At 41.7% G+C, this 288,358-nt stretch overlaps 4 protein-coding genes across 9 annotated transcripts in view; 1 reads left to right on the plus strand and 3 right to left on the minus strand.

Annotated features, from left to right (window-relative positions):
* Nucleotides 1-783: 783 nt before the first annotated feature.
* Nucleotides 784-50,039, minus strand: LOC122558850 (protein phosphatase 1M-like). Of its 2 annotated transcripts, XM_043707692.2 has the most exons (10): nt 49,650-50,029; nt 24,067-24,187; nt 19,975-20,247; nt 16,641-16,753; nt 14,159-14,243; nt 13,365-13,483; nt 10,054-10,117; nt 4,882-4,989; nt 3,039-3,187; nt 784-2,625 (listed from the first exon to the last, which is right to left on the minus strand). In XM_043707692.2, exons 1-10 carry the CDS (start codon nt 49,862-49,864, stop codon nt 2,478-2,480), a joined length of 1,395 nt encoding a protein of 464 aa, XP_043563627.2. In that variant the 5' UTR covers nt 49,865-50,029; the 3' UTR covers nt 784-2,477. The 2 variants fall into 2 exon arrangements, with proteins under 2 accessions (XP_043563627.2, XP_043563628.2); XM_043707693.2 differs by lacking the exons at nt 784-2,625; nt 3,039-3,187 and adding an exon at nt 3,200-3,864 and having other exon boundaries at nt 49,650-50,039.
* A 20,089-nt stretch (nt 50,040-70,128) lies between these two features.
* On the minus strand, nt 70,129-214,975 carry twf2 (twinfilin actin binding protein 2). Of its 4 annotated transcripts, XM_043707694.2 has the most exons (11): nt 214,849-214,975; nt 187,189-187,266; nt 132,717-132,895; nt 123,469-123,564; nt 119,077-119,181; nt 116,772-116,786; nt 105,317-105,334; nt 88,115-88,240; nt 81,945-82,095; nt 80,638-80,759; nt 70,129-79,319 (listed from the first exon to the last, which is right to left on the minus strand). In XM_043707694.2, exons 1-11 carry the CDS (start codon nt 214,871-214,873, stop codon nt 79,146-79,148), a joined length of 1,089 nt encoding a protein of 362 aa, XP_043563629.1. In that variant the 5' UTR covers nt 214,874-214,975; the 3' UTR covers nt 70,129-79,145. The 4 variants fall into 4 exon arrangements, with proteins under 4 accessions (XP_043563629.1, XP_087850221.1, XP_087850222.1 ...); XM_087994095.1 differs by lacking the exon at nt 116,772-116,786; XM_087994096.1 differs by lacking the exon at nt 105,317-105,334.
* Nucleotides 214,976-236,357: 21,382 nt separating this feature from the next.
* inka1a (inka box actin regulator 1a) lies at nt 236,358-240,747 on the plus strand. Of its 2 annotated transcripts, none has more exons than XM_043707698.2 (2): nt 236,358-236,541; nt 239,595-240,747. In XM_043707698.2, exons 1-2 carry the CDS (start codon nt 236,491-236,493, stop codon nt 240,576-240,578), a joined length of 1,035 nt encoding a protein of 344 aa, XP_043563633.1. In that variant the 5' UTR covers nt 236,358-236,490; the 3' UTR covers nt 240,579-240,747. The 2 variants fall into 2 exon arrangements, with proteins under 2 accessions (XP_043563633.1, XP_087850225.1); XM_087994099.1 differs by lacking the exon at nt 236,358-236,541 and adding an exon at nt 237,275-237,465.
* Nucleotides 240,743-288,358, minus strand: part of uba1 (ubiquitin-like modifier activating enzyme 1) — a 297,482-nt gene continuing 249,866 nt past the window's right edge. Inside the window, exons 23-25 of the mRNA XM_087994098.1 lie at nt 266,554-266,655; nt 253,404-253,504; nt 240,743-243,112 (exon numbers count right to left, since the gene is read on the minus strand). Of these exons, the coding sequence (XP_087850224.1) occupies nt 242,980-243,112; nt 253,404-253,504; nt 266,554-266,655 (336 nt within the window). The 3' untranslated portion in view covers nt 240,743-242,979. The remainder of the gene's footprint in view (nt 243,113-253,403; nt 253,505-266,553; nt 266,656-288,358) is intronic.

The following is a 288,358-nucleotide window of genomic DNA, read 5'->3' on the forward strand; positions in this document are numbered from 1 at the left end:
GCTGGCTTTCTGAGCCACTGCAGTCCACAGTGAAAGAATAGCGATGTATTTTCAAGTCAGGATGGTGAATGACTTGGTGATGAACCTAATGGTAGTGCTATTCCCATTTATCTATTGCCCTCCTTCAGGTAGGAGAAGACAGTTGGAAGGTAGTGCTAAAGGAATCTTGTGGATGGTGCACACTGCTGATACTGAGCGTTAGTGGTAGGAGGAATGAAATGTTGAAGCTGGTGCATTGGTTACTTTGTTCTGGTCGAACTTATTGTTGAAGCTGCACTCATCCAAACAGGTGGAATGTATTCCATCCAAGTCTTGTAGATGGTGAATAGGAATTGGAGGCAGCAGGTGAGTGGTGTCATGGGTTTGGAAGGTGCTGTCTGAGGATCTTTGGTGAATTTCTGGAGACAGTACATATTGTTGCTACTGAGTGGCAGTAGAAGTACGACATCCACAAGGATCCACCAGACAAGTATGTTATTTTGTCCTGGATGCTGTCAAGCTTTGAGTGTTGTGCCGAAATGTCGATTCTCCTGCTCCTTGGATGCTGCCTGACCTGCTGCGTTTTTTCAGCAACACATTTTTCAGCGGTACCATCACAGCTGAAGTGGCGGGTATTCCATCACACTCGTGCCTTGTAAATGGTGGGTAGGCTTTGGGGAGTCAGGAGGTGAGTTACTCTTTTCAGTATTCCTGTTGTGAGACACTGTTTTCATAAGCAGTGATGTTTAACAAGGGCTTTCCAGAACGTAGGCCCAGCTCCTGACCTAACTTCATTCACAGCAATCAAAATGTTTTAATTTTATTTAATTGTACTCCATAATTTCTAGCATTTAAAACATTTACAGAAGATATTTATAGTATTTCATCAAATGGCATGTATAGGCTGCAGGGTTAAATATCTGCTATGTAACTGTTGTTACTGTTTGTCAATCAGGGTTGTGATAGTGCATAGACCCTAATAAGTGACATGGTTTTCCAGAATTAACAAGGGAAGCAACGTCAACGTACCATACTAAAATTTGAATGCACCAGTTATTGAATTTGGTGGCCAGCCTCCTGTTATAACTACTGAGACAAATTCAGATAAGGACTGTAATTATACACTACGATGTGGAGGTGCCACATGAGGTGGGCAAAGTTAAAATCAGGTTTATTTGGAAGTACTAGCTTTCAGAGCGCTGATCCTTCAGGTAGCTGATTAAAGCTGGTACTTCCAAACAAACCTGTTCGACTATAACCTGGTGTTGTGTGATTTTTAATATTGTACACTATTACAAAGGAAGGGGACTGACATTTGAGGCTGCAGTTCTTGCACGTTGCAGGGTTTAAAGGTTTGAGATTCCCCAGGAATTCTCTCACTTAATCCCTCAAAGTTAGCAGTTGAGTTGGAGAAATCCCCACTTAATGGCTCGTGTTCTAGTTTAACTGGGTTACCCACAATTGTTTCAGTCTCGCAGGCAATGAAGAAACTTCCCGGCCTCACGTGCTCTTCATAATCTCAGGGGTAAGGGTTTGTTTTTCTGCTTCCTCTGGAAACTGATTTAAAAACATAAAAGTAGAGTTCCATGGGGTGTCTTTAAATAATTAGTCATTGCTTTTGCTGCAGTTTCAGTCACAAAGCTACACTACCCTCAGACTTCAGCTGCTGTCATTAGTTCATGTGCATTTGGTGTCAGACTTTTTAAAAGTGTTGATGTATTTTGAGAAATCTTGCTGGTAGTAATTGTCATTGATCCTTGTTTTCTTCATTAAGGAAACTAACTACTCTTCAACACTTATACATAGAACCAAATATGGATGTGAAAAGATGGCACTGCTACATGTAAATAAAATATGAAAATTAAATAATTTCTCTTCACTCATAGTTGAGCCTTTCCCTTTTTTACTCAATCTGAAACTATTTTTATCAATTTATTTGTTATCCTCTGATCTAAAAAAAAAGTTACTTAAAATCAAGGTAATTCTAAAAAAGGTCTTCATTTTGTGCTTAAGTATTTGAAAGAATCTCTCTCCTACAGTATAGCTAGAGGACATGTTTCAAAACCTCAAACGGGCCAATATCAGTCAAGTTAGTCAATACCAATAAATTGAAATTCAACAGAGGCCACTCAGAATGTAAGTTAAGCTGGGACCTAGCAGCCAAAAAGGAATCCAACAATGTGTATTTCCCCTTTTGATTGGGAATAGTGCCACTGCCCACTGTTGTCTTGGTGAAGATTCACTAAACAATCCCCAGTGGTGGCAAAACATTAAGTGGAAGCATGAAACTGGCCATTTTCCCTGGCATATGTTCTCATGAGTATTCACTAATGCAATATTGCTCATGGGAAAGGAGTGAGTGGTATCTCAGGCACTTTGACAGGATGTTCTTCTCATTCACCTGCAGTGATCCTCAGGTCTATTGTAAACACAAGTGTATGTTTGGAACACCAACATTGTCAGCTATGGAAACCTTCCAGTGTGCTTCAGATGAAAACTTACACTGCTCCCCCTAAGTTATGCAATGGGATCACAAATACTGATATGTCGTCAAATGAGGCAAAGCTGCCATCTTCCAGTTTCCAGTCACTTTCTTGTCGCGTGCCTCTTGCTTTATTCACAAGACACTGGGCCAATAGCGTATACCTATAGAAATAAAGATGGGTTATTTACACTTCAGGGTTTTATGGCACTGGCTAGCACTTCTATTGCTCAGCACAGAGGCAGTGTTTGAGCCCCATGTCAGAACATTTTGGCCACAGGAAGTACATTCATAATGTGGCCAAACAGGTTGAATACGGATAGGGCAGTCTCTTAGATGCAGAGCAGCACTCTTGAAGCTACATCACTGGTGACAAGCAAGTGAAGAGGCTTTTTTGAGCTTACGTGGCTTAATTGCATATTGCTTTTGCAAAGTAATGTGCTGGGAGAGGCAGCAGTCAATTGTTTTCTATCTGAATTTTACCAGCATGTAGCATTAACAACAGTGAAGTGACCTAATAACGTGTATTTTATGTCACCAATGCAATGAGAACTGCTAACACAAAGTATCCTTTTACCTGCGTGGGTTATGTTTCTGATCTTCCAAAAAGTTCCGACTGATCTCTGCCACTTCCTTATTGGAGACAATGTCCCATAATCCATCAGTGGCCATTATCAGAACATCACTTTGGTCAAATTTATGTTGTCTCACGTCGAAGAATGTAACCTTTGCAAAAAAAAAAAGTTGCAATCATAGAGCAAAGAAAAAGCACAGCAACTAGGAGTCAGTCATTTGGCCCTTTGAGCCTGTACTGTCTTTCGAATATGATCATGGCCAATCCTCAACATTAATGCCATTTTCTTACCTTCTGTCCATACCCCTGATGCCTTTATTATCCAAACAAAAATAAAATCTCTTTCTTGAATATAGTCAGTGACCTGGCCTACACAACCCTTGTGATAATAGATTTGCCAGGTTGACTACACAGTGAAGAAATGTTTGCTCATTTCAGTTGTAAATGGTTTTCCCAGTCACCAGAAACACCCTGTAGGCATCTAGCCTATACAGCCCTGTTAGAATGTTAAATGTTTCTAAGCTCTAGTGATTACAGGCCTCTTTAACCAATCTTTCCTCATAATACAGTCCTGTCATCTCTGGTTTCAGCCTTCTGAATCTATCACAATCTGTATCTGACATTTGTGTTATAGTTACTGCTGAACCTATCAAAAATAGTTTGAAGTGTGCGGAATTATATTTGCTCTTTGGCTTCATAAACAACAGGAGTGGATTGGGCTGCGACACTGCTGGTGGTGCTGTCTTTCAGATGAGATGTTAAACTGAAGCCTCAGCCACTTGGGAAAGGTATGGGAAGTTCTGGAGAAATTCAGCAGGTCTGGCAACATCTAAAAACAGAGAAGCAGAGTTAATGTTTCAACATTGATGAAAGACCAGAACCGTTAACTTGAGAGACCTGTTAGATATTTCCAAATTTTTGGGTTTGTAATTCTGATCTCTAGAATCCACAGTATTTTTAAATTTTGACATTTCAGGCAAAAGCCCTTCATCAGGGATGAAGGGCTTTTGCCTGAAACGTAGATTTTCCTGCTCCTCGGATGCTGCCTGACCTGCTCTGCTTTTCCACCACTCTAATCTGGACTCTGTTTTCCAGTATCTGCAGTCCTTGCTTTTGCCTAGTATTCTGAATTTGCCCAAACTGCCAGTTCGGGTGGATGTAAACCCCCCCCCTCCCCCTCAAGAGTCCTCAACTGCTCTTTCGTTCCAACTCCTCAATATTTCAAAACCTCTATCTGCCTCCTCTTTAACTACTTTCAGTGATCTCGTCTGCACAACTCTCTGGGGTAACATTCATTACACAGTTACGGAACAATGTGCCAGAGTTCAAGATTCCCTCACTACTGGGAACATCTTTGTGTAATCCAATCTGTCAAGCTTCCTCAGAAACTACATCTATAAGATAGGAGCACGAGTTGACCCCTTGAGCTTGCTCCACCATTTACTGTGATCATAGCTGATCGTCGAGGTCAACACCCTAATCCTCCCCCCTCTTCTCTCTTTCTCTCCCCCCCCCCCCTCCCCCCTCTTCTCTCTTTCTCCCCCCCCCCCCTCTTCTCTCGATCCCTTAATCCATGAGACCACAAGAATCTTGTATGTTTAAAGAAGACCAACCCTCATTCTAAACTGAAGTAAAGAGCTAACCATTCTTGGTTCTTCATCCCAGTCTAATATTGACCTTCCTCCAATGTCACTACAAAATATCTTTTAAATATCACTCAAGTGCAGAAAATACAGCAAAGGACAATGGGGATACAAACACAGCAAGTGAAGAATTTTCTATCTACATTGTACAGTCTGTGAACAATATTCCGGAAAAGCTGTTTCTGTTTCTCTGAAATACTTACCTCTGGAATACAGGACAGAAATGGTTTTACGTAGAGGTCAGTATCGTAGGCCTTCAATCCATGGTCTCCAAAGCCTCGTGTGACTGCAATCATCCCCATCACTCGCGTCTGAAAGAGAAAACAAAATCTTTCTCACTGAAAGTGTCAAAACAAATGACAAATATTGTGAGAGGTGAAGTCACTTTTGTGTCCATTGAAAGAAAAAAAGGGCAGGTGTCTGCATTCCAAAGAGATTTGACAGGAATGAGGAGGGAAACTGCAGACAAACCCAAAACACTCTTCAAATGAGTTTTACCTATCCAAAGTCTTTAAAAATTCCTTCTTGGAACACTGACATCATTAGCATTTGTTGACAATCTCTAATTGCCTCCAAACTTAACGAATTAGAGTTCTAGAGATGTACAGCCCAGAGACTTGCTAGGTCATTTCAGAGGGCAGTTAACAGTTGACCACATTATTGTGGGTCTAGAGTCACATGTAGGCCAGACCAGGTAAGGGTGACAGATGTCCTTCCCTCAAGGGCATTAGTGAACCAATTGAATTTTAACAGCAGTTAATTTTTTTTATAGTTACCAATTCTATGTTACAGATTTATCAACTCCATCAGCTGCCACAGCAGGATCTAAACTCTCGTTCATCCTCAGGTTTACTAGCCCAGTGACGTTATCACTTTGCCATCAACTCCCCTATCTCAGCAGTCACTAATAAATAGCAATTAGGAAAAGGAATTACACTCCCACCATCCTGACGATTCTTCTCCAACCACTCCCCACTGAGAATCAGTCAATAATGCATGAATTAGCAAGTGTGGACCATTCAGCCCATCTTTTCAACAGAAATACGGCTGATCTTGGATTTTAGCTCCACTTAAATAATTCCCCATATCCTCAGTGGTCATAAATCGGGGCTCAAGCAATCAATGGTCTCGAGTCTACTGCTGGTAAAGATAAATACGGCAAGCATTTTCACATTTGAGGTTGAGACTTTCTAAATTGCAGCCAAAGTGTTGGACGCAGGTAAGTTCAATGGCGATGAACTCACCACTCTAACCAACAAGTTTCATAAAAGCTGACTGGCGGGTTTCTCAGTAAACTGCAGACCTTGGTATCAAAAACCCACCTCTCCATAAGCCTTAGAGATCGTCATTGGATCACCTGAAGGTAAAGTCTTCAAAGGCAAACCAAATCCTTTTGGGACTTGAGGGTCTGGGGTGTGCAGGGTGTCTGAGGCAAGGGCAGTTGTGGGGGTGGGTGATGGTACTGAATTTTCCCATATCCCTTCACTCGGCTGCAAACTTTCTGCCAGTGTTTCTGCTGATCCAGCAACAGACTCAAAGCTGGCAACTGCTTGGTCCCTTTCAGGAAACCAGCCAGTTCTCTCGCCTGCTGGGAAGGCACGTGTAGTGGCTGGAACCCCAGGGCCAGGTGGATCTCTGACAATGAGATCTCTGATGGGGTTGTTAATCTGAGCTAATCAGGGAACCCTGACTGACAGATATAAACAAGAGATTTCCAACTCTATTTTGACTTAATCCCTGTCCTCCCCTTCACTGTTTGATCACACAGCACTGCCCTTTGATGTGAAGGGCAGTGCTTGTCACTGGCCACTCGGGTGTTTTCCTATCTTCCTGGTGGTGGAAATTGAATAAAGATCCGTGCACCTTGTGTCTCTCACTGTGTCTCACACCTGCACACACACACTATGGGTGCTGGGGAAAAATAAGCACTACCACAGTTGAGCGGTAGTGTGGGAAAAGGAAAAAAAAATAAATGAGATTGCAGCATTGCCCTTTGATGTGAAGGGCAGTGCTTGTCACTGGCCACTCGGGTGTTTCCTTTCTTCCTGGTGGTGGAAACTGAATAAAGATCCGTGCACCTTGTGTCTCACACCTGCACACACACAACATGGGTGCTGGGGAAAAAATAAGCACTACCGTAGTTAGGTGGTAATGTGGGGTAACGAGAAAAAAAATAAATAAACAGGAGTACAGCAGTGCCAGAGGTTCAGATCTCTCTGAATAAACACGAGATTCCCTTTGATGTGAGAGGCACTGCTTGTCACTGGGCACTCGGCTGTTTCTTTGCTTCCTGGTGGTGGAAACTGAATAAAGATTCGTGCATTTTGTGTCTTTCACTGTGTCTCACACCTGCACACACACAACATGAGTGCTGGGGGAAAAAATAAGCACTGCCGCAGTTAGGCGGTAGTGTGGGGGTAATAGAGAAAAAAAAGAACAGGAGTGTCAGCCATCCTGTTCATTCTGGGAAAAAAAAAGAAAAAAACAACAAAAAAATAAACAGGAGTGTCAGAATTTCAGCTCACTCTGACAGCTGGCTCTGAGGAGGCCAGACCAGTGTCAAGAACTACAAAATAAAACGAGATTCCCTTTGATGTGAAGGGTACTGCTTGTCACTGGCCACTTGGGTGTTTCTTTTCTTCCTGGTGGTGGAAGTTGAATAAAGATTCATGCACCTTGTGGCTTTCACTGTCTCACACACTTGCTCACACATAACATGGGTGCTGGGGAAAAAATAAGCACTAAAAAAAAGAAAATAAACAAGAGATTCAGAAGATCTCCTGGGACTGGCTGGTCAGAGCCCACGTAAATGAAGGGTGACTTGGTGACAGGATACTGCCCTCCGTGCAGCTATTTCAGCAGATAACCAGGTCAGTGGCAAGTTGATGCCCTCAAGTGGGTGCTACTTGGCAACAATGTCTGGTGAGTCCAGAAGACTGGCCTCTCACCCAGCACTTCAATGTTACAGTGACAAGGTGCAGAGAAGCATTTGTCCAAAGCCAACTCACTAAATTATTTATTTATTTGTTTGTTTGTTTGTTTAGTTTTTTTTTCCATTCACGAGATGTGGGCATCATTTGTCAGGCCAGCATTTATTGTCCATTGTGCAGTTAAGAGTCAAGCACATTGCTGTGGGTCTGCAGTCACATGCCAGACCAGATGAGGATGGCGGATTTCCTTTCCTAAAGAACATTAGTGAATCAGATCAGTTTTACAACAATCAGCAAAGATTACATTAGGCAAGTTTTTTTTTTAAAACGCCCTTCTCCCCACATCTAGGGAGGGGGAAATTGCACCCTATGTCTTTTAATCTCTAAAAGGAACTGGCTTGAATAGTTAATGTTGCAATGACTTTTAGACAGCACGTTGTGAAATCATTATGGAGTGAAGGTGTCTCAGGTGTCAAAGGATATGGAACCAAGATAGAACAAATGGAGTAGAGGTACAGATCATTCATAATCTAATAGAATGGCAAAGCTGTGAGGGACTGACAGACTGATTCATCCCAGACATCCCAGGAGGACCAGTTCAAAATACGCACAACACAGACGGCCTCCTTCTTCAAGGACCGCAATTTCCCCCCCGACGTGATCGACGATGCCCTCCACCGCATCTCCTCCACTTCCCGCTCCTCCGCCCTTGAGCCCCGCCCCTCCAACCGCCACCAGGACAGAACCCCACTGGTCCTCACCTACCACCCCACCAATCTCCATGTACAGCGCATCATCCGCCGTCACTTCCGCCACCTCCAAACGGACCCCACCACCAAGGATATATTTCCCTCCCCTCCTCTATCAGCTTTCCGTAGAGACCACTCCCTCCGCGACTCCCTTGTCAGATCCATACCCCCCACCAACCCAACCTCCACTCCCGGCACCTTCCCTTGCAACCGCAGGAGGTGCAACACTTGCGCCCACACCTCCCCCCTCACTTCTCTCCAAGGCCCCAAAGGAAACTTCCATATCCGCCACAGATTCACCTGCACCTCCACCCACATTATCTACTGCATCCGCTGCAGCCGGTGTGGCCTCCTCTATATTGGCGAGACAGGCCGCCTACTTGCGGAGCGATTCAGAGAGCACCTCTGGGCCACCCGGACGAACCAACCCAATCACCCTGTAGCACAGCATTTCAACTCCCCCTCCCACTCCACCGAGGATATGCAGGTCATTGGACTCATCCACCGCCAAACCACAACAACGCAACGGTCGGAGGAGGAGCGTCTTATCTTCCGACTGGGAACCCTCCAACCACAGGGGATGAACTTGGACTTCACCAGTTTCTTCATCCCCCCTCCCCCCACCTTGTCTCAGCCGAATCCCTCCAGCCCGGCACCGCCTTCCTGACCTGCAGTCTTCTTCTTGACCTCTCCGCCTCCACCCTACTCCGACCTATCACCTTCACCTTGACCTCTTTCCACCTATCACATTTCCAACGCCCCTCCTCCAAGTCCCTCCTCCCTACCTTTTATCTTCTCCTGCTGAACACTCTCTGCTCATTCCTGAAGAAGGGCATGTGCCCGAAACGTCGAATCTTCTGTTCCCTAGATGCTGCCTGACCTGCTGTGCTGTTCCAGCAATAAAGTTTCAGCTCAGACTGATTCATAAGCCTCAGCTCAATGCTCGAGAGTTTCTCCTGCTGCAGACTCTGCAATTGTTCGAGTTTTGATGCTTTTAGTCATAGGAGTAAACCCATAATATTGTACAACTGTTAACAGCCAACTCAATTGTCTATTGTCCCAATCAACCACACCGCCCTGTGGCCCAACATTTCAATCCCCCTCCCAATCTGCCGAGGATATGGAGATCCTGGGCCTCCTTCACCGCCGCTCCCTCACCACCAGACACCTGGAGGAGGAACGCCTCATCTTCCGCCTCAGAACACTTTAACCCCCGGGCATCAATGTGGACTTCAACAGTTTCCTCATTTCCCCTTCCCCCGCCTCACCCTAGTTCCAAACTTACAGCTCAGCACTGTCCCCATGACTTGTCCTACCTGCCTATCTTCTTTTCCACCTATCCACTCCCCCCTCCCCCCCAACCTATCACCTTCATCCCCCCCTCCCCCCACTCACTTATTGTACTCTATGCTACTTTCTCCCCACCCCCTCCCTCCTCTAACTTATCTCTCCACCCTTCAGGCACTCTGCCTGTATTCCTAAAGAAGGGCTTTTGCCTGAAACATCGATTTTACTGCTCCTCGAATACTGCCTGAACTGCTGTGCTATTCCAGGACCACTAATCCAGAATCTGGTTTCCAGCATCTGCAGCCCTTGTTTTTACCCTGTCTATTGTCTATAGTCTATTGTACTAATGGGACCCTGCAGTCTCTTTGTAAAATCACACAGCATATGAAGTGATTTCCCAAAGGTGTACCTGTCTTCCATCCCCATGCACGACAGGGTACTTGAGGTCATCTTCTTCTGCAGTTTTGTATCCCCTGAAAACAGAGAACAAGACTGAGGCCAACAATCTTAAACCAGTGTGGATTTATAAAGACAGGTTGTCTACGCTGACATGACAAATTAGGTCTGATGATGTGCTGTGCGTAATATTACAGAAAATTACATGAGTTGTGGCTCAGTTAGTAGCATTTCGCACACTCCCCGCACCCCCCTCCCCCTTTCCAGCGAGATGCCCACTCTCACCTTATCAGGGGTTGTAAAGGGTCCTATGGTACTAGTAACCTTGAGGAAGAGCAGATGGAGCCTGGCCAGTATTTGCTCCTTAGCAAAACATCCCTTAACAGAAACCGAAAGAAACATTAACTCTGATTTCTCTCCACAGATGATGCTTTGGGTCCTGTGACCCTTCTTCAGAACTGTTCTGAGGATTTCTCTCCAAACATGGTGCCAGGCCTGCTGAGTTTTTCCAGCAATTTCTGGTTTTGTTTTTAATCACAAAACAAGACCTGTGGCCATTCTCGTACTGGTACTTTGTGGGAGCTTGCTGTGCACAAACTGGCTGCTGGAATCTCTATAGTGCAACATTGACAGTACTTCTTTGGCTGTAAATAAGGCACTACATAAATGCAAGTCCTTTTTTAAAATGGTGAAGTAGTCTTTGGGTAAATTGTTACAAATTGGATAATTATAAAATAATAGGAAGAATAGGGATCAACGACAGTGACACTGTTGTGATCAGGATGGATGGCCATTGACATTCACAACATTTACAATCTCTACAGTGTGGAAACAGGCCATTTGGTCCAACAAGTGCACACCAACCCTTCGAAGAGTAACCTACCTAGATCCATTCTTCTACCCTATTACCCTACATTTACTACCAACCAAAGCACCTAGCCTACACCTCCCTGAGCACTATGGGCAATTTAGCGTGGCCAATCCACCTGAACTGCACATCTTTGGATATTGAGAGGAAACCGGAGCACCAGGAGGAAACCCATGTGCAGACATGGGAGAATGTGCAAACTCCACACAGAGAGTCACAAGGCTGGAATTGAACCCAGATCCCTGGTGCTGTGAGACAGCAGTGCTAACCACTGAGCTACCATGCCACTCCATTCTGGGATGACCTGTGAGAAAATGGTGAAGCAGGCTGTTTAATGATTTTTACAGATAACAAGTGGCACGTTCCTGGGAAAGGACTAAGAATCAGAGATTGACAGTCTTTTGAAAGTTTTAAAAAAAAAATTCTTGGGATGTATATGCTTAGGCAGACCAACGAGCAGAATGGGGTATTGTGATAAACACAACAAGCAAGATTAAATTAAGCATCTTTCATGTGGTGTAGCCAAGTGACCATAGTGACATCCGTCATGGTGAATACAATCTGAGACAAAGTACTTAACAGCGAATGATCAGAGGTTTGCACATATTCACTGTGACAGTTGAAATGACAGGAGTGTATGAGAGTCATTTTTACTTAACTAAAACTAGTCAAGAGTAGCTTCAACATATGGGCTTGGAAGGCAAGTCTACACTTACTCAGAGTCATACAGCACGGAAACAGACCCTTCAGTCCAGCAGTCCATGCTAATCATAATCCCAAACAGTCCCACCTGCCTGCTCCTGGCCCATTTCCCACCAAACCTTTTGATTCATGTACTTTTCTAAGTGCCTTTTAAACATTGGATTTGTGCTCACATCAACCACTTCCTCAGAAAGTTCATTCTCCGTGCAAACCACCCTCTGTATTAAAAAATTTGTTCCTCATGTCTTTTTAAAAAATCTCTTGGTCTTTCATCTCAAAAACAAACTCCTTAATCCTGAAATCCCCAATCCTAAAGGAAAAGACACTTGCCATTAATCCTATCTATATCCCTTATGTTTTATATATCTCTAGAAGGTCACCACTTAACTTCAATGCTCAAGTGAAAGAAAGTCAATCCAGCCTAACTCAAACCTTCCATTCCTGGCAACATCCTGGTAAATCTCTTCATAATCCTCTCCAGTTTAGTAATATCCTAGTCGTAGAATGCTTCTGACTAGGTGGACATCAAATAGAGGGGAAGAACAAATTAAAGAAATAAAACTAATGGAGGTACACAACTAAATATAATTTTAAAAACATAAAGGATCTGTGTAAATGATTTTCCCAGAAAGTGGATGGTTTAAGACCATAAGACAAAGGAGTGGAAGTAAGGCCATTCGGCCCATCGAGTCCACTCCGCCATTTAATCATGGCTGATGGGCATTTCAACTCCACTTACCCGCATTCTCCCCGTAGCCCTTAATTCCTTGTGACATCAAGAATTTATCAATCTCTGCCTTGAAGACATTTAGCGTCCCGGCCTCCACTGCACTGTGGGGCAATGAATTCCACAGGCCCACCACTCTCTGGCTGAAGAAATGTCTCTGCATTTCTGTTCTGAATTTACCCCCTCTAATTCTAAGGCTGTGCCCATGGGTCCAAGTCTCCTCGCCTAACGGAAACAATTTCTTAGCGTCCACCCTTTCCAAACCATGTATTATCTTGTAAGTTTCGATTAGATCTCCCCTTAACCTTCTAAACTCCAATGAGTACAATCCCAGGATCCTCAGCCGTTCCTCGTATGTTAGACTTACCATTCCAGGGATCATCCGTGTGAATCTCCGCTGGACACGCTCCCGTGCCAGTATGTCCCTCCTGAGGTGTGGGGCCCAAAACTGGACACAGTACTCCAAATGGGACCTAACCAGAGCTTTATAAAGTCTCAGTAGCACAACGGTGCTTTTATATTCCAACCCTCTTGAGATAAATGACAACATTGCATTCGCTTTCTTAATCACGGATTCAACCTGCATTTTTACCTTTAGAGAATCCTCGACTAGCACTCCCAGATCCCTTTGTACTTTGGCTTTATGAATTTTCTCACCATTTAGAAAGTAGTCCATGCTTGTATTCTTTTTTCCAAAGTGCAAAACCTCACATTTACTCACATTGAACTTCATCAGCCATTTCCTGGACCACTCTCCCAAACTGTCTGGATCCTTCTGCAGCCTCCCCACTTCCTCAGTACTATCTGCCTGTCCATCTATCTTCGTATCATCGGCAAACTTCGCTAGAATGCCCCCAGTCCCTTCATCCAGATCATTAATATATAACGTGAACAGCTGTGGCCCCAACACTGAACCCTGTGGGACACCGCTTGTCACCGGCTGCCATTGCGAAAAAGAACCTCTTATCCCAACTCTCTGCCTTCTGTCAGACAGCCAATCCTCAATCCATGTTTGACAAATACTCACCAGCCAGACATGAAGTAGTCTCGGTACAAGATTTTTGCGCCAATATCACTCCTTTTCACTCTGCGGGGGACCTCATATCTTGAAAACTCTTCACCAAGCAACTCAGGCTTCAGGAAGGCCTGTGAGGAGACGTTGAGTTTTTTAAATAAGTACATTTTATTTTAGTAGATATAACACGGTGATCCCGAACTTCAAATTCCCTCCCTAATTTTCACAATTTTTCAGTCAGCACATATGTCATAATTTCTTATGAGCCACAGCCTAAAATGCGGTGAGTGTGTCTGCCCTTGACATTAGATATCTATTATATACATAGTACGACAAGGAATTTGGTGAGTATTACCAGGAAATTAGCTGCTTAGGGTTACAGCATTCACTGACCTGTGTTGTCTCCTTGTTCTCCCAATGTCTCAAATTTAAACTACAGGGTGACCCCCATATTTGTGGAATCATTTTCTGCGGTTTCAGTTACCCGTAGTTTACCGCAGTCCAAACCTATTATAAGGAACCTACCAGGGACTGGGGGCTGCCGGGAAGGTACGTTTCCCATTGAAATGAATTGGTTCTCTCCTATCTGCAGTTTCGGGTATCCACAGCAGTTCTTGGAACATACCCCATGGGTACGGCGGGGAGGGGGAGAACTACTGTACACTCCCCTCAAACACTAAGACAATATCTCAATTCCTTATTTAGAGAAAGGTGAAAATATGCGCTTGAATAATTGCTTAAAAATCAGCCTAAAGAGCTTGTGTTTATCAAGTTCAGGAAGACTAAGGAAAAGATGTTCTATTTACCAGATGTTGAATCCTTTGTCTCTCAGTCACAGCTGTGAATTCATTGGATAGTGACTGAACTCCATTCTCGTGTACAATAATTGCTCTTTAAAAAAAAGAGAATCAACAGTTAAAGTACTTTGCCCCACTATTGTCCGACAACAGTCAAAAGATTTAGCAAACATGGTGTGAGATCGGTACAGTCTTGTGACAAAATGTAAGTAACTTTGGGATTAGATGGGAACACTTACATCCTGCTTCATTCTCCACACAAAGAGCCCAAAAGGCACTCTATACATTGGTTCGGCCACATTTGGAATATTGTGTACAATTCTGGTCCCCTTCCTTTCGCAAGAATGTTGTGAGACTTGAAAGGGTTCAGAAAAGATTTACAAGAATGTTGCCAGGATTGGAGAATTTGAGCTATAGGGAGAGGCTGAATAGGCTGGGGCTGTTTTCACTGGAGCGACGGAGGCTGAGGCCTGACCTTATAGAGGTTTATAAAATCATGAGAGGCATGGATAGAATAAAGAGACAAAGTCTTTTCCCTGTGGTAGGGGAGTGCAGAACTAGAGGGTATAGGTTTAGGATGAGAGGGGAAAGACATAAAAGAGACCTAAGGGGTAACTTTTTCACGCAGAGGGTGGTACATGTATGGAATGAGCTGCCAGTGCAACATTTAAAAGGCATCTGGATGGGTATATGAATAGGAAGGGTTTGGAGGGATACGGGCCGGGTGCTGTCAGGTGGGACTAAGTTGAGCTGGGATATCTGGTCGGCATGGACAGTTTGAACTGAAGGGTGTTTCTATGTTGTCATAGAATCTCTATGATTCTATGACAATAAATCAATAGTTCTCAACCTTTTCAGTACCAAGTCACATTTCAATGAGACAAAAAGTTCCATGGTACACCCACTGAATTGGTTGCTCATAAAGGTCACATTTACTTGCATTTACTCTGGTTATGGTGTTACTAGAGAGGTTTGCAACACAGTGCATGCAACAAACTAAGGAAGGATCTGATGTGTTAATATTTCAAACACATTTGGAAAAATACTGCGTCTTCAGGGAGAACACATTTTCAAAATCTGCTCAACTATTCGCAATTACTCGTGGCCCTAAATCTGTTCCACACACTGCACTTGGTTCAGTGGTCTGACCAATAGTTCACCCCTAATTTAATCACTAACTTGTGACAGTTTTAAATGAGTTGTAACTTGGATTGGATACAATACTGTTGAAGATGAAACAATGTTTGTTTTACATTGATTTTCATTATCTCTATACAAAACATTACGCTACACTTGAACAATACTCAGCACACACTAATTTGTCATAACACACTGGTTGAAAATCGCTGCTATGAATGAAAGTCATTGCCACCTTGTGCCACTTAGTTCTTAACTCTCCACATGACAAGCCAAGATCAGCACTGTGGGACATACAGGGAAAAAGTAACATCAGGTGGCAAGTTGTCACATGCATACTTCTAAAACTTAGAGTTGCATTGATGGAGTTGGAGATATATGGTGCTGGAAAAGCACAGATCAGGCAGCATCTGAGAAGCAGGAGAATTGATACTTCGGGCAAAAACCTTTCATCAGTAGTAGTTGGCACATTGACCTCTACACCGCTGAAGCCAGGTGCCAATTCGAAGATACCTTCTCTTACTGCCCCCTTGACCATGACCTCACCTCCCATCACCAAACCAGCTTCTTCCAGACTGTACACAACCTCATTACCTCAGGGGGTCTCTCACCCACAGCTTCCAATCTATAGTTCAGGAACTCTGCATCAAACTAATGAAGGGCTTTTGCCCAAAATGTTGATTCTCCTGCTCCTGGGATGCTGCCTGACCTGCAGTGCTTTTCCGTCACCACATTCTCGACTCTGATCTCCAGCATCTGCAGTCCTCACTTTCTCTGAGTTTGAGATGTGCTTGCCTCTCCTTTTTGTAACTAGTGGTTGCTCAGTAGAGCTAGGTTTTACTGTGAGAATTGGAGAGAAGGGAGCAATTTAATGTTCTCACAGTACAGGAAGAAGATTCTGGGATAGCCATTGTGACAAATCCCACGTTCACATCCAGGCCGGTGACTAGTTCATGCCAGACAGCAGATCAAACCTGTTGCCCCTGAGAAAGTTAGGATAAAATGATGGGATTCCTGGCCTTGATGTAAATCCAGTTCTGATGCATGGAAATTAAGAATAAAAATGGCAAGGAAGTGGGGGTGGGGTGGGAAAATGTGTAAAAATTGGACTAAACACTATCCAAGACAGAAGGGAAAGGTCCAGTTTTGTGCCCTCTCCAGGTGATATCGGAACAATATGAGCAATTTGGAATCGGGATCATTCACTAAGCACAATCTCATTTGGGGACAGTTATGCATTATAACAGAAACCTAAAAGAGGAAGCGTGGAAATTCTGTGGAAATAATGACAATTGAGCCAGCTGCAGTCAGCCTAAAGCAGAAGTTGCAAAGACAAACAATGGTGCGCACTAACCTGCTATCTCCTGCGTTAGCCACATACAAATTTCCCTGCAAGCGGAGGATGGCCAAAGCTGTACAGCCTCCAACATGACCATGGGATCTCTGGTAATTCTCAATCAGCTCATCCTGCAAGGGAGGGGGGGGGGGGGGGGGGGGGGGAAGGAAAGAAAACAAGACACAAATTGATTAATTGTCACTACTTGCTCAATGGCTCTACATCAGAGGGCGATTTGAATATAAAAGAGTCGGTTGACTCTTTAGTACAGGGCTGAAGAAGTGCTGCCATCTTTTAGATGAGAGGATACAGGGAGACCCTATCTGTATCTCTGCTGGATGTAAACGATCCCCATTGTGTTATTCTGAAAATGAGCAGTGAGTTATCCCTGATATCCTGGCCAACATTTACCCCAAAACTGACATCAGAGAGAAATGAAATCATTATAACATGCCTGTTTAAGAGAGCTTGCAGTGTTCAAACTGGCCCATTGCAATACTCATTATTCTTCAAACGTATCTCATTGGCTGCAAATCATCCTGGGATACCCTGAGACTTCAAAAGGCTCTACATAAATGCAAGTCTTTCCTTCAAAACACACAGCTCCTTCACTCCCTCAGTGGTCTCAACCTAATAACTTAAGTTTGGCATCACCCACTCATCAATTTATTTTAATTTTTCTTCTACTCTTGGCTTTGTATGCCTGGTTAGGTGGACACATCAGGGTTCCATAACACAATTCAAAGCTGGGCACGTATCCAGTTTTCTTGAGCACACTGTTCTTTAAACCAACACTGAGTCAGATCCACTGCTCATTTCTCATACTGAGACCCTACTGGGCAAGTTCAGTTCTGAATCCCACTCTCCCCTCCACCCACATCCCCCCCCCCCCCCCCAAAGCAACAGTGATTCATGTAAAGAGTAATTAATTTACTGTGGACTGCTTTTGGTGAGCTAGTGAAGGGAGAGAGAGCAAGATGAGTTGGTGGTGATGGAGGGAGAGATGGGGACAGTGAAGGAGGGAAGAGACTGGGGAGATGTTGGAGGTGCACTGGGAGGACATCTGTACACTGCTTAAAAATATTAAATGGGCTTTTGTATGTCTGTCAAAGTGGTAGTTAGCTTAATATCTCTTCAGTAAGATGGCACCTCTGACAGTTCAGCACCCCATCCTGTGCTGCACTAAGGGAAATGCAGGCTATCTGCTCAAAACACTGGAACCAGAATTTACCGAATCAGAATGAGTACATTTAGGTTGGTACTCAACATATGAAATGGGAAGTTTCATCTTTAACTGTGGAGATAGTTATAGGACAACTGGATAAAAAGTAACAAAAATAAAACACTAACATCAACAATTTCTTGTTTCTCAATGGTGAAGTCTTTAATGGAAGAAAAGACTGAAAACGCATTATGAAACTGTGATGACACTATGGCTTTACAAGGTGTATTTTTGTTCCTGTTTTGTTTAAAACGAAGAGAGGTTGAGACAGAGGGACAAAGCAGCCTGTTCCAAGCAAATAAAGTACACAGCTTGAGGGGCTCTGGCGTGTTTTCTTTTCCAAAGTTAGAACAATAGAAGCAGCATGAATGGGTGGAGTCAAGCTCCCACAGAATCAGGGTTTTAAGACAATAGACAATAGACAATAGGTGGAGTAGGCCATTCAGCCCTTCAAGCCTGCACCGCCATTCAATATGAGTGATCATTCCTAATCAGTATCCTCTTCCTGCTTTATCTCCATAACCCTTGATTCCCCTATCTTTGAGAGCTCTATCCAACTCAAATGAATCCAGAGACTGGGCCTCTACTGCCCTCTGGGGCAGAGCATTCTACACAGCCACCACTCTCTGGGTGAAGAAGTTTCTCCTCATCTCTGTCCTAAATGGTCTACCCTGTATTTTTAAGCTGTGTCCTCTGGTTCGACACTCACCCATCAGCGGAAACATGTTTCCTGCCTCCAGAGTGTCCAATCCTTTCATAATCTTATATGTCTCAATCAGATCTCCTCTCAGTCTTCTAAACTCAAGGGTATACAAGCCCAGTCGCTTCAGTCTTTCAGTGTAAGGTAATCCCGCCATTCCAGGAATTGACCTCGTGAACCTACGCTGCACTCCCTCAATAGCCAGAATGTCTTTCCTCAAATTTGGAGACCAGAACTGCACACAGTTTCCAGGTGTGGTCTCACAAGGGCCCTGTACAGCTGCAGAAGCACCTCTTTGCTTCTATACTCAATTCCTCTTCTTATGAAGGCCAGCATGCTATTAGCTTTCTTCACTACCTGCTGTACCTGCATGCTTGCCTTCATTGACTGGTGTACAAGAACACCCAGATCTCTCTGTACTGCCCCTTTACCTAAATTGATTCCATTTAGGTAGTAATCTGCCTTCCTGTTCTTGCCACTAAAGTGAATAACCATACATTTATCCACATTAAACTGCATCTGCCATGCATCTGCCCACTCACCTAACTTGTCCAGGTCACCCTGTAATCTCCTAACATCCTCATCACATTTCACCCTGCCACCCAGCTTTGTATCATCAGCAAATTTGCTAATGTTTTAGTTTAGCTTTCAGTTGTTGGGGGTTTGAATTTGCATGTAGAAGTTGTTAAACATCTCTCTTGGCCACAACAAAAAAGCTCGGGTCCTCTCTCTCTGCCAGAGTTTTCTTTTGGTGTTCTTTTCTCCTGAATTGGAGAAATATCATATGTGAGATAATCTACTTTACTGAATTTTGGTTTTTCCCAAGTGTGTGTTTATGGGATGTTACTATATTGGAACATTTGCTGTTTACTAGTTAACTAATCTATTATACTGTCAATGTTTCTAATAGAGATAAAGTTATATCAGTTCTTCTTTCTTTTGTTTGTATTTTAACTGAGTGTAAGAGTAAAGAATGTTTTGCTTAAAGCCAAGTAGTGTGACTAACTGAATTACATCTGGAACACAATACCTTGCACTTGCCTTTAAATAAGATAAAAGTTAGGGTCTAGGCTACCTCCTTGGTAGATGTGAAAGAGGTTTGGACTGATCCATAACAAAATACAATTTGGTGAAAAGCCATATAAGGAGGAATAATAGGCAAATGATTACAAACCTGGTCAATGACATAGGTTTTCAGGAAAGGGAGGGATTTAGGAAGGGAATTCCAAGTTCAGGACCTCAGAGCAAAAGTGGAGCAATTAAAAAGCAGGGACACACAAGAGGCCTGAAATGAAGGAGCACAGGTAGCTTGGAGGGTGGTGACGCTGGAAGAGATTACAGAGCTGATGCTTAATTGACAGTAAACATAAGTCGGCCAATACATGGGTCGAGGGTGAACAGAAATTAGATGATCAATGTCATATACTCACGCAGCTTTTGAAGGCTGTCTCCAATGCACCTTTCACCAGGTTCTCGACGCAGATGTCTTTCTCGATTCCATAGCTTATTTCAGTTTGCGTCCTCTTGAGGCAATCGAGGTGGAAAGGGGGTGGGATGTTGCAAGGGTTGCTGATAATATCCAGGATTTCCTCCAGCTGTTCTTTGATGCAGTGATGTAAATGCTCAGATGCCAGTACTGCAGCCATGGGACCCCCGTGACCATCAAACAACCCCCAGTAGGTGGCTGTGATGCCTTGATCTTGCTTTGGGAGAAGAATAATTTCATAAACCAAGTACTTTGTCCCATCCACCATCAACCAACATCAAATCAGGAAAAATGGTGTAAAGGTCTCAGATAAGCGATAAAAAGTTGCTTTCAAACGCAATGCAAGGACATAAAGGCAACAGAAAACTTATTTGCATAATATTATTGAGAAAGTTAGGCAGAAATTTAAAAAGGAGGTCCTCGAGAATAGTAATATCTGGATTACTCCCAGTGCTACGAGCTAGTGAGGGCAGGAATAGGAGGATAGAGCAGATGAATGCATGGCTGAGGAGCTGGTGTACGGGAGAAGGATTCACATTTTTGGATCATTGGAATTTCTTTCGGGGTAGAAGTGACCTGTACAAGAAGGACAGATTGCACATAAATTGGAAGGGAACTAATATACTGATAGGGAAATTTGCTCGAGCTGCTCTGGAGTAAGGTGGGGGGGGATGGGACCCAGGGAGATAGTGAGGGAAGAGATCAATCCGAGACTGGTACAGTTGAGAACAGAAGCGAGTCAAACAAACAGTCAGGGCAGGCAGGGACAAGGTAGGGCTAATAAATTATACTGCATTTATTTCAATGCAAGGGGCCTAATAGGGAAGGCAGATGAACTCAGGGCATGGTTAGGAACATGGGACTGGGATATCACAGCAATTACAGAAACATGCTCAGGGATGGGCAGGACTGACAGCTTAATGTTCCAGGATACAAATGCTACAGGAAGGATAGAAAGGGAGGCAAGAGAGGAGGGGGAGTGGCATTGCTGATAAGGGATAGCATTACAGCTGTGTTGAGGGAGGATATTCCCAGAAATACATCCAGCGAAGTTATTTGGGTGAAATTGAGAAACAAGAAAGGAATGATTACCTTATTGGGATTGTATTATAGACCCCCTAATAGTCAGAGGGAGAAACAAATTTGTAAGGAGATCTCAGTTATTTGTAACAATAATAGGGTGGTTATGGTAAGGGAATTTAACTTTCCAAACATAGACTGGGACTGCCATAGTGTTAAAGGTTTAGATGGAGAGGAATTTGTTAAGTGCGTACAAGACAACGTTCTGATTCAGTATGTGGATGTACCTACTAGAGAAGGTGCAAAACTTGACTACTCTTGGGAAATAAGGCAGTGCAGGTGACTGAGGTGTCAGTGGGGGAGCACTTTGGGGCCAGTGACCATAATTCTATTAGATTTAAAATAGTGATGAAAAGGATAGACCAGATGTAAAAGTTGAAGTTCTAAATTGGAGAAAGGCCAATTTTGACGGTATTAGGCAAGACATTTCAAAAGCTGATTGGGGGCAGATGTTCGCAGGTATAGGGACAGCTGGAAAATGGGAAGCCTTCAGAAAAGAGATAACAAGAATCTAGAAAAAGTATATTTCTGCGAGGTGAAAGGAACGGCTGGTAGGTATAGGGAATGACTAAAGAAATTGAGGGCTTGGTTAACAAAAGAAGCATGTGTAAGGTATAGACAGGATAGATCGAGTGAATCCTTAGAAGAGTATAAAGGAAGTAGGAGTATACTTTCGAGGGAAATCAGGAGGGCAAAAAGGGGACATGAGATAGCTTTGGCAAATAGAATTAAGGAGAATCTAAAGGTTTTTACAAATACATTAAGGACAAAAGGCTAACTTGGGAGAGAATAGGGCCCCTCAAAGTTCAGCAAGGTGGCCTTTGTGTGGAGCTGCAGAAAATGGGGGAGATACTAAATGAGTATTTTGCATCAGTACTTACTGTGGAAAAGGACATGGAAGCTATAGACTGTAGACAATCTATATTGAATCTTGCAAAATGTCCAGATTACAGAGGAGGAAGTGCTGGATGTCTTGAAACGCGTAAAGGTGGATAAATCCCCAGGACCTGATCAGGTGTACCCGAGAACTCTGTGGGAAGCTAGAGAAGTAATTGGTGGGCCTCTTGCTGAGATATTTGTATCATCGATAATCACAGGTGAGATGCCGAAAGACATGAATAGGAAGGGTTTGGAGGAATATGGAATATGGGCCGAGTGCTGGCAGGTGGGACTAGATTGGGTTTGGATATCTGGTTGGCATGGATGGGCTTGACCGAAGGGTCTGTTTCCATGCTGTACATCTCTATGACTCTATGACATAAAAAGTACTTGTGTTAACCATCACAAAAGTATTGCTTTTTGTGATGCTTTTGAGAAATGCAAAGAGTACTTTGCATTTCTCAACCCAACGCCTTTTCATTGGTGTGCAATTTGGATTTTGAATAAACTTTCACCAAATTATTTCACAGAATCCCCAAAGTGCGGAAGCAGGCCATTCAGTCCTCCAAAGAGCTTACCATAAAGACCCAACCACCCTATCCCTAACCTACCTACCTTTGGATTGTGGGAGGAAAGTGGAGTACCCGGAGGAAACCCATGCAGACACAGGGAGAATGTGCAAACTCCATACAGTTTTTTTCTAAGATTAGATTCCCTACAGTATGGAAATAGGCCCTTCGGCCCAACAGGTCCACACCGACCTGCCGAAGAGTAACTCAACCCCCTCTGACTGAAGCACCTAACACTATGGGCAATTTAGCATGGCCAATTCACCTGACCCGCACATCTTTGGAATGTGGGAGGAAACTGGAGTTGCCTGAGGCTGGAATTGAACCCGGGTCCCTGGTCCTGTGAGGCAGTAGTGCTAACCACTGAGCCACTGCACTGCACCACAGAGTAAGAGAAATTATACAATTTTTGGAGGGGGGGGGGGGGTTGTAACAGGAATTGAGACCCCCATGGTCTCAGCTCAACCAATTGGCATTGAGAGGCTATTGGGTGGGTGGGAAGTCAATGAAAGTAGTAAGGGGGGCTCTGCAGCCAAATGGGACTGTTAGCTGGGACAACACAGGGTACGGGGCGTATGTGGAGAATAGGACATCAGTTTAAAGGCCGCTTGCCCACAAAATCCTTTTTTTTTAATGTTGTAGGCTTAATTTAAAAAATAGAGGATTGAAAAAGGACATAAATAAACAGAGGCTATCACCTTCCCCAGCAGATTTTGGCAGGCCAATTGAAGAATCAACTGTCAGAACAGACTGAAAGACACAGGAAAAAGTCTTTTCCAGCCATTTACTAGGCCGAATCTGGCTAAGGATGTGAAACGTGTTGATGAACCAGTCATCAGTGACCTGGACCCTGCCTGCTTCTTTGTTTAGTTTCAGTGGTTGCAAATTTCATTTCCTCTTTCTTTTTAAGCTTAGCAGCAAATGTTTCTGTAGACATCATAATAACTTGGAACTAGAGAGAAACATCCCTCAGGTTTCCATAGGATTAGCAACATCTCTTCCAATAAACAAACTTATTGAAAAATACAAGACTCTTAGTGAGTGGACAGCATAGCTACAGAAAGCCTTCTTTCCCCGCTCTCCATGGAGAATCTAAGGACCAGAGGGCATAATCTCAGAATAACATGTCAGACCCATAAACCAGGGATGAGGAGGAGTTTCTTCTCTCAGATGGTTGTGAAATTCTACACTGCAGAGGGCTTGTGGGTTTGGGTGATTGAATACATTCAAGGCTGAGATAGGTAGGTTTTAATCACCAAGTGCATCATTAGTTATGGGGAACAGGCAGGAAACTGGAGTTGAAGATAATCAGCCATGATCTCATTGTACGGCAGGGCCAACTCGATGGGCTGAACGACCTACTTGTCCTTATCTATGGTCTTAACAACAATTTATAACCGGGGTCCTAACTTCTACCTGTGGCCAGGTAGCCCAACAGTCTGTCAAGACTTGCCACCCAATTCACAAAAGTATTCAACTTGAATCATGTTGTTGCATGAGGTACGTACAGTGTCTTCATTTGGGCACAAAAGCACCCATTCCTCTTCAACGTCAAATGCTTTTCGGAGGTAGATTGTTCGGCATGTTGCCTGATCTTCATTGAAAATACTTTTGCCAGCATTGGTAACCCTGCAAAGAGAACCATAACATTACAGAAGGGATGAACAATTCAGCATACACCTTCCCAACTCCTAACGGACTCCCTTTTCAATTATTCAAGTCAGGATACATTTTCACAACCACCAATTTTTACATAAAAATAAAATGCATAGACATGGGCATTGTAGTCAAGGGTCATCAGCCAATTAGTGCCCTTCACTACTTGTCCTCATGAAGGAGACTGTCAGCCATCTTCCTGAACTGCCACAGTCCACATGTATTAGAAGATTTTGGAGAAACTGCTCGATAAAGCAACTCGGTTTAAGAGGTTTTATTTGCATTTTTTATTCACCTGTAGGGCATAGGTGTCGCTGGCTGGGCCATCGTTTATTGCCCACCCAATGTTGCCCTTGACAAGTTGGCGGTGAGTCTCCTTCTTGAACCGCTGTAGTCCATATGTTGTGGATAGACTCACAATGCCCTTGGCAGGGGGCTTTGGAAATTCTGATCTGGCATTATTGAAGGAATAGTGGTATATTTCCAAGGAAGGATGGTAGGGGGAGCTTGGAGGGTAACTTGCATGTAGAGACGTCGCCATGTATTTGGATTTGCACTTTGGAAGAAGGAAAGAGACTAGGGGGCCCTCAATGAATGGTGAGAGACTAGGAAGCAGAGAGGAACAGCGGGATCATGATGGGAGCTGGGGGGGGGGGGTTCAACCACAAAATCACTAAAGGCAGTAGGACAGGTTAACAGGATAGTTATAAAGGCAGACATCCTGTATGCCTTCTTCAGTCATAGTAGAGATTATACAAGCAGGGAGGCTATGTACAGAACTTTCCTTAGGCCAAAATTGGAGTATTGTGTGCAGTTCTGGTCACCAGACTACAGGACTCCATTGCATTGGAGAGGATGCAAACGAGATTCACCAGGATGATAGCTACCAATTTCAGCTGTGAAGAGAGGCTGGATAAATTCAGAATGTCTTCTTTGGAGCAGAGAAGAGTGAGGAGGCACTAGATGGAAAGGTCTAAAATTATGAGGGACATGGATAGGCTGAATAGGAAGCAGTTGTTCAACTTCGTGGAAGGGTAAATAACAAGGGGGCATAATTTTAAAGGTGAAAGGCAGGGGGTTTAAGAGGGTACTTGAGGAAGAACACTTTTCACCCAGATGGTGGTGGGGGTTTGGAATACACTGCTTGAGAGACAGGAAATCTCATGACCTTTAAAAGTAATTGGATATGCGCATGAAGGGTTATACCACTCAATGCTATGAGAGCCTAGCACTGGAAAATGTGACAGTGTAGGTACTCGTCTATTTCTGCATTCAGACCTGGTAGGATGAAGGTCCTCTTCCAAACTGTATGATTTTATGAACTCCCGCCCTTGTTCTTCTACATGGAGGTGGTCGTGGGTTTGGAAGGTGCTGGCTAAGGATCTTGGGTGAATTTCTGCAGTGCACCTTGTATATAGTACATACTGCTGCTACCGAGTGTCAGTGTTGGAGGGAGTGATTGTTTGTGGATGTGGTTCCAATCAAATGGGCTGCTTTTGTAATATCCTTGCCCATTGCTCAGGAAGAACATTTTACTAAATTGGACGCAAGAAAAACCACCAGGTCTTATGGGGTGGCGTAAACTGGTGATGGAGCATCTCCCCCAAGATTACCTCACAAATATGGTGCACCACAAAACGGAACAGTTTTACAGGACATGGCAGCCCTTTTTAAATTATATTGAAATTGGCTTGTCGGCAATATTAGTCAGGGCCGTGGTATAGCCGTGGGAATCTTTATGGGCACCCATGGGGCCCCGGGAGTAAGAGACTGGAAGGAAAAGAATATGGGTACTGTAGGGGTCACTCCCAAGGATGGGAGCCTCAGTGGAGGTGTGATGGAGTAAGACAGAATAAAGTAGTAAGACATTATCTAATTTAAGTAACTTGAATGTAATTTAAGCTAGTATTTATTCAATATGTTTGTAGTTTAGTTTTAGTTAAGTAGATAGGTTTGTTTTGGTAGAATAGTGGGTTGCTTAGTAACAATGGTACTATGTTATGGCCTTGTTCTTTGTATATTTTTTTTCTGTTTTGATGGTGCTTTTTTTTCTTTATATAGAAATGTTTTGTAAAAGATTTAAAAAAGCTTTTCCATAAAAATACTTATCCTCAAGAGCATCAGTGGACTAGTGGAATTTTAATGGTCACCATTAACTACTGTATTTTCCAAATTTATTTCAATTAACCTCCTTTTGTACTATAAAATTCTACAACTCGATAACCAATTTTAACTTCACCAGGTGGAATTTGAACTCAGAGTTAGTTCCAGCCTCTGGATTACAACCCAGTAATATATACCCATGTTAATATACCCACGACTGCTTCGCGAAATACTAGATTTTCGCCATTTATACATTCGCTGATGAACACCATAGTCAGTCGAATCTCAGATGGCGACGAAACAGATTATAGATGGGAGATGGAAGACCTGGAAAAATGGTGCACTGAGAACAACCTAGCTCTCAATGCCGGCAAAACCAAGAAACTCATTATTGACTTTCGGTGGGATGTTACTCATGCTCCCCTACACATTAAGAGCAGAGGTGGAACGAGTGGACAGTGTCAGATAACTGAGGAAATTTGGCATGACAGCGAATACTTGTAAACCTTTTCTGAATCCTTTCAAGTTTCACATCTTTCCGATAGGAAGGAGACCAGAATTTCTCGCAATATTCCAACAGTGGCCTAACCAATGACCTGTACAGCCGCAACATGAGCTCCCAACTCCTGTACTCAATACTCTGACCAATAAAGGAAAGCATACCAAACGCCTTCTTCACTATCCTATCTACCTGTGACTCTACTTTCAAGGAGCTATGAACCTGCACTCCAAGGTCTCTTTGTTCTGCAACACTCCCTAAGACTTTACCATTAAGTGTATAAGTCCTGCTAAGATTTGCTTTCCCAAAATGCAGCACCTCGCATTTATCTGAGTTAAACTCCATCTGACAATTCTCAGCCCATTGGCCCAGCAGGTGGGACTAGATTGGGTTAGGCTATCTGGTCAGCGTGGACGGGTTGGTCCGAAGGGTCTGTTTCCATGTTGTACATCTCTATGACTCCATGACCATTGCCAACTTTTATAGGTGTGTCATCAAGAGCATTCTGTCTGGATATATCACTGCTTGGTACAGCAACTGTACCATTCAAGTTCGGAGACGCTTACAGAGACTGGTGAACTCGGCCTGGACGAAAAGGCCAACCTCCCATCTATAGAATCCATTTGTGGAGAATTGATTATCCAAACGAGATGGCTGGGCACTATTTCGCTCGGATAATCGATTATTCAGAAAATCAATTAAATGCCTTTCCTCTGGGGCTCGGAGTTTTTAAAGCCTGCTCCCTATTCAGGAGACTGCAGCAGTGCACAGTGCATGAGACCCCGCCCCAAACACCCCTATCCCCCCCGCTCGTCACCACCTCCCTGTCCAACATTGCCCAACCCGGTCAATCCCCCCCAAGCCCACTCCCAACCCAGTTCCAAACCCACCCCCTTTCCCCATCACAAAGCGTGGGAGCCCACGGCCACTCCCCCCTCCGGCCCCTCTCCAGGGTTGCCGGATTGTACACCAAGACTGCTGTTGCTGCAGCTGCCTCTGTGGGGTAAGTCTCCAAAGAGCGCACAGACACATACACAACTTTTTACTGCAAATTTTGACAGGTTCCATGTTTGCCCTGTACAGGCCAATGTTGGAGAGACTATTCCTGGGAAGGTGGGGGGGGGGGGTTAGGGTACACCCCTGTGTAGAACTCCAGGGAAAGTGTGGGGAGAGAGGGCGGGAGGTCAGTCATTTGGAGATGGCGCCTGTTTAATCGCTGGAAACAAAAGACACTTTGATGTAATGTTTCTACCAGGACTTCGAGATCTCCTTCAGATAATATGATTATCGGATAATTGGCATTTGGATAATCGAGTTTCCTCTGTACCAGGCCCGCTGTCAAGGAAAGGCCGGCAGCATTCTCAAACGTCAATCCAACCCTACAACCTCTACCATCGGGGAGAAGGTACAGAAGCCTGAACATGCACTCCAGCCGGTTTCAAAACAATTTCTACCCTACTGTTAGAATACTGAATGGATGCAAACTCTCAACATTCATTTGTACCTGTGTTTTTGTTTTTGCCGCTGTTTACCTAGTATTTACTATCTATGCTACTTAACTCTGTGATCTGTCTGTATTGCTGGCAAGACAAAGCTTTTCACTGTGTCTCGGTACACGTGACAATAAATTCAATTCCATTCAATTCAATTCAATAACATAACCTTCATGCAAATGCATTTGTGTAGCTAGTGTTCGTTTCTCTTCTATTATCTTGCTAAATAATTGATACAACTTGCATGTACATTTTTTGAGCATTTTTTTCAGCTCCTGTTCATTTGGTCTACAGATTTCCAGAATTTAACAATGCCCCACAATATTTTTGAGTTAGTTCTTTGCTTGCAGGTACTTTCTCCTTTTAGGGTACACCTCTGTGTAGAACTCCAAGGAAAGTGTGGGGAGAGAGGGCGGGAGGTCAGTCATTTGAAGATGGCGCCTGTTTAATCGCTGGAAACAAAAGACACTTTGATGTAATGTTTCTACCAGTGAGGGGAAAAATGTTTGGAAAAATATGGTCCACTTTATTGTATCTATATTGTGCATTGGTACAGTCACCAAACCCGAATTCATTCTTCATTTCAACTGTTTGGTGCTAGATATAATCTAGCTCCTTTCCATCTGATGTCAGAGATATACAGCATTGAAACAGATCCTTCAGTCCAACTCATCCATGCCAACCAAATATCCTAAGTTAATCCAGTCCCAGTTGCCAGCACTTGGCCTATATCCCTCTAAACCCTTCCTATTCATATAAAAGACATCTGGATGGTTATATATGTTGTAATTGTACCAGCCTCCACCAATTCGTCTTTGTGTTGGAGATGTGAATTTTTCTTAAGTAGAAACAAAGAGTGAGCAAAACTTAAACATTTATGCACTTCTGATTAAAGTTTTACAAAACTATTAAAGTGCACAGTGCTGAGCCACAATGCTAAAGCTTGCGTGTTATATTAATTAATGGAAAAAGTTACTTGTCCACTTTTTAGTAGTTTTACATTTTTTTGTTTGATGCAAACACATGCAATCGACCATGCTTTAGTTATTCTAGTTAACATAGTTTTCTCTGTTTTAAGACTTGCCATAACTCATTTGCTCCAAACCAAACACAGACATGACATGGAAAGCACAGAATGTAGCAACATGTTCCCTCATTAGTGCATGCAAGGGCATTGTTTTCAGGCAGAATGAAACCTGGGGACCAAGGTGAAATAAATACACTGCTGGAGTATATACAATGACTAAAAATGACATGCATTTTGTGCAATATTCTGAAGATGTCATCGGAATTTGGGTCCAGCAAATGAAGATGACCATGCAATTATGTGAAACATTTAGAAGTCACACAACACCAAGTGAACCTGCTTGAAGGAGCAGCGTTCCGAAAACTTGTGATTTCAAATAAACCTGTTACATTATAACCTGGTGCCGTGTGACTTCTGACTTTGTTTAACCCAGCCCAACTCCGGCACCTCCCCATCATGAGAAATTTAAGCAGCAAGTTAGCTATAATATGAACGCATCGGCACAGACTCGAGAACTCTGCGCATTTCTTGTTCAATGAATGACCTCTCACCTACATCATGCTCCCAAACTCCTCACCCATCCTGGCACCTTACCATCTCACTCCCTTCTGCATCACCGCTAATAACTCTTCATCAATTTCCAGCACACTCAGTCCCTTCCCGTTATTGGAAGAAATTCACCCAGAATAGTACCATCAGAATAGAACAAGACTTCATTCCATGCCACATTTAAGAGTACTGCGTTCAATTCTGGTCACCACATTACAGGAAGGATATGGAAGCTTTGGAAAGGGTGCAGAAGAGGTGCACTAGAATCTGCCTGGATTAGAGGGTATGAGCTAGGAGAGGCTGGAAAAACTCATTTTCCTCTAGAATAGCAGAGGCTGAGCAGAAGTCTATAAAATTATGAGATGCATAGGTAGGATTGACTGTCAGAATCTTTTTCCTCAAATTGAAATGTCTGAAACTATGGAGCATGCATTAAAGGTGAGGGGGCAAGTTAAAAGGAGATGTGCGGGGCAGGTTTTCTTTTACACAGCGTAGTAGAGTGTGGAACCCACTCCCAGGGTGGTGGTGTAGGCAGTTACAATAGGGGTGTTTAAGAGACTTTTAGATAAGAATATGCAAGGTACGAAGGGATATGGACCAAGGGCAGGCAGAAGGGATTACTTTAATTTGACGTCATGTTTGGCACAACATTGTGGATGGAAGGTTCCGTTCCTATACTGTACTGTTCTATGTTCTAAGAACATAGTCTAACAATACTTATCGTGTCACAAGCAACGTACATTTGTATGATGTTTTTAATATAGTAAATCATGGAAAGCAACATTCCCTCCAGCTCGGTTTGCTGTGCAACACTGGCTTGTTACAATGTGATTAAGACAAACACGTAAGCACGCATCGTAAAGGAGGCAGTGTGTAGGTACGGCTTATTTATTCCTTTAAAATGTATAAACGTGCAGTGCATTTTTTACTTCAACCACGCAGTCTACAGGAAATCTTGCTCCTAAGATGCTCCACTGTAGTGTAGTCACACATGGAGCCAAAGAAGATATTGGGATAGGTCACTAAGTGGTAGGGTTTGAGCAGCCTGTTCAAGCTGAGATTTGGAGAGATTTAGAAAGGGAAGGAAGTGGAGGGGCATAAGAGAGGTCGCCCGAGGGTTGCAGGGTTGAAGGAGGCTACAGAGGTTGTGTTAAGGCCATAAAGAACACAAGGAGACTGATTTTAAAATTAATGGACCGGGAGTCAGTGAGCACGAGTGACAGATCAAGCTGCATATGATTACTAACAGCATCCTGACTTTAAAATTAAAATAAAAATGTAAACTTGCCTTTTATACAAGTGCTCTTTGGATGCTGCCTGACCTGCTGTGCTTTTCCAGCACCACTCTAATCTACACTCTGGTTTCCAGCATCTGCAGTCCTTGTTTTTAACTAGTTGATTTTATAAAAGTGCTGCTTGGCTCAGTGACAGCATTCTTGAACTTGCACCCTTGTGACCTGACAGCAAGTTCCACTCCTAGACTTCATAATACGTGGCACATTAACTGAGCCAAGAACTCCATGTAGCACTGAGGGAACGCTGTGTTATCCAAGTTAACATCCTTCACCCTTAACTGGTGAACTCAGCCAGACAGAATAGATTTTCAAAGATCACAATGTTCTTGCCATGCCCTATACAACCAATACTGATCCCTTAATCAAAACCACTAAAATAGGTTACTCATTAGCGTATGAAACAAAAAGTAAAACGCTCTTGGAAACCTGAAACAAAAACAGAAATTACTGAGGAAACTCAGCAGGTCTGGCAACATCTGTGAAGAGAGAGCAGAATTACCTTTTTGAGTCTAGTGACTCTTCTCAAAATTGGAGTGGGGGGCACTAGGTGATGGCCTAGTGGTATGATCACTAAGACCATTAATCCAGAAACTCATCTAATGTTCCGGGGACCTGGGTTTGAATCCCACCATAGCAAAAGGTGAAATTGAATCCAATGTTTAAAAGAAAATCTGGAATTAATACAACTGTTAAAAAAAACGTCTAGTTTATTAATGCCCTTCAGGGCAGAACATCTGCTCTCCTCACCTGGTATGGCCTACATGCAACTCCAGACCCACAAGAATGTGACTGTCTCTTAAATGGCCTAGCAAGCCACTGAGTTCAAGGGCAGCTTAGTAGCCGACAATAAATGCTGGCCAGCCAGCAATGTCCAGGTGCCATGAGTAAATTTTATATAAAAAAAACTTAAAACATTGACTCTGTTTTCTCTCCACAGATGCTGCTAGACCTGTGGAGATTCTCCAGGAATTCCTGTTTCTGTTAATCATTATGGTGTTATTGTAGGTCCTTGCTGCACCTATGCTCCCCAACCTAGTGAGAATTGTTTTGGATTTCCACAAGGATATGAAGGGCACCAAATTAATGCAGACCTCTCATTATCTAAAAATTCTGTGTTCCTCTTCCTTCAGCCAAGTCAAGGTGTGAAAAATAAAGCTGGAAGAATTGAACAGTATTTATCAATGATTCTTCTTGCTGTTCTCCACGACAGATCACTCTGAGCTCAAAAACTGCATGAATTTATGTAAAACTCTGTTATCTCACTTTTTAGATTAGAATCAATCTAAACATCAGGTCATAGACAGAGAACACAGGGGGCTAACACCTTCAACATATTGTCTAGCTATCACCATTGTTAACAGCTAACCCGAGAATGCAACTTTAAAAAAAAAGGTTTTGTGACTTACACATGAAAGAAGTGAAACTATCACTGTATTCTAACAGATGAAAGGCTTAACAGACAATCAATTTTTCAATGTATAATTTCAGTTCCATCACACTGCAAATTTTTGCTATAAATTCTGTTACGATCGAGCCCTCCACAATCATCTGATGAAGGAGCGTCGCTCCGAAAGCTAATGTGCTTCCAATTAAACCTGTTGGACTATAACCTGATGTTGTGTGATTTTTAACTTTGTACACCCCAGTCCAACACCGGCATCTCCAAATCAAAAATATTCCATATCATAATACCAGCCTCCCTCCTTCTGATTGAAGCAGAAAGCAAGGGGTAAACAAAAAAGAGAAAGCAATCCAACACTAACTGAGCTATTCGAAAGTACTGACAGGGGTCATAGGTTCCGGAACATGAGCAAACTGTTGCGTTTTGTCGATGTTACATTGTGGAAAAGGCCCAGTCAGTCCAAACTGGTGTCTACCTTCCACATGAAGAACTTGTTCCTGTGCCTTTTACCCACACAGCTTCCATATCTCTTCAATCCCTGTCCCCAAATCCACCCAATCAACTTGACACTGACACAGGCCTGGATTTTCACAGAATTAGAGAGATTCTGGGGATCTTTAAAAACATGGTAACTGGGATCTGGGTGCCGAAGTTCTGCCAGAATCACATGTTTGTCTGTAGCAGGATTAGGCTGGGGCACGATTCACACAAGAGGGAAACCCAAAATCATTAGGGTTATTTGAATAAGCACATCTACTCGTATGCCTTAACTCAGTGTGGGAGTTATGACATTCTAAGAGTGATCTTAACCGCTCTCGAAGAGTAGATAAAATATGTAAAATTGTGAAGTTCTGCAAGTTATTTAAATCTCTAGCCATTTAAAAAGAACCAGCTACCTTTGCCATTTAGATTTCAAAGTCTGTCCTAGCACTAATAATAACTGTCTGCTGAAATGACCTAAATGGATACATTTATTAAGCTTGGCCTTTTTTTAAAGCAGATCATTACCCCTGAGGATCCTAAGTTCCCAATTTGAATTAAAACTCAAAGATGTTAAATGATTACCTGCTTTTGAGATGGGGTTCTCTCTGTTTTGTAGGAGATAAAATACAGGAGGGGATTTAAATGGGCCTTTATGAATGATGAGTTTTGCTTAAACTTTTGATATTTAGACTTTTATTTTGTTTCATCTCATCATGGTTCCTGAAGTCTACTTGTGGTGCATGGTAGATGAATTGGCATGGATGATTGGCAAGGGCACGTGACGATGGGTGAGTGACATTGCCCTGCACTGGGGCTACAAGGAGTCATAATGGTATCTTGTGAGCATGAGTGGGTAGATAGGGGACACACGTTGGAATGATTGGATATGGATGGAGAATCAGATGATAAGTGCTGGTAGCTGGAGGGCCTAATATTTAAGAAAATAACTGCATCTGAGAATATGTATTAGGTATGAGCAGGTAGGGAAGGGGTTAAGTTTTGAGTTTTGTGAAACAAGAGGTTCAGCTGACCATGACTCAGATCAGAAAGGAACTTGCAGTTAACAATGGGGTGCTGGAGGAAAGGGTAATGGATTAACAACATGGAAAAGAATTCATTATGTACAGCTATTTAACAATATTGGAAGCATTCAGTATGGAAGCTCAGTTTAACAAGTATTTATTATATGATGCTAGTTAAGGTAAAGAACATTCATTGTGTACCACCAGATGGCTTAATCTTTGCTATGACACTCACTGATTGTAATGGTCACCCAATCAATATGTATGTTGTCTTATCTGGACGCTCTTTCCTGTAAAATGACTGTATAATTCATTAATAAACTGCTCTTCCAGAGAAGACCAAGAACTCATGTCCCTGTGTACATGGGTGATTGTTCTCTCTCCCTCCAAGGCCCAGAATAAAGATGAAGGAGGTAAAGCTATACTGTGTCTCTGAGCATTTTGCTTCGACTGGGGGGGGGGGGGGGGAATGGGACGATACATTAGTACAGGGAGCAGAAGGATGCCATTTTGAAATTTAAATTTAGTGTTTTAAAAATATATTTATTTGGTTACAAACAATCCAAACAGGCATTCGCTGACCCTGTGATCACTTCCAATTTCCCCCAGGAGACAGGAGACCTGACTCCACCCCAAAGGGGCAGCATGGTAGCACAGTGGTTAGCACAACTGCCATACAGCGTTCAGGGACCCTGGTTTTGAATCCAGCCTCGGGCAACTGTCTGAGTTCTTTGGTTATCTCAGCAGTTCTTTGAAAGGAATGATACAGTATGTCAGACTTTAGTTCTCAAAATGTACACTTGCCTGCTGGTGTGGAAGGTGAGGATTGATGCACCTGTGTGGAACTGAACAGTCACTGGCCATAGCAGCGGTGTGCGTTCTGTCTCGGGTAATTTCCTGGCTCAGTGCATTGGCCTCTGGAGTAACCCAGAAAGTTTGCTCATTCTCCCCGCATCTGCGTGGGTTTCCACCAGGTGCTCTGGTTTCCTCCTGCAAGATGTCCAGGTTGGGTGGATTGGCCATGGTTAAGGCAGGGTTAAGGAGAGGAGGTGGGATATTCTTCGAAGAGTCAGTGCAGACTCGATGGGCTGAATAGATTCTATGATTCACACGTGCCATCACCCCAGAATGGTGAGCCTTCAAGTTTGCTGAGTTACTCCAGACGCCAATGCATTGAGCCAGGAAATTACCCGAAACAGAACGCACACCGCTGCTATGGGCAGTGACTGTTCAGTTCCACACAGGTGCATCAATCCTCAGCAAAGGACACCTTCTACACCAGCAAGCAAGTGTACATTTTGAGAACTAAAGTCTGACATACTGCATCATTCCTTTGAAAGGTCTGCTGAGGTAATCAAAGAATCTCATCACAAGTCTGCTGGACGCTGACTCAGAGTATTTTGCGGTTGCCTGTCAACTACAAAACGGGAAGGGGATAAGCTAGTCATAATTCTGCTGGTGTCTATGGAGAGTCATCTTACTTCATGTAACACGTAACACCAATCATCCAAGCAAATCTCTGTTGTTATCGAGTGCCATGGCCTTGACTGTCACAGGAAATGTCAATACCTGACCACACATTTTAACACTCGAATGAGATCCTTAACCATAAAAACACAAGCAATGTAAACAAGTGATTCACAGGCAAGAGTCTGCATTTTGGTTTCATTTCTAAAAATAAATTGTTTCCAGATCTCTTATTGTTGTTAAAAAATGCAAATCGAATTCAGCCCATTGAACACCATGGAAGCATATGTCACATCAGCAGGACGTCCATCCAATATAGGATTAAACACCCAACTTGGATTTTTTATCAGCCGTCAAAGTCAAGACAGTGGTGCTCATTTGACTCAACATTACTTGAAGCTCAACAAATGCCTGCAGGAAAGGCTAAAGCTGTTAACACTATCCTTCACTGCCTTTCTGATCTTGCAACATTATTTCATGGAGTAAAGAGAACTCTCAGAACTCCATAAATTGCTCTGCAACAAATTCTCTGCCTCACCATAAATTCAGCAGAAGGTTCTTAACAGTCAGCCAGCCTGCCAGAAATCCTATTTCTATTCATGCTCGATCACCCATGAAACTTGTATCCCTGACTAAGTTGCACGAGAGTGCCAAATCTTTCAGCTTACCATAAACTAAATGAGTCTTTCAACACATTTCTAGACATCTCCATCCATTGATTCAGGCTGGGGAGCAACTACGGGACATTTGCATTTAGGAGCGATGAAGGGATTACACCTACAGTCAGACAACTTCACTGAAGCACACTTTGGATAAGTACAGTGTTGCAATAGTTAAACTCCAGGCTTGTCATTATTTAAATCACTGCTTCCTGATTCAACTTCTCCTTCAACTACAGATCCACTCAAACACAAACTATTTTGTAGCAAATTGCTGGCAAGGCTAGAAATAGAAGTTTAATAATGAGATCGAACAAATTAGCTTGGTGGTTGTAGGGCTGTAGAAACTATGTGCAGTAGCTCGCAAGTGTACTTTTAAAATCTTGCTATTAGTATTCCACAATGGGTAGAATTTTAATGAGTATAAGAAGGGGAAGAGAAATTGTTTCACAGTGCAAATTGTCACGAACTGTATTGCACTGCCTGCAAGAATGGAGGAATTGGGCATACACAATTGAACTTTAATTAAAATCACAACAAAATGGCATGCATAGAGATGTACAGCACGGAAACAGACCCTCTCGTCCAACCTGTCCATGCCGACCAGATTTCCCAACCGAATCTAGTCCCACCTGCCAGCACCTGGCCCACATCTCTCCAAACCCTTCCGATTCATATACCCATTCAAATGCCTTTTAAATGTTGCAATTGTACTAGACTCCACTAGTTCCTCTGGAAGTTCATTACATACATGTACTGTCCTCTGCGTGAAAAGGTTGCCCCTTAGGTCTCTTTTATATCTTGCCCCTCTCACCCTAAACCTATGCCCTCTAGTTCTGGATTCGCCCACCCCAGGGAAAAGACTTTCTCGACTTATCCTATCCATACCCCTCATGATTTTATAAACCTCTATAAGATTACCCCTCAGCCCCCAACGCTTCAGGATAAACAGCCCCAGCCAGTTCAGCCTCTCCCTATAGCTCAAATCCTCCAACCCTGGCAACATCCTTGTAAATCTTTTCTGAGCCCTTTCAAGTTTCACAGCATCTTTCCGATAGGAAGGAGACCAGAACTGCATGCAATATTCCAACAGTGGCCTAACCAAACTGAATCATCTAAGGCCTAAAAGGAAGTGGCTGGAATGATGAGAATGCATTGCCTAACCAGTGTCCTGTACAGCCGCAACATGACTTCCCAACTCCTGTACTCAATACTCTGACCAATTAAGGAAAGCATACCAAATGCCTTCTTCACTATCCTATCTACCTGCGACTCCACTTTCAAGGAGCTATGAACCTGCACTCCAAGGTCTCTTTGTTCAGCAACACTGCACAGGACCTTGCCATTAAGTGTATAAACCCTGCTAAGATTTGCTTTCCCAAAATGTAGCACCTCACATTTATCTGAATTAAATTACCATCTGCCACTTCTCCTCCCATTGGCCCATCTGATCAAGATTCTATTATAATATGAAGTAACCCTCTTCGCTGTCGACTACACCTCCAATTTTGCTGTGATCTGTAAACTTACTAACTATACCTCTTATGCTCACATCCAAATCATTTACATAAATGACGAAAAGTAGTGGACCCAGCAACGATCCTTGTGGCACTCCACTGGTCACAGGCCTCCAGTCTGAAAAACAACCCTCCACCACCACCCTCTGACTTCTACCTTTCAGCCAGTTCTGTATCCAAATGGCTAGTTCTCCCTGAATTCAGAGATGTATAACCTTGCTAACCAGTCTCCCATGGGGAACCTTGTCAAACGCCTTACTGAAGTCCATATAGATCACATCTACCACTCTGCCCTCATCAATCCTCTTTGTTACTTCTTCAAAAAACTCACTCAAGTTTGTGAGACATGATTTCCCACACACAAAGCAATGTTGACTACCCCTCATCAGTCCTTGCCTTTCCAAATACATATATATCCTGTCCCTCAGGATTCCCTCCAACAATTTGCCCACCACCGATGTCAGGCTCACTCGTTTATAGTTCCCTGGCTCAGCTTTCGTAAACAGTGGTACCACGTTAGTCAACCACCAGTCCTCTGGCACCTCATCTGTGACTATCGATGATACAAATATATCAGTAAGAGGCCCAGCAATTACTTCCCTAGGCTCCCATACAATCCCAATAAGGTAATCATCCCTTTCGTATTTCTCAGTTCCAGGCTATACCTGATCAGGTCCTGGGGATTTATCCACCTTTATGCATTTCAAGACATCCAGTACTTCGTCCTCTGTAATATGTACATTTTTCAAGATGTCACCATCTATTTCCCTACATCTATATCTTCCAGTAAATACTGATGCAAAATACTTGTTTAGTATCCACCCTATTTTTTGCAGCTCCACATAAAAGGATCTTTGAGAGGCCCTATTCTCTCCCAATTATCCTTTTGACTTTAATGTATTTGTAAAACTACTTTAGATTCTCCTTAACCCTATTTGCCAAAGCTATCTCATGTTCCCTTTTTGCCCTCCTGATTTCCCTCAAAAGTATACTTCTACTTCCTTTAAACTCTTCTAAGGATTCACTCGATCTATCCTGTCTACACCTTATATACGCTTCCTTCTTTTTGTTAACCAAACCCTCAATTTCTTTAGTCATCCAGCATTCCCTATACCTACCAGCCTTCCCTTTCACCCTGACAGGAATATACTTTTTCTGGATTCTTGTTATCTCATTTCTGAAGGCTTCCCATTCTCCAGCCGTCCCTTTACCTGTGAACATTTGCCCCCAATCAGCTTTTGAAAGTTCTCGCCAACTACCATTAAAATTGGCCTTCCTCCAATTTAGAACTTCAATTTTTAGATCTGGTCTATCCTTTTCCATCACTATTTTAAAACTAATAGAATTATGATCACTGGCCCCAAAGTGCTCCCCCACTGACACCTCAGTCACCTGCCCTGCCTTATTTCCCAAGAGTAGATCAAGTTTTGCACCTTCTCTAGTAGGTACATCCACATAGTGAATCAGAAAATTTTCTTGCACATACTTAACAAATTCGTCTTTATCTAAACCCTTAACACTATGGCAGTCCCAGTCTATGTTTAGAAAGTTACAATCTCCTACCATAACCACCCTATTATTGTTACAAATAACTGAGATCTCCTTACAAATCTGTTTCTCCCTCTGACTATTAGGGGGTCTATAAGACAATCCCAATAAGGTAATCATCCCTTTCTTATTTCTCAGTTCCACCCAAATAACTTCCCTGGATGTATTTCCGGGAATATCCTGCCTCAGTACAGCTGTAATGCTATCCCTTATCAAAAATACCACTCCCTCTCCTCTCTTTCCATTCTTCCTGTAGCATTTGTATCCTGGAACATTAAGCTGCCAGCCCTGTCCGTCCCAGTCCCATGTTCCTAACCATGCCCTGAGTTCATCTGCCTTCCCTGTTAGGCCCCTTGCATTGAAATAAATGCAGTTTAATGTATCAGTCCTACCTTGCTCTCTGCTTTGTTCCTGCCTGCCCTGACTGTTTGACTCACTTCTGTTCTCAGCTGTACCCGTCTCAGATTTATCTCCTTCCTCACTATCTCCCTGGGTTCTACCTCACCTCCCCCACACCTTACTGGTTTAAATCCTCCCGCGCAGCTCTAGCAAATCTCCCTGCCAGTATATTTTCCCCTTCCAATTTAGGTGCAATACGCAGTTTGAAGATTTGTATCACTTCCTGGAAGAAAATGCTGTGTGCATATCGAGAATAGCAGTAAAGAAGCAAAAGAGGAGAGAGTATCTTAAAACCATCACTAGCAAAAAAAAACCTGAGATTGCTGGGAAAACTCGGCCCATCTGGCAGAATTTGAGGAGAGAAAGCAGAGTCTAGTGACCTTTCTTCAGAAAGTGGCAGAGCTAGCAAAATGTGAGTAGGAAAACTAATGGGACTGAAGACTCCAAATTCCACAAACTGAATCATCTAAGGCCTAAAAGGAAGTGGCTGCAGTGACAATGAGTGCATTGACTGTAATCTTCCAAAATTCTATCAATTCTGGAAAGATCTGAGCAGATTGGAAAACTGGAAATATAGCATCAAGAGAGGAGGGGAAGGAAGCTCCAGGAAGCTCACACCTATCATTGGGAAATGCTAGAATCCATGATTAGGGAAGTATTAGCAGGTCATTTAGAAAATTATAAAATTACACTGACTCTGCTTCAGTTGTGCTTGATAGATTTATATACATCCTTTGAGGATGTAACGGGCAGGGTAGATAAAGGCAACCTTTGTATTTGCAGCATATTCAAAAGTCCAAAAAAAGAACTCAATAAGGTGCCACATAAAAGGTTACTGCACAAGATAACAGCTCATGGTGCTGGGTGTTATATATTGACATGTGTAGAGTATTGGCTAATGAAAGAAAACTGAAAGTCAGGATTAATGAGCCAGTTTCAACTTGCAAACTATAAATTAGGGTCTTAATTACTTGCAATCTATTTTATTAACTTCGATGAAGGGATTGAAAGAAGTGTTGATGATACAAACCTAGCTGGGAAAGTAAGCTGCATATCCGCAAAGGTATATAGTTAGGTTACAAGTGAGCATAAATTTGGCAGGTGGAGTATAGTGAGTCATACTCTACAGAAACGGCCTGACGGATCAACTTGTCTGTGTCAACCAGATTTCCTAAACTGATCAATTTCATTCGCCTCCGTTTGGTCAATATACCCCCAAACCTTTCCGATCCATGTACCTGTCCAAATATCTTTTAAATGTTGTAATTGCACCCACCTCTACCACTTCCACATATACCAGCTCATTCCATATATGGGTCTGGATTAGAGTGGTTCTGGAAAAGCACAGCAGGTCAGGCAGCATCCCAGGAACAGGAAAATCGACAGTCCGGGCAAAAGCCCTTCATCAGGGCTTGATGAAGGGCTTTTGCCCGAAACTTCAATTTTCCTGCTCCTCGGATGCTGCCTGACCTGCTGTGCTTTTCCAGCATCACTCTAATCTAGACTCTGGTTTCCAGCATCTGCAGTCCTCACTTTTGCCTACGTGAATAGTTATAGATATTTACGAGTGGCCCGGCCAGTTCCCCTATAAATCCTTTATAGAACTCAGCCTGGAATCTGTCTGGCCCAGGCGCTTTGCCACTCTGAAGCTGCCTAACTGCCTCCTGTACTTCCTGGGTTGTCAGGGGGGCATTCAAGAACGATACCTGCTCCGAGGCTAGGCACCATCCTCTGTAGGGAAAAAACTTGCTTTTAAATTTTTCTCCTCCAAACTTAAACCTTTAGCTTGGACTGTCTTACCTTGGGGAAAAGACCTTTGCTATTCACTTTATTTATGCTCAAGGTTTTATAAACCTCTATAAAAGGTCACCACTTAACCTCGTTTGCTCTAGTGAAATAAGTCCTAGCCCGTCCAGCATCTCCTTATTAATCAATCCTTCCAGTCCCTGCAATATCCTTTCTACACGTTTTCCAATTTAATAATATCCTTCCTAAAGCAGGGCGACCAGGACTCCACACAGTGCTCCAGAAGAGACCTCGATAATGTCCTATACAACCTCAATGAGATGTCCCAATTCCTATACTTAATGGTCTGAGCAATGATTGCAACCGTGCTTAACGACTTAACCACTCTGTCTGCCTGTGACGCAAGTTTCAAAGAATTACAGCTGAAAATGTGTTGCTTCATTCCTGAAGAAGAGCTCATGCCCGAAACGTCGATTCTCCTGCTCCTCGGATGCAGCCTGATCTGCTGCGCTTTTCCAGCAACACATTTTCAGCTCTGATCTCCAGCATCTGCAGTCCTCATTTTATCCTCAAAGAATTATACACCTGAACCTGGTCTCTGTTCAACAACGCTACACGGGGTTCTACCATTAAGTGATACATCATGCCCTTGTTCACTTCACCAAAATGCGATGCCTCAACTTTATCAAAAAATTAAACTCGATCATTTGGGTCAATGGGATGAGGTGTGGGAGATGAAGATCCTTTTGCAATCTTAGATAATCTTCACTGTCGACTGTACCACCAACTTTGGTGTCCTTCACAAACTTATAACCATTCCTCCAAAATTCTCACCCAAATCGTTTACATAAATGACAAATAACCGTGGAACACTGGCAGTCACAGTCCTCCAGTTGTTGAAAAGCAACCCTCCACCATCACACACTCTCTCTCTCCCCTACCATCAAACCAATTTTGATTCCAATTGGCAAGCTCTCCCTGAATCCCATGTGATCTAACTTTAATAAGCAGTCTACCATCCAGATCCTTGTCAACGGCTTTACTATAGTCCATGCAGATCTGCCCTCATCAATCCTTTCGGTTATGTCCTCAAAAACCTTAATCAAGTTTGACAGACATAGTTTCCCAAGCACAAAGCCACACTGACTATCCCTAATCAGTCCTTGTCTTGAACATGAACATCAACTAGCCAAAAAATGACATGACCCTCTCTCACTAGTATCCTTACATACAGATAAGGAAGGACACCACTTTGACTGTGACAACACACCCATCCTAGGACAAGCCAAACAGAGACATACACAAGAATTCCTAAGAGCATGGCATTCCAACTGGAACTCTATCAACAAACACATTGACTTGGATCCCGTTTACCACCCCCTGAGCAAAAGAACAGGAAATGACATCACCACCCACCCAAGGAAACCTAAACACATAAATAGAATGCCAGCCATGCCACCAGTGCTTCATCCAGTGGCTCACTGATGATGTTGCCTAGGACGGTGACAAAACATCTGAAAACAAACCTTCCAGCTCAGCGAGCAAACCTACATCCAGAACCTCAACCTGAGCTACAAATCTTCTCAAAACTCGCTAAGTCCTTGCCTCTCCAACTGCACACAAATCCTATGTCTCACAATCCCCTCCAACAATAGCTATCTATGACCTCCCTACATATTTACTCCTCAATTTCCCACTGACTATTGGAAGGCCTATACTACAATCCCATCACCTCCTTATTTCTCAATTATACCCATGTTGCTTCACTATATGATCCCTCAATAATATCCTAAGTACTGCCATGATGTTTTCCCTAATCAAAAACTCCACTCCCCCTCTTCTCTTACCTCCCCTTCTACTCTTCTGTGACCTGGAACAATGAGTTGCCAATTGTGATATCTCAGTTTCATGTTCCCCTCCTTGCCTTGAGTTCATCTACCTGACATGTCAGGCCTCTTGCATTGAAATAAATGCAGTTTAATTCATCAGTCTTCCATTGTTCCCTACTGTATTCTTGACTGCCTTGACTGTTTTACTTGATCTCTTTAACTTTTGTACCGGCCTCAACCCTCACACTTAACTCACTGTTGCTTAGGATCCCACCCCACTGCCAGACTGGTTTAAACCCTCCTGAATAACTCCAGCAAATCTCTCCACCAGAATATTGGCCCCTCTCCAGTTCAGGTGCAATCTGTCCCTCTTGTACAGTTCACCTCTGCCCCAGAAGAGATCCCATTGATTCAAAAATCTGAATCCCTGCCCCCTGCAGCAGCTCCTCAGCCATGCATTTATCTGTCCATCCTCCTATTCCAGTTCTCAACAGCCCATGGCACTGGGAGTAATCTTGAGGTCCTGCTTTTTAACCTAACTCCCTATATTCACTCTGCATGACCTCATCCTGAGATATTGAAGAGTTAATTTGCTCTACTGACCTGCAAGAAATTGAACTCCCCAGGGGTAAGGTGGTGTGTCTTTGTCTTACAGGTGGAATGTGGGAGGTTTACACGGCCATTTCCTTGCCATTTTACATTTTCATCCAGAAATCAATAAGAACATTACAGTTGGAATTTGACTATTCCCCTATAGTCACAAAAAATTATTTGCAATAGATTTGACCATTAAGGGATAGACAATAGACAATAGGTGCAGGAGTAGGCCATCCTGCCCTTCGAGCCTGCACCACCATTCAATATGATCGTGGCTGATCATCCTTAATCAGTATTCTGTACCTGCCTTATCTCCATAACCCTTGATTCCCCTATCCTTGAGAGCTCTATCCAACTCTTTCTTAAATGAATCCAGAGACTGGGCCTCCACTGCCTTCTGGGGCAGAGCATTCCACACAACCACCACTCTCTGGGTGAAGAAGTTTCTCCTCATCTCTGTCCTAAATGGTCTACCCCGTATTTTTAATCTGTGTCCTCTGGTTCGGCACTCACCCATCAGCGGAAACATGTTTCCTGCCTCCAGAGTGTCCAATTCTTTAATAATCTTATACGTCTCAATCAGATCGCCTCTCAGCCTTCTAAACTCAAGCGTATACAAGCCCAGTCGCTCCAGTCTTTCAGCGTAAGGATGATTTGCATGACATTGTTTCTGGAGGTGGATGGTCACTGCATTGCATCTTGAGTGGCATGTGACTATGAGGGGATGGTTGAGGGTTGTCTTGTGGGCAGTACTAACTTTGATGTAAAGATTTTTGTATAAAGGACAGACTGTTTTCTTTGTTCAGAGAGAGCTTTTGCCACAACCCCGTAAGCTCTGCAAGGTGTTGTGTTAAAGGTTCTTCCAGAAAGCTTGTACTGTACTATGCTTAATAAATATGGTTTCTTGTTCACAGAGGTTGTTGTGTTGTGGTTGTATCAAATGTGTAAGAATCTCCAGAGTAAAAGAACCTAACAATGCCTTCCTTCTACCTAGTGTGCGATATCGAGAGAATAGAAAAAGCAAAATATCATTTAAAAAGAGAGATTACAGAATGTAGTGACATCGAAAATAGGGCCCTTCAAAGATCAGCAAGGCGGCCATTGTGTGGAGCTGCAGAAAATGGGGGAGATACTAAACGAATATTTTGCATCAGTATTTACTGTGGAAAAGGATATGGAAGATGTAGGGAAATAGATGGTGACACCTTGCAAAATGTCCAGATTACAGAGGAGGAAGTGCTGGATGTCTAGAAATGCATAAAGGTGGATAAATCCCCAGGACCTGATCAGGTGTACCCTAGAACTCTATGGGAAGCTAGAGAAGTAATTGCTGGGCCTCTTGTTGAGATATTTGTATCATCGATAGTCACAGGTGAGATGCCGGAAGACTGGAGGTTGGCTAACATGGTGCCATTGTTTAAAAAGGGTGGTAAGGACAAGCCAGGGAACTATAGACCAGTGAGCCCGACGTCGGTGGTGGGCAAGTTGTTGGAGGGAATCCTGAGGGACAGGATGTACACGTATTTGGAAAGGCAAGGACTGATGAGGGATAGTCAAAATGGCTTTGTGCATGAGAAATCATGTCTCTCACAAACTTGATTGAGTTTTCTGAGGAAGTAACAAAGAGGATTGATGAGGGCAGAGCAGTAGATGTGATCTATATGGATTACAGTAAAGCGTTCGACAAGGTTCCCCAAGGGAGATAGATTAGCAAGGTTAGATCTCACGGAATACACGGAGGACTAGCCATTTGTATACAGAACTGGCTCAAAGGTAGAAGACAGAGGGTGGTCGTGGAGGGTAGTTTTTCAGGCTGGAGGCCTGTGACCAGTGGAGTGCCACAAAGATCGGCGCTGGGTCCTCTACTTTTTGTCATTTACATAAATGATTTGGATGTGAGCATAAGAGGTACAGTTAGTAAGTTTGCAGATGATACCAAAATTGGAGGTGTAGTAGACAGCGAAGAGGGTTACCTCAGATTACAACAGGAGCTGGACCAGATGGGCTAATGGGCAGAGAGGTAGCAGATGGAGTTTAATTCAAATAAATGCGAGATGCTGCATTTTGGGAAAACAAATCTTAGCAGGACGTACACACTTAATGGTAAGGTCCTCGGGAGTGTTGCTGAACAAAGAGACCTTGGAGTGCAGGTTCATAGCTCCTTGAAAGTGGAGTCGCAGGTAGATGGGATAGTGAAGACGACGTTTGGTATGCTTTCCTTTATTGGTCAGAGTATTGACTACAGGAGTTGGGAGGTCATGTTGCGGCTGTACAGGACATTGGTTAGGCTACTGTTGGAATACTGCATGCAATTCTGGTCTCCTTCCTATCGGAAAGATGTTGTGAAACTTGAAAGGGTTCAGAAAAGATTTACAAGGATGTTGCCAGGGTTGGAGGATTTGAGCTATAGGGAGAGGTTGAATAAGCTGGGGCTCTTTTCCCTGGAGCATCGGAGGCTGAGGGGTGGCCTTATAGAGGTTAACAAAATTATGAGGGGCATGGATAGGATAAATAGACAAAAGTCTCTTCCCTGTGATCGGGGAGTCAAGAACTAGAGGGCATAGGTTTAGGGCGAGAGGGGAAAGATATAAAAGACACCTAAGGGGCAACTTTTTCAGACAGATGGTGGTATGTGTATGGAATGAGCTGCCAGAGGAAGTGGTGGAAGCTGGTACAATTGCAACATTTGGATCGATATATGAAAAGGAGGGGATTGGAGGGATCTGGGCTGGGTGCTGGCAGGTGGGACTAGATTGGGTTGGGATATCTGGTCGGCATGGACGGGTTGGACTGAAGGGTCTGTTTCCATGCTGTACATCTCTGTGACTCTATACAGGGATCTAGATAGTCTCTAGATATGAATCAGAGTTAACATGTAGACACAGCAAATAATTGGGAAGGCAAATGGAATGTTGATCTTAATTTCAAAGAAGTCAGAGCACTCACAGAGGGTACTTTTATTGTGGCTAAGAAGGGTGTTGCTGAAACCACACAAGAGTACTCCATGCAGTTTTAGTCTCTTTAGTCATGGTTATACTAGCATTTCAGTCAGTGCTTGCATGATGCACTGAGCCAATTATTGGGATTAAGATGTTGTTTTAAGTAAAGTTTGAGTAGTTTGGGCCTATACTCATAGGAGTTAGAAAAATGAGAAGTGATCCAATTGAAACATATTAGATTCTGGAATTTGGTAGGGTAGATAGAAACAGAAAATAAGTGCAGGAGTAGGCCATGCAGCCCTTCGAGCCTGCACCACCATTCAATATGATCATGGCTGATCATGCCAATTTAAGGAGCACACTCCCACTTTCTCCCCATACCCCTTGATCCCTTTAGCCGCTAGGGCCACGCCAGCTCCCTCTTGAATAAATTTCATGAACTGGCCCCATCAGCTTCCTGTGGGAGAGAATTCCACAGGTTCACAAGTCTCTGAGTGAAGAAATTCTTCCCCATCTCAGTCCTGAATGGCTTACCTCTTATTGTTTGACTATGACCCCTTGTCCTGCACTTCTCCCACATCGGAAACATTCTTCCCGAATCTAGCCTGTCCAGTCCCATCAAGACTCCCCTTGTTCTTCTAAATTTCAGCAAATACAAGCCCAGTTGAACCACTCTTTTCTCATATATCAGTCCTGCCATCCCTGGAATCATTCTGGTAAACCTTCACTAATCTCACTCAATAGTTGCATGTCCTTCCTCAGAATAAGAGATCAAAACCGCGCACAATACTCAAGGTGTGGCCTCACCAAGGCCCTGTATAACTGCAGCAAGACATCCTAACCCCAATACCCAACAGGGGGGGGGGGGGAGCTGGTTTGCCTCTTGGGGACATCAAGAACTTGGAGGCACCATTTCAATAATAACACCAGACAGCGACAGAAATGAATTTCTTCGCCGAGGATTGTAAATATTTTGTGTTCTCTATTTCAGGGATATGTTGATGCTGGATCATTGAATATATTTAAAGCTGAGACAGAAAGATTCTTAACAGAGTCTTAGAGATGTACAACACAAAAAACAATCCCTTCAATTCAACTCGTCTGCACTAACTGGATATCCTAGATTAATCTCAACCCACTTACAAGCACTTGGCCCATATCCTTCTAAGCCCTTCCTATATATGTACCCATCCAGATGCCTTTTAAATGTTGTAATTGTACCAGCCTCCTCCACTTCTTCTAGCACCTTGTTCCATACACACACCATCCATTGTGTGAAAATTTGCCCCTCAAGGTCTCTTTTAAATCTTTTACCTCTTATCTATGCCCTCTAGTTTTGGGATTCCCCTACGCTGGGAAAAAGACCTTGACTATTTACTCTATCCTTGCCCCTCATGATTTTATAAACCTCTACTAGGTCACCCCTCAACCTCCAACACTCCAGGGAAAAAAACACCAGTCTCACCTGAAAGTCAAAGCTCTTCAACCTTGGCAACATCCTTATGAATCTTTTCTGCACCCTTTCAAGTTTAACAGCATCTTTCCTATAGCATCGAAACCTGAATTAAAACAATACGTCAAAAGTGGCCTCACCAATATCCTGTACAGCCACAACATGACATCCCAACTCCTAAACTCAATGCAAGCATACCAAATGCCTTCTTCACCACCCTGTCTACCTGCCACTCCACCTTCAAGAAACTATGCACCTGCATCCCTAGGTCTCTTTGTTCAACAATACTCCCCATTAACGTAGACCCTACCATTAACGTAGAAGTCCTGCCTTGGTGTGCCTCACCAAAATGCAACACTCACATTTATCTAAATTAAACTCCATCTGCCACTCAGGGAGTGGGGGCCAGGTTCAGATCCGAAACAACTTTGGTGAAGGCTGAGCAAGTTCAAAGGACTGAATGGCGTAGTTTTGCTCTGGCTTGTGATTGGAGAGGAGGGCTTGGGGAACTCATTGGAGGGCTGTAGAAGCCAACAGGCCTCTTTGTTTTGGAATTAGAATCACAAAAATGTACAGCGCTGAAACAGACCCTTGAGTCCAACTAATCCATGCCAACCAGATATCTCAACCTACCTAGTCACATTTGCAAGCACTTGGCCTCAGTCAGGGCATTGAGTATAAAAGTTGGGAGGTCATGTTGCAGCTGTAGAGGACATTGGTTAGGCCACATTTGGAATAATGTGTTCAATTCTGGTCTCCTTCCTATTGGAAGGATGCTGTGAATCTTGAAAGAGTTCAGGAAAGATTTACAAAGATGTTGCCAGGATTGGAGGATTTGAGCTATAGGGAGAGGCTGAATAAGCGGGGGCTGTTTTCCCTGGAGCGTCGGAGGCTGAGGGGTGACCTTATAGAGGTTATAAAATCATGAGAGGCATGGATAGGATAAATAGACAAAGTATTTTCCCTGGGGTCAGGGAGTCCAGAACTAGAGGGCATAGGTTTAGGCTGAGAGGGGAAAGATATAAAAGGGACCTGAGGGGCAACTTTTTCCACACAGAGGGTGTTGTGTGTATGGAATGAGCTGCCAGAGAATGTGGTGGAGGCTGGTACAATTGCAACATTTAAAAGGCATCTGGATGGGTATATGAGTCGGAAGGGTTCTAGCAACTTTCTGCTGAGGACAGGGTGCTCAACTCCCCATCAGCATGGTTTACAACTGAGGTTAATGGAGTCGGTGACGGAGTCTGGGGTGGGTTTGTTTTTTTTTTAAACAGAACAGCAAGCTCAGGCTGGCGTTTAGTAAGGTTCCACTGGAACGGAAGAAACTTCAGAGGTGAAATGACTGGCCTGGTTCTGCTGTTGGGAGAGGGGCCGGTTATAACACAAGTTATTTCCAGCTGTAACTCACTCCGCGTAGCCGGTGTTGTAAGGCAATTTCTTGTTCCTGGGAGGAAGCAGGACCGGCCTGACGCTCTGGTCTCCGCACTGGCTCATCTCCGCTGGGTTCTGATGGAGAAAGTGTGGCCGGCAGTACATCCGAGCAGTCAGCTCCGGGCGGGCAGTAACAGAGGGCTGGCGGCTCCGGCTCACGGGAGAGCCCCGTCTCTTAAACCGCTTAAACATCCCTGTGCCCGGGCTTCCAAACAGCAGGGCGGGGAGTCTGAATGGAGGATATCCACCAGTCCAAGCTAACGCAGCTCTGAGAAACTTCTCCTCCCCCTGCAACGATTCCACGTACTGTACAGGGAGGAAAACATTGGCAACAAACGGGGCAGTTCCTGTTCACTTGTTAGACTACTGCCTGTTCATCCCACAGCATTGAGCAATTCGGAATCAGCGTCACACATTGACTGAACACCCAATTACTGAGCTCAGAGCAACTTCATACACTGCAAGGGTGTACCCTGAGCAGCCGAAGAATCCACTCAACACATACACTCCCTCTTTGCCAATCTTATTTGTGCAAGACAAGAAAAACCACTGATGCTGGAATCCAAAGTAGACAGGCAGGAGGCAATAACCTCCTTTCCTAGCCTCTGCCATCAACCGGATTCATTCCTCTCTTTGACCAACCAGGTCGTACCCTTTACCTGTTTTCACCTTCCTGATGAAGGGCTTTTGCCCAAAACGTCGATTCTCCTGCTCCTCGGATGCTGCCTGACCTGCTGCGCTTTTCCAGCACCACACTCTCAATTCTAATCTCCAGCATCTGCAGCCCTCACTTTTGCCCTATCTTCACTTATTCCCAATTCATGACCCCACACCCCCTCCCCACTCCCTTTATCTTCAGTTCCCCGTACACCCACCCCCAGTCCTGAAGAAGGGTTACACTCAAAACATCGACTTCTCCACGTCCTGATGCTGCCTGGCTTGCTGTGCTCCAGTCTCCTGCCTGTCTACTCGCAGGCCTACCTCCCAGAACTATCTCCCAGGAGATGGTGTGTAAGGATATGCGCAGTATTCAGGGTGGAAAATAAAGAATTGGAATGAAAGCAGCAACTGCTTCTGGGGGGGTGCAGAGGTATTTCAGTGTGATTTGAACAAGTTGAGAAATGTTGTACTGAAGAAGGGTCACTGGACCTGAAATGTTAATTCTGCTTTTACTGTCCAGATGCTGCCAGACTTGGTGTGTGATAAAATCTCTCGTGTGGAAGCAGGCCATTCAGTCCAAACCAACCCTTCAAAGAGCATCCTTCTCAGACTCACCCCATCCCTGCATGGCCAATCCATCCAACCTGCACACGTTTTGGACTGTAGGAGGAAACCAGAGACCCCAAAGGAAACCCACGCAGACACGGGGAGAAGTGAAAACTCCACACAGACAGTGACCCAAGACTGGAATTAAACCCAGGTCCCTGGCGCTGTGAGCCAGCAGTGCTAACCATTGTGCCACCTGCACAAGTTGCTCCAGCACTTTCTGTTTTTGTTTCAGACTTTCAGCATCCACAGTTCTTTGTTTTATTAATAAGTAAGAATAAATAGGCCTTTTTCTGAGTGCCATCAGTGACTAATGGGTATTGTAGTGATCAGTAATTGGACCGCAGCTATTTATAATGCAGCATTTATTAATGATTTAAATAAGGGAACTAAACGTACTATCTCCAAGTTTACAAATGACACAAAGCTGGGTGGACGGGTGAGCTGTGAAGAGGATGCAGAGATGCTCCAGTGTGATTTGTTAAGTTGAGTGAGTGGGCAAATGCATGACAGATGACGTCTAATGGATAAATATGAGACTATCTATTTTAGAAGCAAAAACAGGAAGGCAGATTATTATCTGAATGGTGGTCGGTGAGGGAGTGAGGGGGTGCCACAACCTGACCTGGGTGTTCTCCTACACTAGTTGCTGAAAATAAGCATGGTAAAGGAGACTAATGGTTTCTCTCTCCACATCTGCAAACTTGCTGAGTTTCTCCAGCACTTTGTTTCAGTTTTCCAGGATATTTGTTTCATTTTAAGGCAAATGATACGTTGGCCTTCACAGTGAGAGTAGCATGTTTGTACAGGACCTAGCTGCAATTGTACAAGGCATTAGTGAGACCACATCTGGAGTATTGTGTGCAGTATTGGTCTGTTTATTTCAGGAAAGGTGTAGTGGCATTGGAGGCCGTTCAGAGGAGGTTCACTAGATTGATCCCAGAGATGAGGGGTTTGTCATATAAAGAACGATTGAACAGTTTAGGCAATGCTCTCTGGAATTTAGAAGAATGACGAGAGATCAAATTTATTCAAGATGATAAAAGGTGTGAATAAAATAGACGTGGAGCAGATGCTTCCTCTTGTGGGGCATTCTGGGATGAGAAATCATAGCCTCAGGGTAAGGGGTAGCAAATTCAAAACAGAACTGAGGAGAACTATTTCTCCCAAGGGGTTGTGAATCTGTGGAATTCACTACCCCAAAATGCGGTGGATGCTGGGACAGTGAGTACATTTAAGGAGGAGTTAGACAGATTTTTAAATTTGTAATGGGTTGAAGGGATATAGAGAAAAAGGCAGGAAAATGGGGGTGAGGAGCACATCAGCCATGATTGAATGGCGGAGCGGACTCAATGGGCCGAATGGCCTAATAATGCTCTTTTATTGTTTAATCTTATGAACTTATCTGAGGATGGATGTTCTGGCTATGGAGATAATTCAGCAAAGGTTTACCAGACTGATGTCTGGGATGGCGGGACTGAAGTATGTAGAGAGCATGGATTGGTTGGGACAATATTCACTGGAGTTTAAAAGAATGAGGGAGATCTGATAGAAACCCATACAATTCTAACAGGACTTAACAGGGTAAACACAAGAAAGATATTCTCAATAACTGGGAAGTCCAGAACCAGGTGTCACCGTGTAAGGATAAGGGATAGACCATATTGAACTGAGATTAGAAGAGATGTCTTCCAGGAGAGTGGGGAGTCTGTGGAATTCTCTGCCACAAAAAGTGGTTGAGGCCAAAGTGGTGAATGTTTTCAAGAAGGAGACAGATATAGTGCTTAGGGCTCAAGGGATCAAAAGGTATAAGTGAAACCAGGAACAGGGTGCTGAGTAGGACAATCAGCCATGATCATACTGAATGGTGGTGGAGCAGGCTTGAAGGGCCTACTCCTACTCCTGTTTTCTATAATACCTATCTAGGCAACATCCTTGCAAATGCATCCTTGCACAGCGTGAACATGAATGCACACAGTATTCCCAATTGTAGCCACAGAGTTGTAGAGATGTACAGCATGGAAACAGACCCTTTGGTTCAATTTGTCCTAGAGTTTTGTACAGTTCCAACTTGACCCCTACCTCCTCTGTTCTATGCTTTGATTAATAAAGGCCTATGTCTTGACCACATTATCTACCCATCCAGCCTACTGACGCGCACTCCAAGGTTCCTCGATTCATGTACACTTCTGCACCATGTTTTTTGATTCCTGTTAACATCGGATGTGGTCATCACTAACTAGGCCAGCATATATTGACCTTGAACTGAGCGGCTTACTGGGCCAATTCAGAGGGCAGTTCAAAGTCAACCATGTTGCTACGGATCTGCAGTTACGTGTAGCCAGACCAGATAGGATGGCAGATTTCCTTTGCTAAAAGGGTCTAATGAACCAGTGGTTATACAATCACCATTAGACCAGATTTATTAATTGAATTCAAATTTCACCATCTGCAATGGTGTGATTTGGACTCACATCCACAGAACATTAATCTGGGACTCCAGCCTACAAGACCAGTGATCGTATAATTTATGCCACTGCATTTCAGGAGAGAATAAATGTTCATAATCAATCCAATTTCAGTTAATTGGTCCTGAGTGGCTGCTGACTTGAACTAACCTGTTACAGTTTTAAAGATGATCAGAGAGAAGACAATTAAAATTCACACAGCAATATGTGTTAAAGATAGCTAAACCATCAAGCAAAATAAAAAGTAATTGGGCAAAAATATCTCAGTTTTACTCATGATACCTATTTAACTAGATAGCTTTCAAATCTGGCCCGTTATTATGGATGATGGCACAAAATCTCTGATGAGGTCAAAGTCTTTGTTTTGGTCTGTCCTTCATAAGGAAGCAGGTTGTGGTGAAGGATTTTCATCTGAAAACGTAATACCAAAGTGAAACCTGCCCAGCAAGACTCTATCATTAACCACAACTTGTGTTTATGTAATGCTTTAACTTTGTGAAACGTCCCAAAATACATTTAAAAGAGTACGATAACCTACTACCTAAAGAAATATTGGTAAGATGCCTAAAAGCTTGGTCAAAGAGTTAGCTCTAAGGATTGTTATCGAAGGGGTAGGTAAATGAGGAAGGAGTTTAAGGCCTAGGCAACTGAATACATGGTCATCAATAGTTTATTTTATTCTTTTGTGGAATGCGAATTTAATAAAATCTGGAATAAAGAGCAGGCCTAATGATAACAATATAATAACAGTATTTTATTGTAAAAACCCCATCTAGTTCACTAATGTGCTTTAGGGAAGGAAATCTGCCGTCCTTACCTGGTCTGGCCGACATATGACTCCAGACCCACAGCAATGTGGTTGATTATTAGCTGCCCTCTGGGCAATAAATACTGGCCTAGCTAGTGATACACATCTTGTGAATAATTAAAAAAGAGATCAGTATTTATTATCTATTCCTCAATGCCATTGAACCATAAGACATAGGAACAGGAGTAGACTATTATGTCCCTTGAGTCTGCTCTGTAATTCTCTAGGATCAGAGCCGATTCAACATTCCTCACATCCACTTTTCTTTGTTTTCCCTGTAACCCTTTAAACCCTAAATGATTAAGAATCTATCTATCTCAGCCTTAAATACACGCAAGGACTCTGCTCCACAGCTCTCTGTGGCAAGGAGTTCCAAAGACTCATAAGCCTCTGAGAGAAGAAATTCTTTCTCATCTCAGTCTTGAATTGGCACACCTTTAATTCTGAGACTATGTCCTAGACTCCCCCATGAATGGAAACATCCTCTCAGCACTTACCCTGTAAAGGGAGGGGTTGAGGCCATAGAAATATTTGAAAACAGGATGAGAATTCTAAAGTCAAGATGTCCCTTGATTGGAAACCAATGTACTTCAGTGAATACAGGGGTGATAGATGAATGGGACTTTTTTATTCATTCATGGGATGTGGTTATCACTGGCTAGGGCAGGATTTATTGCCCATCCCCAATGGACCAGAGGGCAGTTAAGAGTCTCCCACGTTGCTGTGGATCTGGAGTCACATGTAGGCTAGATCAGCTGAAGGTGGCAGATTTTCCTCCCTAAAGTGCATTAGTGGTCTGGATGGAACTTGTTATGGTTAAGCCAAGGTCTGCAGACTTTCAGATAACTTCAAGTTTATGGAGTGTGGGATGTGGGAGATCAGCCAGGAGTGATTTGGAATAGTCAAACCTAAAGGTAACAAAGGCATGAATGAGGGTTTCAGCAGCAGATGAATTGAGACAGTGTGAGGTTGAGAAATATTACAGAGGTGGGAATATGTATCTTAAGCATTGTCTTCAGAAAAAGGATGATTAAGGAATCAATCTGCAGAGATTGTGACCGAGTGAGAGGCCTGTGTTTCGGAAATCATAGGCACAAACACTGATTGAGAATGTTCTCATGTCATACTCTGTACAGAAGTATTCAGATTACATTAAAACAAGTTTATTTTTTCCCTGGGCAACTGATGCCTCAAATAAAAGTGTAATAAGTGGTTTTGAGACATTTGAGACAGAAGTTAAAAATCACACAACACCAGGTTATAGTCCAACAGGTTTAATTGGAAGCACTAGCTTTCGGAGCGACGCTCCTTCACCAGGTGGTTGTGGAGTACACGATTGTAAGACACAATTTAGAGCAAAAGTTTACAGTGGGATGTAACTGAAATATACATTGAAAAATACCCTGATTGTTTGTTAAGTCTCTCATCTGTGAGAATGGCCATGTTAGTTTCACTTCTTTCATATGTAAATCTCAAAACCTTTTTAAAAAGTTACATTCTCAAGTCAACTTTAACAACTGGTGTCAGCCCAGATAATGTATTGAAGGTGTTAGCCCCCTGTGTGCTGCTGTCTGTGCCATAATGTTTAGACTGATTCTAACCTAAAAAATGAATTAACAGAATCTTACATGGATTCATGGAATTTATTGAGCAAAGGACAATGTAACTCTGCAAGTACAAATTCACCCCACAAATATATATGTGCATGTGTGGGTGTGTGTGTGTGTGTTGGGGGGGGGGTGGGGAAGGGGAGCAGTTTGAGTGTCTGTGAGAGAGAGAGTATATGTGTGTGTGTGAGCTTAAAGGGGTCTAAGTCTGTGGGAGGGTGCATGTGAGAGTGTAGGAGTGTGCATGTTTGTAGGAGTGTGTATGTGTGTGTGTCTGTCGGAGTGTCTGTGTGTGTGTATAGGAGTGCCTGCATGTGTGTATATTGCAATAGGGTCACCCCATAGGTGACCGCATTGCACTATACACACAGGCACTCTTACACTCACAAATGCACCCTCCCACAGATTTAGACCCCTTTACACTCACACACACACATATACACTCTCTCCCACAGACACTCAAACCGCTCCCCAGCACCCATATACACACACAAATGCACATGCACACATACACATATATGTTTGTCGGGTGAATTTGTACTTGCAGAGTTACATTGTACTTTGTTCAAAAACTGCATGAATCCATGTAAGATTCTGTTAATTCATTTTTTTAGATTAGAATCAGTCTAAACATTATGGCACAGACAGCAGCACACAGGGGGCTAACACCTTTAATACATTATCTGGACTGACACAAATTATTAAGGTTAACCTGAGACAAAGTTAAAAATCACACAACACCAAGTTATAGTCCAACAGGTTTAATTGGATGCACGCTAGCTTTCGGAGCGTCGCTCCTTCATCAGGTGGTAGTGGAGGGCTCAATCCTAACACACAGGATTTATAGCAAAAATTTACAGTGTGATGTAACTGAAATTATACCATTGAAAAATTGATTGTCTGTTAAGCCTTTCATCTGTTAGAATACCGTGATAGTTTCACTTTCATGTGTAAATCACAAAACCTTTTTTTAAAAAGTTGCATTCTCGGGTTAGCTGTTAACAATGGTGATAGCTAGACAATATGTTGAAGGTGTTGGCCCCCTGTGTTCTCTGTCTATGCCATGATGTTTAGATTGATTCTAATCTAAAAAGTGAGATAACGGAGTTTTACATGAATTCATTCAGTTTTTGAGCTCAGAGTTCTACATGAATGCATGCAGTTTTTGAGCAAAGTACAATGTAACCCTGCAAGTACAAATTCACCCCACAAAATATATGTGTGCATATGGGTCTTTGTGTGTGTATGTGTGTGTCTGGGTTGGGGTTGTGAGTGTGAGAAAGTATATGTGTGTGTGTGTAGTGAGTGCAGAGTGTCTTAAGTCTGTGAAGGGGTGCATGTGTGAGTGTGTGTGTCTGTAAGGGTGTGTGTGTGTGTGTCTGTGTGCACGTCTGTGTATATGTGTATCCGTGTGTATGTGTGTATAGGAGTGCCTGTGTGTGTGTGTGCATGTGTGTGTAGGAGTATCTGTGTGTGTATATAGTGCAATGGTGGTCACCTGTAATGTGACATGAACCCAAGGTTGAGGCCCTCCCTATGGGTACCGAACTTAGCTATCAGCCTCTGCTCGGCCACTTTTCTCTGCTGCCTGTCCCGAAGTCCACCTTGGAGGATGGTCACCCGAAGGTCCGAGGTCGACTGTCCTGGACCACTGAAGTGTTCCCCAACTGGGAAGAAACCCTCCTGTCTGTTGATCTGTTGATTGTTCCGTTGTCATAGCCTTTGCTCTGTTTCCCCAATGTACCATGCCTCCGGGCATCCTTGCCTGCAAGGTATAAGATAGACAACGTTGGCTGAGTCACATGAGTACCTGCCATGTACAAGGTGGGAGGTGTCCCCACACGTAATGGTGGTTTCTATGTCCACACTCTGACACGTCTTGCAGCACCTACCGTGACAGGGTTGTATGGAGTTGTCCTGAGAGCCGGGCAGCTTGCTACGAACAACGATCTGTTTGAGGTTTGGCGGTTGTTTAAAGGCAAGTAGTGGAGATGTGGGGAAGGTCTTGGTGAGGTGCTCATCCTCATTGATCATGTGTTGCAGGTCACGAAGAACATGGCGTAATTTTTCAGCTCCTGGGAAATACTGAACAACGAAGGGTATTCTGTCGGTTGCAGCACGTGTCGGTCTCCTGAGGAGGTTGTTACGGTTCCTTGCTGTGGCACCTCGTAACTGGCGGTCGATGAGTTGGGCATCGTACCCCGTTCTTGTGAGGGCATCCCTGAGCACTTCCAGGTGTCCATCACGTTCCTCCTCATCTGAGCAGATCTGGTGTACGTGTAGGGCTTGTCCATAAAGGATGGCTGTTTTAATATGTTTTGGGTGGAAGCTGGAGAAGTATAGCATTGTGAGGTTGTCTGTGGGTTTGCCGTAGAGTGTGGTGCTGAGGTGTCCATCCTTGATGGAAATGCATGTGTCCAAGAATGAGACAGATAGTCGAGAGTAGTCCATGGTGAGTTTGATGGTGGGATGAAACTTGTTGATGTCACTGTGTAGTTTTATTAGTGACTCCTTGCCATGGGTCCAGAGGAAGAAAATGTTGTCAATGTACCTGGTGCATAATGTTGGTTGGGTGTATACACACATACACACAGATGCGCACACAGACACCCGCAAACACCCTTACAGACACACACACTCCCACACTCACACATGCACCCCTTCACAGACTTAAGACACTCTGCACTCACTACACACACACATACACTTTCTCACACTCACAACCCCCAACCCAGACACATACATACACACACACACACACACAGACAAAGACCCACATGCACACATATATTTTGTGGGGTGAATTTTTATTTGCAGGGTTACATTGTACTTTGCTCAAAAACTGCATGCATTCATTGAACTCTGTTATCTCACTTTTTAGATTAGAATCAATCTAAACATCATGGCATAGACAGAGAACACAGGGGGCCAACACCTTCAACATATTGTCTAGCTATCACCATTGTTAACAGCTAACCTGAGAATGCAACATTTTTAAAAAAGGTTTTGTGATTTACACATGAAAGAAGTGAAACTATCACGGTATTCTAACAGATGAAAGGCTTAACAGACAATCAATTTTTCAATGTATTATTTCAGTTACATCACACTGTAAACTTTTGCTGTAAATTCTGTGTCTTACAATTGTGTACTCCACAACCACCTGATGAAGGAGCAGTGCTCCAAAAGCTAGTGCTTCCAATTAAACTTGTTGGACTATAACCTAGTGTTGTGTGATTTTTAACTGTACACCCCAGTCCAACACCAGTATCTCCAAATCATTTCAATTTGAAGAGACTCCAATATTTACTATTGGATATTTAAAGTAAGGTCAGAAGCGATTACTAGGAAAGATTGTCAAAATCCAGTGTCTCCAACCTTGACCAAGCAAGATTTTCCATGTGGTGCCGTGGGAATTTTTATAACTGCTTGGGATAGGAAAACGCCTGACCCAAAGGATGGTACCTCCAACAATGCAACTGAGGCTCTGACAGCACTGCATGAAATGTAGCCTAATTTGTGTATTCCAATCTCTGTCGTGGTGCCTGATCACTCAATCTACTAAACCAGAGGTGAACCTGCTGTTCCCTGATACACATTATCCTGTCAGTCATGACTTAAAGTGTGGAAAGTAGAAGATTTATTATCAGCGATGCTCCTGGACATACCCAAATGAGAATGTTGGCACCAATGTTGGAACTTTGGATTGCATTTTAATTGAGCCTTGCAAGTCTAAAGTTTCTTTCATTCATTTGTGGGATGTGGACATTACTGCTTGGCCAGCATTTATTGCCCATCCTTTGTTGCCCTTCTGGTGAGGTGCCTTCTTGAATCTGCTGTGGGTTGACCCAAAATGCATGAGAGAGGGAATGCCAGGAATTTGACATAGTGACAGTGAAGGAACGCTGATATATTTCCAAGTCAGGATGGTGAGTGGTGTGGAAGGGAACTTGAAACTGTTGGTGTTCCCATCTGTCTGCTGCCCTTTGTCCGTCTAGATGGAAGTGGTTGTGGGTTTGAAGGGCACTGTCTGAGCATCTTTGGAGAACTTCTGCAGTGCATCTTGTAGATATTAAACACTGCTGCTATTGAGCATCAGTAGTGGAGAGAATGGATGCTTGTGGAGGTGGTGTCAATCAGGCAGGGTACTTTGTCCTGGATGGTGTCAAACTTCTTGAGTGTTGTTGGAGCTGCACCCATCGAGGCATGTGAGGAGTATTCCATCACACTCCTGACTTGTGCCTTGTAGATGGTGGACAGGCTGTGGGGAGCCAGGAGATAAGTCACTAGCCACAGTATTCCTAGCCTGTGACCCACTCTTGTAGCCACTGTGTTTATGTGACGAGTCCAGTTAAGTTTCTAATCAATGGTAACCCACAGTTGATAGTGGGAGACAAAACCCTAAACCATTAAAGATTATGTTTTTAAATATGTAAGCAATAATAGTTTGATTCCAACACTACTTTGAAGGGTCCTTTCTGAGGAATTCAAAACTACCAAGTTCCATCAAATTGGGAAGTGAAACATTTAACAACATGAATACATGACAATCTCAACTGAACATCAAGTGGCTAAGTGATCACATCAGGTTTTGCAGTTACAGTTGTTTCAAGAGGGATCAATGTGGGTCAACTTGGGTGATAATATAGAAGGAGTCTTTTTGGCCCATTGTTTCTGTGTTGAACCTTTGAAAGGGCCATCAGATTAGCCTCATACCCTTTCTTTATAGTCCTGCATTTTCCTCTCCTTCAAATATTTATTCAATTCTCTTTTGAATCCATTTTCATCACTCAAAATCTTTGAAGCTAAATCTTGGAACGGAGTTCTGCTGAAGAGTCAAACCGAATCATTTGCTTCTCTTTTCCTATCTTAGACTGACTAAATAGTGAGAAATAATGTAAGCGCCTTCATGACATTCTGTTACTTTAACAGTACAGAAACCCTTTTAAAATGAACAGTTAAAATTATTTCTGTCTTTGGTGGAAGTCCAGTCACAGTGAAAAATGCTAATGAGTAAGAAGCATTACTTAAGTCAAATGGAAAGTGGACTATTGCAGGGTTGGGTTCTATATGTAAGCATTGCCTGCTTTGTCAGCTGTGGATTATTTGCCTCTGACAGATGAGGTTTTGGGTACAAGGTACCCACACATGTTGAAAGGGTAGAAATATTGAGATGGCGCAGCACAGGACTTAAATGAATGTAATTCATATTGGGAAAGAATCTAGCACCATCTCATTTGCTGTACCTTAGAATCAGAGTAAATTAGAGCCTGGTAAGCTTTTGTTTCCATCTGTAGCTATATCCTTCTATCAGATGTCTCAGTTTTATTGGTGTTACTTTGTCCTGTGGTCCAATGGAAATGTTTTGTGGTGAAACAAAGACATGTAATTGTTACCATTCTGTGATGCTGTAGGTATAGGTTCCAATAGCATGAGCAGTTTTTCCAACCCTTCGTTTGGGTTAATGTTTTCTTTAGTCAGATTGATGTTAGGTGTCAGGAACAATGTGCTTGGCAAAATCCCTCGCAAGCCATCAGTTGTACCAAACTGGAATAAAACCAGACAGAGCATCCATCACTGAACTGGGCACCAGAAATGACAATAGCACAGCAGGTCAAGTCTGCAATGTCCTCCTGACTAACATTTGGAACTCTGCCAAAATTGGGAGAACTGTCTCATGGGCCAGTCAAACAACAACCTGACATACTTAGACTCACATAATTATACTTTTCAGCCAGTGTCCCAGACACCACCATCAGCTGGGCAAGTCACCCTGGGTGTCCTCAACATTGATTCTAGATTTCATGTGTTGTATAAGACAGCTACCTGAAAGGGTTAACAGACATCACAACAGAAGTTCCATCCATTGAGCTATAAAGGATTGCTCCTGGAACAAACTTACAGCATCTAACCAGTCAAAGTTACAGTGGAGTAATTCTTTATGTTGTTTGAAAAGAAAGTAAAACAAACAAAATTGCCGAAACTGAATACTTTCCATACAGAACCATTTGACAGGTAGAGAACATTAAATGTATACATTATTGTCAGAAGAGGTTTCTATGGATTGTGATATTGTAAGTGCAGTGATTGTAATGAGATCAGCCAGCCTGACCTCATAGGATATGAGTTCCCCTGATTAGGGCTGTCAAGTTGGTCCAGTCAGGGAGCCCTGGCTGACAGGTAAGAAGGACAAAGTGAGGACTGAAGATGCTGGAGATCAGAGCTGAAAAATGTGTCGCTGGAAAAGCGCAGCAGGTCAGGCAACATCAAAGGAGCAGGAGAATCGACGTTTCGGGCATAAGCCCTTCTTCAGGAATGAGGAGTGTGTGCCAAGCAGGCAAAGATAAAAGGTAGGGAGGAGGGACTTGGGGGAGGGGCGTTGGGAATGCGATAGGTGGAAGGAGGTTAAGGTGAGGGTGATAGGCCGGAGAGGTGTTGGGGGCGGAGAGGTCGGGAAGAAGATTGCAGGTCAAGAAGGTGGTGCTGAGTCTGAGGTTTGGGACTAAGAAAAGGTGGGGGGAGGGGAAATGAGGAAGCTGGAGAAATCTGCATATATCCCTCGTGTTTGGAGGGTTCCTAAGCGGAAGATGAGGCGCTCTTCTTCCAAGCGTCGTGTTGCCATGGTCTGCACACATCGGGTGCAGCGGATGCAATAAATGATGTGTGTGGAGGTGCAGGTGAATTTGTGATGGATATGGAAGGATCCCTTGGGGCATTGGAGGGAAGTGAGGGGGGGAGGTGTGGGTGCAAGATTTGCATTTCTTGCGGTTGCAGGGGAAGGTGCCGGGAGTGGAGGCTGGCTTGGTGGGGGGTGTGGACCTGACGAGGGAGTCACGGAGGGAGTGATAGGGGAGGGGAGGGAAATATATCCTTGGTGGTGGGGTCTGTTTGGAGGTGGCGGAAATGACGAAGGATGATACGATGTATCTGGAGGTTGGTGGGTTGGTGGAACTAGTGGGGTTCTGTCCTGGTGGCGATTGGAGGGGCAGGGTTCAAGGGCAGAGGAGCGGGAAATGGAGGAGATGCGGTGGATAGCATCGTCAACCACATCTGAGGGGAAATTGCGGTCTTTGAAGAAGGAGGCCATCTGGGTTGTTCGGTATTGGAATTGGTCCTCCTGGGAGCAGATGCGGCGAAGGCGAAGGAATTGGGAAAATGGGATGGTGTTTTTACAGGGGGCAGGGTGGGAGGAGGTGTAATCTAGGTAGCTGTGGGAGTCAGTCGGTTTATAGTATTCGTCCGTGTTGAGTCGGTCGTCCGAGATAGAAACGGAGAAGTCTAGGAAGGAGAGGGAGGAGTCTGAGACTGTCCAGGTAAATTTGAATTCGGGGTGGAAGGTGTTAGTAAGAAGGGTGAGAGTCAGAAATGCTGACACTCTGGTAATTGACTCTGTATGAAGCAGTACTACAATCAGGGACTATTCACGTGTAATTAAAGGGTGACTGGATACCGACCTCTGTAAAGATATTTCAGTAAGGAAGGCTATTCTGGAAGCATAGAAGTGCATTCCTGAAGGATACGGGCAAAGGTTATGATACTTAAGGAAACAGCCTGAGCAAACCTACATTGAATTTGAAAGAGTAAATCAAAGTAATTTGGAAGGTGAATGTAGGAATTAGGAATAAATATTACACTTGAAGTTGTCCGGGAGATCATTCTTTTTGACGAATTTTAAAACTCTCTACATTTAAAAATTAGAACAATGTTGAAAACAAGAGGTTTGCAACTATGAGGCAGGAGTGGAAATGGCTGACGATTATAAGGTGACCTGTAAAACTAAACCTTTTCTCCATCACCCCCTCAAATCCCACAAGAATAGAAGGTGGGGGAGTAAAGGAAAGAGAAGTAGCTAAGGTGGAAAAGAGATGACTGGAAATGCACCAAGATCCCCTCTTCTGACCAGAAAGGAAAGTGACAGAATACTGGAAAGTGTGCAGGAAGCCCATGGGACCTATTAGGGGTTTGTAAGACTGAGTCTAAAAGGGAAACTCACAAGCAACATACCACTGATCAAGTTTTAGCTTTCACTACAACTATGAGGCCAAAATGAGTGCAGAAGAAGTGAATAGGATAGATCAGAGACAGAAAGGGTTTTTTCTTTTGAAAGCAATGTTTTTTTTTTGAAATGATACATAATCATGTTAAGGAATTCAACAGCTATGCAAATGTCTTTGCTGAAGAAGGACCCAGAATTGTCTCGGTTCTCAGGTATCGAGTAGTGTTTTGTAGATTACCATGCATCAATAATTTGACAGAAGAAAAGTTGAATTGGTAACAATGGCTCAAGCAAGGAAGTCTTGCTTCAATTTGTCCAATCAAAATAGGAAGATCATAAGAAATATGAGGAGGTAGACCATTCAATCCATTAAACCTGCTCTGCCTTTTAATAAGATCATTCTGATCTATTTGTGGCCTCAACTCTGCTCTTCTGCCTGTCCCCATAACTCTCAATTCTCATGTCATTCAAAAATCTGAAAAACTCAGCTTTAAATAAATTCAAAGATACAGCCTCTGTGGAAGACAAATTCCAAAGACTCATAAACTTTCTGAGAGAAGAAATTCCTCTTCATCTTGAATGGGAGACCCTTTACATTTAAACTGCAGTCTTTACTTCGAGATTCCACCATGAGAGGAAACATCCTCCCAGCATTTAATTCATTTGCTTTTTTGTCCAATCACATTTACAGACACTTTGTTTCCTCCTCACACCTAATTTTCTACCTATCTTTGTATTACCAGCAAATTTGACCACAATCTAGTTGGTTCCTTAATAAATCATTAATAGAAATTATAAACTGATGCTGAATTATTCAATGTTATCATTACTGTTTCCTAATCTTGATGTGGAGGAGCTGGCGTTGGACTGGGGTGGACAAAGTTAAAAATCCCACAACACTAGGTTGTAGTCCAACAGGTTCATTTTGGAAGCACTAGCTATCAGAGCATTGCTCCTTCACCAGGTGGTTGTGGAGCATAAGACCATAAGACACAGAATTTATAGCAAAAGATTATAGTTTCATGTGACTGAAACGATATATTGAGTAAACCTAGATTGTTAATAAGTCTTTCATCTTTTCGAATGGGTTGCAGGTTCCGGTTCATTAATATGTACATCCCAGAACTGCTTTTAAGTCACCTTCTGAAGACTTCAGGATAGGCAACAATGCAAAGTGGCCGAGCAGAGACTGACAGCGAAGTTCAGTACCCGTGAGGATGGCTTCAACCAGGACCTTGGATTTATGTCACACTACAGGCGGCCCCACTACACTTTACACACAATCTCTCTCTCACATACACACATACACACAGCCTCTCTTATACACACACTTTCTCTCATACACACACATACATACACCCACCAAACTCACACCCACGCATAGACCCTCTTACAGGCTTATACTTCATCACACCCACTCACATACTTTGCAAAGCTTTCACACATGCAAACACACACTCTATCGTGTACTCACACTCAAATGCACACACACTGTCTCTCTCTCTCTCTCATGCATGTGCACACACATACAAGTCTATGGGATGAATTTGTATTTGCAGAATTATATTTGCAGATACATTCTATTTTGCTCAAAAAATGCACAATGCAGCCAATGTAGGCTGTCAATATACGCAATATTTTGTAAATGCCACTTTGAGAGCATGGTGCTGGAAAAGCACAGCAGATCAGGCACCATCAGAGGAGCAGGAGAATCGAAGTTTTGGGCATGAGCCCTACATCAGGAATGAGGCTTGTGGGCCAGGGGGCTGAGAGATAAATGGAAGGGGGGTGGGGATGGCGGAAATGTTGCTGAGAATGCGATACCCAAATCATCGACTCTCCTGCTCCTCAGGTGCTGCCTGACCTGCTGTTGCTTTTCCAGCACCACACTCGACTCTGACCTCCAGCATCTACAGTCCTCTCTTTCTCCTAAATTTCACTTTCGAAATAGAACCAGTCTGACTCAAGACTGGGATACAGACAGACTCTAACCTCATACTTTTAATGCATTGTCTGAGCTGAGATATCACCTTTTGTTATAAAACTTTAAGTTTTCTTGGGAAAGTGACTTAAAAGAAGTTCTGGTATTTACATATTAATGAACCGAAACCTGCAAACCATTCTGAAAGATGAAAGACTTAACAATAATCCAGGTTTGTTCAATATATCATTTCAGTCACATGACACTAATCTCTTACTATAAATTTTGTGTCTTATGGTCTTATGCTCCACAACCACCTGGTGAAGGAGCAACGCTGTGTAAGCTAGTGCTTCCAAATGCACCTGTTGGACTGTAACCTAATGTTATGTGATTTTTAACTGTTTTATAGTGGCACTTTTACTCGGGCATTGGTTATTAATCATGCCTCATTCCAGACTATCAGTCTGAAATAGTTCGACAAAATTGTTCTGAATACACTTTATGAATTCTTCCTCACAGTCTCCTGTGACAATCTGACTGTCCCAATCTTCATGGCGATTAAAGTCACCCACAATTAATCTACTGTCTTTGCTACATACCCTCATTATCTCCTGATTTATTCTCTGCCCCACCTATAGTTACTGTTGGGGGGCTTTTGTCTGCTCCTGCAAGTGTTTTCTTGCCCTTTTCATTTCTTATCTCCCCATATGGATTTTACGTCTTCTGATCCAAAATCATTTCTTGCTATTGCACTTATTCCATCCCATACCAACAATGCTACTCCATCACCTTGTCCTTCTTGAGTGTCCTTTCAAAAAGTCACATCATTCTAAGAACATTGAGTTCCCAGCTTTGATCTCCTTGTGATCATGTTTCTGCAATGATCTTATCTGTTACCCTGTATTTGTGCCATTAATTCATTTATTTTGTTTCAAATACTACACACATTCAAGAGATATTAATTTTGCCTCTTTACCACTTCTCCTCCTTTGAGCCTATTTAATGCTGTTTTTCTATACTTGTATATTCTGTCCCTGTCTGCCACATCTGGGTATCGTTATCCAAATAACTGCTCTGTAATGCCGCCATACCATCTTGATTTGTAAGCCGCCATTTCCTTCTCCCAAACCCTCCCCCACAAGTTATTGAAAGCTTTGCCTATAATCCAGTTATTCAATTCACCTGGACACTGGTCCCAACCTGGTTCAAGTTTAGCCCATCCCACCAGAACAGCTCCATTCCACCCCTGTACTGGTGCCAGTAACTGAAACCCATTCTGCCCACACCAAACTTTAAGAGATGTATTTAAAGCCTTTATTTTATTTACCCTGTGTCAGTTTCCCTGCGGTTTAGGTAGCAAACCAGAGATTATTAGTCTGGAGGTTCTGAGATTTAATTTAGCTCCGAAATTTTCAAAATATTTCGGTAAAACCTCCTTTCTAGTCCTATCAATGTAGTTATATCCAATGTGGCTGATAACTAATGGATCCCACCCCACCCTCTCCAAACGCTTCTCCAACCCAGGTAACACAGCCTTCGGGACTTAGCTCACAGCTGCAGAGAACCTTACCTACTCTCCTAATTATACTGTTCCCTACTAGAACAATATTCCTATTTCCCTCACCAACTTAAATGGTTCTCTGTATCAAGGTGGCATGGTCAGTTTGTTCTTCCTCCCTGTAGTCCCCACTCATGTGTACAGCTTGCAAGAACCTCATAACTGTCAATCACAGGGACTGTGGCTCCTCAATTCTAACCCCCGATCCTCATACCTCCTCACTTGCAGTCACACCCTCCTGTCCTTGATCAGGGATAAATTTTAAATTACCTCGTCTGAGGAGTATGACCATTCCCTGGTGTGGCGTAATGTCTGTACTTAAAGATACCAACTCCTTAACTCAGATCTAAAGTTCCTTAAGGTGCGAACCTACTACAGATATGTTTGCACTGGATCATATTGTTGTCCAGCAGCATCCACCTGTTACAGCAGCAACCCATCACTTGCCTTGTCATCATTATCATATTTGATTTTACTCATAAATTCATTACTTGAAATTAAGTATATACATATTAAGCATGCCTTGTTAAGTATGTAACTAGGAGGGAAGATAGCTACCATCATTGATTTTATGGACATTTTGCAGTGAATATAGTGTTTAAGATTCTCAATTTATAAAGAAATTACACAAGAAATTACACTGCGAAATACAGTATTTTACAAAGCAATATATTTTAGTTAAATGCATCATTTCAATTATCTGTTCGGAGTTAACCAGGGATTTTTGAATGTGGTGTGGAGACCCATAGCGATCTGTGTGAATGTTTCAAGGGGTCTGTCTAATAAAGTTCAGAGCTCTGGAGTTAAATGCGTCTAACCTGTGGACCTTAGAAATGCCAGCTCATGAAATGAATAATGAAGCAGCAAAACAAAGTGAATGCTTATAGAATCATAGAATCCCTACAGTGAGGAAAGACACCATTCGGCCCATTGAGACTGCACCAGCCCTCCAAAGAATGTCCCACTCAGACCCAGACCCCACATTTACTAACCCATCTAACCTGTACATCCCTGGAGACTATGAATAATGTACTCTGGCCAATCCATGAAACCTGCACATCTTTGGACTGTGGGAGGAAACAGAAGTACTTGGAGGGAACCCACAGATAGATACAGGGAGAACGTATAAACTCCACACAGACAGTTGCCCAAGGATAAAATCAAACCTGGTTCCCTGGCACTGTGAGATGGCAGTGCTAACCACTGAGCCATTGTGCTGCTGTTTCATCATTCTGTGCTTGGTTCAGATGGTAGCCTTAACCCATATGTTCAAACTTGCTAGGGTTCAGGAACCACCATCCAGTGTCTGGGTGACTGACCGGGTTAGTTCTGGTGCTATCGTGTGCCACCACTTATTAACTTTTGCAGATTTTGGTTAACCATGTCCTTTTGTTTCAGTTAATCATTTGCGCCTTTCATATTCTTTGAACCCTATTTTTGAATTTTTACATTAGCTGCTTCTACGTTTTGATTCAGAATTTCCCTTTACCAACATAATCATGTGATCAATTGTGACCTCACTTTTTAACTCATTTCTGCTGAAGATGACTCCCAGTCTTTGCAAAATCAGTGCCTACCACCGGCAACAGGTTTTCCAGTTAGTGAAACAATTTAAACATATTAAAGAGAATTGCTAAGTTTTATATGGAAAGAATACTTTTCTTATTGTTAGTTCATAGAACTTACATGACAGAGAGGGGGGTGGTTACTTACTCAGAAGCAGAAATTTTGAGAATCCTGGAGTTAGCTGATTTCATCTGGGACCGTGAAGGCTGCTACAAATATTTATTGATATTCTTAAATAAACCATCTTGTACTTCTTCCTCTTATTGCTGTCTCGTGCCCCCAAATGGAAGAAGGTAAGTATAGGCACTATTGGATCCTATTAAATATACAGGGGAGGACTGAATTGGACTCATCTGTGATGAACACAGTGTAAAATAAACAACACTCAACTGACTGAATTACTTCAGCTGTATTCTGGAAGTTAATTGGAATCTGAAAACTGCTAATTCAGCCAAGAATCAAGTCCTTTATCAGAAACAGAAAGAGTAAGATTCTGTGTTGTGGTTCTGTTCGCCGAGCTGGAAATTTGTATTGCAGACGTTTCGTCCCCTGTCGAGGTGACATCCTCAGTGCTTGGGAGCCTCCTGTGAAGCGTTTCTGTGTTGTTTCCTCCGGCATTTATAGTGGTTTGTCTCTGCCGCTTCCGGTTGTCCGTTCCAGCTGTCTGCTGCAGTGGCCGGTATATTGGGTCTAGGTCGATGTGTTTGTTGATAGAATCTGTGGATGAGTGCCATGCCTCTAGGAATTCCCTGGCTGTTCTCTGTTTGGTTTGTCCTTTAATAGTAGTGTTGTCCCAGTCGAACTCATGTTGCTTGTCATCTGCGTGTGTGGCTACTAATGGGACAAGCCAAACAGAGAACAGCCAGGGAATAGCTAGAGGCATGGCACTCATCCACAGATTCTATCAACAAACACATCGACCTGGACCCAATATACTGGCCACTGCAGTGGACAGCTGGAACGGACAACCGGAAGTGGCAGAGACAAACCAGTATAAATGCCGGAGGAAACAACACAGAAGCGCTTCACAGGAGTCTCCCAAGCACTGAGGATGTCACTTAGACAGGGGACGAAAAGTCTGCGACACAAATTCCCAGCTCGGCGAACAGAACCACAACAACGAGCACCCGAGCTACAAATCTTCTCACAAACTTTGAACTAAGATTCTGTGTTCCTACATATACCAGATGTAAATTATTCAACCATAAACCACTGCAAAAAATAACTTACCAATACTGACTGATTGAAGACAGCAGGGGAACTAAAAACTTGTAGAAACATTTATTGTACAAGGCATGAGGTTGTGCAATCTTTTCAATGCAAATTAAGCAATGAAGAGGATACATAGTCTCTCAATTCTTAGAGCAAGTCTAGAGATAACTTTTCCTTGAAAGCTGACTAGTGTAACTGAGCAACAGAACGTCTTAAACAGGCCAGAGTAACATAACAATCCACTCATTGATGCTTTAAGCTCTTTTTTTTTTTAGCATTTTGAAGGAATTACTTATAACAGCAAGATGAAATACATTGTACAAGGCAGAAAGCTGTGTTAGTGTGGAAACAATACATTATGTACTTGCTGGTGGAGGCGAATTTCCTTTTAAGTTCAGAAATTAGAGACAAATAAGGAAATTAAGTCAACATAATCAGCAGTAGCTTATTATACACAAGAGCTGTCTACAATTTGAAGTGTCTGAATGTTAAAAAAGTCCTGTTTGAAAGGACAAGTGAGCAGCCTAGTAGGGTCTCCTTAGAAAAGCAACAATCAATTGCAATATGTTGACTGAAAGATTTTTTTGGATCTTTCTGACAGTGAGTTTCATCAGTTGTGTGTGCACGTGCAAGTATATATATGTATGTACATAAATGAGCAATCTTCCTAGACACTGAAAATATCCCAGATTATAAACAAGCTGCTTGATTGAGAACAGCAATAAAGTTATAATAACAAAAGCTGGCAGTGCTTTTGAAATAATAAATACTGCAATGTACTTTGCAGGAGCTTTACAAAATAAATTTCACCCAGTTACATATGGAGATATTAGGTCAGATGAGTCAAACCTGGTCTAATGTGTATCTTAAAGGAGGAAAGAGAGGTAGAGTCCAAGAGGGTGTAGGGAGACTACTCCAGAACTTGCGAGCTAGGTGACTGGTACTACAGCCACTAATGATGTAACAATTAGAGTTAGGGTTCCTCAAAATGCTATAAGTAGAGGTGCGCAGATATCTTGGAGGGTTGTGAGGCATCACAGAAATAATGAAGAGCAGGGATTTGAAGACAAGGATGAGAATTTCAAGAATTTTAAAATCGAAAAGACCATACTTGACAGGGAGATGTGAATAAGTGAACAAGGGGTTAAATCGAGGAAATTGGATTTATTTTGTGTTATGACACAGGCAACAGTTTTAGATGACTTCATGATTATGGAAGGGAGAATATGGAAGAGCAGCCAATGGTACTTGGAATAATCAAGATTAGAAGGAATACAGGCATGAAAGTAAGTTTACCACAGCATATGAGCCTGGACAATAGTGATGTCAGGCAATGTTTTGAAGTTGGAAAGTTGGCATCTTAATTATAGCTCAAAGTCGACGTTTGAAGCTCATCTCGGGGTCAAATTTAACACCAAGAATGGACAGACTGCCTCAATCTTACACTACTGGGAGAGGAATGGAGCCGATAGCTTGAAAAGGGAATTTGGAACAGAGACTGAAAACAATGGCTTCAGTGTTTCAAATATCTACTTGGAGGAAATTTCTACTTATTCAGTACTTAGAGTCATAAAAATGTACATCATGGAAACAGACCCTTCGGTCCAACCCATCCATGCCAACCAGATATCCCAACCCAATCTAGTCCCACCTGCCAGCACCTGGCCCATATCCCTCCAAACCCTTCCTATTCAAATACCCAACCAGATGTCTTTTAAATGTTGTAATTGTACCAGCCTCCACCACTTCCTCTGGCAGGTCATTCCATATGCGTACCATCCTCTTAGGTCTCTTTTTTATCTTTCCCTTCTCACCCTAAACCTACGCCCTCTAGTTCTGGACTCCCCCTGTCAGATAAGCAGTTTGATAATTTAGTCACAGTGAAGGAGTTAAGGTAGGTGGTGAGGTAGACTTGGACATAGTAAATATACATGCAAAAAATTAATTTTGAAGATAATAATGATAACAAACTATATTTGAAGGAAAGTGTTAAAAAAAATTCAAAAAATATCCCTTCAAAGAAGATTAACTGAAAATGATGCTCATTGGGTCATACTGAGGAATCAGTCAATTTGCATTTAGATTCGTTATAATGTTTATGTCAACAATGATCCCTTTTTGATGAAAGGCATGTGCATATTCAAATGGTCTGGTCATTCTTTAATTTATATTGGGAAATTCAATGTGACATTCTATGATGTTAGTGGTATCCTATGGAAGAAAGGTTAATCAGATCAGTGCTGTCCGTATAATGATCAAACAAAATCTGTCAGAAAAGTATGAACACACTGCAAACACCTTGAGGTAGAAGGTTAATAGTGTTTTTTAATCCCTTGACAAATGGTACATACCATTTCTGCTGAACATCCACTTTTGTCACTGCAGGAGATTGTAACGTCACAGACATTTGACATGCTTATTTTAAAAAGTAAAGTCCTAAGCTTTTACCTTTTACAAGATTTTTTTTCATGCTGGATTTCAGCAACTCATGTGATGGGAGAATTTTAATTTCAGTGTCATTGTATCACATGACAGGTAAAGTATGTATAATGTTGAATCATAGGAATAGGAAGTGATATTTTAATTTTTAAAAATGTATTTATTTGTTATATCTTAAATAGATTGTATTAAATTGATAAGAGAATTCAAACAAAGAGGAATTAAAGAATAATTGTAAGTTAAATGTACCTAGGGAATGATTGAACAATGATCAGTTGAGGTATAATTCAGATAGGCAGGATTGTGAAATGATTTAGTTGAACCAACACCATTTGTTCAACTCACTCCTCTTCCCCCTCTATCAATTGTATGAAAATAATCATTTCTAGCCCCTTTCAGTTCCAAAGAATCATAATTGGACTCAGCGTTAGCTATTGTTCTCCCTCCACAAATGCTGCCAGACCTGCTGAATGTCTTTAGTACTTTCTGTTATGTTAGGTCTCCAGCATCAGCAGTATTTTGCTTTAATGATCAGAAGACTAGAATCCTATTCATAACATTGCCAATAAGATACTGGCTATCTATTGTGCAAACCTATGAAATACAATTGCCAATTTTGGCTCTGATAGGGGCTAAATGGCCCATTCCTGTCCTTAATGCAGATATCGTCGTTTGCTAGCCATTTCTGATGACATTTATGAGTCAGGTCTACAGTCCATATAAAGGAAGGAAAATTTCCTAAACTGGAAAGAGTGTAGAAGAAATTTACAAGGATGTTGCCAGGACTCAAACAGTCTGAGTTATGGAGAGAGGTTGGACAGGCCAGGATGTTTTTCTTTTGAGCGTGGGAGGCTGAAGGGCTATCCTATGGAAATGTATAAGATCATGACAGGCATGGATTGGGTGAATGCATTCAATCTTTTTCCTAGGTTGGGGAATCAAGGACGGGAGTGCGTCAGTTTGACGGAGGAGGGGAGGGAGTAAAGGGGAACTTGAGAGGCAGCTTTTTTATGCAGAGGGTGGTATGCATGTGGAATGGACTGCCAGCGGAAGTGATTGAGGCTGGTGCATTAACAATATTTTTAAAAACATTTGTGCAACTACATGGATAGGAAAGGTTTGGAGGAATGTGGGCTAGGTGCAGGGAAATGGGGTTAGCATGGATGGACATTTTGGTCAGTAAGGATCAGTTTGGGCAAAGGGCCTATCTCCGTGCTGTAGGACTCCATGACTCTATTAGTATAATCTGATGTTGTGCAATATTTAAAATTGTACTGATAGGCTATTGAAATTATCACCGGTGAAGGGTGACCTTATAGAGGTTTATAACATCATGAGGGGCATGGATAGGGTAAATAGACAAGGTCTTTTCCCTGGGGTGGGGAGTCCAGAACTGGAGGGCATAGATTTAAGGTGAGAGGGGAAAGAGACTTAAGGGGCAACGTTTTCACACGGAGGGTGGTGGTTAGTACAATTGCAACATTTAAAAGGTATCTGGATGGGTATATGAATAGGAAGGGTTTGGAAAGATATGGGCGAAGTGCTGGCAGGTGGGACTAGATTCGGTTGGGATATTTGGTCAGCATGGACAAGTTGGACTGAAGAGTCTGTTTCTGTGCTGTACATCTCTATGACTCTATTACCAAGGTATGGGCAGCAGATGTGTAGGAACACCACAGCCCTGCAAGTTCCCCTCCATGTGTCATAGACCATCCTAACTTGGAAGTATATTGGTGTTCCTTTACTCCTACCGAGTCAAAAACAAGGAACTCCCTTCCTAACAGTACTGTGGGTCTACCTATAAACAAGGACTGCAGTGGTCATGAAGACAATTAGTTCATCATCACCTTTTCTAGGGCAATTAGGGATAGGAACAAACATTGGGCTAGCCAGCGACAGCCACATCCCACAGAGAAAACAAAGAATCAAGAATTCAGTGGCTTTTGAGTGATCTGGACTGAACGCACTTTTATTTTCCACACCAGTGTTTCATCATCTAGAAAACATATTTTGTGCTGATAGATTTTTCACATCAAAATGTTGTCTATATTATGGCAATTAAGTCTTTGAATTATCTAATTGTTCCCCAAATACTTGAACAGAAATCATGTTTTTTTTATAGAGGTTGAGATAGAAAATCTTTGAATAAATGTGTTCACTGTCATCCAGTCTGTTAATTAGCGAGTTCCATTCATGATCAATGAACTTCAGTGTTTGTATCCTCCCATTGAAAACACAAACTCCCAACTGCCCCAATTATTCATTCATTCATGTGATGCCAGCATTTATTGCTCATTCCTAATTGCCTTGAGGGCAATTAACAGTCAACCCCTTTGCTGAGAGCTTGGAGAGTACAGTTTTCTTCCCTAAAGAATGTCAGTGAACCAGTTGGGTTCTTCACAATCAACAACAGTTCCACGGCCATCGTTAGCCTCTTAATTCAAAAACAGTGTTGAATTCAAATTCCACCATTGCCAGGACACGATTCAAACCTGAGTCCCTATTATCTGGGTCTCTGGATTAATAGTCTAGTGAGAATACCATTAGACCATCATACCCCATTTTGATTAGACTTTTTACAGTGTGGAAACAGGCCCTTCGGCCCAACAAGTCCACACCGACCCGCCGAAGCGTAACCCACCCATACCCCGACATTTACCCCTTACCTAACACTACGGGCAATTTAGCATGGCCAATTCACCTGACCTGCACATCTTTGGACTGTGGGAGGAAACCGGAGCACCCGGAGGAAACCCACGCAGACACAGGGAGAACGTGCAAACTCCACACAGTCAGTCGCCTGAGGCGGGAATTGAACCGGGTCTCTGGCGCTGCGAGGCAGCAGTGCTAACCACTGTGCCACCGTGCCGCCCATTCTTTGGTGGGACCTCAGGTGAGAGGCTGGCCACATAACTCGGGTATTCCTAAGCTGTCAGATAAAGAGCCAAGATCATCTAGAAGACTGAATTTTTCTTATCTTGAAGTCTTCACAACACACATACACTGCATGAGGAATTATATGAAGATAATAGGTGCACTACTTAGCAGAATAGCTACTAAAATTCTTTATTGCTTTTTAATTCTGTGTCCAGGCAAGGAAGCAGCTTCATGGTCCCACAGTTAGCAATAAGACTAAATCTGGGCGGGCTGCAAACTAAAAGGCTTATCTCTCAAGTGTACGGCAGTAAACAAAACAGAAAGTCACCATATGACTGGATCTGGGAGTTTACTTAAATTCATTAGTGCAGAGTGAACAATGGAAGGGAACACCAATTCTTGAGCTTGAGCTAGAAACAGCTCAAATAATAATCTAATGAAAGACATAAATTTTTTCGGTTATGGGTTTATTTCTCAATAACTGAAGAGGATATTGCAGAGATGGGCATGTTTACTTTTGTTCATTCATTGGATTATGGCACTCCCACAGTACTGTTAAGTAGGATTCTCCAGCAGTTTAACTCAGAAGGAATGATATGTATTCCCTAGTTCAGGTGGTCTGTAACTCGAAGAGGAAATTGTAGCTGGTATTATTCCCATATGTTGTGTCCTAACAGAGGGTTGGTTTTGGAGATGCAGTTGAAGAAGCCTTTGCAAGTAGCTGCAGGGCATCTTGCTGGTGGCAGGCACTGCAATAGTAGGCTAGTAGTGCAAAGATTAAACGTTTCAGGTGGAGTGCCAAGCACGCGATCTGTTTTGGAATGTGACAAGCTTCTTGTGTTGTACTCATTCGGTCAAGCGAAGGCACTGGATCACATTCTTCTGACTTGTGCTTTGGGCAGTCAGGAGGCCAATGACTTGCCTCAGAATTCTCTTTCTGTGACCTGTTGACCTCGTAGCCCAGTAATTATATAGCTGATACAATAAAGTTTTGGTTAATTATGATCCCTTAGGATGTTAATGAGGAGGTTTCAGTGATGGTAATTCTATTGAGTATCAAGGGAAAATGTTGAAGGTGGTCATGGCCTAGTATTTGTATGAACGTTCATAAGTTCATAAGATATAGGAGCAGAATTAGGCAAATCAGCCCATTGAATCTGCTCCGCCATTTGGTCATGGCTGATAAAATATGACATGCCACTAATTAAACCAAACCTGAAAATAGTCCTGATCATGATGCCTGCAGGAGCACACCACTTCATTATCTAAAAAGTTTCAAATGGAAATGGAATTATAAACAACAGCAAACATTCCTACTTCTCATTTTATCTTGGAGGGAAGGTCATTAATAGAGCAGAAGCCACTATCCTGATGTTCTCATGCATCAGTGTTCTGTGCTGGGATAAATGGCCTCCAGCAATGTTCCTTTATGCTAGACATGCCTCCAACCAGCAGGATGATTTGCCCTTGATTCTCACAGGCTTCTGGGGGCTCCTTGATGTTTCAGTCAAATGAAACCTTGATGTCAAAGGTAATTAATTTTCACATCATCTCTAGAATTCACCTCTTGTGTCCATGTTTGGACTAAAGCTGTGATGCAGTCTAGAGCTGAGTGGGTATTGAGAAATCTAGATGGAATATTGGTAAACAAGTTATTGGTGAGTCAGTGTGGTTTGAAAGTACTGCCAATTACACCTTCCTTCATTTTGCGGATGATTGAGAGTAGTGTACAGGCTATCAGTTCCCTTGTTTTATTCCAAATATAATTGCCTTTTTTAGAAAACCTTCACTACACTGTATCCAATGGGAGCCAATGCGACACAAATCAATGTGGCACATTGCAAAAGATCTCAATAATTCATGTGACGAAGTCCCAAATAAACTACAACATGCTTCCAAATCAATACAATACATTGGGAAAAAGGATGATGATCTTAATCACTGTAATCAAATAAAATCAAAGTATCAGCAGATGCTGACAATATAAAATAACAAAATGTATGAGAAACTCAACAGATCTGGCTGCACCTATGGAGAGAGAATAACAGTTATGTTTCAAGTCCAATGACTTGGTTCTCAATAAGGGTCACGGGACTTGATACATTAACTCTATTTTCTCTCCACAGGTGCTGCAAGACCTGCTGAGTTTCTCCAGTGTTTTCTGTTTTTATTTAATCAATGTAGTGACTGACTGCAATAATGGATACCTAAGCAGCACAAATCAATAAACAGAGCTGTCCGTACACTGCTAAGCAGGTATGCTGCCCAAAATAACTGATGAACATGACAGATTTAAAACCTGATGTGATTTACACAAGTTAAAATTAATTTATTATCTTTTAGAAATGGTCAAAACTCCACATTAAAAAGAAATGTTGGTGAAAGGTGCAGAGTGCAGCCTCTCTTGATGTACACTTTTTCATTGACTCTTATCTAAATTCACCTTTGGATCTACTTGAATCAATTAGTTCTAGTGCTATGGTTCTAGTCCCACAGACACCACAGCTGCAAATTCAGGTATATTCTCTATCTACAGCTATACTGAAGCAAAGTGCATTTCGTGAATTAACTTACAGTACCACAATATCAGCTTCCAGTAGAAACGTACAGTCCTCCAACAACAAAACAAATACAAGTTCAGAACCAGGAGGCTGTGAACTCTATTCCAAATTCCTGCTCCCTTTGTGTACAGAGCCCTAATATGCAATAGGTAAATTTGGATGATATGCCAAAATGGCCTACATTGGGCACTTGCTCCTTTGAAATTAAAATAGGAAGTCATTGTCCACTGTAACCAATATCTAGTAAAAGTTGAGAGTAAAAGGGAACTGGGAGCAACTTCACGGACTGATACTTTCATCCAACATTTGTTTTCTGGCAATGGTGTCTGGTTTCCATGGTAATAGATTATGGTAAAGCTTTCCAATTCCCTCACAATCTGCTGGAAGAGTATGAGCTTGTGGTGAACATGCACCAATGTATCTGAGGCGTTGGCTGGAAGTTCAAATTGAAGATTATGGATTTAACCTCCTAAGAGTTTTTTTACAGAAATCACATATCTGAGCCCTTGGCATTGTGGATTTGGGTACCCAGTGGTCTATTAGTGATTTGTACACCAGTCTTTTAAGTTAGTTTAGGAATTTTCAGGAACTGTTTTCAATTTTGGTTACTATTACTAACAGATAATGAATTTTTTAATTACTTCTGAATGTGAACAGCGTGTAGTGTTTGTAAGAAAATAGTTGCATTCTCCCCCATTTATTGTCATTCAAATTAAAAATTATGCTTTGTTGCTTTTGGTCAAACCTTGAAAAGCACCACACTAGCTTTCCCTCTGAGATGGGAACCTGATAGGATGTCTACTGTTTTTTAGTTTGGGATAATTGTAGTGCATTCAGTAGCAGATTCAGTGGAGATTGTCTGGTTCCCCACCGATCCTAATCTCAAAGTATATATGGGATATGTTAAAGCAGGCAATGAATTCAAAGCTGCCATGAAACTGTGCCAATTATTTTGTGTTTCATAGAACGATGACATGACAGACCTTGTACAAATCAAAAACTCTCCCAAAGATTCTGAAACAAGCGTCAGCAATAATTAAAAAGTCTAAAAAGGTGCTTATCATATTTTGGGAGAAAAAGGGCAAAAAAAAGGAGGTTCAACTGATGTAAATATATATTCTAATGTAAATTTGAAGTTCAGTGTTAAAGATTAGAAAGTCAGTCCAAAGTCCCTTAGGTCCGACGGTCTATTTTTTAAACATCCTCTCCATTTTCTGCATCACCCCCTCCTCTGATAATCCGCTTCATTCCACGCTTTCCAGCCGGTCCCTTTGGCTTTGCAAAAGCTTGTTTGAAAGCATGCTGTTTAGGGTGGACTTCTTCATAAAGGAAATCTGGTGTTAGCTCTTCACCATTGTCTATCTCAATCTGAAAAAATACAATTTTGAAACAGCTATCTTATTCACAGATTTTTAAACCAGTTGAATTTTAAACATAGCAAAGTAGTGTTTGTATTACCATACACATCAGATCAGAAAATAATTTATGTTGCCTATTCAGAGTGGTTTCCAAATAGTAGACTGATCTTGATGCTGAACTCCATCCCCCTTTCTGATACCTCACCATTATCAGAACTACTGACTTACAGTTTTGTAACATAACTTTCTCAACCATGATCTAAGCCCACCTACCAGTGAACTCTAAAGTCTTTGTTATCTTTAGACTCTGGTGTACCACTGGTCTCCTGGCTGGGACATCATTTACTCTGTGCAGACTTCAGCTCATCCAAACCTCTGCTAAGTATATCCTTCTCTGCAGCTGAACATTCTCAGCCTTGCTGATCTTCAGTGGCTCCAATTCCTCAGTACCTTAGATTTAAATTTTTTATCTTTGTGTTTAAGTCATTCTACAACTTTTCTCTGTAAGCTATTAGGCTCTGTGAATTTTGCTTCAAAGATGTCCAAGGAACTTCATTACAATTCTGCATCTGTTTTGTACTGAATTGACAGCCTCTGCCTTGAGTGGGAGATCTGAACACATGGCTTCAATATCTGATTCAGGGTCAAACAAGACTATGTGATAACCCCCTTAACATTTACCTGACACTGGTTATTCATCGCAGCACAGATTACCTGCTCTCTGCTGTCTGCATTACATAGTGCACAGATGGAAAAATATTTAATCTCAGTCCCCTCTGTACAAAATCTAAACTAAAGTAACCACCATAGGTTAACATGATCTACAGTTTGTGAGGGCTGCAGAGTCATTGCCTACTTTGCATCAGATTTGCAAGTCACTCTCAAGCTTTCGCTTCAGCATACAAGAAACCTGTCAAGGAACAGTCAAGTAAACATATGGGATGTTGAGCACTTCCCATATCTTGGCAGTCATTGCTCTCAAAATGCCACCATTAACAAAGAGATCCAACACTGGGCCAGCTTTGCCAGCTCAGCATTCCACAAATTACAGGAGCAAGTGTTTAACAGCAAAGATTTTCCAAGTCAATGGAAGTCTGACTGTACAAAGCAGTTGAAGTCACCCCACTGCTGTACTGCTGAGAGACTTGGACTTTCTGACTTCCTTTAATTAAACAGGAGGCCTGTTCCAATTGCAAGTAAGGAGGTGCCTCTGTAAGAACTCATGTAAGTGACTGCTTTCCCAAAGGTGGGGACCCAGAAACAGTCCCAATTCCTTGTTTACTCCTGTAGTACAATGGCTTGGCCCATGGTTTCTGCAGACACACTACCTTTTTGACAACTTTCAGTTGTAGCTCTTGTTCTGCCACATCCAGTAGAGGTCCCTTACAACTGGAGTAGAGCATACGATCTTTAATACCACATTTGTACCCTGGCATGGAGTAGATAAACACTGTAGGAAGAGAAATAACAAACTCACCACAACTGGAAATAACAGACAAATTGCAGATCTGCGAGAACCTGGAATTTTGTTTCCTTTTTTCTACTGTAATTTATTCACTGAACATGAATAGACAATCTTTTAAATGCATTTGTGAGAGTTGTCAGGACAAAGCATAGTTGAAGCTATTTGTAACAGTGGGTGTGCAGGAGAAAAATGGACAGAAATGAAGAACAATTAAAGAAAGTTACATGTTCCAATAAAAGAACACAGCATCAAGAGGCACAATTACAGCAGTTTGACACGGAGTAATAGGTGGTAATTTAGTTACATCTTTCAGCTAACTGCATATTACTGAGCAGTGGATTTGGCACTTTATGGTCATCATTTGAACATTCTGATTATAGTAATTTATTACATGTCACTTTTTATTCAAATCTATATAGTCCATATACACTACTACCTATCATATTAAAGTTATGCCGTTGAGTTAAAGACAGGCCTGGAATACTAAAGTACTCAAATATGATTTGGAAACGCCAGTGTTGGACTGGGGTGTACAAAGTTAAAAACCACACAACGCCAGGTTATAGTCCAACAGGTTTATTTGGCAGCACTAGCTTTTGGAGCACTGCTCCTTCATCAGGTGGTGCTTCCAAATAAAGCTGTTGGACTATAACCTGGTGTGTGATTTTTAAGTATGTACTGAAATATGTACAGGGGGAATTGGGATAGGAAGAAAATCAGGAAAACAGCAACTGATATTTTTGTTTAAAAACAGCAAGATTCTCTTATAGTCGAACAGATGACTTTAATTCTTGGTGTTGTTCTGAGCCATCTCGACCAGGAATGTCTATGCTGAGATTGCTGATCACAGGGCCAGGATGGTCTCAGCATCCAGTAACAGGAGAGAAAAATTAGATTGGCTAACCACTGGAATACCTGCTCAACAGCAATTACAAAGAGTGCAAGGCACAGACAGGCTGGTATTGATGCCCCTGCTCTCTCCCCCTCCCCCTTCCCCACCTCCACCCCCAACTCTGCATGGTTGCGTTGTTTGCTAACACAGATTACCTCGGTTTTTAGACGGAGAATAGACAGGCATTTTGGGTGAGCTGCTATGATGAGAGGATGGAAGAGAAGTAAATAAAACCTATGCAAGCCCAAAATGTTACAGTCATACATTTTTCAACTTACCAATTGATTCTAAGTAGTCCCCCTCGTGTGAGTGCTTATAGAGGAAGAAATGATAGCGAGCAGCATTACTTGGGATTCTCTTTGGCAAGTCATGGATGTCAGTGACATCTGTATGCACCAAGTTGATGGTTTCCTTCTCTGTATCCAGTTTCTGAAGGGTGGAGAAGAAAAGGAATATTTTTAAAAAGTAAGCAGTTGCTTTAGCTAAACATGTCATTTATAGCAATATAGTTCTTCCTCTTTTCTTAGTACATCATAAACATTTGGAATATAGTATCACAAAAGGACATGACACAGAAAGAGGCCATTTGGACTAACGGTGCCTCTTGGTAAGAGCTGTCCAATTTGTTCTACTCCACCTCTCTTTTTCTCATAGTCCTGCAAATTCTTCCCCTTCAATGTCAATCTGAACAGCTAATATAGAATACTGAATTGAAAGAAGAGCAAGTTAATCAATATCAATTACAAATAATTTGCTTCCATAGCTAACTTGATTACACAGGAATTACACAGGAGGGATTTGCTTCTCCTGCCCTTTGCCTGCTCAGGACCCCAAACACCTCCGCTATTTGGAAGAGTAACTAACATGCATTTTCAATTTAGAATATTGTATTTGCTGTTCAGGATGTGGGATGGGAGATCAAATGGTGTAAATGGTAAATTATTGAAGCAAGATCCATGTAGGACTCCACTCATCACACCTTGCTCATCAGATAAAGTTCCAATTATGCATATTGTGTTTTAAGCCAACCAATTTTCATTCGTACTAATACAAACTTACTACATCATGAGATTATATTTTCTATAATAATTTTTGATGTGACAGCTTATTAAATGCCTTCTGGAAATACAAGTAAAGCATGCCTATAGGTTAGTAGAAAGTGAGGACTGCAGATGCTGGAGATCAGAGTCAAGAGCGTGTTGCTGGGAAAGCACAGCAGGTCAGGCTGCATCTGAGGAGCAGGAGAATCAACGTTTCGGGCATAACCCCGTCATCAAGAATGAGGCTTGTGGGCTGGTGGCTGAGAGATAAATGGGAGGGGGATTGGGAGGTGGGGGGTTGGGGGTAGCTGAGACAGTGATAGGTGGAATAAGGTGAGAGAGAAGGTGGTAGCTCAGAGGGGGTAATGATGGACAGGTCGGGAGAGTGGTGCCGAGTTGGAGGCTTGGACTGGGATAGTGTGGGTGGAGGGTAAATGAGGAAGCTGTTGAAATCTACATTTATCCTGGTTGAATATGAGGTGTTCTTCCTCCAGGTGTCGGGTAGCGGTTAGGTAGAGGAGAAGGCCCAGGACCTGCACATCCTTGACGGAGTGGGAGGGGGAGTTGAGTTGAAGTGTTCATGGGGTGGTGGATTTGGTGGGTGCAGGTGTCCCAGAGATGTTCTCTGAAACAATCTGCAAGAGGGCATCCTGTCTACCCAAAGTAGTGGGACCACAATGGATGCAGCAGATGACATTGGCGGAGATACAGGCAAATTTCTGACGGATGTGGAAGGATCCCTTGGGACCTTGGATGGAGGCGAGGGGAGTGGTGAGGGTGCAGGTTTTGCACTTCTTGAGGTGGCAGGGAAAGGTGCTAGGAGTGGGGTGTAGGCTGGGGGGGACCTGATGAGGGAGTCACGGAGGGAATGGTCTCTGATAGGGGTAGGGAGGGAAATTTATCTTTGGTGTGGGTCCCGTTTGGAAGTGGCGGAAGTGGTGGAGGATGATGCAATGTATGTGGAGGTTAATGGGGTGGAAGGTGAGGACTGGGGCATTCTGTCCTTGTTGTGTTGGGAGGGGTGGGATTCAAGGGCGACAGTGTGTGAAGTGGAGGAGATACGCTAGAGGGCATCGTCAACCATGTGGGAAGGTAAGTTGCGATTTTGGAAGGAGGCGGCCATCTGGGACTTTGAGGTGGAATTGGTCATCCTGGGAAAAGATGCGGCAGAAATGGAGGAATTGGGAATAAAGGATGGCATTTTTTATAGGAGGTAGGGTGGGAGGAGGTGTAGTCTAGGTAGCTGTGCGAGTGGATGGGCTTGTAGTAGATATCTGTGGTTAGTTGGTTGTCGGAGACGGTGGTGGAAAGGTCCAGGAAGGGGAGAGAGGTGTCCGAGATGGTCCAGGTGAATTTGAGGTTGGGATGGAAGGCGTTGTTAAGGTTGAAGAACTGTTCAAACTCCTCATGGGAGCACGAGGTGGCGCCGATACAATCATCGGTGTAGCGGAGGAACAGGTGGGGTGTGGTGCCGGTGTAATTGCGGAAGATGGACTTTTCCAGTACCCAACAAACAGGCAGGCATAGCTGGGTCCCATGCAGGTGCCCATGGCTACCCCTTTGGTTGGAGGAAGTGGGCGGAATGGAAGAAGTTGTGGAGGGTGAGGACTAGTTGAGCCAGGCGGATGAGGGTGTCGGTGGAAGGGTACCGGTTGGGACGGTGTGAGAGGATGAAACAGAGGGCTTGGAGACTTTCGTTGTGGTGGATCGAATGTGTACAGGGACTGGATGTTGTGGTGAAGATGAGACGTTGGGGATCGGGGAAACAAAACTCCTGGAGGTGGTGAAGGGCGTGGGTGGTGTCCCGAATGTAGGTGGGGAGTTCCTGGACTAAGGGGGACAGGATGGTGTCGAGGTAGGAAGAGATGAGTTCAGTGGGACAGGTGCAGGCTGAGACAATGGGTCGACCGCAGAAGTCAGGTTTGTGAATCTTCGGCAGGAGGTAGAATCGGGTGGTGTGAGGTTCATGGACAATGAGGTTGGAGGCTGTGGATGGGAAATCCCTAGAGGTGATTGGGTTGTGGATGGTCTGGGAGATGATGGTTTGGTGATGGGAGGTGAGGTCGTGATCAAGGGGCCAGCAGGAGGAGGTGTCTGCGAGTTGGTGCCTGGCTTCAGTGTTGTAGAGGTCAATGCGCCACACTACTACTACGCGCCCCTTGCCTCCGGGTTTGATGGTGAGGTTGAGGCAGTTGATGTCACAGCAGCAGTTTGAAATGAAGAAGTCAAGGGCGGGTAGCAGGCCGGCACGGGGTGTCCAGGTGGATGGGGTGTGTTGGAGGCGGGAGAAGGGGTGAAGGGGCGGGTGTCTTGTTTGAAAAAGTGAGCTCAGAGGCGGAGGCAGTGGATGGAACGTTCAAGGTCTCAGTGTGTGTCAAACTCATTAATCTGGGAGCGTAGAGTGATAAAGGTGAGGCCTTTGTTGAGGACTAAACATTCGTCCTCAGTGAGGGGGAGGTCTGGGGGTTAATCTGGGAGCGCAGAGGGTTAAAGGTGAAGCCTTTGCTGAGACTGGAGCGACTGGGCTTGTATACCCTTGAGTTTAGAAGACTGAGAGGGGATCTGATTGAGACATATAAGATTATTAAAGGATTGGACACTCTGGAGGCAGGAAACATGTTTCCGCTGATGGGTGAGTGCCGAACCAGAGGACACAGCTTAAAAATACGGGGTAGACCATTTAGGACAGAGATGAGGAGAAAGTTCTTCACCCAGAGAGTGGTGGCTGTGTGGAATGCTCTGCCCCAGAGGGCAGTGGAGGCCCAGTCTCTGGATTCATTTAAGAAAGGATTGTGGAATCAAGGGTTATGGAGATAAGGCAGGAACAGGATACTGATTAAGGATGATCAGCCATGATCATATTGAATGGTGGTGCAGGCTCGAAGGGCAGAATGGCCTACTCCTGCACCTACTGTCTATTGTCTAAACGTCCGTTCTCATTGCCTCCCCTTTGTCTACAATGCTTGCTACTCCTTCAAAAAACTCCAGTAAATTGGTTAAATTTTTTTTCCTTTGATAAAATCACACGGACTCTTTCTGATTACCTTGATTTTTTTCAGTGTGCAGTTATAGCCTCTGTAATGATTGATTCTAACACCTTTTCCATGAGAAACATCAAGCTTACCAGCCTAAAGTCTCCTGTATTCTGCCTCCTCCCCTTTTAAAATAGAGGAATCATGTTTGCTACTTTCCAGTCCAACTGAACCTTTCCTGAATCTAGAGGAAATTTTGGAGAATTAACATGAATGCAGCTACTACTTTACTAACCAACTCTTTTAAAACTCAAGGATAAAGTCTCTCAGGACTGGAGACTTGTCAGCTCGTAACTCTATCTGTTTGTTTTGTTCCGCTTCCCCCCTGGTTGTAATTTTGTCAAGTTCCTCTCTCCCTTCCACCTCCTGATCTATAGCAATCACTGGAATGTTATTTTTGTATCCTCTATAGTGAAGACAGAAGCAAATTATTTGTTAATTTCTTCTGTCACTTCCTTATTACCTACTATGAATTCCTCATTCTCACTCTCCAGAGGACCAACACTCACTTTACTAAATTTTTTCTTAAATTCTTGCTATCAGTTTTACATTCTGAGCTAGCTTCCTTGCAGACTTTAATTAATTTCCTCTGATTAATCTAAGAGTTACTGGCTTCTGTACTTTATATACTGACCAATCACCTGAACTTACACACATCTTTGCACAAAATTGGGTAATTATTTAGCTGAATATCTCCATTCAAATTGAAAGTGTGACCTGAGCTTTCAGTCATTTGCCATTGTAATTCTCTACCCCTTCGCATTCTGAACTCTGCCTCCAACACTGTTCTAATGAAGCTCAAAGACATCATCTCACATTATTAGATGATTTACAGTGTTCTGTATGAAGTTCAGTAATTTGAGATATAACTGCTACTCCCATTTTCTTGGGAAGCAGTTGCAGGTAATGAATCTGCTCCTGTCTTTTTCATTTCCTCTAGATCCAATTTTTGTTCCCTCCTTATGACTACTTTCTTCTGCTTTGCACTTGCCCTTTTATCATCTCCCCCCCTCCTTTTACAACTTATCACATGCCTTTTCTATTATTTTTTATTTCCCATCCATATCTCTATATTTGGTTAGAGCTGAAAATGTGTTGCTGGAACAGCGCAGCAGGTCAGGCAGCATCCAGGGAACAGGAGAATCGACGTTTCGGGCATAAGCCCTTCTTCAGGAATGAGGAAAGTGTGTCCAGCAGGCTAAGATAAAAGGTAGGGAGGAGGGACTTGGGGGAGGGGCGTTGGAAATGCGATAGGTGGAAAGAGGTCAAGGTGAGGGTGATAGGTCAGACTGGGGTGGGGGCGGAGAGGTCAGGAAGAAGATGTTCGATGGATTTGACTGAGACAAGGTGGGGGGGAGGGGAAATGAGGAAACTGGTGAAATCCGAGTTCATCCCCTGTGGTTGGAGGGTTCCTAGGCGGAAGATGAGGCGCTCCTCCTCCAACCGTCGTGTTGTTGTGGTCTGGCGATGGAGGAGTCCAAAGACCTTCTCCTCTATATTTGTTTAGCTTATTACATCTCTAACTTTTCCCAATTCTGATGAAAAATCATTGACTTGAAACATTAATTCTGTTTCTCTCTCCACAGGTCTGCTGTCAGACCTATTGAGTATTTACAGTACTTCATATTTTTTGTAAATGTCAATAAGTTATAGTTGCATTCATCACAGGAAGACACTAAGATAATAAATTTAGCATACGTGAGCTCAAGTACATGATTAGCCTTCTGCTATCAGTGAGGTATATGGTCACATTCGTCATCAAAGCAAAAGTTAAGTATCAGTAATTCAGTTTTGCAGTTTCCAAATGAAAGGTCTTTTAATTACATTGAGAAGTGAAATTTAAGTTATATAATGTGACTGTTTATTCAACTGAAAATATGAAGTCCCAGGGTCAAACTACTGTTAGACTATTAACATGAGCAATTCACATATGTAAATCAAGAAGAAAGCTGGCCATATATGTCACAGAAAAGAAAGCAATATTTGGCACTGTCTGGTTTGCATTAATGTGTGCATGAATTGTATTTCAACTGGTTATTAAAGTAATCAAATTGAGGTCTCCAGGTAGAATAACAGCAAAAGATTTTTCTTTCTCTTCTGCTAATTAATTTCAGTGGAAATTACAACTCTTTCCCTTTCACCAAAACCGGTTACTGATTCCAAAGACAATTTAGTTTATTCCCATTTTCCTAATAAATAAAGATAAGTAATATCAGGTGTGAAACATACACAGTAAATGTCCCTGAGACTGTACACTAATCTCGCTGTTTCTGCTAAACACACACACACAGTCTGTCCATTTTGTTACATACAAGATGCAGACTTCCAATGGCGAAATTAATTCAATCTATATTGAATGAAAAGAGAGTTACATACCAGTTGGATGTAATTGATCTTCTTCTCTTTAAGTAAGAGGAGAGCCGTAATGGCACTTTCTTGGATTGGAAATGCAATACCTTGCATTGTCTGGTGCTTACTTTGAACACTGATCTCAGTCTTTACCTGGAATGAAAAATATGAAACTATTACATGACTATATTGGAATAGAGGGTCATCATCTTAATCTATCGCATAACAAGAAACATGACTGACCAAAGCATAACTGACTATTCTACTATAAAGTAAACTGCTTTCAACAAGAACTTCTGATCACATTCCTTTAAGAAGTTCAACATGCTGAAGAAAATTATGTTACGTGACTGGGATTTTACTGCAGTAACTGTATTTTAATTACAACTCTTGTACGCTTTTTCCAGCTTAAAGTGTTGCTAATGTCTGTTCAAAACATAAACAGGCTGCAACCAGAAAAATCAACAAACTACACTTAAGAGTTCTCAGTTCTGGAGAAGAGTCACATTGGACTCAGAATGTTAGCTCTATTTCTTTCTCCAGAGATGCTGCCAGACCTGTTTAGTTTAATTTTGTACTTTCAGTTTTTATTAACATTAGAAGGACATTTAATATGATTTGTCTTCTTTAATTAACAGGAAAGCCATTATGGCACTTTTCTGCATTGGAAATGCAATACCTTACATTGTTAGGTGTTACTTTGGACACCTTAAATTACAAAAATCTCAAGGTTCACATACACAAGTCTTTGAAGATCGCTGAACAAGTTGATAAGACTGGTAAGGAACTTTACAGGATTAATAAATAGAGGCAGAAGGTTTAAAAGCAAGGAAATTATCTAAACTTTATACACTATAGGTTTGTCTCAGCTGGAGCACTGTGTCCAATTCTGGACTCCAATGCTTTGGAATGATGAATGCCTTGGAAGAGTTGCAGAAAGAAACTCACTCGAGTAACACCAGAGATGAAGACTTCAGTTATGTGGAGAAATTAGGAAAAGTGGGATTGTTCTTCTTAAAACTGGGTTTACTCTCCTTAGAACAATTAATGTTCAGAGGAAGTTTAATATATCTATTCAAAATTGAGAAGGTTTGATATGGTAAATAAGAACAAACAGTTTTCATTGGCAGTAGACTTGGTAAACAGATTTATTGCAATGCCTGAAAAGGTGATGGCTACAGATTCAATGGTAGCATTCAGAAAAGAGTTTGAAAGGGAAATTTCAAGGCTATGGTGAAAAAGCAAGGAGTAAAGCTAATTGAATAATCTTTACACAGATCTGGCATTGGCAGGATTGAGATGAATGGCCTTCTGTACCTTAAGATTCTATGAACTATCTAAGGGCTCAATAAATTGTTGTATTTCTGACAGTGACAGCCTAATAATTTAGTAAAAGTTACTTATGTGGGTTCTAGTTAAGTTTGTGCTTGCTCACAAATGCTCTGGCACACTTAAGGATAGAGCAGCCAAAACACCAAGTTTTCAAAGGACAATATTTAGCATTTTGAGTTATATAACTGCAGGTGTTGAAACCCTAACCTAGACGATCATGTGAAAAGACTCTGGCTAATAACCACAACTTTTCATCGTAAAACAAATCCTCTTTTATGAAGGATAAAATGGATAAAGAAGTGGTGACAAGAAAGGTTTCAAACATTTCTTTACAGGGGAACAAATACCCAGAATGAAACAAATACCCAGCAAGATATAGTTATAGCTGGGTCACTTTATAGATGCCTTCAATCAACCTCACTGCATTCTTCTGTATATAAATACAGTATATAATTGTGAGAAACCAGAAGAATGCACAGCAAAGAAAAAAAATCACAAAAGTATTCTTTGCATTCTGAGTCTTGCACTTATGTTCTATATTTTATGCATGAACTAATAAATAGAATCCAGAGGCAGAGATTGGCCAGGCTAGATCATTTTGAGTAAGCAGGAAAGAAATTACTAACATGTGATGAACTGACCCCACACCAACAGAGAATTAATGGGGTAATCCCATTACTCCATTGTACAGAGGATTTTCCATAATTTTGACTTTTCCTTTCTTGAAAAGAAAGTGAATGTTTAGAACTTCATGCCTGTCCAAACCAGTCTGTAAACGACAGAGGTTAGCTGACTGTATCCAGTGGAATATTTTTCTGTGTTGTGGAAGATTATTTTTCACTGCACAATTTTGACTGGATTTAAAACTTTACTCACTGCTAATAACAGTGATGATGGACTGGAAAGAATGTTTAAGTTCAGAGCTATTTATGACGAATCACAAAACCCCAGAAACCGTGATTAGAGAATATTTAAATTTAAAAATTTACATTTAAAATCATTCTTTCTGAACTTGAAATGTAGTTCCTTAGATTTTTTAAACTCATACACACAATAATCTTGCTACATATTTTCTTGTTAATCAACTGCAATTGATTTTTTTGATGAACCACATCCAATCATATTCCTTAATTGTTTAATATGATTGCCATCATACAAGGGGGTCTGTTGGTGCATTGGTGGTGTCCCTACCTCTGAGCCAAAAGAATAACACATCTGAACAGGTTGATTAAAAAAAAAAACGAATGCCATCATCCATCAACAAGGAAGAGGTCACGTGGCACAGTGATAATGTTCTTCAGGATGTGACAGCCACAGAGATGCACCATTATGTGTCTGAATAGATTGATTAAAAAAGGACTACCTGACCAGACAACCTTTACTGATTTCAGGCTGAAATAAATCAGTCTATAAAGTCTGCAAGTACTATGGATTCATTTGTAAGTATTCAAGCACTGAAAGTAGTTTTGAACAATATTTGTAGTGTGGTGATTTCTTATTTGAAGTTCTTGCACTGAATAATGTTGCAGAATATGTCCTCATAAAAGAAATTGCATTTTTAAGATCCTTTATTTGATGCATTCTACAACATGTCCAAAATACATTTTTAGTGATTTTTTTTTTAAACACATACACTGTTTCAGAAGAGAGTACATACCTCACTAACCTGACCTGCGTGGTATATTGTGCTGAAGTGTTAACAAGATAATATGCTTTTTTTGTGGCACACTTTTTACAGCCAAGAAATCTATGTGGGGATATTGTGTATGCAATGATAATGAGGATAATGAGAAAAGAAATAAACGTGATCGGGATAATTTAGATTTTGAGTGTAAAGTAGTTGATGGCAACGCAGCCTCCTTTACAGCTGGCAGACAATCTGATATTACCTGTTTTAGTGAAGCTGTCAATCTGCAAATTATCGAGGCGGCACCTGGAACACTGTGGACAGTTTTGGTTTCCTTACTTGAGGAAGGATGTAGTTGAACTTGGAACAAGGTATACACAGGCAGTTTGATTCCAGAGGTGGCAGGTTTGGCTTATGAAAGGAGATTGAAAAATTTGGGCTTGTATTCTCTAGAGTTTGGAAGAAATGATAGGAGATTTAACTGAAGTATATAATATGCTAAAGGGGATTGACAAATTTGATACAAATTTGAGGATGTTTCCTCTTTTGGAGCAACCCTTAGATCAAGAGGTCATAGTTTTTGGATAAGGGGTTAAGATTTAAATCAGAGAGAGATGAGGAGAAATTTACTCTCTCAAATAGTTGTGAATCTGTGGAATTCACTACTCAGACTTTGGTGAATGCTGAGACATTGAGTAAGTTTAAGGAACAGAGAGACATATTTCTAACTAGTAACAGGTTGAAGGGTTATAGGGAGGGGGCAGGAAAGTGGAATCAAGGCCGAGATGTGATAAGCCATGATTGGTTACTGCTGTTATGATGTTGCATTTTCATATATACTTTCACCTCACAAAATTTCTGTTGGGGATATTATGATAGTGCTACATTTTAACAGGCATTCAAATTTGGCCTTCCAAAATGCACCACCTCACGCTTTTAAAGGTTGAATTCCATTTGCCACTTCTCAGCCCAGCTCTGCATCCTGTCAATGTCCCGTTGCAACCTACAACAGTCCTCCACACTATCCACAACTCCACCAACCTTTGTGTCATCAGCGAACACACTAACCCACCTTTCCATTTCCTCATCCAAGTCATTTATAAAAATCACAGAGCACAGGTCCCAGAACCGATCCCAGCGGAACACCACTGGACACCAAGCTCTGGGCTGAATATTTTCTATCTACTACCACTCTGTCCTCTATGGGCCAGCTAATTCTATATCCAGACAGCCAAATTACCCTGTATCCCATTCCTCCTTAATTTCTGAATGAGCCTACCATGGGGAACCTTATCAAAAACCTTGCTAAAATCCACATACATCACATCCACTGATCTACCTTCATCAATGTGGTTTGTCACATCCACAAAAAATTCAATCAGGCTTGTGAGGCATGACCTGTCCCTCTCAAAGCCATGCTGCCTCATCATCATCGTAGCTATCCCTTGAGGTCGAGGAGGATGGTCTTTGTTCCGTTATTTGATTTATGCACTCTCAGGTGGTTTATGAGTCCAACCTTGGCTTTGAAAGTTCTTCCGCATTCAGAACAAGTAGTTCCCAATGGCAGATTGGACTTTGGTTGTTGCTGCCTCGCTTTCTGTTTTCTTCTCTTTTCTTCCAGGTCTGCATATCTGTTGGCTTCGAAAGTTGCTGTTCCTTCTTGGATGATGGTTTGCCAGAGTTTCCTGTCCTTGGCATTGGTTCCCAATTGTTAATGTCGATATGACATTTCTTCGTGTTGGCTTTTAAAACGCCTTTGAATCTCTTCCGTTGTCTGCCTCTTTTATGTTTGCCTTCTTTAAGATGGGAGTAGAAGATTTGTTTTTGCAGACATTCATCTTTCATCTAAACAACATGATTGTTCCATCTTAGTTGGTTCTTGATGATGTAGGCTTCAATGCTTATTGTTTTTGCTTTATTCAGCACACTGACATTGGTTTTTCTATCTTCCCAGCTGATATTCAAGATGTTTCGAAGGCAGTGTTGATGGAACTTTTCAGGTGTCTTCAGATTTTGTTGGTATGTTGTCCAAGTTTATGATGCATACAAGAGTGTTGGGATCACCACTGCTTTGTAGACTAACATTTTGGTGTCTGTCCAGATGTCACGATCATGAAAGACTCAAGAGTTTGTATATTCCAGGTTCCAAATTTCATAGTTTCATTTCTTGATGTTTTTTGACCGCATAATGTTGATCCCTCTGGACGTGGCTTTCTAGATAGGATGGGGTGAAGCAGACTATTTTTAGAGCACCTTTTCTAGGCCCACTCAGTTCAGAGTGAACAGAGTGGATCCTAAAGAGGATTGCTCTGACGTGAAAACTGCTACCGAACAACTTTCCTGCTTCTGTTCAAAAGTTGAACAGAATCAAGTATTCACCGCTTTCATAACAGCTCTTAACTAGGAGCTTCCAGCCTTCATTCACATCGCCTGCTCCCATCGCCCTCCACCGGTCAGTGAAAGACTTGAAGTAGCCCACAGAACGAAGACGCCTGTGCGTGTATTTGATGAACGTGTACATGATGTTGCACTCCAAGAACACATGATACTTTACAAATCAACCAACTGATTCCAATGACATGGAGACCACGACGATTGGAGCTGATGGAGTTGCTGCAGCCTTCATCCACCTTCACAGCCGTTGAGTTCGAAGTAACTTCACCCGCCTGTTCCACCGTTCAGGTCTTCTTTGGTGTTCTTTGTCAGGGACCTCACCCTTGACCTTATTGCCATGGGTGACCCTACCAGGAGCATAGCTCCAGACAGCATCGCTCAGGAGATCTGAAGACTACAAAAGCTTCTCTACCACGACAATCCACAGAGAGTACTGCTGACTATCTCTAATCAAACTAAACTTTCCAAATAATCATAAAACCCGTCACTCAGAATCCTCTCCAATAATTTTCCCACCACCAACAGAAGACTGACTGGTCTGTAATTCCCAGGGTTATCCCTATTCCCTTTTGTGGGAACAACATTTGCCCCCTGCAATTATCTGATAGTATCCAGTGGACCATGAGGACACAAAGATTCTCGCCAAAGGCATAGCAATCGCTTCTTGTAATAACCTTGGGTATTTCCCGTCTGGCTCAGGGGACTTATCTATTCTCATGTTTTTGAAGATTTCCAGCACAACCTCCTTCTTAACATCAATCTGTTCGAGCATATTTCACGCTGTCCTCACAAACGGCAAGGTCCCGCTCACTAGTGAATACTGAAGCAAAGTATTCATTAAGGATCTCCTCTACCTGTTCTGACTCCAGGCACAAGTTCCCTCCACTATCCATGATCTGCCCTACCCTCACTCTGGCCATCCTCTTGTTCATCACATAAGTGTAGAATGCCTTGGGGTTTTCCTTAATCCTATCCATCAAGTCTTTTTCATGCTCCCTTCTAGCTCTCATAATTCCATTCTTGCGTTCCTTCCTGGCTATCTTGTCACCCTCTAGAGCCCTGCCTGATCCTTGCTTCCTCAACTTTAAGTAAACTTCCTTCTTCCTCTTGACTAGATGTTCCATATCTCTTGTCACCCAAGATTCTTTTACCCAACTGACCCTTCCTTGCCTCAGTGGGACAAACCTATCCAGCACACGCAGCAAGTGCTCCCTAACCAACTGCCATTTCTTTCATGCATCTCCCTGAGAATATCTGTTCCCAATTTATACTCCACAGTTCCTGCTTAATAGCATTGTAATTCCCCCTCCCCCAAATAAATACTTTCCCAAACCGTCAGTTCCTATAGTAAACTCTATTGTAAAGGTCAGGGAGTTGTGATTACTATCACCGAAATGTTCTCCCACCGAGACATCTGTCACCTGACCTGGTTATTGGCAAGCAACAAACCCAATAATGCCTCCCCTCTAGTCAGCCTATCTATATTTTGAGTCAAGAATCATTCCTGGACACACCTGACAAAATCTGGTCTATCCAGACTATTTTCACGAAGGAGGTTCCAATCAATATTAGGGAAGTTGAAGTCACCCATGACAACAATCCTGTTACTTCTGCACCTTTCCAAAATCTGCTTCCCAGTCTGCTCCTCTGTGTCTCTGTTGCTGTTTGGGAGTTTATAGAAAACTTCCAATAAAGCGATTGCTCCTTTCCTATTTCTGACTTCCACCTATCTGCTCGATGACCTCCCTTTCTGCAGGTGTGATACTATCCCTGATTAGCAATGCCACTCCCCCACCTCTTTTACCACCCTCTCTATTCCTTTTGCAACATCTACACCCTGGAGCATCCAACAATCATTCCTGCCCCCATGATATTCAAGTCTCTGTAATGGCCATAACATCATAGCTCCAAGTACTGATCCGTGCTCTTAAGTTCATCACCCTTATTCCTTACACTTCTTGCATTAAAATAGACTTACTTCAACCCATTACACTGACTGCAACCGAGCCCTAGCAACTGTCTGTCCTTCCTCACAGACTCTCTGTATGCTGTATCTGCCTGCTCACCAATTACCCCAGCCGCTCATCCATAGCTCCAGTTCCCATCCTCCTGCCAAACTAGTTTAAACTCTCCCAAAGAGCTCTAGCAAACCCCCTGCCCAGGATATTGGTGCCCCTCCAGTTCAAGAGCTTGATTGTTGTTAGTACATGTGTCGGATCAAAAAACAAATCAATCCAATTTGTTAAGACTTTAACATCAATGTGAACAGCTATGATAGAAATTAAAGTATAGGATCAAAGTTGTAAGTGGTAGGAGTGAAGAGGAGCAAAATAAACTAAATGCAGGTAGGTGAGATCAGCCATGATCTGTGTCTCAGTTGCTAGCACTTGCTTGCCTCTAAGTCACACAAGATCCCAGATTCAAGTATAGCTCTAGGCTTGAGCACAGAAATTGAGGCTGAAAATCCAACACAGTGCTGAAGGAGAGTTGCCTTTCAATGAGACATTGGACTGATGCTCCAACTGCTTGCTTGAGTTGTTGTGAAAGATTCCTTGGTGCTATTTTGAAGGACAGTTATTCCAGGTAGCCTAACCACTAACCTTCCCTCAAACAATGATAAAAAAATTATTTCACCCGTATCATTTTTGTGAGAGTTTGCTGAATGTAAAGTGGTTGCTGTGTTTCTCCCTCATCAAAGTAACCACCTGATAAAGGAGCAGCACTCTGAAAGCTAGTGCTTCCAAATAAAGCTGTTGGACTATAACCTGGTGTGTGATTTTTAACCTTGGCTATAAAGCATTTCAAGATATTTGGGGGCTGTGAAAAGTAATACCTGTATATAAAAACGCAAACCAAAAACAACAAATGCTGGAGATCACAGTGGGGCAGACAGCATCCATGGAGAGCGAGCGAGTTAATGTTTCAGGTCTAGAAGACTGTACATCAGAGCTGAAGTGAAGTTTGGAGTTGGCAGTATCTATGCTATAGTTGGGCAGGTGAGGAGGGGCGTTGAGTGCTGTGGAGAGAAAATGTTGGTAGTTCAGATTAAGTGACCTGGAATGTGAGAATGGCAGAACAATGATGGGTCGAATTGCCAGATTTGAAAGAGCAGACAGTCCCACTGGGGTGGGGGGAGGGTCCAATGGAAAATAAGAACAAGAGGTGTTCTGTAATTGGGAATATACAATATAGAAGGAGAGAATTTTGTGTCCAAGTTGCTGTTTCTTTCTGAATTACAGTCAGCCAGGGCTGGAGTCGAGCCCGGGTCCCTGGCGCTGAGGCAGCAGTGCTGGCCACTGAGCTACCGTGCATGTATCCTAAACTGATCTGGTCCCATCTACCAGCATTTGGCTCAAATCCCTCTAAAACTTCCTCTTCGCGTAGCTACATAGATGACTTTTAAATGTCCTCTTTTTTTCTTGAGTATAAAGCTGGCATCATAAGATGAATTTTACATTTTATTTAGGAGGGACAAATGAGTTAAAATAATTTTAAATTCCATTAATACAAGCTTCAAAGAGCAGCAACATCAAACTGATGACACAACCATGAGCAAAGACACACAACCACTTGGAAAAGGACATAGGTAGAAGAGATAGAAGTTACATGCATTGAGAGGCAAGGAAATTGTCTCTCAAACTTGTTTTTTGAGCAATTAACCAAAAAGATTGAGGGCAGAGCAGGAGACATTGTTTACTTTGATTTTAGTAAAACCTTTGATAAGGGTCTGCAGTCTGCATAGCACACTAATTAATAAAGTTAGATCACATGGGATTTAGGGTGAGCTTGCCAATCGGATGCAAAATTGGTTTTATGGTGGGAGACAGAAGGTGGTGGTGGAGGTTTGTTTTTTTTGGATTTGAGCTATAAGGAGAGGCTGAACAGGCCAAGGCTGTTTTCCCTGGAGGCTGAGGGCTGACCTTATAGAGGTTTACAAAACTATGAGGGACATGGATAGGATAAGTAGACAAAGTCTTTTCCCTGGAGTTGGGGAGATCAGAACTAGAGGGCATAGGTTTAGGGTGAGGGGGAAAAATATAAAAGAGACCTAAGGGGCAACTTTTTCACACACAGGGTGGTACATGTATGGAATGAGCTGCCAGACGAAGTGGTGGAGGCTGGTACAATTGCAAAATTTAAAAGGCATTTGGAAGGGTATATGAATAGGAAGGGTTTGGAGGGATATGGGCCAGGTGCTGGCAGGTAGGACTAGATCGGGTTGGGATATCTGGTCGGCATGGATGGGTTGGACCGAAGGGTCTATTTCCATGCTGTACATCTCTATGATTCTAATTGCCTTTGTTGCTTGAAGGTGCTGTTGGGGAAATACTAATCTGACCCATTGAGACAGTTTGAGATCCCAGATAAAGCTGTTCTCTTTATCTCTCATTCTGAGCAGGATAGTCTTTAAATGTGTATTTACAACCTTTCACAACCTCAAAATGTCATAGAAGTAGTTTTGAAGTTTTAAAACTATTATATGAAATACTAACTAAATGTTGATAATTAAGAAATTGTAATGATTGGTGGAGATTGACTACGTGAGGATTTTAGTTGGTTGGACCTTCACTATGCTTGAAATTCCCCCACTTCTCACCCTCTCTAAATTCCACTCCATCCATTAAAATCAAAATGCTCACCCTTGTATGAATTTTGAAAGCAGTTATTTAACTATATTTGCTAATGCTGCAAAACAGATATTTTACACCACATTTAATTCATTTGAGGCCCTTTCAGTCTTGCAGTGTTTAAAACATCTTTGAACTTTTGCTATAAATTCTGTGCCTTACAATTATGTCCTCCACAAACACCTGATAAAGGAGCGACGCTCCGAAAGCTAGTGTGCTTCCAATTAAACCTGTTGGGCTATAACCTGGTGTTGTGTGATTTTTAACATTGTACACCCCAGTCCAACACCGGCATCTCCAAATCTTTGATCTCTACTTGTGTTTTTTTCTCCTATAGTTCTGATCTGTTGGGTTTGGTGGTGGTGGTGGTGAAGCAGTGTCTGTATGTAGAACCTTGACAAGAACATGATCAAAATTGTTTCTGGATTAGTGGTGCTGGAAGAGCACAGCAGTTCAGGCAGCATCCGAGGAGCAGTAAAATCGACATTTCGGACAAAAGCCCTTCATCAGGAATAAAGGCAGACAGCCTGAAGTGTGGAGAGATAAGCTAGAGGAGGCTGGAGGTGGGGAGAAAGTAGCATAGAGTACAATAGGTGAGTGGGGGAGGGGATGAAGGTGATAGATCAGGGAGGAGGGTGGAGTGGGTAGGTGGAAAAGAAGATAGGCAAGTAGAACAAGTCATGGGGACAGTGCTGAGCTGGAAGTTTGGAATTAGCGTGAGGTGGGGGGGAAGGAGAAATGAGGAAACTGTTGAAGTCCACATTGATGCCCTGGGGTTGAAGTGTTCTGAGGTGGAAGATGAGGCGTTCTTCCTCCATGCGTCTGGTGGTGAGGGAACGGCGGTGAAGGAGGCCCAGGACCTCCATGTCCTCGGCAGAGTGGGAGGGGGAGTTGAAATGTTGGGCCACAGGGTGGTGCGGTTGATTGGTGCGGGTGTCTCGGAGATGTTCCCTAAAGCGCTCTGCTAGGAGGCGTCCAGTCTCCCCAATGTAGAGGAGACCGCATCAGGAGCAACGGATACAATGTGTTGGAGGGCATCTTTAACCACGTGGGAAGGGAAATTACAGTCTCTAAAGAAGGAGGCCATCTGGTGTGTTCTGTGGTGGAACTGGTCCTCCTGGGAGCAGATATGGCGAGGTGGAGGAATTGGGAATACGGAATGGCATTTTTGCAAGAGGTAGGGTGGGAAGAGGTGTAATCCAGGTAGCTGTGGAAGTCGGTGGGTTTGTAAAAAATGTCAGTGTCAAGTCGGTCGTCATTAATGGAGATGGAGAGGTCCAGGAAGGGGAGGGAGCTGTCAGAAATGGTCCAGGTAAATTTAAGGTCAGGGTGGAATGTGTTGGTGAAGTTGATGAATTGCTCAACCTCCTCACGGGAGCACGAGGTGGCGCCAATGCAGTCATCAATGTAGCGGAGGAAGAGGTGGGGAGTGGTGCCGGTGTAATTATGGAAGATCAACTGCTCTACGTAGCCAACAAAGAGACAGGCATAGCTGGGGCCCATACGTGTGCCCATGGCTACCCCTTTGGTCTGGAGGAAGTGGGAGGACTCAAAGGAGAAATTGTGAAGGGTAAGGACCAGTTCGACCAAACGAATGAGTGTGTCAGTGGAAGGGTACTGTTGGGGATGTCGGGAGAGGAAAAAATGGAGGGCTTGGAGGGCCTGGTCATGGCGGATGGAGGTGTAGAGGGATTGGATATCCATGGTGAAGATGAGGCGTTGGGGGCCGGGGAAATGGAAGTCTTGGAGGAGGTGGAGGGCGTGGGTGGTGTCTCGAATGTATGTGGGGAGTTCCTTGACTACGGGGGATAGGACAGTGTCGAGGTAGGTAGAGATGAGTTCAGTGGGGCAGAAACATGCTGAGACAGGGTGGTCAGGCTTGTAGGGTTAAAATCAACTAGGTAAAAACAATGACTGCAGATGCTGGAAACCAGATTCTGGATTAGTGGTGCTGGAACAGCACAGTAGTTCAGGCAGCATCCGAGGAGCAGTAAAATCGACATTTCGGGCAAAAGCCCTTCATCAGGAATAAAGGCAGACAGCCTGAAGCGTGGAGAGATAAGCTAGAGGAGGGTGGGGAGAAAGTAGCATAGAGTACAATAGGTGAGTGGGGGAGGGGGGGAGGATCAAAATTGTGCTAATCCTCTGTGGTCAAATACATTGGCAATATTTGGATGAACAGCAATTAACATACATGAGTGAAAACAGTGTTATAGAGTCACAGAGTTGTCCAGCACGGAAACAGACCCTTTAGTCAAACTCGTCCATGCTGATCAGATATTCTAAATTAATCTAGTCCCATTTTCCAGCATTTGGCCCATATCTCTCTAAACTCTTCCTATTCATATATCCATTTAGGTGCCTTTGAAATGTTTAATTATACTAGCCTCCACCACTTCCTCTGGCATCCTCCTTGTTTCATACACGCACCAACCTCTGTGTGAAAACGTTGCCCCTCAGCTCTCTTTAAAACCTTTCCCTTCTCATCTTAAACCTAGGCCCTCTAATTTGGGACCATGGAGAAGAGACCTTGGCTATTCATCCTATGATTTTAAAAACCTCTATAAGGTCACCCCTCAGCCTCCAATGATCCAGGGAAAAAAGCTCCAGCGTCTCTGTCAAACCCTCGACAAGAGTGAATGCATTAAGGGCAGGACAGAAATTTTAGTTTATAGAAATTCCATCATCCATGGCCATCCAACCCTTCATCTATCATTGCTGGATCTAAGTCATGGAACTTTCTCCATAACAGCACTGTGACAGTACCATCACCAATACAATGATTGTATTACAAGATGATGGCTCTTCTCCACATTCTCAAGGGTAATTGAAGATGAGCAGCAACTGTGGGCCTTGCCAGTGATAGGTTACCTTTTACAGGATGTAGTTAAGTAAAGGAAAAGCAGAATAAGGCAGATGCTGTAAACTTGAAATAAAAATAGAAAATACTGGATATGCTCAGCAGAGAAAGAAACAAGAATTGTTGAACTTTCATCAGAAGTCTGAAACACTAACTGTTTCTTTTTCTCCACTAATGCTTGATCTGCTAAGTGTCTCAAGCATTTTCTACTTTTATGAAAAAAGGAAGCTGCACTTTTTGGCTGAAAAACAAATTAAAACTATAACTAAAAATGTCCTTCCTCTCCCAGTTTCTATTCTGCAAAGCTAAGAGTACAGTGTGATTTGTTTACCAAAGTTATTTGATTTCTTTTAATATATTTGTGGAAAGCTTAAAAAAGAACTAAATTATTTAAAATAGGTTCAAACAGCTTTCTCACAAAAAATCAAGGTGACAATTTCTTTTTAGTGCAAGTCCTACTTGTAAACAACTCTGCTCATCTGTTGTGCAGGGAAGGAACAAAACTGACCTTACAGGGAAAAAAGCCAAATTTTAAAATAGCCAGAATTAGAGTTCCTGTTAAAAATGATTAACTCAGTGGTGACTTGTTGGTTGTCTGCAAAATAAGACCTGCTCTGCATCAATGATTGATAACATTTACGCTTCTGAGAGTTCCCTCTCCAATGCTATAAAAATTCCATGGACCCCCTGTAACACAAGTCTTGTTTTCTGTACAAAAGTTAGTTACACAATTAAAACATTTACATTTATTATTATTTTCAATTTGTTCATTTTGTATGACTAGAGGATTGATCACTTAATGACCAGGGTGGTAATGAGTGAATACCTTTGCTGTCTCAACTTTTCCAATGTTTTCCTATATTTCCAATAAATTGTTGAGCAATAATTGGATTCCAGTGAAGGAACACCTTGAATTTAAATTTCTCACCCCTCCCTTTCTCAGTAAGCTCCTCCAGTCCCACAACCCATTGAGATATCTGAACACATCTAAGTTCTGACTTCTAGACCATCTCTAGACCATGGAGGATATCACCCATGCATTGGGTAACATAGTGGGTGGACATATGAAAGAAGCCTCCTTTAGTGGCAGCCGCTCATTTATTATTCATTGTCTGTTGCTTTTGCCTAAATTAATTGAGAAATCTACCGGCTTTATCAAACTACTGTTGGTGACTTCACATACTCCCTTAGTTCATTGCTGGTGTGTCTCTTGCTTTCTCTCTGAACCGGAACATCCTCATTCTGCCCTGCTGTGGCAAGTGCAAAACAATTCTAATTGCTCTGCCACTAATGGCTCTGCCTTTAGCTGCAGAGGCCGTCAGCTCTGGAATTCCTTTAATAAACATCTCTGATCTTTATTCTTCTTTTAAAATGCCCTTTAGAAGTTACCTTTTTGAGCAAGCTTTTTGGCTACTGACCCAATATGGCATGGTGTTAAATTTTACTTTATAATGCTCTTGTGAAGTTATTATTATGTTAAAGGTATTAAAGTGCAAGGGGATCTTTAAGAAAAATAATCTTTCTTAACACACACTGTTTAAAACAGTGATATGGAATTAAGAGATGTTCCTCTTTACTGATGCACGGTTTGGTAGATTTTAGTGCACTGTTGTCCAGGGTCCAATTAACTTAAGATGATAAACAAAGTTAAGACAGTGCATCAGCATTGCTGCATTCACCACATTGTTTCAGGAGTATGAATGAACTTCCATAATGCTTGTGATAGTCAGGTTACATCTTTGAAAGAGAAAAGCCATGTCTAATATATGCAGTCATTAAGTCTATTACTGCACAGATAACTTTAAAACACAACTGTAAGTTCACATCCTTTAGCTTGTTAATTGGAAATTAGATGTAGTCTTTTTTTTCCCACTACTATCAAGTTTGAAGACCAATCCATGGAGGATATCACCCATGCATTGGGTAACATAGTGGGTGGACATATGAAAGAAGCCTCCTTTAGTGGCAGCCGCTCATTTATTATTCATTGTCTGTTGCTTTTGCCTAAATTAATTGAGAAATCTACCGGCTTTATCAAACTACTGTTGGTGACTTCACATACTCCCTTAGTTCATTGCTGGTGTGTCTCTTGCTTTCTCTCTGAACCGGAACATCCTCATTCTGCCCTGCTGTGGCAAGTGCAAAACAATGGTCCCCGACCTGTACCCATTCATCACAGCACTGACTCTCTCATATAATGGGCTGAATAATCTAAGCAACCAGACTGGCCACATCTGACTCAGCAAGGCAGATTAAGCAAAGAGTTCTAGTCAGGAGGGCAGCAGGATGAGACAAAGGACAAAATGTGGATTTCCACTGGTTACTTCTTATGGACTCTTTGAAATATTCTTGTGGGCTCCTATGGAGATACAGATTCCCAGTTGACAAAATCTGACTGATACTGGTTCAAGTGCTTTTTAATTTACTGGTGCATTCTGAAATTGGCATTAATTTTTTTTAATCATATGGTAAGAATTATAGTTGTTTTAAATTGTACATCCCATCTTGGACATAGCTATTATATTTGACATCGAGCTCCAAAACCTATCTGGTCAAATTGCTTTACTGGAGATTATGTTGGAGTCTGTCATGTCATCATCATGTGCCAGCGCGATATTACTGTTGAATTAGGTATCCACCCGTGACTTAGTGGGTATATTTCTCTCGCCTGAGTCAGAGGTCACCGGCTCATATCCCACAAGAGGGCTAAGCAGAAACCTCGTAGGCAACACTTCAGTGCAGGACTGACGGAATGCTGCACTGTAGGAAGTTTTACTTTTCAGATGAGGTGTTAAACCAAGATCAGGTCCACGTTAAGTGTGACAGGTCTTATACAACTACTTTGAAGAAGAACATGGCAGTAATTCCTCAATGCTCTGTTCAATATTTGTTCCTCAATCAGTGCCATTCAAACTGATATCTGGTTATTCTCACAATACTGCTTATGGGAGCTTGCTGTGCACCACTTGGCTGCCATATTTCCAACATTAAAATAGTGACTACACTTCAAAGGTACTTCACTGGCTGTGCAGCACTTTCAGATGATCTTGATAATGTTAGATGCTATATAAATGAAATCCTTTGCTTTTGATCAGAGCATAATATTTGCAGTGGCCTTGTAGTAGGTTGCCTTGGTCTGGCATGGGTTTCTCACGTTACAGATGAGGAAAAACAAATGAAAAGACAGAAATTATGCAAAGGTATGCAGGCCATTTGACTGAGACACAGGCAGAGAGTTAGAGAGTGCTAGTTTAAGATCATTGAGACCAGCAATTTTAAGATGATATTCCAACAACTAATGTCTGAAAGACATTTATGCAAGACAATCCCTCTTTCAAAAGGGAGATGCATAAAGACCAGGCTGGAATGGGAATGGTGGTTATAGGGATAAATCAAACACAAACACCTTTGGGGATTAGAAAGGGCTTGTGTGCTCTTGGACTTGTTGGTAGTGCTGTGAACAACAGGAGAATGTTATTTAAATAAGGGTAAGATGACAGGGATCTAATCAGGTGGAAAAAGGCCTTGGTTGTACTGAGAAGATTTTAAGCAGGCAGATATCCTGAAATAGGCACTAAATCACAGATGCTGGAGATTAGAGTCAAGATTAGTGTGGTGCTGGAAACGCACAGCAGGTCAGGCAGCATCCGAGGAGCGGGAAAATCAACCTTTCGGGCAAAAGCCCTTCATCAGCCCTTCCCAATGAAGGACTTTTATCTGAAACGTCAATTTTCCTGCACCTCAGATACCCTGAAATAGCCTGCTTCCAAAAATCTATTGAAATATCATGTTGGTGCTCAGTTTGTTATGTCACAGTTCGGCTACTAAATAGATTTCAGAGGTAGAGAAAAGTCAGACAATCTGGAGTGAGAAAGGAAAGAATGCCCTGCTGTAAGTGAGTACACTAATCAGTAAGTTTTTTCTACTTTCCTGTATATGAAAACTTAGCATCTACTGCTTTTATAATTACATTGTTAAAAAAATCAACTAAGTATGCATCATAACAGAATATGAGACCATAAGACCATAAGACATAGGAGTGGAAGTAAGGCCATTTCGCCCATCAAGTCCACTCCGCCATTCAATCATGGCTGATGGGCATTTCAACTCCACAAATATAGCCACACTGTTTACTTAAATATACAATGTTAAATTTCACTGTTAACGAAAGTGATGTCAAGAATGTAGGGTAGGAGATTTGGTCTGATAGCTTGGATTACTCTTGAAGTAAAACACTAAAAAGAGTATATATATCTTTATTTTGGTGCCAAGCTAGTACATAACATTTACTAGCTATGAGGCAGTTCAATCCTCTTTAATCACTGGCAGTGTTGTAGGTAGTAAACAGATAAAGTAACAGAAACAAATGTGAAGAGCTGAAGACCTACCATTGAGCTGGAAGAATCCTGAAGGCATGTGGAAAGGTGGAAAAATGCAGGAAAAAGTAAAAACATGATCACAAAGTTCTACAATAATAAGGCACTGAAAATGCAATGACTCTCATTGTTTGATCTGCAGTAATTATTAGCAACCATTCATGGAATAAACAAGGGTAATGAATGCCTTATCAAGAGATTTGCCTATTGGTAATGACGTGGCTCTGAATTGAGAAACCTCTCACGAGATACAAAATCAATGTGAAACAAGATAATACATGACCACTTATGGAGATGGTACACATTTTGTTTGTCACAGGTGCAATTTTTTCCTTTCTTAGTACTGTGACTCATCTGTTGACATTGCCGAACAGGACAGTGGCCAACAAACAGGAGTGGATTTTACATTCTCAAATCAGATGTACTGCTCCAACCTCCAACTCTGTACTGACAAAAAATAATGTAGTGTCTGCAGTATGATGACATCACATCAGTCTTCCAAATTACAGAATTCAGAAATTGGCAATCCGCTTACCATTGTGAAATCACTAATTCACATAATATTATGTTTATTGACAACACCATTGCATTCAGTTTTTGTTGCCCACTGCATTTATTAGGTGTTGGATGTGGAAAAAAAAAGTTTGGTAGTATTTTATAGCAATGATTAAAAAGTTTGTATAAGTGTGGAAAGAAAGACTTGCACTGGGACCATAATTGAATGTACCAGCAAATTCTACCAGGGAATGTGCCGACATCTGTTTTGTTTTTAAAAATGGCACTTTCTTTTATCTTTTTTGTGCCATCTGTAAAAATAAAGGCTGATTCTGAGAGTTGGGGCCTTTACAATTCCAGTTATGACCAAGTTCCTGTTCAAGGCACTCTCTCTTTGTCACATGATTCCTTAGTTTATAGCCTCAATTGGGCTTGGAGCCCCCCTTCTGCTTCTCTAATTGGCAGCCTTCCCATCAAAGGGTTGCCAATTGGCATCCATTGCTAAGATAATGGTTCAGGGAGTGAGTAGAGCCCTCTATTTCTATTCTGTCTCCCTCACCATGCTAAAAAAATAAGCTTTAGTCCTTACTGTCTAGTGTCAAATGAAACTGACTTGACCAAATGTCTACATTCTTGAAAGTGACTTTGTTTCAATAGGAGTCTACTGAACTAGCATTTTCTATAAATATGTCAATCAATTGAGTAGCTAATTATTTGAACCACTATAAAGGAATACTGAGTAATAGAAATTAATTTCTGAATGCAGAGATTTTGTTCTGACAGTCCCTTGTTGTTTTCATGGAAGGTTTTACATACACAGAGATAAGCATTCATGAAATTCGATCATAGTAAGGATTGGCTAGCTTTATTTAATTGCAAGATAATCAGGATGTCTGGCAGTGAAGTGATGCAGGATATTGCCTGCAGACATTGGAACCTTGCTGTCAGGTCGAATTATGAGTTATAAATCTGTGTGATATGGGAAACTGTCACTCAATGTGAGGTCTGTTATAGTGACCAATTACTGGCAGATGGCAGGCTTAAGGATATTGGATGGGCTCTAGAAATTGGAAGGATAATCAGAGGCTTTCCAACTTTAATAGATCAGATACAATGGAAGCTAAGTAAGAGGGAGGTCACATAAAAATAGAAATGCATTGCCTCCAGCCCTTTCAATGCTAAATTAGAAATTGGAATGAGAGCTCCATTGCAGTGCTATTGTTGCATCCAAGCGTGCTGGGGCGGGCTTTCATGCCTAACTGCATTGCTATCACCTGCTTCCCCTAAATAATACATGTTGGCAACCTACTGCACATAGACCCATAGCCTTCCCGTCTCCTCCCATAATTGCCTTACATCCCTAGATACCTTTGAAATTGGTCAGGGTTGGATGGCGAAGGAGTGGAGAGATCGGCATGTTGGCTGAAGGCTACTTTCAGCTCATGCCCACTTCCTTTCACTGTCTGTGAGAACTCATAATCCAGTCATAGATTGCAATTGTTTTCGGAAGTTAATAATGGTTCAGCATTGCTTCTCCATTAGATCTAGAATAGAATCCCTACAGTGTGGAAACACGCCTTCACCCCCAACAAATCCACACTGACCCACTCAGACCTATCCTATTATTCTACATTTACCCCTGACTAATGCACCTACCTACATACCCTGAACACTATGGGCAATTTAGCATGGCTGATTCACCTAATCTGCACACTTTGGATTGTGGGAGGAAAACGGAACACCTGGAGGAAACCCATGCAGACCTGGGGAGAATGTATAAACTCCACACAGACAGTCGCCCAAGGCTGAAATTGAACCTGCATTCCTGGCATTATGAGGCAGCAGTTCTAGACTTCTGAAATTTTAATTACATTTACTGTAACATTATACAGTAGCAGAAAAGATAATACTTGTTATGAAGAATGGTCACTGGACACGAAACATTAACTCTGATTTCTCTCCATAGACTCCAGGCGTGCTGAGTTTTTCCAGCAATTTGTTTTTGTTGTCAAAGACGCCGTTTGTATTATGATAACTTCCTGTCTCTATATGTATTCAGCAGAATTTACAAATTGGATATAACAATTCTGAAGCTCATGATACTGACATCTAGTGGTAGAATGAGCATTGAAAGCATTAATATTTTATGTAACTTGTTTGGGTGCTTAACCCAATCAATTTGGATTCCTTCCCATGACAAATTGTGATGTTAATTGTTTACCCAGATATTTGGCCATTTAACTCTAAAGCTGTACCCTTTTACTGCTCTTTTCTTTTGGGAACAAGAGCTCAATCTCAACCAACTTTATGTTTGACCGAAAAGAAGGTTAAAAAAATTAGTTTACTTTTAATATTGTTTATTGTCTGTATACAATTGTAGGCACCGACAGGTCGAAACTGATTACAAACTATATCCGAGGATACACGTTAAAACACATAAAAACACGCACAGGTAACATTCCATATACATGTAACAAGGTTGAAGAACAACTACATATTGCATAGTTCAAAACAGCCTGTACCATTCTGATGAACATTCCACAAAGAATTCTTGCACACATTTAAACATTCCTTCCAGGCATGATAAAATACATATGAACTGATTGCTAACCAGAAGGCCAATTTTCAAAATTCCATGTTCTTTAAAAACATGCAAGAAACAGTGTGATAATTTTAGTGGAATAGAATCAATGAATTTGGAAATACAGTATATATAATTGTTGAGACTGTTACCTAAAAGGTGACAAGGAAGGTTAAATTGGTACAAGTCACAGAAGTTCGTAAATGTTTTAAAAAAAACATAACATTTTTTGCTAAGTGACACTTTGGATTTTCATAGTGCAAAGGAAATTTTGCATTTTGAATATTTTGTCATTTGTGCATTCATTTCTCATTACTGCCAGAAAAGCACAAAGCTGGGGCTCTCAGAAATTATTTTGGAAGATGGAGCACTTGTTTGCCCATTACATCTTTTGGGGGAAAAGTTGCATTGTTTTTGGACTGAAATTCAATCCAGTCAAAAACATGTATGAAGGTCACATTGTCATAATTTTGTAAGTTATATGTAGTCTGGTGGCCATGCAAAAAGGACTGAAAATTGGCCTCATGATACAGACTAATTCAGCAACTACCTAGTTAATTTACAATGTTTTTTTATTCTTTATTGCACACAGAAAATCACAGGAAAGATTTGATAATTAAATCCAATTCAAACCAATCCGGGGTGGGGCATAAAGTGAAAATGAAAAGGAAGAAGTTAACACAATGGAACATTGTTATTTAGTAATGCGAAGTTGTTAAATAAATACTGTCCAATTGCCCATCTGTGATACAAAGTACTGAGCCAAACTGACCAGATTCCATTCATAATCAGTGTAATGTTACCTAATCATAACTGGGGCTGCAATAAAGATACCCACAAATGGCTTAGGAAGAGGACAGGCAGAAGAGGGGGTGATAAAAAGTCAGTCATTTCCCTTTCATGATCAATATCCAATGGTCTGCAGGTGTGGATGTTGAGTAAGGATAGGTCAGATGAGCCATATTTATTAACTGGGGTTAGAGTTTAACTGCATCAAATTGGAGCCCTCTTTCAACAGCATCTTCTCTACACAATACATATTCTATTTATATTGGCTGAATTTTGTGAAGGTTCATAGGAAAGATTGGTTATCTGCTCCCAGATCTTTGCTTTCATTTGATTGTTTAAAGTCATGAGGGGGATCCAAGGATATTCAACCCTTTCTAAAGAATTGCACTGATTGAGTTTTGTTCTCAATTAAAGTTAGATACATAAAATTACAATTGCATTGAAAACAATCCTTGCAAAACACGAAGTAGTAGCAGAAACACAACTACTGACAGACATGCAGGATTCACCACTACTACAGTCAGGACAACAGTACAGAGCAAAATAATTTGTAACATGAAAACCAAATAGATACACACAAACACACACCACAAACAAGACTTATTACATTTCTGTCAAATTGATATGCACTCAATTATTTATTCTTGGACACTCCGATCCCTCTGCATCTCACAACTCTGCAATCTACTATCAGTTTGGTAATATGCTTAAATTTTTATTCTTTCCACCACATGGATAATTGCATGATTTCCCACATTATACTCCATTTGAGAGATTGTTGCACATTCATTTAACCTCTCTATATCATTTTGTAGCCACCTCAAGTCCTCCTCACAACTGGCTTCGTAACTATCTCTGAATCATCAGCAAATTTAGCATCATGCCATTTACCTAAATAGTAAAAGTTTTCAGCACTAATCCTTGTGGCTCCCTATTCATTACACTTTGCTGATCAAAAGGCTCATTTGTGTCAATTCAATTTCCTGTTAGTTATCCAATCTTCTACACCATGGGCTTTAATTTTCTATAATAATCTTTACATGGCATTTTATCAAGTGCCTTCTGGAAAGCTAAGTACAGTCTGTCTACTGCCTCACCTTTATCTACAGCATATGTTACTTCTTCAAAGAACTCCAATAATCTGGTTAAGCATGATTTCACTTTCACAAAATCATATTGACTCTGCCTGATTACCTTGAATATTTCTAAGTGACCTGCTATAAAATCTTTAATAATAGCTTCTAACATCTTCCCTATGACAGATGCTAAGTTAAGTGGCATTTAGCTTGCGACTTTCTGTCTCTCTTTTTCAACGAAGGAGTTACATTCATTATTTTCTAATCTAATGCAAACTTTCTCGAATCTAGGGAGCTTTCTAAAATTAGATCCAATGCATCAACTATCTCATTAGGCATATCTTTTAATACTCTAGATTGAAGTCCATCAAAACTTAGGAATTTATCAGCATGCAACTCCAACAATTTTCTCAGCACCACTTTCCTGATGATTGTATATTTCGACTTTCTCTCTCGATTACATTTCCTGGGATGTTACCTGTATCCTCTATAGTGAAGACTGATGCAAAATACCTGATCAACTTATCTGCCATATTTTTATTTTCTGGCATTAATTTGCTAGATTCTCATTCTATTGGATTAACACTTACTTTTTTCAAAATTATCAAAGGAGCTATTATTATCTGTTCTTATTTTTCTAGATGGCTTTCTCTCATACTCTAATTTCCCTTGACATTAATCTTTTAGTCATTCTTTTTGAATTTTCCACCAATCTTTGTACAATTTTATGCTTTTTCTTTTAGTTTGATATTATCTTGAACTATTATAATTAACCACAGATAATTGGCAGTGTTTCCTCTAATTTTCTTCCAGGCTTTATGGGCTTCTGAGGTCTGTATTAGAAGATTTTATAGACAGGCACGTAGAAATGTTCAAGGTAGTCAGGTAGAGTCAACATGATTTTGTGAAGAGTCGAGAGTATGGTGTTGGAAAAGCACAGCAGGTTAGGCAGCATCCGAGGAGTAGGAGAATCGACGTTTTGGGCATAAGCCCTTTATCAGGAATGAGGCTTGTGAGCCAAGGTCGTAGAGAGAAATGGGAGGGGGGGGGTGGTGCTGGGGGGAAGGTAGCTGAGAGTGCGATAGGTAGATGAAGGTGGTGGCAATGGTATGGGTTGGAAGCAGATAGGTGGGAAGATGGACAGATAGGACAGGTTATGAGGGCAATGCTGAGTTGGAAGGTTGGATCAGGGATAAGGTGGTGGGGGGAGGGGAAATGAGGAAACTGGTGAAAGCCACATTAATCCTTGTATGGTTGGTGGGTCCTAAGGCAGGAGATGAGGTGTTTTTCCTCCAGGGATTGGGTGGTTAGGGTTCGGCGATGGAGGAGACCTAGCACCTGCATGTCCTTGGCAGAGTGGGAAAGGGAGTTAAAGTGTTTGGCCACGGGTCAGTGGGGTTGCTTCGTGTGTGTGTCCCAAAGATGTTCTTTGAAGCGTTCTGCAAGTAGGCGTCCTGTCTCCCTAATGTAAAGGAGACTGCATCGGGAGCAATGGATACAGTAAATGATGTGTGGAAGGTAAATCTCTGATGGATGTGGAAGGTTCCTTTGGAAGGGAAATCACAATTAACCAATTTATTGGAGTTCTGTAACAAAGTAACATGTGCTGTAAATAAAGAGCAGGCAGTGGATGGATTTAGCTTTCCAGAAGGCATTTGGTAAAATGCCACATAAAGTTATTGTGGAAAAGATTATTGCTGTAACTGACAATACACACATATACAGGTACATGGCTTAGAGGACACACTGATGATGAGTTTTCCTCTTGGAAATTTCTCTCTCACTGGACTGTATCTATTCTATGTATTAATATATATTTAATTGTCTGCACTGCACCTCTACTGTACTATCCCTAAATTTGCCAGTTCTCATTAGTTAACTCTGCTTTTATGCTGACATAATTAGATCCACTGTTGTATAGCCTGCTATCTGATTGGCTCCAGAACATGGTATTCCAAGAAATTATCCCAAAAACATTCTGTGAACTCCTCCTCCAGGCTCTTTTGCTCATCTGATTTTTGAGTTTATATGCAGTTTATAATTCCCCACAACTATAGACAAACTCCCATTATTTCTTATACTCCACCCTACTGCGTATTTACTTTTTATGAGGCCTCTCTATTACTCCCACAAGTATCTTCTTGCCTTTATCATTTCTCAGCTCTGCACAAATCTCTTCTGCACCCTGGTTTCCTGAATTTAGGTCATCCCACTCTATCATGTAAATATCATAATTAATTAATATAGCCATCCTCCACCTTGTTTTTGTTTTATTTATTCATAGGATGTGGGCTTTCCCCTAATATCACAACTTTCATTTTGGCTCCTGTCACTTGAATGGCTTCCCATACCAGTGCCATGGTTAGTTCATTCACCATGCAGCCTTCACTCTGAAATAAAGTACATCAAATCTCTTGGATAACTAAAAAGGCTGAGGCTCCTGAACTTTTGCCCTCGAGGTTTCTTTACCTGGCTCAGCTGTAGGCATACTCCACTTTCCCTGCCACTGATCAAATCGTAAGGCCCTTTCTTACGGGGTTTGACAGCCTCCTGGTACAAAATATCCTGTTAACTTTCTTCCACCCTGCTGTGTCATTGCGAATGTAGTTAGGCATCCAGAATTCGTGTCAAATGAAGTACAATGCAGAGAACTGTGAGGTGGTGCATTTTGGAATGAAGAACAAGGACAGATGGTATAACATAAGAGGTACAATTCTAAAAGGGATGCAGGAGTGTGCTACACCAGGAATATCTGTTCAGTTTCACAGAATTTGCTTATCAAATTTAAATGAGATTGGGACCTGAAAATAATGAGTAACTCTTTGCTATTGGAATAGTAGACCAGAACTTAAAATTGTCCCCCGTGGACAAAACAGATTCCTGTAATAAAATCAGTGATTGTGAACCTCCTTGGTGGATAGGGGTGCTGGGCTGAATAGATTCCACTGAGTTGTAAATCTTCAGGTTATCTTGGAGTATAAAACACAGAATACAAGAGTGTTCTGAGACACTGGTGAGGATGATACGGTGTTCCAGAACATTATTTCTACTTAAATCTACATGCATGCATTTCCCCATGTGACTAGCCTGTGATATCCATAGCATTATTAGGGTAAGCGCAGATCGGAGGTTACACGAGAGTATTGAACAAGTAATTCCAGTGCTCCCAATTACATTGGAATACACACATTTCATTGAATCTTGGTGAAATGTATATATTCTAAATAATAGAAAATTGAGAAAATATTGGATTTAAACTAGTAGACACCAAAGTTCTTATTAATTCCCCTTTGTTGCGCACAGGCTGTTTCTCACACTATGTAGTCTTTTTAACATTGGTGTACAGTGAAGCAGCATGTGTATCTTGAAAGGATTATTATTGGTATAAGACTGTTTGTCCTGTGCATGGCATATTCCCAATTACTGCGTGGTACACATCCCTGCAGCTTAAAGGCTAAGTAGATACGGTTGATATCATTGCAAAATTTAAAAACTAGGCAGCTGTAACCATGTGGAGAAAGTGAGGACTGCAGATTCTGGAGATCAGAGCTGAAAATATGTTGCTGGAAAAGCGCAGCAGGTCAGGCAGCATCCAGGGAACAGGAGAATCGACGTTTCGGGCATAAGCCCTTCTTCGGGAATGAGGAAAGTTTGTCCAGCAGGCTAAGATAAAAAGGTAGGGAGGAGGGACTTGGGGGAGGGGCGTTGGAAATGTGATAGGTGGAAAGAGGTCAAGGTGAGGGTGATAGGTCAGACTGGGATGGGGGCGGAGAGGTCAGGAAGAAGATTGCAGGTTAGGAAGGCGGTGCTGAATTCGATGGATTTGACTGAGACAAGGTGGGGGGAGGGGAAATGAGGAAACTGGTGAAATCCGAGTTCATCCCTTGTGGTTGGAGGGTTCCTAGGCGGAAGATGAGGCGCTCTTCCTCCAACCGTCGTGTTGTTGTGGTCTGGCGATGGAGGAGTCCGAGGACCTGCATATCCTTGGAGGAGTGGGAGGGGGAGTTGAAGTGTTGAGCCACAGGGTGGTTGGGTTGGTTGGTCCGGGTGTCCCAGAGGTGTTCTCTGAAACGCTCCGCAAGTAGCCGGCCTGTCTCCCCAATATAGAGGAGGCCACACCGGGTGCAGAGGATGCAATAGATGATGTGTGTGGAGGTGCAGATGAATCTGTGGCGGATATGGAAGTTTCCTTTGGGGCCTTGGAGGGACATGAGGGCGCAAGTCTTGCACCTCCTGTGGTTGCAGGGGAAGGTGCCGGGAGTGGAGGTTGGGTTGGTGGGGGTGTGTGGATCTGACGAGGGAGTCACGGAGGGAGTTGTCTTTACAGAATGCTGATAGGGGAGGTGAGGGAAATATATCCTTGGTGGTGGGGTCCATTTGGAGGTGGCGGAAATGACGGCGGATGATGCGCTGTACATGGAGATTTGTGGGGTGGTAGGTGAGGACCAGTGGGGTTCTGTCCTGGTGGCGGTTGGAGGGGCGGGCCTCAAGGGCGGAGGAGCGGGAAGTGGAAGAGATGCGGTGGAGGGCATCGTCGACCACGTCGGGGGGGAAATTGTGGTCCTTGAAGAAGGAGGCCATCTGGGTTGTACGTTTTTGGAACTGGTCCTCCTGGGAGCAGATGCAGCGGTGTCGAAGGAATTGGGAGAATGGGATGGCGTTTTTACAGGGGGCAGGGTGGGAGGAGGTGTAGTCCAGGTAGCTGTGGGTGTCGGTCGGTTTGTAGTAGATGTCCGTGTTGATTCGGTCGTCCGAGATAGAAATAGAAAGGTCGAGGAAGGGGAGGGAGGAATCTGAGAATGTCCAGGTGAATTTGAGGTCGGGGTGGAAGGTGTTGGTGAAGTGGATGAACTGTTCAACCTCCTCGTGGGAGCACGAGGCGGCGCCGATACAGTCATCGATGTAGCGGAGGAAAAGGTGGGGGGTGGGGCCAGTGTAGTTGCGGAAGATGGACTGTTCCACATATCCTACGAAGAGGCAGGCATAGCTGGGGCCCATGCGGGTGCCCATGGCTACTCCTTTCGTTTGGAGGAAATGGGAGGATTGGAAAGAGAAGTTGTTCAGGGTGAGGACCGCCGTCATTTCCGCCACCTCCAAACGGACCCCACCACCAAGGATATATTTCCCTCCCCTCCCCTATCAGCATTCCGTAAAGACCACTCCCTCCGTGACTCCCTCGTCAGATCCACACCCCCCACCAACCCAACCTCCACTACCGGCACCTTCCCCTGCAACTGCAGGAGGTGCAAAACTTGCGCCCACACCTCCCCCCTCACCTCCCTCCAAGGCCCCAAAGGAAACTTCCATATCCGCCACAGATTCACATGCACCTCCACACACATAATCTACTGCATCCTCTGCACCCGATGTGGCCTCCTCTATATTGGGGAGACAGGCCGGCTACTTGCGGAGCGTTTCAGAGAACACCTCTGGGACACCCGGACCAACCAACCCAACCACCCTGTGGCTCAACACTTCAACTCCCCCTCCCACTCCACCAAGGATATGCAGGTCCTCGGACTCCTCCATCGCCAGACCACAACAACACGACGGTTGGAGGAAGAGCGCCTCATCTTCCGCCTAGAAACCCAACCACAAGGGATGAACTCGGATTTCACCAGTTTCCTCATTTCCCCTCCCCTCACCTTGTCTCAGTCAAATCCATCGAATTCAGCACCGCCTTCCTAACCTGCAATCTTCTTCCTGACCTCTCCGTCCCCACCCCAGTCTGACCTATCACCCTCACCTTGACCTCTTTCCACCTATCACATTTCCGACACCCCTCCCCAAGTCCCTCCTCCCTACCTTTTATCTTAGCCTGCTGGACAAACTTTCCTCATTCCTGAAGAAGAGCTTATGCCTGAAACGTCGATTCTCCTGTTCCCTGGATGCTGCCTGACCTGCTGCGCTTTTCCAGCAACATTTTCAGCTGTAACCATGTGCTCTACCTATTCAGATCATGTGACATTATTTGAGCTCCAAGCTTTTATCTGAATTTATTAGGGAGAGATGATCATGATAGGGTTTGTTTGATATATAACAATCTCAATGTATATCTGGCACACAGGACTTTGACATGCATGAAATTCTCAGTTCAAATACACTGCATTTCTGCTCATGCGACTCAGCAGCAAACTTACACAATGACTGCTGTATCAATGCAAGTGACTGCTGTAGCAACAGCAATATTTGCAAATCCACATTTTTTATTCTTATCTTAATTTTTATTTGTGACAATTTAAATGTGTCATCTGCAATTGTCAATATGATATTATCATGTTGCACATTGCTTCAGCCTGTACTGGATTACAGGTATAGCAAAGCATGTTCAAAGGCAATTTACCATGGTAACACCGCCCCTTTAATTCTTCTGTTTCTGATATCATCAGATATGAATGAAAGGTCGCATTGTACAGTACTCTGGTATAACCAATTCCATTCTTTATTTCAAAATTCAAAGCTTTGTCAAGTTCACTTCAGTAAGGCACAAGATAAAGCAAATGAGGGAAAATATTTATGTACTTACCTGGATCACCTTATCCTGCAAAAGACAGCAAAGTCACCCAAAGCTACAGAAATAGTTTTTGTCACAATCAGGTTAACATGTTTTTTAAAAGATGACTTTTTGTCTCAGAAGAGAAAAATCTCCATCGTTCAGACTTCTTTGTAATAAATGTGAATCCAATGAGCAGAAGATTTATATAAAGTTCTCACTGTGGCACCTGTACATAGATTTTGTATGGATCCAAGCAACTGGTTGATAGTCACATATCCAGAATCACAATGAGGCCACATGGCCCACTGCTCATGACTGGCTGTAGGTAGTACACCTAATCTCCTGTTCTTTTCCCATGTCCCTGTACACCATTTCTATCCAAATAATCAGCCAATGCCATCTTGAATGCGTCAATTGGACGTGCCTTCACCACATTTCAAGGTAGTCTATTCCATATTCTTACACTCACTGTGTGACTTCTTTTTCTCACATTACCTTTGCTTTGTTTGCACTTCACTTTAAATCGCTGCTCTCTTTTTCTTTTACCAGGGGGAACCGCTTCTCTCTACTCTATCCAGCCTGCTCATGATCAAATCTCTATTAAATCTCCACTCAGCCTTCCTCTCTCCAGGGTAAACAGACCCAACTTCTTAGAATTTATCCTCATTACTGAAGTTGCTTATCCTGGAACCATTCTGTGTTCTCTTCAATGCATTAATATATTTCATATAATGTGGCAACAACAATTGTACATAATACTCCAGTTGAGATCTAAGAAGTACCTTGTACAAGTTCAGAATCATTCCCTGCTCTTGTACTCTACGCCCCTATAAAGAAAACTGAGAATACTGTATGCTATATTAAATGCTCTCTCCGCCTATCCTGCCAATTCCAATGATCTGTGCACTTATACACCTATGTCGTATAGATGCAATATGGGGCATATTAACCTATGAGTTCATAGATAAGAAATTCTACTAAATAGTGCTATTGATTCAAGAGTGCCTGGCAGTATTTTTGTTCAATTACCATACTAATTGAATTCATGTATAACAGGCTCATCATCAGCAAACACTGTCCGTTATTGATGTTAATTAAATATTCTGCAGTTCATTCATGAAAAATACTAATTACACAAACAGGAATTTGGTTTAAATTCACTTTGAAAATCCTGATACAGTCCTTTGATATACAGTATATTCATTACATTCAGCAAATGTTATGATTCTGGATCAGACTGCCAAATTTGTGTTATGATTTGGCTAGGGATCAGTAACTTTTTAAACAAAAAGTAAACAAAAATGTGAGATACAAGGGACTTGCTGAAGGAATAAAACCAAAATATTCCAAGGCTTTGAACAACCAACAGCAAACTTTAGAGGATTAGAACAACTAACACAAAACTTCGATCCTAACATCAAAGTAAATATGGATAGCAGACAACAATATCAAAAAGCCTTTCACAGGTCATCAAATAATGAACGTGGTCAAGATAGATCCCATGAATATCTTAGCAAATCCCTGACCTTATTGACACTGTCGGTCACCAAATCTCATCAAACCTTCACAAACAAAACAAACTATTCACCATTTACCTAGCTCCAGAACAATCCAAAACGCAGATCCATCATGGACTACCTCAATGACTGCTCATGTTCACTCTCCCAATTGGGACTGAGGCCCCTGGATCAGGTATTCGAGCACCTACTAAGATATAATTTCAGTTTTTCATATTTAGCTTCACCAATCTGGTATGCCCCTAAATTTCTCTGAGCTTGAACCTTGCACAGCCTAACAAAGCAAATACTGCATGTGGTCTTCCTACCGCCTTGCTCTCAGCTTTACTTACCTATTAATGATATAAGACTATTCCTGAGCTCTGACAACAACAGTTAGCAAAACCTCCTGGCTCCAAGGTCTCTTCTGAATGTCTCTGTCCCATTGACTAAATTGACTGTTCAGTAATCCTTGAACTGTTCCGTGCGACTAATTGAAATCCTCATAATAAGCCCTGTACTTGTTCCTTGGTGGTATTGAATGTTGCTAGTGTTTTGAAAGAGTCAAATGTAGCAACCCATTCAGCTGTCTATTCCCTGAATGACACAATATTCAGGGTTGCTCACTTCCACAGTAATAAGTGGATACAATAGGACGATTCCATCACAGATCAAATTAAGATATGTGCTTATTCCTAGAATTCAATTGTAAGACCCTGTAACTAGTTCTTGATGCCTGCAGAGATATACAAAGTAAAGAACCATGTTCTTTCATACTATAAAACTGTTGAATAAAACATCAGGGAAGTGAATGATGATAGTGAATTAATGACATGTACCTCATTAATCTTAATCTGTTTCAGCTCCTCCTCAGCTGCTGTCAGTGGTGCTGGTCCCAAACGGGAAAGTACATGCTTCTGGTAGCCACTAAAACAGACATCTTCCTGTCAAGAGAAATGTATGGTGACTTTCAATATCAGAATATTAACAAACATAAAATCAAATTGCTATTAGAATTGATATTACCAGCAAGGCAATTTCAGGTAAATTGCATTAATTTGTTTTTGGAACAAAATGTATGGTCGGCAAGATAATGTGCATAGACTAACATACAAATTAGCATCAGAAGTAAGCCATTCATCCCATTATGCTTGCTCCATCATTCAACAGTATTATGGCTGATCTGTTTGTGTTTCAAATTCCACATTCCCAGCTACCACTTAATTGTTAATTCCCCTGCCCTCAAGCATCTACTACCTCTGCCTTGAAAATATTCAATGACCTTGTCTCCACAATCTCCTCAGGCAGCGAGCCCAAAGTTGCATAATGCTCAAGGTAAAAGATTCCCTGTTCTTTGTTGTAAAAGGGAAACCCATAATAAATTAAACAGTGCCAGCTGTAATCCACATAGCAACTGGACAAATCAGATGAACAAGGGTAACACAGAAGATGGATTTGTAGAGTGCATCGGGGCTGTTTCTTAGAGCAGCACATTGAAAAATATACCCAGGAACAGACTATCCTAGGATCAAGTAATATTTAATAAGGTGGTATTAATAAGAGATCTTTAGTCAAGGATCCTCAGGTGGGGGAAGCTGGCTTGAGTGTAAGTGATCACAACACGATGGAAACGTATTATGTACAGTTCTGCTCACCACATGACCAGAAGGATGTGCCATGCTCTGGGGAGAGGACAGAAAATGTTTACCATGATGTTGCCTGGTATGGGGGATTTTAGCTATGAAGAAAGGTTGGATAGACTTTTGTTTTCACTGGAACGCAGGAGGTTGAAGAGAGACCTGACAGAAGTATATAAAATTGTGGATGGCATGGATAGAGTAGAAAGTATGAGGCTTTTTTCCCCAGGGTGAAAGGGTCAATTACTAGGGGATATAGGTTCAAGGCGTGCGGGGGGCGGTGGGGGGCATTTAAAAGAGATTTGTGAGGCAAGTTTTTCACACAAAGGGTGGTGAGTGCCTGGAAAGTGCTGCCAGAAGTGGTGGTGGAAGCAGACACAATAGCAGCATTCAAGAAGCACCTGGATGAATATATGAATAGGAAGGGAATAGAAGGACAGGGATCCTATAAGTGAAGACAGTTTTAATAGGAAAGGGCAAAATGTGTCGGTGCAAGCTTTTTCTCTTTGTTTTAAACATTTCTTTCAGAGAGAGTAACTTGGGTGTCCAACCAGTGCAATAAATTAAAACAAAGATAAAATAAAGAACTGCAGATGCTGAGGATCTGAAACAAAAACAGAAATTGCTGGACAAAGTTAGCTGGTCTGGGAAGGAAAATTAACGAAGAAGGGTCACTAGACACGAACCAGAATTGATTAGGGACCTCGAAGTGAAGGAGCCATTGGGAAGTAGTGACCATAATACAATAAACTTCAATCTGCAATTTGAGAGGGAGAGGGTATAATCGGAAGTGACAATATTTCTGTTGAATAAAGGGAACTATGGAGCTATGAGGGAGAAGCTGGCCAAAGTTCAATGGTGCAATACCTTAGCATGGATGACAGTGGAGGAACAATGGCGGATACTTCTGTGTATAATGCAGAAGATGCAGGATCAGTTCATTCCAAAAAGGAAGAAAGATCCTAGGAGGAGGCATGGGTGGCCGTGGCTGACGAGGGAAGTTAAGAAACATATAAAGTTAAAAGAGAAAAAGTATAACATAGCAAAGTGGGAAAACGAAGGACTGGGAAGCTTTTAAAGAACAACAGAGAATTACTAAGAAGGAAATACGCAGAGAAAAAATGAGGTACGAAGGTAAACTGGCCAAAAATATAAAGGAGGATAGTAAAAGCTTTTTTAGGTATGTGAAAGGCAAAAAAAATGGTCAAGACTAAAATTGGGCCCTTGAAGACAGAAACAGGGGAATATATTACAGGGAACAAAGAAATGGCAGAAGAATTGAATTGGTACTTCAGATCTGTGTTCACTGGGGAAGACACAAGCAATCTCCCTGAGGTAACAGTGGCTGAAGGACCTGAACTTAAGGGAATTTATATTTGCCAGGAATTGGTGTTGGAGAGACTGTTAGGACTGAAGGCTGATAAGTCCCCAGGGCCTGATGGTCTACACCCCAGGGTACTGAAGGAGGTGGCTCTAGAAATCGTGGATGCGTTGGTGATTATTTTCCAGAGTTCTATAGATTCAGGATCAGTTCCTGCGGATTGGAGGGTGGCTAATGTTGTACTACTTTTTAAGAAAGGAGCGAGAGAGAAAGCAGAAAATTATAGACCAGTTAGTCTGACCTCAGTGGTGGGAAAGATGCTGGAGTCAATCATAAAGGATGAAAGTATGACAGATCTGGATAGCAGTAACAGGATAGGTCAGAGTCAGCATGGATTTATGAAGGGGAAATCATGCTTGACTAATCTTCTGGAATTTTTTGAGGATGTAACTCTGAAGAAGGACAAGGGAGATCCAGTGGATGTAGTGTACCTGGACTTTCAGAAAGCCTTTGATAAAGTCCCACATAGGAGGTTAGTGAGCAAAATTAGGGCGCATGGTATTGGGGGCAAAGTACTGACGGATTGAAAATTGGTTGGCTGACAGGAAACAAAGAGTAGTGATAAATGGCTCCCTTTCGGAATGGCAGGCGGTGCCCAGCAGGGTACCGCAGCTTTTTACAATATATATTAATGATATAGAAGATGGTATTAATATAACATTAGCAAATTCGCTGATGATACAAAGCTGGATGGCAGGGTGAAATGTGAGGAGGATGTTAGACTATTACAGGGTGAAATGGACAGGTTAGGTGAGTGGACAGATGCATGGCAGATGCAGTTTAATGTGGACAAATGTATGGTTATCCACTTTGGTGACAAGAACAGGAAGACAGATTACTACCTAAATGGAGTCAAGTTAGGGAAAGGGGCAGTACAAAGAGATCTGGGTGTTCTTGTACACCAGTCAACGAAGGCAAGCATGCAGGTACAGCAGGTAGTGAAGAAAGCTAATAGCATGCTGGCCTTCATAACAAGAGGGACTGAGTATAGAAGCAAAGAGGTTCTTCTGCAGCTGTACAGGGCCCTCGTGTGACCGCACCTGGAATATTGTGTGCAGTTCTGGTCTCCAAATTTGAGGAAAGACATTCTGGCTATTGAGGGAGTGCGGTTCACGAGGTCAATTCCTGGAATGACGGGACTATCTTATGTTGAAAGATTGGAGCGACTGGGCTTGTATACCCTTGAGTTTAGAAGACTGAGGGGATCTGATTGAGACGTACAAGATTATTAAAAGATTGGACATTCTGGAGGCAGAAAACATGTTTCCGCTGATGAGCAAGTCCCGAACCAGAGGACACTGCTTAAAAATACGGGGTAGACCATTTAGGACAGAGATGAGGAGAAAGTTCTTCACCCAGAGAGTGGTGGCTGTGTGGAATGCTCTGCCCTCGAAGGCAGTGGAGGCCCAGTCACTGGATTCGTTTAAGTAAGAGTTGGATAGAGCTCTCAAGGATAGTGGAATCAAGGGTTATGGAGATAAGGCAGGAACAGGATACTGATTGAGGATGATCAGCCATGATCATAATGAATGGTGATGCAGGCACGAAGGGCAGAATGGCCTACTCCTGCACCTATTGTCTATTGTCTAAAACAGAATTCATTTGCCAACCAATCAGCACATTTCCTCATGCTGTTTAAAAACTGTCATTCCTTCTGAAATCTGGTATTCTTACAATTCTGTCCTGAGGACTAAAAGATGAAAATCTTCAACAGCATCCCTCTTTATTCAGCACTATTCTTTTGCAATATTGATTTTAGTCTTAAACGCTATGCAGTCCTGGAAAATATATAATTCACAATCTGATCTTGGATAAAGGGTTTAGATAAATGCAGATTGTATTACTTAGACTTGAGAATTTTAAAGAGAATGAAACATTAACTCCCCTTTTCTTTTCACGAGTGTGACCTTGTGAATATTTTCAGCATTTTCAGTTTTTGTTTAAGAGTAAAAGTTTAAAATAAATGGTGGGGATTGTGAGTGAATGACACTTGCTCCTAGAAACAAGATCCAGAAAAAGGGAACATAGCTTTAGTATAAGATAACTCAAAGCAAATTCCAGGAAAGAAAATATCTTTGTTTATTTAAATAGACTTATGGAGATCATTAGGCTTGTATTTTTAGAAAAATTCACATCTAAAGTGCAAAAATAATAGTTTATATCTTGCAGTTTTGCTACAAAATTCATCCACTGAAGATGAAGTATCATGGTACCTTCATTGTTCCAAACAATTCATCTTTAATGTGTCCTCCACCAAATTCCTTTTTCACAGTGGCTCGAGTTGCTGCATACAACATCTTTTGTCTGACCTGTGTAAAATACAACATGGTGAGAGTAAATATACAAGGTGAACCAGGAATCAGGGAAAGCAGATTTTCTCAGTGGAAGTCAACTATAGTAAGTGAAGAGTTGAAACTCTCCTCTGCACAAGAACAAATGTAGCAAGCTGGGCAACTGGCAATCCTGAAGGCTGTTATGCTATGGCTGCCCTCATAGAATACTGACAGTATGGAAGCAGGCCATTCGGTCCATCAATGCAAATGGCATTTCACCCAGACCCAACGCCCGATCCTATCCCTGTAACCCAGCATTTTACACGGCTAATCCACCTAACTTACACATCCTTGGACACAATGGGAAATTTACCATGGCCAGTCCACCTAACCTGCGTATCTTTGGACTGTGGGAGGAAACCCATGCAGACACTGGGAGAATGTGCAAACTCCACACAATCAATCAGTCACCCAAGGGTGGAGTCAAACCTGGGTCCCCGGAGCTGTGAGGCCTCATTTCTAATGGTAGGACCTTAATTAGGAACAATTATCATTGATCCAGCTCCAGAATAGATCAAACTAAAACTTACTATCCTGTGTTTGGTTCTTGTTTACTTTTTGGATGGAAGTTACACATTGGACAGGACTTACTGGACTTAAGATAAATCAAATTAAATTACACAGTTCAAATATAAATACTCATAGTCTCTGTGTAAATAACTGATAATCATGGAACCTCAACAGAAAACAGAGTTCAGTAGCTTCCACCTGGCCTACTGGAAGTCATTAGCAATCTGTTTGAATGTATCCACAGACATACATACTTTCACTGTAGAGAGAGGATACTACACACCCCTACTTTATCTCAACAATTAAATAATATGAACACTCTACCTACATCACTAACCAAATGAGTATAATTTGTACATTATGTTAACTTACTTAAATTTCCTGACTGAAACACATTCTCTCATTATGTTTAAAAAAATAAACTCAGCTCCATATATGGAGGATATATCAGACGCATTTTCAGGTTTGTGTGAATAGATATTCTATGTGGTTGGAATTTTACAATTGCCTTCAGACAGACACACACACACATAAAAAAGGCTGCACCGCAAAAATGACACAGGAATACAGCATCAGGAGTGAGTCTTTTAGCCCTTTGAGCTTGTTCCGTCCAGTGGGATTACGATTGATTTGCAACCTGACATTTGATACGGATGAACTTTGACTCATAGCCATTGATTAACAAAAACTATCAACCTCAGATTTGAAGTTAATAATTGATTATCAACTGCTGATTACAGGTATTTCTTAATTTCAGTCCTTAATTTTTAAATGACTAAAAGCAAATGTCAGGAATAAAAACTCCAGTTATAAACTTTAAATGCCCTTCTGGAGGTTGGATTTGAAGAACAAGTTTGTGTGTGAGGCACTGCATTTTTCAAAAAGCCAGAGAAGAGCTGATATTCATCTGTTAAAAACAAAGTATCAAAGTACATACATGTCCCATGGGTGTCACAGTGGCTAGCACTGCTGCCTCACAGCACCAGGAACCCGGGTTCGATTCCAGCCTTGGGCGACTCTCTGTATGGAGCTTGCATATTCTCTCCCTGTCTGCGTGAGCTTCCTCTGGGTGCTCTGGTTCCCTCCCACAGCCCAAAGGTGTGCAGGTTAGGTGAATTGGCCAAGCTAAATTGTCCCATAGTGTTCAGTGATGTGTAGGTTAAGTGCATTAGTCAGTGGAAATGTAGGGTAATGGGTCTGGGTGGGATATTCTTTGGAGGGTGGAATGGATTTGTTGGGCCAAAGGGCCTGTTTCCACACAGTAGAATTTCTAATTTTAATTCTAAAAAATTCCCCAAACAGCAGAAATACATCTACCTTGTGTTTTCCACTTCACAGTATTTTTATATCATGCCTTTATAGCAAATTTGAGACGGCTTAGATTACATACAGTATTTTAAAAATGTCAGCCAGCATAAAATCACAGATGTTTCTCATTGAATCTAAAACAGTCCAACAGTCTTGGACCAATTGTAGTTTATGATATCACTCACTTGGATGCATATTATAAATCATGCTACTGTGATCCACTATGTATTACTTTTCAATTGTTTCCTTTGATTTGTCCTCCTCAAAGCTGTTGTGTCTGTGATACAGTGAAACAGAAAGCTATCCTTTGGCAATGTGACTGTGTCTCTCATCTATAATCTGGATTAAGTACTAGTGAATTAAGAGCCTTTGAAATGAACCCAATACTATCTGTGGCAATCGCACAAGTAAGCTTGCAGTGCAAGTTGCAGAACAGCAATCAGCCAAACAGATCTTTTCTGGATTGTATGAGTCAGAGTCACATCCAAAGTGCACTTAACCATTATGCTACTGGACAGCATGCTAGAGACAATTTTGTATCAGAATTTAGTGCAGCCAAGACTGTTCAATTAGAATCAATTACATTTATACATTGCCACAGGGGCACTGCTAAACAAAGTATAAAATTCAACCACATATACTGATAATAGGACAGATGACTGAAAGTTCATCAAACAGGTACATTTTTGGTGATTTAAAAGAGATGTAGGTACAGGAACAGAAAGGTTCAGGGAGGAAATTCCAGCGCTTAGAGCCCAGGTAGCTGAAGGCACAATCATCATAATCATAGTCATAGAGATGTACAGCACAGAAACAGACCCTCAGTCCAACTCGTCCACGCCGACCAGATATCCCAACCCAATCTAGTCCCACCTGCCAGCACCCGGTCCATATCCCTCCAAACCCTTCCTATTCAAATACCTATACAGATGCCTTTTAAATGTTGCAATTGTACCAGCCTCCACCACTTCCTCTGGCAGCTCATTCCATACATGTACCACCCTCTGCGTGAAACATTTGCCCCTTAGGTGTCTTTTATATCTCTCCCCTCTCATCCTAAACCTATGCCCCCTTCTGGACTCTCCCACCCCAAGTAAAAGACTTTGTCTATTTATCCTATCCATGCCCCTCATGATTTTATAGACCTCTACAAGGTCACCTCTCAGCCTCCGGCACTCCAGGGAAAACAGCCCTAGCCTATTCAACCTCTCCCTAGAGCTCAAATCCTCCAACCCTGGCAACATCCTTGTAAATCTTTTCTGAACCCTTTCAAGTTTCACAACATTTTTCCAATAGGAAGGAGACCAGAATTGCACGCAATATTCTAACAGTAGTCTAACCAATGTCCTGTACAGCCGCAACATGACCTCCCAACTCCTGTACTCAATACTCTGACCAATAAAGGAAAGCATACCAAATGCCTTTTTCACTATACCAATAACAATAATAAATTAATAAGATACAAAATTTTCTGAATTGAGTTTAAATCTTTGCTGCAATTTAAAGCACAAAGATTATTTCAAAAAGCAATGCTCTTTACAAGTTTAGATAACACCATATAGTTTTGGCCTGCAATTTTATCTGCACATATTGTATTTATGGACCAAGTTCTGGAAAATGGGATTTGAATAGTTGAATGGTTGTGTGCATACGATGGGCTGAAAGGCCTTTTTCTATGTTGTAGAATTAGAATTAGCTTTATTGTCACATGTACTCCCATGAGTACAATGAAAAGTTTACATTACCATTTACAATGTCATCTTAGATACAAAAATACAAAATCATAGGAATAAATTGTAACAATGAAGACACGTAAGTTCAGAATAACAGTCCTTCCAACCAAGTCTTCGCCAGCACCTAGTCTCCAGACAGTTCTGACTTCACCTTGAGGTTCTTAAGGCCAGGAGGTAAGAAGAAAGAAGGGAATTAAAAAAAAACACAAAAAGAGAAATAAAAGAAATGGATGGAGTGAATGATCTCTGCTTGAGGAGTCCTACTCTGCCTCCATCTTAGAGCATCATGGCTCTGAAACAGGCAAATCATGACTACTGCACTGCGCTTTAATCATGTAGTATGATTTTGCAGTGCTAAAAAAAAAGATACTAGGAGAAAGTGAGGACTGCAGATGCTGGAGCTAAAAAAAAATACACCAAATAAAAATTCTAATACCCTTTCCAACAACATTCTCTGTGAGTGCCAGTCCTATGTCAGAAGGGTAATTTAACTGCAATTGCCTGATTACTTCAAACTTTGGCTGTTGCAATGTGTTGATAGGTCCTGTCTGCAGGTGGCAGTAGTTATTCATTAAAAGGTGAAACTCTTTAAAATTGTGACAATTTCCATTCTTGCAGATAATACTTGTTCTTTTACAGGATTACTGCCAATGCCAGTGTTTTCTGCTTTGACCATGTTGGTCCACTGTAAGAATGTATGATTACAGCCATGATTTCCTCATATGATGATTTCTGATTTCAGCCATGGAGGGAGTAAATGTTAAAAGTATAAAGGAGGAAAAATTAGGAGGCACAGAGATCGAGAATATTAACATTGGTAACTGTTAATGGTGACAAAATATATTTCAAAAATGTTTTAGTGTTACTTTTTTAAAGTCCTTGCTCATAAAGTGAATTCCTTGAACAGTTTTTTTAAGGAAAGTGCCACAAAGATTCTTTTCACTACTTGACCTTGGTTTAACTGGGAAAAAATAATTGTTATCAAACAATCAGTGAATACAATCTGTAATGTAATAACTGTGTGTACATCTCTCATATCACAAGGTCACTTGCAAGACAATTATTTGTTATGACTACGTTTCTTTAAAGTGCTCCTTCGAAACAATTAACTTTGTTGGGATGTGGTCTCATTAGAGGAAACAGATGGGGAATCACTGTGCATTAGAGCTGAAAGTTATGCTGTTAAGAGCTGAGAATCAGTAGAATTCACTTTCCAATCCGGCAGGTTTTAAAACAAAATTCAGCAGATTTTATTGTTCACCCATTGACCCTCCAAAGAGCCTGATGAAGGGCTTTTGCCTGAAATGTCGATTTTCCTGCTCCTCGGATACTGCCTGACCTGCTGTGCTTTTCCAGCACCACTCTAATCTAAACTCTGGTTTCCAGCATCTGCAGTCCTCACTTTTGCCTCCAAAGAGCATCCCAACCACACACCCCTCCCCACAACCCCAAACCTATCCCGATAACCATGTATTTCCCATGGCTAATCAGCCTAACCCACACATCCCTGAACACTATGCGCAATTTAGCATGGCCAATGCACCTATCTTGCACATCACTGCACTGTGGGAGGAAACTGGAGGAAGCCCTCGCAGACAAAGGAAGAATGTGCAAATTCCACACACAGTCACCTGAGGGTAGAATTGAATTCGGGTCCCTCTAACTGTGAGGCAGCAGTGCTAACCACAAAGCCGCCGTGTCCCTCTTGTTCCACCGTATCACATGAGAAGCAGTTGAGGATTTTGGGTCTGTACTCAATTGAGTTAGAAGGATAACAGGGGATGTCATTGAAACAGACAGAATATGGAGAGGCCTGGATGGAGTGGATGTGGAGAAAATGTTTCCACTAGAATGAGCTAGGACCTGGCGCACACCCTCAGAGTGAAGGCTCTTAAGATCTGAGATGAGGAGGAATTTCATCTGCCAGAGGATGGTGAATCTGTGGAACTCATGGCTACAGATGGCTGTGAAGACTAAGTCATTGAGTGTCTTTAAGACAAAGATAGATAGTTTCTTGTTTAGTAAGAGGATCAAGGCTTACAGCGAAAAGGCAGGAAAATGGGCTTGAGAAACATATCAGAGTCGAGAGTGTGATGCTGGAAAAGCATAGCAGGTCAGGCAGCATCCGAAGAGCAGGAGAATCGACATTTCAGGCTGTAAGCTCATCATTAGGAATCTTATGCCCGAAACGTTGATTCTTCTGCTCCTTGGATGCGGCCTGACCTGCTGTGCTTTTCCAGCACCACATTCTCGACTCTGATCTCCAGCATTTGCAGTCTTCACTTTCTCCTTGAGAAACATATCAGCCACGACTGAATGGTGGAGCAAACTTGTTGGGCCAAATGGCCTAATTCTACTTCCACATCTAGGGTCTTATAGAGTGTAATGCTCATGTAATAATGCCAAAAACTCCATGTCCCAGCAACCAAGGAAGAATTATTGTTCATTGCTATGCTGCTCTCACATTGCTACCACTTCGAATACATTCTTAATATGCCCAAACATCTCCCTGTTTTTGACTCATTCTCTCTTTTGTCTCCTACAGGTATGAGTGCCATCTGCTTGGTCTCAATGGCCAAGACAGCAACGCTGCATGACATCATCTCTTCTACCTCCAAGGAAGGAGCTTGAGAACTCTATGTTGGCACTAACAAGGCTAACTCCTGCATCCTCTGCCAGCTTAGGTACTTAACACCCTGCTGGGTATTTTTGCTAGATGACAGTTGGGATCATACACTTGTGAGCAAACCAGTTCCTCATCGTAGCTGGCTTTGGAAGAAACACCTCAGGTTTCTGGCACTCTGAGGATTGCTGGAGACCATGCACTTGCTCAGTCTGCTGATACTGGCAATTCAGAACTTCATTGAAATGCACAAGCAGGTTTGTTGGAAGCATTGGGCAATCTGACTCAGGTTGGAGAACGCTAACCTGCTGTTTACAACCTGCTCCCTTTGGCATGCGAACAACTGGCTGCCTTCATGGACAGGTTGGCAGCTGAAGATTCCACCCTGTAATTTATTTACTGGAGTCTTGTAGCCAGTTGGATGTATATTCTCAAAATACTTTTGGTGCAAATTTTTCAAGAGAAAAAAAAGCACAGTTGTAACATAGAAGTTTAATTCGCCATGAAAATGTCTATAATTTTATATTTAAATCTACCCTGAAATAGAGGAACAAAAGATTGATCAAACACTATGGACAGTGAGAATCTCAGTTTCACTGCTACAGAGGGATTATTGAGAGGAGGCCAAGTGATTCCTATAGAGCAAAGGAAAATATGAATCAGTCTGCTCCTTGTGTAATATCAGGAGTCATGGAAGCAGCCTGCCTTCTGTTCTCTACATTTCGCAAATTTCAAACTGTGATAAAATGAACAGAACATAAAAATTCCGTACAGTTAAAACTCTGAACGTATTTGCAGGCCACATTCTGTGTCTTGGGATAATGTCCAAACTGAAGCTTTTTTTCTTAACTGCATTTACTGATATTGAGGATTTGAATGAAAACAAACCATGTATTGGGAAATAGGTTTCCTTGATTACATTATTTTCCACTCCGCCTTTGGACATTTGTCTTTTATTAAGTTGCAGTATGTTAAATATAGATCAGCCAAAAGCTCACATTTATTTTCTCAGCAGAAAAGAGGCAAGCTCCAGCAACTTCCTGCCCCATCCATCAAGTGTAACTGGCAGCCAACTGATAAGGGCTTACAATGTTACTGTTATTTATTTCAAACATAGCGTTTCTCCCGTGGACTTCACACTGTAGTTCAAACATTTTTTTTTAAAGAAGGGTGAGGCCATTATTTTTAGGAAACAACTAAGTACTGTATAGGGTTCAAGAATAGCAATTAAAAATTAATGCACAGCCATTCCCGAAAGTTAAGGTAATTTGCCTGGAACATGTGAAGAAGGAAACAAAAACTGAAGTCTGTAGATAGCAAGTTTAAGGAAGCATGGCTCGATTTTTACACATTTAACTTTTTTTAATATAAATTGTGACTCTACACATACAGACCATTGATTGAGAGTTGAAACTGGGGGTTTGCTTTGTGAGGTATTACAGCAGATATAGTCCATGCCAAAGACAGCAAGCCTGCCAACCCTCACCCTGACAGACAAGCGAACTACATTACAATTTAGGCAGTTGCACAATAAAGCAAGTTATTATTGCTCCTTCCAGCTGAGGACGATTGACTGAGTGCCTCCCTCTGCTCTGTGCATTCTAGACACTCGAGAAGGGGTAACGCAAACAGCAGTCAATTTGCAGCATTGTTTTCAGTTTGGGAATTGCATGTTTTGCTTAATATGGAATAGGTTGTGGCAAGGATAGCACTGCACACTTCCAGGAGGCCAATCACCAGACTGGTCCAGTCCCACTCCTGTGTTCCTTCAGGATTCCCTGTGAAAATAGGGCAAAATGTCTCACTTGTCACCCCATTTCACACTTTCAACATTCACTCGCTCCACCAGGGATAACTGCAGCAGTAGTGCGCATTATCTATAAGATGCTCTGAACAACTCACCAAGGCTACTGAGGCTGCATTTTACAAATCCTTAACCTCAGCAACCTAAAAAAACAAGGGTAGCAGATATTTGGGAATACTACTGCCTGCAAGTTCCCTTTAAGCCCACACCACCCTGACTTGGAACTTTCGTGCTATTCCTTCATTGCTACTAAGACTCCCTTCCTGATAGGACTGTGAGTGTACCTACATCACATAGACTACAACAGTTCAAGAAGGTGGCTTACCATCAACTTCTCATGGGCAATAAATGTTGTATTAACCAGTAATGCTGACATCACTGAATGAATTATAAAAAGGAAATCTAACCTGAATCAAAATCTAACATTTTTCTTCCTTGGGAACCTGGTGAGTGAGTGCCAAGCTTACATGTAGCATCTAAATCTCTTTGGAGGTGACATCTTTTAGGTGGGGATAAAGATTGAACTTTAATAATTGAGGTGTGCGGTATCTTACAATACTTAATTGCACTCACTTCCAATAAGCGTTGAGTGTGTGGAACTGGAAAGGCACAGCAGGTCAGGCAGCATCCGAGGAGCAGGAGAATCGACGTTCGGGCAAAAGCCCTTTATCACTTCAAATAAGTATAAGGTGCATCCATGGATCAAAAATACTCCGAGACATAGTTTAACTGCACAATATCTGATTTAGTTTTTATGTGTAGTTGACGTAGTCAAAAATTATTGAGAAGGTGTTCACTACCACCGTGCTTGGTACATATTTTTAACTTTCATGATCAATTTCAGATAACAGAAATTTAAAAAAAAACTATTCAGAGCACAGGTTTTTTTGTAAAATGTTTTCAAATCGGCTCATATTCTAAAACAACAAATGGCCTGCTTCAAAAGCTTTAGTTAGTTCACGCCAGAAAGGTGCTTCATTGAAAGAATTTACACTGCAATCAATGTACATTTTAATATTTAAAAATTAGAAAATAAATAAAAGATCACTGGTCATAAGTGGATTGTTGATGTATATTCCTTGTTTTCTATCTATGATGTACATGCTAGTATTCTTAACATTGTGTTGAATAAAAATCATGCACAACTTACTGGGGAATGATCAGGTGACCAGGAAATGAAGAGCCATTCATAGCCCTGTGCATTCTGGCTATCGAGGCGATAAAGAATATAGCACGGCTGCATGTCCTCCAGCAGGGGAAGGATGAAATTATCGTAGTCTCTGTCCCATGTCTGTAATGGCTCCTTGTACAACCCCAACACTAACTGCTCTAGAAGAGAATTAAACACAGTTAATTTCACATTTCAAAATGAGTTCTTGCTTTGCTTTCTCCAGTATTAATAGCAGGATGGGCAGAACTATAATCTAACAATCCCTACTTTACAAAGCTATCAAAGTGTTAAATGGTAAAAGAAGAAACGTCATTCCTAACATCACAATCATAAAATCAAGTGGTGAGCAGAAAGGAGCACTTCTTGGTGGGGTGGGGTGGTGGAGTGGTGTGAGATAACATCACAATTTGAGTAAATCTGGGGCAGGCAAACAGGAGGCTGGAAAAACACAGCAAGCCAGGCAGTATCAGGAGGTAGAGGAGTTGAGTAAATCTGGAGCCATTCACGTGTGCCCGACTGTCACTAGTGATAGAAGTCTGGTAGATGATGCACAGCTGGGTTGTTGAGCAACCCTTGATGCAAAATAAAGTGCATAAACAAATGTCACAACCTTTAAGCAGAACTATCAGATACTGGACCTGAGAATACTTTACACTGACTCTATAAGCCCTAAATGGAATTGCTTAAAGGCCAAGCTTTCCTTGTCCTGGCTACATTATGTTCCATAATGTCAAGTGACAAATTATTTGCATTCCATTAGGTTGATGGTAGCATATATCTGAGAGCATTGTGACGATGCTGCTCCTTTAACAAGGTTGGGCTGTCCTTGGGTTTTTTCAGAGGGGTCGTATAGACAGAGGCTCCATTTTGTCTGTGTTTATCTACTTGAAGAAGCTTTTAAATTTTAAACAAACATTTGTACAATGAAAGGGAGTGGTCAGTTCTCCCAGCTCAGCTTTTTCCTGGTTTGGTTTGAGCAAGCAGTCAGGTTTTTTTGAGGCTGCTGGTCAAAGAAACAGCTACATGGAAAAAGGTGTTCCATGCTGAATCTCTCTCTCTCTCTCTGCTGTAAGACCCTCTGTTTGATTTTACCTTTTTTGCCAAAGGGTGTGTATGGCGATTGTTGCAGGAATTTGGAACAGCCCATTAAGTTGTGATAGAGTCGATTAGGTTTTTAAATAGTTAAGTTATTCTATATTCTGTTCTCTTTTGTTTGTGTTTCGGTAATCTTGCAAATAAATTCTGTTTTGTTTGAAACTTAGTGGTTGACTAGCTGCATCTCTCCTGGAATATCCACTTTACACCTGCTCAAAACAACTAGAACAGTTACGGTCTGGGCTACCTTCTTGAAATGTTTTGAGGGGGTCTGACCTAGTCCATAACACCATACAACGATATGCCTGTCCTATATATTTCATTCAGAAATTCTGAAAACTGTATAATGCATATATATTACACATAAATCCTTCTGCACCAACTTGTTGGAATATTTCTGCACAGAACTATACTGGTTACACTCAAACCTGGTACATAGTTTGAACACTAATTTAAAATATGATTGAATAACAACAAAAAAAGGCGTTTGGTCTTGCTCTTCTCTGTCTCAAAACAATACACTGTTAAGAAGGCACACGGTGTGTCAGGTTTCATTCGTAGAGGGATTGAGTTCCAGAGCCACAATATCATGCTGCAACTGTATAAATACTTGGAATACTTGTTTCGGGAAGGATGTGGAAGCATTGGAAAAGGTGCAGAGGAGATTTACCAGGATGTTGCCTGGTCTGGAGGGAAGGTCTTATGAGGAAAGGCTGAAAGACTTGGATCTGTTCTCATTGGAAAGAAGGCGGCTAAGAGGGGATTTGATAGAGACATACAAGATGACCAGAGGATTAGATAGGGTAGACAGTGAAAGTCTTTTTCCTAGGATGATGACGTCAGCCTGTACGAGGGGGCATAACTACAAATTGAGGGGTGATAGATTTAAGACAGATGTCAGAGGCAGGTTCTTTATGCAGAGAGTGGTAAGGGAGTGGAATGCCCTACCTGCTAATGCAGTCAACTCAGCCACATTAGGGAGATTTAAACAATCCTTAGATAAGCACATGGATGATGATGGGATAGTTTAGGGGGACAGGCTGAGAATAGTTCACAGGTCGGCGCAACATCGAGGGCTGAAGGGCCTGTTCTGCGCTGTATTGTTCTATGTTCTATATCAGGTAAGGTAAACTTCAGTTTATATTTCAGTAACTAAAATTTCTTACTTTAAGTGAAACTGTTCCAAGAAGGAAATAGACAATAGCAGAACAGAGTCCATGCATTTATTTAGAATGTTCAGAAAATTGAATACTGAAATCAGAAGCCAGGACAGGGTGATGAAAACTCAAGGAAGCACAAGACATTTTGTCAATTGGGCAGATATCTGCAGGTCAACAAATTACCAATAGACAGACCCTTGTTGCTCCAGAGAAGAAGCCAAATGTCAAAATTTAACATGGTGAGATTAATTTGACGGTTAATTTGTTGATAGATGACTTTTGATCTGAAATATTCATTGCATGGGTAAATTGGAAAATATTAATCTTTATTGAACTGGATTACACCACAACAGACATTTTCAGAAAATCTCATTAGCGGAGGAGAATCGACCCAGCGACAAAATGTGGTGCCTTCAACAGGGATTGAGACCAGTGTAGACAGTGGCAAGGTGGTGAAGGAGGGATGGCAGTGCAGGCTGATGAGCTGGTTCAAGACTGATGCACTCTCTTTAAGCTATATCTTGCTTTTTCTTCCTTATTCTTAAAACTACTCAAAATGGTGCTGGATTGTGGTGTCAGTGGAAAAGCTTTTCACTGTATTTTACTGTTTTTCTCACTGTAAAATACACCTGACAGTAAAAATCATTCACTTATATGGATTTTATTTTCATTCATGGGATGTGAGCATTATTGACTTGGTCAGAAATTCTTATTGTCTACGCTTCATTGCCTTGAACGGAGTAGTTTACTAGGCCATTTCAGAGAACAGTTAAGAGTCAGCCATATTGCTGTGGCTTTGGAGACCCGTGTTGTCCACAGCAGGTAAGGGCAACAGATTTGTTTCCCCTAAAGGACATTAGTGAACCAAATGGGTTTTTAAGACAAATTGAAAATGGTTAAATAGACATCATTAGTTTAGCTTTTGATGCCAGATTTTTTAATGAATTCGAATTTCACCATCTGCCATAGTGGAATTCGAATCAATGTCTCCAAAACATTAGGCTGAGTCCCTGTATTACTAATTCTGTGAGGTTCTATTATTCCACCATCTCCCTGCTAAATTATTGTTTCATTAGTATTTGCAAAGAAATGCAGTTTACAATATTTTGCATACATTGGCAAATCCATCCACAGTTTGGCATGTCAGTTGTACAAAAGGGAAGCAAATTGGATGGCTATAACTGCATTGATTAGAAAAGAGATTTATCCACATTGTACAGTTAAGTCCCAGCTCCACTTCTGAAATTACAGCAGACTTGAAAGAGATTAGCACAGATATAATTATTCCATTTGTGCAATGATGCATCAAAACACTACCCTGATAACCTCTAAATCAAAGCTACAGCATAAATCTTTCCTCCTTATATTTATTTAAATCCTTATACTTTAAATAAATATTCATTTTAAAGTATGAGGGGAAAAAACAGCATCACCTTCAGCTTACCTTTTATCCTCAAGAGTATTTTTTTAAAACAATGTTGGCAAAGTTAGCAAACAAATTCATTCACATGAAAGCACTTCATGTGACTATCTTCTAGGTGGCAGATGTTATGCATTTGGAAATGCTATTCAAGGAGGCTCGACAAGTTGCTGCAATGTATTTTGCTGCCCGACTTTGTTGGTCATGGAGGGAGGGTATGTGTAAGGTGGTGGATGGGGTACTAATCACGCAGAATACTTTTCCCCTGGATAATGTCAGGGTTCTTGAGTGTTGTTAGACTTCATCTAGGCTTACTCTCAAGTTAGGCCCTATGAATGGTGCATAGGCTCGGAATACCAGCAGGTGAACTACTTGCCTTAAAATTCCCAGTCGCTGACCTATTCTTGTAGCCACAGCATTTACAGATATTTTCTCATTAACCTGATCAGCGATATTATAACACGCCTCTAGAGCAGGTAGGAATTGAACCCAGGGTTCAGAGAGAGAGAAACTACCATTGCACCATAAGAACCCTCATAGTACTATATAGTTGGCCCAGTTAAATTTCTGGTCCATGGTAATATTCAGGATGTTGATGGTGGGGAGTTTAGCAATGCTGTTGAATGCTGAGAAGAGATGGCTCGATTTGGTCTTGTTGGAGATGGTCTTTGACACCATGTAAGTGGCATACAATATTAATAATCACGAACATTTGCAATTTTTGAACAGATTTTCTTCTTTTTGTAAGACCACCATTTTTCTGGCTAACAGTTAGCCCAGGACAAGGGGAGCACAGTGGTAATGTCTTTGGGCAAGAAATCTAGAAACTTTGTTCTAGTGATTTGGGTTCAAATCCAACCATGGCAGGTGGTGAAATTTGAATTCGATATAACTCTGGAATAAAGAGCTGGCTTAATTATGGCCATGAAACTACCGTTGACAGTGATTAAAATCTCATCCAGTTTACTAATACCCTTTCGGGAAGGATATTCATCTTCCTTGTCGGGTCTGGCCTTCACGTGATCCCAGACTCTTAAGTGCCATCTGCTCATTTAGGGACTGATAATAAATGCTGGTCTAGCCAGTGATGGTCACATCATTTGAACTAATAAAAAACACTGTTAGTACAACTATATAACTGGTTGTCAAATGGTGTGCTGGAGCCTACTAGACTAATCTGTTTCGTCATTTTGTTTTTTCCACCGTGGAACAACTCCAAGACTCCATTCAATAATATATCTTGCCAGGAGAGGATGGACATATGAACACAAGCATTAGGAGCAGGATTAGGCAATTCAGCGTCTTGAGCTTGCTCTGTCATTTGATTGTGGCTGATTCCAACTCAGCCTCAACTTCAATTTCTGTGACCCTTAAACTGATTACTAATTAAACATTTGTCTAGCTCCTCCATTTACTCATGTTTACTCAATATCTCAGCATCCATCACAGTCTAGGTAATGAATTCCACTGATTCATGACCTTGGACAGGTGTACTTTCTCTTATCTATTTTAATTCTGCTACCCCTTAATCTGAAACTATACCCTCTTGTTTTAGATGGTTCTACATGAGGAAACACCCCATATCTACTTTGTCAATCCTCTCTAACCTCTTATATACCTAATTAGATCTCTTCTCATTCTAAACTCCAGAGATTATAGGCCTAAACTGCTCACTCTCTCCACACAAGACAAACCCCTCAGCTCTGCAATCAATCTATTGAACCTCCTCTAAACTGTCTCCAATACAACCACATCCCTCCTCAAGTATGGGGACCAAATATTTTCACAACACTTCACAGGTGCAGTCTCATTAATGTCTTGTATACTTGAAGCAACATTTCCCTACTTTTATATTTTGGGTATAAAACTCCATTTAGTCAAGTGGCACTTGGAAGTATTAATGTGCTATAACATTGTTTCAAAGCCAACATACAACTTGGCATGTCCCTTGACATGATTCACAAGACAAGGAATGTCTAACTGATTTCTTGAGGGCAGTACAACACCTTGAATTTAGCTTTCTTAACCACCCCTGTTTCATTTAACTGCCCATGTTACATTGTAGGGAACAACTTTCCTGACTTTACTTCAGTTGCACAGTTCTAATAATATTTATTTTACCTACAAACTGAAAAATGTAACAAATTCAATAATTACAATTTTGAACATTTGATATTTCCATTTCCCTGTCCAGAAGCTCATGAATGTTGTCACTGTTGCCCCATTTTAGTTTCTTCCGGACAGTGCTGCTATTACTGTGTTCACTCAAGGCTGATATTACAGCACCATGTTTTGTCAGCCATGAAGGGTGGTTATGTGCAGCTTTCCAGTTTCCAACAACAATGTAATTTTTTCTCAAAGTCAGATATTGTAGAAATACAGATTTGTTTTCTTTTGAACATTCATTGTACCAACAGGAGAATATTTACAACACAGTCTAATCTACAACATTGAAGGCACAGGATTAGATTGGAGACAAAATAAACCATAACTGACTACATTTAATACAATCATTTACAAAAGAATGATATATAACATATTTCAATATAAAAGGTAGAACCTTTGACTGGTACGATGCAACTTTATCCATTCTTAAACCAAAAACTACTGTTGCTGATATTATCAGAGAGGATCTTAATAGGTTCATATGAAATTCTTATGTTACTATTCTAACACAAGCAAGCCTACTTAACCTAAGTTTAAAATCACAACACCAGATTATAGTCTGACAGGCTTATTTGGAAGTACAAGCTTTTGAAGCGCTGCTCTTTATCAGGTAGCTAATGGGTCAGAATCATAGCACACATAATTAATAGTAAAAGATCAGTAATACAACTGATGAAATGTATTGGATAAATCTAGATTGCTGTTAAATCTTTAATCACTTACAATGGGTTGCAGGTTTTGGTTCATTAATATGTAAATCCCAGAATTTCTTTCAAGTCACATTCCCATGATAACTTAAGGTTTTATTAAAAAAGATGACAGCTCAGCTCAGACAATGCATTAAAAGTGTGACATTAGAGTCTGTCTGTATTCTAACCTTGAGTCAGACTGGTTCTATTTCCAAAGTGGGAATTTATGAAATGTCACATAGACTGACTGCCTACAGATTGTGTGTTTTTTGAACGAAATAGAACATATCTGCAAATATCAATATGCAAATGCAAATTCACCTCATAGACACATTGAGGGAGAATGTGTGTGTGTGTGTGTGTGTGTGTGTAGGGGGGGTTGAGAGTATGTGTGTGCGCGTGCTTGATACAGTGTGTGCAAGTATGACAGACTGTATGCCTGTAAGAGTGTGTGCGTGAGTGTGTGGGGGTGTGCATGTGCGTCTGAGAGAAAGATAGAGAAAGCGCATGTTTATGAGAGAGGGTCTGCGTTTGTGTGCATGATCGTGTGCAAGAGTGCAGGTGGACATACGCTCGTGTGCATGTTTGTGTGAGAGAGAGTGTATAGTGCAGTGGGGTCACCTGTAGTGTGACATGAACCCAGCATTCTCAAGCATAATGAGGATGGGCATTAAATCTTGGCACAGCCAAAGATGCTTATATCCCATTGATTAAGATTTTTAAAAACCCATCTCTGGAACAATTCTGACAAATCTCTTCTGCACCTTCTCAAAGAACATCACACATCCTCCCTAAAGCGTGGCGACCACAACAAGATACAATAGTCCAGTTAGGGATAAATACGACCTTTGAACAGATTTGGTACAACTTCCCTGATTTATACTCATGCTTATGAAGCCCAAGATTTCAACTTGTACAACTATCCCACTTTAGTGTCAGGAATGTTTTCATTCACTTGCTTCAGAAATCTTGGATGGCAACCCATGTTCCTCCTAGATTTTCCTGCCGCACTGCGGACCTCTGAGGTCTGTGCACGGACCCTCTGAACAGATTTACAGCCAAGCAGCTTAGAGGGAACATTGATAGAAGCCATTAAGCCTTGGTGATTAGTCACTCTTTAGTATCATTATTTTTTTCATTTCCCTTTTTTGGATATACAAATATTGGTGAATTATTGTCCTTGACTCAATATTAGTTTCCTTGAAATTTCCTGGAAGTCAGCTGGTGCTTCGCTCAGTTGTAAACAATTAAGCAAGGTAATTATTCAATATATAGGTTATGTACTTCTAGTCACTGAAACCTGATACTTGATATGGTCAAATACTGTTTCCATATTGTTCCTCATCATCTATTGCTTCCTTTATATAATTGTAAAAATTATGTTAGCTTTGTTACCTTTAGGTCCCTTTATATACTCCCCTTTTGTAGCTTTTACTATCTGATTGCTATCTTTTATTGCCCTTTATACTTTTCCCATTCATTAGGATGTGTGCTATTGGCATTTGCGTATATTTTTCCAAAAGGTATAAATTGTCCGTTACCTCTTTTGTCATTCATCACTTTTATTTGCCAAGTAGAACTGATGCCCTGGAGGGATATAAACTGGTTGTGCATCACATTATATAAATGAATTTTTGAACACCTCCCACTGATCTTCTGTCATTTTATCCAGGAAAAGATTTGCTCAGTCATCAAAACCAAAGCTTACACGTTTCCACTGTGAGCTATGTTTTAAATCAGATCTCAGAGAGGACAGAAATTTAATGAGTTGTGCAATCTCACAAACAATCTTGACATGAATAATATCTCATGCTACACTTCCAACATTCTAGCAAGATTTACACAATCCACACAGCAGCAATGACATCTTGCTCCACTTACTCAGGACTTGGCAAAACAACACCTAGAATATTTTTGGTCTTCTTATCTGAGGAAAGATGTTCTTGCTATAGGGGAGGCAGCAAAGGTTTACCAGACTGATTTCTGGGAAAGCAAGACTGACATATGAGGAAAGGCTGAATTGGTTAGAAATATATTCACTGGAATTCAGAAGACTGAGGTGGTATCTTGTAAAAACCTATACATTTCTAAGACGACTAGACAGGGTAGGTGCAAGAAGGATGTTCCCAAAGGTGGGTGAGTCCAGAACCAGGGGTACAGAATAAACCATTTATGATTGAGATGAGGAGACATGTCTTCACTCAGAGAGTGGTGAACTGGTGAATTCACAATCACAGAAAGCATCCAAATCCAAAACATTGTATAATTTTAAGAACAATTTGGATACAGCACTTGTTAAAGGGATCAAAGGATATAGGGGAAAGGCAGGACCAAGCTATTGAATTGGATGATCAGCTTTGGTAATAATGATTGGTGAGCAGCATACAGGGCCAAATGGCCTACTTCTGCTCTTACTTTTTAGTCCTCTAACACAAATCTCGAACTGCGATCTAAACTTCAGGACTGTCTTAATACTTTCAGGAAGAATGATGCAGAAAACACAGACTTGTATGCAATGTCTTCAGTAAATGATTGTAAATTGATAAAAGGAAGAATTAAAGAAAAATAATTGAAGCAAAACAAAATAATAATAAAAAGATTTACAATTTTATTCTGCAGGTCGAGAATCAATAGTCTGCTTGATGACAAACCTCTGACTCAGATGGTTGGAAGTGGGATGTATGAAATCATGCTTGGAGGACTTGTTTTGGCAGTGAAGTTCGAACTCATAGTCCTCAAAAAATTACGCCAAGAACATTTTATTTACTAGAATCAATTTGTTAAGTAGTTTGTTTGGGTTATTTGAAAACAATGATCAAGAGTTTTCAATCAATTCCAACTCGTGCATCTTTGAAGGTAAAGTTGATTAAATACAGAGCAATGGGAAGAGAATGGGGCAATTGTATTAGATTTGGATTACTCAAACAGTCGAGGCAGATTTCATGGTTCAGATGCTTTTCTTCTGTGTTATAAACTTCTGTGGTTCAATCGTTGTGTATGAGAAGTTACTGTTTGGAAGTTACTATCAGCAATTTGAGGCTAAGCTAAAGCATACATATTATTTTAAAAGATCATTTGGATTGATTGCAAGATAGTGATGCAATCACAACTATAACTTGACATGTGTTGAAAATGATTTCCTCAATACAAGGAGTGGTAAAGAACCACAGTGAGGGACAATCTCTGACACATAGGCTTTAACATTAATCATATTGGGGCTCAAGTTCTCAGATGCTGCAGTAAAGCTCTTCCTCACTGCTGAACAAGAGATTGCTGCATACATCCAAGCATTAAGACATCAAAGAAATAATTCCATAAATTAAGCAATATAGGGTCTACTGATACAAACTCAATTCTCAACTCAAACAATTCTCACTTCAGATTGTAGTCCCAGAATTCAGCTTTTTTGTAACTATGGCAGGATTGTGTGTTGGGTCTTGACTGTGATGTCAGGAACAAATGCATGTTCTAACCAATCACTGGAATGGAAGTAGTCACATGATAGTGATTTTCCCCAATTTGGTCACAGTGGCCTGAAAGCAAGCTAGCCTTTCAATTAAGGATAGCCGTGGTCTCTCAAAGCTCGGGGACCAATAGGAGAACCTCCTGTATGCAATGTGGTTGATTCTTAACTGCCCTCTGGGCAATAAAGGCTGGCCTAGCTGGTGATGCCCTCATCCCATGAATGAATAATAAGAGAATGCTGGAGTTGCAGCCTGCTATTTCAGGTAAGGAAGACATCTTCACATCTATGCTCATGAAATTTACAGCAATCCAAATAAAAAAAGATGACTACAGCTGCTGGGCTTTGCCTGTGGTCATGTGAGTTAGGAAAGCATGCCTGAAGCACTGCCATTAGTTGTTGCCCATAGTTGGCTTGCCTTTTCCCAACTCCATTTAGGACGTAGGGCAAGTGGAAAATTCCAGTCCCTCTTTGAAAACTGGCCTTATAGTTACTTTAATTGACTACTCAGGCAGATGGCCCTTCTGTCACTGATCTTGTCTCCATGAAAAGAGTGCGTGGCAGGATGGCAGCATCACAACTTCAGTTGCCTCCACTCTCCTCCCTCCTCTCCCCTACTTGTATCAGGTTGGAAGCATAGTCACAGGGCTGGCTTATAGCATATGTGTTTGTGTGTGTGCGCCCCACATGCCAGCTTAAGTTTTAGGGGGCTAGCCTGCCTCTATTTGATCAGCTCAACCAGCATTAATTTTTCAGGGGACATTACTTTGATTAGTATCAGGTGAGACTTCTGGCCATCTATAAGAGAAGGCTCCATCTCATAGAGGACCGGCTAATCACAACCCAGCAGCTCACATTTAGAATGGTGGCCACTGCTGGTTTTGGTCATTCACCCTACCTTAACTGAGTTACTTTTGGAAGTTACTTGCTGTACAGACAGGTAAAGGATTATTGATAGAATTTCAGCCTCTGGAATGCTGACATAGAGAGTGGGTAAAAACAATGACTGCAGATGCTGGAAACCAGAGTCTAGATTAGAGTGGTGCTGGAAAAGCACAGCAGTACTGCTCCTCGGATGCTGCCTGAACTGCTGTGCTTTTCCAGCACCACTCTAACATAGACTCTGATACAGAGAGTGGAAGAGTTTCTGATCCTGTACAAATCTTAAATTTTAAAAATATTTTTGATCCTTCAATAGTTGTCCAATAAACAGACACAAATGCTATGAATTAGTCTTTTCTTGAAGACATTATTCTAAAAATGATCTGAGTGCTGAATTTTGTTGAAAGGCGAAAGGAAGGTTGAGTGGTTGGGGGAGTGAAGGGTCAAGCATTTTCTCCATAAAGTACACCCGTCAATCTTTAAAGAAAGGATACAGTGTTGAGAAATAATAAAGATTATACTAACTGATTCTAGGAGACAGTGTGCAAAACATCAAATCTCTCATCTCCCTGTCCCTTCAAGCACCATCTGCCCTGCAAATCTGCAGATCATGTATTGGACTTCTCATAAAATTCATCAATCTGGGGTGGAAACAAGTCATCTCCAAACCTGAGGGACTCCCTCAGAAGAAAGTCACTAACGAGAGCTTTAAGGAAACTGGCGAAGGAACCACAGAGGAGATGAAGTGAATTTCTTAATGCAGCAAATTTTATGATCTGGAATTCGCTGCCTGAAGTGTGGTGGAAACAGATCCAAGGAAATCTTGCAAAAGAAAACTACACAAATACTTGAAATTAAAATTGCACTGTTAAGGGGAAAGCACAGGGGAGTGGGAATAATCTCAAAAATGTTGGCACAGACATGATGGCCAAATGACCACTTTCTTTGTTTAAGATTCTGAGTGTCTGATCATTGAGGCATATTACAAAGTTTGTGAAAACCCACGCATTTTTGTTATGTCTGCTCTGTTATGAATGTCCTCTGATAACGCGATGGCATCTGCATATATCCTGAGGGCGGCACCGACGTCCCATGAGTGAATTAAAACAAAACTCACAACTCAAATTGTGCTCTGAGATTATAGAAAATGCTGCAGTAATATGTATATCATATGACCTTATGATTGGTAAATGCCAGATCAAAGGTAACACCTGATGAAAGGGGAATAAATTGCAATTCAATAAACGTAGTTATCGTTACATCGCAGTTTTAAGTTTTCTTATTATTGCACTATTTTCTGGTGAAAGTAGTGGGGTGATGACCTTTTCTTGGGTTTTCTTCAACTGGATACACATCAAGCGATCTCTCCAGGTGTACTCAACAAGGGAATTACTCAACTGTCTCCAATCTGTCTGGGAGTGATGACATCGCTAAATGCAGCCATCGATTTATGTGTCAAAGCATGACAAATTACAAAACTTCAGTACTGGGTTGAAATCAAAGCAAATTCACAATGATATTTTCCTCAACGCCATGGATATTCCCATTATTAGGAGATGTGCAAATGTGATCTGGATTAGTAATAAATTTATCTGGCTATCTGAGTAGGTTCACGAGGTCAATTCCTAGAATGGCGGGACTATCTTATGTTGAAAGATTGGAGCGACTGGGATTGTATACCCTTGAGTTTAGAAGACCGAGAGGGGATCTGATTGAGACGTATAAGATTATTAAAGGATTGGACACTCTGGAGGCAGGAAACATGTTTCCGCTGATGGGTGAATTCTGAACCAGAGGACACAGCTTAAAAATAAGGGGTAGGACATTTAGGACAGAGATGAGGAGAAACTTCTTCGCCCAGAGAGTGGTGGGTCTGTGGAATGCTCTGCCCCAGAAGGCAGTGGTGGCCCAGTCTCTGGATTCGTTTAAGAAAGAGTTGGATAGAGCTCTCAAGGATAGTGGAATCAAGGGTTATGGAGATAAGGCAGGAACAGGATACTGATTGAGGATGATCAGCCATGATCATAATGAATGGTGATGAAGGCACGAAGGGCAGAATGGCCTACTCCTGCACCTGTTGTCTATTGTCTATTATCTTTTCTTTCAGGAACGAAAGGCCTCACAACTACATAGCATCAAATGACATTCCTGCAACCCATCCCATGTCAAGCAGGAAATGAATACCTGTATATGGCAAAATTAGATACTTGTTGTTGTTGTAGTAGTAGTAGTATGGTAGTAGGGAAAATATCAGAGTCCATTATAAAAGATTTATTAGCAGAGCAGTTGGAAAACAGTGACAGGATTAGATGGAGTTAACATAGATTTATGATGGGAAATCAGACTTGATAAATCTACTGGTCAAAAGTGAGGACTGCAGCTGCTGGAGATTAGAGTCAAGATTAGAGTGGTGCTGGAAAAGCGCAGCAGGTCAGGCAGCATCTAAGGAGCAAGAAAATTGATGTTTCGGGTAAAAGCCCTTCATCAGGAATGAGGCTGGGAGCCTCGGGGGTGGAGATAAATGGGAGGGGAGTGGGGCTGGGGGGGAAGATAGTTGAGAGTGCAATAGGTGGATGGAGGTGGGCTTGGAGGTGATAGGTCAGAGGGAAGGTTGGAGTGGATAGGTGGGAAGGAAGACTGACAGATGGGACAGGTCATGAGGACGTTGCTGAGCTGGAAGGTTGGGGTAAGGTGGTGGGAGGGGAAAATGAGGAAACTAGTGAAGTCCACATTGATGCCATGGATTTGGAGGGTCCTGAGGTAGAAGATGCGGTGTTCTTCCTCTAGGTGTTGGCAAGGCTGTAACTATAGAGTTGACAATGGTTCACTTGGATATTAATGCTTTCGAGAAAGTCACGCATGAGATTAGCATGTAAAATTGAAGTGCATGGTATTGGAGGTAGTCTACAGATATGGGTAGAAACTGGTTGCAGACATGAAAAAAAGTTTCCAAGTGGCAACCAGTGACCAACTAGTACAGGGATCACTGCTTGGACCAGAACTATTCACAATAAATATTAATGATTTAGATGAGGACTAAATGTACCAGCTCCAGGTTTGCAGACAACAAAAAACTGTGTTTCTGGATTAGTGGTGCTGGAAGAGCACAGCAATTCAGGCAGCATCCGAGGACAGGCAAAATCGACGTTTCGGGCAAAAGCCCTTCATCAGGAATAAAGGCAGAGAGCCTGAAGCGTGGAGAGATAAGCTAGAGGAGGGTGGGGATGGGGAGAGAGTGGCATAGAGTACAATAGGTCAGTGGAGAAGGAGATGAAGGTGATAGGTCAGGGAGGAGAGTGTGGAGTGGATAGGTGGAAAAGGAGCTGGGCAGGTCGGACAAGTCCGGACAGGTCAGGGGATCGAGTTGCTGGAGGTTAGAAGCTAGGATGAGGTGGGGGAAGGGGAAATGAGGAAACTGTTGAAATCCACATTGATGCCCTGGGGTTGAAGTGTTCCGAGGCGGAAGATGAGGCGTTCTTCCTCCAGGCATCTGGTGGTGAGGGAGGAGGTGTGGGCGCAGGTTTTACAGTTCCTGCGGTGGCAGGGGAAAGTGCCAGGATGGGAGGGTGGGTTGTAGGGGGGGCGTGGACCTGACCAGGTAGTCACGGAGGGAACGGTCTTTGCGGAAGGCGGAGAGGGGTGGGGAGGGAAATATATCCCTGGTGGTGGGGTCTGTTTGGAGGTGGCGGAAATGTCGGCGGATGATTTGGTTTATCCCTCACCTCTATCCAAGGCCCCAAAGGAGCTTTCCACATCCATCAAAGTTTTACCTGCACATCCACTAATATCATCTATTGTATCCGTTGCTCCCGATGCGGTCTCCTCTACATTGGGGAGACTGGACGCCTCCTAGCAGAGCGCTTTAGGGAACATCTCCGAGACACCCGCACCAATCAACCAAATCGCCCAGTGGCTCAACATTTCAACTCCCCCTCCCACTCTGCCGAGGATATGGAGGTGCTGGGCCTCCTCCACCGCCGCTCCCTCACCACCAGACGCCTGGAGGAAGAACGCCTCATCTTCCGCCTCGGAACACTTCAACCCCAGGGCATCAATGTGGATTTCAACAGTTTCCTCATTTCCCCTTCCCCCACCTCATCCTAGCTTCTAACCTCCAGCAACTCGATCCCCTGACCTGTCCGGACTTGTCCGACCTGCCCAGCTCCTTTTCCACCTATCCACTCCACCCTCTTCTCCCTGACCTATCACCTTCATCCCCTCCCCCACTGACCTATTGTATTCTATGCTACTTTCTCCCCACCCCCACCCTCCTCTAGCTTATCTCTCCACGCTTCAGGCTCTCTGCCTTTATTCCTGATGAAGGGCTTTTGCCCGAAACGTCGATTTTGCCTGACCTCGGATGCTGCCTGAATTGCTGTGCTCTTCCAGCACCACTGATCCAGAATCTGGTTTCCAGCATCTGCAGTCATTGTTTTTACCAACAAAAAACTGTGTGCAAGGGTGAACTGTGAGGAGAATGCAGACTTCTTCACTATGCTTCACTATGATTTAGACAAGTTGTATGAGTGGGCAAACACATGGCAGATGAAGTATGATGTGGATAGGTGTGATGGTAGCAAAAACATGAAGGCAGATTATCTGAATGGTGAGATAGGGAAATGGGAAGTGTCTTTTTACACAAGTCATTGAAAATAAGCATGCAGGTGTAGCAGGCAGTAAAGAAAACAAACAATATGTTCCTAAGGGGCAATGTTTTCAGACAGAGGGTGGTAGGTGCATGGAATGAGCTGCTAGAGGAAGTGGTGGCGGCTGGTACAATTGCAACATTTAAAAGGCATTTGGATGGGTTTGGAGGAATATAGACCAGGTGCTGGCAGGTGGGACGAGAATGGGTTGGGATATCTGGTCGGTATGGACGGGTTGGACCGAAGGGTCTGTTTCCATGTTGTACATCTCTATGACTCTATGTTGGCCTTCATTGCGAACGTTTCAAAGACCAAAGCAGGGGTGCCTTGTGGCAATTGTACAAGACCTTGGTGAGACTAACCTGGAGTATTGTGTGCAACTTTGGTCTCCTTATTGGAGGATGGATGTTCTGGCAATCGAGGGCTTGCAACAAAGGTTTACTATTCTGATTCCAGGGATGGCAGGATGGACATATGAAGAGAGGTTAGATCACTTAGGACGCTCTTCACTGGAATTTGAAGAATGAGGGATGGATCTCAGAAATCTATAAAATTCTAACAGGACTGGACAGTGTAAACGCAAGAAGAATGTTTCTGATGACTGGGTAATCCAGAACTAGGGGTTGCAGTCTAAGGGTATGGGATAGGCCTTTTAAGATTGAGATGAGAAGAAATTTCTTAATCCAGAGAATTGAGAGCCTGTGGAATCCCCTACCACAGAAGTGGTTGAGGCCAAAACGTGGGATGTTTTCAAGAAGGAGTTAGATATAGGCCTTAGTGCTGAAGGGTTCAAAGGTTTAGGAAAAAGGAGGGAACAGGATATTGAGTTGGATAATCAGCCTTGATCATTTTGAATCACAGAGCAGGCTTGAAGGGCTGAATGGTTTATTCTTGTTATTATTTTCTGTATTTCTAAGTATCCTATAGCAGTGAGGCAGATTAAAAACTACTGTAATACATCACTAAGATTCACATACAGAAAATAATTTTAAATGTACAAAATCTTATCGAATCAACAGCACAGCAAAGTCCTTCCCTGTTCAGATTTACAACTTGGTCATTTTAAAAGAAGCCATTCAATTAGCAACAGATTGATGGGTACATCATAACCTGCAGGTTCCCCACCAAGCCACTCTCCAGATCATTTTGAAATATACTGCCATTTCTTCATTGTTGCCAGATCAAAATCCTGGAGCTCCCTCGGGCATTGTGGGTCTACCTATAGCAAATGAACTGTAGTAGCTCAAGAAGGCACTCTCATCCATCTTCTGAACAGCAACTGGCCCAGTCAGCAATGCTCACATTCCATGAATGAACTTTTAAAAAAGCAACTTGTTTTATTGCTAGCAGTTCTAATATAAATCCCATGCAACAATAATGATACCAAATAAAACGCAAAAATTATTTGCAAATATTTTGTGAATTGAAGTTGACTTTATTTTGCTGTGGATTTGGAAACATGTCAAATAAATCTGTTTTAAAGTTCAAATGTATGACTGCTGAGGTCTCTGAAGACTGATTATAAAACCTTGCCTTTTTAACGGAAAGTGATAGCTCTTACTCAAGGTAAAAGAATCTTGTGAGTACACAGGATTCAGATGCAAGGAGCATCTCCAAGAGAACATAGTAAAATGTTAAGTTCTTATCCCAAAAGCTTTTAAGAAAATAACATTCTTAATGTTCATTTAAAGCTCAGGCAATCTCGTTAGTTTTCTATCTTCGCCTCTTGTCTAGCAGGAGCTACAGGTTAGCAAAAACATGCATGAGAATACATGGATGATTGGAGGGGGTAAGATGATGGTTTTAATGCATACAGCCATGCCCCACATTCTTCATTTTACCAAATTAGCAAGTTGGTTAAGTATCAGTTTTCAGAAGCTCAAGATTTCCTGTGTTACATTTTTGTACTGGCATCTGAAAATGTTTATCTAGTTGCCATCATATCCTTGAATGCACAGAAGCTAACTGCATTCTTAAATTTTTTAAACTTTTTTAGCCATCTTATTTTTAGTCTCTGATTGCTTTGATGTAAAGCTATTAAGATTCAATGCCTAACTCTGTTCTGGTCACTCACCACTTACATTTCAACAAAATGATGAGCAGGGAATCAATTTAGATCAACTTATGCACAGTACAAGGTTTTCAAATCCAAAATGCACAAACACGATCTAACAAACTCTGAGTTTCAAGTCCAAGAGTCCTTAAAACTCTGGCCTTCTCAGCACATAATATAGATGTCAATGCACAGACATCATCTCACCACATCAGTGCCCTAGACATATTTCTTAAATTAACTCTACAAAATAACTGCATGTCATTGAGTTTACAGAACTCTGGAATTCCCTGCAACTAAACTTTAATGTGAAACTGTAATAATGCTGTACTATTGTACTACAAGAGCAGGTCAGTAATTCACCTCACCTTTTACAAGCCACATGTCAGGAATATATGAAACAGTCTCTATTGCCTGGATGACAGCAGTCTCCAACAAGCGAAAATCTAATCATCCCCATGACATTCAATGCTAATACCATTGTTGAATCCTCCTCGGTCAACATTTTGGGTGCTACCATTGACCAGAAACTTAATTGGGTAACTATTTAAGTACTGTGGCTACAAGGCCGCAGATACATGGGAACAACACTACTTCTAGGTTCCTCTCCAAGCCACTCACCAATCTGACTTTGGGAATATATTGCTGTTCTTTTAGTGGTGTTGGTTAAATTGCTGGTACTCTCTCCCTAATAGCATTGTGGGTGTACTTACTCCAAATGGACTATAGCTCAAAAAAAAAACAACTCACCACTGCTTTCTCAAGGACAGTAAGGGATAGATATTAAATACTGGCTTAGCCAAAGGCCAAAGGCCACATCCCATGAATGAATAATAAAAAATCAAGTACCTTGACATGAAGACAAAGCAATTTGATTGGCAACCACTTCTTTGAACATTCATTAAGATACACTACAGTAAGTGACAAATTCTGTTCAAGTGCATTTATAAACATATGACCTCTACCACTTATCAAGAGGCACACAGGAACATTACCACCCATGAACTCCCCTCCAATTCACACATCATTCTGATTTGAAACTACATTGTTGTCCTTCAGTTATTCAATTCCTTTATGAAACCTGGCATTAAATCTACACCCACCACTTTTCCAGACAGTTGCAAAAATTCTTCTGTTGCTTCTGGTTCTTTTACCAATTATCTTAAATCTATATCTCAGTTCAATAAACATTTTTCCATTGGGAATAACTTCATCTCATTTACTCTATCAATTCTGTAATAATTACAACATATGGTAATACTGGACAACTCAAATCCATAGAATCTGGTGTGATCAGCCACTGGAGATAATTACACATAGCTACCAACATACCTTCAATATGAGAATACCAAGTTGTTAAACAATAGAAAAAAGCCTTTATAATAGACAATTTAGAAATCTCTTAACATAAACAGCAAACAGAAAGATTCAACACTTTTCCAAGCAACATCCTTTACAGACACCCCAGTGAAGTATCACGCTTAACTTCACAGTAAGATTTCTTATTCAATTGACTTCAAGCACATTCTCCAGATGAGACTCATTGTCTCTCCTACAAGCATAAAAATACAGACCAACTCACCAACTATTTCTAGATTTCCTTGGACTACTGAAACAGCTTAAGTCTTCTTTCTAACTGTCATAGCCTGGGGACTTCTATCAACTAAGCTTTCTCAGCCTGAAGATTTATACAAACTAAAAACTGTCCTTTTGCTGACATGACTTGTCTTAGTCTGAAATCAGAGTCGAAAAGTATGGTGCTAGAAAAGCACAGCTGGTCAGGCAGCATCCGAGGAGCAGGAGAGTCGATGTTGTGACATAAGCGCTTCGGATGCTGCGTGACTGGCGGTGCTTTGATCTCCAGCATCTGCAGTCCTCACTTTCATCTGAATTCAACCTGCAAGTGGGCCCTGACCATCTGCTTTGCTAGTCGTAAAAGTTTAACTTTGGTAAACACTTCACCAAGTAACTAGGCAGATAAAAGCAAATTACTGCGGATGCTGGAGTTTAAAATATTTTTTCGGAGAGAAGAGCAGTACTTCTTCAGGGCAGGCATTCCTTTGAGCTTTGACAAAGGGTCAGTTAGACTCAACGTCAGCTCTTTTCTCTCCTTACAGATGCTGCCAGACCTGCTGAGATTTTCCAGCATTTTCTCTTTTGGTAACTAGGCAGATAGCTTGCTAATCTGAACTCTGTTAAAAATATGACTTCCTGACCTCTTAAAGAAAACGTTTCACCTTCATAGAACTACAAACTAAACACCCAATTACCTCAACTTTTGAATCCAAATTCCTAAACTATAATAATATAACTTTCACCACAATATTCATGATTTTGAAAGCCTCCATCAACTCTCAAAGAAACTGACATGCCTCAAACTATTCATGACTCAGATTTAAGTTTTGGGGCTATGGACCTTGGAATGCTAAAGGCTTAGGATTTTTGTTCATTACTAGACTCAAACTTACATTTCTGCCAATTATATCTTATCTCAGTTGGAAATTAGTATGCATAATGGGGAAAAACAGAGTTATATTATAAGTGCTCCCTTTTTTTAAACAAGGTTTAGAGCTGGCTATGAAGTCATGGGCGTAAACTGGTGCAAATGATCCAATTTAAAACAAGCCTATGTAATGCATGCTTAAAACTTGGTATGTAGTCATGGATTAAACTGACACAAATGGTCCAATTTAAATCCCCAGTTGCTGATGTCTATAAGTTAATGTAATATGAGACGTGAAAGTAGTCTGAGCAAGAGATGTCTAAATCTGAGAGATCATAGTAAATTTGACCTTCGTAGATAAGGTATCAAAAAGAAAGGTAACAAAGACTGTTTTTAAACTAATATTTTCTCCCTAGGTTTTTCCCTCAATAGTTGATGATATACTTCTAAGAATGGACAGAGTCAACATTTAAAGTTTTGACTGGATTGATTAAGTTGAATCTGAATTAGAAAGGATTTAAAAATAAGGATAATCAGCTTCAAAACACATAAGATTCAATTCATATACACAGCAAAAATTACTGCTGTCCTTTTATGACAAATAGGAGATTTAATTAGATTTTTGCATCATAGTTTATTTCTTAACTTCTATCGACAAAAGTAACTGGTCACTTTAAATTCATCTTACTCCTGCTGTGTAACTGAGTGGTTATACAATTAACAAAAGAGACTATGAGATTGCTGTTCTTGTACAGGGAATATTTTGAGGGCAAACTTGCTAACTTCATGATAAACACCACTTGCCTTATTCTGAAAGTAATTGATGAGTTATTCAATGAAGTAATTTTTTTTGTCAATTGTATGTTCACCCTGTACTCACTTCAATGGCAGGAAAACCAAGAGGTGTCACCAGGAAAAGTGAAAAATACTTCGGACTGAAGCTGACCACATTTTGGCAAGTGTTAATTATGTTGTGCTTTAACGAGGATTTCTCTCTGCAAGGTTCAGTGAGATTTCTCATCATACTATCTAAACTTCACCTCACTAATGACCACAGCGTCAAGGTGCTCTGCAGGCCCAATGCTCGCCTACTGCTTACCTCTCACTGTACCAGGAAGAACTTGATACTGCCTGGATATGCTGAAGTAGACTGGCACCTGTGCTATCTTTAAAAAGCATAACGCACCCGGAAGTGCACCGTTAGTCTGGAACTTCCTTACACAGTTCCTGATATTTGTTTGTATGCTTTGCAGGCAGACACTTGGAAGTCCTGTGGATGGGATGGTGCAGAGCAGGGATGTCCTCTTCACCTAGGACCAGCAGAGGATGCCATACCATCAAACTCTGCCAGCTTCACTAGCCCTCAATCATCCCAAAGCCCCATCTTTCTAACCCTGCAAGTTCTCTACACTGCCCACGTGCTTACTCAGGCCATTTTGCCTCATTTCCTCCATTTGCATAAAGTATTAATAGTTGTGCCACCAACTTAATCTCATTCAGTTGCTCACTTTATCTCATTCCAGGTGAAAACACCCACAATAGGGCAGAAAGAGCCAAGAGATGGAAGCTCAATATTCAGCTCCTTACCCCAATGAGAAGATCCTGAGCTTGAATCCTCCTACTAACCTCCCAGGCTGAAGGCTGATTGAGCTTGACCTGATTGAGGACTGCTGAGAACAATGTTAAGTATCCTAGCTTGTCTCTCTATTAAATGGCATACCAAGACAGAAGCAATGTGCACAGGTAGATCTGGCTAGGTGGTCTAAAGTGCAAAACAGTAAGGAAAGAAAGGGCAAGGCAGGAGTGCTACAAGAATCCAGGTAGGTTCAAGATGAGTGAGTTTTCAGGGAGTAATTGAGCAGCCTTGAGGTGCAGTCTTGTCCAATCCATGAGCTGTGTGTCTATCCCTGTACGCAAAGTGTTCTTGCAGCAAAATTGCAATGTTGGTTGTTGGTTCACACAGAAATGTAGCTTTAAAGTGCAAAAGGGCATTGGAAATGAATTGGCAAGGTGCCACGAGGGTTGTGAAAGGCGGTCAGTTATTGGATGCCACTGGATGGTGGATGCATGTGGCTGGTGCCTTACAGCATGCTGGAGATATGGCTGCCCAGTATCCAAGATGATGAACCAGAGGAGCAAGCATCAAGCTGGAGTCACCAGGTATCCTGTCTGGCTTTTATGTTGGGAATTGCTGACATTTAGTTTCCTTATGGCAGATGGTGGAATACGAATCTGCATATTAATGAGTGGAGATTTGCAGTTAATGAGGCTGTTAATAGCAATAATCCTGTTAATATAAATTTCACTGATCACTAAATGAGAATCTCATCTTGATGCCTGGAACTCTGTTTGAAAACACAATGAGTTGCTATCACTGTTGAAAAAAGACTAGCCTGACTTCTCAGATGATTCTCCCAGATTTCTCACCATACGCATGTTATTTAGGAGCCTGTAAGAATCCACTCCTTCAGTGAAAACAAAACAGTTGGGCATCTCAACTTAATTGTGTGCATAAATCGAGAAAAGTGAAGTCCTGTGTCTTTAAATTCTGTGGAAGTAAGGCCACCTTACACGTGAGGAAGATAAAATTTGCATTTATTTCTTTTAAAAATAAATAAAAGGCTTAGACTGAAATGATGCAGTTAACTTGAAAGAGAATTATCATGAAGAGGCTGACCTTCACCTTCAGCACAAGTGGTAAACTGATGAACATTCACCTGTTCTGTTATTGTCTGTTATTGGCCCATTCAATTTTCAGTTTTATTGATCCATAACACCATGTTATGAATCATGGCACAATGGCTCTGGGACTGTGGACAGTTGATTTTCAGATGTGTTACCTTATAAAATTATCTTCCATAATTTCCCTCAGATGGTCAGTTATTCTTGATTCACTGCATCACAGCTTATGTGAAGGTGGTCTCATGGTGTTCCACTCAAAAAATGCATTTGCAATACCTTAGTGTTAAAATATAGATGTCATTCCAAGCTTAGTATTACTAGTAGAGTTACTGAAATCCTGCATCTTTTCTTATTTTTAAAACCAGAGAAATAAATGAGGTTAAGCTTCTACTAAAACACAACAACAAGCTTTTATACTATATTTTGGCATTACCCAGCTCACACTTTTAATAAGCTTGCTTAAATATACATAATTACTTATACAAACTATCCAAAACCAATGAGATTATGGGTAGCATATGTCAGATTTAGAGAAATAAATGTAGTATAACAGTTTATTATTGTTTGCTACGTAAAATTACAATACCAGGCATTGCCATGTGAGTTTAGGTTTGCAGTCATGATGGAGGTGCCAGTGTTGTACTGGGGTGAACAAAGTCAGAAGTCACATGACACCAGGTTATAGCGTAACAGGTTTATTTGAAATCACAAGCTTTGGAGCACTGCTCCTTCATCACGTCACTTGATGAAGGAGCAGCTTTCAAAAAGCTTGTGATTTCAAATAAACCTGTGGGCTAGAACCCGATGTCATGTGATTTCTGACTTTGGTCTGCAGTGATTGAGGACTCTGAGTGAACTTTAACTTGAACAGGAGATATATCTATTGAAAACCAGAAGATTTGGAAGAGATCTGAAATTTTAATGGATCCAGGGTAATTATAAAATGGAGTTGAATTGGGAAGGTTTAAATTGGGAACAAAAGCTCAACATATCATCAATGGCATGTGTTGAATCAGAATTGGCATTTAAAACAAAGAATCCCTGCAGCTATTTTCACTTCAATATCAATTCAAATCCATGACAAATTCCAAATTACACACTATAAATCCCTCCCTATGTTGTGCACTAAAACCATCCTGTGTAATTCCCTGTCAGCTGCCGTCTTGGTACAAAAATAATCATATGCCTCAATGCACTATGCGCACGTGTAGAGAGTCAATCTCTTCCATAGTCCATTGCCAAAAAAATAGTTTGCTGCTTCCCAAGTACAACCATGCAATCTAGTGAGAGAAGGTTCACTAATCATCCACGTGAATGTGATATGTAGAGTTTAGATTACATTGCAGGATCCCAGGACAAGAATGCAGCAAAGACTTATCTACTAAGAAATATATACGAATCATTCTGAAACATGAGCAATAGTTGACATAATAATAATGTCTTAAATGATTCTGCTCATTAACTAAAAAGCTGCAGTCTACAAAGGAAGGCTATTTTGATTGGAGAAAGATTTAAAAACTGCAAATAAGATTTCTAGGTGATGACCTTTATGTAGAAGTGCTGAAGAAGTCTAACAACCTTTCATTAGAACTGTGGCTCTATATATCATTTGTCTGCTTAATAATGCCTTTTATCAGCAGTCTAAAGAGTTACTAATTATATAGTAATGGAAGGAATCAATTGGTAGAAAAAAAAAGTAGAGATAATTTGGTTTCAAATATAATTTTAATGGTTCAGGCAAATGTAAATCATTGTTCCATTTAAAAATTACAATTAATTTAGTGAATCTGCTTATTATGTAAAGAAATAATGGTAGTTTAAGATGGTGAAAGATTTCTCTGATTTAGCATTTAGGTTGGCATATATTTATAATTGATCCTCCCTAGCAATATGTACTTGACTTTGTGTTCTTTTGAAAGAAGCTTGTTTACAGTAAAGTTGGATCTTTCACAAACACCTCATTGCATATTTTAAAGATCAGACAAAATGGGTGAAAATTCTATTCATAGAATTTGCACAGACTGAGTGTGGTGCACTTTCTTGCTGGGCAAACTAAATTAAAAGTATCTTTATATTCATATATACAATAGTAAATATCTATTTCAGGTAAGAAAAACAATGAATGCACGGAATATGACAGAAGGCCTCTTTCCTAAAAAACACATCGTTGGTGTCTTTGCCTGTATTACTATTACCTGTTTATGTAAAGTATCAACACCATTCTCCACACTGTGAAATTAATTTTCATTGCATTTTACAGGTAAATAACATTATAGGTAATGTTCTAACTGCTTCAGGAAAGTTTTTAACTGCTTGCATTGCAATTTGTTATTCCATTCTGTGCTGCACATCTCTATGATTATGACTATATATATATATATATATAGTTGGCAGACTTTGAAGCAAGATCACTTAGTCCTACCCATTTAAGTTTTATGGTACCGTATTTGTTATTAGTTTGATACTTGATGCTCAATGTCACCTAGGCTCATTGTAATCACTCTCAATCGTGGAGTCCACAGCTAGTTGTTTAGTCCTACTCTGGGACATGATATCATGATACAGCTGTAGTCATTAATGTAGTGATGAGGGAGACTGCAATGTTACAGATACCAACTCACAATCCAGACACATGTGCTGTGAACAATTCTATGGCACTTTCCTAAGATGCCTTGGCCAACATTTGCCTGTCAACTATCATAACCATAACCTGACTATACTGTCACTTTACCTCATTAGGACCTGGCTACGCATCCAAAGCAGTGAGTCATTGACTGTACAACACTTTGAGACTTCTAGTTCGATGCACATCTTTCATGTATAATTGCAATTATTTGAAATCATTTTGACAGTAACTTCATATCAAGCTTTTAAATATACACTGAGCTCCATCTGCCTATAAATTTCAATATGTTTCCTGAAGAGAACTTTCAAAGCACCTGACAGACTTCTAGGGAGTGATGTGGAAGTTGCTTCACACAGACAAGTGTTTTGTAATCAAAGTCTAGAATTCAATGAGATTGCATAATATGGAGAACACTCCACTGGTTTGCTGAAAAGACACCAATTTTTGCAATATAAATTTATTGTGTAAAACACTCAAACAAACTAAACATATTTTCTTTACAAACCATGAGATGTTATTTTCGTGTATTAGCATGTCAAACAAAATTGTATTTTACAATTTTGGGGCAAACTATATTTGCTGTATTTGAGGTCAGAAACTAGAACTGATCCTGGCTACAACCACTACCCCACTGACCAATCACACTCACTGCTTCCATCACCTCCTTATAGTAGTGTTCCTGGCATAATTCAGTAGTTCTTACTTCTTACTTTTGGAATATTGTGTGAAATTGTGATCTCCCTCCTATAGGAAGGATGTTGTGAAACTTGCAAGATTTACAAGAATGTTGCCATGGTTGGAGGAGTTGAGCTAAAGGGAGAGGCTGAATAGGCTGGGGCTGTTTTTTTCTGAAGCATCAGAGGCTGAGGAGTGACCTTATAGATGTTTATAAAATCATGAGGGGCATGGATTAGGTAAATAGACAAGGTTTTTCCCATGGGGTGGAGGAGACCGGAACTAGAGGGCATAGGTTTAGGGTGAGAGGGGGAAAGATTTAAAAGGGACCTGGGGGGGGGGGGGGCAACCTTTTCATGCAGAGGGTGATGAATGTATGGAATGAGCTGCCAGAAGAAGAGTGGAGGCTAGGTCGTTTAAAAGGCATCTGGATGGGTATATGAATAGGAACAATTTAGAGGGATATGGGCCAAGTGATGGCAAGTAGGATTATGGCATGGACGAGTTGGACCAGAGGGCCTGTTTCCATGCTGTACATCTCTATGACTGTGCGCCTTAGAGCAGTTAAACACCAAATTACAAGGAGATTCTCATAAGATTAGGAAATTCCTCCTGCAGTACCATTCCCAGGAACTGTAGACCATAGGTGTTGGAAGTGGCACTAGATTGAAGTTTTGAAGCCTGGACCAGATGGTTGGTAGAAATTCCCAGCCTGAACTGGGAGGTCGGATAAAGAAAACAAGCAGTGATTGGAGGAATGAATGTTGGCAGAAGAAAATGCAGTTTGCCTTATGGGAGGAGGAGCTGAAAAATGTGTTGCTGGAAAAGCGCAGCAGGTCAGGCAGCATCCAAGGAACAGGAGAATCGACGTTTCGGGCATAAGCCTGAAGAAGGGCTTATGCCCAAAACGTCGATTCTCCTGCTCCTTGGATTCTGCCTGACCTGCTGCACTTTTCCAGCAACACATTTTTCAGCTCTGATCTCCAGCATCTGCAGTCCTCACTTTCTCCTTATGGGAGGAGGAACAGAACAAAATTCCAGCATCAACTGGAGAGAGGAGGGCCAGTTTGAACTAACAGGGAAGAGGGTCAGTCAGAACTAATTGATGACAAAGGAAAATAAACATGCCTCTGTGAATGAGGTAAAAGGAAAGGAAACGAAACTATCTCCATATCATTCTGAAATTGTATACATAATTATAAGATGATTAGCAGTAGACTCCCCATATTTATCCACCATTTCTGTTTTAATTTTCTGCTGCAAAAGTGGTGATATGTTGGGTACCATATATTGTATACTCATGTGTATGTTATGTTTTTGAGTGTAAACCTTTGGCCAATAAGGAGTCATCTGAAAACAAGTGGTATTTCTGGGGCTGAAATCCACCCTCTTCCATTGCCTCACTATCTAACTGTTTAACGCAGTGTGTCAACTGAGTAAGAGTTGCCAAGGAGACGATTCTCGCCAATCCTACTTCCAAACCAGCGCAAAAACAGCCAAAACACACTTGTATTACTCAGTACAGAGTCCAGTACCGAGGATCAGAGGGGGCCTTGGCATGTGCACTGATCCCTTAAGGTATCAGAACAAGTTGATAAAGAAGTTATACTTACCTTTGTTAGTTGAGACATAGAGTTAACAGCAGGGAGATTATGCTGGAACTGAACAAAATATTGGTGAGACCACAGTTAAAGTATTAGATCAGGAATTCCTATTATTGGAGTTATGTTACAGCATTAGAGAGGGTGTAGAGGAGAGTTATCAGGATATTACCTGGGCTGCAGAGTTTCAGTTCTGAAGATTGGACAGACTTGGGTTATTTTCCTTCAAGCACAGGAGATTGAGAGGGAACATGATTGAGATGTATGAAATAATGAGGAATACAGATTGGGTAGACAGGAAGAAATGTATCCCCTTGATGGAGGGATCAACAACCAGGTGGGCAGGGATTTAAGGTAAACAGCATAAGATTTGGAGGAAATGGGAGGAAAAACCAGAGGGTGGTAAGAATCTGAAACTCACTGTCTGCAAGGGTGGAATAAGTAGAAGCCCTCACAACATTTAAGGAGTTAGCAAGTTTTGAGAAGATTTGTAGCTCAGGTTGAGGTTCTGGATGTAGGTTTGCTTGCTGAGCTGGAAGGTTCATTTTCAGACATTTTGTTACCACACTAGGAAACATCTTCAGTGAGCCTCTGGACGAAGCACTGCTGATGATTCCTGCTTTCTATTTAAATTTTGGGTTTCTTTGGGTTGGTGATGTCATTTCCTGTGGTGATGTCATTTCCTGTTCTTTTTCTCAGGGAGTGGTAAATCAGGTCCAACTCAATGTGTTGTTGGAATGCCATGCTTCTAGGAATTCTCGTGTGTGTCTCTGTTTGGCTTGTCCTAGGATGGATGTGCTGTCCCAGTTGAAGTGGTGTCCTTCCTCATTTGTATGTAAGGATACTAGTTAGAGAGGGTCATGTTGTTTTGCGGCTAGTTGATGTTCATGTATCCTGTTGGCTAGCTTTCTGTCTGTTTGTCTAATGTAGTGTTTGTTACAGTCCTTGCATGGTATTTTGTAAATAACATTAGTTTTGCTTGTTGTCTGTAAAGGGTTTTTCAAGTTCATTAGCTGCTGTTTTAGTGTATTGGTGGGTTTGTGGGCTACCATGATGCGGAGGGGTCTAAGTAGTCTGGCAGTCATTTCTAATATGTCTTTGATGTAGGGGAGAGTGGCTAGGGTTTCTGGACACGTTTGTCTGCTTGTTTGGGTTTGTTGCTGAGAAATCTGCGAACTGTGTTCATTGGGTGCTCGTTCTTTTTGAATACACTGTATAGGTGATTTTCCTCTGCGCTGCAGTGTGTGGTGGCTTATTGCAATAATGTTCTGATGCAGCTTTGTTTGTGGATGTTGGGGTGATTGCTTCTGTAGTTCAGTATGTGTTGTTTTACTGTAGACGCTGGTTTGAAGTTCTCCATTGGCTGTTTGCTCTACTGTGATACATAGGAAAGGCAGTTTGTTGTTGTTTTTCTCCTCTTTAGTGAATCTTATGCCAGTAAGAGTATTATTGATAGTCTTGAAGGTTTCCTCTAATTTGTTTCATTTAGTGATGACAAAGGTGTCATCCATGTAGTGGACCCAAAGTTTGGGTTGGATTTATTCGAGTCCCTGCATTATTGTCTCTGCTAAGAACCCTGATATCGGAGATTCCATGGGTGTTCCGTTGGTTTGTCTGTAGGTTTTGTTGTTGAAGGTGAAGTGGGTGCTAAGGCATAGGTCCACTAGCTTGATGCAACTGTCCTTGCTGATGAAGTTGGTGGTGTCTGGTGTATGTGTCTTTGGGTCTTCTAATAGTATAGTCAGTGTTTCCTTGGCCAGGTTGATTGTTGATTGATGTGAATAGGGCTGTTACATCAAAGGAGACCATTATTTCATCCTTTTCTATCTTAGTGTCTTTGATGGTCTTCAGGAATCTTCAGGATTGCCAGACTACTCAGACCCCTCGGCATCATGGTAGCCGACAAACCCACTAACACACTAAAACGGCAGCTAATGAACTTGAAAGACCCTATACAGGCAGCAAGCAAAACTAATGTCATTTACAAAATACTGTGCAAGGACTGTAACAAACACTACATTGGACAGACAGGCAGATAACTAGCCACCAGTATACATGAATATCAACTAGCCACAAAACGACACCTCTCTCGCTAGTTTCCTTACATACAGATGAGGAAGGACACCACTTTGACTGGGACAACACATCCATCCTAGGACAAGCCAAACAGAGACACACACTAGAATTCCTAGAAGCATGGCATTCCAACCGGAACTCTATCACCAAACACATTGAGTTAGACCCCATCTACCACTCAATGAGAAAAAGAACGGGAAATGACATCACCAACTCAAAGAAACCCAAACATAAATAGAGAGCAGGAATCATCTGCAGTGTTTCATCCGCAGACTCACTGAAGATGTTACCTAGTATGGTGATGAAACCTCTGAAAATGAACCTTTCAGCTCAGCGAGTAAACCTGTATCTATTGAAGGAGTATTCAGATGTGCAAATTTGGCTATGGTCAAAATGTGGCATGGTGGCTCAGTAGTTAGCACTGCTGCCTGTGGTGTAAAATTATGTCCCAATACATGTGTGAATCATAATGTAACACATGTATTGGGCCAAGCAGTGGAATGTGGTGAAACGGTTAAAAATTATGTCCCAATACATGTGTGAATCTAACCGGAATGGAGGTGTTGCTTAGTCCCGTGTGAATCTTATTACACACCTCCCCGTGTGAATCTTCTTATCTGTATGTAACCAGAATGGAATGTGTTTTTTAGCCTTGCTCTGCTGTTCACATGAATGTTTATATCTGGAAAAGAGTATATCAGCTGGAAAAGTCTCCAGTTCGGTGAGTCTGCTCCGGGGTTACGTTTAACCGCCGAGCGTGAGTTGTTGGCAACCGCTCTACGAGAACTGACGGCTCCCAGTTCCGGTAACATGTAGAGTGAGTATAAGCCAGACCCGTTGTAAGATGAGACCTGGTTGTGGCGACGCTGCGGGGAATAAAATGCCCATATTCTAGCAGACTCGCCTCTTGGTCGTTTGTTCTGTGTCAGACTACTCTCCTACGAACCTGACCTTGAGAATTTTTTTAAAACACTGCCTCACAACACCAAGGTTCCAGGTTTGATTCCAGCCTTGGTTGACTGTGTGGAGTTTGCACATTCTCCCAGTGTCTGCATGTGTTTCCTCCGGGTGCTCCGGTTTCCTCCCACAGTCCAAAAAGATGTGCGGGTCAGGTAAATTGGCCATGCTAAATTGCCCATAGCGTTAGGTGCATCATTCGGAGGGAAATGGATCTGGCTGGGTTACTCTTCGGAGGGTCAGTGTGGACTGGTTGGGCCGAAGGGTCTGTTTTCACACTGTAGGGAATCTTAAAAAAAAATTGTTTTTGATCAATGGACACGTGATGGACTGAATCACGTTTTTCTGTGTTGTAGATTTCTATGACTCAAAGAGCTGAACAGCATTCTTCAAATAAATAGCTTTGTACCAGGGTGGGTTTCACTTTTGTGTTGAGCAAGTTAAAATAGAAAGAACATAGACTTTATTGTCTGAAAGTCAGGGGTTGACTTTTACACGAGATCGACTGTTGTTATATTGCAGGAGTGCACTGTTTCTCTCTAGACCTACTATACTGCAATCATCATAACATTAACTTTGTTGTTTCACCCAGTTACCAATATGGAAAATTATTCAATTAATCAATATTAAGTTTAGAATAAGTTTATTTAATAACAGAAAAATTAGTGATATCTTATAAAAACAGACATACACACACACACACCGCAGACACAGAGTTCAGGATGATTTACAGTTAGCATCCGGATACACGTAGACAGGTATCACTGAACATAAGCAGTTATCGCTGGGATATTTGTAGTCTGTGTATTCAGGAAATATCAAAAATAACTTGAACAGCCAGATCAGTGTTTCAGTTATCTCACTGGTCTCCACCCTCAGAAGGGTTCTTTTGAAATGACAGGGATTGAACAGAGTAGCTTGTCACTGTCCCTCTCAGTAGGCCATAGCTCAATGAATTCCAAACAATATCAAATATCAGACAGCCATAAGCCCACACGTAATTTCCTGTAAGAAATTAACTTAAGTCACGTGACCTCAAGAGTTGACTTTTAAAATTGCCCCCTGTATCATTTTCGTGAGTCCTTTTAGGAAAACAAAATAGTACAGGTATCTCCTCAGTCTTTTCAAATGAGCTACAGTCCACAATCCTTCGAACATCATTTCTTAAAAAATTAAAAATGAAGCATCTTTATTATATAGTTACCTGTTATAGCATATTGCATTGGCAGCTTAGGCTTGTGTCTAACTACACCAAATAGAACATTTTATTCATGAAGTTTTTGCTGGTCATTCCAATGAATGTTATTATGTACAAAGATTTTTTTGTAGATAGGCTGCTTCATTTAACAAATAATGGCAACTCAAAACTGACAAGAAATATGTTCACTGAGCTGCCAGTAACACGAGGAGGTTGAAGAGTTCATCCACTTTACCAACACCTTCCACCCCGACCTCAAATTCACCTGGACCGTCTCAGACTCCTCCCTCCCCTTCCTAGACCTTTCCATTTCTATCTCGGGCAACCGAATCAACACGGACATTTACTATAAACTGACCGACTCCCACAGCTACCTAGACTACACCTCCTCCCACCCTGCCCACTGTAAAAACGTCATCCCATATTCCCAATTCCTTCGACACCGCTGCATCTGCTCCCTCGAGGACCAGTTCCAAAACCGTACAACCCAGATGGCCTCCTTCTTCAAGGACCGCAATTTCCCCCCAGACGTGGTTGACGATGCCCTCCACCGCATCTCTTCCACTTCCCGCTCCTCCGCCCTTGAGCCCCGCCCCTCCAACCGCCACCAGGACAGAACCCCACTGGTCTTCACCTACCACCCCACCAACCTCCATGTACAGCGGATCATCCACCGTCATTTCCGCCACCTCCAAACGGACCCCACCACCAGGGATATATTCCCCTCCCCTCCCCTATCAGCGTTCCGAAAAGACCACTCCCTCCGTGACTCCCTCGTCAGGTCCACACCCCCCACCAACTCAACCTCCACTCCCGGCACCTTCCCCTGCAAGCGCAAGAAATGCAAAACTTGCGCCCACATCTCCCCCCTTACTTCCCTCCAAGGCCCCAAGGGACACTTCCATATCCGCCACAAATTCACCTGCACCTCCACACACATCATCTGTTGCATCCGCTGTACCCGATGTGGCCTCCTCTATATTGGGGAGACAGGCCGCCTACTTGCGGAACGTTTCAGAGAACACCTCTGGGACACCCGGACCAACCAACCCAACCACCCCGTGGCTCAACACTTCAACTCCCCCTCCCACTCCACCAAGGACATGCAGGTCCTTGGACTCCTCCATCGCCAGACCATGGCAACACGACGGTTGGAGGAAGAGCGCCTCATCTTCCGCCTGGGAACCCTCCAACCACAAGGGATGAACTCAGATTTCTCCAGTTTCCTCATTTCCCCTCCCCCCACCTTGTCTCAGTTAAATCCTTCGAACTCAGCACCGCCTTCCTAACCTGCAATCTTCTTCCTGACCTCTCCGCCCCCACCCCACTCCGGCCTATCACTCTCACTTTGACCTCCCTCCACCTATCGCATTTCCAATGCCCCTCGCCCAAGTCCCTCCTCCCTACCTTTTATTTTAGCCTGCTGGACACACTTTCCTCATTCCTGAAGAAGGGCTTATGCCCGAAACGTCGATTCTCCTGCTCCTTGGATGTTGCCTGACCTGCTGCGCTTTTCCAGCAACACATTTTCAGGTATGACATGGTGGGCATCATGGAGCTGTGGCTGCAAGGCGATCAGGTTCGGGGAACTGAACATCCAAGGATATACATCCTATTGAAAGGATAGGCAAGTGGACTGGGGTGGGGTTGCCTTATTAATAAGAAATGAAATAAAATCAATAGTAAGAAGTGAAGTAGGGTCAGATAGTGTGGAATCTGTGTGGGTAGAATTGAGGAACTGCAAAGGTTAAAAAAAAAACATAGTTGGAGTTATATACAGGCCTCCAAATAGTTGGGGCGCAAGCTACACCAGGAGATAGAAAAGGTGTGTAAGAAAGGCAAAGTTACAGTGATCATGGGGGATTTCAATATGCAGGTGGATTGGGAAAATCAGGTTGGTAGTGAATCGCAAGGAAAGGAATTAGTGAAATGTCTACGAGATGACCTTTTGGAGCGGCTTGTGGTAGAGCTCACTAGGGAACAGGTAATACTGGATTTAGTGTTGTGCAATGAGGCAGACTTGATAAGGGAGCTTAAGGTGAGGAACCCCGAGGAGGTAGTGATCATAATATGATTGAATTTACTCTGCAATTTGAGAGGGAGAAGATTGAATCAGAGGTAACAGTATTATAGCTAAAGAAAAACAACTACAGAGGCATGATGGTGGGGCTGAGCAGAATTGACTGGGAGATGAGCCATGCAGGAAAGATAGTGGAACAGCAATGGCAGGGTTTTCTGGGAGTAACTCTGGAAACACAGCAAAAATTCACCGCTAGGAAAAAGAAGCATGGTACAGGGAAGTTCAGGCAACCATGGCAGAGTTAGGGAAGTCAGGTATAGCATAAAAGCAAAAGAGAAAGCATATAATGTTGCGAAGAACAGTGGGAAACTAGAGGATTGGGAAGCTTACAAAGAACAGATGCCACCAAAAAAAAGAAAAAAAGGAGTGAGAAGATTAAATATGAGAGTAAGCTAGCCAGTAATATAAAGGAAGACTGTAAGAGCTTCTTTAGATACATAAAGGGCAAAAGAGATGCAAAAGTGGACATTGGACTGCTAAAAAATGACACTGGAGTGATAGTAATAGGGAACAAGGAAATGACTGAGGAAGTAAATAATTACTTTGTCAGTTTTCATGGTGGAAGACATGAGTAATATCCCAAAAGTTCAAGGGAGTCAGGGGACATAGCTGAGTGTGGTGGCCATCACCAAGGAGAAGGTACTAGAAAAACTGAATGGCCTGAAGGTGGATAAATCACCTGGACCAGATGCACTACACCCCAGGGTTCTAAAGGAGATGGCTGAAGAGTTAGTGGAGGCATTAGTGGTGATCTTTCATGAATTGCAAGAGTCAGGAGGGTCTCAGATTAGTGGAAAATCGCTAATGTGACACCCCTGTTTAAAAAGGGAGTAAGGCAAAAGACAGAAGATTAGCCTAACCTTGGTTGTGGGTAAGATTTCGGAGTCCATTGTGAAGAATGAGATTTCTGAATACTTGCAAGTGTGTGGTAAAATAGGGCAAAGTCAGCATAGTTTCATCAAGTGGAGGTCATGCTTGACAAATCTGCTAGAATTCTTTGAGGATGTAATGGGTAGGTTAGACCAAGGAGAACCAATGGATGTTATCTACCTGGACTTCAGGAAGGCCTTTGACAAGGTGCCACACAGGAGGCTGCTGAGTAAGATAAGGACCTTTGGTGTTAGAGGCAGGGTCCTAACATGGATAGAAGCTTGGCTGTCTTGCAGAAAGCAGAGAGTGGGGAGCAGCCGGTAACAAGTGGTGTTCTGCAAGGGTCAGTAGTGGGACCACAACTTTTCACTTTATACATTAATGATCTCGATGAAGGAACTGAGCTCATTCTGGCTAAGTTTGCAGATGACACAAGGATAGGTGGAGGGACAGGTAGTATTGAGGAGTCGGGGAGGTTGCAGAAGGATTTGGATAGTTTAGGAGAGTGGGCAAAGAAGTGGCAGATGGAGTACAACGTGGGCAAGTGTGAGGTCATGCACTTTGGTAAGAATAGAAGTATGGACTATTTTAAAAATGGGGAGAAAATTCAGAAGTCTGAAATGCAAAGAGACTTGGAAGTTCCAGTTCAGGACTGTCTCAAGGTAAATTTGCAGGTTAAGTCTGCAGTTAGGAAGACAAATGCATTGTTGGAATATATTTTGAGAGGACTTGAATATAAAAGCAGGCTTGTACTTCTGAGGCTTTATAGGCCCTGGACAGACTACATTTAGAGTATTGTGTGCAAGTTTGGGCCCCATATCTCAGGATGGATGTACTGGCCCTGGACCAGGTCCAGAGGAAGTTCACAAGAATGGTCCCAGGAATGAAAAGCTTAACACATGAGGAACGTTTGAGGACTAGACTTAATGGAGTTTAGGGGGATCTAACTGAAATTTACAGAATACTGAATGGCCTGGACAGACTGGATATTGGGAAAATGTTTCTATTGATAGGAGAGACTAGGACCCAAGGGCACAGCCTTAGAGTAAATGGAGGACCTTTTAGAATGGAGATAAGAAGACATTTCTTCAGCCAGAGAGTGGTGAATCTATGGAATTCACTGCCACAGTAGGCTTTGGAGGCCAGGTCAGTGAGTATATTTAAGACAGAGATAGATGGGTTCTTGATTGTCAAGGGGAGAAAGCAGGAGAATGGGGTTGAGAAACCTAGCAGCAATGATTGAATGGCAGAGCAGACTTGATGGACTGAATGGCTTAATTTCTGCTTGCATGTCTTATGGTCTGAAGCATGTGACTGCAATCAAGTGGTTTGGAGAGCCCCTGTCGTATTAACGGATAAGATGTTTACGCTGGTAAGTTATGACAGGCAGGCTAAACAAATCAAAGGCATTAATTTTGTTGACTTCAAGATCAGTTTTTTCTGCTCAGTTCAAAGTAAACAAGAACACGTTTTAGTTCAGGGGAATCAGTCAGCTCAGCTAAAAAGTCTTTTCTAGTCTGTGGGGTTGCTAAGCTGGTAGAGCTCGTATAGAAATCTTCAAGTTGTTAGAATTGAGGAAATTTAGCTCCTTAGAGTTTTGAAAAGTTCACGCCCACAAATGCTGAAAGCAATTGCATAACTGTCTCTGTAGTTTGTGGAAAAGGAATTGGAAGCAGTCAGTTAAGTAGGAACTTAAAGAATTGAAACAAGAGTATAATTTCTCTTGATTTGTGTCTCTGTAATAGAAAGTGTTGAGAAACAGGTTGAAACTTTGTCTGTTGTCTTAATATTTTTCTATATTTTTTCTATGTACATCTGTATCATCTGGTTTCTATCTATAATTTCTGTTCTATAGTTAAAAAACAGCTGCATGCTCATGTGAATGCAATTCAGTGACCAACCACCTCATTAACTAACTAAAGAAAAAGAAAATATATTATCCACCAAGCCAGGTTTCATTTTGGAATTCAAATTGTTCAGTAATACCTTTAGCTGGGATCATAACATTTAAAAAATTGCTAATGGGCAGGATGCAATAGTGTTCCTTAAGGGGTTAGTTTAAGACCACTTGCTTTTTTGACATACATTAAAGGCTTGAATTTGGATATATGAGGTACAATCTAAAGATTTGATAATTGTGAAACTCCACAATATAGTTTTTAAAACATCAGATAATAGCAGACTTCAGGAGCGCATAGTTTGTTAAAATGGACAGATGTGTGGCAGATGAAATTTAATGCAAAGAAGTGTGAAGAAAAAAAAGAGAGGAGAGGGAATTGGAAAAATACAAGTACAATGCTTTAAAGGGAATGCTGGGAGAGAGACCTTGAGTAAATGTACAGACATCTTTGAAGGTGACAAGATACACTGAGAAGATTGCTACAAAGCACATGGAGTTTTTGGTTTTATTAACAGAATACAAAATCAAATAAATTATAACAAACTTTAAAAAAAAGCAGGTAGGCCTCAACTGTACTGCTATATTTGGTTTATTAATCCTGACTAAAATGCGTTGCCAAGGCATCAAAAAGGTGGAGAGATTTACTCAGAATAAAAGTTTTTTCAATTGTATGGAGAGGCTGGTTAAAAGGAGCTTTAGGTGCAGTTGTGCAAAATCATGATTCATTTTGATGGAGTTTTGAAGGACAAACCATATTTTCAATGACAGATATATACCGATTTGTTGTAATCTGGAAGCTAACATCTGAAAAGATGATGGAAACAAATTTAACAGTAAAGTTTGAAAGAAATAAATATTTTACAAGGGAAAATATCAGGACTATGGGACAGAGCAGGAAAATGGGATTAATTGAATAGTTCCATTAAAGAGGTTTTCAGGCTGCCTTGACCCTTTTTGTCCTGTATCATTCTACAATTCTATCAGATTAGTCCTTTAGATTATAGCAACAAATTTTAAAAGGGTCTTGTGATACAGTGGTAATGTCTCTAAGTCTGGGGCAGGAGGCCCCAGTTCAAATTCCACTTGCTCCAGAGATATGCCATAGCATCTCAGAACAGGTTGATTAAAATGTCCTATAATTCAGGCTGTTTGTGTATCAAGTGCATCATTTTTAAAAGCCATTGACTTTGCATGGCGTACTAGCTGATCTCATGTTCACCTCCTTATTTTGAGACTTGGCATGTTGGCAGCACTACATTAGAAACAAATGTCAAAGCAAATTTTGTTTCATGGTCTTAGTTTAGACGAGCTACATTTCAATATTATTGGAAATATATTCCACTTAGTAACAACAGCTTGCTTGGGAAAGCTGTCATCAGTTTGTTGGAAGTATGAGAATTAAACTCAATCTCCTAAAAAGGCATCTCCAAGATTCACAGATTATCACTGGTGTCACGTATGTGTACACAATTCAAATAAATGGACCAACAGACCTTTGTCAGTAGTACTGTGAATGCTCAACTGTGTTTAAAACAAAAGGATCCTTAATTTTATAAATAAAGACATAGGATACGAAAGCAAGAAAGTTATGTTACAACATTCAAAACCTTAGAATTTTGCGCTCAGCTGAATATTGTGTTGAATTCTGAGCATCAGACTTCAGGAAGGTCTTGAAGTTTATGCAGATGAGATATTAGGGATGAGGATTGCATTAAATGGGGAACTTGCAGAAGTCAAATTATGTGCAGAGATCAAGGAGTCTTTGTGAAATTTTAATTTCTGACCAGACAACACAGACAGAAATAAAACTTTGAAATCCATTCAGAGTAACTACGCATTGTATAATTGCATTCAATTCCTAAGATACTGCCACATATTCACAAATTTGGATAAAGAACACAAGGTATAAGAGTTCTCAGAAAGAATTAATGTTACCTCTGACCTTGATTGCATTTAAAAAAAATTACACCCATTCCTGAAACAGACTGTTCAAAGAAAGTAGACTGTTCTCATCAGAACTTGCCTAAATCAGACACAGCTGGAATCATGACCTACTTATAAGTAATGCTAGAACTGTTGAATTAGCAATCACCAACAAGCTGACTTTGAAATTTTGAAGTCAGCTGAGATGTGGTCCTGAATGTGCAGCCAACTACCACATACATCTTCCAAACTAAAGTGAACAGATATAAAGGAAACCAACCTTTTGCTGTATTTCATTTTACCCAAATTTGACATGATGTTAGCTGCCTATTCATGGTAATATTTTCCAATGCATTTTTTTTTGGCAAATGACCAAGACACACAGCCTCAACAAAATATTGTCATATGAGTGTAATCAAGAGGTATCCAAAATTTGGCATCAGAGGACAGTTGTACAAGCAAGGTAAAGCTTTTCACAAAATAGTAGTTATAGGGTTATATGTAATTTGTACGGTTGAATTTAGTATCTAATTTATAAATAAATTGTAGATTAGATCACAATTTTAATAAATCCCAAATAAAACAGTCAAGCTACAAACACACTATAGAATGGGCAAGAGCAGAAAAACAGGAACAAAAGCAGAAAATAACAATTTATAATTGTATTGCTACTTCCAGCTTCTGGCTCTGCTGCTGGCATTACTGAAACTCTGTATTGTTCAGTTCATAGGGACATCATGTAGAATAAGCATCGTTGGAATGGAATAAAATCAGGTGCACTTCATCTTCCCCTTTTGTGTATTGTTCCTCCCATTATATATTAAAACACACACATTGACGATGGCTTTAAAGTGCATGATGGATGAATGATAATTGATAACTTTAACTATTTTGGACAAAATAATCTCCTGGAATAGCTTATCTGAGTTGGCAACCCTATTTCTCAGTGAAATTTAATAATTATTTATTATAAATGTTATAAATTAGAAAGAGAAGAAAAGTGCTGATGGTCAGTATAGTTAAGTATTTATTCTAGGCGCTTAGAATTAATCAGTCAAACATTCAATCTTAATCTGCTGCTTCTTATACAGGGGAATAATAATCCATTTTACAGATATAGTATTAATGTTGCTACTCAGGTGAGATTTGAGTTCCATTTGTGACGTGTGATGAATTTGTTCTCCTAAACATCATGAAGAGCAGGAGTAGGCCATATGGTGCCTCAAACCTGCTCTGCTATTCAAAACGAAGATGGTTGATCTGGTCTTAGCCTCAACTACTCTCCTGCATGCAAATTGTGTTTTGTGCAAGAGTCACCCAGATCCCTTGTCATGGAATTCTGCAGCCTCTCTTAATTGAAGTAATATTTTATTTTCTAGTCCCACCAAAGTAGATAATCTCTTTGGGGGCAGTAGTGTTCCCTGCCTACAAGTAAGCGAGTCAATTAAGGCATTTTAAAGAATCATTATGCATCCTACTGTCAGTGGATTTATTGACATTTTTCAATCAGTCTCCAACAGTCCCTCTTGTAACACAGTGATAGTCCTTAACCTGGACCAAGAAACACACAGGTTCAAGTCCCACTTGCTCCAGAAGCATGTAATAACATCTTTGAACAGGTCGATTAGAGAAATAGTTCAATCAGCTTCCAGAACACTAGAGGCTTTTGGGAACAGGTTATTTCAAGTGATACGTGTTTAGAGCTTCCCACAACCTGTACTCAAAAGCATTTATAACAAAGGTAAAGGACATGATTCTACTGCAAGCCAACCAGTACGAATGATACAATTACCTATCTCCTAACATCTCCCTTTTCACTGGAAAAAAAAGTTGTATGCACTTTCACTTGAAGTTACCCAATATACTTTGTCACAAAGAAACTTAATGAACAGTTTGCTAGATCTAGTTAGTTCCACTTTTGTCAGTCTCTTCACATGCACTGCATAAATAATCTTTAAATCATGCCAGTCTCCTAATGATGTGAATGTGTTGTAGTTAACAGTTCATCTGGTCTCTGCTCATTCCTTGTATAATATTATATTCCTTCTTCCAGGGAGTGCGGTTCATGTAGTGATTTTAGTTGCTATTGTAACTGTTGTTACTGATCAATTTCTGTTGCTGCTGAATGGTAGATTTTTGGAAATAATGATTCTTCTATATTGTGTAGGTGATAAGATCACGTCTTTCTGGTCAGCTACCTGCAATGGAGGCAAAGCTTCAGTAGTTGTGCATACATATCTACAGTTAAGAAATATCATCTGGTTGTTCACACTCACCATATAAAAATCACACAACATCAGGTTATAGTCCAACAGGTAACCTGTTGGACTAACCTGGTGTTGTATGATTTTTAACCCTGTACACCCCAGTCCAACACTGGCACCTCCAAATCACAAACAAGTAAGTTAACAATTCGCAATACAGATCTCAAGTTGCCACATGCATTTATTCTTGTTCACAGCATTCAGAGTTTGCAATTTAACCTACTCTCCAATGCTTAATGTTAACAAAGGCTTGGCAGTTTTAACAAAGTGAAATGTGGCTTCCTGTTATTTTAGCTTCATTTTGTCACTCATGTCTGATACAACTTCTAGCTTCAATAGTTCTTTTTGTCCCATTGGAAGAGCAGTTTGAGTGTGCCATAGTTTTAGTCTTTGGACTGGACTGCTTTCCGTGCTTTCTGAAGGTAAATTTCTCCACTGAAGAATTGTTTTATACATCTGTCTGGATTTTCTCAATATCTTAATCATCCTTTTGGCAATTTGTATTGCCTCAGTCTATTTGTCTGGGAACTATGGAGTTTGCGTACAATGTTGAATTTCTGAATCCTTTCAAAGCAGCTGAAATCTTCACTCGTGATTGGTTGACCACTGTCATTCATCTTGAGTTCTGGAATGCAGCAATGACTGAAGTATGCTTTCAGACATTCTACACTTTCATTTGTAGCCAACTCGCAGTAGTCAGAATAGTGACAAGATAATCAATTCCTGTGAGAGTGAAGAGGCCAGTTCCAAACTTCATTCATGATCTGCCTGAAAATGTCATGTGTCATAGGCAGCTCTTTAAATCTGCTTAGCTTGGTATGGCTTATATGGTCCTTAACTTAGTTGCCAATGATCGCAGTAGAACACTTTCCTTGCCTTCTTCAGACTAGACTCAATTCTTTGATAGCTTGCATAGATGTGTTTTTCTTTTTTCATCTTCTTAGAACTATTACTCCTATTTCCTTTGTACAAATGGCATGTTTGCCCATCACTTCATCTCTGTATGCCCAATCTACTTTTACAACAACATGTATGTCAGGCCATTCTTTCAATCACTACTTTCTGCTGTATTTGGGAAGCTGCATCTTATTTCTGTGGTCTGAGCAAACTACTTGTTAGATTCAATGTTTCTGCTGAGTTGATGTCATCCAGACCAATGAGTTGCTATTTCTGATTAAATCCAGAAGATTTCAAACTCTCTCTTAGCATCTTCTACTTTCTTCATAGGGAGTGCTGCCCTTGACAGCATATCAGCAAAGATAACTGTTTCTCTCGCTTGTATTTCATCTGCAAATGAAGTAACATCCTCTGATTTAGAAAACTGCTTTGAAGCGACTTGTAATCAGGCTACACTGTCACTTTGTCCCTTCCAAATAGGTATTGATTAAAATGCTCGCGGGCAATAATAATAGTCAGGCATTCTTTCTCCGAGTACAGCATCTTTTAGTTTGCATTAATACCCTAGATGCGAATGCAACTAGTTATTCTTGTTGCCTAAGTCTTCTAGTTCGCAAGTCTTCCAAGTCCTGTCTCATTGGCATCACCATGCAAAGGGACTTCATAATTGAAATTATAGCACCTTAGCACTAGTGTTGTCATCACCAATTGTTCAGTTATAATGATAGTTCTGTGCCTCAACACCACTGCATGCCCTTAAGCAATGAGTTTGAGTAAAAGGTTCACACTCTGATGACAAATTATTCAATAGCTTTGATAAACAGTTCATGAATCCAACAAACTGTTGCATTGCTTTCACATCGTTGGATTCGGCACCTCTGTTATAGTTCTAAATCTTGTGAGGATCTCAGTGAAGTCCTTTCATTTCAGTAAATAACCTATCTTCAGGCATCTTCAATTGAATCCTTTTCTTGTTCAGTTTCAGATTAATCTAGTAAGGTCATGCATTAAATTCTGATTATGATTTGCAATGGCTTCTTCTATTGTGTCTTACATAAACTAGCAGATCATTCACAATAGCTACCAATTTAGAAGGATCACCGTTCCTTGCTGTGTGCAATGATCACTCTTCTGGTATTGGAAATACCAAACAGCATGTATAACTATCTGAATGGTATCCAGAATGTAGTTAGAAAACTAATGCTTTCATCCAATTTCACTTGGCAATAACGATTTCTTGCATCAAGGATAGGAAGAGCCGTTGCCTTGTAAGTTGTAGCAACACTTTTTCAAATGGCTGATATCTCACTAGTAGCCATTTTTATTGGTTTGTTTTGCTGCTTTATAGAATGTGCTTGAATGCAAAGTGATTAAACTTCTTGCAGTAACAGCACTCCATCCTCAATACTGAACAAGCTTAGTTTTCTCTTCTATGATGTGTTCAAAAATATTTATATCCTGTAATTTGGCATTGCTAAAAACATATATTCCTTTTTCCCAGTCTGTTGTTCTCATTCAGTCTGTGATGTCTCTTGGCATAGTGCACAACATGATCTGTTGTCACATTAATTTGCTCCAGCTGATGATTTACAACCTTATTGCTCCTGCACATGCTGATAGACTTCTAAAGAGTAGGTCACAGAGTCATAGAAATGTACAGCAAGGAAACAGACCCTTCAGTCCAACTCGTCCATGCTGACCAGATATCCCAACTTAATCTGTCCCCAATTGCCAGCACTTGGCCCATATCCCTCCAAACCCTTCTTACTCATAAATCCATCCAGATGTCTTTTAAATGTTGTAATTGTACCAACCTCCACCTCTTGCATACACACACCACCCTCTGCATGAAAAAGTTGCCCCTTAGGTCCGTTTTAAATTTTTTCCCTCTCACTCTAAATCTATGCCCTCTACTTCTGGAATCCCCCACCCCAGGGAAAAGACCTTGTTTACTCATCCTATCCACACCCCTCATGATTTTATAAACCTCTATAAGGTCACTCCTTAGCCTCTGACGCTCCATGGAAAACAGCCTCAGCTTATTCAGCCTCTCCCTATAGCTCAAATCATCCATCCTTGGCAACATCATTGTAAATCTTTTCTGAACCCTTTCATGTTCCACAGTAAGCAAGAGACACTTGCTTTGTCTCTTGCCCAGCTCCTGCGGCTCTACACATAGACTGCCTCGCTGATCTTTGAGGGGCCCTATTCTCTCCCTAGTTACCCTTTTGTCCATAACATATTTATAAAATCCCTTTAGATTCTCCTTAACCTATTTGCCAAAGCTATCTCATGTCTTCTTTTTGCCCTCCTGATTTCCCTCTTAAGTACAGTCCTCCTGCCTTTATACTCTTCTAAGGATTCACTCGATCTCTGCTGTCTATACCAGACATATGCTTCCTTCTTTTTCTTAACCAAAACCTCAATTTTTCCAGTCATCCAGCATTTCCTATACCTACCAGCCTTTCCTTTCACCCAAGAGGAATATACTAATCTCTGGACTCTTGTTATCTCATTTTTGAAGGCTTCCCATTTTTCAGTCACTCCCTTACCTGCGAACATCTGTCCTCAATCAGCTTTTGAAAGTTCTTGCCTAATACCGTCAAAATTGGCCTTCCACCAATTTAGAACTTTAACTTTTACATCTGGTCTGTCCTTTTCCATCACTGTTTTAAAACTAATAGAATTATGGCCATTGCCCTCAAAGTGCTCTCCCACTCACGCCTCAGTCACCTGCTCTGTCTTACTTCCCAAAAGTAGATAGAGTTTTTCACCTCCTCTAGTAGGTATATCCATATACTGAATCAGAAATTTTCCTTTTACCATCGAAACTCTTAACACTATATAGTCCTGGGCTATATTTGGAATGTTAAAATTCCCTACCAAAACCACCTTATTATTCTTACAAATTTGTTTCTCAATTTCCCGCTGACTATTGGAGGTCTATAATACAACTCCAAGAAGGTGATAATCACCTTTCTTATTTCTCTGTTCCACCCAAATAACTTCACTGGATGTTTCTTCTCTTTTAGCAAAAGTGTGCACATGGCAGGATCTCTGATGCCTAAGACAATCCAACCTATGATGAGGTCTTTCAGTTGTCCAAATAAACAAAATTCAGCCAGGTGTATCCGTGCAGTCACATTCTGGCCAATAATTTTCCTCTCGCATTAAGCTCTGATGTTGAAAAAAAATCCTTCATAAGTAATATGGGATTCACTGGCTTTTCTGCTCCTCAATGAGATTTAAGCTGCATAACAACTGGTAGCACTTGTCAGCCCAGAGAGCAGAATTTTAACTCCTATGCTCAGGTTTCTTAACTTAATTTGGTTGCCAATTTATAGTTTTGCTACTGTGTGTGGGGAAGGAGAATCTAATTCTAATTTATAACTCATTTCATTTCTTCAGCAATATGGAGTAGAAAATACACGGCTATTTTGAGTTATCCAGTAATTCAAAGTCACAATTTTTTTTGTAAACTTTTTCCTTCTTGTTTCAATCTATAGCTCTCTTAAAGCTCTGAAAATTCACAATATTCAGCTGCCACATTCTAACACTATTTTTTACTATGATGTGTATTTAATGGCTTCCCACACAAATGCACTTACAGCAGATGTACAGGCCACATACTAAGCATACTCAGGGTACAATTGCTTTTCTCTCCAAACACAGGTCAGCTGCTGGACACAGTATCTTGGTGGCAGACAGGAGGAGCTGGCACTTTTTGAGACCCTCCCCACATGCCACACATCAGCCGCCACATGTAGGAGATCCTCGAGAGATCCAGTGGTAACTATTGCTTTTTTTATTTATAAGTTTAAGAAGTTGAAGAATGAGTGGCTTAATTTCGAGGTCTCTCTCTTCTTACCGGAGAAGGCAGACTGCTGCTTTTTCAGTTGAAAGGTGTTGAGTGACCCTTTAGCTTCGAGAGTCACCTACTGTTTTTAATTGGACAGGAAGCCAATGCTCTGACCATTAATTAACTGGCCAGGGAAAATCACTGTCAGGTTACTATTCAGAACAGTTTTTCAATATCCATTTGCTCCAACCTGCTTTCCTATCTTTGTAGAGTAGGCCAAGTAATTCATTTAGATTGTAAATAATTGAGACCCTATCATTAGCCAATAATCTATCCAGGCTAACATACTACCTCTAAAACCACGAGCTTTTCTTTTGTGCAGGCACCTTTTATGAGGTACTTTTTCACATGCCTTTTGGATATCCAAATAAGTTTTGTCGATTGGTTCCCCTTTCTCCATCTTGTTTGTTACATTTTCAACAAACTTAAATAAATTTGTCAGATAAAATTTCACTTTCATTAAATGACATTGGCTGTACTTAATTGTGTGGTGATTTTCTAAATGCCCTTCTACTACTTCCTTAATAGTGGATTCCCAACATTTTCACAATGACAGATTAGGGTACTGACCTATGATTTCCAGATTTCTCTCTGTTCCTTTCTTAAGTAAAATATTATATTTGTGATACAAGAGAGATCAATCAATTCAGTCACTGGGTAGAACTGTATAAAATATCAAAAAATTGCATTCATATAGTGTTTTCTTGATGGAGTCACAGAGTTGTCACAGTGCAGGAGGAGGTAATTAGCCCATCAAATCTGCATGTGCTCTCTGAATGAACAATTCATCTAATGCAATTCTCATGCCTTCCTTCTGAAGATCAGTCATTGGACTCTGTTTTCTCTGCAAGATGCTGCCAGACCTGACGAGTATCTTCAGTAATTTCTGTTTTTTCCTCCCATAATCCTGTGCTTTCTTCATTTTCAGATAATACTAATTTCCTTTCAAATTTTTGTCGCTAAAGAGCCTGTTTCCACCACACATTCCAGCATTTAATTTGATGCATGAACCTTTTCTTTCAAGTAACTCTTTTTTGCTTCTTTTGAAAATTATTTTTAATCTGTGCTCTCTCAGTCTCAGACCCCTCATGATTCTGAATACCTATCAGATCTCCTATCTGCCTTCATTTTCAAAGATGATAGCTTCAGTTTCCTCAACCTAGCTTCGTAATTGAAATTCCTTATTCCTGAAACCACTTTTGTGATTTTTTTCCCTGCACCCTCCTAAAGGGCAATGCCCAATTAAAACATTCCCAAATCCTTCAAAGGAATATTACCTAACCAAATTTGTCAATCAATTTACATGCAGAAATGTTAAGGCAAGACTCAAAAGGTGTTTTAAAGGAGCATCTTAAAGAAAGGGAAAGAGGTACGGAGATATGTGGACAAAATTCCAGGGCTTAAGGCCACACTGCTGAAGATACCACTGCCTATCAAGGACAAATCAAAATCATGGAACTGCAAGTAGTGGGATTGAGGTGCATATATAACCTAGAGGGCTATGGGTCTGAGATTTCAGGGCTAGGGATGAGGATACAAACATATTTGAAAACAAAGATGAGAATTTTAAAATCAAGGTTCTGAGCCAATTGGGCAGCTGTGATGGTGAACAGGACTCGATGCAAGTTAGGGTGTGGGCAGCAGAATTTTGGAATGATAAAAATTTGGCCAAGCGAGCACTGCAATAGTTAAAGTCTAGTGGTAACAGGTATCAATGAGTAATAGTGGGTAAGATGGGTTATCTTATGGATCTGAAAGTAGATGGGCTTCAAAAGGCAGAAGACACAAAAGCTTATGCATGGTCTTCTCAGTGTTTGAAAGTTACCAGTAAGGGGATGAAGTCAATGGTTAGAAAAAGATTATGGGGAGGGCCATTCATTCTATCCAATACTTAACTGGATAAAATTTATCTTCATATAGTATTAATTATCAGATAAATAGCATGACAAATCAGAGGTAATAGTGGTGTCAAGAGGTGTAGTGATTATGTCATTAATGTACATGTGAAATTCAATACATTTATGAATAATGTTGTCTAAAGACTTATGTAAATGAGAAAACAGGAGTGGGCCATGAATAGAAACTCCTGAAGAATGTCAAAAGAGAAACCATTGCAAGTGGTTCTCCACTTACAACTAGACTGAAATGGAAACAAGAAAGAGCTTTCAACCCAGCTGGGCAAGGAGGAACAGCATTGAATGAAGTCTGTTTGATCAATTACATTAAAGTCTGTAGATAAATCAAGAATCAGGATGAGTGTTAGATCACCATCATACCAGGGTACCATTTGTAATTTGATCAGTTCAGTGGTGGAGGAAGCCTCAGTGTCGAGATTCAAACATTACTTTTTTTAAAAATCCATGATCATCCATCTTTACAGAAAGCCTGAAAACATGAATTTCCCAATTAAAAGCCCAAGACGATTATTTAGAATTATTCAGATATTCACGGTCTAGAATTTTTAAAAACTCAAAAGAACTGTATTGGTGGAATATTCTGTTATACAGCTGAAATTTAATGATGGGTCTAGAAGGAATAATTACATCCAGGGAGGCAGGTTGGTTTTCTCACGCAATTCTCAGTTCATTTTACATTTGCATGCATGAAGAGCAGGGCACATCTTGTGGCTGCTGGGCAGAAAGTTAAGAACTTCTTACCTTAAGGGGCCATAAGTCCTGAAGATGTATTTAATAGGGTGGGAGGAAGCCAGGAGAATCACTCATACTTCTGGAGTGGATGCCAGCAGCTAAATGTTCTGGTCGTTCTACCTAACACTGGTCAATATGACATCCTTGTACCAAAAGATCACTAACTTCTTTATAATGCCCATTGCAATCCAGTCTCCCTCACTTGGTCTCCCTCCATGTCCTTTGCAACTTAGATCACTTCCCATCGAAGGCATAGCAAAGGTAAATACTATCGAAGGATGACAAAGTAGCAGCAACTCACTCCAAAGTCCAGCAAGTACAGTACTGCATCTGTGGTGTGCTTCTTAAATGCAGACAGGAATCTGGAGGAACTTACTGATTCTCATGAAGAAATTATTTGGCATGGGGAATTTAATCCTGGAGAGCTGGCCTTTCCCCATGTTAGGAACCTGGTTTTTGGCTTCCCGTGTAATTAAGTTTCCTGTCTAGCTTTCTTCCTGCTTCCAGGAGCAGCTCATAATTCCAGTATGTAAGCTTGACAGAGCAAGCAAGTAATTTTGAATCCCTGCTGGAAGTGTTGTGAATGCTACAATAATTAATATTTAAGTGGAGTGGAGGAAAGATGTTGTTAAAACCTGGTAAAAATTATACTGATGTCTTAATTTTTTATTCTGCAAGACAAATGCTTCATATTTCTAATTTGATCATTATACTCACTCCAGAGGAACCTCAATTATCCAGCATTCGATTGTCTGAATTTTGGAATATCTGTCCCGATGCTTTGCTAAACTGTGTTATCCTGCATTCGATTATCCGAACATTTGATTATCCGAACAAAATGCTCCTCGCCCGTGTTGCTCGGATAATTGAGGTTCCTCTGTATATCTAACAGAATACAGACTCACTTTACAGATTAATGGGTAATTATGGTTTATGTTAGCAAAAGTATATTTTTTATTATGGACCAGTATACAAGCAAGGCTTAATTTGGTGCTGTTATACAGACAAGTGAGTAAATGCATATCTTAGTGATGTAACATTCATATAAATAAAAGCAAAGTACTGTACATGTTGAAAGCTGAAATAAAAACAGAAGGTACTGGGAAATTCAGCAGATCAAGCAGCATCTGAGAAGAGAGAAACAGTTAGTCAGTTAATGTGTAGCAATTTGGCGATGTGGTCATTTGACTGGATAGTTCCTGAATATTGAGTGCCAAATTTCATTCTAGGGCACAACATTCTTACATTTTATATGTTTGTGGTATCTGGAAATCAATAGTTTGCCTAACATTTATTTTTCCTTCCTAGTTGCCCTGGAGAAAGTGGTGGTGAGATATCTTCTTAAACTGCTGCAGACCTTGGGGTGCAGGGATACCCGTAGTGCTGTTAGGAAGTTCCAGTATTCTGACAAAGTGCTAATGACAAAACAGTGATACAGGTTCAAGTCAAGATGGTGTGTAATTTGAAAGAGAACCTCGAGGTGCTCATATTCCCAATTTACTCAAGTAAGATGTAAGTTGACAACGGCAAGACTCAAGGTCGTGGGCGGCACGGTGGCACAGTGGTTAGTACTGCTGCCTCACAGCGCCAGAGACTTGGGTTCAATTCCTGCCTCAGGCGACTGACTGTGTGGAGTTTGCACATTCTCCCTGTGTCTGCGTAGGTTTCCTCCGGATGCTCCGGTTTCCTCCCACAGTCCAAAAATGTGCAGGTTAGGTGAATTGGCCATGCTAAATTGCCCATAGTGTTAGATGCAGGGGTAAATGTAGGGGAATGGTTCTGGGTGGGTGCGCTTCGGCGGTTCAGTGTGGACTTGTTGGGCCGAAGGGCCTTTTTCCACACTGTAAGTAATCTAATCTAAAAGAAATCTAAAGTCCTAAAGCTTGGACATGATTGTCCCATAGTTTAGCCAGATAGGATCACCCATCACAAGGCTTTGCTCCCTAGAGCTACACAAAGCAGGTTGGAACATATACCAGTAACACAGTTGCCCTTTTAGAATACAATAAAGAGTAAAGCTGGCTGTCAATCATTAACAGTGCCTCGGTGTATTGTTGACTTGCCTGGCTGAGCTACCGGATAACTTGAGTTTGCTTTACTGTACAGGGTTGACTTGGCTTTGCACGGTCACCCCCAAGTCTATCATCCTGAAGTTATGAGAACGAAATTTACAGTAATGATGGCAATTTTAACACGTGGAGAACTAAGTGAGAAGGAGATGTATTGGGGTTCACAGGCTCACAAGAAAAGGAAATAAAGTTGAGAAGAATGAACCTCCTTCATCCTGCAAGTGAGCTTTGATCCCTAACAACTCATTACAAATATAATGACTGAGCTAGTATCAAAATTATCCACCCCAAAGATCAATACAGGAAGATTGTATAAAATACAAAATTGATAAGAAATGATTGTAAATAACCATGTTTTTAATTTATCAAATGAGGAATAATTAGGGCGCAAGTGTTTGATTGGCACTCCTCAATGAGATCAAAGCAGACTTCCACAGCCATTGAAAATGGGACAAACCTATACTAACCAGAGATTTTAAAAAGTGCTCCCTCCAGGTACATGGAAGTCAAACATTGAGCATCTATTACTCTCCCTTGTTTTTTTCTTTTCATTTTACGTACCCTCTTCTCTCTCTGCCTTGTCTTCTCCCTCTTTCTCCTTAAATTTTCTACCATGCTCTGCTCCACCCCAAAATTAGCTCTTTCTTCAATACTTTATTGAAGTTATCAATGGCCTCATCTCTCTTCCTTACTCACCCTCTTTTTCTCCCCCCTTTCTTTTCTTCACACCTTCTGTCCCTCCCCATCTTTCCACTTTCTAAAATGTATGGAATAAAAGCACTGACTCGGAGACAAGGCAGGCCTGTTGTAAATGTCTCCAGGCATGCTTGGGATCAATATTTTAACAGAAGAATAATTAGTGCAAATCAGAAAGATTTCATTTAATATGGTCAGGCAAAACCAACAAGGAGAATATAGAAAGGGAAAATGTGCACACAGTGTAAGAAAGATAAAAGGGAATTGAATAAACATTTTATAAAAGATAGGGAAATTGGACTAAGTATCACAGCCATGAAACCAAATAGCCTCCTCCTGTTCTGATCCCTCAGGTATGGTAAACAAAGCCAAGACTTTAGATCAATTAAGATGAAGTTAACACCGAGAACTGCTCATTTCTTTTGGGTACCGGAGCCAAATAGAAACCAAATAGTTTATTACTGTATATATCTTCTGATCTTACAATCTGAGGGATGTTTCAGAAATGCTGAATATCTCTAGAGCTATTGACAGGCTCTGGCCTTGTGCATTGTGAATCCCTTCAAAGCTGTAAAAATCTACATCTACAGCAGATATGAAAGGAGAATTGGACAGATAGGGCTTTCATTAAAAGTTGTTGAATTTCTTACTTTCTAAACTCCAACAGATTGAAGCTGTCCTATCCTGTTCAACTTTTACTCATAAGATAGCCTACACATTTCTGGTATTGATCTGATTAAACTTTATTTGAATGGCTTACAACATATTTACATCCTTCTTTAAAAAAGGTGACCAATACTGAGTACATCACTCCAGATATAGACTCAGCAATGTGCTTATAACTGAAGCATCCTACAGCTGTATTAAATTCTCATTGGAATAAATGATAATGTTCTATTAGCTTTTCTAATTAATGGCTTTACCTGCTTATAGTGCTTATAAGCACTAGGGCATCCAGTTCCACCTGGCCTCAAAGATCTGCTTTAGAAAGTATGCCCCCCTTTTTATTCCCCTTGCCAAAATGGACAATTTCACATTTTCCCACATCACACTTCATTTGCCACATGCTTGCTCATTCGCTTAATATCAATATTTTTGAAGCATCTTTATGATCTCATGACAATGTACTTTCTTATCAATGAGTCATCAGCAAATTTAGCAATCTTATCTTGCACCGCTCCATCCAAGTCATTTATATAAATTGTAAACAGGTAAAGTCTCAGCACTGGTCCCTGTAGGACACCAGTCAATAAATCTTGCAAATTCATCTAAGTCTTCATAGCTGAGACCTGATGTTTTAAGATAGGTAACAAGACTATAGATGGTATGGACATGCCAAAAACGACATAGTATCCCTGAGTCTTTTATAGATAACGAGTAATTGAAAAATTAATAGCAGCTTCCTTAAGTTTGGCAAAATAAAATTCTAAATGCAAATATTATAATAGAATGCACAAGATGCTGAACTGTTGGAAACATAATTGGAAAGAAGCAGATTCTATACAAAACGAGACAACTGAATCCAAAAGCATTGCACATTATCTACGTACATGGTAACCTGTGTAATATTTTCTTTTATATCAGTAACATGTTTTCATTCTTTGCAGCAAACTTATGATGTTGCTCCCAGTCCAGTCCAGCCAAAACCATCAGCTGTACGCACTATTTTAAGCACAGCCTGCAGCTGTCATCATTTTCAGAGAAAATGACAAGTCCCATCATGTTATTCAAGTCACCTGACATCACAACATGTTTAGTACCCCAATCCACCCCCCAACACGGAATTGCTTCATAAAGCTATTCCACCATGTAAAAACAAATTCTCAGCAAAGTACATAATGTTCGTAATCTATATTTTCCAGTGTACTGTTGACAGTAACAGAAACCTATCTTGTGAAATTTAGAGGTGCAAGAACTGTCCAGGTTATTGATTACAGAGTAAAACATATTGGACCTTGATTCCATCCTAGCCCATGTCACCTTTTTTGGACTTCTCTTGGCACTTTACAGTCCTGGAAGTGATAATTATACTGATGAACTGGTAGACAGATATGTCAAAACCAATCTAGTAATCAGGAGATGCAACTCAGGATGAGTTATACCTTAGCATCCCCTCACTTTCAAAAGAGGTTAGGATGGTGGTTCATAGTAAGTTACTTGAACTGATGATAAACAGGATGAGTGTTTGGGGAATTGTAAATCCAGATTGTAACTCTCCCAGGACAATACATCAATAAACATGTTACGCCATTTGGTACACCCTTTTAAAGAAAAGACAGTATGATATTTTCCCTCTTGAAATGTTAACAAAATAAAAAATTGACCTTCATTTGCATGATATTCCATCCTCGATCATCTTAACAAGGGATGCCAAAATGCCAGAAATTAAATTAGCTTACCAATTAAAGAGTGCATTTATATCTACTAACTGAATTTTCAGTCAGTGTAACTCCTATTGTTATCAAGTGTCACAAAACCCATCAAAAAACTAGAGAATGGAATGCCATATGGAAGCATCACAATATTTTAAAATTAAGACCCTTTAAGAAATCTGATATAATGGTGAAAAATAAATAATACATTTTGGGTGTCAGATCAAGTTTAGCATGGTTTAGAAAAGTTTTGGATATACTATTCTTTTTGCACCATATCCAATGATGTGTCTTTAGCATCAGACCAGTATTTCCTCTTGTAGCTATATAAGATTCTCCTTCCCCACACTGGTAGTCTGAAATAAGACTGACCATTTGTTCCTATATTGCGGTCTAATTGTGACAAATTTATCCTAGGTGTTGCAACTTACCATGGGTATGAGTGATGATACTCAAACATATTTAACTTAGAGAGATAGATGACTTTAATTCCAAAAGTCTGTATCCGATATGAACACGGGTCCTCCCTTTCAACCTAAGTTATTAGTGAACACCTTTTACAATTGTCATGTTTCATTTAATCAAGGATGAATCACTACATACTAATTTCATACATAGGTATCCAAAGGGGTTTTATTTTCCAATAGTGTTAATGCATTTTGAGAAGGACAACTCAGACACTGTCCCATCAAACAGCCAGTCAGGACGGCCATGAAAATCTATCCATAACTGGAGAGTTTATACGAGCGGAATACATGTGTCTAATAAATAATTAACAAGAGGCATTCTTTTCTTTAAAAAAAGTTAAATAGTTGCTCTTAAATAAAACTTGGTCAGAAGCACATGAATATTGTGATAATTATGACACAAAGGTCTTTCCAGTTGCACTTTTAAACTTCAACACAAGCCAGAGTTCTTGCTCTTCTTCACATACAATATTTCAACCTATATAAAAATAGCAGTTGTGTTCCTTTCCAAAACCAAAATTTTTAATTAGAGGTGAATACAATATAGTGAATGAATAAAACAGGCAAAACTCACCATCTTTGATTATAACTTTCATAATGCGAATAGATCCATTGCGGGCCTTTGCAAAGAAGTCCTTCAGTTCCCTGGTAGCTAGGAGAACCAGAAACATGTTGATTCAATAAAATCCCACTAACTACTCTTTCCAGCAAAACTTAACAACCAATTTAAGCTTTTCAGAGACTATTTTGCCACGTCAGACTGTGTTGTGGAAACTGTGAAGTACACAGTAAAGCACCGATGTTCTGTAAGACTCCAGTATTCGATACTCTGTGTGTGCATGTGATCAGAAGAACTTGATACCACCGTGGGTGAACATAATCCCCAAATTTAGCTGGGAACGGCAAGGCCAATGGAACAGCTCAAGTGATCATTTATGATATATATATATTACGTAGCTGTATGGCATGCAGCATACTCAGTCTTCTGGTCTTTTATTCATTTAAATTAATAGAAACATAACAAACATAATTCTTCTGCTGTGCCAGTTGTGACAACCTGCATTTAAATAGCACCTTCTGTGTAGAAAAATATTTCCATGATGTTTCACTGAGGGATAATGAGAAGAAAATTGACAAACAGATACATTGGGAGAAAGGGAGGACTGCAGATGCTGGAGATCAGAGTTGAAGAATGTGGTGCTGGGAAAGCAAAGCCGGTCAGGCAGCATCCGAGAACAGGAGAGTTGATGTTTCGAGCATAAGCGCTTCATCATGATTCAAGTATAAGCCCATCATCAGGATTCCTGATGAAGGGCTTATGCTGGAAATGTCGATTCCCCTGCTCCTCAGATGCTGCCTGACCGGCTGTGCTTTTCCAGCACCATACTCTTTGAAACAGATATCGAGAAAGGCAAAATGTTTAGTCAACGTTGTGTGTTTATAGGTAGATTTTAAATAAAGGAAAAGAAGCAGTGAGTCAAAGTTTTAGGGAGGGAATTTCAAAGCCTATATCCAGATTACATAAGGGATGGCTCTCAATGATCAAAATAAGTTTTGGAACACACAATAGGTCAGAGTTACAGGAATGCATAATTCTTAAATGGGTGAGAGACTGAAAACGATTACAAAGGTTGAGAGATTGGGACAATGAAGTGATTTGAACACAGAGGTGAATGTTTCAGATTGAGGGATTGTGAACCAATACAGCACATGAAGGTTGAATAGGACATGGTCTAGGTTAGGATATGGACAGCAAAGCTTTCGATGAGTTGTGTTTATTAAAGGTTGGAAAATTGGAAACTGACAAAGTGCATCAGATAATTTAAATTATATTTTGAAACAGGAATGTTAACATGTAGAAGCAAAATACTATAGAGACTAGAAAATTGAAATAGGAATAAGATATACTGGAAATCTTTACATGAGATATATCTGTTTTTTTTCCCCACAGATGTTAACATTTCTACGAGGTTATTGCCTGGTAGGAAGGAAAGGTCTTATGGGGAAAAGCTGAGGGACATGAGGCTGTTTTCGTTAGAGAGAAGGTTGACAGGTGACTTAATTGAGACAATAAGATAATCAGAGGGATAAATAGGATGGACAGAGAGAGCCTTTTTCCTCGGATGGTGATGACGAGCATGAGGGGACATAGCTTTAAGTTGAAGTGTGATAGATATAGGACAGATGTCAGAGGTAGTTTCTTTACTCAGAGAGTAGTAGTGACATGGAATGCACTGCCTGCAACAGTAGTAGACTTGCCAACTTTAAGGGCATTTAAATGGTAATTGGATAAACACATGGATGAAAATGAAATAGTGTACAATAGATGGGCTTCAGATTGGTTCCACAGGTCTGCACAACATTGAGGGCTGAAGGGCCTGTACTGCGCTGTAATGTTCTATGTTCTATGCTCTATTTCAAGTCATCAGAACACTCTCATCAGTTTTCAATGAAAGGTATCAATCTGAAACACAACTCTGTTTCTCTCCACAGACATTATCTGACCTGCTGAGTTTTTCTAGCATTTTCTGTTCTTATTCTGTCACCTACCACTACTTGACAATTTATTTGTCCTTTTTCCAAGTTGTCGTGGATGTTTGAAAGAATAATTTCCACTGCTGCATGGTTAGAAATAAGCATTTGTTACTTTTCTGCCTATGAACATAAGAAATTGGAGCAGAAGACCAAAGATCCTGTCATTCAATATAATTATGCTCAACTTTGGGTTTTAACTGCATTTTTTCACTTGGCCCCCATTTCCTTTCATTCAGTGAGAGAACAAAATATATCTATTTATATACCCAGGTCTCTCTAAATATCAACATTTCCAACTTCCATGCCTAAAATGAAAACAAAAAGCAGAAGCAATGCATGTAAACTGATGTCCATTTCAAGAAAAATAACATTTTGCCAAAGTTGGAGAGTCAAACTTGTTAACTTTAAAATGTATTTCAAATAAAAATCCCAAAATGACCAGTTTGTAAGAGTTCTAGATTGGCAATGAACTTTCATTAAGTCAAAGAATTAGTTAGATGTCAGTTCTGGTGGAACTGAATGATGATGTTAACACAGATAATCTTGGCAAAAAGAATTTAATTTTCCTTTCTTTGAAGACCCATCACTTCTGAAGATTAAGACAAGACTTCTTATCTGCCAGAATTTTACATTTGTTTGTCTTCCTGTCCCCATGAATAAAACATGGGGTAGAATCTTGATTTTTTTAGATTAAATGTGGAGGCAGGCTTAAAGCTGAAGATATTTCCCCTTCTCATGAAAGCTATCCAGGCGAGAAGGGAAGGGAACAAAAAATATATCTTTGGATGACAAATTGTTTGTTTAATGGGGTATCTCCCCTCTGACCTTAATCCTATGCCCCCTTATATTACATTTCCACTCTGTGAAAAAGAGTCCAACTAACTACCCTATCCATGCCTTTGATAATTTTGTATGGTTCTATCAGGTGGTCCCCTCAGCCTCCAACACTTTTTAGCAAAAACAATCCAAGATTGAACAAAGAAGAGCAAAGACGTGGGTTTCCTCCAGGTGCTCCGGTTTCCTCCCACACTCCAAAAATGTGCAGGCCAGGTAAATTGGCTGTGCTAAATTGCCCATAGTGTTAGGTGCATTACTTAGAGGGAAATGGTTCTGGGTGGGTTAATCTTCGGAGGGTCGATTTGGACTTGTTAGGCCGAAGGGCCTGTTTCCACACTGTAGGGAATCTAAATAAATAATTAAACAGCACACGGTCAATAGATGTGAAGCTGGAAAAGCACAGCAGGTCAGGAAGCACCTGAGAGCAGGAAAGTCAACGTTTTGGGCTGTACTTTCAAATGAACCAGTTGGACTATAACCTGGTGTTCTGTGATTTTTAACTTTGAATGGGGGAAATATAGAACTCCAAGGTCTCAAAATATAATATTCTCTATCCAGGAAATAAGGTCATAATTAAAGTGCTGGAGTTTTGGAATCACTGTACGGAGGAAAACAATATTAAAATAATTCCAAACCAACACGAGTTCAGGCTGACTAATGAGCCAAACTTGAAGAACAGGCTTGACGATGACATTGAACAAGGTATCACTGAATTGACACAGATGCACTGATGGAAAAAGAAAAGAGCTGGATTCACTATGCTTTCTCAAATTTTCCTGCAATTGCTATGTCATGAGAACAGCAAATCATAAAAGGTCATGAGAGCCCCCTTGATATAGCAAGTAACAGAATATTCAAGATCAAGTTCCAACAAAAGCTAATTTTTAGAGCCCAAATGTAAGTAGATTATCCTCAGTTGTAAGATGGAGCTGTTGAGACTTTGATGTTGTTCATTACAATGCACCACTGTTGAACACAGTTCGCAACTGAAATTGACACCCTTTTTCCAAACTTTATGCTCCAACAAACAAGCTCATCCCTCACAGCAATAGTAAATAACAAATTATTATTGTCAACGTAAGTTTGCCTGTAATGAGCAATCATAGTGATTTAACAAAATGTGTGGTCATTAGAGAGGAAGTTAATAAAGAAACTTGTAGGAGTATACTAAAAAAAATTGGTAAATCTGAGTAAGGGTACACAACCAAAAAGGTTTGCGAGCCATTGGCAAAGAACATAAGCTCCATTCTTCACAATGGCAGAAATTGCAGTCACCTATACCACCCCTCTCCTCCTTTGGGAGAACTTGAAATGCTTGTTTGAAGTCAGTGAGCAAGTAACCTGACCAAGTGGCAACAAGTACAGTTTATACCAAGTGATATAAGAACAAGGACAGGTGAATGGAGATAAGATATGAATCAGTTATGGTTTTGTTGAAAAGCTGAATCGGTTCAAGGGGCTAAATGTCTCTCTAGTTTAATTTTTCTATGGAACAGATTACTTTCATTCCACAATAAAATTAAATAATGCAGCAGAGTGGTTTGACATTTGGCTATAATTCCATACGTAAAATAAGATTTTGATTTTTTGCATTACTGCTGAATCCAATTTTGTGTAGAACTTATATTTGCAATAAGTATTGGGCTATTTCAGTTATTAACAATAAAGTTACTCCTTGAGGAAATATCCAGTCATTGCTTGTTTTAAATAGTATGGTCTGGTTATCCTGCAGCATTCCGTCATGAAACAGCTGTGCTTTCATTGTTTGTATTTGAATCATGGGACAAAACTAGGCTGGTATGAATTAAATAATAGTAAGACATATATCACTCACCCAAAATTCTAGAACTGTAAGGTTTTTGGACAATAGAATACAAATTAGTTCACTGTTAACCAAGCTTGCCACAGAATGGATGACACTAGACAACCTCTTTCTCTGGAAGCATTTTTTGGATGCCTCCAAAGGCTCTTATTTAACCTGATTTAGTCAATAATGGGACTGAGATCTGCAGAAGAACACACTTATATGATAGGCGTTTGATTAGCTCATTTATTTCTAACAACCTCTGTATATAAAAACTCTTCAAGACATGATATATCATCGCTTAATTTGGCATATAGCAGATTATGATCATTTTTAACCTAGGACAGTGACATTTAGAACACTTGTGAACTGCAGACATCTTTTTATCTCCGTAAGACCATAAGATATACGAGCAGAATTAGGTCATTCGACCCATCGAATCTGATCCGTCATTCAAGTTCTCAACTCCATTCTCTTGCCTTCTCCCCATAACCGTTGATCTGTTTACTAATTAAGAACTTCTCTATCTTTGTCTTAAATATACTCAATGACTTGGCCTCCACAGCTGTCTGCAGCAATGAGTTCCACAGTTGAAGAAATTCCTCCTCCTCGTCAACTCACTCTGAAACTGTGCCCTCTGATCCTAGTCTCTCCTACTAGTGAAAACATCTCCACATCCACTCTATTTAGGCCTCGCAGTATTTTGTAAGCTTCAATCAGATTCCCCCCCCCTTTCATCCTTCTAAACTCTATCGAGTACAGACCTCAACACAGGTTCAATTCCACCCTTGGGTGACTGTGTGGAGTATGCACATTCTCCCTGTGTCTGCGTGGGTTTCCTCCGCGTGCTCCAGTTTCCTCCCACAGTCCAAAGATGTATAGGGTAGTTGAATTGGCCAAGCTAAGTTACCATAGTGGTCAGGGATGTGTAGGTTAGATACATTAGTCAGGGGAAAACATAGAGTAATGGTGTGGGGGAATGGACCTGGGTGGGTTGGTGTGGACTTGTTGGGCCAAATGGGCTGTTTCCACACTGTAGGGAATCTATGAATTCTATGAACCACTCCTCATATGACAAGCCCTTCATCCTGGGATTTTTCTTATAAACCTCCTCTGACCCCTTCCAATATCAGCATATTCTTCCTTAGATACAGGGCCCAAAATGCTCATAATATTCCAAAAAAAGTCTCAGCATCTCTGCTTTTACATTTTTGTCCTCTTAAAATGAATGCTAACATTACATTTGCCTTCCTAACTGCCAACTGAATTTAACGTTAACCTCAAGAGAATCCTGGACTAGGATTCCCAAGTCCCTTTGTGCTTCAGATTTCTGAATACCTACCCCATTTAGAAAAATAGTCTATGCCTCTATTCTTCCTAACAAAATGCATAACCTCACACTTTCCCACATTGTATCCATCTGTCACTTCTTTGTCCATTTTCTGAGCCTCTCCGAGTCCTTCTGGAGCTTTTACAGCTTGTCCTGTCCCTCCACCTATCTTTCTGTCATCTGCAATAATTCCCTCAGTTCCTTCATCCAGATCATTTTTAATGGAATTCCCAACAGCAAAATTCTTAGTTTGAAAATTTCACTCAGCTGGAATTCAGAGCAGCTGCTGCATTGGCAGCTTTAAATGTAATATATGGTTCTCCTTCAGACAAATGTGCAGTGGCATCAATTGCAAATAAAATGTCCAGTATCAATCCCTATTTGTAATACATTACAAGACTACTTCATATAATATGAATGCAGTGAACTCCAGATACATATTTATCTATCCTTTCCACACAAAGTCATTCATATAAACTTCAATAAAATAGAATGAATTACCATTATCCCAGTTTCTGACTAAGCACGTAAAAGACATTCAGGTTGCTACAAAATTTCATCAAAAGAACATGATAGCATGTATGGGATGGATTATCACTACCATGGAATACTTGCAATATTGTTCAGAGATTTTATGAAGTTGATTATTTTGAAATTACCTGAACAGTGAATCGTATGCTTACATTACAAAGCTTTGAAAATTACACCATGCATTCCAAGAGCCTGTTTATAGCAGAAACAGGCAACATTTTTTTCTGTCAATTGTTACACATTAGGTGGGCTTGTTTTCACTGGACAGGTTTCAAAAGGCTTGATAACAATCACTTCATCTCATGCAGTGTTATTTATCCTTTCATGTCACAGTTTTGAATCAGGAACCAACCTTTTGTGATACTATAAACTTTAGAACTTTAAAAACTGTTCATAGATTGAAAAAAAAAATCAACAGAAGATAAACTTACACATGGAAAGAAGCAGCAATAACTCTGTTCAGAATAAACTATTAAATGACAAGGTCAAACTTATACAGGGATTGAAAGCAATGAGCCATGTCTGGCAAAAGAAGGAAATCGAGATTACATAAACAAAAGACTACTTTGACACCTGCTTAGTACACTGGATGTTTTATTGCCACTGGATGTTAGGCCACTGTTGGAATATTGCGTGCAATTCTGGTCTCCTTCCTATCGGAAAGATGTTGTGAAACTTGAAAGGGTTCAGAAAAGATTTACAAGGATGTTGCCAGGGTTGGAGGATCTGAGCTGCAGGGAGAGGCTGAACAGGTTGGGGCTGTTTTCCCTGGAGCGTTGGAGGCTGAGGGGTGACCTTATAGAGGTTTACAAAATTATGAGGGGCATGGATAGGATAAATAGACAAAGTCTTTTCCCTGGGGTCGGGGAGTCCAGAACTCGGGGGCATAGGTTTAGGGTAAGAGGGGAAAGATATAAAAGAGACCTAAGGGGCAACTTTTTCACGAAGAGGGTGGTATGTGTATGGAATGAGCTGCCAGAGGATGTGGTGGAAGCTGGTACAACTGCAACATTTAAGAGGCATTTGGATGGGTATATGATTAGGAAGGGTTTGGAGGGAAAGGGGCAGGTGCAGGTAGGTGGGACTAGATTGGGTTGGGATATCTGGTCGGCATGGACAGGTTGGACCGAAGGGTCTGTTTCTATGCTGTACATCTCTGTGATTCTATGACTCTAAAGGACAAGGATGGCCCTGCAGAAGAATTTAAAGAGTTAATCACAGGAAAGCTATGCCTTCGAATTGACAGTTAAGGCCAAATGCAACAAGGAACAAATAAGCTACTTCTGACAAGGTGGCAAGCTGCAGACTTGCAGTAATTTGGATAAAATCATTAATAACTTGAAAAATAAAAAATCTGTATAAAAATCAAACACCAGAACTCCAGCCTTAGTTGAAATTCGAAGAACAATACCATACAAGGATTGAATCCTGGACACTTCCAGTAACAGGCACTTTTGGTTGGGACCTTGGCTAGATTTCACCATTAATCCGGTAATAGCGAAGTTGGGTTGTAAGATTTAACTTGCTTACTTGAAGGTTCTTATTTGCTACTTGCAATAAAGTTTAAATCCTTGTTTCAGTACTTGACTGTCTGTGAGATTTCTTAACAAGTAGCCAAATTAAAGGTAACTTATGAGATTTATTCACAACATTTTCTTTTGGATCTTATGTATACCTTACCCAAAGTTACATATCCAACAGAGAAAATAGATTCAAAAGAGTTAACTAAAGAATTGGGGCAGTTGAGAATGTTTTTATATAAATAAAACAAGTTTGCAACTGATGGACTAAAACATGGTCAAAGCAAATTGGATTTTAGCTTTAAATAGGGAGTTGGATAAATAATTAAAAAGAAAAACCTTAGAAAGGTATGGGGCTTATCGGATACATTTTATAATGGGCACAATTATAACAAGCGTACTAGACCAAATAGATTCTTTCAGTGCAGAATCATTTTCCACTTCTACATGACACTGCAGCTGAAACTGAAACAAAGGTATACAACTGAATCACTTTTGTTGTTTCTTTGGATGTTAATTATCTTTCTCTTGGTGAACCCATTTTGAAAGTTGTTGTGACCCTGATGAGAACAGGGTGCAAGAACAGCTGTATAGCTGTAATAACTTTGACAGAGCTCTGCAGTAACCATTGCTGCCTCAGAGCTCATTATCCCATCATTTCAGCTGGCTTCACTTGTAGTCTCAAATACCCACTTTTGAAAGCCCTAACTTTAGGGTCTCATGGATTGTTTACCACAGGAAGCATTTCAATTTCTCTTCTGGAAGCGTCAAAATGTTGTGAGAAATATGTGGTCTACAAGTGAACAAAAGAAATTATATTCAAATGTACACACTGACAATAAGATTATCAATAGAGATTCACAGAGTCATACAGAATGGTAATAGATTCTTTGGTTCAACACATCCATATCGATCGAGTTGCCCAAACTTAGTAACGTCCTTCATGATTTTATAGACCTGTATAAGGTCACTCCTCAACCTCCTAGGCTCCAGCAAAAAAAGTCCCTGCTTATCCAGCTTCTCCTTTTAATTCAAAACCTCCAGCCTGGTAAATCTTATCTGAAGAGGAGAAAGTGAGGTCTGCAGATGCTGGAGATCAAAGTTGAAACTTTATTGCTGGAACAGCACAGCAGGTCAGGCAGCATCCAGGGAACAGGAGATTCGACGTTTCGGGCACAGGCCCTTCTTCAGGAATGAGCAGAGAGTGTTCAGCAGGAGAAGATAAAAGGTAGGGAGGAGGGACTTGGAGGAGGGGCGTTGGAAATGTGATAGGTGGAAAGAGGTCAAGGTGAGGGTGATAGGTCGGAGTAGGATGGAGGCGGAGAGGTCAAGAAGAAGACTGCAGGTCAGGAAGGCGGTGCCGGGCTGGAGGGATTCGGCTGAGACAAGGTGGGGGGAGGGGGGATGAAGAAACTGGTGAAGTCCAAGTTCATCCCCTGTGGTTGGAGGGTTCCCAGTCGGAAGATAAGACGCTCCTCCTCCAACCGTCGCGTTGTTGTGGTTTGGCGGTGGATGAGTCCAATGACCTGCATATCCTCGGTGGAGTGGGAGGGGGAGTTGAAATGCTGTGCTACAGGGTGGTTGGGTTGGTTCGTCCGGGTGGCCCAGAGGTGCTCTCTGAATCGCTCCGCAAGTAGGCGGCCTGTCTCCCCAATATAGAGGAGGCCACACCGGCTGCAGCGGATGCAGTAGATGATGTGGGTGGAGGTGCAGGTGAATCTGTGGCGGATATGGAAGTTTCCTTTGGGGCCTTGGAGAGAAGTGAGGGGGGAGGTGTGGGCGCAAGTGTTGCACCTCCTGCGGTTGCAAGGGAAGGTGCCGGGAGTGGAGGTTGGGTCGGTGGGGGGTGTGACCCAACCTCCACTCCCGGCACCTTCCCTTGCAACCGCAGGAGGTGCAACACTTGCGCCCACACCTCCCCCCTCACTTCTCTCCAAGGCCCCAAAGGAAACTTCCATATCCGCCACAGATTCACCTGCACCTCCACCCACATCATCTACTGCATCCACTGCAGCCGGTGTGGCCTCCTCTATATTGGGGAGACAGGCCGCCTACTTGCGGAGCGATTCAGAGAGCACCTCTGGGCCACCCGGACGAACCAACCCAACCACCCTGTAGCACAGCATTTCACCTCCCCTTCCCACTCCACCGAGGATATGCAGGTCATTGGACTCATCCACCGCCAAACCACAACAACGCGACGGTCGGAGGAGGAGCGTCTTATCTTCCGACTGGGAACCCTCCAACCACAGGGGATGAACTTGGACTTCACCAGTTTCTTCATCCCCCCTCCCCCCCCCTTGTCTCAGCCGAATCCCTCCAGCCCGGCACCGCCTTCCTGACCTGCAGTCTTCTTCTTGACCTCTCCGCCTCCATCCTACTCCGACCTATCACCCTCACCTTGACCTCTTTCCACCTATCACATTTCCAACGTCCCTCCTCCAAGTCCCTCCTCCCTACCTTTTATCTTCTCCTGCTGAACACTCTCTGCTCATTCCTGAAGAAGGGCCTGTGCCCGAAACGTCGAAAATCTTATCTGAAGCCTCTCCAATTTAATAATATCCTTTCTCTAGCAGGGTGACTAGAACTGTACACAGTACTCCAAAAGTGGCATCATCAACATCTTAAACAATGTCATCATGACATCCCAACTCCTATACTCAATGGCCTGAGCAATGAAAGCAAGTGTGCTAGATGCCTTCTTAAACACTGTCAAGTCGGCTCTATTCTTAAAACCACAACATCCTACTTTATGCTGTAAAGAGCCCAGAAGGTTTTCTGATCACCCCATAGTGTGTCATGACTCATTAAAGATGACATAATCTTCTCCCAGAAGAATGAAACTACAAAAGACTTGATCAGGTTTGAAGAAACCAGCAAATAGTGTTACCTGAAAAAACAGATATTCTGAAGCAGCTGCAATAAAATATTGCAGGGTACCAGACTGCTCAATACTAACCTCTGTAAGCTACACAGTCAGTAGTAACCTCCATGGTCACCACAAATTGATCCTCTTAAATTGCTGCACATGTAAATGACTAAAACAGAACTGCTAATACAAACTCAAGACAATACCAAGGGTAGAATCTTTGAATTAGAACTAGAATTTATTGTCACGTGTAGGAATACACGAATACAGTCAAAAGTGTACAAGCCTGAGCAATGTGGGCTATGGTAAAACTTATGGAAGAATCAGGTGAGAAGTTTGGTGGACCCTATCTCATGTTGGGAGCTTTTTTCTGCACCTTTCAGTCATTTGCTGAGAGGAAAAGCAAATTTCTCACTAGGCATTGGTGAGTTGCCAGTTAAGGGGAATTATAGCTTGTTAAATGCCTTACTAACAGCCCAAGTCATCTCATTAATTTTCGGCTTCTTATCTTACCAAATATGCTGAACAAGCTACATAGAGAATTCTCAACGTGGAAGTCAGAGTGAATACCTGGCAACTTTAGCTCACCACTTGCTCTGAATGACTTCCACGTTGAACATTGGGTATTTCAGAGCATACATGGGCACTGACCACATACACCCTACATCCACAGAGAGGGACATATGACATGTGAGCCGGATGAACCCTCATGGCACATCTCCAGTCCACCTACATGATGCTTCTGCACTTCATTGCTGCACTGGCTGTAGCAAGGACACTTTGCACAAAGGGTTATGCACCCAGCTCATGGACTTAATCAGGTTTCACCTCCAGTCTTTTTGGTTGCTGTCATTGCATGCACTCACACTGAGCCCACCGCGATGCTCACAGCATCCCTGATTGCCTTGCATTGTCTTTTTGCACTTTGCCCCATCAGCTAGAGATACCAGGCTCACATTACTTCGGTCTTGCCTTGCCATCTATTGCAGACACATAGACAGGAAACTTATCATGCTTATCAGCAAACCTCAATCAAGCCAAGGATGATAACATTTGGTCAGTGGGTCCTAGGGCAGTAAGTCAAGTGTAGCATCCAATATTAGTCCAGGGACTCAGATGGTTCTCAATTGGTCAGCCAGAATGCTCTCTGCATGAGAGATTAGGAGCCGAATGTTGGGAGGCCCACCACCGCTTTTGCGTCTTTGTGTCCTTTTGTGGGCTATTTTATTCTCAGAAAGAGAGAGAGACATATTATGGAATATGAAAACAAGTGGCACGACTGTTACTTTTGGTGCAAGTGTGGAGGCATTTCACGTTAATGAGCAGACAGTGGGTAATATGTTGCAGGCAATATTGAGAGTGGTACAGCATAATCCTTGGTAGGAGATGGGAACCATATCAGAGACACTTATGTTAGTGGAATGAAGAAAGTCCAGTTTCCTTCTTCCTGTAGTGCTGGGCATTCCTCCAGACATCTGATACTGCACTGACCAGATGACAATCTTGAACCGGGCTGCATGATCTAGTGCAATGGCCTTTACAGCTGGTCTTGGGGCAAGAGATGTCCTATATTTGCAACCTCCAGGTACAGCAGCAGTCTGGGTCCCATTCTGCACAGCAGGGTATCAATTTCCCTGCCTGTCATATCTGGAGCAAATGTCAGCAACTGCGCCAGGCAGCTCCAGACAGATACACAACAAGTTTTTAAAACTGGCACATGTGCAATGGGGATCGACGCACTGGCAGATGTCCTCTGAGTGGTGAGCTGTTCAGGGAAAGGTGCCCGGTAAGATGGGACTAAAATTGGATGAAAAGGAAGCCATTGGAGCCAGCAGATAGTTAATGAGGTGAATTTTGTAAGATATGACATAAAATCTCACAAGGTCTTGCAGTGAGAATCTCTCCAAAAATCTTAGCCAAAAAGAAATGTTAGATGCAGCCCCAAGTTTCTAACATCTTAAGAAAATTTGGATCTTTGTGCATCTGATCTACAGTTTTACTTGTAACACTGTGGAGTTGCACATTGATCAAGTACAGGATACATGTAGGTTATAGGGCAAGGAATAATTGGAGCAAGGTACTTAATCATAATTAACTTCACATTTTAACACTAGAAGTCTTGTCTGTATGCAGTTCTATTAAACATTTGCCATTGATAGGAAAGTGTAATTACAGTGTGAAGTTATGCATTGTCACAAGTTTACGAGATGTCCCGTTACAAATAAAGATTCAAGATTAAAAAAGTTAACAGAAAATATAGCTGCCTAGGAATGAAATTATGTCTTAAAGTTTACACATCAAAATTTCAACATCGCTGTCTTATCTCAGTCTCATCTCTAGCTTTTCTTTAGAATAAGTTTCTTGTTTTATCTGTCTGAGGACTTGTTTCAGCTGTTACAGAAACAATTTTTTTCACTATTATAACTACTAATTTCTGATTTACCGTTCAGAAATTATTTCAAGAAAATCATGAAATGCTCTATAACAATATTCAGAATTCTATCTACTGTACACAAATTATAGGAACAGAACTAACAATTTATGTAACCACAAAATAACATAAATCCAGCATGTTTATAAGATTGCTACATAGTTTTCTCTTCATTCATTTCCTCCACCCTCCCACATTGAGCCCCTGACTAAAAGAGAGCCAAATTCTGTCTTGAACACGTGGCAATGCTGCTCTTGTGCAACTGGACACTGGGTGGGGTCATTTCCTCTCCCTTCTTTTGAATACTTAGACCTTTCCCTACTTTTAACTGTACAGTCAAGATGAAAAAAAATACATTCAATACATGTGTGTATTTATCAACAACTGAAGTGCTCAGTTCTGGAGGGAGTATTCATGCACCCTACAGGCACCTGCTCTACTATGTACTGGTAACACATTGAGTTAAATCATATTTCACAAGAGGAGTGGAAAAATAAATGCCTTAATAGAACAGGACAATGATTTTGCCCAGCAATTGAGCCAACAGCACAAACATTTAAAAAAAAACATTTGAGTATATTCCTTTACAGCTGCACTCATAATTAGATTAGATTAAACTCCCTACAGTGTGGAAACAGGCCCTTCGGCCCAACAAGTCCACACCGACCCTCCGAAGAACAACCCACACCCCCTACATTTACTGCTGACTAATCCACCTAACACTACGGGCAATTTAACTTGGCCAATTCACCTAACCTGCACATCTTTGGACTGTGGGAGGAAACCCACGGAGACAAGGGGAGAATGTGCAAACTCCACACTGACAGTTGCCCGAGGCAGGAATTGAACCCAGGTCTCTGGCGTTTTGAGGCAACAGTGCTAACCATTGAGCCACCGTGCCGCCATGAGAACTGTAGTAAAATTGCAGTTCCATAAAAACATAAAGATACACAGATAAGTCGCAGATTGCAAGTTCTCAATGTGTTACCAGTACATAGTATTGGCAGTTGTAGAGCAGGTGCCTGTCGGGTGCATGAATACTTCCTCCAGAACTGAGCACTTCAGTTTGTTGTTCTGTGATGTACTCATTAAGTAACATCGCACCTTCAGGGAAAAACATTGTGGTCAGCTGTATAGAGTGCCATAATCTTATCAATACTGTTGCAGAATAGAATAAACTTTCTACTTAAAGCATTTGAAGCTGGTGAAGTCAATATTGAGGCCATTGGGCTGTAAGCTCCCCAGGGGAAGTATAAGGTGTTGTTCCCCCAGCTTATGTTTGGCCTCACTCTGACAGTGGAGAAGGCCAAGGATAGACATGTCGCTGGGAGAGTGGGAGGGGGGATTAAATGGATGGCAACTGGAGGGTCGGGTTGGTTGATACATGCAGAGTATATATCTGCGAACTGGTCCCTGAATCTGCGTATGCTCTCCCCAACATATAGGAAACCACATTGGGAGCAACAGATGCAAGAGATCAGGTTGCATGAAGTACAGGTGAATTTTGCTGGATCTGGAAGGATTGTTTGGGGCTTTGGACGGAGGCGAGAGTGGAGGTGTAGGGGCAGGTGTGGCACCTCCAGTGGTTGCAGGGAAAGGTATCGGATGTGCTGGAGAAATTGGTGGGGAGTGTAGAGTTGACGAGGGAGCCACAGACTGAAAGATCCCTGCAGAAAGCTGTTGGGATGAGGGAAAGGAAATATCTTTTTGATGGTGGGTCCTGATTGTAGTTGGTGGAAATGTCGGAGGATGATGTGTTGACGGGGGGGGGGGGGTTCATGAGGACTGAGGGGACTCTATCCTTATTGTTTTTTGGGGAGGGGGTTTGAGGGCAGAAGTGTGGGAGATGGAGGAGATGCGGTTAAGGACATCGTCAATTACTGAGTTGGGGGGGGGGATTTACAGTTTTTAAAGTAGGAGGATATATGGGATGTCTTGGAATAGAACGCCTCATCCTGGGACCAGGTGCGGCGAAGAAATTGTGAATTATCAGATAGCATTTTAGGAGGAGGGTGGGTGAGAACAGGTGTACTCGAGGTAGTTGTAGGAGTTAGTGGATTTGAAATGGATGTCAGTGGTGAGTTGGCTTCCAGAGGTGGTGGAGACAGAGAGGTCCAGGAATGGGAGGGAGGTGTTAGAAGTGATCCAGGTGCATTTGAGGTGGTATGGAAGGCGTTGGCAAACTTGATCAACAATGGAGTTTCTCATTGAAACACAAGGCAGCACTGATGCAGTCATCAATATAATTGAGGAAGAGGTGAGGGATGTGCCGGTATAGTTGTGGAAGAGGAACAAAGAGGAAGGCATAGCTCGGGCCCATGCGGGTGCTCATGGCCATTTCTTTGGTTTGTAGAAAGTGGGGAGAATCAAAGGAAAACTGGTTGAGGGTGAGGACCAGTTCTGTCAAGCAAATGAGAGTGTCAGTGGAGATGGACTGGTTGGGCCTACAGGAGAGGAAGAAGCTGAGAGCTTTTAGGCCCTCCTTGTGGGGATACAGGTATAAAGGGGCCTGTACGTCAATGGTGAAAATGAGGTGTTAGGGGCTGGGGAATTGAAAGCTTTGGAAAAGGTGGAAAGCATGGGTTGCATCACGAATGTAGGTAGGGAGTTCCTGGACCAAAGGGGAAAGAATGGAGTTAAGGTAAGAGGAGATGAGCTTGGTGGGGCAGGAGCAGGCAGAGACAATGGGTCGAATGAGTCAGCTGGGTTTATGGGTTTTGGGTAGGAGGTAGTAACAGATGGTGTGAGGTTGGGGAACATCAAGTTGGAGGCTGTGGTTGAGAGAACTTTCGAAGCCATGAAGTTGTTGATGGTCTGGAAGATGATGGCTTAGTGATCAGCGGTAAGGTCATAATTAAGGGGACGGTACAAGAAGATGTCAGAGAGTTGCTTTCTAGCCTCAGTGATATAGAAGTCAGTTCGGCATACTACAACTGTGCCTCCCTTATCTATGGAGAGAGAAACAGAGTTATGTGCTGAGTCTGGTATGACTTCATTTCAGACTTGAATCTGGAACTTTAGTCCAGAATAGGAACACTACCAGTGTACAATCATTCCATGTAAATAGATTTAATTAATATCCTTAGAGTCAATAATATTGTCAGATATTCCGACCTTTTAGCATGGAATGAAGGATTTTAGCAATAAAGGAAATAATAATACATGGATTTATTGGCCATTTAAACAGATTACACAACTGTGTTTCTTTTTAATAGATCTTCATGTGTCGATTGGCAATGCACAGGCCTATGCTCAGCTTGCTGCCTTTCTACGTTTAGTGCATCTTCACATTACCTCTTCTGAGGTTATCCTCATCAATGCCAAACATAAATGGGGTAGCACAGTGGCTCAGTGGTTAGCACTACTGCCTCACAGCACTAGGGACCTGGGCTTGATTCCAGCCTTGGGTGACTGAGTGGAGTTACATGTTCTCTCTGTGTCTGCGTGGGTTTTGGCAGGTGCTTTGGTTTCCTCCCATGGTCCAAAGATGTGCAGGTTAGATGTATTGGTCATGGTAAATTCATGGTTACAGTTACAGAGAAGGGAGCTGGGATGCTCTTCAGAGGATTGTGCAGATTCAATGGGCTTAAGGGCTCTTTCCACTCTGCAGGGATTCTAGAATTCTAAGTACTAGTCACTAGCAGGTACCTCTCTGATCCAAATGTAGGTCGCTTAGGTCGCTCAGGACACACTAACAACTATCATTTAAAGGCTGCTACAAGGACATTTTGCATCCATTGACTGTCACCAGATCACAGACTAAACAAAGCCGCATATCAGGGCCGTTCGGTTGCTTTCTTAGTGCTTGGTCACTTACTGCCCACCTGCAATGCTTACATGTATCCTTCCCTTTCCATATCATGCATTGGTGCTGCAGCCAGAGCACATTTATTTCACCGGACAACCATGTCAGCAACTGGGTACCAGCTAGTCCTCCATCTAGACAAAGTTCCAAGTGGACAGAGTGGTAAATCAGGTGTTGGCCCTGTCGTGGGGGTCCCAATACTGTCAGTCACAAGCACAATCCTGGGACTTAACAGCTGGGTTTCCCAGTCAGGAATGTAGGGCCAATACCAGTATTCAGAAGAATCGCATATAGTAAGTTAGGGAACTACAAATACAGCAATCAGGGATCTGGTCAGTCTATCTAAAGGCTGTTCATTGAAGTTTAGATTAGATTAGATTACTTACCCAAGTTGGTCAGAGATAGTTCATGAGAAGAGTTTGGTAAGATGTGGTGAAAAGTCACACTGGACATCGCAGTTAGAATCCTTCCAAAAAACTCTATCCAACTCACATGTAGCCAAAAAATACATATGATTCAACCCTTTATCTCTGCTGCTATAATTGGAAATCTGTTTCACATGTCTTTAACTCTCTACGTGAAGAATTTCATCACATTTGTCCCTAAATGATCTTTTACCAGTCTAAACCTGGGTCAGCTTTTCCGTTTTAATTTAAAGTAATATTTCATATTAATTTTTTCAATATTCTTCCTCCTTAAACCATTGATTTTCATTATAATGTTTAGAAGAAACTTGGTCTTCACAGGTTAATTTGCCCAAATAGAAAACAATTGTGTGTCCCCATAACTGAAATTATTGGGCAAAACTCAAAAACAACAAGCAATCAACTATGTAGTTATAGTATTTTTATTGATAAAACTAAATACATCTGGAAGCTTCACAAGCAAAGGAAAGAATATGATGACTGCAAAATGGTGCATGCGGCTCAGTTTTCATTTGCTCTCCTTTAAGATAGCAGTGATACACACACTAAGAGTAAACAGTAAGTCTAAAGTACAAATGTAATGTTGTGTGCAAATTAATTTTGCATGGTTCTAAGAATGCTACCAGGAATAAGAGGAGGCAAATATTATGAACACATGAAATCCAAACGCTTGACTGAACAATGAAAATGATTAATTCCAGTCAAGTAAATTTTACAGTTCCTTTGAGAAATCCCAGTAGTTAATTAAAATTATTCACATATAATTTCATTACAGGTTTGCTATTCCCAGGTGCCTTAGCACCAGCTGCACCTGGCTGGTAAAATTTGAAGCAGGGCAACAATTTTGGGGGCTGGGGGAGAATATAATACACAAGTCTTTACATAGAGCCTTGTGAGATCAGTGAGATGCTATTATTTACTTACGACATTTTTAACATAAAGCAAGCAGGAGAGCTGGGTGTTCTTTCTACAAGTTAATTATTAAGCAGACTGCACACTGGGGAGTGATGATTCTCCTTCCTGGATCACATTCCAAGAATGAAATTATCTCCGTGGCACATTTACGTTCAATGCGCCTTTTGATTATGAGAGCCTTAAAGACATAGTTAAATTACAAAGAAAAACAACACCCTCTCCGTACACTCAAATGGTACTTATTAAAACAAAATACTAAAACTTCTGACAAAACAAACTTCTTTAGGTGGAAGTAAGTATTGCAGATGCTAGAGATTAGAGCCGAGAGTGTGGTGCTGGAAAAGCACAGGTGGTCAGGATGCATCTGAGGAGCAGGAAAATCGACAGCTCGGGCAAAAACCCTTCATCAGGGAGCCTTTCACCATCCCTGATGAAGGGCTTTTGCCCGAAATATCGATTTTCCTGCTCCTCGGATGCTGCCTGGCTGGCTGTGCTTTTCCAACGCCGCACTCTTGGCTCTACACCTCTTTGGGTCTCTAATAGAAGTGCCAAAAGAGTCACCTGTTTTTAAACTGGGTGCAAAGGTTATAAAACCTTACTGGATAAATGTCTAATAGTTTGGTTGAAAGATCCATTCTCTGGCGTTTTGTTTCAGGGTAGTGCTTTAGTGCTTCAAAGGACTAAAGGACTCAACCAGATGCACTTTTGCTTGCAAACAGAAGGGTGTTTGCTTCAATGTTCTCCCTGAGCTACATGGAGAGTCTGTACATACCAAGTGTGCCGATACACTGCCGCCCTGTTCTGGAAGTTTGTGCTGACCACAGCCCTCAGAGGTCCGTGCAGTGACAGGGAACATTAGACATAAAATAGCTTGTTAGCTCTAGAAATTATCCAGTTAGTCTTGCAATGGATGGGTTCTGCTCCTGCTTTGACACAGTCAGCTTGGAAAATGTGTGTTGTCTTTTCTGCTATGTTGGGTCAACCGAAAGATTTTTTAAAATGCCTGTTCATTGATCGGTGATTCCTCAACATCTTATGTTGCTTTTAATTGAGGGTCTTCAATTTGGTCAGTGGCATTGCGAGCAACTAAACTGAATAAGGCAACAACAAAAGAACTGTACAGCACAGGAACGGGCCCTTCGGCTCAGATGTTGTGCCAAACATGACACCAAATTAAACTAATCCTTTCTGTCTGCCCTTGGTCCACATCACTCCATTCCTTGCGTATTCATGTGCCTATCTAAAAGTCTCTAAAACACACCTATAGTATCTGCCTCCATTACCACCCCTGGCAGCTACCACTCTGTAAAAAAACCTGCCCCTCACATCTTTTAACTTTCCCCATCTTACCTTGAAAGTGTGGCCTCTAGTTTCAGACATTCCAACTCTGGGAAAAGGATTCTAACCGTCAACCCTATCAATGCATCTCATAGTTTTATAGACTTCTAACAGGTCTCCCCTCAGCCTCCACTGCACCAGAGAAAACAACCTCAGTTTTTCTAGTCTTTCCTTCTAATCCAGGTATCATTCTGGTAAACCCGCTTCTGCGCCCTCTCCAAAGTCTTCACATTTTTCCTTTAATGTAGTGACCAGAATTGAACGCAATACTCTAAGTGTTACCTAACCAAAGTCTTATAAAGCTCCAACATGACATCCTGACTCTTGTATTCAATTCCCTGACCAATAAAGACAAGCATGCCATATGCCTACTTTGCCACCCTATCTGCTTGCCCACAGCCATTTTCAAGGAGCTAAGGACTTGAATCCCAAGATCCGTCTGTACATCAATGCTGTTCAGATCCTGCCATTAACGGTATACCTTTTCTTAACATTTGATCTCCCAAAGTGCAGCACCTCACACCTATCTGGATTAAAAACTCCATCTGCTACTTCTCCACCCATATCTGCAACTGATCTATATTTTGCTGTATCCTTTGACAATGTTCTACACTATCCACAACTCTACCAATTTTGGTATCGTTTGCAAACTTACTAACCCACCCATTTACATTTTCACCCAAGTTATTTATCAATATCAGAAACAATAGAGATCCCAGTATAGATTCAGCTAAACACCACTAGTCACGAACCTCCAGCCTGAAAAATACCCTTCCAACACTACCTTCTGCCTTCTATTGGCAAGCCAATTCTGAATCCACATAGCCAAGTCACCATGGATTCCATGCATCTACATCTTCTGGATGAGCCTACCATGAGAGACCTTGACAAAAGCCTTACTAAAATCCATGTAGACAATATGAACTGCTCTAACCTCATTCATGACTTTGTCACCTTCTCAAAAAATTCAATGTCCCTAACTAGGCCATGTTTTTCCAAAGGTGTGTAAGTCGTACCCCTAAGAATTCTCTCCAATAACTTCCCAAACATCGATGCAAGATTTACCAGTCTATAGTTTCCTGGATTATCCCTATTTCTCTTTTTGATCAGACAAACATCATCAGCTACTTGCCTGTCCTCTGAGACCGTCCAGTGGCTAATGAGAGTACAAAGCTCTTGGTCAAAGCCACAGCAATCTCCTCTCTTGCCTCTCTCAATAACTTGGAGTAGATACCATTGGGCTCTAGGGACTTATCCATCTTAATACTCTTCAAGAGACTTAACACTACTACTTTCTTGATTGAAAAATGCTGCAGCTCCATAAAACTCTCACTGTCCTCCACATCCTTCTCCTGGATGAATACTGGCGCAGAGTACCCATTGAGGATCTCACACACACTCTCTGTCTCCAAGCACAAGTTCCCTTCTTTATCCTTGATTGGTCGTATCTTTTCCCTAGTTATCCTCTTGTTTTTAAATGTATGTACAGAATGCCTTGGGATTCTCTTTAAACCCACTTGCCAAAGTCATTTCATGTCACCTTTTTGCTCTCCTAATTCCCTATTTTCCTGCTTTCTTTAAATTCATCATTTGCTTGATTTTAGCATCCTAAACCTTATATTTGCTTCCTTTTTCTTTTTGACTAAATTCACAATCTCCCTCATTATCCAAGGGTCCCTTACCTTGCCATCCTTGTGCTTCCTCCTTACTGGAACTAATATAGCTTAGGCAAACCTAATACAACTTACAAATTTGACGATCTTTTGACTTGGGGAGTCTATAGTCATCTGGACTCCACAATGAGTTCATTAATTTTAGATCATAATTTCTGCCTCCATTTTGTTTCATGAGTTTTTTTTCACTGGTTCACCTTTTCTCATTTTCTATTTAATCTTTTGCTTTGCATCTGATTGTTGTCTTATGGTCATTCACACCACATCTTGACATATCTTTGGTTTATTTGCCCTCTACCACAAAATCTTCTGTTGCTTAATTTCATCTGCCACCCCATCTAATCACAGACCATTCCAATTATTCTTTGTTGCCTCCTACCCATTTTTACATCAAACCTACTTAGCTTTGATTGTAAAATAAGAGGAGATAGGAGTATGCAAGGAAAACTCAGATTAAATGAGGAACAAAAATTTGACAGACTGAGCGTATGGATAACATAAACTTGTCCATTTTGCCAGGAAGAATGTTAAGCTGTATACTATTTAAATGTGGTGTTATACTGGGATCTGGGTGTCTTCTTGCATGAATCACATAAACTTAGTATGCAGGTACAGCAAGTGATTAGTAAGGTGAATGGAAAGTTGTTGCTTATTACAAGGGGAATGGAATATAAAGGAAGGGAAGTTTTACTGCAGTTATACAGGGTATTGGTGAGACCATATCTGGGGTGCTATGTACAGATTTGATCTCCCTATTTGAAAAAAAAATTAATTGGTTTTCAACTTGTTCAGTTGTTTATTTGGCACATTCTTGGGATGAAAAGGATTATCACATTAAGAAAGGTTAAATCTATACCCATTGCAGTTTAGAAGAATGAGATATATTAAAATATGTAAGATCTTGAGGTGACTGCAGAGGATGGATACCAGGAGAATGTTTTCTTCTATGAGGAGACCATAGCTAGGAAGTGAAATTTAAGAATAAACAGATTTTCTTTTAAGTCAAAGATGAGACTTTGCTCTCTTATGCTCTCTGAGGGTTGTTTGAATGTGGAATTTTCTTCTCCAGAAGGTAATAGAGTTTATCAAGTCTGAAATGGATCAATTTTGATGGCACTGGAAGTCGAGGGTTATGGCGGGTAGAGAGGGCAGACAGGAAAATAGGGCTGAGACCATAACAATATCAGCCATGATCTATTGAATGGTAGTGCAGGCTTGAAGGGCCAAAACGCCTTCACCCATGCCACTTTCCTTTGAATCATTAATTCCATTCTTCCAGAAGCTGCTGATTATTTAAATATTTTCTGATTTTACTTTAAGCAAAACCAACACCCATTTTTACATTTTAAATTCAACAAAAGTGGGCAATTTCAAAAGCAATTCAGTCATAAATTCTACCTCAGGTATATTTTTTCTTTTATTTGTTTCTAATCACAACAACCTTCAAGTGAAAGCCAGCTTTACTTTGCTGAATTAAATGAGATGGTGCAGCATTTTAATCTGACTTTGCATCATCTGTATTATTTTCAATTGTTTTGATGGTCCAATATTTATTTTTCAGCATTACTGCACAATCCAATTCACAGTATAATTTACTTAGAAACAAAACTGAACCCTCCAGAACAATTTACCCTATAGCTAGAGTTAAATGTCAGTAATAAAAGCAGTTCTGTCAATTTTCTGTTGGAAAAGTCAAAAAGATCATATACTATTAATCCCCTACCCCCAACCTCACAAAAATATACATACAATCTAATCATAACTAATGCACTTCAGGGCAAGTTGACAGCATCACTAAAATGAATGGCACCCTTGTATTATTCATGCATGATGCACACCTTATTCATTATTAAGTACAGCATGTAGCACAATCCTTTGCTGAAAGTTCCTCTCAACAGGAAACAGTTAAGAAAATATGATTGTTGCTCATCACTCTGCTAGTGACTGACACTGCTAGAAGCAAAAGGAGTTCTCTCAATTAATTAATATTTTAGTTGACGGCCCAATTGTGTTGTGGACAGGTAACACAATGCTCAGTCATGAATATTTATTTGAAGTCTATATGGTGAATACTGTCAAATGGCACCCACCTGAGGCCCTACTGCTTTAAAAATCAATTACAACCTTCATGGTGGAATCAGAGTTCAAACCATTGGGTAATGTGAGCTTGGGACATATACGAGAAGGGGTCACTTTCAATCCTTGCACAATATGACAGCAGACCACACGACTATATTCACACCATTACTGACAAAACAACTACATCTTAGTAATGTAACACAAACCCAGTGGAATGGATATGATGAGATCATGTCTTCCATTGTCAGTTAGGAGGGGTGGTCATTTATTACTGAAGAAGCCTTAAGCTTTTGGTGGACACCTCAACAAGAAGATGTCAAATTATACTTTAGTACAGCTGCACTTGGTGAGAAGCAAATGCAGTGTGACCTGCAAATACTGGATATAACTGAGCATTTAAAAATTAAAAACTGCAAAATGAGGCCTGCTCCGACATCAGTATTTGCCTATCTCAGTCTATCTGCTTCTGTCCTAATTTGTAATAGAAACACAGAAAATAGGAGCAGGTGAAGTCATTCAGCCCTTTGAGCCTGCTCCACCGTTCAATATGATCATGGCTGATCAAACAATTCCACCTATCCACTCCACCCTCTCCTCCCTGACCTATCACCTTCATCTCTTCCCCCACTCACCCACTGTACTCTATGCTTCTCTCTCCCCACCCCCACCCTCCTCTAGCTCATCTCTCCACGCTTCAGGCTCACTCCCTTTATTCCTGATGAAGGGCTTTTGCCCAAAACGTCGATTTCGCTGCTCATTGGATGCTGCCTGAACTGCTGTGCTCTTCCAGCACCACTGATCCAGAATCTGGTTTCCAGCATCTGCAGTCATTGTTTTTACCCCAAACAAATCAGTACCCTGTTCCTGCTGCCAACCCATATCCTATGATCCCTTTAGCCCTAAGAATCATATTTAACTCCTTCTTGATAACAATGAATCAGTCTGGTGAATCAGTGATGTGGCTGTGCCAAACAATAGGCAGGAGGTAATTTCTATGCACACATTTCTTTCCCTACCTGTCACCCCTGGAAGGTTTTTACTGTGTTTTTTCTTTCTTTGAAACTCTTGTGCAGCAATCTGCATTCAAAGGGTAAGCAGGGACTTGCTGCCTATGAGGGTGGGCATTTAAAGGAAATAGAGAAAATGAGGTCTGCAGATGCTGGAGATCAGAGATGGAAATGTGTTGCTGGAGAAGCGCAGCAGGTCAGGCAGCATCTAGGGAACAGGAGAATCGACGTTTCGGGCATTAGCCCTTCTTCAGGAAGGTTTCCTGAAGAAGAGCTAATGCCCGAAACGTCGATTCTCCTGTTCCCTAGATGCTGCCTGACCTGCTGCGCTTCTCCAGCAACACATTTAAAGGAAATAAACTTGGAAGTTCATATGGTTGATGAACAGGACCAACTGGATTTCTTCATGGAGTCCCGTATGGACTCGATGACTTACTTCTGTACCATAAATGACTATGATAGGCGATATGATCTCTGATACAATTACCTTAACATAGTAATAGACTGGCAACTTTGCTCGGCAGCTCTGAATAGCAACAAAGACAATTTCCATCTTACTTTCCTCCTAGTTCAGAATCTCCAACTTGCTATTTGATACCTCATTACTGCATTGGAAAAAGGTACTGGTGGAACTCACAGTATATAGCAGAACTACCAAACAAATCACTAAAAGTGTTGTCAAAGGCATGAAGAATCCAAACTGCAGCAGCTCAAAATGCATTGTACTTCCACCTTTTGGCAGTGCAATATCAGAATATAGTTGAGAGTGTGTTGCTGCAAGAGCAAAGCAGGCCAGGCAGCACCTGAGGGGCAAGAAAATCGATGCTTCGGGCAAAAGCCCTTCATCAGGAATGAAGCTAGGAGCCTCGGGGTGGAGAGATAAATAGTAGGGGGCGGGGGGGGGGGGAGGGGGCTGGGGAGAAGATAGCTGAGAGTGCAATAGGTAGATGGAGGTGGGGGTAAAGGTGATAGGTCGGAGAGGAGGATGGAACGGATAGGTGGGAAGGAAGATTGACAAGTGGGACAGATCATGAGGGCGGTGCTGAGCTGGAAGATTGGAACTTGGGTAAGGTGGGGGGAGGAGAAATGAGGAAACTGGTGAATTCTACATGGATGCCCTGGGGTTGAAGGATCCTGAGGCGGAAGATGAAGTTCTTCCTCCAGGCACTGGGTAGTGAGGGAGTGGCGATGGAGGTGGCCCAGGACCTGCATTCCCTTGGCAGAGTGGGAGGGGGAGTTGATTTGGTGTGGGCGTCCCAGAGATGTTCTCTAAAGCATCAATGTGGAATTCACCAGTTTCCTCATTTCCCCTACCCCCACCTTACCTCAGTTCCAATCTTCCAACTCAGCACCGCCCTCATGACCTGTCCCACCTGTCAATCTTCCTTCCCACCTATCCGCTCCATCCTCCTCTCTGACCTATCACCTTTACCCCCACCTCCATCCACCTATTGCACTCTCAACTACCTTCTCCCCAGCCCCACCCCCTCGCTATTTATCTCTCCACCCAGCCATATTCCTGATGAAGGGCTCCAGCCCGAGACATCGACTGTCCTGCTCCGCTGTGCTTTTCCAGCAACATACTCTCAACTCTGATGTCCAGCATCAAAATATAGTCTACTATAGATTTTAAAATAATTTCTACATGAACAAATTCATCAATGTTACTAGAAATTACTCAACACATTGAAATTTAATTTACATTCAGACATCTGGAGCATGTACACATGGTCCATGTGTAAATCTGGAGTAAACAAAAGAGCTTGTCACCACCATAGGTTATAGAAAGTTTATAAAACGCAAAAACGTTTATACTAAAAAGCACAAATTACAACAAAGTCTATTTAACTTTAAGAAACCATTTGTAACTTCATAAAAAAACAAGCTTAACACACCTAGGGAATACTGTGTATTAACAGGCCATTACACAGAAGACATAAAACAGCACATTCAAACCAATAGATATCTAACAGTATTACATTCTACAAAGCTTCCTCTCACTCCTCTTTGACCTATCAGCATTATCATCTATATCTTCCTTCATCACAATTATTTAACTTCCCTTAAATGCATTTACATCAGGGTCCATTTGATTTGAAGAAACCATTTGCAACTTCATAAAAACAATCTTAACTCATCTTGGGAATATTGTGTATTGACAGGGCATCACTTGCCCCTTAAACTCTGTTGCCGTTACACAGGATGCACGGAAAAAAACAAGACATTCAATCCAATTGATACATGGAAGTGTTACATTTTACTAAAGCTTCCTCCAACTCCTATTTAGCTTATCAACATTAATCTTCCTTCCTCACAATTATCTAACTTCCCTTAAATGCATCTATGTTATTTGCCTCAAACACTCTCTGATGGATAATAGAAAACACACACATAAATCTGACGTTTCTTTTGTGTTGTTCCAAACCCTGATGTTATGAACCCACCCCTTAACCTCAACTCTGGCATTCCAAAAAGGGGGAAAAAGTGGTCCCATCGTTTCATGTTTTGCAGATATCTGATGGCCATTTTCAGTACTTTCATTGTTTATTTATTAAAAGGAATACACTTGTGACATAACTGCTGCAGACGAATTCTTAAATAAAGGCCAACGATGCTGCTTTTGGCGTCGTTTTGTGTTGACATTTTCATAATAAACTATGATCTCAAGGGATTTAATTTTCCATCAAAATGGAGACACGGTGCAAATTGCAAATAGACAAAAGGGTGATCCGACTTTAGGAGAGCATCATACAAACCAGGCTGCGTATTTTGTTTTATTTTTGCATTTTAAGCCTTTTCCAAAGGCTGAAGATAATAAAATAAGACTTAAAGGTTTAAAGCCCTTGCACCAACCCCTCCACCCATACTAAAGCCGCACTGATTATTATGGACAGATGGAATGGCCAATCAGCAGACGTCCCACTGCTGGGAAGTCACTGTACACCAATCAGCACGGGTCAAGGCGGGACTTCCGGCTCCGGCTGCAGGGAATCAGGCGCCGCGTTTCCCCAGCAACAGAAACGACAGAGAAACCAAACGGTCACGATTCAAATCAAACAGCGAGTCTGAGCATTCCGCCAACCGTTGTAAGAAATAGACCATCGCCGAAATTAATGGTCAAATGGTTGCTCTTACCGGGTATCCCTGTCTGATGCGACATTGTTAACGCGCTGCTTTGGACGATGGTTTTTTTCAGAGACAGAGAGAGACAGACGCCGAGAGTAACAGGCCGCCCACAGGAAGCCGGCCGGCCGCGGGGAGGGGGCGGGGCTTCACTCTTGGGGCGGAGTGAAAATGGGGAGGCGGGGCCAACCGCGGTCGTCTTCACAATGGAGGGCATGGCCACATCAAAGGCGGGGTCAGCCTCGCTGGGCGGGGTCACGCTTCACGCCGAACTGGCCGGCTGCAGTGCCCTCGCGCGCTCAGATACCGACAGTGCAGCCTCGCTTCACGCATCACATGCAAACAGAGCGACATCTACCGGTCATATTATGAACACAGCTCTCACCCCAGCACTTACAGATTCATCCCAAGCCCCACCACTACACCTCGGATGCTGCCTGAATTGCTGTGCTCTTCCAGCACCACTGATCCATACACCAAGATCAACCCTAACGCCAACAGAGAAATCATCTCCAACACCAACAAGAGATCAACTCCAACACGCAGAAAGATCAACCACAACCCCCACAGGGAGATCAACCCCCTGCCCAATAATCATGCTGGTACAAAATACAGAAATTGCTGGAAAAACTCAGAAGATCTAGCACATAGAGTCATAGAGATGTACAGCATGGAAACAGACCTTTCAGTCCAACCCGTCCATGCCGACCAGATATCCCAACCCAATCTAGTCCCACCTGCTGGCACCCAGCCCATATCCCTCCAAACCTTTCCTATTCATATACCCATCCAAATGCCTTTTAAATGTTGCAATTGTACCAGCCTCCACCACTAACTCTGGCAGCTCATTCCATACACGTACCACCCTCTGCGTGAAAGAATTGTCCCTTAGGTCTCTTTTATATCTTTCCCCCCTCACCCTAAACCTATGCCCTCTAGTTCTGGACTCCCCGACCCCAGGGAAAATACTTTGTCTATTTATCCTATCCGTGCCCCTCATAATTTTGTAAACCTCTATAAGGTCACCCCTCAGCCTCTGACGCTCCAGGGAAAACAGCCCATCTGTGGAGGGAAAGCAGAGTAAACATTTCAAGTCCTTCTTCAAACAGTGAACCAAAAGCAGATTATGGCCATCACCCACATACAGACAAATTCCAGCTTGCTGGCACCACGATATAGACATAGTTCTCACACAAATATAGATGAGCACCTCTTGTACAGGCAAACAAAGTAATCATCAATTTCAACCCAGCTGCTTTCCATTCTACCTCCAGTTGTGATTATGGATGAATGTAGAACTTCTAATACCAACAACATAGAGTGTAGCAACTATACAATTACATTTCTCGGCAGCCAGTGGGGAGTGCAACACCCTCAGTGGGCATGGTCCCCCTCCCCGTCCCAACATTGTGACTGACAGTGGGATGAAACCACATGCAACCTGTGATTGGTTCGTCAGATCTGGGTGAATTTCATCTGGCCAAATTTCTATCTTGCTTTATAGTGAAGGTTTCAAAGATGGTCTAATTAAACAGATTGGAACAAGGGTGTACTAACAACAACAATTGAAATTTCTATAATTCTGTCAATATAATTACAATTCTCAAGTCAGTTCATAGGAAGTTTCTGAAAAATTTGTGTAACACTCAAGTATGTGAGAAGATGTCAGGTCAGAGGAGGGTCAAAGCTTAGTCAAAAAGGAGGGTTTATTAAACTGGGAACATGGTAATCACTGGCTGGGCCAGTATTTATTGTCCACCCCTGATTTCCCTTTTTGAACTGCAGCAGTCCATGGGAGGTAGGTACACCCACAGAGCTGTTAGGGAGGGAATTCCAGTATTTTGACCCAGAGACAGGAAGGGAATGGGATACATTTCCAAGTGAAGGTGATGCATGACCTTGGAGGGGAACTTGTAGATGGTGATGTTCCCACATTCCTGCAGTCCAAGGTGGTAGAGATTGTGCTTTTGAAGTTGCTTGGTGAATTGTTCCAGTATATTTGTAGATGGGGGACATTGCTGCTACTGTGTGTTAGTGAGAGAGGGAGTAAATGTTGGAAGTATTAGATGGGATGCTAAAAGAGTGAGGGAAGAAGGTTTCTGAGGAAGGGTCACTGGACCTGAAATATTAACTCAGATTTCTCCGTACAAATGCTGCCAGATCTACTGAGTTTTTCCCAGCAACCTGTGTTTTTGTACCAAAGGACTGAGCTATTTCGCTCTGGATGGTGAGGCAAAGATGTATAGGGAGGGCATTCCAAAACCTAGGGTGCAGTCGATGGTTAATGATTGATCTTTGGTCAGAGTAATAGTGCAGTAGGGTGAAAGATATACTGTCCTCAGTTAGAGAGCTAAGGGTAGAATCAGGTGAAGGCAGTCCCACTCAGCTGAATAACAGTCAAATGTTCATCATTTGGGGCATTTGGTAATGTTCCTTTGAGTATATAGGTGACTGCTGTGCCAATCTGTCCCCAAAAGCTTCTGCTGCAAATAGTGCAATATGGCTGAATTGAGAACAACTTACTGTCTTGGCATTACCTCTGCATGAATATATTCTCTGCTGCCTCTGATATGCTTTCAAAGATGGCTGCTCTGATCTTTGTTTGACTGTGCCAGATCCAGCGTTTCTGAATTGGAATGCTAGCCTTAAATGTTGATAACAAAACTACAGAGTGTACTTCCTCTGATTGCCAGGAGAGTGCACTCCAGGCCTAAGCTCTCCAGAGAGATTTGTCATTAGTAAGCGAACATCCAGCAGTCTGGCAGCACGAGCAGAGCAACTCAGTCCTGACTGCATCTGGTGAGCACCTTAGTGTTGCAGGGATATCTTGCAATGGAACCATCAAATTATTGTGAGGAATTTCTCAGGACAGCCAAATTTCTCTATTACCTTCCAAAGGCATTCATAACTGACAGCGTCAAAGACCTTGGACAGGCCAACAAACTTGGTGTAGAGGATATGCGTTATGCTCTTGGCATTTCTGTTGGAGCTCAGTAAAAATCGTATTGGTGGTTCCTTGACCTTTTTTTATAAACACTACGAAGCAGATTCTGGTGGAGATGTTGCCCATAGCAATTCAGGAGGATTCTGGTGAAAACTTTACAAGTGATGGACAGAAATGAGATTACTCTGTGTTAGTCGCAAGATTGTACAATGAACAATAGAGGCATCTTTATATTCTTACTTCCTTATAGATTGAAAGATTTCAAACAGTGGCTTGATTAAGCCTTATAGACCTCAGCTGGGATACTTTTAGCTCCTTAAGCTTTGCCGCTAGACAAGTGTTGGATCCCATGTATTGTTTTGAATAATGTGAGCGAGTCAACAAGAGAAAGCAGTTGATGCAGTTTGCTGATTGCTTCTTCATTGATGGATGACAGCAGTATGGTTAAAATGTTCTGCCGAACTTTATAGAATTTGGGCTTTTTTGGTAAGTAGAATTGATCTGTTGGCGCTGAGGATTAAGATGAACCAGTAGACAAATTTCAGAGCATCGTAGAATCTCTTCTAGTCTTAATGGTGACTGAAGTTCATTTGCTTTCAGACCCAGACACAGGTACTGCATTTATGTCATCCTATATCCTACAGCGGTTTTGGAAAACATTGTGCTTGGATATTGCTGAACTATTATTGAGGTAATTGAGGTAGAGGTAATGTTTCACTGGATTGCCTCGTTGCTTTTACTAAAGAACTCTTGATGCTTATGAGACGAAGGCCCAAGGGCTGATGGGGCAGTGGAATACAAAGGATCCCTGAAGTCATTCTCAATGCAGTGAATATCCATTCTCAGTTTAATAACACAACGCTCAAATTTCTTAGAAAGAGCCATCATGACTGCTTGTTGGGAACTTGAGATTTTGCGATACCTCTGGATTTTCAGGCCTTCAGTAAGATCTTCAGTAAGAGGGGATTCTGTTCTGGACTTGGGGCTGCACACAGCTTTTATTACATGTGCATCCTCCTCATCCCGCTGCCTGGTGATGACATAATCGATTAGATCTTCATGCACAGAACCAGATTGCATCCAAAACATCTTGATACAAGTAGTAGGTGGAACATTGTTTGGTGTTTAAGGGCTCATGCACAGCCACAGCTTTAACAAAGGGAGACTATTGCTGCTGCAATAGCCAACCCCATATTTTTCAATGAGTCTTTCCCATGCCTGGCAATCTTGCTTTGGAATAATCAGCTTGCCTCATTTTGGCACAATAGCAGGCAAGGAGTAAAAATACTCAAAGAATTTATCCTTGACTCCATGAGGGTAGGTCACCACTCTTGGTAATGTAAGTCAACTTACTAATAAAATGATTAACAACAGCAAAGAACACACCAGCCTCTTGCAGTTCTTCCTTTCTGTGACCACTCCCAAAAAACATGTAACCTGCATCGATTTCCTTGAGTTGACTTCTTGCTGAGAGCTGTGATCTATGTTTTGTACCTAGCCACCTCTCTACTGACAGGAACCATTCTCTCTCACAAGTCTATTGATTGTCCTGATGTCCATGAGGACACACGTATTTCATATATCACTTACCCCAGCCATTCTGGGTGTGGTTCAGCCATACTCTTCTTCGCTTGGCAGTTGCAGTTTCCCAGATGATGAAAGATTCCTTGGGCAGTAATTTCCAGGCGCAGCCTTTGTGTCAACAACGCACTGAACATCCAAATCTGCTTCATGACAGACCTCCCCATCATCAACTTCACACTTGTTCAGGCCACTACCCAACACATCCACATGAACTTGTACCTGCCCACCCAAACCACTTCCTCCCATCCCTGGCATATGAGATACATATGTGATTATACACTGCTCCATGCTGAAATCTAGGTTGATTCTTATTATGACTGAACACACACAAAGCAACCCCACCGCCCCATGGCTGAACACTTTAACTCCTCCTCCCACTCAGCCAAGGCCATGCAGGTCCTGGGCCTCCTCCATCGCCCAATCCTAACCACTCGACATCTGGAGGAAGAATGTCTCAACTTCCATCTTGGGACCCTCCAAACACACTGAATTAATATGGATTTCACCAGTTTCCTCATTTCCCCTCCCCCTACCATATCAGATCCAACCTTCTAACTCGGCACCGCCCTCATGACCTGTCCTCCCTATCCATCTTTCTTCCCACCTATCTGCTACACCTTCCTCTTCGACCTATCACCATTACCACCATGTTCATCTATCTATCACATGCTCAGCTACCTTCCCCCCCCAGCCCCACCCCCTCCCATTTATCTCTTCACCCCCCTCAGCTCACAAGCCTCATTTCCGATGAAGGGCTTATGCTCAAAACATTGATTCTCCTGCTCCTCGGGTGCTGCCTGATCTGCTGTGCTTTTCCAGTACCACACTCTCGACTCTGATCTCCAGCATCTGCAGTCCTCACTTTCTCCATATTATCCAGATGATTCCCTTCCTGTCCATGTTTTACCATTTCCACACCAACCTCCCCTTATTAAAAACATTGTTCCCTTTCACAACTGTCATCCTGCCTCCCAGCCTACTGTCTCCAATCTTCACAAACAGGTTCCTTCGCACAGTCTTCTTCCCACAGCAGTGGCCCCCTTTTTCCCCTGACCTGCCCATAACTCCTTGCTTTTATTGAATGGACCTGATGGACTGACTAATGGCCCACTCCTTCAACAACAACCTCTCTCTGGGTAGCTGAGACGATAGTCACTAAGATGGTGACTGCACACCTCCCCAACTGTGTTAGTGCTGACTGTGACCCACTGCCCAGACTGCAAAGGTACAGGCTCCCTGACCAAGACCATTATAACCACGTGAAAGTGAGGACTGGAAAAGTGCAGCAGGTCAGGCAGCATCCGAGGAGCAGGAGAATCGACATTTCGGGCAAAAGCCCATCATCAGGAAAGGCTTGCTGACCTGCTGTGCTTTTCCAGCACCACACTCTTCATTCTAACCATGGCCAAGCCCCTGCACTGATCCTATTTTGTATGGTCTGATGGTTGGCGTGTGTGTACAGTCTGCCATGTAAGCTGCTGGCACATGGTGCAGCTGTTTGACTGATCAGTAATGTACTGTGCAGGGAAATACCTGCTCTTTTGATAGAGGACTGCTGACTGGTAAGGCAAACTCTGAACAACTTTTCTTTCCAATCCTCCCACTTTCTCCAAACAAAAGGAGTAGCCATGGGCACCCGCATGGGCCCCAGCTATGCCTGCCTCTTCGTAGGGTATGTGGAACAATCCATCTTCCGCAACTACACTGGCCCCACCCCCCATCTTTTCCTTCGCTACATTGATGACTGTATCGGCGCTACCTCGTGCTCCCACGAGGAGGTTGAACAGTTCATCCACTACACTAACACCTTCCACCCCGACCTCAAATTCACCTGGACAGTCTCGGACTCCTCCCTCCCCTTCCTAGACCTTTCTGTTTCTATCTCAGGCGACCGAATCAACACGGACATCTACTACAAACCAACCGACTCCCACAGCTACCTGGACTACACCTCCTCCCATCCTGCCCCCTGTAAAAACGCCATCCCATTCTCCCAATTCCTTCGTCTCCGCCGCATCTGCTCCCAGGAAGACCAGTTCAAAATACATACAACACAGATGGCCTCCTTCTTCAAGGACCGCAATTTCCCCCCCGACGTGGTCGACGGTGCCCTCCACCGCATCTCCTCCACTTCCCGCTCCTCCGCCCTTGAGCCCCGCCCCTCCAACCGCCACCAGGACAGAACCCCACTGGTCCTCACCTACCACCCCACCAATCTCCATGTACAGCGCATCATCCGCCGTCACTTCTGCCACCTCCAAACGGACCCCACCACCAAGGATATATTTCCCTCCCCTCCCCTATCAGCTTTCCGTAGAGACCACTCCCTCCGCGACTCCCTTGTCAGATCCACACCCCCCACCGACCCAACCTCCACTCCCGGCACCTTCCCTTGCAACCGCAGGAGGTGCAACACTTGCGCCCACACCTCCCCCCTCACTTCTCTCCAAGGCCCCAAAGGAAACTTCCATATCCGCCACAGATTCACCTGCACCTCCACCCACATCATCTACTGCATCCGCTGCAGCCGGTGTGGCCTCCTCTATATTGGGGAGACAGGCCGCCTACTTGCGGAGCGATTCAGAGAGCACCTCTGGGCCACCCGGACGAACCAACCCAACCACCCTGTAGCACAGCATTTCAACTCCCCCTCCCACTCCACCGAGGATATGCAGGTCATTGGACTCATCCACCGCCAAACCACAACAATGCGACGGTCGGAGGAGGAGCGTCTTATCTTCCGACTGGGAACTCTCCAACCACAGGGGATGAACTTGGACTTCACCAGTTTCTTCATTCCCCCTCCCCCCACCTTGTCTCAGCCGAATCCCTCCAGCCCAGCACCGCCTTCCTGACCTGCAGTCTTCTTCTTGACCTCTCCGCCTCCATCCTACTCCGACCTATCACCCTCACCTTGACCTCTTTCCACCTATCACATTTCCAACGCCCCTCCTCCAAGTCCCTCCTCCCTACCTTTTATCTTCTCCTGCTGAACACTCTCTGCTCATTCCTGAAGAAGGGCATGTGCCCGAAACGTCGAATCTCCTGTTCCCTGGATGCTGCCTGACCTGCTGTGCTGTTCCAGCAATAAAGTTTCAACTTTGATCTCCAGCATCTGCAGACCTCACTTTCTCCTGGTAAGGCAAACTGCCTGGTTCTGTAACTGTTATGAGGTGGCGAGGCTCAAGGCGAATGAATGCTAAGATAGCAAGTTTCTTTAAATTTCAAAAATATACTTAATTCATAAAAAATACCTATACACACACAAACACACACACACACTCACAGTTCTGTAGACAGAAAGGAATATCAAGAAACAAACAAACATTGGAGGTGACTCTATCCAAACAAACCAAAGAAATCTCTTACTTGAACAAGACTATTATTACGTGCATTTGAGGCACGGGAGTGTCCGATAGCTGAATGGACCCCCATTTAACTTTGTCAAAGGGACCTCAGGTAGTGGTCTTTCCCCACTATATTTGGTGGCAGCTGCCTCAAGTTTTAGTACATCCCTCAGCATGTGATCCTGGACCTTGGTATGTGCCTGTCTGCAACACTTTATTTCAGAAGACCATAATGTTTTGGGCAGATCAAAGAACATATTTCACTGTAGGCACCGTCCTAGGGAACAGACTGTAGAGCACAGAGTCCTGCATCATGGAGCTATTTGGGTCAAACCTTGACAAAAACCACTGAATCTTTCTCCAGGCTTCACTTCCAAAGGAACATTCTAGAAGGAAATATGTGACAGTCTGTAACCACCACTTCCCCCGCCCCACCAGTCGCTTTGAGGTGGCACAGGCAGACTGGGCATATAAGCAGGATCTCACATGTGAACAACCTTAAGATGTGGATCAATGGGATACCTTCTGGGGAAGGTGGGACCTGTACAAGGAGGACAGGTTGCACCTAACCTGGAGGGGCACCAATATCCTGGGTTGGGAGGGTTGTTTAAATTAGTTTGGCGGGGGATGGAAAACCTACGGATCAGAGGATGGGGTAGCTGCTGAATAGGCTGCTGTACAGCGTGCAGACAATCTATGAAGAAGGATAGACAGTTGATAGGGCAAAGTTGCAGTGAGTGTGATGGGTTGACGTGTATCTGTTTTAACACAAAAAATGTCAGGAATAAGGGTGATGAACTTAGAGCATGGATCAGTACTTGGAGCTGCGATGTTGTGGCCATTACGGAGACTTGGATATCACAGGGGCAGGAATGGTTGTTGGATGTTCCAGGGTTTAGATGTTTCAAAAGGAATGGGGGGGGGGGGGGGGGGGGTAAAGAAATGGGGAGTACCATTGCTAATCAGGGATAGTATCATACCTGCAGAAAGGGAGGTCATCGAGCAGAGTTTGTCTACAGAGTCAGGATAGATAGAAGTCAGAAACAGGAAAGGAGCAGTCACTTTATTGGGAGTTTTCTGCAGATCCCCTCCGCCACATCAAAACAGCAACAGAGACACGGAGGAGCATATTGGGAGGCAGATTTTGGAAAGGTGCAAAAGTAACAGGGGTTGTTATCATGGGTGACTTCAACTTCCCTAATATTGAGGGGAACCTCTTTTGTACAAATAATTTGGATGAAGCAGATTTTGTCAAATGTGTCCAGGAAGGATTCCTAACTCAATATGTAGATAGGTCAACTAGAAGGGAGGCCATATTGGATTTGGTGCTTGGCAACTAACCACGTCAGGTGTTTCGGTGGGAGAGCATTTCAGTGATAATGATCACAACTCCCTGACCTTTACTGTACTTATGGAGAGAGATAGGAACAGATGGTATGGGAAAGTATTTAATTGGGGGAAGGGGGAATTACAATGCTATTAGGCAGAAACTGTGAAGCATAAATTGGGAGCAGATCTTCTCAGGGAGATGCATGAAAGAAATATAGAGACTGTTTAGGGAGCACTTACTGCAAGTGCTGGATAGGTTTGTCCCACTGAGGCAAGGAAGGGACAGTTGGATAAAGGAACCTTGCTGAAAAATGTGTTGCTGGAAAAGCGCAGCAGGTCAGGCAGCATCCAAGAAGCAGGAGAATCGATGTTTCAGGCATAAGCCCTTTTTCAGGAAATCACTGCCTGAAACGTCGATTCTCCTGTTCCTTGGATGCTGCATGACCTGCTGCGCTTTTCCAGCAACACATTTTTCAGCTCTGATCTCCAGCATCTGCAGTCCTCACTTTCTCCTAAAGGTACCTTGAATGACAAGAGATGTAGAACATCTAGTCAAGCAGAAGATGGAGGCTTTTGAGGAGGCAAGGATCAGACTGTGCTCGAGAGGGTTACAAGAAGGAACTGAAGAGTGGACTTAGGAGAGTTAGAAGGGGGCATGAAAAAGCTTTGGCAGGTAGAATTAAGGAAAGCCCCAAGACGTTCTATACTTATATGTGGACAAGAGGACAGCCAGAGTGAGGGTAGGGCTGATCACTGTTCGAGGAGGGAATTTGTGCCTGGAGTCAGAGGAGTTAGGGAAGGTCCTTAATGAATACTTTGCTTCAGTATTCACTAGTGAGGGACCATGAAATTTCTGATGACAGCATGAAACAAGTTGATATGCTCGAACAGGCTGATGTTAAGCAGGAGGATGTGCTGGAAATTTTGAAAAACATGAAGATAGATAAGTCCCCTGGGCCAGACAGGATATCTCCTAGGTTAATACAGGAAGCAAGGGAAGAGATTGCTGCGCCTTTGGTGATGATCTTTGCGCCCTCACTGTCCACTGGAGTTGTGCCAGATGATTGGAGGGTGGTAAATGTTATTCCCTTGTTCAAGAAAGGGAATAGGAATAAAGCTGGGAATTACAGATCAGTCAGTCTTAGGTCTGTGGTAGACAAATTATTGGAGAGGATTCTGAGAGACAGGATTTATGATTATTTGGAAAAGCATAGATAGATTAGAGGTGGCTTTGTGAGGGCAGGTCATGCCTCATAAACCTTATTGAATTCTTTGAGAATGTGACAAAACACATTGATGAAGATAGAGCAGAGAATGTGGTGTATATGGATTTTAGCAAGGTGTTTGATAAGATTCCCCATGGTAGGCTCATTCAGAAAGTAAGGAGGCATGGAATACAGGAAAATTTGACTGTCTGGATACGGAGTTAGCTTGCCCGTAGAAGACAGAGGGTGGTAGTAGACAGCAAGTATTTAGCCTGGAGCTTGAAGACCAGTAGTGTTCTAGGACCTCTGCTTTTTGTGACTTTCATAAATGACTTGGATGTAGAAGTGAAAGAGTGGATTAGTAAGTTTGCCGATGACACAAAGGTTGGTGGAGTTGTGGATAAAGTGGAGGGCTGTTGTAGATTGCAGCAGGGCACTGACAGGATGCAGAACTGGGCTGAGAAGTGGCAGATGGAGTTCAACCCAGAAAAGTGTGAAGGTTGGACTTGAATGCAAATTACAGGGTTAAAGGTAGGATTCATGGCAGTGTGGAGGAACAGAGGGATCTTGTGGTCCACATCCATAGATCCCTCAAAGTTGCCACCCAAGTTGATTGGGTCGTTAAGAAGGTGTATGGTGTGTTGGCTTTCATTAGCTGAGGGATTGAACTTAAGAGCCTCGAGGTTATGCTGCAGCTGTATAAATCCCTGGTTAGACCACACTTGGAATATTATTTCAATTCTGGTCATCTCATTATAGGAAGGATGTGGAAGCTTTAGAGAGGGTGCAGGGGAGATTTACCAGGATGCTGCTTGGACTGGAGGGCATGTCTTATGAAGAAAGGTTGAAGGAGCTAGGGCTTTTCTCCCTGGAGTGAAGAAGGATGAGAAGTGACTTGATAGAGGTGCACAAGATGTTGAGAAGCATGGATAGAGTGGATAGCCAGAGACTTTTTTCCAGGGTGGAAATGGCCATAATTTTGAGGTGATCGGAGGAAGGTTTGGGGAGATATCTTTATACAGAGAGTGATGGGTGTATGGAATGCATCACTAGCAGTGGTAGTAGAGTCAGATACGTTAGGGATATTTAAGCAACTCTTGGATAGGCAGATGGATGATATGAAAAAGGAAAGATATATGGGTTAGTTTGATCTTAGAGTAGGAATTAAGGTCAGCATAACATCGATGACCGAAGGGCCTGTAATGTGCTGTACTTTTCTATGTTCTATGCAGCCTGCGTGCAAACTGTCCGAGCAGCAGCCTTTAATTGCTAGTTACTAGTGTGCCCTGTAGTGCAGCTTTAAACTGCATAAACAACCTACAAATGGATCAGAAAAGTGCCATTAGAGTCCCATGAGGCTGACACATGTCAGAGGCCAGCCTCTATTGATGAGGGGTGAGTGCAGCAGTGCCTTGACATTGGAAAATCTCCTCTTGCTGCCCGGAGCTCTGTTTGAAAATGCACCTAGTTACTCCAGGCATTAAGAAAAACCTTGCCCATTAGTTCTCTCAGATTTCCCACCACAACCAACATTACTCAGTCCTCTTTCAGATTTCCACCCAACCTCATTGCTCTAGGTCTGAAGTGACATATTTTTAAAAAGGCCAGGCTGGCTAAGAAGGGTAAATTTCCTTTCCTGAAGAACATGAGTAAACAAAGTGAGTTTTTTTTTACAACAATCCAGTTATTTCACAATTACCACTGCTGACGCTGGCTTTTTGTATTCCAGATTTTCATTATTGAATTGAAATTTCACCAGCTACCATGTGAGATTTGAACTCATGTCTCCAGCACATTAATTCAGGCCTCAAGATGGTTATTCTATTTACATAACCGCAGTGCTACCATTGGCAATGTTTAACATGGTTAGAAATGGCAGCATCAGAGAAGGTCCAGAGATAAGGAACTTTAATTGTGTCAAGATATTGGAGAAGTTGGGACTGTTTTTCTCTCTGAGAACACTAAGAAAACAATAGATAGGGTGCACAAAATCATGAGGAAGATGGACAGTATTTAGGGAAAACTGTTCTCATTGCTTAAAAAAATCAAAAACAAGAGCGTATACATTGAAGTTAACTGGCAAAATAAGGAATGGAGACGGAGAAAAATTCATTAATGTGGCAAATGGTTTGAGTTTGGAATACTTTGATTGGCAGCTTTAATTGTGCCTTTGGAAAAGGAATTCGGATATTATCTGAAAAGGAAGAATTTTCAGGATTATGTAGAAAGGCTGGCAAGTGGCACTAAGTCAATTCTTCTTTTAGTGAGCCAGCATGGCACAAACTCTTTCTGTGCCGTAACCATTCTGTGAGTTATTCTTATTACAGATTTGACATGATGATTCAATGTATTCACATAGCTTTAAAAGCTGACATAGAGGTACCCAAAGAATGCTTGCTTGCTATTGTCAGTACAGTTGATGCTGTCACTAATAATGTCACCTTTAGGTGACTGCAGAACCACTGCAGTGTTTGCTAGATTGCCAGCTGAAGACAAGGTTTAACTATACAATGATTGACTCGCCAAAACCTTTCAAAGAGCCTATTAAGAGGTAGAAAAGAAACCATCATTCTATTCTTAATGTCCCCAACCCAGCTATTCACCAGCCATTCTGTTAGTAACTATTGCTTACTGACAGGGACCATTGTCGAACACAGCTGGGGGCATGGTGGTCAAGGGAAATCACCTCTTTATTTGCTCTGCTCCGTGTTATATTGAGTGCTTTGTCAAGTCTTAATCAGTCACAGGGGAGACATGAAATCGCTTGAGGTGATGAAGAGAAGAGTCATGCAATTGATTCATAATGGGTAGGACGGTACTAAAAAGAATAGAGGGACATGGGTTTTTCAATCTTAAGAACAGGTGACAAGGACATAAATTTATATGCAAATAAAATAATGGACACAGGTCCATTTAGCCTTGAGGTTCCCAAATCATTTTGTTTGCGGACCACTTAAACAGTGCAAAAGACGATGTAGACCAATACCTACCTCACCTGTTTTCACTTGCCAATGCAAAAACAATAATCCAAATTAATAGAAACTTAAGAAATCTGTACAGGTTTCCCAAATTTTTTTCACATAAATTTATGTGCACTATTTTGTAAGCGAGGTATCATGAGTAGGTTATTCATCTATGCCAAAAAGAAAAGCGTGAACATTATAATATTTTAAACATTAATACTGCAAGAGACAGCATGACTTTTATGGGCAATGGAAAGTGTGTTTCACATTGCCCACCATGTGAATCCTTCCAATACACTTGATGACAGGCAATAAAAGTGGGAGAGTTCCCTGGTCTAGTAGATGCTAATGGTAAACCACGGTGGCACTTTGCCCATAAGTGTAGAACAATCCAGTGGAAGTCCATGGCCCAATTCTTGGAAACGAGGACGGGAGAAAAGACAGCTATAGCTGACAAGAAGATATGTTTATTTGATGCATTCTAATAAGTGTCACAAAATCATCACAATGAACTCCTGAGTAATTAATTTTTAACATATCTATATCAATCACTCAATATAAATATGACTTAAACCTTGCCTATAAGACCACATTGTTGATGACAGCTTGTGTCATGCACATGGGAACCAGTCTAGTTGTCTGAAAACACCTGAACAGTTAGGGTGAAGGATCTGGTCTGTGCTCTCATGTGAGCTTGGTTGTGCTGCCCATATCAGTGACTTTTCTTTTGGATCAGCTTATGGAGGAGCATCGTGGACCAAATGGTGCTAATTATTGACCTAGCCAGCCCAAGAGAGTAGAGATGTTTCATTCAAACAAGATACATTCTCCATCCACCCAGAGCTAGATATTGAAGGAGATAGAAAACTGAATCTAGAACTCCAGTTCTGCTGAGATCATGATAGTAAGACAAAGTCACATAGTTTTAAACTATTGAAAAGTAAATGTTGGGACGTAAAATTCCTCACTTTTACACAAAGAACCGACAGTGTTTGGAACCTCGGTCCTTGTAGACCTGCAATCTTCTATGAACCAGCTGGATGCTGTAATCGGGTGGGCAAAGTTGTTTTCTTTAGACGGATGAGCAAAGATGAGTTGAGTGACCTCTTTACCTTTATTTATCTAGTGGAGATCTTACTGATTTACTGATACTTCTGTATCCTGTGTGCTGACATAATGTGAAATGAAGATTAACACTATCCTCTCATGTTGCCGCTTTGGGAGAACAGACCATGCGCACAGGACCATCACTTTGATTTCAGGTACTTATATATCACTTCTCAACCTTTTTATATATCCATGCTTCCTCCTTCACATCTCTACCTTCCCCACTTCCCTTCAGTATTTTTTTGCCATATACACATTCTTCGGTCCCTTAACCTTGCAAATATCGATCAGTTTTGGTTTTGAAATTTTTAATTGAACTGGCTTAACTTTCTTTGGAGTACGTGAGCTCTGAAATAGAGTAATCTTGAACTCAAGACACTCACTCTGTTGTTCTCTCCACAGATGCTTCCACAGCTGCTGAATTTCTCCAGCACCTTCTGTGTTTATTCCAGATTTCCTCATGCTGTTGGTGGAAGAGGAGTTGCAAAATTCAGCTGAATAGGGAACAACGTTCAATAGTCTCACTGGAAAGTTGATTGAAAGACAAATATGTAAACCCCTGTAGTGACCAGATGGGGACATGAAACCAGAAATACTCAGGCTTCATTCGTGGAATGAGTCAGTTTTCTGAGTGTCTGTCAAATGGCAGCAGGGGAGTTATAACTGGTTTCACAATCCCTGACCTAGTAATGGGAAAAGACTCAGTCAGGAGCGGCTATGATTCCATCATGGCCCAATAGCATGTTGACATTCACCATCTAGCTTCACATTTGAAGGATGGGCATTTCTGAGAGGTAGTGGGAAATTGTCAGATTCTGTCATGAAGGAGGGGAGAAAATCTGAATGGGGCAGAGTGTGGGGAGCTGAAAATGTGTTGCTGGAAAAGCGCAGCAGGTCAGGCAGCATCCAAGGAACAGGAGAATCGAAGTTTCGGGCATAAGCCCTTCTTCAGGAATGAGGAAAGTGTGTCCAGAGTGTGGGGAGCATGGATTGAAGAAAACTAGTCATGGACAAGAATCTAAAAAAATGCCGCATGTGATATTTGGTGTGATGATTTACCCGCCTATGTTAATGCTGTTGTGGTCACCTCTTCCTATCCTTAACACCTCATTATTTCCTGCATTGAGAAAAAAGTGAGCTAAATCTTTGTGTATTGCTATCCAAAGCCAGTATTGCTCCTTGCAAAGAGAACATACAGTTCATGGTTGGTGATTCCAAAACAATAGCATATCAAGACAAAATCAGATCACATCACTGATCTCATTAAATCACAATTCCACTCTGCCCAGACAGTGTGATTTTTAATCTGGTTTTGATTATATTTCATGTCACTAGATAAGCACCTCGTCTGGATAAACAAAGGCGTTAAATTACTCCTGTGACAGTTAAAAGGCTTAACAGCCCAAATCAACAATAAATATGACAAAGAAAGTAGTTCATCAATTAAAAATAACAGGGTGGTCTGAGAATAGAGCAAACCGTCAAGCAGTGAGATATTATATACAGGTACTCCTCTCTATGAATGTACTGAAGCAGTGATAAACCTTATGGTTAAAATAACAATTAGATTTCGGGGAGGTCCAATAAACTTTTCTGGATTGCAATATCGAAGGAGCTTGTAATGAGACAGATTCGACAGCAGGGGGAATGGGCACACAGTCTAAATGTTAAAAAGCTCTCAAATATTTTGTCTCACGAAGAGTAGGCGCCACACAGAAAGTGACAGAAGTAACTGGTAGTTTAATTGAATGCCAGTGTTAAATTAGTCGATGTAACCACCACCCGTAACACACGCAACGCTAAATAGAATTGGGATTTACTGCATTTTAAATAATTAGCTTGTGTTATGTCTGGATCTTGAGTTAAGCAAGCTGTGTTCCTACATTGCATAATGTAGATTATCTTCTCCCGTCTCAGCGCTGGTCTAAGTTGGAGGTTGGGTGCATTCATTCTTGAGGGCGAGGTTTTCTGAGATGTTATCTCTTGTCCCGGGGTCAATTCACAACTGTTCAGCTTTGTTTTTACGCTGACTGGCTTAAATTCGCTCTTTTAACATATCAGTTCTTCCGTTAACGAGGAAATCATTCAACAGCGGGAATTTGACTCTCCAGACAATCCCCCGGGGGCATTTTTCCTTTATTTTTAAAAGTGTGAGATCTTAGAACAAGGTGACGAACGCCCCCCCCCCCCCCCTCCCCAGGCACTGCACTGATGAGAAAAGTATTAAATATCCCGGGCTGCAGACAGATCAGAAATCCTCAAGAGTTGTGGGTGTATCTTTCGGGCAAGACAGGACGGAAAATGTGTCACTGGAGAATTTCAAGTTGTAACATTTCCACCACCGCACGCGTCTCTTACCTGAGACCACGCGACCAAGCCAGCACCTTAACATAATTCAAGGAGAATGTCCCGGCAAATAGCAACCTGCCTGGAACATACCGCAGTTGGCATTCGAACAAATGCAGAATTCTAATCCAATTTATCCTTTTTTTTTGAGGGGGGTGAAGAGCCTGAAGTGAGAGCATTTCCATTGTGGCTATAACATGAACGGGAACGGATTCTTTTCCGATCACATGCGCTGGCAAAACAAAGAATAAACGTGAGAATTATACTTTCATAAATAGCGCCACCACCGGCAATAACATGTAATTTCAACGTGACCTGTTTACATAGGAAGTTTTCATGGTAAATGTAGCCATTGGATGGGGGAGGGGGAGGTTATGATAGAAACATGAAAACAAGGACACCTTATGTGACCTTCAAGTGAAGACTGGATAATATCCACCAATCCATCCATCATCCGCCTCTGACACTCTCAGCTACCTTCCGCCCAGCCCCAGCCCCTCCCATTTATCTCTCCACCCCCCCACTCCCTCCCCCCAGGCTCCCAGCCTCATTCCTGATGAAAGGCTTTTGCCCAAAACGTCGATTTTCCTGCTTCTTGGATGCTGCCTGACCGGCTGTGCTTCTCTAGCACCACATGCTTGACTCTAACCTCCAGCATCTGCGGTATTCACTTTCGCCTGGATAATATGTGTCTTGTTTCAATTATATTCTTCCCTCAACTTCACACTTGACCTATGTTTCATTTATGTAATGATTTGGAATATAGACTAATACGTTTTACACACAGACATTTACACTAACATGGGTACATGTAAGTTGCCATCGCCCCCTACATCTGGACAAGAAGCTCTGTGCTTGAGTTCCATGCCAGAACTTGTTGACCATGGAAGGCGTATTCATATTGTGCCTAAACAGATCGATTGTCAGCCTATTAAACCTTCCAAGATACCCGATAGGTAATGATGTGGGAAAGCCTCCTGGTCAATGGTCCTACAGAAGGCATGAAGTGCAATGGGATATTTCAAGTCTTAAGTGTGCTATATGATTTGTTGTTGTCATTCTATTTCTTACATGTTTTTGTCATGTTGTGTCTATCTATCTTCATTAAACTTACTTTCCACTTTAATTTCCTGTGATTGCAGACTGCACACTCGCAGGCCAAGTTATGTGACACTGTTTCAATGGTAATTTTTGAGATGTCCCAGTTATGTCCCCACCACCATCACTTGCAGCGGTAACTCCCTTATCTGACCAACCTTCCTGTTCACATTTCCATCTATGACCAACTTTAGGAGGGCATATCAGTACCTCATGTACAACTGAACTCTGTACCCTGACTTGAGACTTGAGTCCTGAAGCCACCAACTTCATTTCCATCTTGACTTGGTAGAACCCAGTTTCAGGTTCCTTAAGGGTATCTCTGAAGATACAAGTAATGAAAAGATAAGCATTGGAAACTTAAACTAGCTTCTGGTAATAGCAGAAAATGTGTCTTTAGGACTTCTTTTGTATTATTATATCACAGGATGTGTGCATTGCTACTGCATCAACATTAATTTCCCTTTCTTAATTACCCTTAAGAAGGTGAAGGTGAGCCACCTTCTGGAATGATTGTAGTTCATTGGGCATAAGTACACCTACAATACTGTTCGATGGGATGTTCCTAGATTTTGACAGTGAAGAAGCAACAATATAAAAATCAGTATGGCGGTGGTTCGAAGGGGAATATGCAGTTGCTGGTCTTTCCATGTGTCTGCTACTCTTTCTTGGTGGTAGAGGTTGAGGAAGGAGTATTGATGAGTTGCCACAGTGCATCTTATATTCACTTCTGTCACTGTGCAACATCAGTGTAGGTAATGAATGCTTAAGGTGGGGTGCCATTGGGGTTATCAGGGTACAAATGTCAAGATTTGGGAACATTGACATGCCTAGGGGTTGAACACAGGTGAGGGAGTTAAGTGGTCTTATCCCATTGTGGTTTGGGCAAATGTTTATAAATGTAAACATACAGTTCTTCGAAATACGTTCTGTCACAGTGACCATCACTGATTACTTTTTCCTGCCTTCTCCCATCCTCCTGGCTCTGGGTTTTCCTTTATCACTGGCACTGCCTCCTGTTTTCACAGAAGCATCCTCTTGCTTTATTGTCTTTTGCAATTGGTACACACAAACCAATGGCATTGGGTGGGAACCAAAGGTAAGACAGGTACTGAGGGGATCATCATGGATTGTAATACTTCCTGGTGAAATTGCTTCACTCAGCAGATCATCTCATAGGGTCACCTAAATATTGCCTGAGAGAACACAAATTTGATTTGTGTCCAGTGCAGATGCCTCGTTATTCCGTTGTGCTGTAACACTAAGTGAAAACTGTGTGTTCTTTGAAGATAATGCCATTAGGCTCATCTGACTAAGATACAAATTGAACCTTAACTTCCTGCAGTAAGGACACATTAGCCTTCAAAATTGAAATGGGTTATAGCCAACCAATATTAAAGTTACCATTTTGCCCTGAAACTTCCCCGTTGATTATGATCGACCTTGATGATTAAATTGGTTATAATGTGTTCAAATTATCACTGTACATTACAGTGACATTCTGTACTAACTTGAATGGATTGCTTTGATTGATGTGGAATAGTGTTGGAATGCTTGAATGATAAAAGAGAGAAAGACTTGCATTTATATAACACCTTCCATGACCTCAAGTTGCTCAAAATACTTCACAGCCTATGATGTATTTTAGAAGTGTAGAGAGAATGTTGTAATGCAGGAAATGTGACAGTCAATTTGTGCACAGAAAGCTCCCACAAACAGTCATGTTAAATTGACTGGTTAATCTGCTTTATTGGTGTGTAATGTTGATTGAGGAATAAATGTTGGCAGCTCACTGGGACAGCATGGCTCTTCTAACATACCTGAGAGGGAAGTCAGGACCTAGGTTTAACAACTCATTCGAACGGCTACACTTCTGACAGTGTGGCATGCCCTCAGTCTTGATTGGAGGTGGTGGTGTGTTGGTGTTGAACCTTAGTATAATCTTCTGAAAACATGAGTTGAAATTCCATCATAGCAGGTGGTTAAATATAAATTCAGTAAAAAATCTGGAATAAAAAGCTAGGTCAATGGGTCACCAGCTTTTGGTTGTTGTCCTCCAAGCATGGATTTCTGCCATCCGTAACAGATCTAGCTCACATGTGACACCAAATTCAGAGCAATATGATTGATTCTTAACTGCCCTCTGGGCAATTAGGGATGGACAGCAAATGCTGGTCTAGTTTGAGGCATCCACATCCCATGAACAAATAGAAGGAAAGCCTTTGTTGATTCCTTTCGCGATCATACTTTCAACCATGTGACTGAAGAGTGAAAACTGAAAGAACTGCGGATGCTGGAAACCAGAAACAAAAACTTAAATTGTTGGAAAAGCTCAGCAGGTCTGGCAGCATCTGTGATATCAGTTCTGAGGAAGGGTCACCAGATCTGAGACATTAACTCTGATTTCTCTCCACAGATGCTGCCTGACCTGCTGAGCTTTTCTGGCAATTTCTGTTTTTGTTTGTGACTGAAGAGTGAGTCTGTTGCATCTGAGAGAGGGCAGTTATGAATGATGTGAAGGCAAATTACTGCGGATGTTGGAAATCTGAAACAAACACAGAGGACCCTGAAGAAACTCAGCAGGTCTGGCAGATCTCTCCACAGACACTTTCAGACCTGCTGAGTTTCTCCAACATTCTCTGACATAAATTGCCATTTTCACCATCGCCCTCCAAACTATATATTTCTCTAACTATAGTCATCTAACTACAATAATGATTGCAAAATATTTTAGAAATAAGTTTTGCTTCCCAGAATGTGTGTGTGAGACACTATTCCCGGTATTTCCAAGCTAGGGACTTGGGACTTCACCCTGATATTGTGTACAACGCAAAACTAAAGGAAAAACGAGAGAACCATGGATGTTGGAAATCAGAAACGAAACCAGAAATTGTTGGAAAGACTCAGGTAGATGTGGCAGCATCAGTGGAGAGAAATCAGGGTTAACATTTCAGGTCCAGTGACCCTTCTTCAGCATTCTGTTTTTCCAGCAATTTCTGTTTCAGGTCACTGGACCTGAAACATTAACCCTGATTTCTCTTCACAGATGCTGCCAGACCTGTTGTGCTTTTCCAGCCATTTTTTGTTTCAGTGTAAAATCCCTCAGACTAATGGAACAGATTGATCATAGGGCCACCCCCTCTCTTCTTCCCCCTGGTCCTGTGCACAATTTCTTCCTCAGATTTGTCCAGTTGATGTAAAACAGACTCTCAAATGTGAGACACCTATAAAAAGAAAGTTGCAGCAGCTTCTTGGGAACTTTATGAATTTCAAATGTTTGAATATTTTTGTAAAAGTAAAGTTCATAACTATTTATTAAGTCGAAACATTTGGTGCAACATATATGGAGTGAGTTTTTTTTTGATGGGCCCCCTCTGACACTTGGTGGAGTGCCAATTTTTCCACATTGTAAATCTCTGTAAAATATTCTGGTTTAAGATTCCAGAGAGAGGCGATTGGCCCCGCGCCTGGCTCCCGAGGGAGGGACCCTAGTCATGACTGGCTCGTTTTTAAATTGGGAGCTGGGGTTTGGGGCGGAGCTTCCGAAGGAGGAGTATATATGAAATAGTCATATGTGTATGCCAGTGTGTCTGAAATCTGCAACAAGACAGAAGAAAAAAAAATGGCCAAGATTTAAAACGAGTGAAAAAGCAGCAGCGATTTCTAATGTAGAGACGGAGATTGTTGACAGGACAGCGCTGGGAGGGGAGGCTACAGTACAGAGTTCGGTGATGCAAGACGCAAAACTGGATGATTTCATTTGTCATCTTCGCAAAGAAATGGTGAGTTAAACAGAGGGTTCATTGGAAAAGTTTCAGCGGCGATTTATGTTGACTGCTTTATTTTTAAAAAAAAATCTCCCTGAATGCTTGCAGTTGTTGCAATTTTTACAAAAAAATTGAAAGGGATTGGATCACTGCAACGAAACAAAAACCAGTGGCGTTTGGATCCCGAAATATTTCTTCAAATGGTACATGGGCTTTGGATTCTCTGTACTGATCATTATTAGAAATGTTCAGACTTTACAGTTTCTGGAGCTCAGAAACGAATCAATGTGCTTAACCTGAAATTATTTACATTTTTCTTAGGTTTTATGATATAAGTTTATGGGGGTGTCCGGTTGAGTCCAGCTGGGACTGTAGTTCTAGTTAGTAACGCCAGACCCTCACGATAAAAGAAGCGCAGGGTTTAATATAATTAGCATTGTGGGTTGAGTGGGGGTGTGGAATAGTAAAGACAGATGCTGTGTTGAACATCTGGTCCAAGCGACACAGAGAACTAACCCCCCCCCCCCCCCCCTCTTCAGAGAGAGGGGGACAATTTGGGAAGAGAATGCAGAGTCCTTTGTGAAATGCAGCGTGCAATCAGCCGGCTGAGTTGTAATATGTCCAGGTGCTCCTGAATCACGGTGAACATGTTAGTACCTGCCCACAGCGCCTGTACTGCTGGAATGGAATGTTTGTGAGAGAGCCTGACCCTTCTACTCATCTCTAACTCATCAGAAACAGCGAGGGTGCTGCGTCCTCCACAGGGAACCCAGCCCTCCCGGTTAAAGGGGCCACTCCGAGCTCTGCCTTCAGCGCCTGTCATTCCTGGGGACTGTCCAACCTCAACCTTCAGCTGCAAAAGCACTCCGGAGCTGGTTGGGGAAAGAGCAGCAAGACCCCGGGTTCCAGGCTCAAACGTAACGTTTTGGCGGGAGGGAGGTACAGGTTTTCATTTCCACCTGTTGCACCTTTCACTTTCCCTTTCCCAGCTTGAGGGTTTGGGCCGGGGGCGAGGTGGAGTTAAGTCACCTGGAAGCAGTGATGGACCAAGTGGCGTCGTGTCCTGAAGTCAATTGACCAGGGATGCAACCTGGGACCTTGCAAATGGTCCAGTCCAACCCCAAAATGTATATATCGGTTTTGTCACCAGAGGGTGCTGAGTGGACAACTTTTAAGCCCTCAGCAATGAAATTCCCTCGTGTCAATTTCCCTCGTGTCCTCCAGACTGCAAAGGAGGTTCAAGCTTTACACTAAATAGTGTTACTCTGCAGGAAGTTAACTCTGATTTTTATTGAAGTCGGAAACGATTAAAAAAATGAAATGCGGAGCAGCTACAGACCCAGAAAAACTTTTCACTTACTTTATAGGCAAATCCTATATTTATAAATCGGTGTTGTGTGTGTGATAGAAGCCTCAAGGATATGTTCAAGACCTCCATTTCAAAATATATATTGCAAGAATCTAAAGGAATGAAAACCATCTTGGGGAGTCTCATAGGAACAACATATGTTGTACATCTCAACATGTGCCTGCCCTAGATGCCGAGCTGAGGCAACGGGAGGGAGAACATATGTTCAGAGATTATAAATAATGCTGGCTTCACAAAGCATACTGCAGGACATAATGAAGTCTTGGGGCTAAATAGATATCCATATATCCATGAATCAGTAATGGAATTATTGTGGGTTTTAGTGGATTGGAAGGCACCTCCACTTTATGGGAGAGAAACAGGGCAACCAACTGACCCAAGTATATAGTGGAAGATGGATGGGCCATTCAGCCCCTCAAGCTTGTTCACTGAAATCTGAATCTTGGCTCCATCAACCTTCCTTGCTTCCATATCTTTTTATACAATTGTCTCGCAAAATTCTATCCATCTCAGATTTGAAATTATTATTCAATAATGAGAGGTCATGCTTTCAAAGTGAGAGGTGGAATGTTTAAGGGGGATACACGTGGTAAGTACTTCACACACGCATTTGGAATGCGTTGCCAGCAGAGGTGGTAGGGGCAGGCACGGTAGATTCATTTTAAGATGGGTCTGGACAGATGCATGAGTAGGTGGGGAGCAGAGGGATATAGATGCTTAGGAATTGACCGACAGGTTTAGACAGTACATTTGGATCGGCTCAGGCTTGGAGGGCCGACGGGCTTGTTCCTGGGCTGTAAAGTTTCTTGTTCTTTGTATTTGCTATTGACTTCTTTATGTGGGGATATTACAAACTTGTATCACCCTTTGTGCACAGATGAGAAAGCACATGATTATGTGGGATATACAGCACAAACAGACCATATGACCCTTCCCAGTGTCTATGCTCCAGTAGAGCCTCCTTCCATCTTCCCTCAAAGTCATATCACCTTCTATTCTCCTCTTCGTCCACATACTTGTCAAGTCCCTTAAAATACATTCCTAGTATTTGGTAGCGAGTTCCATATTCTTAAAAGGAATTCTAAACACCCACTTGAAATTCTTCATTACTATTGTAGCTTATACACAGAACATGAAGCCACATGGTACGTATGGACATATACAGATTTAAAAGGTAAAAACAATGACTGCAGATGCTGGAAACCAGATTCTGGATCAGTGGTGCTGGAAGAGCACAGCAATTCAGGCAGCATCCGACGAGCAGCAAAATCGACGTTTCGGGCAAAACCCCTTCATCAGGAATAGGAGTTTTTTTTCCTGATGAAGGGCTTTTGCCTGAAATGTCGATTTTGCTGCTCGTCGGATGCTGCCTGAATTGCTGTGCTCTTCCAGCACCACTGATCCAGGATATACAGATTTAGACCCACGTGAGAAAGGTACATATAAGTATGATTTTGTGTGTGTGTGTGATGTATGCATACAAAGATATACATTTACGCATCCATATAAGGAACACCTGACCATTTACACAGTCATATTATCTAAGTATTCACATTCATAGGCACATAATTCACGCTCTCAAATTGAAATGAGTAAAAAGACTTTTTAGCAAATTAGTCCTAAGTTATATTGGAAAAAAATAATTACCTATAATCAAATTGAATTTCTCATTGTCTTCTTGGATTTTGTCTTTAACCAGATAAATATGAAGGAGGCAGGGGCTTGTCTTCGAGATCAAATGCAATGTATGATGCAGGCATTGCAGGACCTGAAGCAAATTCACAACATCAGCACCCTGAGCCTGAAGGAGGAGGAGGCAGTACCACTGGCCCCTGCCAAGGGAAGGAGCTCACATAGTTTTACTTCTGATGTTTCTGAATCGGACACGTATGACTCAGCTTGTTGCCTGGCATCTCCGAGAAGTGAGGAGGAAGGCAGCCCATCAGTATTTGCATCACCCAGCAGTGACCGAAGCTTAGAGTTTGACTCAGGCTATTCCGAAGCATCTGGGCCCACATTGACAAAGGCAGCACGAGTAGGAAGCTCACCATGTTTGAGGGAGAATAGACTTCCCAGTGCTGGGATCTTGAGAAATAAGATTGGCTTGGGACCAAACAAAAAAATAAGACCTAAATCGACTTCTGATGTTTATTCAGAACAATGCTCCTGGAAGATTTTCGATTATACAGATCCAAATGACTGGACAGTCAATTTGCTCTCCCAAAGCAGGAATAGGCAGCCCCTTGTACTGGGGGATAACTGTTTTGCAGATCTGGTCGAAAACTGGATGGACCTTCCAGAGGAGGCTGATGAGATGACGGAACCAAAGGCAAAGGATCACTCTGGCAGATGGTTGGGGAAGCCTCACGAGTTCATCCTGAACATCTCTGGAAATGTGAGGCGTAAACTGGCCAACATCTCGCGATCTGACAGGTCAAAGAGTACAGATCCAAAGCACCAAAGCAACAGAGACAACAGCCACGCACATTTGCAATCAAAGAGACTCTCCTGTCCGACAAATTTGGGTAATTACATGCCAAAGCTTTCTTATCTGCATCGTTCTCACTCTAACCTACCCCAGACGCATGAAGCATCAACAACAGACTTTGATAAATTTATTGCTTTGATGAAAAGCAGAAGTAGGAAACCAATTATTTGCAAGGACACAATTAGTTATGTATAGATTAAACAAAATGAACACTGACTCTTGTGCTTCCAACACAAAGCGTACATTAATCTCCCTTTTTTTTTGTATCACTTTTTGATATAAGCCAAAATGTTTATAGCCATGTAGTTTGTGTACATTTTTATATTTTATACAATGCCTGAAAATAAACAATTCTTCAATAGTTTTGTTCGACAAATTTTATTTGGCTTCAAATTCCAGGATAGGTAATCACTACAATTATATAAATGTGTGTAATCCTTTCCACAGCACGCTAAGTTATTTGTCTTCATTAGCATTTTCTGGTGTGTGCCCTCTGTTCAGTTTTACACTTTAGTTTGATTCAAAGCAGAATCACAGTCAAACTCAACCAGAATTGACCCTCACTTTACAAACAGTTAGCATCTATTACTAAACACAGTTGTCTCAATTAACGCAAAGTTCTCACAGCCTTGGTGATTGATTTCTGCATGTTTTCTTCACAAAGGGGAAATGGATATTAAAATGCTTTTTTTCCTTTGAATGTGGGGTGGTTTCAATGTTGTTGTTAAGCAAGCAGCAAAATATACGTTCTTTATCAATATAAAAATTACTTTACAAATGGGAGTGTCTCTACATCAAGAAACAAAATGAGATGAATTCAAAAAGGGTTGAAGCCAGCTATATACTTAATCCAGAGGAATCATATTAATCATTGCATTGCTGTTTTAATTCTGCATTGTAAGAGTTAAGTACATTAGGTGACCTACCTAAAAGCAGATCCTATTCAAAAGCCTATCACATTTCAAATGTTCATTTCTAAAATTATACAGCTCTCACAATGTGTTCCTCCTCTTTGGAAAATGTGATGAATTTATGTGTAGAGCAAGGTGACCATAAATGAAAGGGGCTATTCTCGGCATTGTGTTTATTGTGGCTACACTGTGTGCTCTCCATCACTATAATCGCCTGTAGCAGATGCTGAGGCTCCTAATACAAACCCACAGGAAAAGTTAGCAGAGTAAAATCAAAGTGCTTTTCACCCATAGCTGGTCTCTTGTCACCCAAGGAGATTTGGCAGAGCCTGAGGAACTCAAATTAGTCCTCGACTCAAGGACTGGATTAACTGATGCTTGGGAGCAGCTTCAACCAGTTATTGCAGTCAAAACAAAACAATGTGAGGCACACCGAAAAGCAGGATTAAAGTAATACAGGAGAGAACAGAGCAAAATATTATTTGTAACTGAAGCTGTTTGCTTCAACAAATTGTGAAAATTAAACTGGAATTAATATATTGCTAATTTACTTTCTGATACTTGTTACAACATTGGGAGGTTTAACAATTTCAGGTTACATTATGTATGATGAGGCCTTCCACTGGTGCATCATTCAGAGTGAGGCTGCCTGATCTCTGTTGGGTTTGTGATTTTGAAATCCATTAGGTAAGTGTCAAAATTCTTTTTCTGAAAGCAACCACAAGATCCCAACCTACCCAGAGTGGACATGATTTCTCTGGTGTTGTTTTCCTCCACCTAATCACCTTTACCTTTTGTCATTACTTGTTGTTAATTATGCTGCCAAAATTAATGTGGTTATTATTTCCAAGTTTGAACTGCTGGTTGGAATCTTTAGTCAATAGCATTATGTTTATTGATCTTTCATTTTAAAAGTATTTTAATTTACAGGCTCATTTGGTGAAAGGTCTGAGGAATTGCTCACGTTTATAACTGGCCTCCACTCTGAAGTGCTTTTCAATAGGACTCCGATCCAGATAAAATTTGTCTGCTGCCAGTCATCCACTGTGGATGAATATCTTGCATTACTACATGGAACCTCCATTTCCCACACTATAAGCAATGGGTGGCAATGTAAAATGGTCTGAATGAGACTGACAATTTAGTGCCACTGATTATTGAATTATGAGCCAGTTTTGTGTGATTGAGACAACTACAGAATGGCAATGCAGATGTCCCAATTCATGTCAATTAGGGTCTTTACAGTGAACTGAAAGAAAGAAACGGGGGACATATTCACCACGAGTTCGGGTTAGGTTCAAAACTAGAATCTGGAATGAAATGACAGTGCAGCCTAGATTTTCTGCTTGATCTCATCACCATTCAATGATAATTAAAATGTCCACACGTAACTGTGGAAATTTAAACTGATATATGTGGTGCTTCAGCGGATCATTAGCTACATTTTGGGAAAGCTAAGCAAAACAATAGTATTCAAAAATATTGGACCATTAGTGATGGAAACAAGTACAAGTGAGTTTTGAGAAGATTTATAGTTCAGGTTGAGGTTCTGGATGTAGGTTTGCTCGCTGAGCTGGAAGGTTCATTGAAATGAACCTTCCAGCTCAGCGAGCAAACCTACATCCAGAACAAGTACAAGTGGCTGGGTGAGAGGTACACGGAAGGAAGTCCCAGTACCCTTTGGTTTACCGGAACTGGTAGAAAATAAAAGGAAAATTAACATCATCTTCCTCAGTTCTAAAGTCTATCTCCAACTTCAGGGCCTTCACATGCTCCTCGATATTTTCCTTACTGAGCGTCGTCACAATTTCTGACAATCTGAAGAGAAAGCAGCAAAATATTAAGGATAAGTTTTAAAATAAGTATTACCCAACAACGATACCAAAAACTTCTTCATATCTAATCATATCATGTAGCCTTATTACAATTCAATTGATTCAAACTATGGGGTTTATTTCACTCTTTAAAAGACAACATATTAGTGTTTTTTGTACTTATTACTAGACAGGTCATTTGTAGAGTAAATCTTTGTGTTCACAGAATCAGGGGGTGGCCATTTGGCCCATCATACCTGCACTGGCTGTTCAAACAAGCATCATTACCTCATGCCAAGCTCCTGCTTTTTTCCACATATTATGTTTATACAAATATTGCCCCAAACCATTTTAAATGCCTCATTTAAATCAGTCTCCATCACTGTTCCAGGCAATGCATATGAGTGAAGACGTTTTCCATGTATCACCTTTGCTTCTTTTGAAAATTACTTTAAATTCATGTGCTCTCCTTTTCCCAAGCAGGAATGGTTTCTCCCTTTTCCATTCTATCTAGCCCAAACATGGTTTTGAAAATCTTTATCATATCTCCTCTCAGCTTTCTTCTCTGTAAAGAGAACAGTCTCAACTTCTTCAGTCCATCATTACAACTGAAATTTCTCATCCCTGGCGCCATCCTTATAAACCACTTTTGCACTCTCTCCAATGCATATGCATCTTTCCTACAATGTGACACCCACAGCGGTACACAATACTCCAACTGAGGTCTTATAATTATATAAGTCTTAATCAAGTTCAATGTCACCTTCTTGCATGATGTCCCTATTTATAAAGCTGAGTATATCATATGCTTTACTTACTGCTCTCTCCACCAATCTTGACACTTTCAATGATCTGTGCACATCTACCCACAAAACCCTTTGCCCCTGCACCCCACTTAAAATTGGACCCCTATTTTATATTGCCTATCAGTGTTCTTCTACAACACCTCACACATCTCTGCATTGAAACTCATCCTCCACATATTTGCCCACTACACCAACTGTGTTGATGTTCTATCAGAGTTCCACACAGTTCTCCTCACAGTTTACAAATCTTCCAAGTTTTATCTCAATGTATCTGGACTCAAGTTTAGAAAGGCACTTTCCTTATCATTGTTTCAGTCTTTTTGAGATTCACTTCTCAAACTTATTTCAGTTAGAACTACCAGCACAGAGGAAAAGATTTCATCCCTTCAGTTCAATTTGCATATGACTCAATGTTGCACAGGTGAAGGGGTTAATAGTGTATATAACCACATCTGAAGTGATGATGAGCAGTTTAATGCAATAAGGTACGCAGTAACACACTTTATTTATAAGAACAGACTGGAAGCTGCCAGATAGCTCATAGTTGCAAGGTCTGCAGTATTCTGCTTACTTAATTTAAAAAAAGCTTGCATTAATATAGCAACACTTATAACTACTGGATTTCCCAAAGCCTGTTCCAGCTAACAGAGAAAAGCACCTGGAAGTATATTCCTGCCTTGCTAGGAGTCTGGTGATGATATCCAAGATAAATTTATTTAGATATTACATGAGACTGGGCTAACTTAGCTTGCATTTCCCAGAGTAGAGGAGGTAAAGTGTGTTCTGACTGAGATGTTTAAATAAATAAAGGAAATTGACAGCAAATACAGGGAGTGAACCTGTGGGGAAACTAGGACAAGGGCACATCCATTTTATTCATTTATGTGATGCAAGGCCAGTGTTTGTTGCCAATTCCTAATTATCCTTGACAGCAATTAAGAGTCAACCATTTTGCTAAGGGTCTGGAGTCACATGGATGGCTGATAATCTTTCTTAAAGGAAAAATCTTTTTTACTATTGCAATTCTGTGAAACACTTAAAGGATCTGTATCTAGGTACTCTCTACCTAAAGTGGCACTAAAAGGTGACATTACAAACTTTTCAGTGCACTCATTTGAGTGCATGTGACAATAAAGGCTTTCTATCAGTAAACTGGATGGCTTCTTATGAAAATCCATAATAGGTTCATGGCTACAATTTATGAGACAAACTTTCAATTGCAGAATACTTTAATTAATTGAATTTTAATTCCCCTTCCTGTGATGGAATTTGAACACTCATCCCCAGATCATTAGGTGGCCTTTTGGATTACTAGTCTAGCGACATTACCACTAAGCCACCATTTCCCAAACAAAATTCACTTAAAATCAGGACAAGGTTGCTTAAGGTTTAATTGAAAATAATGTGGAACAAATTGCTATTAATCTTGAATTAATTGAGGTGCCTGAACAGATGACACATACTTTAGGAAGGGATATGGAATATAAAGAAGAAATTGGAAATTGCTTTCTGAATGGTAGAGCCATCTCCATTGGGTTGATTGGTCTATTCTGTCTCATCATTCTCCAGGTTAATGATCATTTCCAGGTTTAAGGTGATTTGGGTATTCTAGGACACTAAGTCACAAACCTTCTTAATATTTTTACAACTGACACTGCTCTGTTATTTTGGGGTAAGTCCAAAATTAGATGACATCAGTAAAATATAGTCACTAAGAAATAAGCCAGGGAATTCAGAAAAGAAATACAGTTTTAGCTAGCCATGTGGTGAGAAAGTGCAACTTGTAACCATAGGAGGTAGCTCTGATGAATAATGTTGATGCTTTCAAGAACAGGCTGGATTAATACATGAGAGAAATGGGAGCAAGGTTTTGATAGAGTTTAATGAACAGGAGGAAGCTTGAGATGTGTATAAACACTTGCCAGTTAGACTAATTAGCCCATTTCTGAGCTGAGTATTCCATGTAATCTTTGAAATTATATTCTGCATTTAGTAAGCACAAACATTTACATCAAACAGCACTTGACAGTGAAACATACCATCGTGGTATAATGAAAAGTAGAATTCTGAGTTAAAGAATGAAATGGGGGAGGTGAGTGAAAGTTTCCATGAGTTGGGTTTTAAAGAGGGTCTCAGAGTGAGAGTGAAAGTCTCAAAATTTGAGATTTGTAACTTGCTGCTTTACCAAATCATTTGGTAGAAACTACATTAAAAAAGCAATCATTGTCCTATGGCATTGAAAATGCAAAACAAAATATCAAATTTTTAATGGTCCAAATACAATTAGTTTGCTTGATGAACTACAAAAAAAGATTTTAGCACATGCCATTTCATAGGTAATACGTCATGGTGGTGAAGTTTGCCTATTATTTGACCAATGACTCTTTTCTTAAATGTACCCATTAATAAATGAATATTGCTAAAAAAGAATTAATTTTGTCAAAGTGGTTTTGTGAGGGCATTCAATACGGGACGACACATTAGACTGTTTCATTAGATAAGAACCCTTGCTGTTGGGTTGCTGCATTACATTGGATAGAGGATTGGCTAATTAATAAAGTCTGAAAGTTGGGATAAAGGGAGCATTTTCAAGATGGCAACTTGTAACTAGTGGAGTGCCACAAGGATCAGTGCTAGGACTACAATTGTTGACAATATATACCAATTACTGAGATGACAGAAGTGAATATATCATCATCAAAATAACACAACAATAGAACACAGGGTTATTGACAAGTAAGTGAGTTGGTGAAAAATTGGTGGATGTAATACAATATGGGGAAATGTGAGGTTATGCACTTTGGCAGGAAAATAGAAGAGTTGAAAATTATGTTAATGGAGAAAGACTGCAGAAAGCTGCAGCAAAGAGCGATTTGGGAATCCTGGTGCATGAATCACAAAAAGCTAGCATATAGGTTCCAAAGGTAACGGGGAAGGAAAATGGACTGTTGGCTGTTAGTTCAAAGGGAATAGAGTATACAAACAGGGCGGTCTTGCTAAAACTATACAAGATACTAATGAGAGCACACCGAGAATACTGTGAACAATTTTGGGCCCCTTATCTAAGGGGAGATATTTGAGGAATCCAGAGAAGGTTCACTAGTTTGAGTCAAGGTATAGAGGGAGTTTCTCATGAGGCGAGGTTGAGTAGGCTTGGGCCTTCATTCATTGAAGTTGAGAAGAATGAAAGGAGATCTTATTGAAATGTATAAAATTATTAAGAAGTTTGACAGGGTAAATACGGAAAAGTTGCTTCCCCTTGTGAGAACGTCTAGGACCAGAGGGCACAATCTCAGAGTAAGTGGTGCCCATTTAAAGTAATAGAGATTTACAGAATGGAAAAAGCCCCTTCAGTCCAACTTGTCCATGCTACCCAGATATCCTAAACTAATCTAGTCCCATTTGCCAGTACTTGGCCCATACCCCTCCAAACCTTTCCTATTCATATACCCATCCAGTTGCCTTTTAAATGTTGTAATTGTACCAGCCTCCACCACTTCCTCTGGCAGCTTGCACCACCCTCTGCATGAAAAAGTTGCCCCTTACATCCTTTTCTTAAGTCTTTCCTCACCTTATACCTATACCCTCTAGTTCTGGACTCCCCCAACCTCAGGGAAAAGACCTTGTCTATTTACCCTATCTATGCTCCTCATGATTTTATAAGCCTCTATAAAGGTCACTCCTCAGCCTCTGATGCTCTAGGGAAAACAGCTCAAGTCTATTCAGCTTCTCCCTTTAGCTTAAACCCTCCAACCTTGGCAACATCCTTGTAAATCTTTTCTCAACTCTTTCAAGTTTCATAACATCCTTCCTATAGGAAGAAGACCAAAACTGCATACAATATTCCAAACGTTGCCTAACAATGTCCTGTACAGTTGCAACATGACCCCTTTAATGTTCTGACCAATAAAGAAAACCACCTTCTTGATTATCCACTTTCAAGGAGGTATGAACCTGCTCTCCAGAGACAGGGAGGAATTTCTTCTCTCAGATGGTAATAAGCATGCGGAATTCTTTACTTTAGAGAACTGTAGACGCTGGAGTATTAAACATATTCGAGGCTGAGATAAAAGAATTAATGATTGAGGATAAGGCTGAAAGTGGGATTAAGGATTATCAGATCAGCCGTAATCTCATTGAATGGGAGAGCAGACACAATCGCCCGAATGGCTTACTTCTTCTCCTATGTCTTATGGTCTTTTGCATTCAAGATGATAATTTGCAAGAATACCAATTTAAGAGGAAATCCTAAATTTATATGATATGAAAGGATAATACTGATTGACTGGCAAGTGGACTCGGACTGGTAAAAATATTGTAATGGAAAATAAATCAATTAATGCTGATTCAGAATTAACTGCCAGCTTTTGTTTAAATTTTCAACCAGGCTAGGAATTCTCTGAGAAATGAATCAGAAAATGGCTCTCACCGATTTTGTTGAGTTCAATAGTGTTAGCCTTTCATTGGCTAATTTCTCAGGGTATTGCCCTGACAAACCACAGTCAGCACGCCCAGTTGAATATCCATGAATCCATTGGGATTTTACAACAATCCATGATAGTTTCACGGACAGTATCACTGGACTAACTTCGTATTCCAGTTTTGTTTTCAGTGAATTTAAATTCCATTAACTTCCATATGTCCGGAGCATGAGGATTAATAGTCCAGTAGCATTACTATTATGCCACCACCTTTCCAGCATCCATAAACTGGAGATTACTCAAAACATCTGTCCATATGCCAATCCACATTGCCCCTGTTTGTAAAACATTTGCTCACCTAACGTATGTCTTCTGATTTATAAAAATAAAAAATTTAAAATCAAGATATTTATGTTCAACTCCCTCTATGTCTTTCCTATCTCTGCAACTACCACCCACTCTACAACCACACACAAATTTTGCATTCCTCCATATCTGGCCACTATGCATTGAGTCAAAATCCTGGAACTCGCTCCCTAACAGCACTGGGGGTGCACCTACACTAGAAGAACTGAAGCATTTAAGATAGCAGCTCAACCATCTTCTCCTGGGAATTTAGGGATGGGCAATAAGTGTTGACCTGGCCAGCAATTCACACGTGCTTTGAATAAATGAAAACAAATTTCCACTCTTTTTCCCCCACCATTCACAGTTCTTCCTTGAGTCTTCTAAATCATTAGCTACAGAATTCCTTCCCTAAGACACTCCAATGCTTTTTTTCTCAAGAATCTTTTCACAATCTGTCTTTTATCACCTGAATCTAATGATTAGAGTAAATTCAAGCATTAGCTATCATTAGCTTCATTTGTCAGCTTATAAGTAGATATACATGTAAAACTGAGTCATCTATGCACAACACTGATAAGATAATTAACAAAAGAAACTGAATCTGCAAAATATGATTGGAAGTTTGACAAGTAATAGAGTGGAGAAGTCCACGGTCAATCTTATGTCTGTGCAAACTTATTTGCAAAGTTTTACATCATGATGTCATATTGTATTCTACTTTCATTTTAATTTTGAAATTCATAAGTTTATTATGCAAACTTGACAATGTATACCACCAATAGCTATAATATCGCACCTAATTATTGTGTCTCCTGATGTGATTTATGGCTTTCTATGGTAGCCTGTGTAACATATACCACAGAAAGTTGAGTTCTTGTTGAATCAGATGTTTTGAAGTTTACTTGTAGCACTAATTATTTATACAGGTACAATATTAAAGAATTACCAATGTAGTTTGAGTTCAGTGCTTACTGCTGGTACTGCATTACGGACATATAACTGTCTGACTGAACACACTGCACTGACTTCATGTCACTGCAGGAGTGATTGAAGTACCCTTATACTAGAATGTGACATGTTGTGATGTCAGGGAAGTATTTTTAAGGTAGGTTGTTTATGTGGTTTAGAATCTATACCATAACATTTCTCACCTCTTTAAGTTTGTGATGTAGACATACTTCACTGCTTTGCAATGCCTGAAAACTATTGCCACTTAATCAATAACAACACAAAAATAAAGATAGTCTGTATGATGTTAAAATGAGGGCTACATGGTATAGCAAGCCTTGATTCAAATATCTACCATTCTTTAACATCGTTCCACCTGAAGACTATATTTGGCTTTAACTTTCTAGAGGTAAATGTGCCGCTATGTAATAGCTTAAAATGGTAATCGGTGACCTGTTTTTCATGAGTTCTGGTTTTTATTTCTAATGAAATTAACTTGTTTGTGTGTATAAGTAAAGACAGATATATTTAAACACAGACACTTGTATCAATTTCTACGCTGTCCTCAATGAAAATATGAAACCATTTATTTTAAGCAGGTTAAATATCTCCTTGGAAAGAAGATGGATATATGCTTGACCTAAACATGTTAGAGATTTGCAGAACAACGTCAATACTGTAATTTCTAGCCTGTAAGATACTAGCTATTATCTACTCTGTGTCCAGATCTCTGGCAGAACAGCTCTCTAAGATGATTCCTCTTTGAGTTTATATTTTAGCAGTGAGTAGAAAGCTATATCAGAAAACTGCATCTGCAACTAGGGAAGCAGGCAGCAACTCACTGAAGCTGCATTCCAAACTCTATAATATGAACCTATGGCGGAAACAGATTGGGTGCCTCCCTGTAATTGGGTCCTGGAGTCAGAAAGTGAAAATGAACATGTTATGCTTGACCAAGACTGGGAAATGTCTTACTCAACAGACACACACACAAAACAGCAGAGTCTCGCTATGGTCTGGTGTATGTGATACTATCAAGAGATCCTCTGCTTTTCTTTTTAAAATGATAGGAAGTGTCTTGGAGTGGTATCAGAGAGGAAATAGCCACAGGCGGATGTTTACTCCATCCGTCAAACAGCAGCTAAAATTTTACATCCTTCAGCTGCCAGCTCAGAGGAAAGCCTCCAGCCTTGTGACCACACATATATGAAAAGAACAGTAAGACATTACCAACAATTTACAACAGCCAAATAAAATGCTGTGTCTTGTAGGTCTAAGACTCGTGAATGAGTTTGTGTTACATTATTCCAGCAGACTTGCTGGATCACCCACTTCCTGGTTTCAGGAAGTCTTCAGTCCAGGAGGGATGTAGGGAAACACTGAGGATTACTGTCCGTCCTGCATTCACAGGCAATAGGGAGGAGGAGGAAGCGAGAAATGAAATTAGAGATTTTCTCCAGCCCTCAGTCTTTCTTAGACCATAAGGCCATAAGACATAGGAACTGAAATTAGGCCATTCAGCCCATCAAGTTTGCTCCATCTGTTTAATGGAGTTCAGAAATCAATATATAAATAAATATTTTACTGTAGCATAACACAACACCTCTTCATATTTAAATATTTGTAACTTCTCATCTCATGCAAGTACCTCTGTAAGTAACTATACATTTATTTAGAAACAAATTGCTGGAAAAGCTCAGCAGGTCTGGCAGCATCTGTGGAGAGAAATCAGAGTTAATGTTTTAGGTCGAGTGACCTTTTAGAGTTCGAATCTGTTAAATCTGTGCTCTCATACAATCCCTCCATACCAGTGAACCTTCTCTGGATTGCTTCCATTAAAATGGTACCTAATGAAAAAACTGTGCCCTTAACCAGATCACCATAATCCCAACATCCTAATTCTCATTCGTGTTTGTAATTTAAATGTGACGATTGATTCTCAGTAGCTTACACTCTGGCAAGTTGTAGGAAGAATATCCTCCACTACTGCACTGTACGCATACCAATGTCCCAATAAGTGCAGTTTATGTCCTAAAACACACTGCTTTCAAGAGAAGATGCTCACAACCTAAATCACACTATTTAAATTGGACAAATGCACCAGTCGTTTTATGGAAAAGTTATACTGCACTAATGACTTGTGGCTGGTTTGATCCTAATTGCTAGATGAGGCAATTCACAGCCTCCTGATAAACACTGGTGTGTGTGAATTGCACTTTATAACAGTGAGGGGTCAGCTCACCTCCTTTTAAGAATTACACTCAGAAAATGAAATTGAATTGAAAATGCAAACATGGAAAGGTTTATGGCAGAGAAGGAGGCTATTTAGCCCATTGTGTCTATGCCATCTGAGAAAGAGCCAGTCCTGTCCTACTCTCCAGTTCTTGGTGTGTAGTCATGTTGGTTTTAACCCCTGGTACCCAATGCTACAAATTCTGAACACTTTGAAAGAATGGCCAATGGGCTAATATTGCCAACATGCAAAACTAGACTCCACTGAAGTCCATTATAAGCTTGAAAAGCTTTCCACTTTATAAGCCTGGCTTGTCACCACACTGGAGTTATAATCTTCCCGAGGGCATAGCCTTAGAGTAAAGGGAAGACCCTTTAGAACAGAGGTAAGGAGAAACGTCTTCAGTCATTCAGTCGTGAATGTATGAAATTCATTGCCACAGAAGGCTGTGGAGACCAGGTCATTGAGTATATTTAAGACTGAGATAGATAGATAGGTTCTTGAGTATCTAAGGGGATCAAGGGTTATAGGCAGAAAGTGGGACAATGGGGTTGAGAAACTGATCAGCCACGATTGAATGGCAGAGCAGACTCAATGGGATGGACGGCCTAATTTCTACTCCTATGTCTTATGGTCATTTATAGTTTAGCCCAAGTGATTTGAAAAAACTGTGGAATTGTGCTTTCTCACACCTCCAATAGTCCAGTCAGATAGACAACCCTCTTCAGAGATAATGCCTTTATTTTTACAAGGTTTATTGGGATTTCCAAGGACTATAGACATCTTTGAGCAGTCATGCCCTGAATCTCTTTCAATACGTTTCCAATCCAGAAGCCAGGCTGATTAACAGACTTGGCTCCCTGTTGGGTGAGGAATGCTGCAGTTTCCTGCTTCTTTGAGAGTCAGGTTGGAAGGTGGTGGTGATGTTGGAGAGTCAGAAATAGAAAGAAGGGGATCACAGAGGAGGCTGGATGTGTTAATGCTGGAAGTGAGATAAATTTGGATCATATGACCTTATGAATGAACCAGTGCCCGGGAGTGCCATCATGTTAAAATCTCCAAAGGGGTTGTGACTGGTTTTTGAAGATTTTAACATCCTGCCCCAAATCAGATTTTTCTATTTCTTGGGGGTTAAATCTAGCCCTTTACTGTCAGTCTTGCTGCACAACATAAACAAACACCAAATAAACACCAAAAGACCAGTGGACGTTGTAAATCAGAAGCAAAAACAGAAGTTGCAGGAAAAGCTCAGCAAGTTTGGCAGCATCTGTGCAGAGAAATCAGTTAACGTCTAGGACACAGTGATGTGTCCCTCAGAACAAACACCAACATGGCGGCATAGTGACTGCTTTAAAATGGACGGCAACAATTTAGTTGCAGCTTTTTTACACCTCTCCTGAACTTGATATCTATTTAAGTCAGTAGAAACACCAACCAGGAAAGAGGCAAAACGGCTGGCGATCTGCTCCCACCCATTAAACGTTATTATGACCAGTTAAAATGGCATTGTGGGCCTCAGTTGCTCAAAGTGTTACAGACCTCTGAGATAGGTGCTTCTCCTTCACTTCTTGACGCATGTGCGTAGCGTATAAAATCTGGGGCACACGACAGACAAAGGTAACCTCCAGATCATGTACTTTCTGGAAAAGAGCAAAACAAATCTGGTTAATGAGGTCCAGATGAAAAGAAAGAAACACAAAGTGAGTTTGCAGGTCACCTGCACCAAATTTCTCAATTCAGCGATGAAGATGAAGGTGAGGATCATAATAATATTTAATTTTGATTCCATTCTCTGGGTCGACTTCTGTAAAATCCTTTTATTCTACATTATTATACTTTTCATGCACAAAAGGCTTCAATAGATAAAAAGGGTTACTCTTTTCAAAGCAGCACACCTGGGTTAAGAAAAGATGCACCACTATAACACCACATTTAATAATCTACTTTACTAGTTGTGGTAATTCACTAAAGTAATAAAGTGATGAGAAATCTTTGATCTGTGAATCAATCATTCTCAGTAACCGCAGCATCACTCCTGAGAAAAAAAGACAAATCACATTAAGGCCTTTATGACTTTTTTAAAATGATTTTTGACTGCAGGGTTTGTTTTCTTTGATAAAGCAGAGGTACTATGAACATAGTCTTCAATCAAAGCCTCCTTCATGCGTTAATAGGCAGACACTGCCAATTACAAAGGATAACACACGCCCCATTTGATTCACAGATGCTTAGCTGCAGGTTTACACTTGAAATGTCAACTCAAAAGTCTGGCTGCCGTTCTGACAGTAATCTGCCGACATTCATGCACTTTTTTAAAACCCTCATCTCATTACAACTGCAGGACCAACCCTGTCATACTTCTCCCCTAAGGTTTAACAACAACTATCCTCTTTACCAGGAAGCATTATTACACTTCATATATTATATTTTACATATAAAATTACATTGTAATGGAAACTTACAAAGTTTTCTTGAAAAACTCAACTGGTCTAGTAATGAAGAGCGGTGTAACTCAATCTGAAGCCCTTTCCATGTCATGCTAAGGAATAGTTTTCTTCAGACTCTGACAGAGAATGGAAGCCAAGTTTGGAGCTGGGTTTACAGTGAACAGTTGGTGGTAAGGATGGTACTGGTTCTCACCATCTGACACTGAACACCTTGGTGTAAATGAGGTTTGCTTCACATGGGCAGTATCTTCCAAAATCCCTTTAATGCCCACAGGGGTATGAAGTGGTCAGTAGCAAGTGAGCTTGATATATAAACACTTGGAGTTGACAGTGGAACTTGAAGCTTGTTGTCACTCTCTGAGGTGTCCTCACAGTCCTCCCATTCTGTAGTATATGCATGGTTATTTTGGAACATCAGAAACATGGCGTAAAAAGTCACTGGAAGGCTTTTCCTTGGAGGCAGCGCATGTGCATCTTTGTACATGTACATGCATGTGTATTCATATCTGTGTGCATGTTTAATTGCGTTGCACATGTGTGCTTATTTGTGGATACATATCTGTGCGTGTGCACATTTATGTGTATGCATGTGTGTAGCTGTACGTGTACGTATCAATATATGTGTTCATGTAAGTATCAGTGTGTGTACCCCTGTGTATCTATGTGCATGCAAGTGTATGTATCCATGTGTGTGCATGCGCGCGTGTGTACATCTTGGCTTTGATCCCTACCACTAATTGTTTGAACAGAAGCAAGTGGCTGCTGTTAATGATTTGCATTGAAAACAAAACTGTGCATTTGCATTGCAACTGTCATGCAATAAAACATTTCAATTCACATAAATGAACGCATAACTGCCATTCTCACGACAATAGCCCTGGTTTGTGACTGGTCAGCTTTTTCTGAGTTTCACTGCTGAAGTTTGCAGTGCTCCCCAAACACACCATGTTCCCAAGGTTGCCAATTGGCAATTATAATATAAATTTGGCCCTGAACTGGGCGTAATCTAAGACTCAAAATTCTTATCCTACTTTTCACATCCCTACAGGATTTTATCCCTTCCTATTGCTGGAATTGTTTTCAGCCCCCAAACCTTTCAAGAACTCTACGTTCCCCGAAATCTTGCCTCTTGCTCATTCTCAATCTTAGTCGCTCCACCATTGGTGGCTGTGCCTCTGGTTGCTTAGATACTGATCTCTGGATCCTGTAATTTCTCCTGGACCAGGAAAATCGATGTTTCGGGCTGGAGCCCTTTATCAGTCGATTTTCCTGTTCCTCAGATTCTGCCTGACCTGCTGTGCTTTTCCAGCAACACACTCTCAACTCTGATCTCCAGCATCTGCAGACCTCACTGTCTCCCTTGATCTCTCCACCTATCTGTTCCTTTAAGAATCTGATTAAAACCTAAGACTTTGATCAAGGCATCACCCACTGTCCTACTATCATAGACTCAGTGGTTAGCACTGCTGCCTCACAGTGTTAGGGACCCAGGTTCGATTCCACCCTCAGGTAACTGCCTGTGTGGAGTTTGCATGTCTTGCGTGGGTTTCCTCCGGGTACTCTGGTTTCATCCCACAGTCCAAAGATGTGCAGGTTAGGTGGATTGGCCGTGCTAAATTGGCCTGCAGTATTCAGGCATGTGCAGGTTAGGCGGGTTAGCCATGGTAAATATGGAGTTACAGGGATAGGGGTGGGGGGCTGGCTCTGGGTGGGATGTTCTTCAGAGGGTCAGTGCAGACTTAATGGGCTGAATGGCCTCTTTCCCCACTGTAGGGATTCTATGATCTGATTGTGTTGCTTGTTGCGACATTTTGGTTTGACAATTCAGCTGTGAGGTATCTTGGGTTTTGTTACTACCCTATAATTGCTACATAAATGCAAGCTTTTGTTTCTTAGCGTCCAACAGATCTGGTCTCATGCATTGTTCTACTTGTTGAGAGGAGGGCTGGGGAAAATTAATGAAAGCTTCTCTGTGAGTCTGTGATGTTTTGGTGATGTTTTATGTGTTAGTTTAACCTGTTGTTACAAATTTTATTTGAAGGAGGTTAGATTGGGTCATATAACATACTCATATCTGATTGAATTTGCTTTTCCCAAAGTGAAACTGGAAAAACTGCTTTTGCTGGATTGTGAAAATCTTACACAATCTTTAAGAAATATAATTCAAGTGTTTTCTTGCCTCATATTATGTTTGGATTGTACAGGACATTAATAAGGCCACTTTTGAAGTACTGTGTACAGTTTAGATTGGGTTGGGACATCTGGTTGGCATGGTGGAGTTGGATTGAAGGGTCTGTTTACATGCTGTACATCCCTGTGACTCTATGTATTATTATTAAATTGGAGTGGGTGCTGAAAAGTTTACCAGGATGTTATTGGGACTGGAGGGTTTGAGTTATAAGGAGAGGTTGGATAGGTTGGGACTTCTTTCACTGGAGTGTTGAAAGTTGAGGGGGGACCTTACTAAGGTTTATAAAATCATAAGGGGTATAAGGTAAGGTGAATAGTAAAGGTCTTCTCCCTAGGCTAGGGGAGTTCAAAACTAGGAGGCATATTTTTAAGATGAGAGGAAAAAGATTTAAAAGAGATCTGAAGGACAACCTTTTCACATAGAGAATGGTTCGTATGTGGAATGGACTGCCAGAGGAAGTAGTAGATGCAGGTACAGCTACAACATTTAAAAGACATTTGGACAGGTAAATTAATAGAAAGGTTCAGAGGGATATGGATCAAATGCAGGCAAGTGTGATTAGTTTAGTTCAGAAACCCTGGTTGGCTATAAGAGTCTGTTTCCACGTTGAATGATTCTTTATGTTCAGCCTTGAGCTAACAGGTTTGAAGCATCTGTAACTTTAAGAAGTAAGTTACAGGAAAAGTGAACGATTCTACTGTTACAAAACTCCTGACTGGTTTTCCAAATTGTGCCCTATATGAATTCTGCTGACAATCCTCTTCTTATAGCCTCCTCCCTCCTGACTTCTGTAATGTCCTCCAGCCCCAAGCTACTCCAAGATATCTGCCCTCATCTAATATTGGTTTTTAATCCTAATCCATCCCTGCTTTTAATGACTTGGGGGCCATGCGTTCAGCTACCTAAGTCTAAATCTCTGAAATACCCTTCCTAAACCTCTAGCTTTTATAACCTTCCTTCTTCCTTCACAATGTTCGACAAAACTACTTTTTAGACCAAGCCCTCTGCCATAAGATCTCTTTATATATTTCGTCTCTAATTTTTTTTAAAGTTTCTGTGAAGTGCCTTGGGATGTTTTATCACAACAAAGGCACTATACAAAGGTAAGTTGTTGTTGACCATCAGAACAGTCACAGTTATTATTTAAAGATCTTCCTTTTCTCTTTGGCAGCATTTACAATCTTGACATTAAATAAAATGTCAAGACTAGAGTGGTGCTGGAAAAGCACAGCAGGTCAAGCAGCATCCAAGGAGCAGGAAGATCGATGTTTCGGGCAGGAGCCCTTCATCACAAAGGCATCATTAAATAAAATGTGGCTATGGTGATCACACAATGGTACAAACTTTATACTAATGCAGAAAAATAATAAGGCAATGGAGAGGGAGAAATGAAAAAGTTTATTAAAAATAGCTCTACCCTTTACTCTGAACACAGAGACAAGAATTGATGCACTGAATGATTTGGTCCTGGGATTCACTATTATTGGGTCAGGTCGAGTGAATAACAACCAATGAAAAATAACCTGAGAGTTAATGGGGAGAAATTTCACTTTGTTTTGAGTACTGTGGAAAGTAAAGGAGTCTGCTTATGTTTGTACAATGCTCGTTTTTATTATGTTGCCGTTTGGTTAATGTTTGGCCTTATCTTCCACCCTTTAAATATTACACCGTGTCAGAAACACATCATTATCGCCAGTTCTTGCAAAATAAATACACATGGTTTGTTGCTCAGAATTAGAGGTTAGATATCCCGTTGTATTTTTCTTTGCTATGAAACCAATCTCACAGCAAGCAAAGCTGGAGATGGGCCAAGATAACAGACTAATGCAGACACAGAGTAATTTGATGGCTCAGCTCTAAGGAGTCTGCACTGTTGACAGCACTAACTCGTCTACCTGCATTCACCACGATTGGCAAGGATCACTCCCCTCTGCGGCGTGTGCTATCCTTGAACCTAGAATGAACCATCCGCCCATCAGACAGGAGCTGAATTCCATATACACACCTACCCCAAATTTGCCAGTAAGACCCCTTGATAATTTAGTAATTTTTCCAACTTCTCACCGTTAACTCTTGATTGTGTCGTGCCAAGGTGGTTACAGCATACAGTATCAGATCGGCACTGTTGCTTTAACCCTCTGAGGGCTGAACTGTTTGTGGCAAAACCCTTCTTGAAATCTTTGACAAAGATAAAAACTGAAAGAACTGTGGAAGCTGTAAATCAAAAACAAAAACAGAAATTGCTGGGAAAGCCCAGCAGGTTTGGCAGCATCTATAGAGAGAAATCAAAGTTAACGTTTTGGGTCAAGTGACCCTTCCTCAGAACTGAACTCTGATTTCTTTCCACAGATGCTGCTAGACCTGCTGAGCTTTTCCAGCAGTTTCCACTTTTGAAATCTTTAACAATGTGTGCTCACTGATGATGATGATGATGACAGTGATAATCTTCACCAGCAAAATAATGACCAAATGCTGCAACCAAATAATTAATTGTCAGACAAACAGCTCAGTTGAGCAACTCACATCAAGACTTTCAAACACTTATACTCCTATGTTTGAAATGGCTGTTAGGAAATCACAGAGTTCCACTGAATTTACAGCTGTTGTATTGTGCTATTCAGTCCATACAGTATATGCTGGTGCTTATTTTCACCCAAGTCAACTCTCACACAAATTATTTATCTCATTCCATCATTCTATTTTGTTCTTTTCCCCTTTGTGTTTATCTCATTCCCCCTCAAATGCATCTCTGCTTTTCTCCTTGACACTCTCTGTGCTGGCAATTCCCAAATTCTCAACCCTTTTTAGATTAGATTACTTACAGTGTGGAAACAGGCCCTTCGGCCCAACAAGTCCACACCGCCCCCCCCGAAGCGCAACCCACCCGTACCCCTACATAGAACATAGAACATAGAAGAATACAGCGCAGTACAGGCCCTTCGGCCCTCGATGTTGCGCCGATCCAAGCCCACCTAACCTACACTAGCCCACTATCCTCCATATGCCTATCCAATGCCCGCTTAAATGCCCATAATGAGGGAGAATCCACCACTGCTACTGGCAGGGCATTCCATGAACTCACGACTCGCTGAGTAAAGAACCTACCCCTAACATCTGTCCTATACCTACCCCCCCTTAATTTAAAGCTATGCCCCCTTGTAATAGCTGACTCCATACGTGGAAAAAGATTCTCACTGTCGACCCTATCTAAACCCCTAATCATCTTATACACCTCTATCAAGTCACCCCTAAACCTTCTTTTCTCCAATGAAAACAACCCCAAGTGCCTCAGCCTTTCCTCATACGATCTTTCTACCATACCAAGCAACATCCTGGTAAACCTCCTCTGCACCCGTTCCAGTGCCTCCACATCCTTCCTATAGTATGGCGACCAAAACTGCACACAATACTCCAGATGTGGCGCACCAGAGTCTTATACAACTGCAACATGACCTCAGTACTCCGGAACTCAATTCCTCTACCAATAAAAGCCAGTACGCCATATGCCTTCTTCACCGCACTATTTACCTGGGTGGCAACTTTCAAAGATTTGTGTACATGGACACCAAGATCCCTCTGCTCATCCACACTACCAAGTATCCGACCGTTAGCCCAGTACCTCATCTTTTTATTACACTTACCAAAGTGAATCACCTCACACTTAGCTACATTGAACTCCATTTGCCACCTTTCTGCCCAGTTCTGCAGCTTATCTATATCCCGCTGTAACCTGCCACATCCTTCCTCACTGTCTACAACTCCTCCGACTTTTGTATCATCCGCAAACTTACTCACCCAACCTTCTAACCCCTCCTCCAGGTCATTTATAAAAATGACAAACAGCAATGGTCCCAAAACAGATCCTTGCGGAACACCGCTAGTGATGGCACTCCAAGATGAACATTTGCCATCAACTACTACCCTCTGTCTTCTTCCAGCCAGCCAACTCCTAATCCAAACCTCCAACTCACCCTCAATGCCATACCTCCGTATTTTTTGCAGTAGTCTACCATGGGGAACCTTATCAAACGCCTTACTAAAATCCATATACACCACATCTACTGCTTTCCCCTCATCCACCTCCTTAGTCACCTTCTCAAAGAATTCAATAAGGTTTGTGAGGCACAACCTGCCCTTCACAAAACCATGCTGACTATCCTTGATCACATTATTCCTATCCAGATGTTCATAAATCCTATCCCTTACAATTCTCTCTAAGATTTTGCCCACAACAGAAGTGAGACTCACCGGCCTATAGTTACTAGGGTTATCCCTACTCCCCTTCTTGAACAAGGGAACCACATTTGCTAGCCTCCAATCTTCTGGCACTACTCCTGTAGACAACGAGGACATAAAAATCAAGGCCAATGGCTCTGCAATCTCTTCCCTTGCTTCCCAGAGAATCCTAGGATAAATGCCATCAGGCCCAGGGGACGTATCTATTTTCACCCTTTCCAGAATTTCCAACACCTCTTCTCTACATACCTCAAAGCCATCCATTCTACTTAATTGTGACTCAGTACTCACATTGACAACAATGTCCTGTTCCTGATTGAATACTGACGAAAAGTATTCATTCAGTGTCTCCCCAATCTCTTCAGCCTCCACACGCAACTTCCCACTACTATCCTTGACTGGACCTATTCCTACCCTAGTCATTCTTTTATTCCTGACATACCTATAGAAAGCCTTAGGGTTTTCCCTAATCCTACCAACTAAGGACCTTTCATGTCCCCTCCTTGCTGCTCTTAGCTCTCTCTTCAGGTCCTTCCTGGCTACCTTATAACTCTCAATCGCCCCAATTGAACCTTCACGCCTCATCTTTACATAGGCCGCCCTCTTCCATTTAACAAGGGATTCCAATTCCTTATTAAACCACGGCTCCCTCACACGACCCTTTCCTCCCTGCCTGACGGGCACATACTTATCAAGGACACTCAATAGTTGCTCCTTGAACAAGCTCCAGATATCAATTACACCCTTGCCTTGAAGCTTACTTTTCCAGGCCACACATCCTAAGTCATGCCTCACAGCATCATAATTTCCCTGACCCCATCTATAACTCTTGCCCTGCAGTGCACACTTATCCCTCTCCATCACTAGAGTAAAGGTCACCGAATTGTGGTCACTGTCCCCAAAGTGCTCACCTACCTCTAATTCTAACACCTGGCCTGGTTCATTACCCAGAACCAAATCCAGTATGGCCTCACCTCTTGTTGGCCTATCTACATATTGTGTCAGGAAACCCTCCTGCACACATTGGACAAACACTGACCCATCTAACGAACTTGAGCTATAGCTTTCCCAATTAATATCAGGAAAGTTAAAGTCCCCCATAACAACCACCCTATTACTTTCACTCTTCTCTTGAATCATCCTCGCAATCCTTTCTTCTACGTTTCTAGGACTATTAGGAGGCCTGTAAAAAACTCCTAACAGGGTGACCTCACCTTTCCTATTCCTAACCTCAGCCCAAACTACCTCAGATGGCGAGTCTTCATCCATCGTCCTTTCCACAGCTGTAATACTATCTTTGACAAGCAATGCCACACCTCCCCCTCTTTTACCCCCACCTCTGACCCTACTAAAACATTTAAACCCTGGAACCTGCAACAGCCAATCCTGTCCCTGTTCTACCCATGTCTCCGTAATAGCCACAACATCGAAGTCCCAGGTACCAACCCACGCTGCAAGTTCACCTACCTTATTTCGTATACTTCTTGCATTGAAGTATACACACTTCAAACCACTTTCCTGTTTACAGGCACCCTCCTTTGAAATTGATGCCATGTTCCTAACCTCCCTACATTCCAGGTCCTGCACCCTAAAGCTACAGTCTGGGTTCCCATGCCCCTGCAGAGTTAGTTTAAACCCCCCCCAAGAGCACTAGCAAACCTCCCACCAAGGATACTGGTGCCCCTCAGGTTCAGGTGTAGACCATCCTGTTTATAGAGGTCCCACCTTCCCCAGAAAGAACCCCAGTTATCCAAATACCGGAATCCCTCCCTCCTGCACCATCCCTGTAGCCACGCATTTAACTGTTCTCTCTCCCTATTCCTCGACTCTCTATCACGTGGCACGGGTAACAAACCAGAGACAACAACTCTGTTCGTTCTAACTCTGAGCTTCCAACCTAGCTCCCTGAAAGCCTGCCTAACATCCTCAGCGCTCCTCCTACCTATGTCATTGGTGCCAATGTGGACCACGACTTCGGGCTGCTCCCCCTCCCCCTTAAGGACCCGGAAAACATGATCAGAGACATCACGTACCCTTGCACCTGGGAGGCAACATACCAAACGTGAGTCTCTCTCGTTCCCACAAAACCTCCTATCTGTGCCCCGAACTATCGAGTCCCCAATTACTATTGCTCTGCTCTTCTCCACCCTTCCCTTCTGAGTAACGGGGACAGGCTCCGTTACCTTACACTACCCCTTACCTAACACTACGGGGACCCTTTGCAGATATTGTTGCGAGATTGGCATAATTTAATACTCATTTGAAAGATAGGGGTTCTCAGACAATTACTGGGGGAATGTGGTTGTTTCTGTATAATGTCTGGAGGAGAGGTGTGCACAATGATAGAATGGCTCTTAACAACTATTATTATCTGAAAAACCTAATATTTGGCAAGGCCTAGTTTGGCAGCAATCAAGGAATCCTTAATCTGGGTTTGTCGATGTCTGACAAGACACAAAGGAAATGGGTATGCTCATTAAAAAGAAAACAAAATCTTGACTGTGTTTATAACTAGTTTTTCTTGGTTAGATTAAGAATTAAATTTATGAACTGCTTCCCACTGCTATTGCAAATATAACTGAATATTCCATAGGTATATTGTTGCAATAGCTCAGTGTTGGATAAATGCTATTCCTCATACTATAAACCACAGGCAGAGTGAAGCCACTCTGATTCACTGGCAGTCCCAGCAGTGACAGAGCTCAGTAGTGTTACACAATCTGATGCAGGATGAAGACACCAAAGGATTCCAGGATCTAGGTAAATTATGAGGCATTATAGAATATAATCCCTTCAATGTGGAAACAGGCCATTTGGCCCAGCAAGTCCACACCAACTTTCCAAAGAGCATCCCACCCAGACTCATCCTCCTACACTATCCCTGTACCCCTGCATTTCCCCTGGCTAACCCATCTAGCCTGCACATCCCTGGACACCATAGCATGGCCAATCCACCTAACCTGCATGTCTTGGGAGGAAACCCGGAGCACCTGCACGAAACACTCGCAGGCACGGAGAGAATATGCAAACCCCACACAGACAGTCGCCTGAGGCTGGAATTGAACCCAGGTCCCTGGTGCTGGGAGGCAGCAATATTAACCACTGAGACACCATGCCACATTGGGTGTTGAGGGTTTTGTCTCCTTAGGGAGGGGTGTGTGAATGGGGAAGCGGGATTAGTTTTAGATTGTATGAGGATTGGAGGAGACTCCCTTCTGTGTGGGTGGTCCCAATATGCAAAATTTGTACCCATACTTCCTCCTGCCAGCCAACGTATGTGAGGTAACACCTGAGGATATTTGAACTTTTAACAATCCAGAAAATCACCAATTCTCACAAGGTAGCTATTGTTGGAGTCCATATGTTCCTCCCTTTGTGAACATATAGACTTTCCTATATTGATCAGATAATCATTTCACTTTTTGCTCATTCTATCACTGAAGGACTTGTTTGAAGACATCCAATGGCTGGTCATTTTTGCTTTGCAATCTATCTTCAGCAACAATATCATTGACAAGGTAGGACTTGAACACGACCCAGATGAGAAGACTACTTTTTTATAATGCAGACCAATGCTTGATTATAAATAGTGGATGTGTAATAAGTCTGTTGTCATGTTTCGTGGGGCGACGCTGTGAAATCCTGATCTTCTGATGCTGTACAAAAATGTTTCTCTCCATAAAGCTGGTACACCATTTAGGGCTGGCTTTGAAATTGGCAGTGACTCACAGAGTCATCAAGCTATACAACATGGAAACAGAGCCTTCGGTCCAACTGGTCCATGCCGATCAGATATCCTAAATAAATCTAGTCCCATTTGCTAGCACTTGGCCCATATCCCTGTAAACCCTTCCCACTAATATACCAGATGCCTGTTAAATGTCGTGATTGTACCAGCCTCCACCACTTCCTCTGGCAGCTCATCCATACACACACCACCCTCCGTGTGAAAAAAGTTGCCCCTTAGGTCCCTTTTAGATCCTTCCCCTCTCACCTTAAACCTATGCCCTCTTGTTCTGGACACTCCCTGTTCTTGCTTCTCCCAGGCTGAAGATCCAGGTTGATCTTCATGAAACTGAGAAGCCAATCTGGTGATTTTTATCAATTCACTTTGCAACTTTATTTTCCAATTGTGATCATGCACACCAGACATTCCCGGGTTTGCATGTTTATTCTTATTCGCATGCTCAAGCTGTGCAGAAAGCTTCTTAATAATCTCTAACACTCTTCCCTGAAAACTTGAATGCTGTACTGGATGCCCAATTAATTGCTTTCTACGCAATTTCAATGACTTTAGGTTTGAACTGGGCTGTGTATCCACTGGAACCTTGTTGCTATATTTGGGGGACAAGATTGAAGGGAATGCAGCATACACCACTGATGAGGAAGCTCTGACATTGCACGCTGATGTGCACAGACATGAGTTGAACAGCCAACTTCACAGTAATGTTGTCCTAAGTTTCTATTGAAGAGATTTGTATAGTACAAGTTTGACTTCAGGTAAGTGCAAAGAGTTTGGACTTTCTGTCGAAACTTCAGGGATTAACCTATAAGAAGGCATATGAAAAATGAATAATAGTTTTGCCAAAAGTTGGAGTGGACATTTGCACGATATCAATCTGATTTGATTTGATTTATTGTCATTTGTATTTATTACAAGAAAGGTGAAAGATGGTAATTAGTATTACCACTCTCCACTGCCATATTAAAACACAGAAAATAAACCAAGATGCAGAAAAACAGAACAATAAAACTCGTAGTCTTGTCTCAACAAAGTTAGGTGGGCTTTGGAACATTGCTCATTTGATAATTATGTTGACAGCTGTATATTATTTCCAGCCTCACTAAAATATTTAACATGTTATCCAAGTGCAGTGGCCTATGCCTTGTTTTACCCCTGGTCACTTCAGAGTTTTTATCTAACATCATAAGCCCTGACAGATCACTGCCCACATTGTTTGGCTCTGTGTTATGGTTCATTGCAGTTTCGCTTCATGTTTGGACCACACAGAAACATGGTTTCTTATTAAAGCTAAATCATAGAGATGCTTGCACATGTTATCATAGTCTCACTGTCTTATTAGAGAGAGAGAGTTGACTGCAAGTTTAACTTGAGGGTCACTATATCTCAGGTGTGGAGTGAGATTAGAAGGCAGAACCTTCCTGGTAACGTCAGCTGGAATTAAACTCATACTGTTTTGCTATTACTGTGCATTGGAAACCTGCTGTCCAGGCAACTGAGCTAACCTACCCACAGCCCTGACTCAAGCAGTGGTTAAGGAACAACAAAAAAACAAATCAGAAATGAAATCTTCTTCATGAGAAAGAGCTCAAAACCTGTCAGGCAAAATGCATAACTGCCATAGACTGCTCATCTGTGGACCTGATGGGTTCTGAAATGGAGTCCTTATAAAGGTTCATAAAATCATGCAGGGCATAGATAAGACGAATAGCAAAGGTCTTTTCCCTAGGGAAGTCTAAAGCTAGAGGGCATAACTTTAAGGCGAGAGGGGAAAGATTTAAAATAGACCTGAGGGGCAATACTTTCAAACAGAGGGTGGTGAGTTTATGGAATGAACTGCCAGAGGAAGTGGTAGTTGCAGGTACAGTTTCAATATTTAAAAGATATTTGGACAGGTACGTGAATGGGGAAGGTTTGGAGGGAAATGGGCCAAATGCAGGTAAATGGGACTAGATTAGTTTACGATATCTTGTTGGCATGGATGAGTGGGACCAAGATGTCTGTTTCCGTGCTGTATGATTCTATGTCTCAAAGACTTACGACCCAAAGGAGTAGACAGGAAGTTGTCGTTACCTTAAAGTAATCTAGGAATTCTGCCATTGTCATCTCTTCACCATTTGGTTTAATGCCTTGGACATCTATGTGATCCCACAATGTCCATTCTTTATCACGATACTGCAACATTAAAAAGACAGAGTTAGTCACATTGTCACCATGGATAGTTGTATAAGACTAGGATCTGTGATAGTCTCAAGGTGTCTACCAAGAGTCATCACAGAACATTTACAAAGAAAAGACAGGTTGTTGTAGGGATGTCTTACTGCAGTTATACAAGGCCTTGGTGAGACCTCACCTGGAATACTGCATGTAGTTTTGGCCTCCCTATCGAAGAGAGACTATACATGCCATAAAGAAAGTGTAACTGAGGTTCACTAGGACAACACCGGGGATGTCAGGACTCTCCTATGAGAGATTAGTTTGACTGGGCCTGTATTTCCTAGAGTCTAGGAGGATGAGAGGAGATTGACTGAAATAGATACAATTTTAACAGATCTGGGCAGACTAGATGCAGGGAGAATATTTTCCCGAGTTGGGGAGTCTAGAATCAGGGGACACCATCTCAGTACATGGGGTAGACCAGTTAGGATTGAATTAAGAAAAACATTCTTCACTCAAAGGCTAGTGAAGCTGTGGAATTCTCTACCAGTGAAGGTTGTGAAGACCATGTCATTGAATATATTCAGGAAAGAAATCGATACATGTAAAGGCATCAAGGGGTATAGGGAGAAAGAAGGATTTATGGAATTTATAGAATTGTTATGGGGTAGAAAGAGACCATTTAGCCCATTGAGCCTGGACTAGCTCATTAATTGAACACCAGGTGCCAATCTCCTACTTTTCCCACATACCCTTGCACATTAGTTTTATCCAAAATTATCCAATGCCCTTTTGAATGCCTCCACTACACTTCTAGCCAGTTCATTCCACACCCAAACAACCCACTGGGTAAAAAAAAAGGGTTTCCTCACATCACTGTTGCATCTTTTGTGCATCACCTTAAATCTATGACCACTAACCTAGAAAAAGTATCATTGCTTGTTATGAAATCCAATCTGGCTCAATAATGTCCTTTAGGAGAGGACATCCAGGCAGATCTTTATTAATTTAGCTCATTTTCCAACAGCAGTTGTGGGATTTGAATCAAAGAATCTAACCCTGTGACATTACCACTATACCATTGTCCCCGTCCCAATTAAGACACTACCTTGGGATCTTTTACATTCACCCTCAAAGGACAGATAGGGCCTCAGTTTTATGTTTTGATCCAAAATATGTACGTCCAGTAGCACAGCACGCCTGGTGTACAGGACTTCTGCATGGTGAAGGGTGGGTTTGTATTTTGCACCCAGGTTCCAGAGGTGGGAGCTGGACCCACGACCACTTGAATGATGCAGGGGATGTTACAAGTATCAATGGCATGGGAGAGTGGTATTCAATGAGTTGACAAGTTGTTGGAAGGCCAGGAAAGCAATATGGCATTGAGGTAGAGGATCGGCCACCATCCTAATGAATGGTAGAGCAAGTTTGTAGGACTGGATGGCCTACTTTTACTTCTTGGATCTTTGTAACCACAAATCAGCTGCTCACAGCCCATAACAAAAACAAAATAAGCTTTGGTTGGTGGGTGGGGAGGGGTGGATGTTGGGGGTTGGTGGGTATGGGTGTGGATATACCCATAATACTGTTTGGAAAGAGCTTCAATTCAGGATGGTGAGTGGTTTACATGGGTGCTGATCTTCCCATGCATCTACAACCCTGGTCTTTCTGGATGGTACAGGCCCTGGATTTGGAAGGTGCTGGAGAAGGTGAACTAAGACTTATTTTTTAAAAAAAATGCGCTTTCACAGGGGAGGGAAACCATGTGACTTTAGGTTTGAATGTTGAATGTTGACACGCGATTTGAGAATGATTGCTCATCAAAAATCACGTAATAGTTATTTTGATTATAATAATTGCCTAAGTTCACATTAAGTAAGCAAAACAAAAACAATAATAAATATAGCTGTTCAATTATACAATTCTTTTTGTTTTGGGGGTTTGTGGAATTTTAGAAGCTGGGGTTCCAGACGTAGAAAAGTTGAGAAGCACTGAGTTAAAGAGCTCCAAGTTTGTATTTGTGCTTGTGTGTTTTGTGAAGGGGACAGAGATGATTCGTACTTTCCTCCTTGTTTATATGCATCTGTTTGCACATGTACATTGGAGACAGATACTCTGTACGCAATTTAGCCTGAGGGCAAGACTGAACTTTACTTGTTTACTTACGAAAATAAAAGCTAAAATTTCTTCAAATTTACTTAGACTTCAGACTGTATGCTTAATATTTACATTCCATGGCAGAGCGACTAAAGCTGAGACAGAGACCATTCGGACAGTTGAATTTGTACTAGCTCCCTGAAAATTGCACCGTGTCACAAACACAACTCACCAGAAAACAAAAGATTTTATGTTAAAACATTATCTGAGCCAATGACTGGAAAAACCGTGGAGTGAAACAATGGGTGACATCACTTACAGAAAGTCCCCGAAGGGAGTCCCATTGTTTTCAAATCAATAGCAGAACCTTTTAACATAGAAAAGAACCGCTTCACAGAGGAAAGCTAATGCTGAGCTGACTCTACCGTTATGGCACCGTAGCAGTCCTCTATATTTGGGACTCCATGAAAAAACTAAATTCACCATAGTTCTACCGGACCATAGGGCTGCTCTCTCATTAGAGAGAATGGGTATATGAATAGGAAGGGTTTAAATGGATATGGGTCAAATGCTGGCAAATGGGACTAGAATATTTTTGGATATCTGGTTGGCGTGGACGAGTTGGGCTAAAGGGTCTCTTTTCCATGCTGTACATCTTTATGGCTCTAAACAACTGGTGGTAGTTTAACCTATGGATCACCACATCTTAGGCGAAGGGAGAAGTTGGAAAGGAGAGTTATTCATGGTCAACTCAGCTGGTGTGGGAATTGAACCCACACTGTTGGCTTCACTGTTGGGACCACATTTCACAAAGCAGCCCTTATTTCACAACAGCAGCTACAGAATACTCAACTTTAGCTTTTGAGTGATGGCATTACTGGCAAAGACAGTGGCCAAAGGGCTCCTTCTATGTTGTATGACTCTATGTCAGCATTTATTGCCCATCCCCATTTGCCCTTGGTCTGATTGGCTGTCCAGGTATTTTCACAGCACTGTGAAGAACGAACCTTGTTGCTGTGGGTCTGGAGTCTTACATAGGCCAGACCAGGTAAGGACAGCAGATTGTCTTCTCTAAAGGATATTAGTGAAGCAGATGCATTTTCACAGCAATCAAAAATGGGTTCACAACCACAATTAATGAGAATATCTTGCAAATTTATTAATTCATTGAATTTAAACTACTTCAGCTGTTGTGGTGGAATTTGAACCCATTTGAACTCATACAGTTCCAAAACAAGGATATCATCACCTTTAAATAAATCTAATTCACAGAAATTTTCACATTTGGAGAAAAAAAATTCAAATTAAAAAAATTGATTTGTGCCTTGAATTTTGTAGAATTATGCTATTTACAGTATAGATGGAGGCCATTCAACCCATCATGTCTATACCGGCTTCCAAAAGACCTACCCAGCTAATCCCACTCTCCAGTTTATAGCCCTCGAAATTCATCCCTTCCATATATATATTCAGCTCTCTTTTGAAACTTCCAATGGAATCTGCCTCCATCACTCTCCCAGTGTACGAGAAGTGTCTAATATATTGTCCCATTTCTGAAAAATCTCAACAAGGAAATTAGTAGCAGGAGCTGTCTGGGAGTGGTAGAGATTGGGGAGTGAGGTGCTCATCTGTTCAGCCACAGTGGGTACAGGGTTCAATCAAGTCTCTCTGTGACTTACAATAGATATAGACTTCAAATTAAAACTGTCTCAAAAAACTGGGCTTGTTCAAAACATTTTCAATGAGCCTGGGAGTCATCACTGACCAGAAATTGAATTAGAGTCTAGATTAGAGTGGTGCTGGAAAAGCACAGCAGGTCAGGCAGCATCCGAGAAGCAGGAAAATTGATGTTTCGGGCAAAAGCTCTTTATTCCTATCTGCTCCACCCTCCCCTCCGACCTGCCACCTTTACCCCCACCTCCATTTACCTATCACACTGTCAGCTACCTTCTCCCCAGCCCCACCCCCTTCCCATTTATCTCTCCACCCCTGAGGCTCTCAGCCTCATTCCTGATGAAGGGCTTTTGCCCGAAACATCTATTTTCCTGCTCCTTGGATGCTGCCTGATCTGCTGTGCTTTTCTGATCTCCAGCATCTGCAGTCCTCACTTTCACCCAGAAATTGAATTAGACTAGCCATAAAAACACAGTGGCTACAAAAGTAGTTCAGAGACTAGGAATACTAAAGTGATTAACTCATCTCCTGACTCCCCAAAGCCTGTCTACCACTGACAAGACGCAAATCAGGAGTGCGATGGAATATTCCCCACCTGCCTGGATGAGTGCAGCTCCAACAACACTCAAGAACTTGACACTATCCAGGACAAAGCAGGCCCCTTGACTGGTGCTGCATCACAAGCATCCACCCCTCTACCACCAACACTCAATATCAGCAGCATGTACTATCTACAGAAATTCATCAAGGCTCCCCTGACTGCACCTTCCCAACCCACAAGCACTTCCATCTCGAAGAGTACTGACAACAGATACATGGAAACATCACGATCTGCAAGCTCCCTTCAAGCCACTTACCATCCTGACTTGGAAAAATATCACCGTTCCTTCAGTGTTGCTGGGTCAAAATCTTGTGATTTCGTCCCTCAGGGCACTATGGGTCTACTTACAGCACATGGACTGCAGTGGGTACTGGAAGGCAGCTCACTACCAGCTTCTCAAGGGCAACTAGGGACGGGCAACAAATGCTGGCCCCATCAACGAAGCCACTTCCCATGAATTAATTTTTTAAAACTGTTAACATTTTAGTACTCACACAGCCTAATTTATAGTTTGTAACCAAAAAAAACAATAAAAATCAGTAGTCGTGACTAAGTTCCAAGGTGAAAATGATTGCAATCTGGTTTTAAGGTTCAATCCCTTTGGCTCACCCCACCCTTACAGTCTCCCATCCCACTTCCCCTAATTCTGAGCTACATCAAAATGCCTCTACAACACAAGAAAAAAAATGACTGAACTTGTTAAATTATGAAACACGTATATATCCACATACATCTCCCTATATATAATAAGAGGTAAACCTTCTTTCCTTAGGTTACAGAAGTGAGCACTAATGACTAGAATCCGCAGCTTTGGAAACTACAGCAAGCTCTGGGGTCAGCAGTTTACCACTGCAGTCTCCAATTGGAAACAGTTTTTAAGAGACAAATAACTGGTGTGATTGATGCATTTGGCTGTGATATCAGTACAGCAGCTATTAATCCATTTTCCTCCTATAAACCTGATATAATACAAATGGTTTGTTCTAATTTCCCTTTATTCAAACCATATATGCATAGTTTCGGGTGTCATGTGTTCTCCCTCTCCACACACATGTACTCCCTATCTGTACAGGTATCCGTTCCATCCTCTCAACTCTTTGTACAGGATGAAAAAAAAAGAACACTATTAAGCTGCATAAATCTCCCAGCTCATATTAATGTCTTAAGCTCCCCGCCCCATTATTTCATCGGTCTCTCTGTCACATTTTCTTGGCACATCTGGCTAAGTTCATGCATCTTTTCCAAAAGTAATGGAGTGCGCGTTTGTGGGGTGGAGGGGGGGGCGGGGGGGTCTCACCCACAGCTGCTCCATCTCTTCCCAGCCCGTTTCCTGTCTCCATCAATCCACATGTGAAGTGGGGGAGGAAAAGGAGAGAGCTGAGAGCGGAAATGCTGCCACAGGCTGATGTGAGCCAACAGCCCAGGCTGGTCTGATCATTCCACAGGCCAGTTTAATGTCACACATACTGCAGGAATAAGAGCAACCAAATAATAGCAAGCAGGTTGCTAATGAGGAACACATTTCAGGAGCAGTCCCTCTCAGTCTCTGTTCACTATTTGCAAGTTAACAGCTAAAGTGGGGCAATTGCCACAGGTTCGGCTTCTCATTGAAGATTGTGCTTTTATAAGTCAAAACATGATCTGTCGGTGCTAAACACAGCCTGCAGACGATAAAATTAATTTAGCCTGCTATTTGGTGGGTCTGCTAAATGAAAAATTGAACCTCCTCAGAAATGAAAGGAGTAAGCTAAAATAGAGATTGCACTATCTGGAATGATACAGTACCTCGAAGCAGAAAAATCTAAAACAAAATAATTAACTCTTTAAGGGGAAGATTCACTTACTTTGAATAAAAATTCAGTTTGGTTAGAAAGTACTTCATCTGTTGACACTGAGAAACTGGATGTGACACAGCTGATAACAGATACATTCCGAAAGGGGTTGGGGTTGACTTGAGAACACGACGTGTACCAATGTCATTTGGACTAAATGTTCAATTATTTTTCCAATGCATTTGGTGTTTTTACGACTGTTTTAATTAAGCCCAGCTCACCTGGACTCCCATCCGGTGAGGATTGAGAATTTGCAGTGCCAGAGGTTAGAGTCCATTTCTTATAGAGGGTTTCCTATTTCTCCCCACCTCCCCCCGCCTCCACCCCCCACCCAGGCTGCAGTTTTAACTGCTCACATTTAATCCCTGTTTAATCTGTGATTACCTCAAACACTCCAAAGCATCACTGCATCAGCCATTGCCTGATCTTTCAAAAAGACTGGAGATTATAGTATCAATGTTATTCAGAATCTTGTCCTAACTTGTGTGAGCCTACAGCCAGCACACTTCAGTTCAAGCCATGCGCTCGCAAGAGTGGATGCGTCCTTTTGGATAAGGGTGGCTCCAAATGAGGTGGCATTAAACATGTCTCACAATAGGAAATTCATCATAATAGGACGTGGTGATTTGAATTATATTTCAGGAAGCATCAGACTTGGGTGTGGGGCTTCCTGGAGAAATTAGGATCTCCTTTACAAGGCTGTGGATCCGATAATGGGAGAGAGGATCCCTCAAAACTTTGACTATGCAAAAAAAATTAAATTATTATCTCTGATGCAACAGAGGAACTGACTCATGTCAGAAAATAATCCTTGCAAAATTCAATTCTTATTGTATGAGTTAACAAAAGACTGCTTTGTGCCTAGATTTTTGTTTTAAATTTGTTTACAGGATGTTTCTGGCTAAGCTAGTCTCATTTCCCAGATAGTTAGGAATCAGCCAGCACATTGCTGTGGGTCTGAAATTCAGGTAAGGACAGCAGATTTCTTTCCTTGATGGACATTAGTGAACCAGACAGGTTATTAACCACAATCACCATTAGGTTCATTTTTTTTTAAATTCCAGACTTTTATTGAATACAGTTCAGAGTCTTGTTTTGAACTGAATTCGATATTAATCTTGGGTTCAATTTTCATTATAGGCCATGGTTCAAGCCCCTATTCTCAGCATATTAGCCTGGGGTAAAAACAATGACTGCAGATGCTGGAAACCAGATTCTAGATCAGTGGTGCTGGAAGAGCACAGCAATTCAGGCAGCATCCGAGGACAGGCAAAATCGACGTTTCGGGCAAAAGCCCTTCATCAGGAATGATGAAGGGCTTTTGCCCGAAACGTCGATTTTGCCTGTCCTCGGATGCTGCCTGAATTGCTGTGCTCTTCCAGCACCACTGATCTAGAATATTAGCCTGGGGACCTGGATTACTTGTGTGTGACACACCTAATGAATAACGGAGAAGTGAATATGCTCCTGGCCCATATCCCTTCAAGCCTTTCCTATTCATGTACTTATCCAAATGTCTTTTAAACGTCACAATTGTCCACCACTTCCTCAGGAAGTTCATTCAAAATGTGAACCACCCTCTGTAAAAAGTCTGCCCCTTGTGTCTTGTTTAAATCTCTCTCCTCTCAACTTAAAATGTGTCCCCTAGTCTTGGAATCCCTCATCCTAAGGAAAAGACAACTATCATTAACTCTATCTATCCCCCCCATTATTTTATAAACATCTATAAAAGGTCACCTTTCAACTTCCTATGCTCCAGTGAAAAAAGTCCCAGCCTATCCAGCCTTTATTTATAACTCAAACCTTCCATACTTGGCAACATCCTGGCAAATCTCTTCGGAACCATCTCCAGCTTAATAATATCCATCCTATAATTGGGTGATCAGAACTGGACACAGTATTCCAAAAGAGGCCTCACCAATGTCCTTTACAACCTCAACATGACTACCCAACTCCTAGACTCAAAGAACTGAGCAATGAAGGCAAGTCTTTTTAAACATCCTGTCTATATGTAATGCAAACTTCAAAGAAATATGTATCCCTACATTCCCTACAGGGTGGCAAGGTGGTTCAGTGGTTAGCACTGCTAAGGCATAACACCAGGGACTTGGGTTCGATTCCAGTGTCAGATGACTGTCTGTGTGGAGTTGTGCACATTCTCCTTCTGTCTGTGTGGGTTTCCTCCAGGTGCTCCGGTTTCCTCCCACAGTCCAAAGATGTGCAGATTAGGTGGATTAGCCATGCTAAATTTTCCACAGTGTTCAGGGGTGCGTAGGTTAGGTGCATTGGTCTGGGGTAAATATAGGGTAGGGGAATGGGTCTGGGTGGGTTACTCTCCGGAGGGTTGGTGTGGACTTGGGCCGAAGGGCCTGTTTCCACACTGTAGGGATTCTATATTTTATATATAATCCCTCTGTTCTACAACACTAGCCAAGGCCCTACCATTAATTGTATAAGCACAACCCCTTGTGTATTACACCAAATTGCAATAGCTTGCATTTATCCAGATTGAACTCCATCTGCCATTTTTCAGCCCATTGACCCATTTGTAAAAACGTCTTCACTGTCTACTATGCCAACAATATTAGTGCTGTCTGCAAATTTACTAACCATGCCTTCTGTACTCTCACCCAAAATATTTTATATAAATGACAAACAAAAACGGACCCAGAACTGATCCCTGTGGAACACCATGTTTCCAGGCATATTACAATACCCTTTGGTACAATATATAATCACACATGATCTATTACAGATTTTATTACCTTTCTGTGGATTTTCCAAGAAGCTAAATTCCAGTTTCAAATGATAGGTATGAATTCATTAAGTTCTGGATCTTAAGGAAGAAATGTAGCAAACTGAGTCCATTAATTGGCTTTGAAGCATCACTACATGGTTCAAGCTTGCATCAAGGCAAGAGGCTAAACATTAAACAAAGTTCTGATGGAGGGTAACTGGACCTGAAACATTTACTCTGCTTTCTCTCCACTGGTACTGCCAGGTTGGTTGAGTTTTCCCAGCAATTTCTGTGTTTGTTTGAGGCTAAACATTAGCCTCTTTTAAAAGGAGTTAGTTTGCCAGCTATTGCTCAATTGGTCACCTTGGATTCGGAAGGTTCAAGGTTTCAAGTTCCACTCCAGAACTTGAGCACAATAAAAATATCGAAGCTGCCATGTTAGTGCAGCATTGAGGGAGTGCTGCACAGTTAGGAATGCTGCCTTTTGAATAACATGTTAAACTGAGGCCATGTCTGTTCTCACAGATCCCATGGTGTGAATTCGAAGAAAGACCATTGGCTGTTATCCCTCATGCCTGTTTTCTATCTACAGTATGCTGTTACTTAACCTGACTCCTCATACTCTGAATTCTTTCCTAATCAACCTGTTCAGAAATGTTAGGAATACACCTCTGGAGCAGATATGACTTGAACCCAGATCTCCTGCTTCGAAGGTAGGGACATTACCATTCCACCACAAAAGCTCCTGTTTGCCCTTATGTGCTGCTCAATATTTATCCATCAATCAATAACACTGAGTCAGATTATCTGGTCAGTACCACGTTGCTGCCTGTGGGAGCTTGCTGTATGCAACTTGGTCAGCTTGTTATCTACACCACAGGAAGAACTACACTTCAAAAGTACAGCATTGGCTTCAAAGCACTTTGAGATATATGGTGGTCTTGAAAAGTGCAATGTAAAAGCAAGTCTTTTTTTTGAAAGTTCTATTAGAATGAAAGCTTGTTGCATACACAAATGTGCAACTGAATGGGCAGAATCTTACAGGGGCCTCAACTACAGGTGATCTGGAGAGAAAAGTGGCAGAATCACATGAGGTGGCTGGCAAAGCCAGTCTCAATACTGGGAGCAGGTTGTTGCAAGGTTGAGTTAAGTCCCAGTTGAGGTGACATTCTCAGTTGGGAGCAGAGAGTTGCCTATTAAGCGGGGATTATTGGTTGTAATTGACCTTATCAGCTGCAAACCTTATCTCATTAATACGTCGTGAGCAAACCAGACACCGGGCAATTTTGACATGGAAGTCAGAACTGGGAAGTTAAAAATCACACAACACTAGGTTATAGTCCAACGGGTTTATTTGGGAGCGTTAGCTTTTGGAGCGCTGCTCCTGTCCAACACTGGCACCTCCAAATCAGAACTGGGAAACAGTATCTCATGGCACAGACCACGGGCACCAGCCACATGTACCCTTCATCCATGGACTCTCACAATCCTTACAGCATCTTTGCAATGCACTTGCAAGATGCTTAGGAAGTCGGGAGTGTATTGCTGGAAAAGCACAGGTCTGGCAGCATCTGAGGAACAGGAGAGTCAACTTTTCGAGCATAAGCCCTTCCAAAATGTTGATTCTCCTGCTCCTTGGATGCTGCCTGATCTGCTGTGCTTTCCTAGCAAAACATGCTCAACTCTGATCTCCAGCATCTGCAGTCCTCACTTTCTCCTAGATGCTTAGGAAGCATATTCTTTCATTGCAGAGCACACTGGCCGCATCCCAGTGCCAGGAACCTGGGTTTGGTTCCAGTAAGAGGAAAAAAGACATGCAGGGCAAAATCTTTCGGATAACCTCAGAGCACTAGGGACTTGGGTTCGATTCTACCCTCAGGTGTCTGTGTGGAGTTTGCACATTCTCTGCATGAGTTTCCTCTGGGTTCTCCAGTTTCCTCCCACCGTCCAAAGATGTACAGGTTAGCTGCATTGGCTATGCTAAATAGCCTTATTGTGTGCAGGCTCGGTGGATTAGCCATGGGAAATGTGGGGTTACAGAGATATTGTAGAAGTGGGATGCTCTTCAGAGGGTTGGTATGGACTCGATGGGCCGAATGGTCTGTTTCCACACTAGAGAGACTTTACGTTTAGTGATTCTGAATACCGCAGATTTGGTAATGTTCGACTCCAGGGGAAGTGCAAAGGCTGAGATCTATATTCGAAGTAACCTGTTCCAATGCCCAGAGGGGATGAGACAAATGACACGAGTGAGCAAGTTTAGTTTCTTATCCTGATGATTGTATGCTTACTCATTGAACCTCAGTGCAGGAGACTGACATCCCCTGCCAATTACTAGCCTATAGTTTATGCAATTTCCTGCCTATGACTAAAACAAATAAATACATGGCTTTTTTGAAAAGAAAGTCAGGGTTTAATCTCCACACCATCATTTCACAGGACAGTGGTGCCAAATTAGGTTCTAATTAATGTGAGGAGCACAGTCTGGTCCTGCTGTGGTGCCCCTTGGATATCCTGAGGTGACCCTATGGGATACAGAGACCCAACAAACTCCTCTCTCACAACCCAGCAACAAGCCAGTTAATTAAGGCAAATTAAAAGGAAAGAAAGAGAAAAAAAAGAATTGACTTATTCGAGGGTCGCCAAGAATTTGGACACGTTGCGTCTAGTGGTTTCTGCAATGAAAGAGTCTCTGTCAGCTCTTATGCATAGATAAAGAGCTCGACACATAACCGAGATGATCATGCAAAAAAGGGAGGAAGGATGGTCTAATGTACTGGGCACAAGTACAGGGCTTTGCACAACACTTTTATTATATATTTCCCTTAATGTCATCCTGTTCTACAGTCAGATGCTCTGAGGGCTCTTTAGAACAGCCACCCCTATGACCTTCCTGGTGACATTATAATAAACTCTCTCTTCCAGCCGCCATGCATGAAGCGATAATCAACAAGCAATTACTTCTCCAAAAAAACACTCAATTCAAACCATCAAATGACCAGAGAAAGCCAGCATTCTGCCAAAGAAATGAGTAAGACATTTCAGCATCAATGGGCACTTTGTCTGAGAATGTGGCAGCTACTGTGCATTCCTGAAACAGGAAAAGGTTTGACCCACGAGTAAAGCAAGGAGTGTGCCCTGTGGTTTGTGCTTTAACAGTAGACATTTCTGCAGATCATCCCAGCTGCTGAAAACTAATTTTTGTGTTTGGTGACTGGATGGAGTAGTACTGTGCAGAAGTGATCGACTCATTCTCCCCCTACCATCAAGTCCTTATTGTAAAGTGTGCATCAAGGTGTATTTGTCTCCTCCTGCTCAGTTCTGATCAGTTCAATAGATACACAGTTACTTGGAACATTATATTAACAGGGAGCAAAGGCAAATCCAGTAAGTGTTATTCGAACATAAACATCAATGGAAATGGGACAGATTCAAAGTCTCCTTATTATAAGATGAATTACGCCCCTGTTTCCAAATTGATTGTATTTATATTTCGTACATGAAATTAAAATGAACAGTGATTAGAAAATGTGATTTAAAGATAACACAGTGTCATCAAGGCAGGGTGACAACTTTATTTCAGTAGTAACATGTTTGCTTCTAAGTCAGAACATGAGCACATAAACAAACCTGACACTACAGTGCATTGTTCAATGTGCCTTCAGTCAGATGTGGGATATATTTCTCCCTGTTGGCTCTGGCTGTGCAGCACTTTGGGATGTTGTGAATATAAATTCATCTCTTTTTTTCAAAAAAATTTGAATTAGAACAAAAACATCATGAGACAGACGTAGTCATTTTGAGAAGAAGCCCAGAATTTTAAATGTGGCTGGGTACAATGATGGTCTATTTGATGCATTTACAGGCACATTTTCTTCTCCGTCACTCATGCATTAGAGCTCTGGGAAATGTATTGCAAAAACATTTACTACAAAGTTTGCAGGAAGCCATTAGCAGTTTTCCATCCACTGAAATGGATGGTTAGAAAATCAGGCGAAACTTGAGCCCAGATTTGCATGGGGAGGCTCTGTCTCACACTTATGCCTGGTTGGTGAAGAAGAAAATACATTTCTTAATTCCCTGAGGAAAGGTTCTGATCGGTTTTACCCATCCCCTAGGTGAACCGGGTGAAACTCAAGGTAACTTTGCATCGTGTTTGACATAATGTTCAATCTGTTGCCAGCAATGCAATGATTTTTCTGTGGAACCACATTCCACAAACTATTCCATAATTTTTTTTATATACCTGTGCTTAGCTTTGGAATATCACAATTATATTCTTTGTTAAGTATTTGTCAGTTTAGCTTACCTAACAGTGTTGATCGAAACAGCAATAAAGGAGCAAACACTCTATATTCCAGTCCTGCTAGGTCACAATACATAGGATAGAAGTTCGATTGAGATCCAGATGTACAGGGGTTACTGCTAACTTTCCAGGAGACTATGTTTGGCATGACATATATCCATCACATTAAGAGGGCCCATCCATGATATAAATCTGCTGGTCAGATCCTGAAATGTCCACTAGGGTCAGTAGATTAGAGGTTAGATTCCTTACAGTGTGGAAACAGGCCCTTCGGCTCAAAAAGTCAATACCGACCCTCTGAAGAGTAACTCACCCCCCACCCTGACTAATGCATCTTTACACTATGGAAAATTTAGCATGGCCAGTTCACCAAACCTGCACATCTTTGTGATGTGGGAAGAAACCAGAGCACCCAGAGAAAACTCACACAGATACAGGGAGAATGTGCAAACTCCACACAGACAGTGGCCCAAGACTGGAATTGAACCTGGGACCCTGGTACTGGGAGGCAGCAGTGCTAACCACTGAGCCACCGTCCTGCCACAATGGGATTAGTGACTACAGCCTTAAAGGTTTGAGCTGTTTTTATCAGAAGCTCATTTACATATAATTACAGCTTGGCTCAGTGGTAGAGCTCATACTTCATATTAGTGAGCTGTGGGTTCAAGCCCCACTCTAGCATATGAGTGACTTGAACTGCTAAAAAAAAATAGAAAGTCATTTATCGCAGTCTATGAATGGCTAATCGTCTGATTCTGATTTAACTGTATGAAATTCCAGCAATGTTATGAAGGCATTAACCTTTTTTTTTACAAAATGGGGAAAATAACATCTCTAGCCTCATGTCCTATAATTTGCATCATATTTATGTCTTGTCTTTACACATCAAAGTGTTTTGAAAAACACTTCACACACTTTTATAATCAGTTGCTGTTATTCAATAGGCAAATTTGAGCATGTTAATTTAAACTTGTACCAAGTTGCCCTATCACCCACTTACATATTGTTCTTGAATAGTGTAAATAGAATAATCCCTGTGGACGACATGCCATATCCCAACTCCAAACCCCTTCCCTCCCCCCACCCCTTCCAATCCATCCCCCGCTCCCCCCCCCCCCCCCCCCCCCCCCCCCCACTGAGTTTCTGTAATCTCGGCCTCACAGTTGGAGTTTATTTTACTGTTTATCTTCAACTTCTGTTTTCCTGCAGCTCAGCCATTTCTAATTACATTTAGCTAATGTGCAGTTAATTAATGCTGGTTAATCTTTTCTTCATTAGACCAACGTGCCAGTCAATCAACTCTCTTCTGAAAGTCCAGATATATTGGCCCGGATTTTCCGATGGCCAGACAGTCATTATTCCAGGATTGCACATGGGGACCCTGTGTAACCCCTAGTATAGCAGAGTCCAAAGGAATTGTCCGGGAAATAGAACATTCCTCTGGGCAATTCCCCAATGCTTGGAATTTTCTGAAAGTATCCATTTAAATCTGAGATTTCAGTGGGTTGCAATGCAGTAAAGTCAAGGGACAGTTGGACTACTAAAATCCCAGTCTAACTCTTGAGTAACTGTTCACCTGGATCACCAAATTACCACACACATCCCCAACTACACACGCGTCCACAACTCCAAAACCATCAAGACTCAGATCTGACAACATCCCTCTTCTTCTGGGGAACTGCTCCTCACCGCCCCCCCCCCCCCCCGCCTCAAACCTTGACGCTCTGTCATGGCTACTGCTTCCCCAGGACTTGGACGCTTCCCTGTCAGCACACCCAAAGCCCCTCTCAGAACATTGGATTTGTATCCCACCCCCATTGCTTGACCACCTGACAACTCCTCACCAACTACAGCCCGTTGATGCAACAGTCTGCTGCTAGACACACATCACACCTCCCCAACCCCTGCTCCATGGAGTCTACCGTCACCTGCATCCACCACTCTCCCCCCTCGCCAACTGCACTAATGGATCTGACAACCACCTCCCTTGGGACCCAACACCAACCCATCCCATTGGACTACCAAACCTCATATGTCATTTCTAAAATCATGGAGCTTAGATAAGGTGAATGACAAGGTTCTTCTCCCCAGGGTGGGGGAGTTCAAAATGAAGGGGCTTATTTTTAACGTGAGAGGAGAATGATTTAAAAAGGATATGAGGAGCAATTTTTTTTTACTCAGTGTGTGGAATAAACTGCCAGAGAAAGTGGTGGATGCAAGTACACTTGCAACATTTAAAACACATTTGGATACGTTCATGAATAAAAAGGTTAGAGGGATATGGGCCAAGCGCGGGCAGATGGGACTAGCTTAGTTTGAGAACCTGGTCAGCATGGATTGGTTGGATCGAAGGGTCTGTTTCTGTGCTGTATGACTCTGTGACTCTCTATCCTGCCCATCCTAAACTATCCTAAACACTCCATCAGTTACTTGACCACCTTGTCACCCTATACCCTGGCACCCTACTTATAGATCCCCTTGTTGCCTTGCACCCTATCCTTCCCGACACTCTACTTCTGGCACCCTACAAACCTGGCACAATATTGTCAAGCCACTTGGCTCCTGACTTAACAGGTACCCTACTCTCTGTGCACCCTAACCTCACATGTACCTTACGTATTTACCCTTTCACAGCAGCTGTCACAGTGGCTATCTCTGGTTCTGGAACTTTACATCTCCAAACTGACTGCTGTGAGAAAGGGAACACGGTTTGCTTTCCCCTAACTGTTCTGCACTACCAGAGACCTGTCAGGTTGGAAGTACAGCTCCACAGGGAGCTCCGATCAGAATCTATTGTCAGAAATGCTGAGCTCTTTCACAACTTGAAAAAAAGCATGTGATTGTCACTCCTTGGAGCATCCGGCCCATTGTATCTGGTGAATTACTCTCTCTCTGTTCTATCCAAGTTACTTCCTTCCTCAAAGACTTCGAGTAGATTTGTGAGACCACATCCCTCATTCTCAAACCAATGTTATCTATTCCAATTTATTCTGGAAATGAGAAGTACACGCATAGTGTAGGAGAAAAATGGAGAGTTGGTGAGGCCGCATTTGGAGTATTGGGCTCAGTTTTGGTCAACTTGCTATCGGAAGGATGTTATTAAGCTGGAAAGAGCACAGAAGAAATTTACAAAGCTGTTGCCTGAACTCAATGGTCTGAGTTATAGACAGAGGTTGGACCTTTTCTCCTTCAGACCTTATAGAAGTTTATAAGATGATGAGACATAAGATAAGAACAGACACCACACTTGATCTCAGTCAACAAGCTAACCAATGCCCGTGAATTGAGTAAATGACCTAGGATTGACAATTTAGTGCAGCCCTGAAGGTGTGCTGTACTGTGGAGAAAACATCTCTCAGTGACACTGTCTGCCTTCTCAGATGGATGTAAATGAAATCCCAAGGCATTCATTTAAGAAGCGATGGGCAATCTTCCTGTACTGTGGCCAATAGTTATTCCACCATTCAACACTGTTAAATATAATTACTTGGTCATTATCTCACTAATGCACGTGCAGCTTGCAGTGTGCAAATTGGTTATCATATTTTCTTAATGTCATTGAACTTCAAGAATACCTCACTGTCTATAAATCAGTTTGGGAGATCGAGGTCATGAACTATGTTTTCATGTTTATTCAGAATGTTTAATTAATTTGGAATACTGTGCACAGTCCTGGTCTCCCTCCTATGGGAAGACTGTTGTGAAACTTGAAAATATTCAGAAAAGGTCTACGATGATGTTATCAAGGTTGGAGGGTTTGAGCCACAGGAAGAGGCTGAATAGACCGGGAGCTATTTTCTCAGCAGTGTCACAGGCTGAGGGGTGACCTTATAGAGATTTATAAAATCATGAGAGGTACTGTATATGGATAGGGTAAATAGCCAAGGTCTTTTCCTTGGGGTGGGGGAATTCATAACTGGAGAGTATGGGTTTAGGGTGAGGGGGAAAGATTTAAGAGGGATCTAAGGAGCAACATTGTCCTGCAGAGGGTGGTGAGTGTATGGAATGAGCTGCCAGAGGAAGTGGTGGAGGCAGGTACAATTACAATATTAAAAGGCATCTGGATGGGCAAGTGAATGGGAAGGGTTCAGATGGATATGGGCCAAGTGCTGGCAAATAGGATTAGGTTAATTTAGGATATCTGGTTAGCATGGACGAGTTGGACCAAAGGGTCTGTTTCTGTGCTGTATGTCTCTGTGACTCTATGACTCTAATTACCCTTTGAATGGCCCAGAAGCAACTTGATCTAAAATCTTACCAGTTGCAGATATCTTTGAACTCCATTCCTCAAGATAAAACCAATACAGGCTTAGAACTTGTTATCAATCAGTCAAGGTACAAGCATACACTTGCCCATTGTGCAATGTTAATGATTTGAAAAATCCTGTCTCTGCTTACTGGTTTTGTCCAGGATGAGCAGTATGATGAGGACTGCTTTGCTGTGGGAGGAACAAAGGCTTTATTTTGATTCTGAACAAGACCCAACACAGGACAACATCTTCTAAGGAATTAAACACAAAGGGGTTTTATACATCAGAAATAAAACTAAAATGCACACTGACAATCTGACGGCTGCCTCGATCATGTGCAACGGCCTGAAGGACTCAAAATATTTCCTTTCCAAATCCTGACTGCAACACTCTGACAGTGACCAGAATTCAGGCGTACCAGCTCAGAAACTACATGCCTGGGCCCCCTGCCTGTTCAAGAGTCTCCAGAGAACAGAGGACCTCCTTCAGTAAGTGCTTTAGCACCAGAGCTGCAGACTTCCATGGAGTGAATCTGGTAGCTTTAATAGTAGTTTACTGAGCACCATTCAGAGAGTCCATTATGCACAACAATAAATAATTGGGCGATCAGACAAAGTGGACAATTAACTGAAGTGCTAAGAGGGACAGAGTGAGAGAAATGGCCTTTTACTTCTCGCAATAAACCTGACGAGTTCCCATTTGAAGCGATGGCATGCTGTGCATTCAATTTCTGTTCAGAAGGCTCTTTGTCTCTGCCAATAGAGGTCCGGGTGCCCATTTAGGGGACAAATTACTTCAGAGATAGAATGTGCAATTTTATTTCAAAAATCATCAGTTTCATCAGCTGAGTAATGGACTCCCATTTAAAAAGCCTTCAGTTTTGAAAGTAATGGTTTAGAAGCTCATCAGCCCTAGATCACATGATTCCCATTCAACAACAACAACTTGCATTTCGAGAACGTAGCAGGCATCTCATTGCACTTTATGGCACAAGGGAGGATTGAGGAAAGCATTAAAGGAACAGATTCTGTCTGGTTGAGAGCAGCTCCAACAACACTCAGGAAGCTTGACACCTTCTTGGACAAAGAAACCCAGCTTGAACCACCATCCATCCAATTTCACTCCCTGAACCACCAACACACATGGGCAGCAGAGTGTACCATCTACAAGATGCACTGCAGCTGCTCACCAATTCAGAAACACCTTTCAGACATGCAACCTTTGCCATCTTGATGGACAAGGGCTGCAGATGTCTGGAAAAACCACTCGCTGAAAGTCCTTCTCCAAGTCACACACCATTCTGACTAGAAATGATATCACTATTTCTCCATCATTGGAGGATCAAAATCCTGGATTTCCCTTCCTAACAACACTGTGGGTGTACCCACACCACATGGACTGCAGCTGTTCAAGAAAGTGGTTCCCCAATACCTTCTCAAGGGCAGTTAGGAATGGGAAATAAATAGAATCATTCCCGCATCTCATGAATAGTACATATGTTAGGAGAGATACTTAAAAGTAGCAAGGAAGAAAGGTTTAGGTTGGAAATTTGGCTTTATAATGTTGGTCCAACTGAAATCTTTCAATTGTGGAGGTCAAGACAGACAAAACATTAGGGAGGGGAATGAGAAGGTTGCAGAAATAGAACAGGATTAGAAATGTGGAGGTATTGAAGACTGGGGCAAGTGTTTTAAGGTCAATGCTTTTGGAAATGGGAGCCCATACACCTCACAATGACAGGAGTCTTGAGTGAGCGGGACTGAACATAGGAGGCTAGATTTGAGACCAGTTGAAGTTTGTGGAAAGCAATGAAATGAAATTAGATTTGAGTTTCAATTTGAATGGGTGGATACTGAGAAGAAATGCTAGAAATGGAAGACTTTACCCCAACTTAGAGAACATCAGGATAATCAAAACTCGGTTTGGTTGATAATCTCAGCAATGCCCAATAGTTATGCTTAGCTTTTATTTACCTTAAGACTTTAGAATGATAAGAATATCCAAAAGACATTTGAGATGTCTAGGTGAAATTAAAATCTGCACTATTTTGGTGATTAGAGATAACCAACAAAGAAAGAATGGATTCACTCCTTTGTTACTACGAACACCTTCCACCACATACAACTCAATCCTTAAACTGTGATATCTCCGATGCATAAAGGAAAGAGAGAAATGCTTGCATTTGTGGAACCCCTTTAGTGCTTCCACAGAGCTTTAAGAAACAGTGCTTTATTTACTTTATTTATTTAACAAGCATTAATTGCCAAAGTCAAGCGGTGGCCTCCTCATTTGTTGAGCTTAGTCCGTCTCTTAACCTGTAAAGGAGACAATCTACAGTAATGTTAAACTGAATGGCATGGGTTGAAATACTGCTGAAATGCTGCTACTGCTATAGCGTATGAAATAGGGAAGCCCATTTGTGCACAGCAAGATCCCACAAACAACAGTGAGGATACTGAATATATAATTTGCCTTTTGGTGTTAAGCTGAGAATTGAATGTTGATGAGGACAATCGGAGAGAATACTGCACCTCCTATTTGAAGTGTCATTTTTTACATCCCCTTATAGAGGGTCTGGGGGGCCTCTATTTAAACTTTCATTTTATAAGAATCCATTACAACGTTGAGGAGCGTGTTTCAGGGTGAGAAAACATATATTCACAAACTCCCTTTAGTTTCACTGCTATGGTTTATACCACCCAAATTTCTTAATGCATTACCTCAGTAACAATATACTCATAAATACTAATTATGTTTCATTTATATTGCTCCACTTTCATTCCAACTCGTCTTAGAATACAACTGGCAAACTTTGAGATGTTAAAATGTCAGCCTAACTGCTTTCATAATTACTACAACAGGTAGAGCCAGACATTATAATTAGCATTGTACTCCACAAGACAACAAGCACTCCAAGCTAATTACCAACTCCCAATTCCTATCAATACATTTATCTCTCACTCCATAAGTCTACTGCAACACAAGAGAAAACAGCTACTGATACAGAACTATTACGACAGCTTATTTCTTTATCTGTGGCTATGAACAGAGAGTGGAGTTTGCACATTTTCTCTGTGTCTGCGTGGGTTTCCTCTGGGTGCTCCGGTTTCCTCCCACTGTCCAAAGATGTGCAGGTCAGGTGAATTGGCCATATTAAATTGCCCTTAATGTTCGGTGCATTAGTCAGAGGGAAATGTGTCTGGGTGGGTTACTCTTCGGAGGGTCGGTGTGGACTTGTTGGGCCGAAAGGCCTGTTTCCACACTGTAGGGAATCTAGTCTAATCAGAAGCAAAACGTTCTATTGAGGAATCACAATATAAAAGTCACCTGATTGTTCTCTTTCAGCTGCTGTTTGTTTCTGTTATTGTCTGATTTTAATCTCATAAATCTTACAAATCCTGCTGGGTGGAACACAGGAACAGGAGTAGACCCTCAAGCCTATTCTGTCATTCACAGAGAGCACAGTGTGCAACCTAACTCCATATACCTGCCATTGTCCCATATCCCTTAATATCTTTGGTTAACTAAAATGTATCAATTCCAGTTTTAAAATTTGAACCATTGATTGCCGCATGTGACAGAGTTTGACCACCCTTTGTGTTGCAGCTCGAGCTGCAATTTGTTTTACTGTGCTCCAGTCCGAGACTTCTCGATCAGCAGAAAGTTTATTTCAACCAGCCCTATCAGTTATTTATCTGTGTAACACTACCTGCATTTATGAATGAATGCCTCATACATTAGGGATGGCCCCATTGAAATCTTTCAGATGACAGGACTGGGTAGGTAGATAATAGGATCTATTTGGGTAATTGTAGGCTCCCACTTCAGGGGCAGAGTAAAGGGATGGCTATCAATGGAAGGCAGTGAGAAATAAATTCAAGAAGGAATTCAGGTGAAACCTCTATACCTGGAAAACAGTGAGAATATGGAACTCACCACCACAAGGGGTGGTTGAATTGATAGATGCACTTAGGGATACAATAGGTACACAACACATGGAAGAGTGGGAGGGCTGGACAGAGGATGAAATAAAGAAGGGTAAAAAGTGACTCATGTAGAGTACAAACCTGTTGAGCCAGAGTCCTGCACAGTCTATGGCTAGAACCTACTCCCCCCCCCCTTAATTGAGGATTGCAATAGGGTTGGGAGTTTGAGACCCCCCTCAAGGACCCCATTCTGCTATCATTGGTATGAGCCCAGCGGCACAGAGTGCAACAGTCCGCA

The sequence above is a fragment of the Chiloscyllium plagiosum genome, unplaced genomic scaffold, assembly GCF_037043375.1.
Source record: "Chiloscyllium plagiosum isolate Xiang-an unplaced genomic scaffold, Cpla_swu_hap1 HiC_scaffold_14, whole genome shotgun sequence".
In the NCBI taxonomy this organism is placed as follows: Eukaryota; Metazoa; Chordata; class Chondrichthyes; order Orectolobiformes; family Hemiscylliidae; genus Chiloscyllium; species Chiloscyllium plagiosum.

Excerpts from the sequence above, each read along its gene's own strand:
- LOC122558850 (XM_043707692.2), bottom strand. The coding sequence starts at position 49,864 with ATGTTTAAGCGGTTTAAGAGACGGGGCTCTCCCGTGAGCCGGAGCCGC. Across the intron at positions 14,244-16,640 it reads GCTAACGCAGGAGATAGCAG|AGCAATTATTGTACACGAGA; the intron begins GTTAGTGCGCAC and ends TTTTTTTTAAAG. Across the intron at positions 4,990-10,053 it reads TGCATGGGGATGGAAGACAG|ACGCGAGTGATGGGGATGAT; the intron begins GTACACCTTTGG and ends TTTCTCTTTCAG.
- inka1a (XM_043707698.2), top strand. The coding sequence starts at position 236,491 with ATGCAAGACGCAAAACTGGATGATTTCATTTGTCATCTTCGCAAAGAA. Across the intron at positions 236,542-239,594 it reads GTCATCTTCGCAAAGAAATG|ATAAATATGAAGGAGGCAGG; the intron begins GTGAGTTAAACA and ends GTCTTTAACCAG.
- twf2 (XM_043707694.2), bottom strand. The coding sequence starts at position 214,873 with ATGTCGCATCAGACAGGGATACCCG. Across the intron at positions 123,565-132,716 it reads GGTCACCTGATCATTCCCCA|GTCAGACAAAAGATGTTGTA; the intron begins GTAAGTTGTGCA and ends TATTTTACACAG. Across the intron at positions 119,182-123,468 it reads AATTGTTTGGAACAATGAAG|GAAGATGTCTGTTTTAGTGG; the intron begins GTACCATGATAC and ends TTCTCTTGACAG.